The sequence below is a fragment of the Eubalaena glacialis genome, chromosome 4 (genome assembly GCF_028564815.1).
Source record: "Eubalaena glacialis isolate mEubGla1 chromosome 4, mEubGla1.1.hap2.+ XY, whole genome shotgun sequence".
NCBI classification, from domain to species: domain Eukaryota; kingdom Metazoa; phylum Chordata; class Mammalia; order Artiodactyla; family Balaenidae; genus Eubalaena; species Eubalaena glacialis.
In genome coordinates this window covers 95,377,363-95,601,661 of record NC_083719.1, presented here as the reverse complement: position 1 = coordinate 95,601,661, position 224,299 = coordinate 95,377,363, and the positions used below count along the sequence as shown (strand labels likewise).

General features: G+C 38.7%; 3 protein-coding genes across 8 annotated transcripts; 2 read left to right on the top strand and 1 right to left on the bottom strand.

The window, feature by feature from the left end:
- Positions 1-67,359: 67,359 nt before the first annotated feature.
- AP3S1 (adaptor related protein complex 3 subunit sigma 1) lies at positions 67,360-164,355 on the bottom strand. 5 transcript variants are annotated; one of them, XR_009700756.1, is made up of 8 exons: positions 164,174-164,355; positions 132,414-132,505; positions 129,170-129,281; positions 113,109-113,180; positions 98,840-98,947; positions 84,812-84,916; positions 77,179-77,248; positions 67,360-67,421 (listed from the first exon to the last, which is right to left on the bottom strand). XR_009700756.1 is itself a non-coding variant. In XM_061188065.1 (6 exons), exons 1-6 carry the CDS (start codon positions 164,240-164,242, stop codon positions 84,896-84,898), a joined length of 474 nt encoding a protein of 157 aa, XP_061044048.1. In that variant the 5' UTR covers positions 164,243-164,355; the 3' UTR covers positions 84,744-84,895. The 5 variants fall into 5 exon arrangements, 3 of the variants coding, with proteins under 3 accessions (XP_061044048.1, XP_061044047.1, XP_061044049.1); XR_009700757.1 differs by lacking the exons at positions 67,360-67,421; positions 77,179-77,248 and adding an exon at positions 82,969-83,026; XM_061188065.1 differs by lacking the exons at positions 67,360-67,421; positions 77,179-77,248 and having other exon boundaries at positions 84,744-84,916.
- A 191-nt stretch (positions 164,356-164,546) lies between these two features.
- Positions 164,547-182,739, top strand: ATG12 (autophagy related 12). Of its 2 annotated transcripts, XM_061188062.1 has the most exons (4): positions 164,547-164,925; positions 172,940-173,076; positions 180,854-180,916; positions 181,581-182,739. In XM_061188062.1, the coding sequence occupies exons 1-4, from the start codon at positions 164,763-164,765 to the stop codon at positions 181,638-181,640; spliced, it is 423 nt and encodes a 140-aa protein (XP_061044045.1). In that variant the 5' UTR covers positions 164,547-164,762; the 3' UTR covers positions 181,641-182,739. The 2 variants fall into 2 exon arrangements, with proteins under 2 accessions (XP_061044045.1, XP_061044046.1); XM_061188063.1 differs by lacking the exons at positions 172,940-173,076; positions 181,581-182,739 and having other exon boundaries at positions 164,716-164,925; positions 180,854-180,915.
- A 6,462-nt stretch (positions 182,740-189,201) lies between these two features.
- On the top strand, positions 189,202-201,256 carry CDO1 (cysteine dioxygenase type 1). The gene is made up of 5 exons (XM_061188061.1): positions 189,202-189,614; positions 192,928-193,005; positions 194,587-194,741; positions 199,494-199,663; positions 200,537-201,256. Exons 1-5 carry the CDS (start codon positions 189,445-189,447, stop codon positions 200,564-200,566), a joined length of 603 nt encoding a protein of 200 aa, XP_061044044.1. The 5' UTR covers positions 189,202-189,444; the 3' UTR covers positions 200,567-201,256.
- The last annotated feature ends 23,043 nt before the right edge of the window (positions 201,257-224,299 follow it).

Sequence of the window (224,299 nt, the reverse complement as noted above, 5' to 3'; positions counted from 1 at the left end):
CGGTCGGACCAAACTCGAATTTGGGCACCTCCGACGGGGGTATTTGGATTCACGGGATTTGTTGGGCGTGACCCGGTGCGGTTTCGGGTGTTGTCGGAAAAGAGACAGGTACAGAGCAACCTCAACTCCTTGACTGTAGTGATGAGCTGCGGGCTGCACACTTGCCGGCCGCTACCTAGGGATTCGTGCGCTAGGGGCTGGGGTGAGGGCTTACGAACCGGGACTTTGGGGCACATGCTTTGAAATGAACCTGCTAGGGACAGCCGCGCTGTCTGAACTGACTTCCGGAGCCAAATTTTTGGCCCTACGTTCGCCTCCTGCATAAGCTCGGGCCTCGCGCGGCCCAGGCAACAAGTGCGAGGCTGGGAACAAGGTCAGGGGTGTCCCGGAGCCTTTTCCGAGCTTGGGAAGTGGAGCTGGAAGACGGGACGACAAAAAACAGGAGAGCGTGGCGTCTACGTCTCCAGGTGAAGGAGAGTGGAGGGCCGCTTTACCTTGGGAAGGGGCACGGCAGGAAGCCGCCTCTTAGATCCGCAACTGCCAGGGATGGGGTTTCCAGTCCTGGGGCAGCGTCTGGCTCTCCGCACCCCTGCCCGGGGAAAGAGGACGCCCTGCTTTCGAAACCTACTGGTTTCAAGCACAGAGAATAATACAGTCCGGTGGCCAGCCTTTTCCACTAGGAAACCGCCGGCTGGAATTCATCTCCCAGGCGGTGCCCTAGTCGGCGAGGTCTTTGGCATCCTCGGCATCTGTTTGCTATTTATCGGATACTTCTGGGAGAGTTCCGCGTCCTGTGAGCCGAGTTCCCAGTCTGCGAGCAGGCACTCGAGTGAAATGAGAATGGCGTTGCAAATACTCAGGAGGTGCTGGGGAAGAGGGAGGAGAGGTGATTAAAGATCCTGCTGCTGGCCGATGATTTATTTGAGGGTATCCCGTCTTTAGACTCCTTCAGTTTTTTTCAGAATGAAGAGAATTTTTCCGTCGCAGCCATAAAATGGTCTTCGCTTTTCTGCTTGGAACTGTTATCTCCATTCCAATGAGGAAACCCTTCCACCTGAGGTCAGAGACAGGGTAAACGAAAGTGATTCTCCTGGGAAATGTGATCTTCTCAGTTCCTCGAACTGAAATTAATCACATGAACAAAAAGACCTCCGGAACAAGACAGGGAGGAGAAAGGAGATTTAACACCAAGCTCATGCAGATGGTTGCGCTGTAATCTGTGGACCAGTCTCTTGATTACAGGTTTGGTTTGCTTTCTTCAGAAATGGAACAATCATATTTAAAAATAATTATGACCACATGCATCACTCTCAGAAGATTCTGGGTAGAGCTGAGGGAGGAGAAGCTCCTTTCGTTTCCCTCTACAGGACCTACCACCAGTCAGACTGTCAGAATTGTGAGCTACTGAGCTAGCAGGGCCCTCTGGCTGTAGGTCATTGCCAGATGGGGATTGCCACAGATATGGAGCTAATTAATTATTGGCCTTACCACTCCCTGGACAATTTCTTGAAGGATTTTGATGGATTCCAGACTCCCAAGGAACAGTTAAAAAACAAAGGAAAGAGAAGAAAGGAAATGGAAAGAAAAGGAAGGAAAAGAAACGGACTCAGTAACAAAACTACTAGAGGTGTCCCTCCCCTCAATTTTAAATTAAAAACTCTACTGAAAAGTGTATACATGGATCTGATTATTTAATTCCATTTCTCCAATATCATTAAAGAAATAGAGATTGGCTATCAGACAAAAAGTTTCAAAGTAATAAAACCACATCAAATGGTTGAACAATTTAAATATCTTATTAAAGGGAAAATATTTCTGATAAATCATTAATGTCACTCAAAAGAAGTTGCAAAATAACATACTGGTTGAGTCATGCTTATGTTAATAATTTTTAAAGAGCTAGAAAATACTCTTATATGAAATATTTGACATCTCAGTGAAAGAGTAGTTCTGGGACACAGATCAGTTGCCGGGAAAACGTCACTGGAAAATTAAAAAGAAAAAAAAGTTTTAATGAGTTGCTCAGAAAATCTACTCACTCTTCAGATCAGCTAAAGCAGTGATGCTCAACTGGGGAGAATCACTTTTGGTGCCCCCTTCTCTGGATATGTGGCAATGTTTAGAGACATATTTTGTTGTCACAATGTTGCAGGGGTGGTGCTACTGGTACCTAGTAAGTGGAGGCCAGGGTATTGCTAGATGTCCTACAATGCACAGGACAGCCTCCTCCAACAAAGAAGTACCCCACCCAAAATGTCATCAGTGCTGCCCTTCAGAAATCCTAAGCTAAACAATAATTCAAGCCTTTTATATGCTACCCAAGGGAAACTTCTCCTTGGTATCTTGTGTCGCTATTTACTTTTGTTATTTATGCTTATTCTTTGGCATGTCTATTATTTTTCCATCTTCTTTTTTCTTGGTATTTATTATAAACCTCTGTAACACTTTATTATCACCCTTGGGTCACATGACCTAATTTTTATTTTCCTTTTTTCTTCATTTACTTTGAAATTTTAATTTTTTTGAATGGGTAATATATTCATAAGTTTCAAAAACTGAAACAATATGAAAATTGGTACCTTGCTTCCACTACTTCCACAGTTAACAATTTTCATAGTTTTTTGTATTCTTTCAGTATTTCCTTATGCAAATCAAGCAAGTACAATTATATACCTTTGTATTTCTCCTCTTTCCTACTTAAAAAAATAGTATACTAAATATGCAATTCTGCACCTTGCATTTTCATTTAACAATATATCCTGGATGTCTTTCCATATCAGTCCACAGATATCTTTCACATTCTTTTCTGCAGCTGCATGCTATTATATTGTTTATGTACATACCATTGCAAAGATTTCCCCAGTTTGGTTATTTGAAAGGATTCACCAGCTTTCACAGGGTATTTTCATTTAAGCTTTTATTTAAAGGAAAATAGTATGGTGCAGCAAGAGAAAGAGAATACAGGCAAGCATTGGAAGTCAGAGAGACATCCCATGTGCAAGCTACCCAAGGGCCCTTATTTGCATGAGTGAGCCATGCTATGTCACCAGCTTGAACCACCAAGTTCTGTGAAAGGAATCTTGTTTACAGAAAGCTCAAAGGAGAAACTCTTAGGGAGGCTCTTTAAATAATCAAGCCAGGTTAGTCAGACCCATAAATCCAGTTGTAAACCATCAGTAAAGAAACTAACCCTAGGGGGTCTCCAGGGAAAATTTCAGACCTTAATCAGCACATCATAAATTGATCAAGAGTCAAAAACCAGATATCCAGAAGGAAGGCAGAGCCAGGATCACTGAAAATCTTCTCCTCCATGAAACCAATGTGAACGCTGGAAACATTGTCAGAATTAACTATTTCAGAACTCAAGAAAGTAACCAAAATCTTGCAGCAATTAATGGAGTGTTTGTTCAAGAAAAATAGACAAATCTCTGTAAAAAATCAGTGAGCTTTATGGCATTTTAACTTGCTTTATTCTCATTTTCCTCTCCTCAGTTCTGCAGTAGACTTAAAAATCAACAGCCTGGTATAGTGGTGAAAACCAGCAGTCTGGTAGGCACTCAATGAGGCATAAAAGTGTTAAATTCCTTTAAAGCCTCATTCTGAGAGAACTGTCATTATTTGAACTATCTGGTGATTCCCTGGAAGATGCTACTCTCATGGCTGTCTTTATTGACCAGATTCAGAGTTGACTCAGTGCAAACAGTCTTTCCCCAGGGGTACTGGTTGAAAACAATCATAGGCAATTGTTTAACATTGCAACTGCCTGCAGTGGGCAAACATTCGAGACAAACATTAAGCTCAACAGAAAGCTTAAAGGGAAAAATTCAGGAATTAGATATCTATAGGGGGCTTTGAAAAGCTCCGACATATTCCAAAAATCTAGAAGGCTACATGCATGTATACAGCTATGCACATGACTAAGGCTGTACACATGCTCAGAAAAGAACTGAGAAGGCCCTAAACTCTCACATCTAGCTAATCTTGAGGCACTGCTCAAGGCAGATGTGAAGACTATGGCAGAATTGTCAACTGCCTGGATGTGTTGAAGGGGTGCCTCAACACATACAGAGAACCCCTTGGCAAAAACTGGGAAACTTACTGATTCTAGGTATTTAAGGAAACCTCTGTCTAACCATTAGCTGACCAATAAACTAACTGAACATAGACATCAGTGGCTACTATAGCAAAGAATACAGACTTTACTGAATTAGTTCAGAAAAGTCTTTAAGCAAACAAATGACAACAACAACAAACCCTGAAGAAGCAGGAAAATATTTTTTTTCAGAGTTGTCACATTATTTAAAATGTTTCCAACAAAAGAAAATTATGAGAAATGAAAAGAAACAAGAAAGTATGCCCATACACAGCAGAAAAAATAGTCAATAGAAAATGTTCCTAAGGACTTTTAAACTTTGGCCTTATGAGACAAAGACTTAAAATTAGCTATTTTAAATATGTTAAATGAACCAAAGGAAAGCATGTCTGAAGACCTAAAGGAAAGTATGGGGATGATATCTCATCAAATAGATGATATCAATAAAGAGATAGAAATTCTAAAAAAAGCACCAAATAGAAAATTTGAAGTTCACAGTACAATAACTAAAATAAAACTTCAATCAAGGAGCTCAAGAGCAGTTTTTAACCAAGAAGAAGAAAGAATCAATGAAACTGAAGATAGGTCAAATGAGATTATCCAGTCTGAATAACAAGAAAAAGAAAAAAAAAAAAAGAAGAAGAAAAATGAACAGGGACTAAGAGCCCTGTGGGATACCATCAAGAAGACCAACATATGGGAATGTAAATTGATACAGCCACTATGGAGAACAGTAGAGGAGTGGGATAGGGAGGGTGGGAGGGAGGGAGATGCAAGAGGGAAGAGATTTGGGGATATATGTATATGTATAGCTGATTCACTTTGTTATAAAGCAGAAACTAACACATCATTGTAAAGCAATTATACTCCAATAAAGATGTTAAAAAAAAAAGAAAAAAAAGAAGACCAACATACAGATTGTGAGAGTCTCAAAAAGAGAAGAGAGGGAAAGGGGCAAAGAGATTATTTGAAGAAATAATGTACAAAAACTCTCCCAATCTTTTGCAAGATATAAATCTACAAATCTAACAAGCTCAACAGATTCCAGGATAAACTCAAAGAAATCCACACCAAGGCATATTATAATCAAACTATCAACAGCCAAGGACAAAGAGAGAATCTTGCAAGAGAAGAAAGAAGTGATTTGTCACATTCAAGAGATTTCCAATAGGACTATCAGCTGACTTCTCATCAGAAAGCTTGGAGACTAGAAAGCAGTAGGTTGACATATTCAAAGTATTGAAAGAAAAAAACTGTCAGCCTATAATTCTATATCAAGCAAAATTGTCCATCAAAAGTGAGGAAGAGGGGCTTCCCTGGTGGCGCAGTGGTTGAGAATCTGCCTGCCAATGCAGGGCACACGGGTTCGAGCCCTGGTCTGGGAAGATCCCACATGCCGCGGAGCAACTAGGCCCGTGAGCCACAATTGCTGAGCCTGCGCGTCTGGAACCTGTGCTCTGCAACAAGAGAGGCCGCGATAGTGAGAGGCCCGCGCACCGTGATGAAGAGTGGCCCCCGCTTGCCACAACTAGAGAAAGCCCTCGCACAGAAACGAAGACCCAACACAGCCATTAATAAATAAATAAATAAATAAATAAAATTTAAAAAAAAAAAAAGTGAGGAAGAAATAAGACATTCCCAGATAAACAAAAGCTGAAGGAGTATGTTACCATTATATCTGCCCTGTAAGAAATGCTAACAGGAACCCAGGTTAAGATGAAAGGACACTAGGCAGTAACTCAAGGTCATTTGAAGAAATTAAGATCTCTGGTAAAAGTAAATACATGGGTAATTACAAAAGCAGGTATTATTGTAATTTTGGTTTGTAACTCCACTTTTTATTTTCTATGTGATTCAAAAAATAAATATGTAAAAAATTTAATTTACATTATTGAACACACAATGTATAAAGATGTGATATCAATAATAGAAATGTGGGGGGAGGAGAATCAAGTTGTATAGGAACAGAGTCTTCATATGTTATTGAAGTTAAGTGGGTATAAATTCAAATTGGATTGCCATAACTTTCGAATGTTAAGTGTAATCCCTATGGAAACCACAGACAATATCTATAACTTATATACATAAATACATGAGAAAGGAATAAAATGTTTCATACAAAAATCAATTAAAAGGGCTTCCCTGGTGGCACAGTGGTTAAGAGTCCACCTGCCAATGCAGGGGACACGGGTTTGAGCCCTGGTCCAGAAAGATCCTACATGCCACAGAGCAACTAAGCCCATGCTCCACAACTACTGAGCCTGTGCTCTAGAGCCTGTGTGCCACAACTAATGAAGCCTGTGCACCTAGAGCCCGTGCTCCGCAACAAGGGAAGCCACTGCAAGGAGAAGCTCACCTACCTCAACAAAGAGTAGCCCCCACTCACTGCAACTAGAGGAAGCCCTCATGCAGCAATGAAGACCCAACACAGCCAAAAATAAATAAATAAATAAATAAATAAATTTAAAAAACTCAATTAAACACAAAAGAAGGCAGTAATGGGGGAAATGAAAAAAAAATTTAAGGCATATAGAAAACAAATAGCAAAATGGCAAAAGAAAATCCCTTCTTATAAGTAATTACTTTAAATGTAAAAGAATGAAACTCTCCAACAGAAAGACAGAGATTAGCAGAATGGATTTTTTTAAACATGATTTATCTATATGCTATCTACAAGAGACTCACTTTAGATCTAAAGATACAGGTTGAAAGTGAAAGGAGGAAAAAAGATATTCCATGCCAATAGTAACCAAAAGAGAGCTGAAGCAGCTATACCAATACCAGACAAATAGACTTTAAATCAAAAAAGTTTACAAGAGACAAAAATGGATCTTATATTAGTAAAAGGTTTTCTACAGCAAGAAGATACAATAATTATAAACATTCACACATCTATAACATATTCTCAAAATACATAAAGCAAAAATTGACAGAATTGAAGGGAGAACTAGACAGTTCTACAATAATAGTTGAAGACTTCAGTACCCTACTTTCAATAATGGATAGATCAACCAGAGAGATGATAAGTAAGGAAACAGAAGACTTGAACAACACAATAAACTAACTAGGTTTAACAGACATATATACAATACTCCATCCAAACAACATCAGTCTCAAGCACACCTGAGACTGCTCCATGGACAGACCAAATGTTAGGCCAGAAAACAAGTTTCAATTGCTTTAAAAGATAGATATTATACAAAGCATCTTTTCTGAACACAGTGGGGTGAAATTAGAAATCAATAACAGAAGGAATACTAAAAAATTCACAAATATGTGGAAATTAATAACACACTCTCAAACAACTAATGAGTCAAAAAATAAATCAAAAGGGAAATTAGAAAATACTTAGAGTTAAGTGAAAACAGAAATACAATGTACCAAAACTTATGGCAATCAATGAGACAATGCTCAGAGGGAAATTTATAGCTACAAATGTCTACATTTAAAAAGAAGAAAAATCTCAAATCCATAACCTAACTTTATACCTTAAGGGATTACAAAAATAAGAGCAAACTAAACCTGAAGATAGGAAATAATAAAGATCTGAGTGGAGGTAAACAAAAGAGAGAATAGGAAAACAATAAAGAAAATCAATGGAACCAAAAATTGGTTCTTAGAAAAGATTGACAAAATTTACAAACCTTTAGCTAGAATTACAAAGGAAAAAAGAGAAGATGCAAATAACTAAAATCAGAAACGAAAGTGGGGACATTACTATCCATCTTACAGAGGTAAAAAACAGAATAATACAAAGGTAGTTAACCCGAAAGAAATGACAAATTCTTCAAAATGCACAAATTACCTAAACTGACTCAAAAAGAAATAGAAAATAGAGATTGAATAAATAACCAAAAACCTCCCCCCAAACAAAAGTGCTGAACCAGATGGCTTCACCAGTGAATTCTACCAAATATTTAAAGAGGAATTGAAACCAATCCTTCTTAACCCTTCCAAAAACTTGAAAAGGAGGAAACACTTTATAAAAGCATTATTTTGATAACAAAGCCAGATAAAGACATCACAAGAAAAGAAAATGACAGACCACTATCTTTATGAATATAGATGCAAAATAGTCAACAAAATATTAGCAAACAAAATCCAACAGAGTATTAAAAGGATTATTCACCATGACCAAGTGGGATTTATCCCAAGAATGCAGGGCTATTTCAACATAAGAAAATCCATTGATGTAATAGAACAAAGGAATAGAACATGAATAGAACAAAGAAAAAAAACTACATGATCATCTCAAATGATGCAGAAAAGGCATTTGATAGAATTCAATACCCTTTAATTGATAAAAGCTCTCAGAAAACTAGGAATAAAGGGGAAAAATCCTCAACATGATAAAGAGTATTTATGAAAAACCCACAGCTAACATCATATTCAATGGTGAAAACCTGAAAGCTTTCCTCCCTGAGATCAGGAACAAGACAAGGATGCCTGCTTTCATTGCAGCTATTCAACATTGTACTGGAAACTCTAGTCAGAGCTATTAGACAAGAAAAAGAAAGAAAAGAAATGCAAATCGGAAAGGAAGAGATAAACCTATCTCTTTTTGCAGAAGACATAATCCTATATATAGAAAATCCCAAAGAATTTACAAGAAAGTTATTAGAGTTAAAAAAATAAATAAATAAATTTAGCAAAATTGCAGGATATAAGATCAACTCACAAAGATCAGTTGTGTTTCTATACACTAGCAATGAATAATCAGAAAATGAAATTAGGAAAGTAATTCCATTTACAATAGCACCTAAAAGAATTAAATACTTAGGAATAAATCTAACCAAGGAGGTGAAAGACTTGTGTGCTGAAAATTACAAAACACTGATGAAAGAAATTAAAGAAGACCTACATAAATGGAAAGACATTCCATGTTCATGAATAGGAAGATTTAAAATTGTTAAAATGTCAAGGTCACCCAAAGTGATATACATACAACGCAATCCCTATTAAACTTCCAACAGCCTATTTCACAGAAATGGAAAAGCCAGTCCTCAAATTTATATTAAATTGCAAATGGCCCCAAATACCCAAAATAATCTTGAAAAAGAAAAAGCTGGTGGACTCACACTTCTCACTTTTGAAACTTACTACAAAGCTAAAGTGATTAGAACAGTGTGGTACTGGCATAACGATAGACATAGAGACCAATAGAATAGAATAAAATAGAGAGCCCAGAAATAAACCATCATAATGGTTGAACCATCACTTCAACAAGAGTGCCAAGACTATTCAATAGGAAAGAACAGCCTTTTCAACAAATGGTGCTGGGAAAACTGGATATCCACATGTAAAAGAATGAAATTGGAAGCTTACCTTACACCACATACAAAAATAAACTCAAAATGGATCAAAGACGTAAACATAAGAGCTAAAAATATAAAACTTATAGAAGAAAGCACTGGAGAAAGTCTTTATAACGTTGGATTTGGCAATGACTTTATGGATATGACAACAAAAGCACAGGCAACAAAAGAAAAATAAACTGAACTTCAACAAATTAAGTACTTTTGTACATCAAAGGATACTGTCAAGATAGTAAAAAGACAACCTGCAAAATGAGGATATTTGAAAATTATATATCTGATTAAGGATTAATATCCAGAATATATAAAGAACTCAACAACAAGAAACAAACAACCCAATTCAAAAATAGTCAAATGACATGAATAGACATTTCTCCAAAGAAGAGAGACAAAGGCCAATAAGCTTAAAAAGATGCTTAACATCATTTGGCATTAGGGAAATGCAAATCAAAACCAAAATAAGACACTACTTCGTACCTGCTAGGATAACTATAATAAAAATCAAAAACAAAAATGAACAACAAGAAGTGTGGACAAGGATGTGGAGAAATTGGAACCTTCATGCATTGCTGGAGCGAATGTAAAATGATGCTCTGTAGAAAACATTTTGGTGGTTTCTCAAAAGAGTAGATATAGAACTACCATATGACCAAGTAAATTCCACTCCTAAGTATATATCCATAAAAATAGAAAACAGGGAATCAAAAAGACATTCATATACCAGTGTTTGTAGCAACATTATTCACAATAGGCAAAAGGTGGAAAAAACCCAAATGTCCATCAACAGATGAATATATAAACAAAACATGGTATATACATACAATGGAATATTATTGTCATAGAAAGGATTGAAATTTTGATGTATGCTACAACATGAATGGACTTGGAAAACATCATGCTTAGTGAAATAAGTCAGACACAAAAAGATAAATATTGTATGATGGTATGAAGTTATATGAGGTACCTGGAAGAGGCAAATACACAGAGACAGAAAATAGATTAGAGGTTACCAGGGGTTGAGGTGAGGGGGAAAAGAGGTATTGTTTACTGGGTACAAAGCTTTGCTAGGGATGATGAAAAGTTTTAAGTATAGATAATGGTTATGGTTACATAACATTGTGAATATATTTAATGCCACGAATTATACACTTACAAATGGTTAAAAAGATAAAGATAACATTATGTATATCTCACCACAATAAAAATACATAGTACTATAAAGCTAAGCGTAATAGTAAGATTTTATTATTGATAGTGATCAAGAGCTATTACTTATTAAAATCCAAGACTATGCAGGCAACATTAGCTTAAAACTTATTGTCACTCTCTGGGTGTTTTAGTCCATGAGTGTTTGTAATTATACCTGTTACTTTGCAAATTTAACAAATGAACTGCTAGGGAAAAAATGTGAATCCTTTTGAAAAATGAATATTATGTTGGGAGTAAAAGACTACAAGCATACCTTGTTTTATTGAACTTTGCTTTATTACACTTCACAGATACTGTATTTTTTACAGATGGAATTTTTGTGGCAACCTTGCATCAAGCAAATCTATTGGTGCCATTTTCCCAACAGTATTTGCTCACTTTGTGTCTCTATGTCACATTTTGGAAATTCTCTCAATATTTCAAACTTTTTCATTATTATTATATTTGCTATGGTGATCTGTGATCAGTTGCCTTTGATGTTACTACTGTTAATTGTTTGGGGGCACCAAGAACCACATACACATAAGAAGGTGAACTTAACCAATAAATGTTGTGTGTCTTCTGACCACCCCACTGACTAGCCATTCCCCTATCTCTCTCCCGCCCCTCAGGCCTTCCTATTCCCTGAGACACAACAATATTGAAATTAGGCCAATTAATAACCCTACAATGGCCTCTAAGTGTTCAAGTGAAAGGAAGAATTGCACATCTCTCACTTTAAATCAAAAGCTAGAAATGATTAAGCCTAGTGAAGAAAGCATGTCGAAAGCCAAGATAGGCCAAAAGCCAGACCTCTTATACCAAACAGCCAGTTCTGAATGCAAAGAAAAAGTTCTTGAAGGAAATTAAAAGTACTAGTCCAGTGAACACATGAATGATAAGAAAGTGAAATAGCCTGATTGCTGACATGGAGAAAGTTTTAGTGGTCTGGAAAGAAGATCACAACATTCCCTCAAGCCAAAGCCCAATCCAGGGCAAGGCCCTAACTCTCTTCAATTCTATGAAGACTGACAGAGGTGAGGCATCTGCAGAAGAAAAGTTTGAAGCTAGCAGAGTTTGGTTCATGAGGTTTAAGGACAGAAGCTGTCTCCATAACATCAAAGTGCAAGGTGAAGCAGCAAGTGCTGATGTAGAATCTGCAGCAAGTTATCCAGAAGATCTACCTAAGATAATGAATGAAGGTGGCTACGCATTATCAACAGATTTTCAATGTAGATGAAACAGCCTTCTATTGGAAGAAGTTGTCATCTAGGACTTTCATAGCTAGAGAGGAGAAGTCAATGCCCGACTTCAAAGCTTCAAAGGACAGTCTGACTCCCTTGCAGCTGGTGACTTGAAGTTGAAGCTAATGTTTATTAACCACTTCAAAATTCCTAGGGCCCTTAAGAATTATGCTAAGTCTACTCTGCTTGTGCTCAGCAACACAGGAACAACAAAGCCAGGGTTTACTGAATATTTTAAGCCCACTATAATAAACACCTACTTCTCAGAAAAAAAGATTCCTTTCAAAATATGACTGCTCATTGACAATGCGCCTGGTCACCCCAAGAGCTTTGGTGGAGGTGTTCGACGCGATTCATGTTGTTTTCATGCCTGCTAATGTAACATCCATTAGGCAGCCCATGGATCAATGAGTGATTTCAACTTTCAATTTCAAATTGTACCCTTCTCTTCTAGAGCCTGGTTGGGGTAGAAGTCTCTAGACTCCTTTTGTTGTCTTTACTAAATCCTGCTTATATGTGCCTAATAAACTTTTAGATTGTTGATACTTAACATCTATGGTCCTCAGGTGTAGGGTTGTGGCTGATTGCATTCGGTGGCCCTGAAAATGCGCATCAGTCCCATCTCCCCCTTCAGTGAGTGCAAGTGACTGACAGCCTCAGGTGCTGCTCTGAGTCTACCACAGTGTTAACACTGAGGCCATGCACCCTGTAGGCTGTTCCCAGCCAATGAATGACAAGCATGGCAGGGATGTTAATGAAAGTCTTGTGAAGGACTCTGCTGATAGGCAATTTTGGCTGGAGGGCTTCTCATTGGCCTGCCAGAAGTTTTCTCAACATGGCACTGCAGTCTGGGACTCTTCTTCTCCAGCCCACTTCTCTTCCCTCCCTCCTACAAAGAGGTCAGACCAGCATCACAGTCTGAAGGCTCTCCCTACCTCCTCTGGCTCCCTGCCCTTTTCTTCTTACAGTCATTTCCCCCAGTAAATCCCTTCCATATCTAATTCCATCTTGGAGTCTGCTTCTTGGAAGACCCAAACTAACACACTATAGAAAATGTCCTGTTTGAAATTCTATTACGCTTCTGTCAGGATACATACAGGATTTTTTTCTTTATCTTCATAATTCAAAAGTTATTGCTAGGATATGTTTAAGAGCAAACCTCTTTCACAGGTTTTTTAAAATTTAGAATATTGTGATTCTTTTGAGATTTGTAATCAGTTTCTTCACTTTAAGAAAGTTTTATAGACTTATGTTTTTAATTCTTGTTTCTTTTGTTTCAATTGTTTTTTTTCCCTTCATCAGAAACATCCATAATTCTTAGCTTGAATCACTGTCATTTTCTCTTCTTTATCTATTGTGCTCTTTCTCTTTATTTTTATCTTAAGTCATTTTTCTCTTTAGTTCTTGGAGAATTTATCAAGTGTTTCCTCCCCACAATATAGCTGTACAAAAGGAAAAATCTATCCAGTCTTGGGACTTGGACAAGGACAGTATCCAGGCTTAGTACTGAGAAAGAAATTTGTCCAAGTAGATAGAGAGTGAAGTCAAGAGTCAGTCCTATACACCCACAGATGGTGGGAGTGGGTCTAATACAGGGAACCACCTGGCTGAAGTGAAGTCTCCACTCCCTGCCCCTACGACCACCAGCCCCATGATCCAGTTCTCTGACACTGAACATCGATTCAGGAAACTCTAACGCCCAAGGGCTTTGCTGCCTCATGTCTCTATCCCCACTTAAAATGCTTTATCTGTGGCAATAATACCACCTCTGACGTAGCATGTCATTCCCTGGATACCTTCCTCAACTCACTGTTAAATCCAATGTCACAAAGACTTTCTCCAATGTTTTCTTCAATGAATTTTACCTTTTTAGCTCTTCTGTTTAGGTCTTTGATTCATTTTGAGGGTTCTTTTTTTTTTTTATGGTGTAAGGTAAGATTCCAATTTCATTCTTTTTGCACGTGGATATTCAGGCAGGGGCAGGGCAGAGGGCTTCTTGTGTATTTCCAGTCAGGCAGGTTTGCCCTGTTTCTGACTGCATGGAACTAGTAGTAATTAGAAACTCCTCCAATGCTATCAATAGTTGTTACTCCTAATTTTTGGTGGTTTTTAAAAATCCTTTTCAAAGCCAACTAGGTATTTTAGTGACAGGCTGGGGGAGAATGCATCAGGAGCTCTCCTGAGATGCTGTATTACAGAAGCCTTTACTCCATCACTTATCGTTTTATACAAGAAATGTGCAAATCACTCTCTTCCCTTCTATTCATTAAAGGCATTTCTCCTACAAACCATGGCTTGAGTGTTAATGAAACACTGAGTCCACACCCTTACAGCATTATCTGTTCAATAAGTGTTTGAACAATGAGTATTGGGGTTCAAATTATTAGTTTCCAAGAATTTTATTTCTCCTACTCTGTCATATTGCATATTATATTTTAGTCACATTCACTAAGTTAATGTGCTTAAAATGAAGATCAACAGTGTATAAACGGACCCTCTTTCCTAAATTAGAAAATATACTTCCTGACTTTGACAATTCACATAGAATAATTGAGAACAACTGTAAAGAAGAGGAGGATAAAGTCATGAGTGTTTTCTCTGTCGTATCTTGCACACAATCTGGTGTGCAACCAGTGTGGAAACCGTAAGTATGGAAAATAGTGATTTAAAAAAAGGAGAGGTGGGGCTTCCCTGGTGGCGCAGTGGTTGAGAATCTGCCTGCTAATGCAGGGGACACGGGTTCGAGCCCTGGTCTGGGAAGATCCCACATGCCACGGAGCAACTAGGCCCGTGAGCCACAACTACTGAGCCTGCGCGTCTGGAGCCTGTGCTCCACAACAAGAGAGACCACGATAGTGAGAGGCCCGCGCACCACGATGAAGAGTGGCCCCCGCTTGCCGCAACTAGAGAAAGCCCTAGCACAGAAACGAAGACCCAACATAGCAATCAATCAATCAATCTTAAAAAAAAAAAAAAAGACGTAAAAAAAGAAAAGTCAAGTCTAAAGAAAAAAAAAAAAAAAAGGAGAGGAAGCAAAACACATGAATGAGAAAATCACCCTAGAAATAATACCAAAAAACACACATTAAAATGTATGTTCATTTCTTTTTTCAGTATCCATTTAAGCACATAAAATTAATACAAAACCTGATTTTCAATAAAATATTTTGTTTGGTCTGTTTATTTGTTTGGTCAATAAAATATTTTGTTTGGTTTCAATAAAATATTTTGTTTGGTCTGTTTATTTAGATGGGAAGTTAGGGATTACAGGAGAGCTTCTCAGACAAATTTGCACAAAACAGTCAATTGTCATGTGTGACTTTGAAATAAGCCCTGATGTATTATTAGTTAAGGTTTAGGCTAAGCTGCTATAATAAACGGATCCAAAAAAGCAGGGGCTGCAGCAAGACAGAAATTTATTTCTTCACATGATAGCCCAGTGGTAAGTGGAGGTTCCAAGATGGGCAGGTGGTTCTCTTCCATGACATCATCCATCCCCCAGGGAAGTGGTCTTTGTCCACATGTTCAAAACTGCCTCACCAGCACTTCAACTGCACCCTGGCCCCAGTTAGGGAAAAGGCAGAAAGTGGAGGGCAAGTGTTTTTATTTAGGAAATTTATGCAGATGTGTTGCACATGTCTTTTTTGTCCATATTCCAATGATAAGGAAATCACATGGCCATATCTGGCTCTAAGGAAAACTAGATTTGTCTCTAACATTCTATGGGATGCTTTCTAATACTAAAAAGAAGAAAGAAAGAATGGACATTGGAAGACAATTACCAGTCTTTTCCATACTTGAACAAAAAAGTTTAGTATAGTCATTCTTGCCTCAAGATTTAAATAAAATACTTATAAGGAGGAAGCTATCACAAAGCTAAACCTCAGGGAAAATGTTATGTATTGCCAAACATTATTTTTATCCAAGGATACACAGAAAGCACTCTCAGAGTGGTTATTATTTGTCACACAGTTTATGAGCCGTAGGAAAGAAATGAAGTTCGCCCAAAAATGGATCTCAGTCAGCTCGGTGCTTTGTGATCACCTAGAGGGGTGGGATAGGGAGGGTGGGAGGGAGGGAGACACACGGGGGAAGAGATATGGGGATATATGTATACGTATAGCTGATTCATTTTGTTATAAAGCAGAAACTAACACACCACTGTAAAGCAATTATACTCCAATAAAGATGTTAAAAAAAAAAAAAAAGGATCTCAGACCTGCCAATTGCACCTTCAATTTTCCAGCGTCCTCTCTAAAATTACCACTCCACCCCATTTTCTATGCCTTGAGGAGGCAGGAGTTTTACTGAGCACTGCCCTATAACTGGCATCTCACTCAGCCAGAAGACCCTTATTGGCATTAGGTGAAACTTCACCATTTGTGTAAACCAGGATAGCCATACAAAAGAAAAACAGGGGAAGTTCTGGAATTCAGGTAGAGAACTGAACAGCAGGCTAGGAGCTGGATAATTTCACTTCCCTTCCTGGTTCTATTACTACCTCACTGAGAAGCCTTCCCATGGACTGACAATATCAAAATAAGATCAGGAATACTATGTTGTTTTTTTTTTAAATCTCCATATCCTGGGAGCATCCCCTCAGTAGCCACAGATAAATTCGTAAGCAGCAAAGGCTAAGATCAACAGAGATTTCATAAAGGTCTGCTCCTGTAGCAGATTTTTGGCAAGAGATTGGTATCTTGGGCTAATTATTCTCAGTTCCTCATCATCTAATCCAATCTTTGCCCTGAGAAGCTGATCTCTACTAATAGCATCAGCCAGCCTCTCTTGCCCTTTGAGTACAATTGGGTTTGACAAATGGGAGGCTTCATCAGGAGATCAAAAGGCAAAAAGAGAGAGAAGTTGAAGTATTTCTTCTTCCTCCTTCTGTACTTCAGCACTATGAGTCTGGCAAGGGTTCCACTACAGCTCAGCTCCTGTTGAGTGGCTCTCTTCCACAGCTCTAGCTTTTCTAGGCTCTGGCTAAACCATTTCCTCTTGTCCTTTCAGGTCTAAGTGTGGTAATGATTTCTCATCGTTGCTAGTTCTTGGATGTGTGATGATTCATTATTGCTTCCCTTAATCTTGTCCACACCTCCAGAAACAGCCCCTTTGTTAAATGCCAGTTAAACCCATGGATTGTGTGATCTGTTTTGTTTTGGGACCTGATACAATACTTATATCAGGAATTGTTCCAGGAAATAGATTCTCAAGATGTGACTATGGGATTGGGCAGCTCACATATTTGAAGAGCACATGAATATCCTCCTTGCGGGGACAATGCTTACTCAAATTCTCATCAAAGGTGGCATAGGATGAATTACAGGTAGGAAGCAAGGCACTGGGAGATCGAGTGGCTATAGGAGTTAGCTATTATGGTGACAATGGTGATTATGAGGATTGTGGATTATTATGGCTTCTTCTGACTGTCCTAAAGAGAGCTCCTTCCCCCTGTCTCAAAAAAAAAGATTAAGGATCTAAACTCCCATCTCAAAGTATAAGTGGACAGTCAGAAAATCTTATGGTTACCTTAAAGAAGGCCCTTATCTCATCTAGCTGCAAGACCAACATAGATTGGATTAGGCCCAGAGTTGCAATGCCAGTTAAATATGTAACCCCGCCAGGTTTCTAATGCTAAGGTAAAGACACTGGGAAGGAGTGAGATGCTGAGACAGGATGGGACTATTTGGAGAGACAAAGCTGAGAACTTCAAATCAGCAGTTCTCGAAGAACCTCCTTTACCAGTAGAAGCAGCTCTCTACTCTGAGGAAACCATCTCTCCTTCAGAAAAACCTTTCTGCCTCATCTGGAGCATTTGCCTTGAAAAGGGATACTTATTTGCAGACCTCACCCATCCACTTCTCATTGCCTCCAGGCTCAAAATGAGATCCTAAAATAGCCCAGACAAAGAGATGCCAGGTCTTCTCCAGGAAGAGGGCTTACACACGTAGGATCTTTCTATTTTGTATCAGCCGTAGTCTGGGGAGCATATATGGGAATGGATTCTAAGGGTGTTAGATCAAATATAAGATTGAATCAGGTTAAATTTATTGATACTGATGCTCTCATCGAAAACTTCATATTTAATATGTTACTTGAAGATCTGGATTAGAATTAATTGAAACTTAAACTCAGCAGTAGCCTAGAGTCAATGAGCCTGATATGCCAGAATGAGAGCAGTAGATTCAGCCCTGGCTGTACATTAGAATCACCTCAGTTTTCCAAACAAAGATGCTGAAGCCCCATGCCCAGAAATTTTGTTGTAATTAGTCTGGGGTGGGGCCAAAGCACTGGTTTTTCTTTTTTTTTTTTTTTAGCATCTTTATTGGAGTATAATTGCTTTACAACGTTGTGTTAGTTTCTGCTGTATAACAAAGTGAATCAGCTATATGTATACATATATCCCCATATCCCCTCCCTCTTGAGTCTCCCTCCCACGATCCCTATTCCACCCCTCTAGGTTGTCACAAAGCACCGAGCTGATCTCCCTGTGCTACGCAGCAGCTTCCCACTAGCTATCTATTTTACATTTGGTAGTGTATATATGTCCATGCCACTCTCTCACTTCATCCCAGCCTCCCCTTCCGCCCCTGTGTCCTCAAGTCCGTTCTCTACATCTGTGTCTTTATTCCTGCCCTGCCACTAGGTTCATCAGTACCATTTTTCTAGATTCCATATATATGCGTTAGCATACAGTATTTGTTTTTCTCTTTCTGACTTACTTCACTCTGTATGACAGACCAAAGCATTCGTATTTTTAAAAATTTCCCAAGTGATTTTAATGCTGAGAACTGCTGCTGTAGTGGAAGGAATCAAAAAGCTCCTGCTTATAGAAATATTGGAATGGATCTATTATTCATGACTCACTTTTCCACCTCTTGAACATACCCAGAAAAGTTCCCATTGGCACTGCAGAACAATGGTCTCAAAAGTGCTTGGAGGAAATAGATGCAGCCACCAATGGAAAACTACCTGGCACATGGCACAGAGCCTGGGGATGGGGTGAGGAGACTGCCCTGGGTGCCCATGACAGGGGCACAAAGGATAAAGGACATGTGCTATTCCCCTGCTGTCCTCTTTGGTGTTGTAGACTAGTTGGAATATAAATGTGAGAACTGATGCATGGGACCACATACATGGATAAAGCCTAAGGGTCATTGGTGGGGCAGTGGTAGACCAGAGAACTGAACTTATACTGTGTCCCATGTGGGTTAGAGTCATCAAAAAATCAGCGTATCGGCACTTTCTGGCAGCCCAATATCAGGTAATCTTGCAAAAGAAATACCACATCAGGCATAGGAAACAATGCACCAGTCAAGCCACACTCCTGCATTGGAGCTCCTCAGGGCTCCAGTCAAGCCCATGCTCAAGGTAAGGGTTAGAGAGCATCCAGAAGGGGAGAAATAGGGTCCAGAGCCCACAAAGGTCCTGATCTGGGTTTGGGACACTCCCACAGGATGGCGCTAGTGGCCTCAGCTGGTCTCAGGCAGCAGGGGCAGACAGGACTTGAAAACTTCTAAAAAGGTCTTCCAAAGCACAGGACCCTCTAAGGAAAAGCCAGAGAGGAAGCTCTACTTGCCCAGGTCTAAGGGTGGTGCTGGTGCTGGGATTCCACTTCCAACCATGATAAAGCAACTGGAACCAGCCTTGCCCTCCTGTGGTAACTGCCCTCTTATGGTAATCAACTAGAAAATTGAGTAAGGTTTATGAAGCAACTGTTTTCAGATATTAAACAAAAATCAGTATAGGCTTGTGATTCCTCTCTGAGAGAAGGGACACGAATGACATAACACCTATAATTATCCCAGCTGTCTAGCCTGGAGTTTGAAGAGACTGAGGTGTCTAGTATGAATAGGGCAGAGTATCAGAGAGGTAGTTGTACAGAGAAATTTGCACAGGAGTCCCTTGAGTCAATTGCTGCATACTTAGCTGCACATGCATAGGATAAAATGTCACAAAGTTAGCCAGAAAACAAAACAAAAAACAGGAAGCTATAAGATGAATAACTCCAGAGTTCACAAAAGGCTGGGGGATATTCATGTTCCAGCCAGCCAGAGTGGAGAGTCCTTGCTGAACTTTAAGGCATTTAATCAGAAACCCCAGAAAGGAAACTCCTTAGTTTTAGGGCCAAACTAATCCTAGAAGAAAAAGCTATCTGAGGTCTGGCCCACCTAAGCCTGAAAACAAGCCTCAGAAGCTCCAAGCTGATTTGACAAGTAAGTTAGCTGTCTGTCAGAACAAAGTCACAGCTTGGTGTTAAGTCTGGATCCTCCCAGAAGCAGACGCCAAATGCCAAGATGAGATGAAATGTGCAAGGGTTTTATTAGGGGAAATGCCTGTGGGAAAGGAAATAGGCAGGGAGCCAGGGGAAAATGGGAGAGTCATCAGACCTCAACATAAATCTGACCCCGAGTGAAGGAGAGAGGGAAAGAAGGTTGGGTGCAAGCATCCTAGACTGCTCTGAAGTTGGTGGAAGGGTTAACAAAGCTGTTGGGAGTCCGGGAGCCCAGAGACTGCCGTCAGAGCTCTGTGTCTCCCTACCTGACTCAGCGAGGAGAGCCCATAGGAAGAGGCATGGCCTCCCTTGGTGATGGCTTTTAAGCATAGCAGCTTGGACCCAGGAGGCCAGCTAGGCACATTTTCACAGCTTCCATAGACCACTGTGAAGGAAGATCTGCTTCTCCATAAAGGTTCAGGGAGCAGCAACTCTTTCGTTTCCTATGTGCCTCTCTTTCTGAGAGGAAACTCAGAAAAAGGAGTTTAGTGGGAGGCACTACAGTTCCTGACATGGCAGTTGATCTCAAGGCCACAACTGGAACTCATCCCCTCCCTCCTCCACCATTTATGCTAAATTCCCTTCACCCTCGGCAGGTCTAGTGGCTTTTCCAATGGTAGGAACCAAACCTTCATTCCCAAGGGATCCAATCACTTGATCGTCACACCGTTTTCAGTCTAGGGTTAGTGCACATGTCCACTCACAGTTACAGCAGGGCAAGGAAGTACCTGAAGGTGCCCGACAGGATCGTGATGCTGTACCCATTGTGTAAAAGCATCCTACCTCTTCCCACTGATCACGGTCAGTCTTGCCAGAGTGGTAACTCCTCCGTTTGCCGGCTAGTCCCTGCGCACAATGAGTCCAAAGTGCCCTGGGGCAGCCATAACTGATGGTTCAATGGTACCCTTGCTGTGTCCTCTAGGAAGAGTATACCCCCTTGGGGCACTGGGACTTCCAACAACACAGAGCCCAGATTGCAGAGATGAGAAATACAAATTTTCTCATGAGACACTGGAAGGGATAGTAGGTGGGGCCATTCCTGTCTATGTTGTTTTCCAGACTTGTACCCTTCCAACTGGGGAAACAGCACATTAGCGGTCTCTGATTTAATAAATCCCTGCACTCCGAAGGGATCCCATGCTTTCAGAGTGTTTCCTTCAAGGTGGCAATTGAATTGCACCTTTAGAAGGCCTTTCCAGCATTCTATAAGGTGAGCTGCCTCTGGACGGTGTGGTATGTGCTACAACCAGTGAATTCCACAGGCAGAGGCCTTCTCCCACAATCTTGTTACTGTAAAGTGGGTCCCCAAGTCAGACGCTATGCTGTGTGGGATTCCATGTCTATGGATCAAGCATTCCCAAAGCCCCCAGATAATGGTGCTGGCCAAGACTTTGTGGGCAGCAAAGGCAAACCCATACTTCAAATAGGTTACCTATCCCTGTGAGAATGGACCACTGGCCTTTTCAAAGTAACTAATCATTCACAACTGCAATTGGTGCCACTTGGTCAAATCTGCAATAGTCTACATCATTCTCTAGGATTCATCTGGTTTCTGCAGAAGCCAGACTGGAATTAAATGAAGATATGGTAGGAATCACCATCCCTGCATCTTTCAGATCTTTAATGGTGGCACTGATCTCTGCCATCCTCCTTGGGGTACAATATTGTTTTGATTTACTATCTAACTGGGGGAGGGAGGTATGGATTCAGAGGTTCCCATTAGGTCTTTCCCCCTGTGACACTCTTTACTCCACAGAAAAGGGGCTCAATATTAGGGTTACTAAGTAACCCCACCAAGTATATCGATTCCAATTGTACACTCAGGGACTGTGAACCAGACTTTAGCCAGGACTCCACTTAATACCATGGTCCCACTCTAACAAGGCTCCATGATGACACTGAGTCTCTGGTATCAGGTCAGCTCAGATTCCATGCCCAATACTCTTCAAAATTGGTTATTCTCCTTTTCCCAATGTAAAGTCACCCAAGTAAATGGTTACAGGTCTCTTTGTGGAAGAACTGGAGGCATCATGTCAGTAGACACTAGCCAACATCATGGCTAGTCTTTCCTCCTACAGAACAGTCACTTCTTCAGTCAATGGGTTTCAGATCTAAAAACTGGCTTGAGCTTGGGAACAGAACAAGGGATTGTGACTTTTCATTGGGATGACCACCCCCAGCCTCCTGGTTTTCAATTCTTACTTTTTGTTGTTGTTTTCACTTTAATAGATGTTAAGGAGTAACCTTATGGGCTGCCAGTATATTTTGATCCTAGAGACACCATGCTCTAATAACTACCTCCACAACTCCTGGGGGGTCAAGTCCCATCATCTACAAACAGAAAGTAAGTATAGCCCTATGGAGATTCAGCTGGAGTCATCAGGAGTAAGGTTTTTAGAAGAGCTCTCTTTAGAAGGGTTGAAAGGGCAAATGGAAGTCAGAAGAGTGGTTGCAGGGGCAGCTCCAACCTCCATGCAGCTCCTGTGTGGCCAAGTTCCAGAGAAAACAACCATGAAGTCACACAAAATTTAAGGGATAAAGGACAAAAGAAAAGATCTAAAGTTAATATAAAGCAAACATTTAAGAAGTGACTGATGAAAAATTCAGAATAAAAAGAAATGTAAAGGAAAAAGGAGATAAGATAAAATTTTAACCAAGGAAAAGAATCTTGTCAGTTTAAATTAAGAATAATATAAAACAATGGAAGTTTAAAATATATATAAATGATAAAATTCTTAAAGACAGGTTAGGAGGACCTTCAAGATGGCGGAGGAGTAAGACATGGAGATCACCTTCCTCCCCACAAATACATCAAAAATACATCTACATGTGGAAAAACTCCTGTGGAACAACTCCTACAGAACACCTACTGAATGCTGGCAGAAGACCTTAGACTTCCCCAAAGGCAAGAAACTCCCCACATACCTGGGTAGGGCAAAAGAAAAAAGAAAAAACAGAGACAAAAGAACAGGGACAGGACCTGCACCTCTGGGAGGGAGCTGTAAAGGAGGAAAAGTTTCCACACACTAGGAAGCCCCTTCACTGGTGGAGACGGAGAGTGGGCGGGGGGAAGCTTTGGAGCCACGAAGGAAAGCCCAGCAACAGGGGTGCAGAGGGCAAAGCAGAGAGATTCCTGCACAGAGGATCAGTGCTGACCAGCACTCACCAGCCTGAGAGGCTTGTCATTTCACCCAGGGGACAGGTGGGGCCTGGGAGCTGAGGCTCGGGCTTCGGAGGTCAGATCCCAGGGAGAGGACTGGGGTTGCCTGCGTAAACACAGCCTGAAGGGGGCTAGTGTGCCACAGCTAGCCGGCAGGGAGTCCAGGAACAAGTCTGGAACTGCCTAAGAGGCAAGAGACCATTGTTTCAGGGTGCATGAGGTGAGGAGATTCAGAGCACCGCCTAAATGAGCTTCAGAGACAGGCGTGAGCCGCGGCTATCAGTGCGGACACCAGAGACAGGCATGAAATGCTAACGCTGCTGCTGCAGCCACGAAGAATCCTGTGTGCAAGCACAGGTCACTATCCACCCTTCCCCTCCTGGGAGCCTGTGCAGCCCACCACTGCCAGGGTCCTGTGATCCAGGGACAAATTCCCCGGGAGAACACATGGTGCACCTCTGCCGCCGCAGGCTCGCCCCGCATTCCATATCCCTCCCTCCTCCCGGCCTGAGTGAGCCAGAGCCCCCTAATCAGTTGCTCCTTTAACCCCTCCTGTATGGGTGAAGAACAGATGCCAGAGGGCAACCTACATGCAGAAGAGTGGTCAAATCCAAAGCTGAACCCCAGGAGTGGTGTGAACAAAGAAGAGAAAGGGAAATTTCTCCGTGCAGCCTCAGGAGCAGCGGATTAAATCTCCACAATCAACTTGATGTACCCTGCATCTGTGGACCACCTGAATAGACAACGAATCATCCCAAAATTGAGGCAGTGGACTTTGGGAGCAACTGTAGACTTGGGGTTTGCTGTATGCGACTGACTAGTTTCTGATTTATATGTTTATCTTAGTTTAGCTTTTAGCACTTGTTATCATTGGTGGATTTGCTTATTGGTTTGGTTGCTCTTCTTTTTTTTTAATTACTTAAAAATTTTTTTATTTTAATAATATTTTTACAAATTTTTTATTTTAATAACTTTATTTTATTTATGTATTTATTTATTTTTCATTCTTTCTTTTTCTTTCTCCTTTTTCTTCTGAGCCATGTGGCTGACAGGGTCTTGGTGCTCCGACTGGGTGTCAGGCCTGAGACTTGGAGGTGGGCGAGCCGAGTTTAGGACATTGGTCTACCAGAGACCTCCCCAGCCCCACATAACATCATTCGGCGACAGCTCTCCCAGAGATCTCCATCTCAGTGCTAAGACCCAGCTCCACTCAACGACCAGCAAGCTCCAGTGCTAGACACCCCATGCCAAACAACTAGCAATATAGGAACACAACTCCACCCATTAGCAGACAGTCTGACTAAAACCATAATAAGTTCACAGACACCTCAAATCACACCACCAGACTCGGTCCTGCCCACAAAAAACACAAGATCCAGCCTCATCCACCAGAACACAGGCACCAGTCCCCTCCACCAGAAAGCCTACACAAGCCACTGAACCAACCTTACCCACTGGGGGCAGACACCAAAAACAATGGGAACTATGAACCTGGGACCCCAAACACAGTACGTTAAGCAAAATGAGAAGACAGAGAAATACACAGTTGATGAAGGAGCAAGGTAAAAACCCTACCAGACCAAACAAATGAAGAGGAAATAGGCAGTTTACCTGAAAAAGAATTCAGAGTAATGATAGAAAGGATGATCCAAAATCTTGGAAATAGAATGGAGAAAATACAAGAAATGTTTAACAAGGACCTAGAAGAACTAAAGAGCAAACAAACAATGATGAGCAACAAAATAAATGAAATTAAAAATTCTCTAAAGGAATCAATAGCAGAATAACTGATGCAGAAGAACAGAAGAAAAGAAGAATGGACAAGTGACCTGGAAGATAAAATAGTGGAAATAACTACCACAGAGCAGAATAAAGAAAAAAGCATGAAAAGAATTGAGGACAGTCTCAGAGACCTCTGGGACAACATTAAACACACCAACATTCAAATTATAGGGGTCCCAGAAGAAGAAGAGAAAAAAGAAAGGGTCTGAAAAAATATTAGAAGAGATTATAGTTGAAAACTTCCCTAACATGGGAAAGGAAAAGTCAATTGAGTCCAGGAAGTGCAGAGAGTCCCATACAGGATAAATCCAAGGAGAAACATGCCAAGACACATATTAACCAAACTATCAAAAATTAAATACAAAGAAAAAACACTAAAAGCGGCAAGGGAAAAGCAACAAACAACATACAAGGGAATCCCTATAAGGTAAACAGCTGATCTTTCAGCAGAAACTCTGCAAGTCAGAAGGGAGTGGCAGGACATATTTAAAGTGATGAAAGGGAAAAACCTACAACCAAGATTACTCTACCCAGCAAGGATCTCATTCATATTTGACGGAGAAATTGAAACTTTTACAGACAAGCAAAAGCTAAGAGAATTCAGCATCACCAAAGCCAGCTTTACAACAAGTGCTAAAGGAACTTCTCTAGGCAGGAAATGCAAGAGAAGGAAAAGACCTACAAAAACAAACCCAAAACAATTAAGAAAACGGTAATAGGAACATACATATCGATAAGTACCTTAAATGTAAATGGATTAAAGGCTCCAACCAAAAGACACAGACTGGCTGAATGGATACAAAATAAGACCCATATACATGCTGTCTACAAGAGACCCACTTCAGACCTAGGGACACATACAGACTGAAAGTGAGGGGATGGAAAAACATATTCCATGCAAATGGAAATCAAAAGAAAGCTGGAGTAGCAATTCTCGTATCAGACAAAATAGACTTTAAAATAAAGACTATTACAAGAGACAAAGAAGGACACTATATAATGATCAAGGGATCAATCCAAGAAGAAGATATAACAATTATAAATATATATACACCCAACATAGGAGCACCTTAATACATAAGGCAAATGCTAACAGCTATAAAAGAGGAAATCGACAGTAACACAATCATAGTAGGGAACTTTAACACCCCACTTCCACCAATGGACAGATCATCCAAAATGAAAATAAATAAGGAAACACAAGCTTTAAATGATACATTAAACAAGATGGACTTAATTGATATTTATAGGACATTCCACCCAAAAACAATAGAACACACTTTCTTCTCAAGTGCTCATGGAACATTCTCCAGGATAGATCATATCTTGGGTCACAAATCAAGCCTTGGTAAATTTAAGAAAATTGAAATCATATCAAGTATCTTTTCCAACCACAATGCTGTGAGACTAGATATCAATTACAGGAAAAATTCTGTAAAAAATACAAACACATGGAGGCTAAAAAATACATTACTTAATAACCAAGAGATCACTGAAGAAATCAAAGAGGAAATCAAAAAAATACCTAGAAACAAATGACAATGAAAACACGATAGCCCAAAACCTATGGCATGCAGCAAAAGCAGTTCTAAGAGGGAAGTTTATAGCAATACAATCTTACCTCAAGAAACAAGAAACATCTCAAATAAACAACCTAACCTTGCATCTAAAGCAATTAGAGAAAGAAGAACAAAAACCCCCAAACTTAGCAGAAAGAAAGAACTCATAAAGATCAGAGCAGAAATAAATAAAAAAGAAATGAAGGAAACAATAGCAAAGATCAATAAAACTAAAAGCTGGTTCTTTGAGATGATAAACAAAATTCATAAACCATTAGCCAGACTCATCAAGAAAAAAAGGCAGAAGATTGAAATCAATAGAATTAGAAATGAAAAAGGAGAAGTAACAACTAACACTGCAGAAATACAAAGTATCATGAGAGATTACTACAAGCAACTCTATGCCAAAAAAATGGACAACCGGGAAGAAATGGACACATCCTTAGAAAAGCACAACCTTCCGAGACTGCACCAGGAAGAAATAGAAAATATAAACAGACCAATCACAAGCACTGAAATTGAGACTGTGATGAAAAATCTTCCAACACACAAAAGCCCAGGACCAGATGGCTTCACAGGCAAATTCTATTAAACATTTAGAGAAGAGCTAATACCTATCCTTCTCAAACTCTTCTAAAATATAGCAGAGGGAGGAACACTCCCAAGCTCATTCTACAAGACCAGCATCACCCTGATACCAAAACCAGACAAAGATGTCACAAAGAAAGAAAACTACAGGCCAATATCACTGATGAACAGAGATGCAAAAATCCTCAATAAAATACAAGCAAACAGAATCCAACAGCACGTTAAAAGGATCCTACAGCATGATCAAGTGGGGTTTATCCCAGGAATGCAAGGATTCTTCAATATATGCAAATCAATCAGTGTGATACACCATATTAACAAATTGAAGGAGAAAAACCATATGATCATCTCAATAGATGCAGAAAAAGCTTTTGACAAAATTCAACACCCATTTATGATAAACACCCTCCAGAAAGTAGGCATAGAGGGAACTTACCTCAACATAATAAAGGCCATCTATGACAAACCCACAGCCAACATCGTTCTCAATGGCGAAAAACTGAAACCATTTCCACTAAGATCAGGAACAAGAGAAGCTTGCCCACTCTCACCACTATTATTCAACATAGTTTTGGAAGTTTTAGCCACAGCAATCAGAGAAGAAAAAGAAATTAAGGAATCCATTTTGGAAAAGAAGAAGTAAGACTGTCACTGTTTGCAGATGACATCATACTATACATAGAGAATCCTAAAGATGCTACCAGAAAACTACTAGAGGTAATCAATGAATTTGGTAAAGTAGCAGGGCACAAAATTAATGCACAGAAATCTCTTGCATCCTATACACTAATGATGAAAAATCTGAAAGAGAAATTGAGAAAACACCCCCATTTACCATTGCAACAAAAAGAATAAAATACCTAGGAATAAACCTACCTAAGGAGACAAAAGACCTGTATGCAGAAAACTATAAGACATTGATGAAAGAAATTAGAGATGATACAAACAGATGGAGAGATATACCATATTCTTGTATTGGAAGACTCAACATTGTGAAAATGACTCTACTACCCAAAGCAATCTACAGATTTAATGCAATCCCTATCAAACTACAAATGGCATTTTTCACAGAACTAGAACAAAAAGTTGCACAATTTGTATGGAAACACAAAAGACCCCGAATAGCCAAAGCAATCTTGAGAAAGAAAAACAGAGCTGGAGGAATCAGGCTCCTGGACTTCAGACTATACTACAGAGCTACAGTCATCAAGATAGCATGGTACTGGCACAAAAACAGAAATATAGATTAATGGAACAGGATAGAAAGCCCAGAGATAAACCCACACACATATGGTCACCTTATCTTTGATAAAGGAGCAAGAGTATACAATGGAGAAAAGACAGCCTCTTCAATAAGTGGTGCTGGGAAAACTAGACAGCTACATGTAAAAGAATGAAATTAGAACACTTCCTAACACCATACACAAAAATAAACTCAAAATGGATTAAAGACCTCAATGTAAGGCCAGACACTATAAAACTCTTAGAGAAAAACATAGGCAGAACACTCTATGACATAAATACAGCAAGATCCTTTTTGACCCACCTCCTAGAGAAATGGAAATAAAAACAAAAATAAACAAATGGGACCTAAGGAAAATTAAAAGCTTTTGCACAGCAAAGGAAACCATAAACAAGACGAAAAGACAACCCTCAGAATGGGAGAGAATTTTTGCAAACAAAGCAACTGACAAAGGATTAATCTCCAAAATATACAAGCTGCTCATGCAGCTCAATATCAAAAAAACAAACAACCCAATGCAACAATGGGCAGAAGACATAAATAGACATCGCTCCCAAGAAGATATACAGATTGCCAACAAACACATGAAAGGATGTTCAACATCACTAATCATCAGAGAAATGCAAATCAAAACTACAATGAGGTATCACCTCACACCAGTCAGAATGGCCATCATCAAAAAATTTGCAAACAATAAATGCTGGAGAGGGTGTGGAGAAAAGGGAACCCTCTTGCACTGTTGGTGGGAATGTAAATTGATACAGCCACTATGGAGAACAGTATGGAGGTTCCTTAAAAAACTAAAAAATAGAACTACCATATGACCCAGCAATCCCACTACTGGGCATATACCCTGAGAAAACCATAATTCAAAAATAGACATGTACCACAATGTTCATTGCAGCACTATTTACAATAGCCAGGACATGGAAACAACCTAAGTGTCCATCGACAGATGAATGGATAAAGAAGATGTGGCACATATATACAATGGAATATTACTCAGCCATAAAAAGAAACAAAATTGAGTTATTTGTAGTAAGGTGGATAGACCTAGAGTCTGCCATACAGAGTGAAGTAAGTCAGAAAGAGAAAAACACATACTGTATGAAGGAAACTTAAAAAAAAAAAAAAGGTCCTGAAGAACCTAGGGGCAGGACAGGAATAAAGACATAGAAGTAGAGAATGGACTTGAGGACACAGGGAGGGGGAAGGGTAAGCTGGGACAAAGTGAGAGAGTGGCATGGACATATATACATTACCAAATGTAAAATGGATGGTTAGTGGGAAGCAGCCACATAGCACAGGGAGATCAGCTCAGTGCTTTGTGACCACCTAGAGGGGTGGGATAGGGAGGGTGGGAGGGAGATGAAAGAGGGAGGGGATATGGGGATATATGCATACGTATAGCTGATTCACTTTGCTTTACAGCAGAAACTAACACAACAATGTAAAGGAATTATACTCCAATAAAGATGTTAAAAAAAAAAAGACAGGTTAGAAAAATAAAAGGATTTTACAAAATAAATAATGAGATCATTAAAAAAACACTTAAAATAATCATTAGTAAGATAGAAGTAAAAATTGATTTAAGAATAGAATTTTAACCTATAATGGAAACGAACCTGAAAAAGAATATATATACATATATATGTGTATATATGTACATATAACTGAAACACTTTACTGTACACCTGAAACTAAACAGTATTGCAAATCAACAATACCTCAATTTAAAAAAATAAGAATTTAAATTTTTTAAACATTTTAACAGTAAAAATAAAGAATAAGTATATAAAAATAAAGGAAAACAAGACAGAAGTAGGAAGACAAAGATGAAAGAGATAGACATCAAGCTAAATTAGGAATAGATGTACGGAAGGGAATAACCATCTAAACTACCGCAAAACATACAGAGGCAATACAGACACAGTTTTCCCCAGTTGCCTTGATAGCAAGAAGTCTATTATCTCCATAATAAAGCTTTCTTCTACCTAGCACCTCCCAAACCCTTCCCCACTCCCAAGGAATGCAGGAGCTCTTCCGGCATTTACCCAATCAAAGGGTAACCTTGTTTCAAAAACTGTTTGAAATGACTCTATCTCCAAGCAGCTTTTTCTGAAAATTCTCAGTGATGGAAGGTAGGTGGGGAGGCCACACCTGAAGTAGAGAGAGAAAAAGGTCTGATTAACTCCACCACTGGTGGTGCTTTTGCTGTCGTATGAGGTTGCTGTTAAAAACTGGTCCTTGCGTATATACTGTCCATTCTCCCAAGGTGTCTTATTTACGTAGATCCTTGCACAGGCCACTCTGGTTCTTTGAGAGTGGAGGAGCTCAGCTGAGCCCCATGCTGGGGTCCCAAGATTGCAACTCTTAGGGGTCAGCTCTTTCACCTCCCATACAAGGCACCATCAAGTACCCCAGTAGCACTGGGTCAAGCATAACAGCAACTCCAGGGAGTCATCCCTCAAGTCTTCTGAAGGAGGCCATCCTGCTTGATTCCAAAATGCCACATTTATCCTTCCAGAGGGGCGACCTTTGTGACTTGGTTGATGTTCTGGCACTTCTCTCTCTGGAGAAGAGGAAACTAAATCACAAATTGAGTTCATATGCAGATGCCTTGACAGAATATCCATTCCTCTAATATTATGGAATACGTTCTAAGATATTGAGACACACAACACACAACAGATAAGTCCTTGATATAAGAATATAAGAAGTCTTAACATAAGAATATAATATAATGTAAGTCCTTTATATAATATAAAAGCAGAATAGAAAAAGAAAAACGAAAACAAAATTAGCAAAACCCAGCTATAAGCAGGCCAGTAGTCTCATCTCTTCTGGAATTCCTACTTTACTACTTCTCCCTATTTTGGGTCCTTCATGCCCAGGAAGGAAGAGCCAGAAAGAGAGAGTATTTTTCCCTGGAGCCCATGTTGACGGCCATGGTCATGTCACACGAGTCATTGCTCTTCAGAACCAGGAGTCCCTGTGACTAGAGTTGTAGGGCACACCCTGCCCACACATAGCTCAGCATCATTAGACTGGCATATCATCACATCACAGAATCCAAAACCAGATAACAAGCCACCGTTGGAGTTACTTGCTGAGATGGTGATCATCACAAACCAACTAATAGGAAAACCAGTGTTTTGTACCGTGCCTCACGAGGGGGTGCTATTTCCCACTGACTGCACTTGGACATACTGAGGAGACTTTGAAAAAGCACTGATGGGTCCTCCCCCTCATATATAGAGAGAGTAATAGACTTTTTTGTACCTCCATTATATATTTCAAGAAGAATAAAATGAAGACATGGGGCTCAATAAACCATGGATCCGTCATCCCTGGGGGTGAGAGCCATGCAGCAGACCTAGAGAGAAAGCTGTCCAGGAGGGTGGGGGGCTGTGTTATTTCCAGGCTAAGGTGAGATGTGGGAGTGATGGTGGGATTATCTGAGATACTTTATTTTTTGACAAACATTTTTGCCACAAGTTTGACTGATCATTGGATCCTTTTAAGAAAATTGCAATGCATATATGGCACAAATGGATACAAACAAATGAAAAAAAACAGGCAATTATTAACACCAGGAAGAAGGAAAAAATTATCTTAGAACAGAAACATATTCACGACTACACTATCGGTTTAGCAGTGAATAATGTGCATATCAATCGTTGCTGATATAAATTTAACTGTGGCGTAACCATATTAGGAGGATGGGAAGAAAAAGACTGAAAGGTGATACTGTAGAAGACAGCTTAATTCCTAATTCGATGTAATAGAATGTCAAAAGATACTTTCTAAAATTGATAATCAAAAATAGCTGTCTATGCATAATATTTAAAAATACAGAAGTATAGTCAAGAAGGAAAAGTTAAAGCAGGTTCAAGGATGGGTGGAGAGGGTGTGGTAGAAGATTGCTGTTTTATATGATAAGCTTTTCAACACTGGTTGTTTTTTTTCTAATGTGTACACATTACTTTGGTAAAAATATGAATTAATTTCAAAAGTAAGTACATAAATGCATACAAGTGATGCATACTCATTAAGTGTATAAAATAGCCAAAAGGGGGGTGGGGAAATCAACCATAATTTCATAACCCAAAACAATCACTGTAAGACTATTGTATTTGCTTCATCTTTTATAAAAAGAGCATTATAACTATATTTTTATACAATTTAAATCTTGCCCCCCCTTTTTTTACTTTATATCATTCCAAAGCAATTTTTATCAACAATTTTACCAGCTGCATAACATTCCTCTGATCTGCATCCCTACTGATTCTTAGTCCTCACACGGACAGCAAAGACATCTCGAAAAAAGAGATGACTGAGGGAGTAGGGGGCTCCTTTTTAAAAATTAAAATCTTGCAACAGGGGAAATCCCTTTTGAAACCTCAATCCAAACTAGCTCAAGTGAAAAGGGAAACTTATTGGCTCATGGAACTGGAAAGGGTAGGGTATCACTCCAGGCACTGTTAGGTCCAGGGCTCAAACAACATCGTCAGGACTGGATTTCTCCTTCTCTCCATCCTCAGCAACATTTGCTCTCGTAGTGAGCTCTTAATTGGTTCTTCCTCATAGTTGCAAGATGAGAGCAGCCGTTTCAGCCTTTCCTCTTCCCAGGAAGGCCTCTTTCTCTGGCCTCCAGCCCTAGAGACAGCTGGTGGTTGGATTCATGATGCTTTGTGGACTCACCATGTGGTACAAGGAATACACAGTGGGAGCTCAGGGGTGTACCCGGGGTGGTGGGCAGTGAAAGAAATACCCAAACATATCATGGCCGATTTGTATTTTCTTCCGCTTACTTATCTCTATCTTACCATTTTGTTACCATTAAACAAAACAAAACAGGAGAAGGTAGCATGGCTGGGCAGGTTGGTAACACTATAAACTCATGATGACCAGCCTCTGCTGGATCCTCAGTCCTACCATTTTTCTCTGTCTTGCATGGTCACTGTCTACCACAACTATTTTCACACATTCTCCACTCTCCTCACTTACAACCCTCCGCCTCCCCGTTACCGCCTACTTTACAGTGAAAATAGAAGTGATCACCTGGGAACCGCTTCAACTTTCCATACCAGCCTGACTTACCTGCGCCCTCACTCATCTTTTCCTCTGCCCTCCAGACACAGCAGATAACATGTGCTTCTGATCTAAAGTCAGTCCATCCACTTATGCTCTGAATCTTACTCTCTCATGTTTCCTTAGAACTCTGGTGCTATCTATTAATCTCATTCTCTCGGTCCCACTCTCGTACCTCGCCCTGGCCGTATCATTTTTCTTCCCATTTAAACATGCTCAAGTCTGCACTTTAAAAAAAAGAGAGCTATTCCCTTGGCTTCCTGTGTCCCTGCATTTATTATGCTATCTCCTCCGCCTTAGAGCAAAGCTTCTTTAAAAAGTTATGCGCTGTCTGTATTTTCTCACCTGTTACTCACTCTCCAAATTACCTCATTTGAAATTCCAAACTCATCATCTCCTGAAACTGCTCACTCTCCGGTCACTATTATGTGCGTAGTGCTGAATCTAAAGTTCTCACCTCACTTGGCCTCTCTGTAGCAGTCGTCATAGTCGGCTACTCTCTTCTGTTGACCCCTGGGACCCAGCTAGATCTCCTTGGTTTCTTCCTCTGTGGCCCATCTTGATACCTTTGCTCAACCTTCTTTTCTCTCCAAATATTAAATATAGGAGTTCCTCAAGCCTTGGTCCTGGGCCCTATTGCCTTCTGATTCTGTGCTCTGCCTCCCAGAGTGATGTCACTCTGCCCCATAGGTCCAAAGATCCCACATCTTTGATGAAACCTACATTTGTGTCCGGTGTCTGTCATCTTGATCCGTGTCCCCACCTGCTCCATCTTCACTAACTGTCTCACAGGCTCCTCAGCCTGAACTGGACTCGTTCTTTCTCCCAACCTCTTGCTCCCATATCTGCTCCTCTTCCAGTGTTTCCTGTCTTGGGAAATGACATCACCACTCCCACCCATAGTTGTTCAAGCCAGAAAACTGGGAGTTAGCCATGCTTCCTCCCTCTTCCTCATTTCTCACAACCAATCAATCACCAAATTTGGGTAGTTATCCATGTTTTCCCTTCTTCTGCACTCCTTACATCCAAGCAATTGCCAAGTTTTATCTGTTTTGCCTCCAAAACAGGTCTCTAATTTTGTCTCTCTAATTTTCTCTCTATATATACCCTTCCTGGCCAGGATAACATCACCTCTGACCTGGAGAACTGCAAAAGCCTCTTAACTGGTCTCTTGGTGTGTGATTGCTTGTTTGAGGCATATTTTATCCACTTGGATGGACTGTTTACTCCATAAAGGCAAAGATAAAGACTGTCTTATTCACCACTTTATTTACAATTCCTATTTTACGACTTGGCATAGTATATGCCTAATAAATCTTTTATAAAATTAGTGAAGGAATATAAGATTCTTGAACTAAAATCAACTACTACATCACTTCAAGCCAACACATCTTTCACTCAATGCAAAATCCAAATGCAAGAAAAGTATCTCCCAGTTGTGATAAAAATAGGTGTCACAGATTTAGGTGCTCTGCTAGCCAGCAGCCATATGAAGATATTTTCAGGACCTGGAGACAGAGGGGACGAGAAGCCATGTGACTGGCCTGCAACACACAGCTGGTTGGTGGAGGAGTAATTACTAGAGCTCCAAGTTTCTGGCTCCCATTCAAGTCACTTTTTTCCACATTGCCACAGACAGGACCTATTAACACAGCATCGTACATAAAATGAATCTCACTGCCCTAACAAGTTTATTTATCTAGCTTTCCCTGGAAACCCTGGAATTTTTTGTAGGTTATAACCATAGTTCATGAGGAGCAGCAGATTATAAAATGGTAGGGGTGGGAATAGAAGCTAGAACCCTGAGAAGTAAGGAGATTACAGAACCATCAAACATCATGCTTGCAAATATTCTGGAGCAAATTAAGTTACGTGCAAACAGTTCAATACCTTCATAATTCATTTGACAAATATTTATTGAGCTCCTACTGAATGTCAGGCATTGTTGTAGTCGCTAGGGACGTAGCAGTGAACAGAACAGCCAAAGTCCTGCCCTCAGGAAGATGACATTCTGTCAGGGGAAATAGACAGTAAACAAGCAAACAAATCAATAATATTGGGTAGTAATATATGTTTTAGAGAAATAAGAAGTCAGTAAAGGAAGAGAGTGGTGGAAGTGGGGCAGCTGCCATTTTAGACAGAACAGCTAGAGAAGATCTCTCTGAAGAAGTAACATTTGAACAAGTGAGAGAGCAACCATACAAAGATCTGGGAGGAAAGCATTCCAGGCAGAAGGAGCAGTAAGGACCCTGAGGCAAGAGTGTGCTCACTGAGTTTGAGAAACAGCAAGGAATGTGGCTGGAATAGAGTGAGAAGCGAGGGGAGATGGAGCAGTGGGCTGCCAGGGCTGGATCATCCAGGGCAAGGTAAGGACTCCGGATTTTCTTCTCTTTGTGACAGGAAGCCAGTGCAAAGTTGCAAGCAGGGGAAGGATGTAATCAGCTTCTGTTTTGAAAGGATCACTCCGCTGCTGATGGAGACCAGTTAGGAGACCATCTCAAGACAACACGTGATGGTATATTGGACTATGATAGTATCAGTTGAAAGTGCTGAGAAGTGGTTAGATTTTGGTTATATTTTGAAAGTGGAGTCAAAAGGATCTGCTAATGGAGGACGTGTGGAATATGAGTGAAAGAGATGAGCCAAGACTGACTCCAAAGCTCTGACCTGAGAAACAGGATAAATGGAAGAGCCATTTATTGACATCCAGAATTCTTGGCAAGGATTAGGCATGTGAAGGAAAATCAAGGGTTCTGTTTAAATCATCGATTTTGATATGCCCATTGGATACTCAAATGGAGATAATGAGTAGGCTGTCTGGAATTTAGGGGAGACATGAGGACTATACATATAAATCTGGGAGTTATCAATAGTTGGGATCTTTTTATGGCTTTGGCCATGTAACTGGGTGAAATAATCTAGGAAAGATGTATGCATGGAGAAGAGATTGTACACTCCAGTATTCAGACTTTTATAAGATGAGGAAAATTCAACAAAGGACACAGAAAAGAGGATGTCAGTGAAGGGGAAAACAAGATGAGTGTAGAGCCCTGGAACCCAAGTAATAAAGTGTTTTGAGAAGGAGAGAGTGAACAGCTGTGTTAGATGTGCTGAAGGGTTAAGGCAGGTGAGGACATGGATTTAGCTACAGTACATAGCTTCTGAGCATAATCCCATAATTGACTTCAGAAGTAAAGGATTTCAGTTCTTGAAGAACCTTAGAAATCAACCCCCAATTTTAAATGTGAGAAAATCAAGACCCAGATGAAGTGATTTGTCAAAGTAACAGAGTTAATTTGTTATAACCAGATCTCCTGATCCTGTGCTTTTTCTAATATATCACTACTCTACCTTCCAGATATTCAAAATGATTACCCTGAGTCATCCACATCCAAGTCAAAAAAGATTTAGCTATATTCCATCTACTTGGCTTAAGGAAGCTGAAAATGTTAAGATTTCCTCACAGAAATAGTTAAGAGTTTGGAAAAAAAAAAGTTTCTTGGTTCTTGCCTACAAAATTTATTTGAGTAGAGCAGCTTGTTTTCTGGCCATACCCGATAAATTACAAGATATTGTTTAAAGAAAAGAGCTGCAAATTTGATGAACAATTTTAAACAGTTCTGCTTTTTCTTCTATGTTCCACTCTATTTCCATGGAAATTACATCCACTAGCATAGAATCAGCTTCAAGAATGTTATTACTAAGATCAAGAATAATTTCCAAAAACGAGAAAGCTGGGGAAGATGAAATTATTGTATATAACTGAAACATTCAAATACAAATCAAATCTGTCTTTCAAAATAAAACCAAAGGTCTATGATTTCCTGTGCTTTTTAGCTATGACTATGTAACCAGTTTTCCAACTATTATCCGGTGGCTTTATAACTCCTATTATAAGGCTGACTGTTGATTTACATTGCAGGTTATTAAAGCTTTTAGGTTTAGATAGTAAGGTTCATTTTACCCTACCCCATTTTCAGCATAGTATAAATTCACCATTGCGTCCAACAGTCTTTTTCTTTTTGGGACTCAGGTTAGCTTTCCTGACTGTTCAGATAGGCTTGAATTAGCAAGAATTAAAATTGTTAGAGCTGTACTGAGGCACTTAGTCTGCCATGCTGTTTGAAAGGTGCAGGTGCATCCAATCTTACAAAAGAGATGTTCAGATACTTCTGCATTGCCACGAACACATTACATTAGAGAAATATGTTGTCTTTAAAAAAACGTTTTTTGTCATAGAAGCCTTTCTACCTAATCTTTCAACTTCCTTTACCATCTCTCTTTGCATCTTCAGAACCATTCTGCTTATTTATTAATATTGGGAAAGAACATGTCAATGAAACAAATAAAAATTTTCAAGTGCACAGAATATACTCACTTTTTGAAATGAAGGTAACTTCTTGCTATTTTCAATTCTTTCATTCTCCATGTTGATCTTCTTGAACTGATCTCATCCTTCCTTGAAGTTATCTGATTGCATGGTCTGTCTCAGCCTTTGTCCTCTGTCTCCAGTTACAGTATCAGCTCCACTATCTGCAGGGGTCGAGTTGGCTTTCTATCACATAGTTCATCTGAAAGGGGCAGCTTACAGTATTCTATATTACCACAGGGGGCAAGAAACATACAAATGTTGTGTTCCTTGGCCCTTACAAGGGGGACAGTAGTCTTAACCACTGAAGCCTGGACAGTAAACAGTAGCAACTGATGATATTTAAAAGGACAAGTTAGATTTTGCATCTTTTCTGTGGAAGTTTAAAAATATTGCCTCAATTAGACAACTCATGCAGTTTGTGGGAACATGACAATGTTACTAGTGATATCATTTATGTTGGTCTTTGCCATCCTGCTTAATTCTACGCAGGATCACCCAGCCAGCCTGGCATCATTCTATCCCAACAGGGCTGCTCCCCTCCCTCTGTTCTTACCCGTCCCCCAATAGCTGCTACATGGGAAACTGATTCTCCTCCAGTTCTTCCGGGATGTAACGTGAAGTTTACAAGGAGAGGGGCAGCAGCTGGTTCAGCTGGACCATAATGAAAGTCTAGGAGACGCAAGATGAAAATAAGAAAAATAAAATGTTTTTTGTTTTTTTTTTAAAAAAAAAACAAAAACAAAAGGAGAAAACATCTCAGCAGAGAGACCCTGGTAAAAAGCAGTTTGCTCCACTGGCCAATGGTATAGCTTGAGAGAAATTTTGCCACAAGCATTTGCTAACTACTGAATTTAATTAAAGTAACCTTGGTGACCAAACCACAGTCTACTATTAAAGGTTTGTGTGTAAAGTACTGGAACGGAGATCAGTATTTTATAATAACATACTTTTTAAAAGAAGAAATTATAAATATGGGAAAAGGGTAGCTGCTGCCGTCTTTGCCAGGGCGAGTTTCCTCTGCTAACCCCTCTAAAGCGGTTTCCTTTCCTTAGAACTGGAAATTTCACTAGATCTTCTTTAGATGCAACTCTACATTTACTTATCCTTTCAGAAATACTTATTGATTACCTCTTATACATACTAGATTCTGGGCTAAGGAAGTTAAGACACATACCCAAATAATTATAATACAAGATAGAAGGTGATGAAGTGCCATCAGAGAAATGTGAACTCTCCTCAAAGCAAAGAAGGTACAAATGTACAAGGCGCTCAGCAGAGAAGAGCCCTCACTGGCTGCCAGGCCGATGGCATGAGAGGGCTTACTGCACAATAGCGAAGGGCACATATTCAAGCACCAACCTGGCTCCTCCGTTAATCAGCTTCTCCCTGGGACAGTTTTCAGCCTTCTCAAAGATACAATTTCCTCATGCATAAAAAGGAGACAAGATGCTACTTACTTCAGAGGGTGATAGGCGAAGATTAACTGAAATCATCTAGATGAAGAGATTTGCACAGTGCCTGGTCCATAGCAAGGGCTGAAGAAACATTCATACTAGTACTATTGTGCTTGATGTATCCGTTAGGATTATCAGGTTTAATCAATAAAGTGTGGCTTTGGCTAATATAGGCAAATAAACAAATGAAAAGGAATGTGTTGGTAATTTAAGGGGATAGCTTATAGCCTCAAGAAAAGAGTTAGATATAAAGCAGAAACTAACACACCATTGTAAAGCAATTATACTCCAATAAAGATGTTAAAAAAGAAAAAAGAAAAGAGTTAGAGAATCAGATCATGCACGGGACAGGAATTCAAGGCTGAGTCAGGGATCAACGTAATAGGAATGAATGAAGAGTCTTTGTAGGAGACCACTGTCACCATTTTTCAACCCAAATATCACTTGGCTCAGATTCCAGGGAGAAAGTACAAGTCTGGCCTACATGTTGGACACATGACTAGCCACACCCACCTCTTGGACAGGGGAAGGAAGGGTAAAGACTCAGAGAAGACTTTTAGAAGCTGTGGTATTTCTTGGTCAAGGGGAAGAAAAAAGGGGACATTCACAGTGAGAACTCTAAGGCCCAGGAGGCAACACTGAGCAGCAACATCACTGCTCGTAGGAGGGAGGCATCTGCCTAAAGATGTGGTCAGGGAGACGGGAGATTGTGGTGAGGTGAATAGGTAGGGCCAGATTTTTCAGGGGTAGCTGGAAAGCCAACAAGAGGGGTTCAGAGTTGGTGTGACAGGAACTTAGAAGTCACTGAAGGGATCTGAGGAAGATTGAACATAGGTTAACGCACATTTCTCATATAGAGTTTGGCAGGGTTAGGTAGTGTAATTCGGAAAGGGGAGAAAAGAAAGCAGTTTAGACTCCAGAATTCTGCATAAGGTGATGAAATTCTAGACTAAGGTGGTGATATTGGGAAGGGACAAAAAGGTCTAGGCAAGAAACATGCTACCTTTTTTCAGAGAAAAACGATGTTTCAAAAGTCAACAGGATAGCTAGAATCAAATAGACAATAACAAGAGTTGGAGAGGATGTAAAGAAAATGGAACCCTCCTACACTGCTGGTGGGAATGGAAAATGGTACAGCTACTTTGGAAAATAGTCTGGCTGCTTCTCAAATGATTAATCTCAGAGTTACTATATGACCCAGCAATTCTACTCCTCAATATATGCCTAAGTAAAATTAAAACATATATACACACAAACAGTTGTACACGAATGTCTGTAACATCATTATTCATGACAACCAAAAAGTGGAAACAATTGAAATGTCCATCAGCTTGTGAATGGATAAACAAAATGTGGTATATCCAGACAATGGAATATTATTTGGCCATAAAAAGGAATGAAGTACTGATATATGCTACAACACAGATGAAACTTGAAAACATTAGGCTAAGTGAAAGAAGCCAGTCACAAAACCCCACATACTGCATGATTTATTTATATGAAAGTCCAGAACAGGCAAATCTATAGAGACACAAAGAGTAGTGGTTGCTTAGGGCTGGGGGATGGGAGGGACAGGAATGGGAGAGTACAGAGGTGATAGCTTAAGAGAACAGTTTCTTTTAGAGGTGTCGAAAGTGGTCTAAAATTGACTGTGGTGATGGTTGCACACATATACAACTATCCTAAAAACCTCTGAATTGTACATCTTAAATGGGCAAATTGTACAATATGTAAATTATATCTCAATAAAACACTTTAAAAAAAGTCCTCAGGATGTGGCAATTTAGTATAATGGGGAATGAAGCAGAAGAATGATCTACGATAGTTCTAAGGCAACCTACTTGGGTCAGTGGGAGACTGTAGTATAATGACAAAGGGAAGGAAGACAGAAGGAACCTGGTTGGGTGGCAGAAAGAAATACTGCTTCACCTGATACACATGTTGAGTCTGCAGTGACTGTGAAAGAGCCATGGAGGTTATGAAAGTGACCAGGAAACAAAGGGTGTGAGAATGCTCTTGGGCCAGCTAAAGTTCCTATTCCTGGGGACCTGGGCTTGTTTTAGAATGACAGAGGAATGCATCAGACCAGATTTCAAAAAGGCTGCAAACTCTGCACAAGTTTAGACATAGAAGAAAGATTTTCATTTTCTTCACAGGGCTAGATGGCAGGTTATGAATAATATAATGTTGCTGTTATTACAATACTGTCTCGAATTCTGTCTGTTGACTGCAGGTCCTGGCTGGCTCATCTCAGTGCTTGCATTCCCCACCCCAGCTAGCTCACCGTCCTGCACTTAAGGACTACTCAATAATTCTTAGTAATTTCAAATTTAGATTTTCACTTCACTTCTACCAAACATTTGAAACATAAAGATAGTCCATATCATCAGCCCATACCCACCCCAGGTCCGTCTGCATCCTCTTAGAACTCTGCACAGATGTTTTGATTGCCTTTTTGTGATTTTGCATCCTCTAGAAGATTGTCCTTGTTGATTCTAAGATATTTGTATTTGTGAAACAGTGTCACATATTTTGGATGACTTCATCCTATTTCTGGCATTTCTTCCCTCCTTGTTTCTGGTTTGCCTTTTTGGTGACAAAAATCCAAGGAAAACTAACAATTGATGATACCTAAAGAGAAAGCTGGTAAGCCCCACCTGATGATCTGAAGATGTTTTTAAAATCAGATCACTGACCAATCTTTACACATTGTGTCGAACTTGAAAACACACATCTATGTCAGATTGGGCCTGATACAAGAAAGGCTATGGTCATTCTTTCCGCTGCAGTGATTAAAAACTCACTTTTCTCTCTACTGAGGAATCAAATAAATCTGCACAGTCATAAATGTTTCAGGTCTGAACCTGGCACTTCACGTACATTTTCTTATTTAATGTTCACCCAGATAAGGAGATAGGCCCAGAAGAGCAAAGGGATTTGCCCACGGTCACTTAGGTAGGATTTCTATTTACAAAGACTGGCTGGCAGCTAATAAACTACAATTGCTTCGAATGTTTAATACCCACTACTCAATCCACTCAATAATGTCTTTGGACAGCGGCGGTCTCCCAACCGAAGCCAGTATTTGCGTTGCACAACAGATCTCACAGCTGGGGATTGGCCTCAACAGAACCAAACACAGAAGCTCCTTGCTGCTTGGGGATGGAGAATCCTGAAAGCAGGCTTGGTGCTCTGCCTTACTGTTCAAATACTTTAATATTGACCATCTCTCAACTGGATATTACCAAATAATTCATTCACTCCCTTCATTTTAAAGACCATGCTCATTTAAAAGGAAATGTAATCCATATGATTCTGGTTTCTTTACACTCAAGTCACCAACAATATGTTCTTTTGCAATAGCTACTTCATGTCCAAATGACTTTGGAGACGATTTTTTTTTTCCATGAGGGCAGGAAGCTGCATTTGGACAAGAGTAATCACCAAAAGGTTTAAGTTCACAACTTGAAAATTCAAACCCATAAGGTTTAAATTGTAAACTTGCCCACTTCATATTCTGAAAGGGCCTCAAAGAGCAATAATAGCAAGGATCTGGCAAGTATTCATACATGAACATCTGGAAAAGGGGGGTGGGGTGGAATGAGAGGAGAGGACAGTGACCAATGTGGATGCCATCAGGAAGCCAGGCCAGGGCAGGGTCCCTTGACGAATCCAGGAGACACTCTGTCCTTGAAGTGCTGATGTTCTTGTTGTGAAATCAGCAGCCAGAAGAACACACCAGGAGCCATGAGGGAATTTGTGGTCAGAAACAGAGCTAGCACTTAGATCCATATATTATATAAAACCAAAAATCTGTGGCTGGGCTCTGAGGCTCTTATTTGTTCAAATGTCATATGAAAAGGTCTGTACTTCTGCTGGGATACCGGTAAAAAAGTATGTAAAGCTAATTTTTCACAGTCAGTGGATTAAACAGTAACTCTCTTGATGAGATCTGTATAATGTAGTTGCTTATTATGTGTTTCTTTTTATCTTGATTTAGAAAGGACCAAGGATTTTCTCAATTGTGATAAACATCACAAAATGGAAATAAAATTTGACTAGATTGAAAAAAAGGAGTAAATGAATTGTTCTTAAAGTTGTTGAAATGTAAATATTTTCTATAATTAATTGTAGGTAATAGAGAACAAAGACCGAGTACTGTATGAAATCTGACCAGATGGGCATTCTCTTGGAGAAAAATTAAAATTACATGATTCCTAGCTAAAGGACTAGGGGTGGAAGTAACAATGAAAAAATGCATGATGGGTTTCTTCCATGACATCATGAGCCTCACAGAGACACAGGTGACATAGGAGAACATGAAATGACAGTCTCATAGGCAAATTCTACATTGATGAGCCCCATCTGTTGCTGCCATAAGCAGCTACCTTACCCGTGCCTGCACTTTGTCTTCCTTTGGGTCTCATTGGCCTAGTTTCTTGTCAATTCACTGAGTTAAGATGGTGATCTCCCAACAATTCTCATTTCCACAAAATGAGTCAACAGTTAGGGCAGGACATGGAAGGAATTTCCAATACTGGAAGTACACACACCACATCAGGTCTGAGCTCTGACATGGAGCAAACAGGGAGCTTCCTGTCAGTGTCTCTGCATCATTTACACTGTTTCTGGATGAAGCAACATGGAAATTGAAAGGAGATGGTTCTAACAGATGCTCAATTCTCAATCACCCTTTCCATTTCCTCTTGAAAGAAGGATATATTATTTTGATTGGGAGAGTAGACTGGCAAAGAGGCTCCAGGTACAGCTAGATGGGAGGAAGAATGAACATCCTAAGGAGAGTGTGCTGGGGTATATGGGTGCAAGGGCACATACACACGCCCTACATGTTCTGCGTGAGTCTCATTCATGGAAGAAGGCAGGCTGTGATGCTGCACAGGGCATCCCCCTCTGATGCCGCCCTACAGTGTCCAACATGAGCAAAGAGAATTAGGGATTGTCAGGGAAAATAGTCTATTACTGCCTATCTCCTCAACCTCCACCACAAAAGCTTCCCACTACTCCCTAAGACACTGTAATGCTAAATGGGGCCACCCTGAAAGAGCAGAGAGGGGGGCGGAAAGAAGGACATGGGGCTCTTTGCCTCCTACCTGGCCTAACACATATGGAAGCCAGGGCATCAGTAAGTAACCCAGAGAGGAAATACAAGGGCTCAGGTATTCTACAACCATCAAATACTGAACATAAATGTACCTATATGTCCTGGCCTTTAGATATAGCCAATCTTTAGATACAGATGAGGTCACCTATATGGTAATGCCCCAAAGACACTGTTTGGTACACTTAGTAGCAGAAATTCCAGTGTTTTCTGTCCAGGAGTTCTTTGGCCCCAGATATCTACATGTGGTGTTGCCAATATGAATCAGAAATTTACTGCTGTCACCAACACCACGGCTCCTGGAATAGACTTAGGACTAGGTCCCTTGAGGCCAGTGGGGGCCAGGGGTGGGTTGTAAAGACAAGTTGCACATTCTTGAATGGCTGAAATTTTCCAGTTCATTACACACATTTGACACATGCTGGGTGTGCAATATTGTAAGCTGGGTGGGTGGGTTCTCCAGAAGCAGATGCTGAGATGGGGTTTGGGATGCAAGATATCTATTAGGAATAAAACCTGTAACAGGAAGGGGGATGAAGCAGGATTGGGCAGAGGGAGAAGTCAAGCTGTGGCACAGGCCAACCCAGTGGGAAGCTCTGGACTGAAAATGGCCCTTCAAAATTGACCCAAAACAAATATCTGGGGCTTTATATCCCTGAAATAAATGGCCAGCCCATGTTCAGTTACCGGATGCAGACTGCCCCTGAATGGGCATGACCCTGCTCAAAGCAAATCTCTGCAGCTAAGGCAGATCCTAAAGCAGCTGACAGCTGGAGGCTATTTACTGATTGCACTTTTCACTGCTGGTCAGCAAATGCTTCCTTGAAGAGAGATCTCGATGGTCCCTATCACTGTCTGCCTTAATGATGGGTTAGTCCAAATCAGGGAGGAGGGGAAAGAGATGAGAAGATAAAAAGATGTAAATGGGACAAGAAGTGAAGAGGCCGGAGCCACCTACTTGAGGTCAAGTCCACTCCCAGTCTTGGGCCTGGGAAGACCTGGGGTCAGAGGTCATGTGTCCCCTTCCAGCCTCCACTACCATGACCAACTCCATGGAGCCTTCAACAACCTGACAGGCCGTGCCTCTTGCAGCTCTTGGCTTGGGCTTCAATATCCTCAATGCTGATGAGGCATGGGACCACTCAGTGCCCACATTTGTACAATCCAGAAGGGGGAGATGTTAAGGAGGTGGGCAGTTAATGTGTTATTTGACCAGTAGGAGGCAGAATATAAATTCTTCTATCCTTCTCTTCAGTCCTGTGAGATTGAGCAATCAGTTGTATTTGGCACCAGCTGTGGAGCTGATAATGCACTATCATACTGGATCTCGTACCTCTCCATCTCAGTCCTTTCCCCAACTCCTTTCCTGGGATTGCACTAGATAACAAAGCACATAAGCTTCTACCTCAGGCTCCACTCATTGAAGAACCCAGGCTAAGATGATTTGTTTCTTAGGTTAGGGCAAAATGTCTCAGTATCAAAAGTTACCATGCAGCAAAACAGCCAGTCATGTGCAAATGACATGGCTGGTCCAGGACCTCAAGACTGTTGCTGTGTAGAAATTCCCCACCCCAACCCTCCTACACTGTTGGTGGGAATGTAAGTTGGTGCAGCCACTATGGAGAACAGTATGGAGGTTCCTCAAAAAACTAAAAATAGAGTTGCCATATGATCCAGCAGTCCCATTCCTGGGCATATATCCAGACAAAACTATAATTCTAAAAGATACATACACCCCTATAGTTCATAGCAGCACTATTTACAATAGCCAAGACATAGAAGCAACCTAAATGTCCATTAAGAGATGAGTAGATAAAGAAAATGTGGTATATATATATATATATATATATATATATATATATATATATATACACACAATGGAATATTACTCAGCCATTAAAAAGAATGAAATAATGCCATTTGCAGCAACATGGATGGACCTAGAGATTATCATACTAAGTGAAGTAAGTCAGAAGAGAAAGACAAATACCATATGATATCACTTACATGTGGAATCTAAAATACGACACAAATGAACATATCTATGAAACAGAAACAGATTCACATACATAGAGAACAGACTTGTGGTTGCCAAGGGGGAGGAGGGGTGGGGGAAGGATGGAGTGGGACTTTGGGATGAGCAGATGCAAACTAGTATATATAGGATGGATAAACAACAAGGTCCTACTGTAGAGCACAAGGAACTATATTCAATATCCTGTGATAAACCATAATGGAAAAGAATATGAAAAAGAATATATATATATATATATACATATATATATATATATATATAACTGACTCACTGTGCTGTACAGTGGAAATTACAACACTGTAAATTGACTGTACTTCACTAAAATTAAAAAAAAAAAGAAATTCCCCACCTCAACCCCCACCCATCAAAGGAAAAACGTAGAGGGAGGGGCAAGATGGCGGAAGAGTAAGACGCGGAGATCACCTTCCTTCCCACAGATACATGAGAAATACATCTACATGTGGAACTGCTCCTATAGAACACCCACTGAACGCTGGCAGAAGACGTCAGACCTCCCAAAAGGCAAGAAAATCCCCACGTACTTGGGTAGGGCAAAAGAAAAAAGAAATAACAGAGACAAAAGAATAGGGACGAGACCTGCACCAGTGGGAGGGAGCCGTGAAGGAGGAAAGGTTTCCACACACTAGGAAGCCCCTTCGCGGGCAGAGACTGCGGGTGGCAGAGGGGGGAAGCTTCAGAGCCACGGAGGAGAGCGCAGCCACAGTGGTGCGGAGGGCAAAGCGGAGAGATTCCCGCACATAGGAGCGGTGCCGACCAGCACTCACCAGCCCGAGAGGCTTGTCTGCTCAGCCGCCGGGGCGGGCGGGGGCTGGGAGCTGAGGCACGGGCTTCGCTGCTAGCCGGGAGGGAGTCCGGGAAAGAGACTGCAGCTGCCGAAGAGGCAGGAGACTTTTTCTTGCCTCTTTGTTTCGCGGCGCGCAAGGAGAGGGGATTCAGAGCGCCGCCTAAACGAGCTCCAGAGACGGGCGCGAGCCGCGGCTATCAGCGCGGATCCCACAGCAACAGGGACGCAGAGGGAGAAACGGAGAGATTCCCGCACAGAGGCTCGGCGCCGAGCAGCACTCACCAGCCCGAGAGGCTTGTCTGCTCACCCGCCGGGGCGAGCGGGGGCTGGGAGCTGAGGCGCGGGCTTCGGTCGGATCCCAGGGAGAGGACTGGGGTTGGCTGCGTGAACACAGCCTGAAGGGGCTGGCGCACCACAGCTAGCCGGGAGGGAGCCCGAGAAAAAGTCTGCAGCTGCCGAAGAGGCAAGAGACTTTTTCTTGCCTCTTTGTTTCGCGGCGTGCAAGGAGAGGGGATTCAGAGCGCCGCTTAAACGAACTCCAGAGACGGGCGCGAGCCGCGGCTATCAGCGCGGACCCCAGAGACGGGCATGAGACGCTGAGGCTGCTGCTGCCGCCACCAAAAAGCCTGTGGGCGAGCACAGGTCATTCTCCACACCTCCCCTCCCGGGAGCCTGTGCAGCCCGCCACGGCCAGGCTCCCGTAATCTGGGGACAACTTCCCCGGGAGAGCGCACGGCGCGCCTCAGGCTGCTGCAACGTCACGCAGGCTTCTGCCGCCGCAGGCTCGCCCCGCCTCCTGCGTACCGCTCCCTCCCCCCGGCCTGACTGAGCCAGAGCCCCCGAATCAGCTGCTCCTTTAACCCCGTTCTGTCTGGGCGGGGAACAGACGCCCTCAGGGGACCTACATGTAGAGGCGGGTCCAAATCCAAAGCTGAACCCCGGGAGCTGTACGAACAAAGAAGAGAAAGGGAAATCTCTCCCAGTAGCCTCAGAAGCAGCGGATTAAAGCTCCACAAACAACTTGATGTGCCTGCATCTGTTGAATACCTGAATAGACAACGAATCATCCCAAATTTAGGAGGTGGACTTTGGGAGCAGGATATATTAACTTTTCCCCTTTCCCTTTTTTTGTGAGTGTATATGTGTATGCTTCTGGGTGAGATTTTGTCTGTATAGCTTTGCTCTCACCGTTAGTCCTAGGGTTAGGTCCGTCCGTTTTTTTTGTTTTTGTTTTTGTTTTTTTTTACTTCAAAAAAAATTTTTTTTCCCTAATGTTTTCTTAATAATTTTTTCCTTATTTTCTATTTTTAAACAATTTTTTAAAATTTTTTTAATAAGTTTTTCATATTTTTTTAAAAAAATTAAAAAATTTTTTCTCTTAATAATTTTTTTCTTATTTTTAGTATAAAAAATTAATAAATCTATTTTTAAAAATTAAAAAAAAATTTTTTTCTTAATAAATTTATTCTTAATAATTTTTTTCCTTATTTTTTATTATAATTGCTTTATTTTATTTTATTTTATCCTCTTTCTTTCTTTCTTTCCATTTTTTCTCCCTTTTATTCTGAGCCGTGTGGATGAAAGGCTCTTGGTGCTCCAGCCAGGCATCAGGGCTGTGCCTCTGAGGTGGGAGAGCCAACTTCAGGACGCTGGTCCACAAGAGACCTCCCAGCTCCACGTAATACCAAACGGTGAAAATCTCTCAGAGATCTCCATCTCAACATCAAGACCCAGCTTCACTCAACGACCAGCAAGCTACAGTGCTGGACACCCTATGCCAAACAACTAGCAAGACAGGAACACAGCCCCATCCATTAACAGAGAGGCTGCCTAAAATCATAATAAGGCCACAGACACCCCAAAACACACCACCAGACGTGGACATGCCCACCAGAAAGACAAGATACAGCCTCATCCACCAGAACACAGGCACTAGTTCCCTCCACCAGGAAACCTACACAACCCACTGAACCAACTTTAGCCACTGGGGACAGATACCAAAAACAACGGGAACTACGAACCTGCAGCCTGTGAAAAGGAGACCCCAAACACAGTAAGATAAGCAAAATGAGAAGACAGAAAAACACACAGCAGGTGAAGGAGCAGGGTCAAAACACACCAGACCTAACAAATGAAGAGGAAATAGGTAGTCTACCTGAAAAAGAATTCAGAATAATGATAGTAAGGATGATCCAAAATCTTGGAAATACAATAGACAAAATGCAAGAAACATTTAACAAGGACGTAGAAGAACTAAAGAGGAACCAAGCAATGATGAAAAGCACAATAAATGAAATTAAAAATACTCTAGATGGGATCAATAGCAGAATAACTGAGGCAGAAGAACGGATAAGTGACCTGGAAGATAAAATGGTGGAAATAACTACTGCAGACCAGAATAAAGAAAAAAGAATGAAAAGAACTGAGGACAGTCTCAGAGACCTCTGGGACAACATTAAACGCACCAACATTCGAATTATAGGGGTCCCAGAAGAAGAAGAGAAAAAGAAAGGGACTGAGAAAATATTTGAAGAGATTATAGTTGAAAACTTCCCTAATATGGGAAAGGAAATAGTTAATCAAGTCCTGGAAGCACAGAGAGTCCCATACAGGATAAATCCAAGGAGAAACACACCAAGACACATATTAATCAAACTATCAAAAATTAAATATAAAGAAAACATATTAAAAGCAGCAAGGGAAAAACAACAGATAACACACAAGGGCATCCCCATAAGGTTAACAGCTGATCTTTCAGCAGAAACGCTGCAAGCCAGAAGGGAGTGGCAGGATATACTTAAAGTGATGAAGGAGAAAAACCTACAACCAAGATTACTCTACCCAGCAAGGATCTCATTCAGATTTGATGGAGAAATTAAAACCTTTACAGACAAGCAAAAGCTGAGAGAGTTCAGCACCACTAAACCAGCTTTACAACAAATGCTAAAGGAACTTCTCTAGGCAAGAGAAGGAAAACACCTACAATAACAAACCCAAAACATTTAAGAAAATGGGAATAGGAACATACATATCGATAATTACCTTAAATGTAAATGGATTAAATGCTCCCACCAAAAGACACAGACTGGCTGAATGGATACAAAATAAGACCCATATATATGCTGTCTACAAGAGAGCCACTTCAGACCTAGAGACACATACAGACTGAAAGTGAGGGGATGGAAAAAGATATTCCATGCAAATGGAAATCAAAAGAAAGCTGGAGTAGCAATTCTCATATCAGACAAAATAGACTTTAAAATAAAGACTATTACAAGAGACAAAGAAGGACACTATATAATGATCAAGGGATCGATCCAAGAGGAAGGTATAACAATTGTAAATATTTATGCACCCAACATAGGAGCACCTCAATACATAAGGCAAATACTAACAGCCATAAAAGGGGAAATCGACAGTAACACAATCATAGTAGGGGACTTTAACACCCCACTTTCACCAATGGACAGATCATCCAAAATGAAAATAAATAAGGAAACACAAGCTTTAAATGATACATTAAACAAGATGGACTTAATTGATATTTATAGGACATTCCACCCAAAAACAACAGAATACACATTTTTCTCAAGTGCTCATGGAATATTCTCCAGGATAGATCATATCCTGGGTCACAAATCAAGCCTTGGTAAATTTAAAAAAATTGAAATCGTATCAAGTATCTTTTCCGACCACAACGTTATGAGACTAGATATCAATTACAGGAAAAGATCTGTAAAAAATACAAACACATGGAGGCTACACAATACACTACTTAATAACGAAGTGATCACTGAAGAAATCAAAGGGGAAATCAAAAAATACCTAGAAACAAATGACAATGGAGACATGACGATCCAAAACCTATGGGATGCAGCAAAAGCAGTTCTAAGAGGGAAGTTTATAGCAATACAAGCCTACATCAAGAAACAGGAAACATCTCGAATAAACAACCTAACCTTGCACCTAAAGCAATTAGAGAAAGAAGAACAAAAAAACCCCAAAGCTAGCAGAAGGAAAGAAATCATAAAGATCAGATCAGAAATAAATGAAAAAGAAATGAAGGAAACAATAGCAAAAATCAATGAAACTAAAAGCTGGTTCTTTGAGAAGATAAACAAAATTGATAAACCATTAGCCAGACTCATCAAGAGAAAAAGGGAGAAGACTCAAATCAATAGAATTAGAAATGAAAAAGGAGAAGTAACCACTGACACTGCAGAAATACAAACGATCATGAGAGATTACTACAAGCAACTCTATGCCAATAAAATGGACAACCTGGAAGAAATGGACAGATTCTTAGAAATGCACAACCTGCCAAGACTGAACCAGGAAGAAATAGAAAATATGAACAGACCAATCACAAGCACTGAAATTGAAACTGTGATTAAAAATCTTCCAACACACAAAAGCCCAGGACCAGATGGCTTCACAGGCGAATTCTATCAAACATTTAGAGAAGAACTAACACCTATCCTTCTCAAACTCTTCCAAAATATTGCAGAGGGAGGAACACTCCCCAACTCATTCTACGAGGCCGCCATCACCCTGATACCAAAACCAGACAAAGATGTCACAAAGAAAGAAAATTACAGGCCAATATCACTGATGAACATAGATGCAAAAATCCTCAACAAAATACTAGCCAACAGAATCCAACAGCACATTAAAAGGATTATACACCATGATCAAGTGGGGTTTATTCCAGGAATGCAAGGATTCTTCAATATACGCAAATCAATTAACGTGATACATCATATTAACAAATTGAAGGAGAAAAACCATATGATCATCTCAATAGATGCAGAGAAAGCTTTCGACAAAATTCAACACCCATTTATGATAAAAGTCCTGCAGAAAGTAGGCATAGAGGGAACTTTCCTCAACATAATAAAGGCCGTATATGACAAACCCACAGCCAACATTGTCCTCAATGGTGAAAAACTGAAACCATTTCCACTAAGATCAGGAACAAGACAAGGTTGCCCACTCTCACCACTATTATTCAACATAGTTTTGGAAGTGTTAGCCACAGCAATCAGAGAAGAAAAAGAAATAAAAGGAATCCAAATCGGAAAAGAAGAAGTAAAGCTGTCACTGTTTGCAGATGACATGATACTATACATAGAGAATCCTAAACATGCTACCAGAAAACTACTAGAGCTAATCAATGAATTTGGTAAAGTAGCAGGATACAAAATTAATGCACAGAAATCTCTTGCATTCCTGTATACTAATGATGAAAAATCTGAAAGTGAAATTAAGAAAACACTCCCGTTTACCACTGCAACAAAAAGAATAAAATATCTAGGAATAAACCTACCTAAGGAGACAAAAGACCTGTATGCAGAAAATTATAGGACACTGATGAAAGAAATTAAAGATGATACAAATAGATGGAGAGATATACCATGTTCTTGGATTGGAAGAATCAACATTGTGAAAATGACTCTCCTACCAAAAGCAATCTACAGATTCAATGCAATCCCTATCAAACTACCACTGGCATTTTTCACAGAAGTAGAACAAAAAATTTCACAATTTGTATGGAAACACAAAAGACCCCGAATAGCCAAAGCAATCTTGAGAACGAAAAATGGAGCTGGAGGAATCAGGCTCCCTGACTTCAGACTATATTACAAAGCTACAGTAATCAAGACAGTTTGGTACTGGCACAAAACCGAAATATAGATCAATGGAACAGGATAGAAAGCCCAGAGATAAGCCCACGCACATATGGTCACCTTATCTTTGATAAAGGAGGCAAGCATATACAGTGGAGAAAAGACAGCCTCTTCAATAAGTGGTGCTGGGAAAATTGGACAGGTACATGTAAAAGTATGAAATTAGAACACTCCCTGACACCATACACAAAAATAAACTCAAAATGGATTAAAGACCTAAGTGTAAGGCCAGACACTATCAAACTCTTAGAGGAAAACATAGGCAGAACACTCTATGACATACATCACAGCAAGATCCTTTTTGACCCAGCTCCTAGAGAAATGGAAATAAAAACACAAATAAACAAATGGGACCTAATGAAACTTAAAAGCTTTTGCACAGCAAAGGAAACCATAAACAAGACCAAAAGACAACCCTCAGAATGGGAGAAAATATTTGCAAATGAAGCAACTGACAAAGGATTAATCTCCAAGATTTACAAGCAGCTCATGCAGCTCAATAACAAAAAAACGAACAACCCAATCCAAAAATGGGCAGAAGACCTAAATAGACATTTCTCCAAAGAAGATATACAGATTGCCAACAGACACATGAAAGAATGCTCAACATCATTAATCATTAGAGAAATGCAAATCAAAACTACAATGAGGTATCATCTCACACCGGTCAGAATGGCCATCATCAAAAAATCTAGAAACAATAAATGCTGGAGAGGGTGTGGAGAAAAGGGAACACTCTTGCACTGTTGGTGGGAATGTAAATTGATACAGCCACTATGGAGAACAGTATGGAGGTTCCTTAAAAAACTAAAAATAGAACTACCATACGACCCAGCAATCCCACTACTGGGCATATACCCTGAGAAAACCATAATTCAGAAAGAGTCATGTACCAAAATATTCATTGCAGCTCTGTTTACAATAGCCAGGACATGGAAGCAACCTAGGTGTCCATCATCGGATGAATGGATAAAGAAGATGTGGCACATATATACAATGGAATATTACTCAGCCATAAAAAGAAATGAAATGGAGGTATTTGTAATGAGGTGGATGGAGTTAGAGTCTGTCATACAGAGTGAAGTAAGTCAGAAAGAGAAAAACAAATACAGTATGCTAACACATATATATGGAATCTAAGGAAAAAAAAAAAAAAAAAGGTCATGAAGAACCTAGTGGCAAGATGGGAATAAAGACACAGACCTACTAGAGAATGGACTTGAGGATATGGGGAGGGGGAGGGGTGAGATGTGACAGGGTGAGAGAGTGTTATGGACATATATACACTACCAAATGTAAAATAGATAGCTAGTGGGAAGCAGCCGCATAGCACAGGCAGATCAGCTCGGTGCTTTGTGACCACCTAGAGGGGTGGGATAGGGAGGGTGGGAGGGAGGGAGCTGCAAGAGGGAAGAGATATGGGAACATATGTATATGCATAACTGATTCACTTTGTTATAAAGCAGAAGCTAACACACCATTGTAAAGCAATTATACTTCAATAAAGATGTTTAAAAAAAAAAAAAAAAAAAGGAAAAACGTAGATTCTAATTTTGCCCCTTCCCCACTTCCCCTTGTAATTAGAGCTTTAACACATGCAAATTTGCCCAATCCCTTGCCTTTCCCTATGACCAAAAAACCAAAAATTCAGGGAAGTACTTATGTCATTTTTTTCCCCCAACTCAAAAGGCTGGGACTATTGAGTGTGCTTGTATTTCTTCTTTGAAGGTGGGGAACTCAAATCAAGAAGATAGAGAGTAAGAAACGTTTCTATGTCCTGAACCTTCGTCTGGTATCTGGTGTCCAATACAGAAACATTGCTCCCACTGCTGAGTCGAATGTCCGGCCTCCAACACACCTACAAGAGCACTTTCAGATGTGCCTTTATGAGAAATTCCTTGGAGCCACAGTGGAACTGGGCCAAAGGAAAACTGAAGTCTATTATACCAAGCAGTGCAGTTTACAATTCCAAACAGATTATTACCAGACTGATGTGATGCACCAAATGAAGCCTCTTGGCAACAGGGCTTATTTTCAAGTGTCTCATAGCTCCACAGTTGATTTGCATCTAAATGTACAATAATATAGCTGAATCACCTGCTACAGATTAAGTACAGTAAGTCCCCTACATACAAACCTTCAAGTTGCAAACTTTCAAAGATGCCAACGGTGCGTTCACATGTCTAATCACATAAGTTAGTTCACGTGTCTGGCATACATTGTCATGTGCATGCATCCTCTACAAGTGGTTGTGCTTTTGTGTACTTTACTGTACAGTCTGTTCATGATTTTCGTGGATTTGAGAAGGCAGATGAGAAGTCCAAAGAGGTCTTCAGCAACTTAGTAACCCTCAACGAGAAGGTGGAGCTAGATCTGCCAGAGGACGACTTCACTCAACTCCTTGCTGTTGAGGAACAAGCTCCTCCTTGCAACATGAGGAGCTTACTAATGAAGACCTGATGGAATTGGAGGCCCAGAGAAAGGACAAAGAGAGACAAGAGGAAGAAGTAACTGATGAACTGAAGAGATTCACGACACAGGAAATGGCAAGGGGATTTTCTTTATTTGAGGAGGCACTGTTAGTTTTTGAGGCACAGGATCTGAACGTAGAAAGGTACACGAAGGTTGCAGCAGCCATTCAGGATGCAATCCAGTGCTAGCATGTCTTCTATGACGAGAAAAAAAGAGCCACTACCCAGACATCACTGGATCGTTTTTTCAAGAGGGTAGATAGAACTGAATCCAGCAAGGAACCAGAACCTGTGCCATCCACATCAGGTGTGAGTGAAATTGCAGCTTGCCCTCCGTCTCCTATTGCTGACAATCCTTCAGCTCGGCCATCTCCCACCTCCTCTCCCTCCTCTCCCTCCTCCAGTCAGTAACTCTTCTTGCCTGTTCACTCGATGCCAGCCCCTGTATGCCAGCTGTTGTACTGTACTACTGTACTTTTCAAGGTACTGTACTGTAAGATTAAAAATGTTTTCTTTATTTTTTGTTTTTTATGTATTATTTGTGTGAAAAGTATTATAAACCTATTATAGTACAGACTATATAGCTGATTGTGTTAGTTGGGTACCTAGGCTAACTTTGTTGGACTTATGAACAAATTGGACTTAACGAATGCACTCTAGGAACAGAACTCGTTCGTATGTAGGGGACATATTCGTATGTATTTTTCCCCTCTTCACGTTTAAGACAGGGGGAAGTTCTGGGGTAGCTCTCCTTGGGACAGGGTAGGGTCCTATTGTTGGAAAAGAGGGCAGGATCAGCCTTTTGGTGTCCAAGGTTGTTACATTCCCAGAACACGCCAGACCACCTCCAGGTCCCATGAGCCCTTGAGGCACCTGGACACCCGGGGGTTGGTTAGAACCCGCTGCTCCCCTCAGACAGAGGTCAGGAGCCCGTACTCTAGGGATGAGCTGGGACCCAAGGGACAGAAAGCAGGACTCATCGGGACGGCCTGAAGCTATGCAAACCTTAAGCTCTGTTAGCCAACCCTGCAGTCCTCCAACATTGCAGAAACAGAAGCTTCCCCAAAGAACTCAGCATGAGGCTCAGAGGAAATAATAAGTGATCAAGAGAGCTTGTCAGAATTTTAGGCTGTCATTGCACGAAGGCAGAGGCCTGAGACAGCTGTCCAGATGTTTGAACTTAGATGTCTCTTTACTCTGGGCTCCCTGTGTTCTCTTCTTCTGCAGCCACAGCTACTTGCAGGATTCTGTGAACCTTATTTTGAAAGGACAGCTCTGCCAAACAGGTAGAAGAAATAAAAAGATAAAATGAAAAAGAAGAGGACTAGCTCAATTTGAATTAAATGGGGCTGGAGTAAGAGACAGTGTGGCGTGGAAGAGTTCTGGGCTAAGAAAGAGGCCACTTGAACCCAGGCCATTGCTTCCCAGGGAGAGACGTCTGCAAGTGCCCCAGTAAGGCCCAAACCTCTTGGAACCACAGAATTCTCGTCTCTGAGAAGGAGGGTGTTAGCCTATATCAGAGATTTTCAAGCTTGTTTGTTGTGAAGCATAACACTCTTTATTCAAAACAGACTTTCTTTCGTTTTTTTTTTAAAGAACTGGTCTCGCTAAACTTGGAAACAATTGAAAACTCCTGGTCTAAAGGATTGCTGAAGGCCCTTACTGAAAATGCCCCCAGTACTCCTCCCTCACGCCCTGCACGTTCACCCCACACAGATGATATCTTGTCCTCCACACACATGCAGCAGAAATCCCCTTGAGGGAATGTTAAAGTTGCAAAGTGATATTCAAAGAGCAGAACTGTTATTATGTTCTGGCAGAAAAGAAGGTAGATGAAAAATGATCTGGGCCACACTTGTGACAGTTATTTGGAAATGGGAACAACCCTCAGTGAACTGGAAGAGAAAATATGTTGAGGAATTTTGTCCAGGTTGGTAGATCCTAGATTTGCCTGGGAGGAAATGGGATCCCAATAAATGGCCCTAGAGTCAAGATCCTTAGTTTGCTCAAGCCTTAGAGGGTTACCAAGGTCTTTCCTGCTCTGCAAGAGAGTTCTTTAGTCCCTGCAGGCCTCCTTTCCACCATTAAATACACCTTCACTCCATCCTCGCTCATCCCAACAGATCAAGAATTCAGAGACCCTCATAGCTGGATGTCAAACATCTCTAGCCTGTAAGAATCTCCTTCAGGGCTTCCCTGGTGATGCAGTGGTTGAGAATCTGCCTGCCGATGCAGGGGACACGGGTTCGAGCCCTGGTCTGGGAGGATCCCACATGCCGCGGAGCAACTGGGCCTGTGAGCCACAACTACTGAGCCTGCGCGTCTGGAGCCTGTGCTCCGCGCGACAAGAGAGGCCGCGATAGTGAGAGGCCCGCGCACTGCAATGAAGAGTGGCGCCTGCTCGCCGCAACTAGAGAAAGCCCTCGCACAGAAACGAAGACCCAACACAGCTAAAAAAATAATAATAATAAATAAATAAATAAATAAATTTATATATTAAAAAAAAAGGTTAAAATGGTAAAATTTATTTAAAAAAAAAAAAAAAAAGAATCTCCTTCAGCATGCTGCCGTTAGCTTCTGAGGGTCTGGCTTTCCTTAGACCCTGGGGAAGGGGTTAGGCAGATCCATTTGGTGCTCTTCATTCACCAGCTGCTATTAAATACAGGTAGAATTCTAAGCACGCAGCTGGCTTGGAACCACTAATATACTAATCTGTAGCATTCCTAGTGTTATCCAAATGTGGAACAAAAGTTTTATACACACTTCTTGGGAAGTCAGTCAATCTGTCAGCACTGAATGAACTTCTTGGGAGCAAGGAAATATTCAAAATATTTACCAAGTACTACCTCGCATGAATGGACGTATCAGAATGGGTGAGGTACTGGAGTGAGTCCTGGAGCCCTCCTGTTGTGCCAGGTGTTGACCTTTAATTGATAAGTTATCTTAGGGGTTGAACTGTGTCCTTCCCAAAATTCATATGTTTAAATCCTAACCCCCAGTACCTCAGAATGTGACCTTATTTGGAAATAGGGTCATTATAGATAAAATGAGATTATACTGGAGGAGGGTGGGTCCCTTATCCAATATGACTGGTGTGCTTATGAAAAGGGGACATTTGAACACAGACACTCACGCAGGGAGAACACCATGTGTCACGAGGTAGAGATCAGGGCAACGTGTCTACAAGCCAAGGAATACCAAAGACTGTCAGCAAACTAGCAAACTCCCAGTAACTGGTGGAGAGGCCTGGAACAGACCCTTCCCTGAGCACCTTCAGAGGGAGCGTAACCCTGCCAACATCTTGATGTCAGACTTCGAATCTAGCCTCCAGAACTGTAAGACAATAAATTTCTCTTGTAGAGGCCACCCAGTCTGTGGTCTTTTGTTATAGCAGTCCTAGCAAACTGATGTGGATGGTGAGAGGGCCTGGGAGTTCCCGGGGCGGAGCCTGGGTGGCAGAGGGAGAACGTTTGAAGGCTTGCGGCGGTGCCTATTTTCCAGTGGGTACGAAAGCATTTCAGTATTTGAGCAATCAGTGTGGCTGTGCATCAGTTTACATACAAACTGATTACCAGGCCTGACTAGATGGCGGGGCGCTCACTGTCTGTCACTTCCGGTGATGTATAAGAGGAAAGAGAACTATCTGTTCAGGAGTGTTAGAGAATGCACCTGCTTTAATAGGGGGTTGGAGAAGAAGATTGTTATTTAGGTCTATCTTAGCTGTGTGAGTACCTCAAGCTCCATTCTGCGTTGGGTACCTACTATGAGTTGCTTAGGTGGCCTAAGCATTGAAAGAGGAAAGAGAAGTGTAAGACTCAGTCTCTGACCTACAATTTACAGTCTAGCTGGAAGGACAGGATTACGTCACTCGAAAGAGAAGCTTATATAAAGCAATCAAAACTAGAGTGCACTATGACACATACAAATTGTTTTTCTTATTATTACTAATAATTATTATTTTAAGAACCAGCTCAGATGACTACACTAAATTAAAGATGCCCATCAGTCCGAGAGCTCTTCTGTGAGATGAATGGCTATGAAATGCTCACACTGATAGTTCACATCTTTTCCTTTTCTCCTTCTCCCCCTGCTCCAGCATACAAGTTGCTCCGAACATTGAGATGTGAGCATCTCTCTTAGTCTGTGGGCTCCTTCTAAAAGAATTGGAATAGATCCCCATGCTTTCCACATATAATGTCAATGTTCTCCTCACAATTTTTTTAGTTTCATTCTTGACATTTTAATTCAGTTTACATTCGGTTTCTGTGTCCATCCTGGTTGTGAAATGTGAGCGTGGTTAATTTGTGTTTCATTAACCTGCCCTCAAGCGTATCGAGATTTCTAGTCTGCTTAGGGCATGTGGATGTGGGCCAGACACACAAATAAGAGCTGTGCACTGACCCTTTCTAGAAAAAGCCAGGGGAAAGTTCTCTGTGTGGTGAGGAAAGCAGGTCTGACTGACAGGAAGAGGGAGGGAATGGGCGAGGCTGATCAGCAACAGGTCTTCCCAGAAGTGGCAGAATTCGCCAAGGGACATCCTGGGGCCCAAGGCCTGCCGCGAACACGGTGCCCTTTTTAGCCCCATTTACACCAGGAGAGAGCACAGCCTCAGTGTTATCACCTCTGAATGAGAAGGTGCGTGAATGGAGATGACATGGACAAGTTCCCATCTCTCAGAGAATTATGGTTGGAGATTCTAAGGGATATAAGTCTGGCCACGCAATCCAGGAAGAAGCTCCAATATCTGCTCTGTCTCTGGGCCCAGTCTGGAGTCCACGAAGCCAACTGGCAAAATGTGTTATTTCCTCTGGCCAGAAACACAGTATCTTTAGAAATCTAAATTCACCTTGACTTTTCTTCCCTTTCCTAAGTCGTTTTTGTTATTGGGCTTTGTTTTTCTTCCAGTCTGATTTTCTTCATAACTACTTCAAACTTTAAACTTGGACACCCACTCAAAAAGAAAAATGCTGTCACTGCAGATTCTGTGAGGCTGGGAGACAGGAGATTTGGGAAGTGAACTGGGAACAGACGCATTTTGAATATCTGCTATTTAGAAATGTATCTAGGTGTTTTATAAACATTTGAATTGAATCTCCATGAAACTCCTGTTGGATCTGTCTGGATCCTTCCATTACCATAACTGCCTCAGGGATGACACTGGTGTGGTATAAGTAACGCTTTACTTTGATCATCTCTACCCCAATTATCAACCCTTTACAAATTATAACACTGAGGTGCACACGGCTGTGTCGCTGCTATAAACAAAGGATTAAATTATGTTTCCTTTTCATTTTAGTCCTAGTCCTAGAGTTGTACTATTGGTTACAAATTCTCCAAGAACTCTGTCAACCTGTGACTGTCTACAGGCAAATACCTTCTCCAGGGTGGAGCCTTCAGAAGAGTGTTGACTGATACTTAGGTAGGCTTTAACACTTCACTAGTAAAATCTTAACATGCTCCTTCTAAGAAGACAAACAGCAGACTCATGTTTAAACCTAGAATGTATCAACTTCAGTTATCTGGGTGAATTAAAGCACTAAGACACATACCTACCAAAAAGTAGAACTCCAAAATGAAGGCTAATTGAAGAGTAAAAGATTTAGAAGAATTTTAATATTTTCTCCTTTCTAGTTCATTTCTGTGTAGGTTGGTTTATTTCCTTGGAAATCTACCTAAGTAAACACTTGATTTGTTCTAGCCAGTTGTTTGTGGGCTCTTGGCCTGGTATACAGAAAGCAGTGATGGGGAGAAAGCTGGGGAGGAAGATGAGGGCACAAGGGAATGGAAGTGAGACTCAGACTGGGGTAGTTGCTGCTTGTCACTGGACTCTGATGATTTCTGAAAAATGTTTCCGTTTTCTATGTTTACTGAGGAGCGTCAGTTTCCAGGATAAATGTTTTCTTCAAGAACATCTATTACTTCATAGTGGAGCTGGGGTCTGTTGCTACACTGCTTGTGGTGCCTAGCACAGAGCCTTGTACACAGAAGACATTCCAGGAATGTGTATTTGCTAAATTTACATGAATTCCTAAAGGTTGTGGGTAAATTCCATTTTTATAAGTTGAATCATACTTTAAGAATATATGGGGAACACATTTAAAGGAATACTGCATTAGATCATTTTGTAAAGTTAGTATCACCTCCTGATTTATTTGTTTCATAAGCAGAATTGTGTTTATCAGGTTTCCTTAAAACTGAGCATGCAGATCCTCTGTTCCTCATCTGCAACGTGAGGGGGTTGGACTCAGGGACTTTGAATATTTTTCTGTTTATTGAATACTTCTTCCAGTGCTAAAGTTTTAAGGTTTTAGAACCTACCTCCAAATAACATTAAATTTTAGAAATTGAGAGATTTGGCTGTCTTTTCTGTTTTGGGGGATAGGGAGAAAAAAGTCAAGTGATTCTTCTCAAGTTTTGTCTTCATTTATTCACAATCAACTCCTTATTGCAATTATATTCACCTGAAATAATTATTTGTATTATCCCAGCCCTACCTCTCCTATTAGGCAGAGCTCTACTCTGGATTAAATGCACTGTTTGCTTTTAGATATGCTTTACTTCTTGGCTACAGAAGAAATGAGCTCTACTGGATTGAAGTGGGGACAATTGAGCATTCCTCCCCCCTGTAGTGGCTGACTGTAAAAGACATGTATCTTAAAAGCAAAATCACACAATTAGGATCCTTTTTTTTTTTTTTTGGTGGGAGTTTCCACAGGAAAAAAATTTTAAACATGCTATTTTTTTTTAAGATTATATAACTAACGACATTTAAATGTACTGATGGATTATGGTAATTTAGCAAGCTCTCTCTTGGGCCAAATATCCTGTAAATTCTTACAAAATGAAAACGTATGTTGGTTCCTATCATAACTAGAATATTATCAAGTTCTTGAGGATTGGCACGTCTCTCTCCAACTCCATTTAAAAAAACATAGTGACTTTAATATCTTGATAGGAATAACACGATTATTAAGTAATTCAAGCAGTTCAGAATATCACCACAATTTTCACTAGTCAGATACAGTAATCCTTAAAATGTGGTGGACAAACCCTTGTGCACTGTTGGTGAGAATGTAAATTGGTGCAGCCATGATGGAAAACAGTATGGAGGTTCCTCAAAATTTGAAAATAGAAATACCATACAATCCAACAATTCCACTCCTGGGTATTTATCTGGAGAAAATGAAAACACTAATTCAAAAAAAGGTATATGCACTCCCATGTTCATAGAAGCATTATTTGCAATAGGCAAGATATGGAAGCAACCTAAGTGTCCATCAACAGATGAATGGATAAAGAAGTGACATACATATAAACACACACACACACACACACATATATATATATATATATATATATACACACACACATATACATACACACAATGGAATATTACTCAACCAAGAAAAGAACAAAATTTTGTCATTTGTAACAACATGGATGGGCCTGGAAGGTATTATGCTTAGTGAAATAAGTCAGAGAGAGAAACTCAAATACTGTATGTTTTCACTTATATGGGGGATCTAAAAAATAAAACAAATGAACAAATACAACAAAACAGAAATAGACTCACAGATACAGAGAATTATATAGACAGCCTCATAGATACAGTGGTTTCCAGAGGGAAGAGGGGTGGGGGAGAGGGGCAAAATGGTGAGGGGGGGTTAAAAGGTACAAACTACTAGGTATAAAATAGCTGTTACAAGGATGTAATGTATAGCACAGGGAATACAACCAATACTTTACAGCAACTTTTTATATGGAGTGTAATCTATAAAATATCAAATTACTATGGTGTATACCTGAAACCAATATAATATTGTAAGTCAACTATATTTCAATTTTTTAAAATGTGGTACACTGGTCAGAATGGCTGTCATCAAAAAGTCTACAAATAATAAATGCTGGAGAGGGTGTGGAGAAAAGGGAACCCTCCTACACTGTTGGTGGGAATGTAAATTGATGCAGCCACTATGGAGAACAGTATGGAGGTTCCTTAAAAAACTAAAAATAGAGTCACCATATGATCCAGCAATCCCACTCCTGGGCATACATCTGGGAAAGATGAAAACTCTAATCTGAAAAGATACATGTACCCCAATGTTCATAGCAGCACTGTTTACAATAGCCAAGACATGGAAGCAACCTAAGTGTCCGTCGACAGATGAATGGATAAAGAAGATGTGGTATATATATAAAATGGAATATTATTCAGCCATAAAAAAACACGACACAAAATAGTGCCATTTGCAGCAACATGGATGGACCTAGAGATTATCATATTAAGTGAAGCAAGTCAGACAGAGAAAGACAAATATCATATGATAGCACTTATTTGTGGAATCTAAAAAATGATACAGATTAACTTATTTACAAAACAGAAACAGACTCACAGACATAGAAAACAATCATAGTACCAAAGGGGAAGGAGTGGGGAGGGATAAATAAGGAGTCTGGGATTAACTACTATATATAAAATAGATACACACCACTATACACACTAATATATATACACACTACTATATATAAAATAGATAAACAACAAGGACCTACTGTATAGCACAGGGAACTATATTCAATATCTTGTAATAACTGATAATGGAAAAGAATCTGAAAAAGAATACATATATGTATGTGTATATACACATATACACACAAATATATGTGTGTGTGTGTGTATATATATATATATATATATATATATATCTCTGAATCACTTGCTATACACCCAAAACTAACACAACATTGTAAATCAACTTTACTTCAATTGTTTTTTAAAAAAAGGGATCCATACCCTGCAGGAAAAACAAAAATGTGGTGGACAGCATTACAGGCAACTCTCTATGTACAAATACAGAAAGAAGAATTGATGGAAGAACAGATGGATATATGGATGGATGTATGGAAAGAAGAAAGGAAGGAAAGAAAATCACACTATACATGCTTTTGGATTTTTTAAATGTGTTTTTAAATATTTTAAAATTTTAGAATAGCTTTATATTTACAGAGAAGTAGCAACGGTTGTACAGAGGGTTCCCTTATACCTGGCGTCCAGTTGTCCCCACTGCTAATATTCTACATTAGTAGGATACTGTCAGTGAGGGGGAAATTTCCCGCCTACCTCTCTTGAGTTCTTTTGGCTGGTCTAGTAATTAAATTGACACAAGACAGATAAAACAGGAGAAAAAAACAATTTAGTTCTTACACACAGAGTTCTTATAGAAATGGAATCCCCAAAGTGACCAAAGCAAGCTGTTTATATATCATTTTTAGACAAAGAAACAATTATTTGTGAAGATTTAACAAAACAAAGGGGCTCATGCTTGGGGTAGCAGACTAATGGAGAAGGAACACAGTTTGTTTATACAGCTTTCTTAGCCTTGAATTCCCTAACTGGTGATAAGGATGCTTTCTATCCTCCTGATATAGGGAGGATACCTTCACTTGGGAGATTTATTTCCTGCTTTCAGCAGGAAAGAGCAGGGTCAGAGTGGGTTTTTTAAAATATTTTTTTTCACCAGCTGCTTCTCAAGTAACTTTAGTTCAAAACGATCAATATGCCATTGAGGCATATTTTGGGGCAGCCTGCCCTGGGCCCCAACAATACATTTGTCAAAACTAATGAACTAATTTGTCAAGATTAATGAACATTATTATTAACTAAAGTCCATACTTTATTCAAATTTCCTTAGTTTTTAATTCATGTCCTTTTTCTGCCCCAGGATCTCATCTAGGATACCACATTACATTAAGTCATCGTTTCTCCTTAGGCTCCTCTAGCCTGTGACAGTTTCTCAGATTTTTCTTGTTTTTGATGAACTTGAGAGTTCTGAAGAATACAGGTCAGGATACTTTGTAGCCTGGCCCTCAATTTGGGTTTTTCTGATGTTTTTCTCGTGATTAGGGTTAGGGTGCTTGGGAGGAAGACTGCAAAGGTAAAGTGCCATTCTCACCACAACATGTTCAGGGTACATGCTATCAACATGACTCATTGCTGATGATGTTAAACTTGATTGTACACTTGTGGCAGTGTTTGTCAGATTTTTCCACTCTTGTCCTCCTTTCCATACTGTACTCTCTGGATGGAAGTCACTATAGGCAGCCCATATTTAAGGGTTAGAGAGTTATGCTCTATTGATTTCAGAGTATAGCACCTACATAAATTATTTGAAATTCTTTTTTTTTTTTTTTTTTGGCTGCACTGTACAGCATGCAGGATCTTAATTTCCCAACCAGGGATCGAACCTGGGCCCCCTGCAGTGGAAGCACGGAGTCCTAACTACTGGACGGCCAAGGAATTCCCTTGAAATTCTTTTGTACAGGAGATTTGTCTATTCTTATTTATTTACCTACTCATTTATTTGTGTCAATATGGATTCAAAGATATTTATTTTATACTTTGGGTTATAATCCAATACTACATTATTTAGTTTGTTGCTCAAAATGTTTCAGCTTTGGCCATTGAGAGCTCTTTCAGGTAGCCCATGAGTCCCTTTGACATACATCCATTGTCTTGTTTTTTGAGCATTTCCTTGCTTTCTGGCACCACAAGATGCTCCAGGTTCATCTTGTATATTCCCTGTCCCAGCCCTAGGATCAGCCATCTCTCCAGTGAGTCCTGTTCCCCTTTACTGAAGAATGGTATTTAGAATCCAAGATCTGGGTGCTGGGTGTGCTCTCTACCACTGGGGTTTAGCACTTCTTTCCTTTTCGCTTCTTCTAGACCCTCTCAGAGTAAAGAAATATTTCTGTGTATACTACCCAGTGTATATACACATATCTATAAATATTTCTATATGCATCCATCTGTCTCTATATTACGACAAACATGAGTCCATACTAATGTCTCCAAGTCTAGTCCATTACCATACATTTTTTAAATATTGCAACTGTGGAGAAATATAAAGCCAACCTGATTTTTTTCTCTTCTTCTACTTAACTCACTTTTCCTAGCAATTCTGCTTATCTTTGACATTCAGTAACTTTACCAGGCCCTACATTAGATTTGATCATTTTGACTGGACCCTGGCTCCATGAGTGGGACAGACGTGTTCAGAGGACAAGACAGGGAAGCCACCTTCTCCACAACTTCTAGGCTAAGTCCCATGGTGGTGGCTCCAATCCTAGGACAAAGAGTTCTCTTTGGCCTCTCCTATTGTCCAACTAGGGAAAAAACTCTTCCAGGGCAAGTAGCTCCAAGTAAGGATTTGTAATTTACTTAGTTTTAAAAATTTATGTTTAAATTTGTACAGAGTATAAGTCACTGTCTGTGATGTGCAGTTCCATGGATTTTGACAAATATATAGAGATGTGTTTCTATCATCACAGTCATGATACAGAACAGTTCACTCACCCCGCAAGTTCCCTCCTGTTTCCCTTTATAGTCAACACTCTTCCCTTCTCCCCAATCTTTGTTAACCACTGACCTATTCGTCATCCCTATAGTTTTGTCTTCTTCAAAATGTCATATAGCAGGCAGCCTTTTGGGTCTGGCTTATTTCATTTAGCAAAAATGCATTGCGATTCCTCCATATTATTACATAAAATCACATAATTTTAATATTAATATCCATGTACTATATCAGCATAGTTTAGATTTTTGCTCTAGTGAATCCTTTGAATGCCTCTATTAGTTTCCTTTTGCTACATAACAGATCAGTGCCATCTTAGGAAGTTAAAACAACATCAGTTTATAACTCACAGTTTCCATGGGTCTGGAGTCCAGGCACAGCTTGAAGGAGTCCTCGATTCAGGGTCCCACAAGGCTGCAATCAACATGTCAGTCTGGGTTGCTATCTCATCCGAAGCTCACAATCCTCTTCTAAGCTCACCGCTGGCAGAATTCAGTTCCTTGCAGTTATAGGACTGAAGTTCTTGCCCTGCCAACACTTTGACTTTAGTGCTGCGAAATTGATTTCGGATCTCTGACCTCCCAGACTGCAAGAGAATAAACTTGTGTGTTTTAATCCCCTAAGTTGTGGTAATTTGTTACAGCATTAGTGAGAGACTAATAAACTGCACATTAGGAGAGAAGTGTATGTCCAAGGGATATGTTAAATAGAATAGGGATTCTCAAACTCTTTTGACTGCCAACTCTTCGTAAGAACTACATTTTACATTAATATCCAATATGAGCACGCATTCACAGTTATATATATAATCCAAAGGTTTGCAAAGAAATATTTATTCCATAAAGTATTACCCTGACATTTTCTGTACTATTTTATTCCATTCCATTCTTCTTCTTCTTGTTTTTTTAAATGCTGGTTGGGACCCACTAAATAGATTTCATAATCTCCTAATGAGTATCTTGAAAAACACTGGTGTTCAGGGAAGAGACTACCACCTAAGAAGGGTAGACTGGAACTCAACTGAGATGGGCTTTAAAGGTCAACCTCTTGACAGCATATGACAAATGCTTCTTAGTAGCTCATAGTTGGTGCCACTGCCATCAGGGACCTAAACAAACTACAGACAGTGTAAAGTTTTTCTCTGGAACTCTGAACGAATTCCCTACTTCAATGGTTCTCAACTGAGGGTGATTTTGCAGCCCAGGGGACATTGGGCAGTGTCGGGAGACATTTACAGCTGTTATAGCTGGGAGAAAGGCAGCTACTGGCATTAAGTGGGTGGACGCCAGGGGTGATACTGATAATCAGTCTTCAATGCACAGGACAGCCCTCACAATAATGAATTATCTAGCCCCGCATGCCAATAGCGCTGAAGCTGAGAAACCAAGCTCCGGTTGCATCTTAGTCAGCTGTGTCCAAACCGGCTGTGTCAGTCTCTTTTGAAGCCCTTTCCAAGCCTATTCTCCCTTACCACGTCCTGTGGTCCAACATTATGCCTTTCCTACCTGGCATAAAACATTCACAAACTCTTGTGAATTACATTTATGTTTTAGTCCATTTGGGCTTCTGTAACAAATACCGCAAACTGGGTAGCTTATAAACAACAGAAATGTATTTCTCGCTGTTCTGGAGGCTGGGAGTCCGAATCAAAGTGCCAGTATGGTCGAGTGAGGGGTTCCTCTTCCGGGTCGCAGACTTCCTGTTGTATCCTCCCATGGTGGAAGAGGAGAGCAAGACCTGCAGAGCCTCCTCTATAAAGGCACTGATCCCACTCATGAAGGTTCCACCCTCATGATCTAAGTACCTCTCAAAGGCACCATCTCCCGATAACATCACCTTGCAGGGGACGGCGGTGGGGGGGGGGTTAGATTTCAACATGTGAGTTTTGTGGGGGACACATTCAGACCATAACAGCTTGTGATAAGTGACAGCTGCATTTAGAAGAGTTTATTAATCGAAAGCAGTGACTGGTGAAATGTGCACGAGATCTTCTTGGCACACAGCGGCTTACTCCAGGCTGCTGCTCTCAGTGAATTAAACAGCCACACCTGCAAATTGTTTCAAACTTTGCAAACTACAAAGTAGCTCATCTGGTCATCTCTATGCTTTATTAGATTTTACTACAGTCAGACTTAAAGTACATTTGAAAATCATCTGAATGGGACACAAGTAGCATTGGTCTACTGAAAGTTGAAGAGATAATGACTTCCACATTATAAAGCTGTTTAAGAAGTTTTTCACTCTAAAAGTAATTTAACAGTGTCCCTAATTCTATATGTTCCATGGTGCGGCACCAGAAAGCAGCTTAAGGGTAGAAGGAACAGTCAATAACTACCTTCTGTTGTTTCTACGAGTAACTGGTATAAAATACACCATATATGTAGGAAACGACATCTAATTAAAGCCAATAGTGGTTAACTTTCTAAGGGAGGCCCAGGCCACATTCACAGGGCCAGCTCATTGGGATAGAGGTCAGTGGTGACACACATAGAGAAGGCAGTGGTGGTGCTTAGTGTAAATGGTGGATTGTGAAAATAATCTATTTTAGCCTTCATATTTGGGGTGGTCTTTAGGGGAAAAATTACCACATGTATTGTTAATTCTAGAACAAATGGTTCCATGGCTGGAGTATTATTGTCTCTTCTTGTTTCATAGAAACATGAAAGCACCTATGAAAATAAACTCCAGGAAGTGGATGATACATTACAAAGAGGGATTTAAACATAATAATTAGAATTCCTGCCTTCTGAAACTAAGACAGCTTTACTGTGGAAAATACTCTGATCTTAATTTCTGTGTTGCAATATGCAGCCTTTACCCAACCCCAGGGGAGGTTGGAATAGTAGCCAGGAGAGGTCTTAGCAAACCAAAATTCAAGAGCTTGAATAGTTAAGGAAGGTGTCCAAAAGAGAAAGTTCCAGAAGGCAGTGTTCCAAGCAGAACAGACCCTTGAAAGTGAAAAATATTCTTTACTAGCCAGCCAGGCTCCTTCTGTACTTGTAGGTATTTCCTCCGCCGGAGCAAAAACATGTTTTGTGTGTGTGTGTGTGCGTGTGTGTTTTTTGGCTGTGTTGGGTCTTTGTTGCTGCGCACGGGCTTCCTCTAGTTGCTGCGAGCGGGGGCTACTCTATGTTGCGGCGGGCAGGCTTCTCATCGCGGTGGCTTCTCTTGTTGTGGAGCATGGGCTCTAGGTGCACAGGCTTCAGTAGTTGTGTCACGCGGGCTCTAGAGCACAGGCTCAGTAGTTGTGGCACATGGGCTTAGTTGCCACGAACCACAACTACTGAAACCCGCACGCCTAGAGACCATGCACCGATAACTACCATTTTACTCTGTTTTTATGAATTCAGCTTTTTTTAGATTCCACATTCAGGTGATATACCTAGTATTTGTCTTTCTCTGTCTGACCTACCACACTTAGCATAATACCTCAAGATCCATGTGGCTGCAAATGGCAGGGTTTCCTTCTTTCTTGTGGCTGAATAATCGTGTGTGTGTATGTGTATTTTTTTTTCCACACTCTCACTAACACTTAACCTCTTGTCTTCTTTTTTTTTTTTTTTTTTTTAAAGTCTTTATTGAATTTGTTACAATATTGCTTCTGTTTTTTTATGTTTTGGTTTTTTGGCCACGAGGCATATGGGATCCTAGCTCCCTGACCAGGGATTGAACCCACACCCCCTGCATTGGAAGGCAAAGTCTTAACCTCTGGACTGCCAGGGAAGTCCCAACCTCTTGTCTTCTTGATGACAGCCATTCTAACAGATGTGAATTGATAACTCATTGTGGTTTTCTTTAACCTCTTTTTTTAATTGAAGTATAGTTAATTTACAATGTTGTGTTAGTTTCAGATGTACAGTAAAGTGATTCAGTTTTATATATATATATCATATGATTCTTGTCTTTGTCTGAATTACTTCACTTAGTATAATAATTTCTAGGTCCACACATGTTGCTGCAAATGGCATTATTTCATTTTTTTTATGGCCGAGTAATATTCCATTGTGTGTGTGTGTGTATGTGTGTGTGTGTGTGTGTGTGCGTACATATGTGTATATATATATGCCACATCTTCTTAATCCATTCATCTGTCAATGGACACTTAGGTTGCTTCCATGTCTTGGCTATTATAAACAGTGCTGCTATGAACATTGCGGTGTGTGTATCTTTTTGAATCAGAGTTTTCATCTCTTCTGGATATATGCCCAGGAGTGGGATTGCTGGATCATATGGTAACTCTATTTTTAGTTTTTTAAGGAACCTCCATACTGTTTGTTCTCCACAGTGGCTGCATTAATTTGCATGCCCATCAACAGTGTAGGAGGGTTCCCTTTTCTCCACACCCTCTTCAGTATTTATTGTTTGTAGACTTTTTGATGATAACCATTCTGACTGGTGTAAGGTGATATTTCACTGTAGTTTTGATTTGCATTTCTCTATAATTAGCAATATTGAGCATCTTTTCATGTGCCTGTTGGCCATCTGTATGTCTTCTTTGGAGAAATGTCTATTTAGGTCTTCTGTCCATTTTTTGATTGGGTTGTTTGTTTTTCTGATATTAAGCTGTATGAGCTGTTTGTATATTTTGGAAATAAATCCCTTGTAAGTAGCATTGTTTGCAAATATTTTCTCCCATTCTGTAGGTTGTCTTTTCATTTTATTTATGGTTTCTTTTGTGTGCAGAAGCTTTTAAGTTTAATTAGGTCCCATTTCTTTATTTTTGTTTTTATTTCCATTACTCTAGGAGACGGATCCAAAAAACTATTGCTACAATTTATGTCAAAGAGTGTTCTGCCTATGTTTTCCTCTAGGAGTTTTATTATTTGGTCTTACATTTAGGTCTTTAATCCATTTTGAGTTTGTTTTTGTATATGGTGTTAGAGAATGTTCTAATTTCATTCTTTTACATGTGGCTATCCAGTTTTCCCAGCACGACTTACTGAAGAGACTGTCTTTTCTCCAGTGTATACTCTTACCTTCTTTGTTGTAGATTAATTGACCATAAATGCATGGGTTTATTTCTGGGTTTTCTATCCTGTTCCACTGATCTACATGTCTCAGGTAGATTGCTTATGTCCATGTCACTTAGTTCTTCTTCTGGGGTTTTATCTTGTTCGTTTGTCTGGAACATATTCCTCCGTCACCTCATTTTGTCTAAATTTCTGTTTGTATTTTTATGTATATGGCAGGTTATGTTTCTCTACCTTGGAGAAGTGTCCCCCTGTAGGAGATGTCCTATGCATCCCAGCAGTGAACTCCCCTCTTGTCACCCAAGGGTCAGGGGCCAGCTGGTCCCAGGGTAATGTCTGGCCTGCCTTTGCAGGTTCGGTCTATAGGCTGTTAATTGTTTGGCCTGAGGTGTCCCAGCACTGAAGCCTACAGGCTGTTGGATGGGGCCAGGTCTTGGTGCTAACGATCAAGCAAGATGTCAGCCTCCAGGGGAGTTCATGCAGATGACCACTACTGATATATCCGCCACCAGTGCCTGTGCCCACAGGGTGGGCCACAGCCGCCCCCCTGCCTCCCCAGGAGACCCTCCAAGACCACCAGGTAGATCTGGCCTAGAGTCCTATGAAATTACTGCTTTTGCCTTTGGTCCTGGTGTGAATGAGATTTTGTGCACGCCTTTTAAGAGTGAAGTTGCTATTTCCCCCAATCCTGTGGAGCTCCTGCAATCAAGCCCTGCTGGCCTTCAAAGCCAAATCCTCTGGGGGATCCTCTTCCAGAACCCCAGACCCCCGGGCTGTGGGTGGCCTGATGTGGGGCTCAGAACTCTCACTCCTGTGGGAGATCCTCTGAAATATAATTATTCTCCAGTTTGTGGCTGTCCCACGGGGTGGGGGGGGGCATATAGGATTTGATTATATTGTTAGTCTGCCTCTCCTACTGGTCTTGCTGTGGTTCCTTCTTTATGTCTTTAGTTGTAGATCTTTTCTGGTAGGTTTCAGACTTTTTCACCGATGGTTGTTCTGCAGATTGTTGTGATTTTGGTGAGCTCATGAGAGAAGGTGAGCTTAGGGTCCTTCTACTCTGCCATCTTGGCCACTTTCTCCCTCATTGTGGTTTTGATTTGCATTTCCCTGATGATTAGTGATGCTGAGCATCTTTTCATGTACCTGTTGGCCATCTGGACATCTTCTTTGGAAAAATGTATACCTAATGTTCTTCTACTCATTTTTTAATCAGGTTTTTTTTTGTTGTTATTTAGTTGTATAAATTCTTTATATATTTTGGATATTAACCCCTTATCTGATATGTAGTTTGAAAATATTTTCTCTTATCCTGTAGGTTGCCTTTTCATTTTGCTGATTGTTTCTTTTGCTGTGCAGAAGCTTTAAAATTTGTTGTAGTCCCACTTGTCAATTATCACTTTTGTTGTTTGTGCTTTTGGTATCAAAAATCATTTCCAAGACCAACATTGAGGAGCTTATTCCCTGTGTTTTCTTCTAGGAGTTTTATAATATCAGGTCTTATGTTTAAGTCTTTAATTCATTTTAATTTTTGTGAGTGGTTGGAGAAAGGGTCCAGTTTCATTTTTCTGCATGTGCCTATCCAGTTTTCCCAGCACCATTTGTTGAAGAGACTGTCCTTTCCCCATTGGTTTTTCTTGGCTGCCCTGTCAAATATTAGTTGACTGTACATGCAGGGCTTTATTTCTGGGCTCTTGATTCTTTTGCATTGGTCTATGTGTCTATTTTTATGCCAGTACCATACTGTTAATTACTATAGTTTTGTAATACAGTTTGAAATCTGGAAGTGTGATGCCTCTGCTTTTGTTCTTCTTTCTCATGATTGCTTTGGTCTTTTGTGATTCCACTCAACTTTTAGGATTTTTTTTTTTCTATTTCTGTGGAAAATGTCATTGGAACTTTAATAGGGATTGAGTTGAATCTGTGAATGGCTTTGGGGTTGGGGGTTGATGTCAGCATCATGGTGGCATGAGTTGTCCCTTTTTTCTTTCCCCTTTTATTTGCAACAAACTGGTTATTCACAACCAAACAAACGTGCTTCTTCACATTACACCAGAACACAGAGGGTGGGGTGGGGGAGGGGAGGTGAGACTAGTGAATGCAAAACAAGGCAGACATGCAAGGGAGACAGAGAATTTGTGGAAGTCCAGACAGGCTAGCAGGAGAATCAGGCATGCCATTGGACCAGGCGAGAGACCAATTTGGAGGCAGAGGAAAAGGAGAATCTCAAGAAATCAGCCCTCCTTCCCCAGGGTGACATGACATGCTCTGGGCTTTCCCAGCAGTAGCAATAGTGACTTCCCTCACAGAGGAGGTGGAAAGCAAAAGGGTGTGAGTGACTGACCACTGGGCTGCACAGGTCACAGAAGGATGGATCTGTTTCTCTCCAGCAGCATGGATTTCTGAGGAAAAACCTCTGTGACTGAGGGGGGCGGAGGGGAGGAAAGGAAAAGAGGCAGACAAGTATATCAAAGGCCATTAAAGGAACAAGTGCCCTGCTGTTGGCTTCAAGATTTCAAGGGGCTTCCCTGGTGGCGCAGTGGTTAAGAATCCGCCCGGCAGTGCAGGGGACACGAGTTTGAGTGCTAGTCCGGGAAGATCCTACATGCCGCGAAGCAGCTAAGCCCGTGAGCCACAACTACCGAGCGTGCGCTCTGGAGCCTGCGAGCCACAACTAATGAGCATGCGCGCCTAGAGCCCGTGCTCTGCAACAAGAGAAGCCACCGCAATGAGAAGCCCGCACACCACAATGAAGAGTAGCCACCGCTCGCTGCAACTAGAGAGAGGCCACGTGCAGCAACGAAGACCCAATGCAGCCAAAAATAAAAAAAAAAAAAAAAAAAAAAAGATTTCAGCAGGAGGTTCAACCCCAACTTGAGGAACTCCCTACTGGGCAACGGGCACCCAGAAAGCCCCAGGGGCTAAGCCCACACTACACCCTACTCTGCTGCTAGCCTTTTCTAAGCCAGTTTGTTTGTTTGTTTTAACCAGGTGCTCCCAAGTGCAACCCCAGAGCTAGTTCAGGTGAAGGGAGCCAAAAGCTTGACCAACGGCGCCACCGTGTGGAAAACAAAAGTTTCTAATTGCCCATCTGTTAAACTGAACAAAGTAAACAAGAAAGGTGTGTGGTGTTTCAAATGCAACAGCAGAGGCACATTTCATCACTAAGAAAAATCATGGTAATATGGTGTAACAAAAAGAACAATAATTCTCTAGCAACTGAACCCAAAGGCACAGACTATTGCAATCTAATTGATAAAAAATTCAGAACAGCTGTTACGAAGAGATTCAATGAGCTACAAGAAAACTCAGAAAGGCAATTAAATGAACTCAGGGGTAAAATGAATGAATAGAAGGAGTTATTTACCAACGAGACGGACATTTTTAAAAAGAACCAGACAAAAATTCTGGAGCTGAAAAAGTCAATGAATCTGATAAAGAATACATTAGAGAACTTAGGAAAAGACGCAGAAAGATCAAAGAGGAATTAGCGACCCACAGGATAGAAACGTAGAAATGACTCAGAAGAGTAAAGACAAACTAAGATTTTTTAAAAGAAACCCTATGAGAACTATGAGATATGATGAGAAAAACAAATAAAAGAATAATTGGTCTACCAGAAGGAGAAGAGCGGAAGAAGGGAGCAGAGAGTGTATTTAGAGAAATAAGAGCTGAGAATGTCCAACCCCTGGGGAAGGAATTGGACATACAAGTCCAAGAAGCTAATAGAACACCCTATTATCTCAATGCAAAAATAACTTCCCAAGATACATTATAACGAAATTGTCAAAAATCAATGATAAAGATAGAATCTTAAAAGCAGCCAGGGGAAAAAAAGAAAGTAACCTACAAAGGAACTCCCACTAGGCTATCAGCATATTTCTCAGCAGAAATGCTACAGGACAGGAGAGAGTGAAATACATATTCAAAGAGCTGAAAGGTAAAAATTGCCAGCCAAGAATACTTTATCCAGGGGTTACCCTTCAGATATGAAGGAGAAATACTCTCCCAGACAAACAAAAACTGAGGGAATTCATCACCACTAGACCTGCCTTGTAAGAAATGCTGAAAGGATTCTTCAAGTTGAAATGGAAAGATGCTGGGACTTCCCTGGTGGCACAGTGGTTGAGAATCTGCCTGCCAATGCAGGGGACACGGGTTCGATCCCTGGTCCGGGAAGATCCCACATGCCGCAGAGCAACTAAGCCCATGCTCAACAACTACTGAACCTGCACTCTAGAGCCCGTGAGCCACAACTACTCAAGCCCGTGCACCTAGAGCCCGTGCTCTGCGACGAGAAGCCACTGCGATGAGAAGCCCACGCACCGCAACGAAGAGTAGCCCCCACCTGCCACAACTAGAGAAAAAGCCCACGTGCAGCAACAAAGATCCAACACAGCCAAGAAAAAAAAAAAAAGATGCTAATTAGTGACATAAAAGTAAATCAAAGTGCACTATATTCTAGCAATGGTGAAAAATAAACAGTCAGAACATAGATGACTTTTTAACAATTTTAATTTTTCCAATCCACAAACTTCCAATTGTTTGTGTCTTCTTCAGTTTCCTTCAACAAAGTCTTGTAGTTTTCATTCTACAAATCTTTGACTTCCTTGATTAAATTTATTCCTAGGCATTTTATTGTTTTTGAAGCTATTGTAAAAGGGATAGTTTTCATTTCTTTCTCAGCTCTTTAGATTTTTAGTGTATAGAAATGCACCTGATTTCTGTATGTTAATCTTACATCCTGCAACTTAACTGAATTTGTTGATTAGTCCCAACAATTTTTTCATAGAGTCTCTGGGATTTTCTATATATAAAATCATATCATCTGCAAATAATGTCAATTTTACTTCTTCCTTTCTGATTTGGATGACCTTTCTTTATCTTGCTTAATTGCTCTAGCTAGGACTTCCAGTACTATACTGAACAAGAGAGGTGAGAGTGGATATACTTGTCTTGTTCCTGATCTTAGAAGAAAAGCTTTCAATTTTTCTCCATTGAGTATAATATTATAATGTTACCTGTGGATTTGTCATATATGGTCTTGATTATGCTGAAGTATGTCCCTTCTATAACCAATCTGTTGAGGGTTTTTACCATGAAAAGATGTATTTGGTCAAGTGCTTTCTCTGCATTTATTGAGATGATCATGTGATTTTTATCTTTCATTCTATTAATGTGGTGTAAAACATTTATTGATTTACATATGTTGAACCATCCTCACATCCTAGGGGGATGAATCTTACTTGGTCATGTGTATAATCCTTTCAGTGTGTTCATGAATTCACTTTGCTAATATTCTGTTGAGAATTTTTGTATTTATATTCATCAGGAATAATGATCTATAGTTTTCTTGTCTTGTAGTGTCCTTACCTGGCTTTGGTATCAGGGTAATGCTGTCCTCCTGTAATGAGTCTGGAAGTGTTCCCTCCTCTTCAATTTTCTGGAATAGTTTGAGAAGAATAGGTGTTAAGACTTCTTTAAATATTTGGTAGAATTCCTCCGTGAAGCCCTCCAGTACTGGAGTTTTGTTTGTTGGGAGGGTTTTTGTTTTGTTTTGTTTTGTTTGTTTTATTTTGTTTTGTTTTTACTAACTCAATTTCATTACTAGTAATTGGTCCATTCAGATTTTCTATTTCTTCCTGATTCAGTCTTGGGAGGCATGTGTTTCTAGGAATTTATCTAGGCTGTCTAATTTCTTGGCATATAATTGTTCATAGTAGTCTCTTATGACCTTTTGTATTTCTGTAGTATCAGTTTTAACATCTGCTCTTGCATTTCTGATTTTAATTTATTTGCATCTTCTCTCCTTTTTTTTTTTTTTTTCCTTGGTCTAGCTAAAGGTTTCTTTAGTGTAGCTAAAGGTTTGTATATTTTATCTTGTTGAAAAGCCAGCACTTAGTTTCATTGATCTTTCCTATTGTTTTGTCTGGTGTCTATTTCATTTATTTCCACTCTGGTTTTATTATTTCCTTCCTTCTGTTAACTTTAAGATTAATTTGCTTTTCTTTTTCTAGTTCTTTGAGATGTAAAGTTAGGTTATTTATTTGAGATCTTTCTAATTTCTTAATGTATGCATTCCTTGCTATAAACTTCCCTCTCAGAACTGCTTTTGCAGCATCCCATAGGTTTTGGTATGCTGTGTTTCCTTTTTTGTTTGTTTCAAGATATTTTTTTATTTCCCTTTTGATTTCTCCTTTGACCCATTGGTTGTTCAGAAGTGTGTTGTTTAGTTTCCACATATTTGTAGATTTTCCAGCTTTCCTTTTGTTATTGATTTCTAATTTTATACCACTGTGGTTGGAAAAATAGTTGGTATGATTTCAATCTTAAATTTGCCAAGACTTGTTTTTGTCCTTTCGCATGATTTATCTGGAGAATGTTCTGTGTGCACTTACCAGAATGTATATTCTGCTGCTGGATGGAATGTTCTATATATGTCTGTTAGGTCCATTTGGTCTAAAATATGGTTCAATTCCAACATTTCCTTGTTGATTTTCTGTCTGGATGATCTAGCTACTGCTGAAAGTGGGGTATTGACATTTATTATTGCATTTGTTGTCTCTTTCTCCCTTCAGACCTTTTAGTATTTGGTTAGTATATCTAGGTGCTCCAATGTTTGGTGTGTATATTTATGACTGCTATATCTTCTTGATGTATTGACACCTTTATCATTATATAATGACCCTGTCTCTTGTTACAGTTTTTGGCTTAAAGTCTGCTTTGTCTGATATAACTATGGCTACTCTACTTCTTTTGGGTTTCTCCTTGTATCTTCTTCCATCCCTTTACTTTGAGCCTATGTGTGTCCTGAAAGCTGAGTGAGTCTCCTGTAGGCAGCATAAAGTTGGGTCTTGTGTTTTTATCCATTCAGCCACTCTGTGTCTTTTGCTTGGTGAATTCAATTCATTTACACTTAAGAGTAATTAAAGATATGTAAAGACTTACTATTGCCATCCTATTGATTGCTTTCTGGTTGTTTTGTATTTCCACTGTTTCTTTTTTCCTTCTGTTTATGCCTACATTTGTAAATTGGTGATCTACTAGCTTTATGAACTTGGATGTCCAAGTCTCTCCCCACGTTTGGGAAGTTTCCAGCTATTACTTCTTTAAATAAACTCTGCCCCCTTCTCTATCTCTTCTTCTGAAACACTTAACTATTCTAATATTTGCCCTTTTGATTGAGTTCCATAGATCATTCAGGCTTTCTTTGCTCTTTTTTATTATTTTCCTTTGTTCACTTCCATGTTGTTTCTAAATTCCTACCTTCTAAGTCAATAATTCTATTTTCCACCTAGTCTGCTACACATGCTCTTTATTGTAATCTTTTCATTCCCACTCCTGCTCCAGAATTTCTGTTTGGTTGTTTTTTATGATTTCTATCTCTTTGGTCAAGATCTCATTTTGTTTGTTCATGTATTTTCCCCCTAATATCATTGAACTATCTTTCTGAGTTTTCTTGTAGTTCACTGAATTTCTTCAAACAGCTATTCTGAATTCTTTATCAGCTAGATCACAGTTTCCTGTGGCTGTGAGCTCAGGTGTTGGAGAACTATTCATTTTAGGGGTGAAATATTTTCTTGGTTTTTCAGGTTCCTTATATTTTTGTGTTGCTGTTTTTCCATCTGAAGTAGAAGACAACTCCTTAAATCTTTATTGGTTGCCTTCAGATGGGGCAGTGATCACTGGTGCTGCTATATCTGGGGTTTCCTCAACTTTTGAGGGTAGACCTGCTCCACTCTCTTGTTCCCTCTTGAGGTGGCAGAATTCTTAAGATTTTACATCTTTTCTTACTCTTGTAACTCACCAGGCTGACTGCTGGAAACCTCATATGTCTTCCAGAAGGTGGCGCTACAGCTCTAGTTTGTAGTTTCTCCCTGGTCCATTTTTCTAAGAGCACTCTGATTACTGGACCTGCTCTCTCACCTCTGTACTCTGGAGCACCCATAAGGATCCATCCACAGAATGGCGGGGGGAGGAGGGGCATGGGTAGGAGTGTGGGTTTAGCACTCCAGGTGATGCGGGTGCCCATGGACCCAGTGGTAGGATTTTCCGGTGGGATAATCCCAAAAGCTTGAGGGTGACTTCCTGCTGAAGTGCTGAAGTAGTCAGCAGGAACCTCCTTAATGCCTTTTGATATTCTTATCTGCTTCCTTCACTTTATCCTCCTCTCCCCAGTCATGGAGGTCCCACCTCAGTACTCTGGGTGCTGCTGGAGAGAAATGGGTTTCTCTGGCTGTAACCCACAAAACTGGGGTAGCTGGGCACTCACTCACAGCTTTCCACCTCCTCCACAGGAGAGGTCACCAATACTTGACAGCTTAGCCCTATGTAGGCATTGCCCTGCATGGGGAAGGGGGCTCTGGGAGAGTTCCTTCCTCTCCACTGTGTACAAACTCTTATCCTTCCCGTCTTAATGGTGTATCTCCCCTCAGGCAGGCTGGACTTGTACAAAATCCTCTTGCTCCTGGGTATCTGAATAGGCCAGTACTCTCCAGGTTTTTCCCCTACTGGAATGAGCAGGGGTGGGGCAGGCTCGCTGACTCCCTTGGGTCTGCAGCCCTTACCATGTCTGTCTGTCTATTTTTGGAAGCACAGGTAGGTGAGAGTCCTCCCAGGTCCCTTGGTGTAGGGTGGTAGGTCCCACAGCTCCCCACGAGGCACTTTTGTTCATGGAGAGATGTCTAATTAATTGCTAAAAAGCGGGGAGAGAAAAGAGCAACATCTTACGTTGCTATGATGCTGACGTCACTCCCTATCAATTCTTAGGTATCGATCTATTACAGAAGGTAATTCTGACATAGAAATTATGTTCTCCAATTTCTGCGATCTTACATGGGTAGTAACCACACCTCTTCTTCACCTGCAATAATTGGTTACTCTTCAGTTTGATCTCTCTCTCCCTCTCCACACGCAAAATATATATATTTTTTAACATCTGGTTTTGGAGTCACACTGAGTGAGCTGTGCTAAGTCAGCAGCTGCAACACCAGCAACAGAATCCTAATGAAACCTATCTCCCAAATAGCTGTGATTTTCACTAGACGAGTCATGATTGCTATTATTTTTGGTGCTCTGAAAGACACTTTTTTTGGTCAGACTTCAATAAGCTATGGAGGAATGGAGGATGAGGACTCTTTTCCTTGCCAACAAGATCTTTTGATATGAGCATCCTGAAATGAATGAAGGGCTGCTGTAGATTAAAGGTGAATACAACTCTTGTTGCACCCCTGGAGGAAGCATTTCTGGGATCCAAGACCTCTGTACCATAGATCCTAGAGTTTGTGATGACAGGAAACACAAATTCCCCTGGTGGGTCACTGGGAGTAGTGTAAGTCGAGCCACTCCTACTTCTACCCCTTGGTGCCTGGACCCCTGTGGTCTACCTGTTGGGAACAGAGCACCATATAACAGTTGTCAATTTAGGAACCTAGTGCCTCAGGTATGCCTTTTTAAAAGACCATTACATTGCCCTATCAGTCCAGCAGCTTCAGTTGGGCAGCATATAACAAGGTCAGTTGACCTCATGGTTCTGCATTCATTGCAGCACTTCCTTTACTGGAAGGTAGATTCCTTGGTCCTTTGTGATGCTATGTGGGCTCCCACGTAGGTTGATCAAACCCTTTGTAAATCCTTCGATAGCAATGTTGGTTGAGGTTATGCAGCCAAGAAACAAAAGCTCATATCCAGAATATGGGTCAATTCTATCAGGATTAATTCACTCCCCTTTCTAAAATGGAAGGGGCCCAAAATTAAATACTTGCCACCAACTGGCTGCTTGGTCTCCTCAAGGGAAGGTGCTGCATCAGGGGCTCAGCATTGGTCTCTGTTATTGGTAGTTAGGACATTTGACACAAGCAGTAGCTAAATCAGCCTTGATGAGTAGGAGTTCATGCTGCTGGGCCCACGTGTAGCCCTCAATCCCTGGATACTCCATTCCAGCTCCCATTGTGTCAACACTGAGGCCAATAACAGAAGCACCATAACACTGTGCTGAGTCATTCTACTTGGCAGTATAGTGTCGCTTCAGATGATTTCTATAGGTAACACGATTCAAAAATCTTCGTATTTTCATGCTTATTCCTATATAGGTCTATCCACATGCCTCTTCCCCAAACCTTGTCCTTGATCTGCCAATCTTTCTCCTTCCAAGACTTTGGCTAACCAACCAAGTCATTAGGTATTGCCTGTGAGTCCTTGGGCCACTTTTATCTTCACATAGAGTGGATGCCCACATATATAACCCAAAGTTCTGCCCACTGGATTTCTCCACACTATTATCTTTCCCTGGAGCTGAAGGAGAGGTAGTGGTCAACAGTAGAGAATGAAATTGGGATCAGGACTTGTGCAGCTTATTTCTGCCCTCTGGCTCCATTCTTTCCCATGTATCACTTGCATCTTACTACAGATTGTTGCTAGTTCTGCCAAACCTTATGATTTTGTGACTTGGACAGATCCCAGCTCAGTTCTGGATGTATGATCACTTCTATGATCAGATGCTTGTCTCAACCAGGGCCCAGGAGTACCCGAGGAACTGTTTTTCAAATTACGTGTAATTTTCCACTACAGGTGGCATTGTCTGACTGCAATGGGGTTTATGTTGTAATTGTTCAACTGGGGCATGCCATAAGCAGCACATGGCATCTTTTGCCATAGCTAACAGCTCTGATATCATTGGGTCTATCAGGGAGTATGGTTCAAGAGGGAGGAACACTTACATTGCAGGCTGGACCTGCTGCAGATCCCTTTCCTGCTCTGGGTCTCACTCAAATCTAGAAGCTGTTTGTATGAATGGGCTGGAATAGTGTTCCCAGTATAAAATATGCTGCCTCTAGAACCTGAAGAGTCCCACCAACCTCTGTGTTTGCTTCTGAGTGGGGGAGCTGTGAAATACAATACTTTGTTTTTTACTTTGAAAGGGATAGGTTGGCATATCCTAGATCATCGGATCCCTAAAAACTTCACTGATGTGGTAGGGCCCTGAATCTTCACAGGGCTTATCTTCCACCCATGGAGGGCATGTATCTTACCAAAGGCTTCGATGTGCTTGCAACTCCTTGTTCATCCAGTTCCAGTAACACAATGTTATCAAAATGTGGACCAATGTGATAGTATATCCAGGTGACCCAGATCCTTTCTGACTATGTTATGTTCTGAGGGCAAGTTAATATCCATAGTACACAGCTGTGTATCCATAATGTGAACTTTCTGGTCCTCCCACCTAACAGGGATGGAAGAGAAGGCATTTAGCAGATCAATGGCCATATACCATCTATCTGAGGCCTTGTTCATCTTCTCTAACAAAGATACCACATCTGGTACAACACCTACAATTAGAGCTACAACTTGGTCCAGTTTGCAGTAGTCCACTGTCATCCTCCAGGATCCACCTGTAGGGAACTGGTCAATAACTGGGTATGTGATGGAGGCCACCATTTTAAAATCTTTTAGGTCTTTAAGTGTCGTACTAATCTCTCTCCTCCCCAAGACGCAGTATCGTTATTTATTTCCTATCTTGGCTGTGAGTATGGGGGCAATTGCAAAGCTTCCACTTATGTCTTTCTTTCTATAATAGCTCTTATGCCACAGATAACTGTCCATGCCAGTTATATTCGGGGATGGGGAAAAATGACCAATAGGTGGATTTGCAGACCTGGCAGACTCACTATGAGCTATACCTGGGCCAGGACTAAATTTATTACCTAGCCCCCATATGCTCCCACTGTAATGGGGGCAGGGACCAAATGATGATATTTGGTCCCTAGTTATCAGTGTCAGCTTGGAAACTGTGCCTCAAAATCCTCAAAACATTGGGTATTTTCCATTTCCCAGTGTATGGTTATCCAAGTAAGTAAGTCCCTTTAAGGAAGTAGTTGAAAAATCATTAATATTATGCACTTGCCATGGTGTGCAGGGTCCTTCCTCCTGGGGATTTGGTCCTTCTGTCAATCAATGAGTTCTGGGTCTGAGAACTGGCTCAGGACCAGAAACTGGAACAAAAGTAATGACTTTATTGTGGTGGCTGCTCTCAACCTCCTGATCATCCATTTTTTAGTTCTTTAGATTATCTAGATTGGGCAATGCCCTTACTGTCTGACCATCTACCTTGTACCTACGGAAGCTTCGTTCCATTAACCATCTCTATAGCTCTCTGTGGATCAGGATCTTTGGTTGGCACGCTGACCCTGCAGTTCATTAAGATAATTAACCCACTATGCACCTCCTGGTTAAGTGTCACAACCTGGCATCTATTATTTCACGATCTCATCATTCCCACTGTTATCAGGGCACCCAGCTCTGTGGAAGCATTTCCTACTATAAGTCCTGGCCTTCAGAAGACAGCCACTACCATGTTTCTAAATGATGCCAGTGTCCCTATAAACAGTGACATATTCCTTATTGCTTTGGTAAATGGAGGAACTTCCAGGCTGTCTTGCCTTACACAGTATATTCACTTCAGCCCACACACTTCTCTAAGGTTTGTAATCTCTTCTTCCCCTTGTCTGCTTGGATGTTCTGTTATACTTCACTTAGCTGGGCCAAGTGTAGTGGCTCAGCCTTTCTCAAAGCTTCCAAGAACTACCCTAGCAGTGTATCAGCACTGTCTCCTCAGGTCCCTGCCAGAGTGTTAAATGTTCTATCATTGGAGAGCTTACATATAAAACACTCTCCCTCATCCAGCTTTATGTTCCTTCCCCCTTAAGCCAGAACCCTCAGGATCCAGGCCCAAATATACTCTCTTGGCTCTTCCAGGTTTATTCTGGCAAGGTTCTGCAACAACTTTGGCAGCCCTAGCATTTCCCTGGCCCAGTTATGTTGTGTCTCGACCCGACTGGCTTGGTGATCAGAGCAGGTGAGGCAAATCCTGAGGAGGGTGCCTGTTAACCTGCAAGGCAGAAGCTTCTGCATCCTCTCCAAGCAAGGAGGAGGAAGGGAGTGAGTGGTAGCTTAATGGGAAGAAGTGGGCTACTTCTGTAGGTCCGTATCCAAGATTTTTGTCCCTGACCTTGGCTTAGCAGACATGATGAGGCTGGAATCCAATCTTCTCTTGAACTTTGCCAATCTTACAGTTAAGGCCTGGGACTGATCCTCAGCTTTTTCTGTCCTCCAGCTGCAAGAGATGAAAGTCTTTTTATACATTGTTAAGCAGCCCTTCTGGCCTTCATACATAGCCTTTAATTGGTAATTAATCACCCTCAGCATTTCTCTAATGGAATGAATGCCTACAAGAACAGCCATCCAATTCCATACTCTTCATAATTACTAGTTCTCTTATATTTCTCAAATGCCTGAGACACTGTCCCTACCAAGGCATTCCCAGTTGACCATCAGTGAGAGTTTCAACAATTACACTGCTATGGCATGCTAGTGGCGAACCATGCTCCATCTGCCACCGGTAACATGGTCTTCTGTTGCCAGCCTGCCAGAGGGTGGTCCAGCTCCAAAATCTCATTTTGGAATCTACTTCCTCAGACCATTCTTGGCTCTAACTGTCTTAGATGGGCTTCCCTGAAAACCAGACTGAGATAGTGATTTGGATGCAAGCTAATCACTGTGATACGCCCTTGGGATCAAAACCTGAAATCTAAAGGAAGTAGGATGAGGCAGAGGGAAGAGTTAAACTGCAATGCAGTCATGACAAAGGCCTTAGCCGATCCCATGGGTAGCACTGGAGCTGGGATGGCCTTTCCGAGTTGTCCTGCCTTCGCCAAGTGGGTTGGGCTTTTATAAATTGGATGTAGGATGTCTTTGGAGAGGAGTCGTGACTTCAGGTGAAGTAGCTCCCTTCAGCTGGTGGCAATTCTCCGCAACTCAGCTGAGTGCTCTTAGCCACCAACACTGCCAGCAGCTGAGGAAATGAGTGCTTCAGTCCTAAAGGATGCATGCCAGAGCATCCACTACAGGCACCGAGGCACCTTCTCCTCTGCTTTACCCCAGAGTCCACATGCACAGCCTCGGAATTTTAAAATATCACCAATACCAGGATTACAGAAAACAATTTAATTTGGGGGGTGGGCAGGGAAGGTCTTTTTGTCTTTAGTGGTGTATAGTCAAGAGTTTTAAAGTCATGTGAAGCAGTTCACCTTTGGGTGATTATGCCACCAACTCATCACATAGTTCAATTTATCTGCTTTGCTTTTAATTTTTAGGGGTTACTTTTTTAAAATTTAAGTTCGATTACTAATTACTTAAAATAGTTACAGGGTTTCAAAACAAGGTACATTCCAAGAAGTCTACCTTCTATCCCCACACTTCTGCCCTGTTTCCTCCTTCTCACTATATATGTATGTTGTATATACGTGTGTGTATGTATGTGTGTATATATATATGGCTTATCCTTTCATTTAGAAGCACACACAACACACACACCACTCACTCTCCCTTTTTCTTAGATAACTGGTAGCATACTGTGATGGTTAATTTTGTGTGTCAACTTGACTGGGGCATGTGGGTGCCCAGACATTTGGTCAAACATTCTGGGTGTTTCTGTGAGGGTGTTTTTGGTTGGGAGTAACATTTAAATCAGTAAACTGAGTAAAGCAGATTGCCCTCCCTAATGTGGATGGGCCTCACCCAATCAGTTGAAGGCATGAATAGAATTAAAAGGCTGACCTCTGTCCAAGTATGAGAAATTCCTCCTGCCTGACTGCCTTCAAGCTAGGACATTGGCACTTTCCTGCCTTCAGACTTTGAGTTTTATAATAAATCTCTTATTTAAACAAATCACCAACTTGATTTTATTTAAAAAGATTTATTATAAGGAATGTGCCCATGTGATTACGGAAGCTTATAAGTCTCAAGGTCTGCAGGGTGAGTTGACAAGCTGGAGACCCAGAGAGCCTAAGGTGGAGTTCTAGTCCAAATCTGAAGGCTGGAAAACCAGGAGAGCTGATGGTATAGTTCCAGCCTGAAGGCTGGCAGGCTTGATACACAGGATGAACCCATGTTTCAGTTCAAGACTGAAGGCAGGAAAAAGCCAACATCCCAGTTGGAAGGCAGGCAGGCAGGAGGAATTCTTTCTTACTTGGATGAGGGTCAGCTCTTTTATTCTATGCAGGCCTTCAACTGATTGGACGAGGCCCACCCACATTAAGAAGGGCAATCTGCTTGACTCAGTCTACTGAGTTAAATGTCAATCTCATTACACACACACACACACACACACACACACACATTACTGGTTCTGGAGAACCCTGACTAATACACACACCATCAATATACTTTTTTCCATCTTGATTTTTGTTCATGTAACATTATATTCTAGGGATCAATTTTCAGCAATATAGAGAGATATTTTTCATTTTGATACCTTCATAGGACTCCATAATGTGGATGTAATCCAGCTTTTCAACCAATCTCCTTCTAATGGACATTTGGGTCATTCCAGTCTTTTGCTATTACAACTAGTGTGGTAGTTACAATAATTTATTCAACCATTTCCTTACTGGTGGGCATTTAAGATATCTCCAGTTTATTATTATTTTGCTTTAAAAAGTTGATGAAATAATTACCTTTGTATATAAAGATATCCAGGAATGCTAAGAGAATAGAGAGTTCCCAAAGTGAGTCACAGGGTATGTATGATATGTGTATTTTTGATTTTTAAAAATTTTCACAGAACTTGGCATATTCTTTTTTAAGTTACAGTAAATTACATTCCCACGAGCAATGTATGACATTTCTCATTCCTCACATCCTCTCCAACACTGGATACTGTCACCCCTTCTAATTTTTGCTAATATGACAGGTGAAAATAAAATCTAATTGTCCTTTAAACTTGCATTCCCTGGCTACTAGTGAGATTAAGGATCTCTACATATTTAGCAGTCACTGAGATTTAGTTTTCTATGACTTGCCTACTTCTGTCATTTGCACATGACTGGGTTTTCTTTTTCATACTAGAATATAGTAAAAGATGAAACCCTTTTGACTATTTCTTGAGGTTAAAGTATGATCCGGCCCAGAAGTTTCCCTAATTTTGGTACATTCTAACCAAATCAAAACTTAAATCTTTCCATAATCCACCCCCACCCCCCAAAAAAAGGGAAAAGAGAAAAGTGTGGTACTGCATATATGTCCATGAGGACAGGGACTTGTTCACCTGGCACATTCAAATGACTGAAGACCAGGGACCTCCCTGCATGTTCTGCTTTGCATAACCTTCCTCTAGGACTTTTATACATCTCTGAACTGATGGAAATCCCAATAATCACAGACTGAGTTTCCTGTTGCCTCAGTAGGATGGGGCTTAGAGTCAGATTAATTTTATTTAGAAAAAATAGTGACTTTTCTTACACCCCAGAGCTTGGAGTAAAATTCATACATGCCACACATCTAAGGAAATGTTTCAAAAAATAATATTTGGGGAGGGAGGACTAGAACTAGAAGGAAAACCTTAGTCTAACTGGAAGAAGAATCCCACTCATGGATCCCAAGATAAGATTAAATAAGAAAATGTGGGCAAATTATGAGAAACCAGAATATGAGAGTATTAGGACTTAAGAAAGTTTTGACTTCGGGATGAAACAAGTGGGGCCCCAAAGGGTTTTTTTTTTTTAAATTAATTTATTTATTTATTTTTGGCTGTGTTGGGTCTTCGTTTCTGTGCGAGGGCTTTCTCTAGTTGCGGCAAGCGGGGGCCACTCTTCATCGCGGTACGCGGGCCTCTCACTATCGTGGCCTCTCTTGTTGCGGAGCACAGGCTCCAGACGCGCAGGCTCAGTAGTTGTGGCTCACGGGCCTAGCTGCTCCGCGGCATGTGGGATCTTCCCAGACCAGGGCTCGAACCTGTGTCCCCTGCATTAGCAGGCAGATTCTCAACCACTGCGCCACCAGGGAAGCCCCCCAAAGGGTTTTGTGTTCAAAACCAACAAAGTATTTGCTATGAAATTATTTTTCATCATCTCAGCAAGAAGGGATCAGATGCAAGACTTAAACCTATGTGTATAAAACGGATTTTGCAATTTCTCAATATGGATTTTAGAAAAAGATTTGTCATCTCCCACTCCAGATCTCATCCTACACAATATACTATGAGATACACTACTCTTGACTTGTGAAATAATTGAGTTTTAGAATAATGAGGTTCTGAATATTAAAAATATAAGTATAAATTAAATAAATCAACATTAACAGCTGCTTAACAGTGATAAAATATACTTTTATTTACTTCGTTGAGTCAGAGGGTCGTAAAAAAAATTATTGCTAAAGTAGATACCAGGCAAACAGAACGGTGCTTTAGAAGTCCAGTTACCTTGGAGTTTATTTAAACTAAGAGAAAAAGGTCATAATGTTTTCATGCAATACATACTTCGTTCTTTAAATAACAATTCTGACAAATAACAGAAAGAATTAAGGAATGTTGTATTTGTGATCCATATAAAACACCAACATTTTGGGTTATACATAATTTAAAGAAATGTCCCAAACACTTTTCAAAATACTGTAGTAGCCAATACATAGAGGCATGCCTTAGGTGGCCATAGGAATGCAGTTTAGAAAATAAAGGAAAAAATCACACTGTAACTACTCAATTTCTTCAAAAATCACTGAGCAAGAAAAGCAACAATGAACTTCCATACTGATTTTACATAACTTCTATACAGTACCTTGACTTAAATCCAAGAGCAAAAGTTAAGACTCTCCTCCTCTATTTTTGGTAAACAACTGCATGGTAAACTTAGATGACTTTTCCCCCGGATTTTACCTGGGAGTGGCCTTTTAAATTTTTTATTTAAAAGAGGGCAGGTTTGGCACTTTTATACTGATGTCACCAATGTTAATATTTCTTGGGATCTCAGGAAGATTCATATTCTTTACAGCTGATACAGCACGGGCTGGAGCTCCCGCTAAGCCAGCCTGTATACAGAAGCAAATAAAAGAAAAAGAAAATGTACAGCTCAGGTGTAGCCCATCAAAAAACACTAAAACTGGAGGACAATGATAAAAGAGTTTCATATAACAAGCTTAGAGACCAGATGGTAGTTTGAATTGGTATGGAATGGTTACTTTGAAATACTAATCTATAAAGAGAAAACAGTTGACACCTTAAAAAAATACAGTGAATACATGCAATGATAACAATGTAAAGATTTAAATACAAATTAACCTGTACTACGGAAACATCACACACAATATTCAAATGACAAAGCTAGATCTTCACCTATATTTTGATTTAACTGACTTATGATATAAGCATTAAAGCATATTTTACATTAGTTTCCTTATTAGACATCTCTTGCAACAACTGTGATAGATTTTGGGTTTTTGCTTTTCAACTGTCATTTATTATTAATATATGCTGTGAAATAAAAACTGAAAGTAATAAATCATGTTCGTTTAGTTTCTTAGGGCTAAACCCTTAAAACATTTCAAAACAATAAAGTTTTTAAAAATTATTTTTTAAAACTGTAGAGGCTCTTCTAAACTTTTCTAGGAAAGTTCTAGGACATTAAAAAAAAAAAAATCAGGCTTTTAAAGTGAAGCCTCAGGACTTCCCTGGCGGTCCAGTGGTTAAGACTTTGCTTTCCAATGCAGGGGGTGCGGGTTTGATCCCTGGTCGGGGAGCTAAGATCCCACATGCCTCGCAGCCAAAAAACCAAAACATAAAACAGAAGCAATATTGTAACAAATTCAATAAAGATTTAAAAAAAAAATAAAGTGAAGCCTCAATCCAAAGAGAACGGTTCTGCCTAAAAATGAAACTGCAATAAGAGGATCAATCCAACCCTTCAATGAATTAGTAAAAATATAATGATCAAAAATATTTTGTCATATAAAGTAGATTCAACATATGTTCAGTTTACAATATACAAATTTAGAGAAAGAACAGCATAAATGCAAAAGGTAGGATATATATAAATAAATGAATTCTAAAATTTCCAATACCATTAGTGTACAATATTTGGCTTTCATCTTAGTTGGAAAATTTATAATTTGTGAAATAATTTTGAGAGAAAATATGCTTAAAAATAAAAGAAAAATGCATATATATCACTTTTCTCAAATAGCTACATCAACAGTCTTCATATTTTTACGATTTAATTTATATACCAATTAGATTTCATCAATTTTTATTCAGGTTATGTAATAAAGCCAACAAACACATGTGAATTCAGTGTCATACATTATCTTGCACAAAAGCAATTAAGTAACAAAAACAAATCTTCTACTTTGCTTAGATTACATATATGAGACAGTGTCCATGTAATCAGAAAGATTAGTTTTAATGTCCCTTTTTGTAATTTAGTTTTTTTCCCTCATGTAATCCTACCTCTTTCGTTAATTAAAAATATAATAATAATAAAGCTGTTACCTGAGAAAAATCTTGAGTGATACAAAATAGGCCAGTGTAAACTATTTGCTGAATAAAGGATACAAACATTGTTAAGCAATGAAATAAAAGCCATGGATTATCAAGTTAGAATTGGAAATAATAGAAAAATCAGTAAAATAGTATTTAATAATATATATGGTCCACACAGGCAATGATAAGGGTGATATGGATGAAAAACTCCATACCCAATTAAAGACTGAATAGGGTTGGAGAATTCAATTTTTATATTTTAATGGAGTGTAGTTGTTTTTGATGTATAACTAAAAATTTGATTGACCTCTACATTTATACCTACCTGAAGCAATGCAGTTTTTGTTATACCCCACCTCTCTCCAACTGCCCCCAAAAAGATGTTGGAGATATAGATGAATATTATTTAGGGTAGCATGAATCATATTCAAAAGGATCTTTAACTTGATGTTTTCAAGTTCAGTGTTTAGCTACCAAAATTTAGAATGGTTTAGAATCAGAGAAGACTCTAATTCAAAGAGCTTCCTTTTGCTAGGAAGTATGTTGTTTGCCAAGGGAACAAAAATTATTTTACAAACTTATAGACAACCTGGAACTAAGTATCATTTTTCCAGTAGAAGGATTTTATAATTTTTCTAACTAAAAAATCAATTTGCCACTATTTCTACTTTGGAATTTCTATACAGGGTGCTAATTATGAGTAGGCTATAGAAAAGTAATGACAAGGTATTTAACTATAAACATTTTAAAAGGCATGAATTATTAGAGGATTTTATTATTGAGAAAAAGAGAGAAAAGGTAGGGTGTATATGTGTGTGTCCGTCTGTCTGTTTTACTGCATGCTATGGTTAACATAAGTAGTAAAAATACTTTTTTTAGTATAAAATGTCATTGTCAAGAAGCCTTCTTTTCCATAATACCCTGTACCATGAGCAGCTAAACTAAAGAATAAAACTTCATCCTGTTAAATTTCATTAGATTAAGTCGTTTCTTTGTGACCACAGATGGTGTTGACTGTTAGCTGCTAATGAGAATACATAAAGTCAATATAGCAATTGATTTCAATAGCATACATGTGCCAAATTCATATTATGTAAAACCAAAAGAAGTTTCTAAGTCAACAAACTACAATTTCTCTAAACATAAGCAGCAAGCCATAGACATGCAAAGGATGGTAACTACTCAGAACACGCAAATGAATTAAGAGAATCAAATTATTTCTCAAGCATGTTCAATACTTTTGTGTAGTATGTCACAAATTTAAATGATAGGAAATTTAAAAATTGTAATGCGTACTTCAATTAAGTTTTAATTAAACTAACATTTTAAGAAATCAGATTCTGTAGAATATAAAATGTAAAGAAAAATATGAGAAGGACTGTTGATCGCTACTCAGATGCTTACATGAGCTGTCAATGTTTATATACAAAAACTCAGGGCTTAAAAAAAAAACACTTCATGTCACTCAGGTAGTTAACACCAGAACTGCTATAAAACACATTTCAGTTTCAGACTTCCATGAACGTGAAGTCTGAAACATTTTTATTAAAGAATAAAATGTAAAAGAGGTAATTTGCCATTAGGAAATCAGTTTGCCAACACAAAGGTATAAAGGAATTCTCATCTTAGTTAAGATTTTTTTTTTAGTAAGGTATACTCAAAACAAGATAACTTTTATTAAACACAATTTTTTTGAACACTAAAATTTACAGAAATTAAGTTTACCTGACTTGTTAGTGGTATGTACAATTGAAAATGTAAAAATAAGATACTTCTGACAGTACAGCATAGTTCTTACAGATTTAAGATTACACAGTTGACATAAAGCAGAAATAAAGAGAATGAAACCCTACTGGAGAAATAACTTGTTTCCATCTATGTTGTTATACTCAAGCACCACCATGGCAGGTAAACTGCAGCAACTCCACTAACAAAAACAAATACATGAATCCAAAGCAGTTAAGAGTATGAATCGGATGGAAGAATGAAGTACAGTATATAAAAGAATGGTCATGTTTTCTCTCCCATGAGATTAAATAAATTAACAGAATTAAGAGAAAGAAAACAAAATGAAGTCTGCAAGTATACCAAAATGAGGCCAAACAGAAGACTTATACAGACATACTCTCAGAAATTTCAAGCACTTGAATCACAAAGATAGTAATGGATGGATATGATTTGTTTTTGATTTTGTTTTTAAATTGCCAGACCCAAAAATAAACAAAATATGTGCAAGCAAAACTGAAAAAGCAGCATTGCTAAAATATATTTCAAAGAATCTGAAGACTCCCTTTTCCTCATGCAGTAAGCAATTAGCTTTCTCCAAGGGAAAAGGAAAGAACCTAGATATTTACTTCATCTAACACATAAAATATCCTACCATCTTAAAACATTTTTTCAAGCTTGATATATAGCATAATAAGATGGTAGTTGAAATAATTTGTACATACTAAAACCTTTACCCACCCATCCTGCTGGAAGTTGCTATATGCACATTCATAATTTTGACCTAACAGCAAAGTGAAAGAACATCAACATTAATAAACACAGTATTAAATGGTTTCAGACTCAAAATCATTAACAAAATAATGGCAGATTTTGAAAGCATGCTTTGAGCAGAATAGAAAATGTCAATATTTTAATTTCTGAATTTAAGACAGAATAACTTTTAAACTGGGGACAGGCTTGCTCTTTGCTTTAAAGGCAGTGCTTTAATACTGCAATTATAAACAGATTAGAAATGCTGATGACGGTCCTCTAGTAAGCAAGAACTATGGCATTTTATGAAAATTTTTACCAAAATGAGAATATTTTAAAATTTTTAAACCTTTCAGTACTAGTCATTTTATGTAATCTTAAATTATAGTTTTAATTTCTAGCATAGGATTTACCTGTGTGAAATAAATATAGCAGACTGATGTCATTTATGGATTTAATATAAATAGTTTTGACCCTCACAAGTGACCTCAAGGGTCCTCATCATAATTTTGAATAAGAGAGTAACTGTGCATGTCAAAGTAGAGGGGCAGAACCAACTCACAAGCTGACTTTCCAACATCTGTATCTTAGGTCCGCTTTTCTTGTTCTCTATTCTTTGAAAATAGATACTTGATTAAAAAAAAAAAGCAAATTACTAGTTCTAGTGATGGAAGTTATAAGACCTAAGTGATTGATGGTTCTTTGGTAGAAAAAGCAATTTAACATAAATTAAAGACTGGAACATAGAAACTGGCAGTGACTGAGATCAATGGACTAAATGAGACCATTACATATTTTCCATTCCCAGGATAAAGTAATACAGATCCAGGGTCCAAAAGTGGTGTCCCTAGCTTCATAATACATAGCCCACTAACTCGGGATAAGAAATTGTAAAGCTACATGTATGTTGCTGCTTCTTAAACACATCCAGAAAGTAGTAATTTAGTGTCTAAAAAGCAATGCCAAATTCCCAGTGGCATTTTTCTAATTACTAAAGTGGTTAATCTAGCTTGTTAAGTTTACACATTTTTTCCCTGCATGGCACTCAATAAACTATTTTCATTTTGAAATTTTTAAATGGAAGTATATGAACATTTTCATTTTCTTGTAATGGCTTTGTACAAAAAAGTTGTTCATCACCATCTCTACATGGAAATGTTTAAAGAGTAATTCACACAGGTAACTTATGGTGTGAAAAATGCACAGGAACTAGCAGAGAAAATTTAGTTTTGTAGGGCTAGGAGTCTATTTAAAACATTTCCAGTTTTTGCCAATATGCTTTGCAAAAATTTTCAGGGTTTACAATACCTTATTGAGTCTTACTATGATATGTTTGGATATCAGAAGGTTGCTACAGTGAAAATCCATTTTATTTTGGTCAATATACTTAATTCCATGTTTTAGAGTATTTATTTCTATTTTAGAAGATTTCTGATCTTACTTTTTGTTGGCTACTTCTAATATTCACCTGTTAGTCAAAACTGCAAAAGCAATTGTTAAGACTTTGGAACTGAAAACCATTAGGTGGGGGGAAGGGGACTATTTAACAGTCACTGTTCTAAGCCTTTACTGGTTCCCACTTTGTATGCTAATCTCTAAAGGTTCAGCTTTTGGTTTTTAAATTCACAGCTTCCAAAACCCAGCATGCAATTTTATGTTAGAATCCTAATTTAGAAACGTGGGGAAAAAAAATCTGTGGGAGTTAAATTAAGGTTCTGCCATATGATGCTCAAAATAAACTCTGATTTACATACAAAGTAAATTGTCATTTCTACAAATGTAATTTGTCAGTTAAATGACAATGTTTAAAAAAAAAAGAACAAAAAAATTTAAACTTTCCTTTTACAATGCAGGCAGACAAAACAGAACAAACATGACATCAATGATATACTAGTAAAATACACTAAGTCCAATAAAAGATGAATAAACTACAAGGAGAAACTAGAATGGAAAATAGGCTACAGGGACTATATGGGTTCATTAACACAAAGAATTTTTGAGTCTGGCCTAAATAATTAATTGCCTTTGACATCATTTTGCTTTCCCTTTGTTAAAGTACATTTTTCTCAAAGTCAGCAATACCTTGTCTACCTGTCCTGTCTGGGAGATTGAAAGATAAAGGTCTGTAAGAGAGAAGAATGGAAAGAGCTAGAAAGATCAGGATGTTCGGAAAAAAGAGGACTGACTTTTAAAAAGTAGTGACTAAATTCAGACCCATTTATTCATCTTGAAAATCACATGAAATACATAAAAGCTAACAAGTCTCCCCAACCCCACCCCTCTACCTCCACCCCCAGGGAGTCCTTTTACTCCTAGGCAGATTCCTGAGTGCCTCTTACACTTCCCCCAAATCCCACCAACCTCCCAGCTTAAACCCTCCTTTCCCAAGATCCCAATGTTATAGTAAACCATTTATCTATCAAAGCAGGATAGATGAAAATATATTCAGAGCATATCTTTGCTTCTTATCTCTTTAAAGATCTGGGTGATCTTTGCTTCTACCTGTCTAGGTAATGGGAATTAAACTGGTTCACTTTTGACTGTTACCGGAAATATACTACTTTTAAGATAAAATAATAAAATCTTTGATTTCTGACAAAGTAAAGGCAACTCGATACATCCATGTTATATTTTAAAAGCTGTATCTTAATTATATCTAGGCTTTTTAAAAGATAAATGATATTCTAAACATTACTTAAATTAATTTTTAAAACATGATAAACAGGTCTTTTCATCAATCATGGTATTCTGAACTTTAAGATTTGCTTTGTAACTTTTTGCTTACATAATACATTTTAACTAAAATTTTGTAAGAGTAAGATTAATAAAAGCTTATAGCTTGCTCTCAAATAATTTTGGATTATTCTGCAGTCATATATTTGGTAGATATAACCAGTTTAAATAACATGGAAAAGGAACCTATATGAAAACTTTTGACATTTCACTGCACCTGGAATAAAGCTGGTAGCCTTCCCAACATACTTAAAATATATGAAAATTACTGAAAAATTACACAAAGTCAACATTATTTCAACACAATTTCTTAAAGTATGATCAGAACTATATGGCTTCACCGTGACTCAAAATCCTACTTTATGAGGAAAATATTAGCAGACATCACATATAGAGAAACACTTGATAAACATATGTTAGTTTATCCACCAGATTTAAAACATACTTTTTTTGTAAAGGAGAAAAAGAAAAACTAATTTGGTAGCAGATAGCAATTGATTATACATGTTAAAAGACAATCAATGGATGAAAAACAAATATTCACCAGTATTCGAAACCATTTTAAATAGCATGTTTCTGTTAAAGGACTTTAAGTTATAATGTTCTTATAACTATTTCCACTGAAAATGTAAATTCTGTATTTTACTGCTCTTTATAGATAAAAAAAAACTGGCTCACTAACAAAGTTTTACTGGACAATCAAAAAGCAAATATCCATTATGTAATTATTACAGGTCCTTCATGACTTCTGTCAATATTATATACAGCAAACTAAGGAGGAAAAGGGGGTCAGGCGGGAGGAAGGGCACCACCAATGGAAAGGAGTTAAATACCTGGAAATGTGATAATTCCAGACAAGAGGTCGATAAATTTTTACAGATGATTACACGGAATTCACAAATTACCACATATCCACTCATTTTAGACTAATTATTAATGGATTGTATCACTGTCTGTCTCTTGGCATTTAAAATCTATATCCATACAGTTTTGTAAAGCAAGGTTTAACAGACATAAATTTCAGGTTATCATTTTAAGACTTTAAAAACTATAGCTTAGAGTTTATGGTAAACCTTTTGCCATATTGAACAATACACTGCAAGCCAACTCTACTAAATAATATTCTTAGCCCTTTTCCTTGTCCTAAAACAAAATTTTCTCTATTAATCTAGTTTGTTTTCCCTTTTCAAAAACCAGTATTTTAAAAATTGGCTGTAGAACATACAAAATATATACAATTACTTAAGAAGAGTCATAATTTTAAGCTCTTCCCCATTACAACCCTCTCCTTTGGGAAACCAAGAAGGATGATAACTTGAGATAAGGAGAAATGAAGGACTATTTTAATTTAAAACAGAACATTGGAAAATGTTTTTATACAAAACTTCAACTGTTTCTAATCCTCAGATTTCAGATTTATCCACCATCCTGTGTTTCATTCCATTCCAATGAGCATAGCATTTTAAGCTGATCCTTTGAAGAGCCAACAAGATAAAAATTCTTCAGAACTCACCTGTTGTAAATTAATGCTAGCATATTTTTAATATCTTTCTGCTTTTATAGTAATATTTACTTTAGATCAACCAAATAACTGTACTAATAATTATAAATAAAATTAGTTTTCTGCATTATGACTATAAATATCAAAGGTAAGAGTACCCTCAAACATGTATAGTATTGAATGAGATATCAAGACTATTCATCTTTCTAAATTTCTGTATAGCAATAAGAAACAACCAAAATTATGTAAACTTGAGTGGCCCAGCTACAACGCCTGTTACTGATATTTCAACCTTGTTACTGAGGGAAGAGTCATACAATTCTAAAGTAGAGTTTTACAAAAGGCTAAACTGCTGGTTGGTCCTCATTCACTCAGTTTAGCAGCACAAAGTGAGCTGTATATAACTAACCAAATCTTTCTCTTCTAGAATGCAATAAAAGCCACGAATACATGTATCATTATATGGAATGTATGATTTAGCTAACTTGTCAGTGACCTTTGGGAAGGATCCCGAATTTAAAGATTAGAGCATTGAATTTCTTTTTTCAATGTGCACTCAGGCCTACTAAGCAGCCATTATAACATTACTTCCTTATGAGAATTCCATTTTCTCTCCTTTCCTTTTACAGAAATAGTTTTATAAAACACTAAATTTATATATCTTTAGAAAACCAGTTCTAAGACTTCATTGATAATTAATGACTAAGGTTTAATAACAAATATTGATTCCATTATTCATAATTTCTTTTTTAAGCAACAAGAATTGGGAATTTTATTCATTACCCAAAGCAATTACGACTGTGGCTAAAAGAATACACAAAACTATTTGGTGGAGAGTGGTCACAGAACATTTAACATACTAAAATGTGTATATTCCACTTCTTTTTAAAATTGAATAAGCATACCAGCTGTACCTAAAGGGTGATACTGAAGGACAAACAGTGAAAGCTACAAATCATGCATAATTTATGATCATGCTTACTACCTTCATTAACTAAAGCACTTTCCATTCTTACCTCAGATTTCTCCAGTTTATTTTGTGCATCAATTTGTGTAACAATCTCATTCATGTTGGTCTCCAATACCATTCCCCCCATCACCATTTCTGCAAGAATATTGTGAACCTAAAGAAAGAAAACTCATTGTAAGAATGTTTCATGATCCCAGTAATTTTTCTTTCAAATACTGCTCTGTTTTATGAGCTGTAAAATAAAAATAATTTGGAGTGAAGACTCATAATACACTTATGTCACTACTGTGAAGCCTTAGGCAATTATACAAATCTCTTTAAATCTTAGTTTAATGAGCTGTAAAACAGAGATAATAATAGTATCTCCTTCATAGACTGATGAAAAGATTAAGTGAGGTCAGTGACCATGGAAGTGCCCCAAACAGAGTAAATAATCAATAAACATTAGCTACCATTATGGTATCAGGATTAATGCTAAAAAAAAATGACCTATAAGGGCCTTTTATACCTGATTCTTAGTCAGTAATTATTAAGTTGTTTTATGCTCAAGGTACTCAATGAGGCTATGTGGCATTCCTACAAGCTCTAGATTTAAAATGATGTGAAAGTTTCTTTATATTATAGGTACTTTAATAATGCTTTTACCCCAAAGCCCTCTCTATATATCTAATTACTCAGATTTTTTATGATCAAATACATCTTACAATGACAAAAAACAACATTTTCCACTGGGGAGAAAAACTATAACCCAGGTGTTTTGTCATAAGGTATTTACTGGATCAAAAATCACCAAGTCAAAGCTGGAGTGTCACAGAACAGTATACTGTGCTATAATTTTAAAAAAATAATGTGGCAGCATTAAGAATGGAGACTCTGAAATTAGATAGGTATAAATACTGACTCTATCACTTATTAGTTGTATACCCTTCAGAAGTTAGTTACTTGACCTCTCTGTTACCTTATCTGTAAAAGAGAGGTAGAAATAGTATGGGTACCTCATAGAATTATCATAAGGATTAAATAAATTCATGTGAAGCACCACAGCACAGTACCTAATAGGTTTTTTAAACAAAAACTTTTTTAAATTAAATATATAATTACACTGTTCAATTTTCATTCCTTTTTAAGATTTCATGCAAATGTACTCATGATTTTTAAAATATCCTATTATTTATTAATGTTTCATTTTGGAAAGATGGACACCTCACATACCAATTTTGAAGAATTACAGAAATTACTTTTCCTTAGCAAACAAAACTAGAAGCTACAATTGTTTTAAACAATAGTGCTAAATATCATCACTTCTACTACTATCCTTTCTGTTACTAGATACCATTTATTAAAACTCTGTTTTGATGCTGCACTTACAGTATCTGATTTAATTCTCACATTAACCTTTGTTACAGCTGAGAGAATAAACCAGCTTACTCAAGACGCATAAGCTAATATGTGGCAAATCAATGACTCAAACCTAAATCTGAGTGATCCATGTCCAATACTTTGCTTTCTTCTGTTAACAATAATAAATGAAATTGATACAGCAAATTACTTTTTAGTCATAATCTATGAAAATTCAATTAAAGGTCAAGAAGATAACTAGGTGATAAAATAAAATTACCTTATAATAGTTAATAGGTACTGTATGCATAAAAAGTGTTCAGAAAGAAAGGCCATGGCCAGGGGACAGAGATTCCTTAAAACTTCTGTGTTAGCAGTGGAAATTCCTCTTTTCTTTTTAAAACAAACTCTTATGCAATAGCATGACTTGTAATGCTGATAGAAGTGTAGCAACTACACCACCCCCATTTTGCTCAGGCTTTCTTATGGGTTCATCCCTACATATACATTGTACTATTGCCTTTCGAAACATCTCAGAACACAAGCACTAGATTGGTGGAAACTATAGATTTCAGTAATACTGAAACATCTACCAACTTTAGAGGTAACAAAATATGAGCAGCCTACAAATGTGGGTCGTATGCAAGAAATTCTAAGAAATGTATGTAAATTTGTCCTTAAAGGAAAAATAATTCCTATGAAAGCAAGTTCAGATCCAGAAGAGACAGAAAATACAACTGAAGGGCCTGTGAGCTAAATTCTTAAACATAATCTCACTTATTATAAAGATAATAAATGCCTAAAGACTGTATTCTCAGTGAGGAGGTACAATACGTTATGTAGAAATTTAAGGAGAGGACTTCCCCTCGTGGCGCAGTGGTTAAGAATCTGCCTGCCAATACAGGAGACACGGGTTCAAGCCCTGGTCCGGGAAGATCCCACATGCCGCGGAGCAGCTAAGCCTGTGTGCCACAACTGCTGAGCCTGCGTTCTAGAGCCTACAAGCCACAACTACTGAGCCCGTGTGCCACAACTACTGAAGCCTGCATGCCTAGAGCCCATGCTCCACAACAAAGAGAAGCCACCACAATGAGACGCCTGCACACTGCAACAAAGAGTAGCCCCTGCTCGCTGCAACTAGAGAAAGCCTGCGCACAGCAACAGACCCAACGCAGCCAAAAATAAAAAATAAAATAAATAAATTTATTTAAATAAATAAATAAATAAGAAATTTAAGGAGATAAACATCGTGGGAATGAGAACTATTAATTGGGAGGCTACTCCAATACTATTCAGGTTATGGTGTCCAAAGTAATAAGGTATGTCACATGAGGAGGGGAAATTAAGAAGGTGAACATGTCTATTGATAGAAAAATTCATGTTCCAAGAATTGAGAAGAATTTTTGGCAGACTTAATAAGAGAAAGAGGATGATAAAGCTCTGCTTTTAGCTTAGCCCTAACTCATATGGTTGACATATTTCAGTATTTTGTTTTATAAATTTTACTTAAAACAGATTTTTATGGAAATAAAAGGGTAACGATATGCTTATAATACAACTCATCTACTAAACTGCTTTGATGTTCACCTGAAAGTTCAACGAGTTTTCACTCTTATGAATTTTTATAGGTATTTAAGTGTTTAAAAAGTGGCAAATACCACATTAACAATGTATTTTTGCCTTTTTTTTTTTTTTTAAATATATGCCCTATCTATCCAACCACACAGCTTCTTCTGGACATAGACCGTAACTTCTAAACTTCATTTATTTTTTTAAAATCACAATATAAGCCATACAGAAACTTATATATAAAAATAGTCTCTACCATCCTCTGCTTCTGTTATTAGGTCCCTCTATCTAAAGATAATCACAGTTAATTGTATCTTATATATCTTTCTAGAAAATTTGTTATGCATATACTTGTTATATGTGTGTGTGTATATATCTAATGTACACAAATGAGATCACATTGTACACATTATTCCCACAGTTCTACAAGAAAATAAAGATTGAATTGTCGGTGCTTTGTGACCACCTAGAGGGGTGGGATAGGGAGGGTGGGAGGGAGGGAGAAGCAAGAGGGAAGAGATATGGGGATATATGTGTATGTATAACTGATTCACTTTGTTATAAAGCAGAAACTAACACACCATTGTAAAGCAATTATACTCCAATAAAGATGTTAAATGGGAAAAGAAAAAAAAAAAGAATGACAAAAAAAAGAGACTGAATTGAAAGAGGCAAGAGAAAATGAGCATATGAGTTAATAAAATAATAAAAGTTACTGGAGCCAGATATATGTACAAGAATGATCAATGAAACTGTTGGTAAGAGCAAAGAAAAATACAAAACTAAAACAGTGAATCTACACTATTATCACACACCTAAAAATGAGAAATATACAGATTCCTCAGAAATATTGGTAAGTTATTAAATGAACAAATGAGAGGGACAGAATGATATCTATAATATGGTCCCATTGAGGTATATTAAAAAAATTACACACATACACACACTTGGATATACCCAGAAAAATTTTGGAAAGGCACGAAAATAATTAGAAAAAAAAAAAAAAAAGACTTTATTTTTTTAAGAGCAGTTTTAGGTTCACAACAAAATTAAGAGGAAGGTACAGAAACTTTCCCATACATACAACCTGGCCTCTGATATGCACAGCTTACCCAGAGTGGAAAATTTGTTACAACTGATGAACCTACACTGACACATCATAATCACCCGAAGTCATAGTCTACCTCAAGAGCTCTCTTTTGGTGTTAAACATTCTATGGGTTTGGATAAATATGATATATATCTATCATTATGGTATCACAAGAGTATCCTAAATATTCTCTATGCTCCACCTATTCACCCATCCCCCTCCCTCCCCAAGCCTGACAACCACTAATCTTTTCAGTATATGCATAGTTTTACCTTTTCCAGAATGTCATATAGTTGGAATCATACAGTACATAGCCTTTTCTGATTGGTTTCTTGCACTTAGTAATATGCATTTTAAGGTTCCTCAATGTCTTTTCATAGTTTGATAGTTCATTTATTTTTAGCACTGAATAAAATTCCATTGACTGAATATAACACAGCTTGTTTATCCATTTACCTACTGAAGGACATCTTGGTTGCTTTAAAGTTTTGGCAACTATGAAAAGAGTTGCTATAAACATCCATGTGCAGGCTTTTGTATAGACATAAGTTTTCAACTCTTTTGGGTAAATACCACGGAGCACAATTGCTGGATTGCATGATAAGAGTATGTTTAGTTTTGTAAGGTATCGCCAAACTGTCTTCCAAAGTGACTGTATCATTTTGCATTCACACCAGAAATGAATGAGAATTCCTGTTGCTTCACATCCTTACCAGCATTTGGCGTTGTCAGTATTCTGGATTTTGGCCATTCCAATAGGTATATAATGTGCTGCAAATATTTTTTAATAGATAGTAGTTGCCTAAACAATGGGACTGGAGAACTGAGGAAGAAAGGAGACTTAGCTTTCTTTCATAGTTTTTGTTTGTTTGTTTATTTGTTTTGAAAGCTTTTAACACAAGCATATATTGCTTAAAAAAAAAAAATCTTCCTAAAGAGTAAGAGAGATCATTCAGAGGAACAATATTAAAGGCAATGGCCATGTACCTATTTAAGTTATTTAAGAGGTAGCTCAAAGGTGTTGAATATTTGTTAGTGATAAGAGAAGCATGCCACTTTTTACATGTGTTAAACAATAAGTCTTTTTATGTGTCAATGCAGAACCTGAGACTTTTGCTTAAAACTACTGTAACATACAAGGTTAAGTGGTCTCTATATTATTTTATTATTATTTATAAAATATTATAATGCACATTGTTGGCATCTAATAAATATTAGATGCCAACATTTCTTTCTTCAAAATCATTTATCTCAATTATCTTAAAATTCAAAAGTTAAAAGAACACGGCATTTTTTGTACTTAGTTTAACTACCCTATCAGTAAACCATATTTATTAAATATTTATATACGGTGTTTACAGACAGCAGCATCTTGGTTGAGTAAAGCCTACATAATCATTGGAGAGTAAATGAAGATTAAATCAAACACATTTCACTTTTTACTTTTTTTTTTTTTTTGGTCACACTGCACAGCATGTGGGATCTTAGTTCCCTGACCAGGGATCGCACCCGCCCTCCCTGCTTTGGAAGCATGGAGTCTTAACCACTGGATCACCAGGGAAGTCCTACATTTCACTTTTTAACAGTTACAGGTCAACCAGGCAGAACCAAGCATCTAAAAACAAAAAAAATGAAAGGAAGTCAAATTACATAGAGTCCTTTCTATGGATTGTCACTTGTTTTCAAAGCATAAAGCTACTTTGCTATAATCTATGCTAGAAATGAGGTCCTTTGCACCAAACATCTTTTAATTTGACTACATTAATATCTTACTACAGGGATGGTCAAGTAAAATATGGCATATACGTTCTACACAATATTTCACTTAAGAATAAAGCTGATACATATATATTGATATGGAAGGATCTAAAGAGAGATGAAGTTAATACAGCAAGGCATAGAACATTACGTGAAATAAAAACATGCTTTATCACTCACTGAACCAAGAGAACTATGCATATCTTTGAAAACATATAGAAAGAAAGTCTGGAAGCCTACCTAGACAAACTATTAAGAGAAATTACTTCAGGGAAGCAGTGTGGGGTAGTGGTGAATAGGTATAAGGAAGGGGACAAGGTAAGAAGAACTTTCATGTTTAATCATATAGCCTTCAGTATTATTTGACTTCTTTGTTTCAAGAAATTTAAGTATTATTATTGTAATTTTAAAATAATAAAATATATGAATAACACTGTAATGTTAATGGTGTGTGTCTGTGAGACAGACAAAGACACAGACACAGGCAGACATATACCACACATCTTCCTAAAACAGTTACTTGAGGACTGGGGTAAGGACATATTCTTCACATAACCCTGCAAAGTGTTAAGCACTCAATAAATATTTTGTAAAATGTGTTTTGCAAGGAACACCTCCTTCTTCTCCTCTTGCAAAAGAAAACTGAACAGGAGTTTTAAAAGGGGGTGAAGGGGAGGCAAAGCAGAGTTATAAGTCTACTCTACAGACCAAAATACTGTAAGAAATGATTTTTTTTATTATTAAGAAAATAGCCAATTTTGATGAAATGACACATTATTTAAAATGTTAGCAAATTTCCATTTATGTACTTGTGGGTCATACTCTTACTAATTTGATAATAAAATGTTAATACATGTATTTGCTAATAAAAATTTAAATAATGTACCTAAAGTAATCTATTAATACCTGTATTTATAATTCTAAATGGTCTAAATCTCATTCACATTTTGATATTTCTTCAAATGTAAGTACAATTGATCATAAAAAACATCATTACTTTACATACCACTGAAAAGGAAAAATGCTGACAATTAAATTATGACAAGCAGCCAGCCCCGCTGCCTCAACCCCACCAGGGTAGCGGCCAAGCAGAGGGCTGTTGGGGGCGAGGTACGCATGGGGGCTTCAGACGCCCGCCTCCCACCCACCCGCTGCTGCCAGAGCAGCGGGAGGACAGAGCGACCTACTCCACTGCTCTAGGGACTTTCCTAGTGGCACAGTGGTTAAGAATCCGCCTGCCAATGCAGGGGACACGGGTTCGAGCCCTGGTCTGGAAAGGTCCTACATGCCGCGGAGCAACTAAACCTGTGCACCACAACTACTGAGCCTGAGCTCTAGAGCCAGCGAGCCACAACTACTGAGCCCATGTGCCACAACTACTGAAGCCCATGCACCTAGAGCCCGTGCTCCACAACTAAGAGAAGCCACTGCAATGAGAAGCCCGCGCACCGCAACGAAGAGTAGCCCCCACTCGCCGCAACTAGAGAAAACCCGCGCACAACAACAAACACAGCCAAAAAATCAAAACAAAACAAAACTTTCACTTGATAATGTCATTAACCTGAAGAAAGTGTTTGCTAAGGAAATAATCGGTTCTACAGGTATGTGGTTAATATTATCTTGAGATTGATGCAGTTGAGCAGGTTCTGCTGCTGAAGAGCATAATCCCCACACAAACTTCTCCCTTCTTTAATATTATATCATGAAAGAAAAGTCTAAAGTATGACAATTTTGAAAGTAATTTTGAAAGGAATTAAGAGTACATTTTGTTAGCCCACCAAAATTTTGATAAAATTTTCAAGACAAAATAGAAAGGTTAAGTATATAACATACTTTAACATAGTATAACATACTAATAATAATGAAGACATTTGTTAATTGTTGACCAATGGAAAGCAACAGTGGTATAGTAATTTAAAGCAACAGGTAAAGGAATTCCCTGGTGGTCCAGTGGTTAGGACACAGCGCTTCCACTGCAGGGGGCACAGGTTTAATCCCTGTTCGGGAAACTAAGATCCCACAAGCCGTGCTGTGTGGCCAAACAAAAAACAAAAATAAATAAATAGAGTAATAGGTAAGAGTAATTCTATTTTGTTACACAATGCATTTTATACTCACACTGAATATGAATGTTTCAAATCGGAAAATTCAAAATATTCAAGTCTGAAAAACTAGAAAGCTGTTCTACTCGCTATTCTATATTTTGGGTTGATTATACAGAAATCCTTTTTAAAGAGTGCTTATCATAAGGGTCACGGATGCTCATTAAAAGACCTTAGAATACTCCTGGCTTATGTGTTATTGCTGACTTGTATTTTAATGTTACAATTTTTTTTTTCATTTTAATCTCATAAGTACTTTAACAGTCAATGTTCTTTTATCCTTACCCACAAATCTACTTCTTTCTTTGCTCTTCTTCCCTCTTCAACTCACTCCTTATATTTCAGATTTCTTTCTCTGTAAATTGCCCTCTTCAGAATTTCCTTTTGTCCAAAGGCTTGCTGGTTGCAAATTCCCTCATTATTTCTCAAATAATGTTTTTATTTCACCCATAATCTTGAAAGATGGTTTTGCTAATTTTAGAACTACAGTTGACAGTTACTTTCTTTCAACACAACATCTTCTAACTTCTGTGGTTGCTGCTGAGAAGTCACTTCCCAGTCTGACCACTGCTCTTGTGAAGGTAATATGTCTTTTATTTCTGGATGATTTTAAGAGCTCTCTCTCTGCTATTCAATTTTACTATCATTAGTCTATGTGTAGATTTCTTTTTATTTATTCTGCTTGTGATTCTTTTATCTGTGGATTGGCACCTTCCATTAATTCTGGAAAATTCTCAGCCATTAGATACTCAGATATTGAATATGCCTCGTTCTTTCTCTCTTCTTCATTAGATGTTTCTTGCTCTATCTTCCCTGACCTGTAAACTATCTTTCACATTTTCAGGCTTTCTTGTCCTTTTATGTTGCATTATGGACAATGTATTCTACCTTTCTATTTACTCAGATATGTTTATGATTAAACCCGTCCACTGAAAATTTTAATTTTGACATTTTTTTCTCTTCTAGAAATTTCATTAATTTCTTTCTCAAATCATCTAAGTTTTTAAAAAGTACTTTTATTTACTGCAATTTTTAAATCAGGTTTGACTTTCTAACAACTTGCTCAGTAGAAGGGGGGTGCCAAGCATTTGACTAGTGCTGGCAGGGGAGGGTGAAGCCCGGCATGTCTGGTTTTGAATGGCCCAGCCAGGAGCTGGGTTATAGAAAGGAAGGATTAAGCAAATTAAGTAAATGTATCAACAATAATACAAATAATAGGAATGAGAATAATCTCTCACTGTCAGAGAAGCAAAGTGCAGATATGGAAAAGATGAAGGCTAGAATAAATTCTGTAGTGTTGCACTAGACTCTGGGGTATTAAGAAGAACTCAATGATTTTTAATATATATAAAGATATAGAAATAGGCAGGTGTGTGTGTGTACATACATCTATTTCCTAGCTTGGTTCACTGAGAACCAGAAGCAATATTCACACCTCTACCAACAAGCATACATGGTGCTAGGACTGTCACTTCTATACATCTTCATCCACTAAAAGGAACCTTACAGAGAAAAGATTAACATGAGGGCAAAGGCAAAAAATATATAAGATGCTCTGTCCATAGAAAAGGTGGAGAAACAATGATAAGCCTCATAATTACAAGCACCTCCAGACCATGGTTTCTCCATACCATTTCCCACTAAAAAAAAAAAAAAAAAAATCAGGGCTCCTAGAAGGAATGACTGATAACATATCTAGAGCAGGAAATAAACAAATTGAATCTGGAACATCTAGTTGTACCAGAACACAAAGCAGCTATCAAAGTCCATGGAGGGGGAGAGGGGTCATGTCAAAAGAACCCAGAAGACAACGTGAAGGGGTTCCCCCACTGGCCAAAGATAGGGCAATTTGAGCATCAAAAAGAATAATATCCACAGTGGATTAAAACAAATCAATTATGATAAAATTCGTATGTCACAAGGGTACTAAAAAAGAAATTCAATGATCACTTCTGGTGACTACTAGGGAACCAAATGTTATGGAAACTGGTTAATAAAGGGAAATACTGTAGAATTTATCCTGTCTTTCCTACACAAGCTGTACCTTTTTAAACCCATCATCTCTGACTTTTAATGGATTGTTTCATTCAATTCACACTTACTATACTGAATAATACATCTATTTTAAATAATTTCCCTTTCCCCCAAAGTTGGTTGGCTTGATCAGATTTTATTTATATTATTTCCCCCTTTTAAGTCAGAGATTCTACTGTTTATAATTTTTATTAATGAAAACTATCTCTTTCCTTGCTCTTTTAATCAAACAAATATGACTTTATTCTTATTTGTAAAATATCAAATCTTTCTACCACTGAGATGCCTTGTTTTCCTACTAAATGCTCTGTTATTCCCTACTCTCCTTTCCCCCAGTTGGATAACAGCTTCAAATTCTTATATAATACATGCTAAATACTTCATATTCTCTTATCTTTTCCTTCATGTTTTCTCTCTCTTAATCTTTCAATTATATGCTTTGAGATTATTTCCTGCATTCATCTTCTAGCTGTAATTCAAGCCTCAACCGTGACCATTCTCTTCTTTAAACTCTATAGTTTGAAAACACATTTTTAAGCCCCAGGAAGACCTTTTCGAATTGCATCTCCTTAAGCACTTTTTACCATTTTAAAATTTCAAGTGTTCACTGATCTCTTCTAGTAGTTCTTTTTCATGGAGCATATGTTCTGATTGTAAAGCCTGTTCCTCATCTCTCTTGTTGAGATGGCATTCTTTTTTCTCTGTCGGCTCACTGGTACTTAGGTGTGGTTGCTGAGATATTCCTAATGGTTAGATTTCTTCAGGTGGTGAAAGGAAAAGGAGACTCTCACTCCGTGTCCTGTGGTTTAACAATAGGCTATCAAACTCCTTAAGAGGGACTGGGCTAGAGGAAACCACTCCACTCTCACTCTTAATTCTTCATTCTCCTGGCCTGGAGGGTAGGAAAGACACTGAGGCCTCCAATCAGATCTCCCTTACCCTGATCTTTTGGGGGGATAGGGGGAATGCAGGGAGGAGTAGACAGCACTTTTATAGCTGTCAATACATGTCATACATGCTCCAAACCAAGCTCTTTATAAATCTTTAGCTCTTTCATCTTTGCCCTGGGATTTGATGCTGTGCTGCAGTAGTGGCGACAACCTGGGGCTGCCCAATTAAAGCCACAGTGTTCAGGAAATGGGCAGGTAACACAGTTGCGCAAATAAGCAGACATTCCCAGCAAACCCACAGTGGCCATGCAGTATAAGTAAGAAATAAACCAAGTTACTCATATTTTAGGTGTTATTACCACAGCATAACTTAGCTGTAATAAAGAGTCTGACTGCATTTTTGATGTCTGCCTGCTGACAGCTTTCAAGCCCCACTGTTCTCCCTTCCTCTTCTGCCCACATGTGGGCAAGTTGACAAGAAAGTCCAGGCGCTCCTTCCTTTGCACATGTGGAAACCCTCAACCCAGCCCTACCCCCTAACCACATAAAACCCCAAGATAGTCGCTGTTCCTTGTTTTCCCCCAAAAAGCTTATTATGTGAACGATAAACCTTTTCAGGTCAGATCCTCTTGGCGTACATGTGGTATCTTCAGTCTCTACATCCAAATCAATTTTGGGCAGGGGGTGCTGTTCCACTACTTCAGGGTGACTACAAATATTAGCTTATGTGACTGATACACAAATTAATACTTGAAGGTTTGCAATGAGAAACTGATAACAATCACAATAAAGGAAAAGACACTGACTTAGGGGTTGGGCAGTAGGCCACATGGAAACTATTACATCGGAGGCTAGAAAGTTAGTGATCCATGCTTGTAGTGGCAAAACATTTGGCAAAACTATCATGTGTGATAGTTTGAAAAGCAGATAAATTTACCCATGAAAACTCTTTTCTCTCTGACATAAAAACTGATGATTTTCCAGATACTGGCAGCTTTGTCACCATGGATTCCAGACTGACAGCATGTGGGACATGATAAACATACTGTGTGAATTAGAAATACTCTGATATTGTTACTGCAGCATAAACTAGCCCATCCTGACTGATAACAAAAGGGGTATTCTTTACAACTTCCTCCTTCCCTCTGTCCAAGTGTAGTATAACAGCACACAGAGGACTGTGTACAAAACTCTGTATTTGCCACTAGGAAGAAATGAGTTGAGCTATTTAGGAGATCTCTGACTGTTGGAAGGTCCAGGGCTGCCTGAAAGTTGAAAACAAGCCTACTTTCATAGAAGGGCTGAAAACAAGACTAGCATTGTTTTAGACAGAGAGTACAGGGACAGGAAATGTCTATTTTACTGGTCTCTAACTCTTGTTATACTGAAGCTTTTTTCTCATTGCATTGAAAAAAAATTAAAACAAGAGTTTAGGCCAGCTAATTTTGGCAGGTTTCAAAACAGTGATACACTGTTGTGTGAAATGAACAGGCTATACAGACTACATATATGATCCTATTTTTGATTTTTTTAAAGACATATTTGTTTCAGTACTCATTTGTACAAAAACGTCTAGAAATACACATACTCTAAAATGTTAACACTAGTGTTAATTTAAAAAAGGAGGCAATTAGACTGAGGCGGTTCTAATACATTAGCAGTCTACATAAGCAAAGCACAACCTCAGCCTAAAATGCCTCAAGGTTAAGAAATCAAAACTTAAGAACAACCAAACACAAACAGCCAACTTGGCTTTCCCAAATAATACAGGTGCTTAAGAAATAGCCAATCAGATAATTCCCTTGCTTTGCTTCTGCCTCTTCTCTATAAACGTCTTTCCCCTAGCTCCTGTCAATGGAGTGTTCCTAACCACTTGCGGTTTGGTGCTGACCAATTTGAATCAATTTTTACTCAAATAAACTCTTAAAATTTTTAGTGTGCCTCAGTTTATCTTTTAATACTAGGCAATCTCTGAAATTGAGATGGCGTCTATTTATTTTCCTCTTATTTATATTTCCTAATTTTTCTAAAATGAACATATATTAACGTAAAATAGAAGTTTTAAAAACACTGTGTATCATGTATGGAAGTTGTATATATGCAGAGCTTAATTTTCCTATTAAGGAAAACTTTTATTCACTGCTACAAATGTGACAACTTTACTCTTGCTACAATATTTTACAATAGAATCTTCAATTTTCTCAAAAAATTGCTAGATGCAACATATAAGCTAGTGATCTTTGAGCAGTCATTTTAAAAATAGAATTTTAAACATTTTAACCATGTACCAAAACATACTTTAGAATATTGTGAACCTTAATGCCTAAAAATAACAGGAGTCTTTGTAAGTGCGAATAGCGTAAGACAGATAATAGAGAAAAGCAGTAGAAAACTAAAATAATTCTCTTAAAAATATCAAGTTTAAGTTCTATATCCAAAATGAGTCAATATATGAAATTAAATCATTTAATAAATGAGAAATATGATCTAAAGGACCAGCTAATAGTAAATGTATTCTTTTGATGTTCACAAATAATATAATGCATTCCTTGTGTTGTATCTTGATTGTGGTAATGGTTACATAACTAAATGCACTTGCCAAAACTTAGTAAAATGTATGCGTAAAGCTGTTGAATTTTCATGTGTGTAAATTACACTTCAATAAAGCTGATTTTTAAAAATCACAATTTTTTGCTAAAATTTTCAGATTATTTCCAGACAATTTTATTCAATGGTTTAACCATTCAAAACAGTCTGTTACATTATATGAACTTATAGAGAAAAAAAAAAAATCTATATATAGTAAAAGTGGAATCTCTTCCTCGTAAATTTCCTATCCCCAATACCCAGTAATACTGGCTAGAGAATTTCAGTCATTCTTCCTTTCTCTCACCTCCTTTCAATAGGCCATCAGGTCCTATCAATTATATACTTTCTTTCATCCCTACTCTACTGCCTTAGTTCATTTCTTTCTGGACTACTGCAATAGACTTCTAATCGATTTCCTTGACTTTAATCTCCCACCTACCAATCCAACATCCTTAACACAGAAAAAAATTATCTTGCCCCCTCAAAAAATGAACAAATAAAGCAACAATAATGTTAACAGAAACTTGTTTTAAAAAAGTAAATTGCTTCAGAATGAAGCCCAAAATCCATGTCACTAAAGGTACTTTAAGGCCTCATGATCAATATCAAATCCTCCCCTCACAAAAAGCATGTATTTTATATTTCTGCCTGTAAAGTCATCCTCTCCTTTTCTGTCTGTGAAATATCTACTAATCCCTAAAAAAATCCAGTTTAAATATAACTTTCTCCGTTCCCATTGTCCTCCTCTAGATGTGAATTCCTCTAGGCAAGGGTCTGAACCTTCTTCACTAAGCACAGTGCCTGGCACAGTAAATATACTGATGAATTGAATAAAGGAATAAAAACAGTATTATTCACTAAATCTATTTTTACTTTGACAAATACAAATTAACATTTTTTTCTAAGAAAAGAAGCTTAGAAAATTTGATAATGTAGAAACTGTACCTTGTCTACATGGAAAATTAAATCCAGTTCACAGACGTTTTCAAAACACTTGTCTAATGTTTCCACAAATACCTAAAGAAAAGAAAAAAGGTTAAAAGCTTTTGAGAACTGAATAAGTTCATTCAAATCTATTACCTATAAGGCAGACAATTTTTTTTTTTTTAATAAATTTATTTATTTATTTTTGGTTGTGTTGGGTCTTCGTTTCTGTGCGAGGGCTTTCTCTAGTTGCGGCGAGCGGGGGCCACTCTTCATCGCGGTGCGCGGGCCTCTCACTTTCGAGGCCTCTCTTGTTGTGGAGCACAGGCTCCAGACGCGCAGGCTCAGTAGTTGTGGCTCACGGGCCCAGCTGCTCCGCGGCATGTGGGATCTTCCCAGACCAGGGCTCGAACCCGTGTCCCCTGCATTGGCAGGCAGATTCTCAACCACTGCACCACCAGGGAAGCCCAAGGCAGACAATTCTTAATTGTGAATTAAAACTTCTAACTCTATTATCACATTTCTCTTTTTTAAATTAAAAACTGTATTAAGTGCAAAAGGAATAATTATAGCCTGTACATCTAAACTATTTTTCAATACATTAATAAACGAAATACAATAAACAAAATAAACCACTGAAAATTACTAAGACCTAAAAATTGTTAGCCTCATTACTTACAAAAATACTGAAAAATAGTCAAATCAGGCTCCCTATCTTCATATGAGGAAAAAAGAAAGCTTGTCATAAGTATCTATCAAGCTAGATGGGCACAGTCCAAATCTCAACCACATCTAATATAACCAATAATTTTTAATTAGCAAATCAGTATAAAAGATCACTAAAAATTAAACTTATGGAAAGAGCACAGACTTTGGAATCAGACTTACCTGGACTCAAACTCTGGCTCAAATACCTTGTACGACCTTGTGTGGGAAAGGGTTAACTCAGTAAGCCTGGGTTGTTCAACCCCTATACGTTCCCCAAAATGGCCTGTTTTCAGACTAGTCTTTGGCTAGTTCCTGGGAACTGAGCTCTGAGCCCTTGGAAAGTTCTGTCTGATAAGAGTGTTTCTGCATGCTTGAGGCCCTGGGCCACACTGTACCAGTGTGAGCAGACAGTTTATGCTAACAGTGTGATTTACAATGAACATATTTTTTCTCTGAGGTTCTGGAGCTTAAGTAACCAAGGTCAGTCATGGAGGTGTCACATGCCTATGTGACTGACCCCCAATAAAAATCCTGGAAACCCAGGTTAGGGTGAGTTGCCTAGTTTGGAACACTTTGCACATGTCATCACATATCACTTCTGGGGGAATTAAGCACATCTTGTGTGACTCCAGTAGAAAGGGACAACATCTGGAAGCTTGCACCTGGTTTCCTCCATACTTCCCTTCATGTGGCTTTGATGGTTTTACTCTGTATACTTTCACTGTAATAAACCCTAACCATAAACATAGCAACTTCTGAGTCCTGTGATTCCTAGCAAATCACTGAGATGGTCTTGGGGACCTCTGATACAAACTTTCAAAAATTAATTTCTTAAATTCCACTTTGCATAGTTGTCACTATTCTATCACTATTTCTGTATCCACTACCCTTCTCAGTGGTAATTTAGATAGAATGACCATAAGTTTATCATCCGAACTGGGGGGTATTAAGAGTAAAAGAGAGCACCTATTAATTATTATATTATAATAACAGTATGCAATGTTATTATACTATAATAATAACCTGGAACAACAGATGTAAACCAGGACTGTTCGAAGCAAACTGAAATGTATGGTCACTGTATTCATAGGTGATCCTACCGGACAGAGTAAAATCTAAACAACAGGCTTCTTGCTATAACTACTCCAATCTGAGGCCAATTTACACAGATCCACAATCCAAGGCTCCTTCCTGGCATCAATGTAGATGAATAAGACAGGTGAAACAATGTATTTAACTATATGACCATGATCAACATTGTCTTAGACCAAGGGTTGGCAAACTTTCTCTGCAAAGTGCTAGAGAGTAAAGATTTTAATTTTAGGCTTTGTGGGCCATACAGTATAGCACAAAAGCAGCCACAGACAATACATAAACAAATGAGCATGGCTCTATTCCAATAAAACTTTATTTACAAAAACAGGTAGCAGGCTGCATTTGACCTGCAGGATGTAATTTGTTGATCCTTGACTTAGATCAGGAGAAATAAAAGATCAGTAGTAACCAAGAATATACAGTTTTACACATAGTTTCATTTATGAGAAGGCAAGTTATTAAGATGACCAAGTGTGGGGCATACAAAGGTCATCCTCAAGTGAGTGCCTAGTTTATTTCAATTGTGTGGTAAGTAGAAAATAAATATTGTTGAGTATCTATCTAAACTCCCAACTTCATCTATTTCTCCTCAAGGTCTTGGTGACATGGTCCGTGAAATGACTTTATTCATTCTATTTCTAATTCTGACTCACTTTTCTTCTTCTTATAACACATTCTTGTTATGAGGATAGAATGGGATAATGCTGCTTGAACAAAGAATAAGCATTTAACAAATACTGACTTCTTGAGGAGTCAAAAAGAGAAAATTTTCCCATTGAGAAAGATGAATTTATTTTTGAAACAGTATCTCTAACATGGAAATGGTCTGAATACATTTATAAACTCATAGGAAATAAAACCAGTTACAGGAAATAAAACCATTTAAGTTCTGTCCTTCAGTAAATTTTTACTGAAGTATAACATATGTACAGAAAAGTACACAACACTGTTCGTAGGAATGTAAATTGGTGCAGCCACTGTGTAAAACAGTATGGAGGTTCCTCAAAAAACTAAAAACAGAACTATCATATCATTCAGCAATTCCACTCCTGGGTATATAGCTGAAGAAAACAAAAACACTAACTTGAAAAGATGCATGTACCCCAATGTTCATAGCAGCATTATTTACAACTGCCAAGATATGGAAGCAACCTCAGTGTCCATCAACAGATGAATGGATAAAGGCGTGGTACACACACACACACACACACACACAGAGGAATACTACTCAACCATTAAAAAGAATGAAATTTTGCCAGTTCCAACAACATGGAGGGTATTATGCATAGAGAAATAAGTCAGAGAGAAAGACAAATACTGTCTGTTATCACCTTCATGTGGAATCTAAAAAATAAAACAAACGAATGAATATAACAAAACAGAAACAGACTCACAGATGTAGATAACAAACTAGTGGTTACCAGTGGGAAGAGGGAAGGGGGAGGGGAAAGACAGGAGTAGGGGATTAAGAGGTACAAACAACTATGTATAAAATTAATAAGCTACAAGGATATATTATACAGCACAGGGAATATAGCCAATATTTTATAATATCCAATATTTTATAATAACTTTAAGTGGAGTATAGTCTATAAAAATTGTGAATCACTATGTTGTACACCTGAAACCAATGTAATATTGTAAGCCAACTATACCTCAATAATAAAAAAAAGTACACAAATCATAACAATGTACAACCTGATGAATTTTCACAAAGTAAGTATACCTGTATAACCAGCACTTAATATTCAGGTGTTAGACTATTACCAGCACTGTAAAAGCCCGCTCATACTCCATTAGGCAACTATCAACATCAAGGGTAACTACCCTGATTTCTAACATTAAAGATATATTTTGCCTATTTCTGAACTACTATTGACCCTTGAACAATCTGGGCTTGAGCTGTGTGGGTCCAATGCTGCACGCATGCTTAGAAACAAGTTTTTTTCAATAAATATAGTACTATACTACCCATGGTTGGCTGAATCCAGGGATGTGGAACCCACAGATACAGAAGGCCAACTGTAAGGGACTTGAGTATCCATGGATTCTGGTCATAGCAGGTCCTGTAACCAATCCCCAGCAGATACCAAGGGACAACCGTGTATTTAAATGGAATCATACAGTATGGAACCATATGAGTGGCTTCTTCTATTCATTGATTTGTTTGTGAGATTCATTTATTTTGTTACATAATATTAATATAACAGTTCATTCATTCTTGTTGTTATACAGTGTGCTATTGCAGAAATATACCACAATGTATTTATCTATTCCACAGTTGACAGAAATTCGGGTCCGGCATGGGGCCATTACAATTAGTACTGATACTAATTCTCATATAAGTCTTTTAGTGAACATACATACACGTATCTACTGAATGTATACCTAGAGTAGAATCACTGGGCCATGGAGCAGATAGGTTTTCAAAGTGATTTTCAATAGATTTTCAAAGCAATTATAAAAATTTACAATCCAGGGACTTCCTTGGCAGTCCAGCGGTTAAGACTCCACGCTTCCAGTGCAGGGGGTGCGGGTTTGATCCCTCTCAGGGAACTAAGATCCCGCAAGCCGCGTGGTGCAGCCATTAAAAAAAAAAATTTACAATCCAAATCATAGTATATGGGAGTTCCCATAGTGCCACATCCTTGTCAGCCCTGTATGTTGTCAATCTTTTAATTTTAGTCATTCTTATGGGTGTGTGGTGGTCTGTCATTGTGATATTCATTTGTATTTCCCTGAAGCCTAAAGAGACTGACCATCATTTCATATTTATCATTTTGATATCCTTTTTCATGATGTCTATTCAAGACTTCTGCTCATTTTTCTGTTCAAGACTTCTGCTCATTACCTGTCATTTTCTTATTGATGTATAGAAATTCTTTACATAGTCTAGATACAGTCCTGTCATACACACATATTACAGATATCTTTTCCTACTCTGACTTGCCTTTTCATTCTCCTAATAACGTTCTCGGAAGAACAGAAACTTTAAATTTCAATATAGTCCAACTTATCAGCTTTTTTCCTTTATGGTTAATCTCTTTTTTGGTCCAATTTAAGAAATTTTTGCCTACAGCAAGGTCAGGAAGATATTCTCCCAGAAGAAAACAAAAGCTTCATGGTTTTATTTTTCATGTTTGGACCAAATCTATCTGGAATTAATTTTCGTATGTGGTGTGACGTGGTCTTTCTTAATTTAAAATCATTATTAAACTTACTATTCAGAATAGTTTCCAGTATGGTTTAATTTTTTCATGTTTACTTTTTCCAGATCCACTGGTTTGATTACCCATATACTGTAGCCATTCTTTCTTAACCATCAGAAGATGACTATCTTGGTGAAAATGCTGTCTGAATAGTTTCCCTTCACTTATGTATTACTTATGAAGGATCAGTGGAACCCACTGAACGTAGACTATATTTGACAAAGAGAGAAAAAAATTTCTTGGTAGCATTGAATGTGCCACTGGTGAACTACAGTGTGCAAAAAATATGAGCTGTCTATAGAGGCAGTATACCAAAGTAGTGAGGAAACCAGAAAGACCTGGCTTCAAATTCCTCCTTAACTACTACCTAGCTATGTGAGCCTAAGCGTCACTTAACTCCTCCAAATATCAGAACTATAAAATAGTTATACAACTATCTACCTTTCTGGATTATCTTAAAGATTTAGTTAAATAATTTAGATAAAGTGATGAACACTGCCCAAAACACATCTACTAAACAAAAGCCAGTACTATTTATCTGGCTGTTCAAAACATATGATTACAAAATTAAAACAGAAAGAGAAAATTCTAATGCTGCTAATAAACACTGATATGAAAGCAAGGTAACTACATACTGTGGTTTCCAAGTTTTTGGGATTTGCTTACTAACTTAGAAAGAAAAAAGGTTGTCAATATTTAAAACAGAACAATACCAAGTATGAAAAATGTAAATACTTTAAAAAAAAGTACCCTGCAGCAAAATATCATTACAACTACATGTTCTTAATTTAGGGAAAGAATTCTTAAGATTTAAGGCATTCAAATGCTAAGTTTGGTTGAAAACTTAAAAACCCACTTCAAAAAACTCTCCATTAATTTTCTTTTGAGTTAGCAAGAATTACTTAACATAATTAGAATCTAGAGCCCCAAGGTAGATATACACTGCTGATTCGTTACATGGACAAGGTCAATACAAAACTAATAATCCACAAACTGAAGTTAAGAAATTAAGAAAAACAAATTAATGGGCCTTGGGGGTTCTAGCCAGGACAACCAAAAAATAATAAAATTGCTGTTGCATTATATTTCACAAAGAGAAAGATAAAAAGACTAAAAAACTAGAAGTAACATGGTACATGGCACCCTCTTGTGTTTCATTTTTAAATGATAAACGTTTAAAGTCAATTTCAATATAACTGTTATCTACTAAGTAGCTACTCATTAATCTCTGGCCTTGGGAATTCAAAGGCTGGTGGAAGAAAGTTACTTTTAATTTACTAAGAATAATATTTTAAGTTTTCCTTCATTTTAATAATTACATAGTTTTCCAAAAATAAATGTAAAAGATAGAGATATTCAGAAAAATGCCACATCTACATATAAACAGAGTCTCCCTTCCCCGTGCCCTTCTATCAACAAAACTTCCTTGTGTTTCCTTTATCTTTAATTACAAATCTATATGCCTGGATCACAAAGGGTAACAGGAATCTATACCAAAGCAGCTTAGTACTTAAGACTACTTAGTACTCTACTAAAATTCCAGCTTAGCCTCTGACTATGAAATCTAGGGCAAGTTATTTAATTCTAAGCCTCATTTGGGCATAATAATAGTGCCTATGCCACAGAGTTGTTTTAGTGATTAAATAATAAATATAAATGGCTTAGAACAGTATCTCACCAAAAAAAGTACTCAATATATTTTAGCTAGTATTATAATACTATACACAGATGCAAAAATAAAAATGTGCACTAGATAAAATAAATGCCACAAAAATATCCTTAAGCAATATCACTTATTTGGCAGACTCTCCTTTAGAGTTTCTAGGTTAAAAAAAAAAAATTTTTTTTTCTGGGTTTGGGGAATTCTGTTAAATTTCAGGAGGAATTGCTCTTACTGTTTCTAATCTATAATATTAAATAAAATATGTAAATGTTAAACTGACATGTTATAAGACAGGAAAAGTCTTAAGCCCAAGAATAGAAGGCATAAATTTAAGAATATGGCAAGAGATCTAAAAAAATTTTTTTTCAGTCAGCAGCAAGATGTTCTAGAGAGATACTGGCTTAGCTCAAGTAAGGAATCAAAAAATACCACTAAAAATGTACCAAGAAAGCTAGGGAACACAGACTGAACTTAAAATCAGATTAATTAGCTTTGAAGAACAACTATGAATACAGCACTGTTGCATATAATATTCAGAATCTTTAATGTATGGTGTTTAAGGTGTATAAGTAGCACTCGGGCTAGCCTATGACTGGATTCTGAACCGGATTTCCACTAAACCTGACCTAGACACTAATGTGCCAGTGATGACGGATATTTTTCTAACAGTAAAAATAGAGACATTTATTGTGCATTTACTATGCACCAGTTAATTTAGACATATTAAACTCTTGACTTCAATATGAAAAAATTAAGAGTTGATGAAAGGACTATCTGTCTTCTATATTGATGTCATAATGATTCTTTAAGAGTTCTTAAAGAACTCAATGATTCATATTGTGTGATTTATTTCTTTCTATTTTTTTAAATAAAAATTTTTTAAAAATTTAAAAGCTAACAATGATAATAGCACTTATTGAGTATATACTATTATGGCACTGCTATTGTTCCAAGTGCTTTAAATAGATTATTTTATTTAATCCTTCACAGTAATCCCATAAGGCAGGTACTTTTTATCAACCATCTGCAGAAGAGTAATTTAAAGTACAAAGTTAACTAACTACTAGCAAAGTTAGGTAGGAGAGTCCTCACTAAAATCCAGAAAGTCTCATGGCAGAACCCACACTCTTATTCACTAGACATACTCCCTCCAACAACAACAAAAATCATCTTTTACTTTTAATGTAGTAAGAAGTTATTATTTAGAAAATTTAGAAAATACATAAAAGTGTAAAGCAAAACTTTTAACTGTCCATACTTTTATCACCCAAATTAACAACAGTATTGTGCAAAGCAAAGACTTCTTGTACTATAGGAAATTTAATTACATTGTAGTCTCTCTATTAAAGTAACTTAATATGATTTGTATGTTGGATTTAGACATCTAAGGAAGAAGTAGGGTTTTGAATTTGTAAGGCTAATATATCAAATATTAATTTAGAAAATGAAAGTAGCCTCTGAATTATTTCTTTTGGTGCACAGAAGCTACTCCAAGAACATTTAAAAAACTCATATTGACATCAATTGTTAGAACTCCATTTAAACTTCCAAGCAAAAGTTGATTTTTTTAATGGTATTTGGCCTTGAAAGATATTCTCTTGTGTATAATTGAATATGGTACAATTGGTATCTTGAACAGACTTAAAACAAAATAAAATGAATAAAAATCTTAGCTTTTCCTTACAGAATATCAACTAATAAGTATAGAAATCATGATGGAAAAATCATTATTTGGCAAACACCACAATAATTCTTTCAGGCAGGAATCATCAACAGATGCTAAAACTAATGACCAAATTATGATTAGAAAAAGGATATTTATATACTCAAAATTATTACCCATATGATACTTCTAAGCACAAAGGGAAAATGGAAGTTTAAGTAGGTAAACCTGGCAGGCACCTCATTAACCAAGGAATCAGAATAAATATCACAAGTAACGGGGCAAAATGACATCATGTATCTCCTGAATATGATGCACTGAGAAGGACATAACATCACTTGTGATATTTGAAAATACATAATCCGAATTTAATCATTAAGAAACATCAAATCCAAACTGAGGTATACTCTACAAAATAACTGGCTAGTACTCTTCAAAGGATCAAGGTAAGAAAGACATGAATGGAAGACAGATGAAGAACTATAACAGAGTAAAGGAGACTTAGGAGACAAGAAAACTAACACTATATGTAACCTGAATTGAACTCTAAACAAGAAAAATTACATTAATGGGACAACTGGCAAATTTTAAATAAGATCTGCAGATTAGATAATAGTATTCTATCAATGTAAATTTCCTGATTTTAATTACCTACTTGAGGTTATGGAAGATGTTAAATTTGAGGAATCTGGATGAAGATACGGTATGCAAAAATTCTTTGCATTATATTTGCCACTTTTCTAAGTCTGAAATAATTTCAACATGAAAAGTTTTTTTTTAATTTTTAAAGAAAAAAATTTTTGAAAAACCAAGCTAAAAAGGAACTCTTCTCCTCTATATCCAATCCCTCCCTGAAACCTACTATTCTACACTGAGAAATAAGGAATTCACCATAAACCAAAGAAAAATACCAACATAACCTGAGTTTTTCACTCTCTCAAACCTACTTTGAAGGGGAAAAAAATAAATTTTAAGTTACTTCTAGCTCCAAAATTCTGACTTTAAGCACTTGAGTTCCGAAATACTTTCTTTACCACTATAAAGTAAGTAATAACAATGTGTCTGCTATCTTCTAGGCCCTGTGCTGACTGCTTTATATACATTAGCTCCAATTCTTATAACAATGCTGGCAAGGTAGGTATGAATATCAACATTTACAGACAAGAAAATTGGGGATGAATAAGACTAAGTAATTTGCTCAAAGATATAGAACTGTTAGATGACACAGCCAATATTTAAACCCATACCATCTAACTCCAAACACAATAATGCCTCCCAAGAGGACTGCTGAGAGGTCAACAAAACATGTAAATTAGAATGGTAACTATCATCAAATTGTTACCTGGGTTTATCATTAAGAAGAAGCAACATAAATAACTGAAAAGTGAATTATTACATTTCCAATGATTGTAAATCAGACTTTTCAACAATGAAAATAAGACAGGAAAAGGATTTTAAGAATGCTGAATCGGGCTTCCCTGGTGGCGCAGTGGTTAAGAATCCGCCTGCCAATGCAGGGGACATGGGTTCTAGCCCTGATCCGGGAAGATCCCATATGCTGCGAAGCAACTAAGCCTGTGTGCCACAACTACTGAGCCTGTGCTCTAGAGCCCAAGAGCCACAACTACTGAGCCCGTGTGCCACAACTACTGAAGCCTGCATGCCTAGAGCTCGTGCTCCACAAGAGAAGCCACCGCAATGAGAAGCCCACGCACCGCAACGAAGAGTAGCCCCTGCTAGCCGCAACTAGAGAAAGCCCACACGCAGCAATGAAGACCCAATACAGCCAAAAATAAATAAATTAAATAAATAAATTTAAAAAAAAAAAGAATGCTGAATCACTCTAACAGTGTCCGATTCAAATTGTTTATAGAACTATTTTTTGGTTTCCTACATATGTAAGAAACAAATCTTATTAAAAACAGAAGTTTTTAATACTCTGGTAACACAGTATGGTGTAGTAAACACCACAGAATTTTCCTAAAATGATCCTGGGCATTCACTCTGGATTGCCTGGAAAATAAACAAATTGGGCCAGGGCTCTCTCTTTCTCCAGCAGAAGGAACTGCACCAGAACTCATCTCTCCATGGGACCAGGGGTTTATCCCACTCAGTCCTCCAATAGGTGAGCTGCAACTTCCCACAGTCCTCAAGAGCTGGTCAGCGAGTTTTCCCAGGCAACTCTTAAAGACACGTGGCACCTAAACGTGTATAGCTCAAAGCTTAAGTAATGTATATGCCACCCCACTGACAAGGATGCTTTCAATGAGCCTACCCTTGTAATAAAAGAGAACAATGATGTGGAGTGGGAGGTGTGAGGCCTCTATTGGCAAATTATTCTATGTTTAGTAGTATCTACATCCGCGCAGCTTCCTATGACATAGTGGGAAGATCAGGGGATCTTTCTTAAGTATTCTTGGCTTACAAGTTTCCTCAATTAAACCTATTCTTATCACATAATTCTATCACAATGCAGAATTCCTTCAAAGCCATCAAAGAACATATAGGATAAAAAGATTCACAAATTCTTGTAAAAATGAAAAAGAAAAGGACTTCTTTACCCAATTCAGTTTAGAATATATAATGAAATATATATATAATGAAATATATATATAATGAAATTATACGCCTTCCTTATAAAATATATGCTTTAACGATAATGTTAGCTAAAAACCACTGACTACTTCAGGTCAGTCATTTAGTGACAGGCTTCACATACACTATCTTTTTTAAATGCTTTCACATGTTCTATGAGTTGGTATTATTATTATTATTATTATTATTACCTCCACTTTGCAGATGAGCAAAATCAGGGTCAAAGAGGTTGAATAACATGCCCAAAGTTATATAGCCAGTACAGAGAAGGGCCTGAATGGTTTTAACCACTACTACTTTGCTTTAATTCACTGATATTTCTAACAACTCATGAGGTCTATAGGCAGCATACTGAAACAGGCATACTTTACAGGTGAAAAATGCAAGGTCTATTAACATTAAATGACTTGCTCAATATCATACTAAATTAACACTAATAGCAATAAGTAAAATAACTTCACAAAATTCAGTCTAACACTCAGTACTGTAGTACTGACAAATGCTATATACATAACAGCTCTAATTTATATACATATTCTAACACCATGGTCAAAACATATCTTTCTAAACCTAAAGATAAGTTTAGTTGTTAGTCCTCCATTTTTTCCTAACTATAACTGAACAAGGCTGATACTGATATAATTGCTACATGTGATACAGAAAACTGTTACAAAATTTGGAATTATCTAGTGAACTTCTATGCCTCCATATCAGCGTGGCAACTAAATTAATTGAGGACAATATGACTGCTTATAAATAACTCAAACAACCAACATTAATATTTAATTAACTTCTATTCTCACTCTGTAAATATTTTAACACTTCCAATGACAACATGCTATAACAGAAAGGACTTCAAAAAAGGCTAGCCATCAACTCTGAAACTAGCTTATATTGTAATCAATATCACATTAAAATAGTACACACCAGAAACAAAAAAAGATCACCTTTTTTTTCCCAACTAACAAAGAATTAAAAGAAAACAAAACAGAAGCTGATTATTCAACTTGGTGATATATTAGTATAATTCCCACATGGAATTTACTAAGAATTCCTTCTCTCAGATTTTATATAAGGTAAAAAGTCAAATCTGGGACAATACATACATACCTTAGAAACACAAAACCTTTGCATAAAAATATAAGCTTCTAATGATCATTTGAATTATATCATTTTTAATGTTCAAAAAACCAAAATGATAAAATTCAAAAATTCAAAAAAATTTTTTAAAAAGTTTTAATTCTGGATGATAGGAATATAGGTATTTATTGTTTTATCCTTTGTGTTTTTCTGTATTTTAAACAGTTCTAGAAATGTAAATAAAAGTAAAATACAAACATTCAAAAAAAACCAAGTGAAACTATGTTTAGTCATCACATGTTGATGTTTACTAAGTTTTCTTGACCCATTCCCTAAAGAAAATACAAAACCAAGAGGCTTTGGTCTAAACTCTCTTGATTTATAATTTTCCACTTTTATTATATTTCTCAAAACTAGAGGACGGACAAAGCAAGAAAATCAGTTCTAAATAAACTCTGAATAGCTGTTTCATGAAACAGAAGCAGAAACAATAAGCTACTCCCTTCCATCTTTGTTCACTCAACCAATGTTTTTAAAGTGCCTGACTTATGCATGCTCAGCACTCCCTCTTAAGTATTTAATGATCTGTAATAACCACAGGGGAAAGACAGCAACTACAGAACTTCCAACATGTTCAAGGTAGTGACAGAATTCATCCCTGTAAGGTAAATTACAGAAAGTTTCTTTTTTTGTGACATGATAGATCAACATGTAATAACTCAATAGGATCTTCTTATAAAAACAGCTCAAGCCTACGTTAGAAACGGGACAATAAGACAATCCTCCTGAAATTCTTTTTTCTGTATCTTATTTAATATCAAGACAAATTACCAACATTTCAAATAATAATGGCTAAAAACTTTTTCCAAAACACAAGACATAGTTTCCATTTTCCACAAATACATGATAGAATTTACTTCAGATATGATGTAGGATATTTTTTTTTTGACCACTCCCCATACAATTCCCTTCTAAGATATAACAAGCATGCTATCATAACCATTAAGACCAGCAACAGCATCAAAATAATAATCGATGAGGGGAGAACAATCTAGGTAGTAAGATCAGCAAGTACAAAGGCTCTGAGGTAAAAGCATGCTGGTATATCTGAGGAACAAGGAGGCCAGTGCCGATGGAGCAAAGGGGAAAAGAGTAGAAAATGAAGTAAGATAAGTAGTAGGGTTCGGCGAGGGGAGTCAGATCATGTGAGGCCTCATGGGTCATTTATAAGGAATTTGGCTTTTACTCTTAGTGAGAAGGGAAGCCACTGAAGAACTCAAAATGGAAAAGTGTAAAATGTAACATATTTGAATAGTATCACTCCGGCTGTTTTACTGAGAAAAGACAAAAAGGAAAGGACAGTGGAAGCAGGAAGACCAGTCAGAAAACTACTGACATAGTCCAGGCAAGAGCTGATGGTGGCGTGGACCCAGGTGGAGGCAGTGCAGAGAGCTGTAAGTGGATTCTGCATAATCAACAGGATTTGCCAAAGAGGAAGACGTAAGGGAGATCAAGAAACTAAAATGAAGCAACTAAAGTAGTAGGATGCAAACCAGGTATCCTAGAAGCCAAGTGAAGAAGATATTTCATGAAGAAGAGAGTAATAAACAATCTTAATCAAATAAAGGAGGACTGATGAGAACCTTTGGATTCAGCAACAGTAGAGCTGAAAAACCTGATTAGAATGTGTTCAAGAAAGAATGGGAGAAGAAAAATTTGAGACATTGCGTACAGAAAATGTTTTTAAAGTGTTTTGCTATAAAGAGAGGGAAAGAAATGAGGCAGTGGCTGGAAAAGGAAGTAGGGACAGAATTTTTTTTTTTAAAGATGGAAGAACATATTAACATATTATAGACTAGCGGGAATGATCTAGAAGAGAGGAAAAAATGATACTGAAGAGAGAAAAATGCTAGAGCAATGAGGAAGAAGTAAACTAGTATATAAGTGGGTGAGTTGGCCTTAGCTAGGAGCAAAGTTCATTAATCTCTTATAGAAGAGAGTACAAGGACACAGATACAGAGTCTGTAGAAGTTCCCTTCTGATTGCTTCTGATTGCCTAGTGAACTTGGAAGCTACACGTTAGAAGTGCTACAGGTTTGAGAGGGGAGGAGAATGTATCAGCAGTTGTCTAGGAGTGTGGGAGAGTGAAATGACCAGGGAAATATAATGTGATTACTGGGTAGCATTAAGGAATCACTGAGGTCACAGATCATGAATTTAAAGTGAGGCCAGCATGTATGGTTATCTTTTTTTTCTCTAAGTATGTTCAGATGTGTGGATTCAGGCAAAGAGCTGAGTATATACAAGCCTATGATTATCATGACTGACCATGGAGTTTAAGCTGGGCAAGGAGAGTAAGACATCAGAAGGATCAGGGACAGTGAGAAGATAGATTTAAAAGAAGACAGAAGGTCCCAAAGACACACTGAAAAGATATAAGGAACACAGAAAGAGAATACAGGATTCTGGATATAAACATGTCTATTATCCTAAAGCTGCCATTTATCTACTAATAAACATTGAACAGCTCAAAAATGTACAACTACACCTAGAAAACTGTCAATAAAAATTTTTATCCTCAAAAAAAACCAACAAAAAAAGGGACTGAAGGTCCCAATGGGCTCAAAGAACTGCTGGAGTAACAGTAATTGTGACAAGAAAAGATAAGAGACGGTAGCAGAGAGTGGAAACTGTGAAATTAAGATGATGGAGGGACTTAAGTCTGGATAAAGACATGGTCTAGAAATGAATAGTGAAGTGGGGTAACAGGCAAAATTCATTGGAGAAGAGGAATTCCGGTTTGAAGATACCAGTGTACTGAATGAACTATCCACATGAACGCTGAAATAACCAAGAATTATAACACAACTAGTACTGGAGTGAATGTCAGTGAACTAAGAACTAAATCTGTTAGGAGACAATTCTCCATGGGTGTTCCATTCCTGCACATCATGTGAACAGAGGTACTGACTGCCTTTATTGTGGATTATCTTTTCAAGCAAGCTTGTATAGCCAACAGCCCTGGAAAACAGATAGTGTTTCCCTCCAAAGCAAAGGGTAGGTTTAACTATACTTTGCTTGGAAGATATTCTCTTCCTCCAGGACATGGGCAGATATGCTTAGTGTCCATTATAAAAGATTCCAGTTCACTAAGCTTGGGCTTCCTCTCCTATAACTCAATCCACTGTGTGTGCAGGTCTTACCTGCACCTTATCAAGTCACACTTTAGCAACTGGGACTTGAGTAACCAGTGTAAGCAAATGCTGTCACTTTGACTACTGCTTTGGCTGTCAGAAATAAAGTCCTTTGTTTCTGGCCCCGAAATCTCCCATCTTCTGTCAGCATACATGAAACTGTGGTAGTTAACTTGTTAGCTTGCAGGTAGAGTAAAATCTCAGACCACTGAAAGTTTTTGACAAAATCGCCAATGAATGAGAGATTACTGTAACCGGATTGGTAGAAGTAGGTATAGTTTGAGAACATGAGATAAAGTCTGGAGATGTTTTAGAAGAGAAAAATGTCTGGAAAATGTAATGAGAAGCAAAGAGAACACCCTCCAGACTCAATGGTATGAAGAAAGCAAAAGAGAAAACTGCTACTACTTGAGAAGGTGGCAGGTAGTGTCATCAGGGAAGCCAGATTTAACCTACAGCAAAAAGGTGAAGATAATATTAACAGAAGAGGTTGAAGATAAGGAGAAATTTGTTGATGACTGACCTTGAGTTCCGGGGCCATTATGAAAGATTTTCAGGAGATAGAAAGGGGTGGGTTTGGGGGTTAGACCTGGATACATATGGTAAAAGACCCATGAGCGTTGGGGTTCTTGTGGTGACTTACATGAACAGGAAAAAAGGGCATGAGGAAATTAGTTGCAGTTAGTCTTAATTAGATTAAATGACTCTGTGCTTCTACATCCCTCATTCCTCTTTTATCCACCCAACATCTACTATGGAACACTTATTTTTTACCAAACAAAACATCATTTTAGAAAATTTAGAACACAGAAGTTTTAAAAAATTGAAATGCCAAAATTGTTGTTTAAGACAGTAAGAGGCAAGTGTTAACTTACTTGAATTAGATCTAAAATGCCAAGTTCACTTTCTGAAGAATCCACACAGAAGACAAAATATAATGTTGCATAATGTCTATAAATCAGTTTGTTGTCAGATCCTCCAATTAATCTAAATGACAAAACAAAACAATTGGAATGTTATAGCTACAAAATGAAAAACATTTTCATTAGTTCAAGAAAACTGACAATTTGTTTAAAACCTTCTATAAAATGAAAGGTAACATTTAATGACATAGCATTCAAGTGAACTAGATGGTTGTTTTCTTCAGAGAAGTCAAGTAAAAGATGCCGATGCTTAATATTAGTTCATTCATTCATTCAATTATTTACTGAGTACTTACTATGTGCCAGGTACTGAGAGTGGGTAAGGAGCAATAAACAAACAAAGAAAATATTATCAGAGTGGAAGGGACTACTTAGAGAATCAAAAGAGGAAGATGCCACATTGATGGATTTGCTACTTCCTATTGGGTGTTAAAAGAGTTGATGTTTAGGCTGAGATCTAATGATAAGGAACCTGCCATGAAAAAATTTAGAGAAGAGCATTTCAGGCAAAGGTAAACTAATAAAAAGGCAATTTCATCAAGAACGAAGTATCTGTGTTCAAGAAAGAAAAAGAAGGCCTGCGATCAATGAAAGATTAGTAAGCGATTAGGTCAGAGAAGTAGGCAGAAATGAGATCATAGGGCATTTTTAAGTGCTTACTAGATTTAACTCCATAGGTCACAGTGAGTTACACAGCTTAACACTGATTATCAACTAGGGAAAAAAAAATGACATTTCTTCTTAAGTTTTGGACAGATTTACCATCAAGATCTTCTCCAAAAACACATTTTGTTTTGGAATATAAATGCAAGAAAACTGAGCTATGAGATACTCAATCCTTTTGCCAAATATTTTTATTTATGTTGACTGGAATTTCAGCACTTTAAAAATAATAATTCAGGGATCATTACAAACACCTCTTATTTTTCTAAATATAGTTTAACTGTTCCGTAGTTAAGTTTACAACAATTCATTCACCTTCTCAAAAGACCCTTTAACACTAACAAAACATAAAAAAATCAAGGCTAAGTGTAATCAGAGCTAACTGAACATTCAAACAAGACAAAGGAAAATAACACCTATTTCTTTTATTTTTTTTTTTGACCGCGCTGGGCAGCATGCGGGATCTTAGTTCCCGATCAGGGATCAAACCCATGCCCCCTGCAGTGGAAGCATGGAGTCTTAACCACTGGACCACCAGGGAAGTCCCTATTTGTCACTCAATAAAAGTAATACTAAATTTACAAGTTTTATAGAAACAACTTCTCTAACTATACACTCATTATTTTTTATTACTTTATATCCTCTAATACTCAAAGTGAAAATGATCTTTGACAAGAATTAAAAACTCCTACTATCTAGAAAAGGTATGCAATTTAAAAATATGTAGAAGCACTTTAAAGATTCTCTGAGTTGTATTTATAGACTATCATTGCAACTGTTCCTTGAAAGGGACAAAAAGCACCAACAGCAGACTTTACTTCATCCTGAATCCGCAATTTAGGGATTATCTTAAATTTTTGTTTGGATCTGCTTTAAAAGAAGACCAAACTTTTGAAAACTGTAAGTTTCAAAATGGCAATTAAAGTTATTAAAAGAAAACAAAATATTAATATAAGTACACTTTTTGTTATAATTTCATCTTTATACTATAGTACAATACTGATTCAAATTCTTGTATAGAATGCAATACATGATATAAAAGCTACGGAATTTTAGAAATCCTTAGTCCAAATATCTTATTTAACATAAGAGGAGAAAACTGAGGTACAAAGAATTTAAGTGACCTAACCAAGAAAACCAGCTTGTTAGTAACAAAACTAGGACTCAACCAGATGTGCAGCCTCGTCTCTGATGCAATATTTGCTTTCTACTTTTCGTAAGGTTGGAAAAGAATAATTACAAACTCAAGTCATACTTCCTAGTTCAAACAGTGCCCTGGTTAGACCAATCAATTTCTTGCACTGTGCTGGGTGATTAATTTCCTATGAGATTAGAAGATTAAGGAGCTGAGATAAAGGGAAACGATGGTAATGGCAAACACAACTCAACTACAGTTTAAGAGAGATAAGTAAAGTACAATTAAAATACAAAAACAGAAAGCAAGTACATCTGTCTCAACTATTAAATTGGAGGCCTCGAGTTAACAGCAAAATTTACAAATCATAGGTGTGTATTTGCAAATTTAAGAGCAGCATGACATAACCTTTTAAGAAATGCAAGTAAACTTTCTACATGATAAAAAGTAATTTATAGTCAGGTAAGAATGAATTCTCTATTATGAAAACTATTTTTCATAATATGCATCACACACCTTAAAAATACAGAAAAGTGTAGGTTTCTCAGACTAATCTCTGATTATTCATAATGAGGTTCAGCTAAAGTTTAGTTTTTGAATTGTCACTGAGGAAATATCTTGTTAAGAAATTAAACATATAAACATGGGAAGGAACGTTTATGAAACTATTTGAGAAGAAATTATTTTCATGAAACCCATTAAATTAAAACTATTTACAATAGTTGGCAAACTAATCATAAGCAATTTTTATTTATTCATTTTAAAAATAGAAAAGTCTTAGCTGAATTCAAATCTATCTAGACACACACATATATTTGAAAAGCAGACGTCAGAATTGATCATAATATAAAATAAAGGGTGCTATCTAAATTCTTATGAAAACAGGTCCATTCACCCTAAGGAGTACTCTGGAGTCATTAAAAAGAATGAGATTGCTTTAGATGGGTTTATATGCAGAGTTTTTCAAAATATAAGTGCAAACAAGCAACACGAAAACCAGGATACATGTGTGATCCCATTTAAGTAAAAAATTTTAAGGTTATACTTTTATATGTTAGTGCAAAATTAATTTTCTAGAAGGATACACAAGAAACTGGGAAGAAGGACTAAAGCTGGAGGAGGAAGACTTGGTCTACATTTTATACTTCCATGTAATGTTTGAATTTTTGCCATTTGAATATACTACCTTTATATAAAATGCCTTTATAAATTTTTAAAAGAAAAAGATTAAATATCTTCAAAAAATTATTTAAGTTAGATTTATAGTTAACATAAATGGCAATTAATTCTCCCAATCCAATTAATCAAATTAGGAAATTTTAAGATAAAACGATTAAACAGTATATATTTTACTCATATAGTCAAAGATTAGAAATGTCCATGAAATGCTTTACTTACAATCCTCCTTCTAGGAAATTACAAACATTTTCATCTCTCTTAGATACCAAATGGAATGTCTCCCTGATGATTTGCTGTTGTGTATCTTCACTCTGAGAAAGAATAATTCATATATGTTAGGATCTAATTTCTAGGTTTAACAGCATTAAAAGAATTAAAAAAATAAAAGGTAGTAGTATCTGTCTGGGAAATTCATCTAAGAGTGTAGTCCTTGGAGAACTAACCTATCATACCTTAAAAGAAACAAAACCCAACATTTTTAAATAAAAAACAAAACAAAAAATCAGCACTTTATAGTTTACCACTTCAATAAAACTTATTTCTCAGCTTCAAAAACCAACAAGAAAAATACCAGACACATGAATTATAGACACTAGTAAAAGGGACACTAGATATTAACTAGTCAAAGTCCGTTGTTTTACAAATGAGGAAACTGAAATAAAGAGATGAAGTTATAAACAATTCACGTAGCTAATCTATATTTTAATGGAAGAAAGTACAGAAGTTTGGAGCTTCCAATTAAGTAAGTTTAACTAAATGCAAATTGAAGTAAGAGTCTATCCATCTTACTCATTTTTATATAAGTGCTGCCTAAAACCAAGAATTGATTCACTAATATTTATTAAATTCACCAAGCAATTCATATCCCAGTAAAAAAGAGTCAGCTTCTCAAACACTGCAATAGAAAACTGGGCAAAATCATGAACAAGAATTTCACAGGAAAGAAAATATGATGGTCCATAAACAAATAAAAAGATGCTAAACCTCATTAGTAATGAAATGAAACACAAGTTAAAGTAACAATGAGATAATTCCACATGTACCATATTAGCAAAAAATGTAAAATTATGACACTATCAAATGTTGACAAAGATGTGGAGTCAAAGAAACTCATCCTACCAGTGGGAAGGTAAGTGGTATAACCACTTGGGCAAAAAGTTTTACAATCCAGCACTCCACTCCTAGGTACAATGATAACCCATATGAAACCATTATTTTTGAAGGTCAAAAACAATAGAAAATTGGCAAGTACATATACATAATAAATTCTTAACCTGTATACCAAGAAGCACATAGAAGAATGTTCATAAAAGCACCATAACAACAACAAAAAGCTGAAAACAACCCAAATGTCCACCAACCACATATAAATTATGGCACTCTTTTTTTTTTTTTTTTTTTTTATTTTTGGCTGCGTTGGGTCTTCGTTGCTGCGCGCGGGCTTTCTCTAGTTGCGGCGAGCGTTGCGGTGCACAGGCTTCTCATTGCGGTGGCTTCTCTTGTTGTGGAGCATGGGCTCTAGGCATGCGGGCTTCCATAGTTGTGGCTCGCGGGCTCTAGAGCGCAGGCTCAGTACTTGTGGTGCACGGGCTTAGTTGCTCCACGATATGTGGGATCTTCCCGGACCAGGGCTCGAACCCATGTCCCCTGCATTGGCAGGCGGATTCTTAACCACTGCGCCACCAGGGAAGTCCCTGTGGTATGCTTATAAAATAGAATCCTATAAGCAATAAAAATTAAATCGGTATATTATACCCATCAATATGAATGATTCTCAAAGGTTTAATGTGGAGAAAAAGAGTTACCATAGCTCAAGTTGCCATTAAAAAAATACCACAGACTGATGGCTTAACTAACAGAAATTTATTTTCTCACAATTCTGGAGGCTAAAGGTTCAAGACTGAGGTGCCAGCATAGTTGGGTTCTGGTGAGTGATCTCTTCTTGGCTGGAAGACAACCACCTTCTCTTTGTGTCCTTACATGTCCTTATCGGGAAAAACAGCAAGAACAGGTTCTCTGGTATCTCTTCTGGTAAGGGCACTAATCACATCATGAGGGCCCCACCCTCATAATCTCATCTAAACCTAATTATCTCCCAAAGTTCCAATCCCAAACACCATCAAATTGAGGGTTAGGGCTTCAACATGTGGATTTGGGGGGTACACAATTCAGTCTACAGCAGGGGAAAAAAGTAAGTACCAGAATGATACGTAATCATTCCATTAGTATAAAATGCAGAAACAGGCAAAACTAAATATTATGTATTGACAGAAATTTGGGGGTGATAAAAATAAAACTATAAAAAAAATCATGGAAATGATTAACAAATTTCAAAGGATTAGTTTCAAAGGAAGAAACAAAACAGTCAGTCACAGATGAAAAGATTTTCCACATAGAAAATCTAACATAATTTACACAGAAGTGTTGTAATTAGTAAAAGGTTTTAATAAGAACACAAAGAAAGACATTATATAAAATTCTACTGCCGTTCTAACCTTCTGCAAGTATGAGTTGTAAAATATAATTTTAAAAAGATACCATCAAAAACCATGCAGTGCCTAGGAATAAAGGAAACAACAACAACAAAAAAAAATGCAAGAGAAAATGTAAAACTTTACTGAAAAAATTAAAGAATTCCTAAGTAAATAAAAAAATGTACAATGCTTATAGATTGAATGATTCAATATTATAAAGATGCTCAATCTCCCCAAAATGCTCCGAAGACTTAAGGCAATTCTAATCAAAATCCCAACAAGGGTGTAGGGGGAGAACTTGAAAACTGGATTATGACTCCGAATATGACTCCTCTCATGACTTACATATGAAATCAGAGAACTAGAATAACAAGACACTCTCAAGTGGAATATAAGAGGACCTGCTGACCAGATTAAGAATTATTGTAAAGCCACAGTAATTAAGGCAACATATTGGTGCAGAAATAGGGAAACTGACTGATGGAACCAGAAACACACCCACATATAAATATAGTCATTTAATTTAAAACAGAATACTCACTGCAGATTAGCAAGGATGGAAGGGCATTTCCATAAATGGTGCCAGGATAAAAATTTTTCTTTTTGTTCTAATGCAATGAACTTCTAGCTCTCACATACTCAAAAATCAATCTCAGGTTGATTAAAAATAAATGTCAATGGTGAAGCTACAAAAATTTAAAAATATAATACAGAAGAATATCTTTATAACATTGTAATAGTGTTGGACTTTCAAATAAGACACAAATAATGATAACCATAAAGGAAAAGGTTGGCAAATTTGATCACATCAAAAGTAAGCACTTTTTTTTTAAACTTTATTTATTTATCTTATTTTTGGCTGCATTGGGTCTTTGTTGCTGCGTGTGGATTTTTCTCTAGTTGCGGCGAGCGTCGGCTACTCTTTGTTGCGGTGCATGGGCTTCTCACTGCGGTGGCTTCTCTTGTCGTGGAGCATGGGCTCTAGGCGTGCGGGCCTCAGTTGCTCCGCTGCATGTGGGATCTTCCCGGACCAGGGCTCAAACCTGTGTCCCCTGCATTGGCAGGAGGATTCTTAACCACTGCGCCACCAGGGAAGCCCAGTAAGCGCTTTTAATGCTCAAGTGACACCAGAAAAAAGAATTAAGAGAGCTACAAACATGACAAACATATCTGCAATACATAAAAACTGACAAAGGAATAGTTGCTAGCATACATAAAGAACACTTAAATGCCAGTAAGAAAAAGATAAACATCCCAATAGAAAAATGACTTGGCAAAATATAAGACCCGGAATACATCAAACTAAAAAGTTTCTGTATAGCAAAGAAAACCATCAACAAAATAAATAGGTAACCTGCTGAATGGAAGAAAATATCTGCAAATCATATACCTGATAAGAGGTTAATATTCAAAATATATGAAGAACTTACACAACTCAGTAGCAAAATACAGAAGCAATCCAATTTTAAAAATTAGGACAGAAAATCTAAATAGAGATTTTTCCAAGGAAGACATACAGGTGGCCAAAAGGTACATGAAAAGATGCTCAACACCACTAATCATCAGGGAAAAGCAAATTAAAACCACAATGAAGTATCACTTCACACGTATTAGAATGATTATTATAAAGATGCTAAAAATAATGAGTATTGGCGAGGAGGTGGAGAAAATGGAACCCTTGTGTATGTTGGTGGGAATGTAAATTGGTGCAGCTGCTATGAAAACCAGTATGGAGGTTCCTCAAAAAATTAAAAATAGAACTACCACATGACCCAGCAATTCCACTTCCAAGTTCTTATCTGAAGAAAATGAAAATACTAACTTAAAAAGATAAAAACACTCTCATGTTCATTAGGACATTATACACAATAGCCAATATATGGGAACAACCTAAGTGTCCATTGGTGTCCATGGATGGGTAAAGAAAATAAAATGTGATGTATATGAAGGCAAACCTTGGAGATATTGAAGGTTTGGTTCTAGACCACAATAAAGCAAATATTAGAAAAAGGGAGTCACATGAATAGTTTGGTTTCCCAGTGAGTATATGTTATGGTTAAGCTATACAGTAGTCTACTAAGTGTGCAACAGCATTATGTCTAAAAAAATGTACATACCTTAATTTAAAAATACTTTATTGCTAAAAAATGCTAACTATCATCTGAGCTTTCCATGATCATAATCCTTTTGCTGGTGGAGGGTCTTGCCTCAGTGGCTGCTGACTCCTCAGGGTGGTGGCTGCTGAAGGCTGGGGTGACTGTGCCAATTTCTTAGAATATGACAATAGTGAAGTCTGCCTCACTGATGGACTCTTCCTTTCATAAAGAAGGAATAATGCAATGCTGCTTGATAGCATTTTACCCACAGGAGAACTTCTTTCAAAATTGGAGTCAGTTCTCTCAAACTCTGCAAATACTTTATCAACTAAGTTTATGAATTATTCTAAGTCCTTTGTTGTCATAACAACAATCTTTACAGAATCCTCAACAGGAGTAGATTCTATCTCAAGAAATCACTTCTTTGCTCATCCTTAAGAAGCAACTCCTCATCCACTCAAGTTTTTTATCATGAGACTGCAGCAATTCAGTCACATCTTCAGGCTCTGCTTCTAATTCTAGTTCTCTTGCTATTTCCACCACAGCTACAGTTACTTCCTCCACTAAAGTCTTGAATCCCTCCCCTGCAAGTCATCCACGAAGGCTGGAATCAACTTCTTCCAAACTCCTGTGAATGTTGATATTATGGTCTCTTCTCATGAATCATAATGTTCTTAATGGCATCTAGAATGGTGAGTCCTTCCCAGAAGGTTTTCAACTGACTTTGCTCAGATCCATCAGAGGAATCACCATCTATGGCAGCTATAGCCTTACAAAATGTATTTCTTAAAGAAGAAGAGTTGAAAGTCAAAATGACTCCTTGATCTGTGGGCTGCAGAATGGACACTGTATTAGCAAGCATGAAAATAACATGAATCTCACTGTACATCTCCATCATAGCTCTTGGGTAACCAGCTGCATTGTCAATGAGCAGTAATATTTTGAAAGGAATCTTTTTTTTCTGAACTGTAGGTCTTAACAGTGGGCTTAAAATAAATTCAGTAGACCATGTTGTAAATAGATGTGCTGTCATCTGGCTTTGTTGTTCCATTTATAGGACACAAGGAGAGTAGCACAATTTTAGCATAACATTAGCATAATTCTTAAGGGCCCTAGGATTTTTGGAATGGTAAATGAGCACTGGCTTCAACAAAGTCACCAGCTACATTGGCCCCCAACAAAAGAGTCAGCCTATCCTTTGAATCGTTGAAGCCAGGCACATCCTAGATGGCATCTTCTTCCAACAGAAGGCTCTTTTGTCTACACTGAAAATCTGTTGTTTAGTACAGTCACCTTCGTTCATTATCTTAGGTAGATCTTCTGGATAACTCAATGTAGTTTCTACATCAGCACTTGCTGCTTCACCTTGCACTTTCATGTTATGGAGATGGCTTCTTTCCTTACACCTCTGCTAGCTTCAAACTTTTCTTCTGCAGCATCCTCACCTCTCTCAGCCTTCGTGTACAGTTGAAGAGTTAGCACCTTGCTCTGGATTAGGCTTTGGCTTAAGGGAATGTTATGGCTGGTTTGATCTTTTATTCAGACCACTAAACTTCCTTCACATCAGCAATAAGGCTGTTTCACTTTCTTATCATCTGTGTGATCACTGCAGTAGCACTTTTAATTTCCTTCAAGAACTTTTCCTTTGCATTCACAGCTTGGCTAACCGGTGCAAGAGGCTAAGCTTTCAGCCTTCCTTAGCTTTCAACATGCCTTCCTCACTAAGCTTAATCATATCTTGCTTTTGATTTAAAGTGAGAGACATGCAACTCCTCCTTTCACTTGAACTTAGAGGCCACTGTCGGATTATTAACTGGTCTAATTTCAATATTGCTGTGTCTCAGGGAACAGGGAGGCCCAAGAAGTGGGAGAGAGATAGGGGATTGGCTGGTGAGTGGAGCAGTCAGAACACACACATTTGGTTCGCTCTCTTATGTGTGTGCGGTTCGTGGCATCCCAAAACAATTACAACAGTAACATCAACGATCACTATCACAGATCACTATCACAAAGATAATAATAATGAAAAAATTTGAAATATTGTGAGAATTACCAAAATATGACATAGAGGCACAAGTGAGCAAATGCTGTTAGAAAAAATAGCGCCAACAGACTTGGCTTGAGGCAGGGTTGCCACAAATCTTCAATCTGTAAAAAATACAGTATCTGTAAAGTGCAGTAAAACAAAGTGCAATAAAATGAGGTATGCCTGCAAATTTGCATTGTTTTTAAGTCACTGAGTTTGTGGTCATTTCTTAGAGCAGCAGTATAAGTGAATACCAGGTCATACTGAAAACAGAGGGGTTAAGAAAATGTCAACAAGCCAGATGTTGAAATCCCTAGTCCTTTTCTTCAATCAGTTCCCAGAATTCCTACAGTTAGGCCTTCTTCACCCTCCGGACTGAAGCCTGGAACAAACTTCTCCAGGAACTGTACCTAGATCTAAAGTTAATGACATTGGAGGTTCCAACTTTGGCAGAAACTGTTATCTGTTCACCAAACTCTACTTCCCAAGCACACAATTCAAGAATATTTTCCATTCTCCCTTGAATTTAAGGGAGCCATCCAACTCAGTTTTGGACAACGTGATGTGGTAGGCAGTTGCAGTGGCATACCAGAGCTGGCACAATTGAAAACCAACAGTGCGTATCTCTTCCCATTTCTGCATTCAGTCACATGATGTCACTACATCATGCTGGTAACATGAAACTGACCATAATGGAGTACTTACATCATGTAGCCAATACTACAAAATAGAGTTCGTTCCTCCCAGGTGAACCAGTTGTTAAAAATACACTGTCCATGTACCTACTGGTCATCTGTATGTCTTCTTTAAATGCAAATCAAAACTATAGTGAAGTACCACCTCACACCAGTCAGAATGGCCATCATTAAAAAGTCTACAAATAACAAATGCTGGTGAGGGTGTGGAGAAAAAGGAACCCTCCTATAGTGTTGGTGCCAATGTATTGATAAGCTGGTGCAGCCACTATGGAGAACAGTATGGAGGTTCCTCAGTAAACTAAAAATAGAATTACCATATGATCCAACAATCCCACTCCTGGGCATATACCCAGACAAAACTATAACTCAAACAGATACATGCACCCGTATGTTTATAGCAGCACTATTCACAATAGCCCAAACATGGAAACAACCTAAATGTCCATGGACAGATGAATGGATAAAGAGGATGTGGTACATATACACAATGGAAAAATACTCAGCCATAAAAAGAATGAAATAATGCCATTTGCAGCAACATGGATGCAACTAGAGATTATCATACTAAGTGAAGTCAAAAAGAGAAAGACAAATGATATGATATCACCATATGATATCACTGATAGGTGGAATCTAAAGTATGGCACAAATGAACCTATCTACAAATCAGAAACAGTTTCACAGACATAGAGAACAGACCTGTGGTTGCCAAAGGGGAGGTGGGTGGGTGGGGGAGGGAAGTACTGGGAGTTTGGGATTAGCAGATGTAAACTACTATATATAGGATGGATAAACAAGCTCCTACTGTATAACACAGGGAACTATATTCAATATCCTGTGATAAACCATAATGGAAAAGAATGTAAGAAAAAGAATGTCTATATGTGTTTAACTGTGTCACTTAGCTGTACAGCAAAGACTGGCACAAAATTGTAAATCAACTATACTTCAAACAAAACTTCTTTTAATTTTAAAAATATTTTTAAAATTTAAAAAAAAATACACCATCTAGGGGCTTCCCTGATGGCGCAGTGGTTAAGAATCCACCTGCCAATGCAGGGGACACAGGTTCGAGCCCTGGTCTGGGAAGATCCCACATGCTGCGGAGCAACTAAGCCTGTGTGCCACAACTACTGAGCCTGCGCTCTAGAGCCCGTGAGCCACAACTACTGAGCCCACATGCCACAACTACTGAAGCCCGTGTGCCTAGCCTGTGCTCTGCAACAAGAGAAGCCACTGCAATAAGAAGCCTGCGCACCACAACAAAGAGTAGCCCCCGCTCGCCGCAACTAGAGAAAGCCCGCATGCAGCAACGAAGACCCAATGCAGCCAAAAATAAATAAATAAAATAAAGAAAACAATACACCATCTAAGCCTCACTCATAAAAATTCCTGCACAATCTTCCATGTTAACTACATGCAGAAGTTCCATTGACACCATCTCAAGAATGACAAATAAATGCCCACAAAGAAGGTTCTAGCTGATCAGAAACACCAATACTATACTTTATGTGAGTGAGAAATAAACTTTTTTTGTGTTAAGGCACTAAGACTGGGGGGATTGTTGTTACAGCAATTGTTACCCTCGCTAAACTGCCTAGCCACAGTGTCTCAAGTAAAGCTCATATAGATAACCTCTACTCATGGATTCAGCGTTTCCAATTAGTTTTCTGTATCCTATCTTTACACAGAAGTCAACCAAAGATTAGTGGACATCTGAAGACAGCTCGAACATAAAAGCTAAGGACAAAAGTAGGGAAGAAAAGCAACTGAGAGGAAACAAACCAAGTAGGAAGAAGAAAATTTTTAAGTATATATAATTAATACCAGAGAGATAAGAAAAGATAATCCAACTATGAAACAGGAACAGCATACCACAAAACAGTAACATTCAGAAATTTTTTAAAAAGAGTTCACGTAAATTAAAAATATACGGAGAAATTTTAAAATTTGGGGGAAAGACTGGAAAATAAAGTGAGAAAATCATTCAAAAAATAGGACCAAAGGGTGGAAAGATAGAAAATAGAAGAGAAAGGATAACAAAAGTAGAACAACAGTCCAGAGAAATGCTGAATAAAAGGAGATTCAAAAAGAGAAGAGAGCAAACAGAGAAATTTTTCAAGGAAAGAAAACAAGAACTTCCAGAACTAAAGAGCCCATCAAGGATCCAGCACAACTAATGAAAACAGACTCATAGCAAGGGTCTATGAAACTTTAGAAATTGCTGACAAACAGGACTTTACATATTTTCTGGACAGTAAAAACAGATCATACACAAAGAACAGGTAATCAGAATTGCATCAGGCTTTTCGATAACAATACTGGAAACTAAAAGGTAATAGAGCAATGCCACCAAAATTCTGAGGAAAAGTTATTTCCAACGAAGAATTCTATAGGCAGTCAATGTAAAGTTATACTCTTTTCAGACATGCAAGATCTCAAAAAAAATCTACCTCCCATGACCTTTCTCAAGAAGTTACTGGAGGGAGGGAGGGGCAAGATGGCGGAAGAGTAAGACGCGGAGATCACCTTCCTCCCCACAGATACATGAGAAATACATCTACACGTGGAACTGCTCCTACAGAACACCCACTGAACGCTGGCAGAAGACGTCAGACCTCCCAAAAGGCAAGAAAATCCCCACGTACTTGGGTAGGGCAAAAGAAAAAAGAAATAACAGAGACAAAAGAATAGGGACGGGACCTGCACCAGTGGGAGGGAGCTGTGAAGGAGGAAAGGTTTCCACACACTAGGAAGCCCCTTCGTGGGCAGAGACTGCGGGTAGCAGAGGGGGGAAGCTTCGGAGCCACGGAGGAGAGCGCACCCACATTGGTGCGGAGGGCAAAGCGGAGATTCCCGCACAGAGGAGCGGTGCCGACCAGCACTCACCAGCCCGAGAGGCTTGTCTGCTCAGCCGCCGGGGCGGGCGGGGCCTGGGAGCTGGGGCTCGGGCTTCGGTGCTAGCCGGGAGGGAGTCCGGGAAAAAGACTGCAGCTGCCAAAGAGGCAAGAGACTTTTTCTTGCCTCTTTGTTTCGCGGCGCGCAAGGAGAGGGCATTCAGAGCGCCGCCTAAACGAGCTCCAGAGACGGGCGCGAGCCGCGGCTATCAGCGCGGATCCCACAGCAACAGGGATGCAGAGGGAAAAACGGAGAGATTCCCGCACAGAGGCTCGGCGCCGAGCAGCACTCACCAGCCCGAGAGGCTTGTCTGCTCACCCGCCGGGGCGGGCGGGGGCTGGGAGTTGAGGCACGGGCTTCGGTCGGATCCCAGGGAGAGGACTGGGGTTGGCTGCGTGAACACAGCCTGAAGGGTCTAGCGCACCACAACTAGCCGGGAGGGTGCACGAGAAAAAGTCTGCAGCTGCCGAAGAGGCAGGAGACTTTTTCTTGCCTCTTTGTTTCGCGGCGTGCAAGGAGAGGGGATTCAGAGCGCCACTTAAACGAACTCCAGAGACGGGCGCGAGCCACGGCTATCAGCGCGGACCCCAGAGACGGGCATGAGACGCTGAGGCTGCTGCTGCCGCCACCAAACAGCCTGTGGGCGAGCACAAGTCATTCTCCACACCGCCCCTCCCGGGAGCCTGTGCAGCCCGCCACGGCCAGGCTCCCGTAATCCGGGGACAACTTCCCCGGGAGAGCGCACGGCGCGCCTCAGGCTGCTGCAACGTCACGCCGGCTTCTGCCGCCGCAGGCTCGCCCCGCCTCCTCCGTACCGCTCCCTCCCCCCGGCCTGACTGAGCCAGAGCCCCCGAATCAGCTGCTCCTTTAACCCCGTTCTGTCTGGGCGGGGAACAGACGCCCTCAGGGGACCTACATGCAGAGGCGGGTCCAAATCCAAAGCTGAACCCCGGGAGCTGTACGAACAAAGAAGAGAAAGGGAAATCTCTCCCAGCAGCCTCAGAAGCAGCGGATTAAAGCTCCACAAACAACTTGATGTGCCTGCATCTGCTGAATACCTGAATAGACAACGAATCATCCCAAATTTAGGAGATGGACTTTGGGAGCAGGATATATTAACTTTTCCCCTTTTCCTTTTTTTTGTGAGTGTAGATGTGTATGCTTCTGGGTGAGATTTTGTCTGTATAGCTTTGATCTCACCGTTAGTCCTAGGGTTAGGTCCGTCCGTTTTTTTTTTTTTTTTGGCTTAAAAATTTTTTTTTCCCTAATAAATGTTTTCTTAATAATTTTTTCCTTATTTTCTATTTTTAAAAAAATTTTTAATAAGTTTTTTCATATTTTTTATTTTAAAAAATTAAAAAAATTTTTTTCTTAATAAATTTTTTCTAAATAATTTTTTTATTTTTAGTATAAAAAATTAATAAATCTATTTTTAAAAATTAAAAAAATTTTTTTTCTTAATAAATTTACTCTTAATAATTTTTTTTCTTATTTTTTATTATAATTGCTTTATTTTATTTTATTTTATCCTCTTTTTTTCTTTCTTTCCATTTTTTCTCCCTTTTATTCTGAGCCGTGTGGATGAAAGGCTCTTGGTGCTCCAGCCAGGCATCAGGGCTGTGCCTCTGAGGTGGGAGAGCCAACTTCAGGACACTGGTCCACAAGAGACCTCCCAGCTCCACGTAATACCAAACGGCGAAAATCTCTCACAGATCTCTATCTCAACATCAAGACCCAGCTTCACTCAACGACCAGCAAGCTACAGTGCTGGACACCCTATGCCAAACAACTAGCAAGAGAGGAACACAGCCCCATCCATTAACAGAGAGGCTGCCTAAAATCATAATAAGGCCACAGACACCCCAAAACACACCACCAGACGTGGACGAACCCACCAGAAAGACAAGATCCAGCCTCATCCACCAGAACACAGGCACTAGTTTCCTCCACCAGGAAACCTACACAACCCACTGAACCAACCTTAGCCACTGGGGACAGATACCAAAAACAACGGGAACTACGAACCTGCAGCCTGTGAAAAGGAGACCCCAAACACAGTAAGATAAGCAAAATGAGAAGACAGAAAAACACACAGCAGATGAAGGAGCAGGGTCAAAACACACCAGACCTAACAAATGAAGAGGAGATAGGTAGTCTACCTGAAAAAGAATTCAGAATAATGATAGTAAGGATGATCCAAAGTCTTGGAAATAGAATAGACAAAATGCAAGAAACATTTAACAAGGACGTAGAAGAACTAAAGAGGAACCAAGAAACGATGACAAGCACAATAAATGAAATTAAAAATACTCTAGATGGGATCAATAGCAGAATAACTGAGGCAGAAGAACGGATAAGTGACCTGGAAGATAAAATGGTGGAAATAACTACTGCAGAGCAGAATAAAGAAAAAAGAATGAAAAGAACTGAGGACAGTCTCAGAGACCTCTGGGACAACATTAAACGCACCAACATTCGAATTATAGGGGTCCCAGAAGAAGAAGAGAAAAAGAAAGGGACTGAGAAAATATTTGAAGAGATTATAGTTGAAAACTTCCCTAATATGGGAAAGGAAATAGTTAATCAAGTCCTGGAAGCACAGAGAGTCCCATACAGGATAAATCCAAGGAGAAACACACCAAGACACATATTAATCAAACTATCAAAAATTAAATATAAAGAAAGCATATTAAAAGCAGCAAGGGAAAAACAACAGATAACACACAAGGGCATCCCCATAAGGTTAACAGCTGATCTTTCAGCAGAAACGCTGCAAGCCAGAAGGGAGTGGCAGGATATACTTAAAGTGATGAAGGAGAAAAACCTACAACCAAGATTACTCTACCCAGCAAGGATCTCATTCAGATTTGATGGAGAAATTAAAACCTTTACAGACAAGCAAAAGCTGAGAGAGTTCAGCACCACCAAACCAGCTTTACAACAAATGCTAAAGGAACTTCTCTAGGCAAGAAACACAAGAGAAGGAAAACACCTACAATAACAAACCCAAAACATTTAAGAAAATGGGAATAGGAACATACATATCGATAATTACCTTAAATGTAAATGGATTAAATGCTCCCACCAAAAGACACAGACTGGCTGAATGGATACAAAAACAAGACCCATATATATGCTGTCTACAAGAGACCCACTTCAGACCTAGAGACACATACAGACTGAAAGTGAGGGGATGGAAAAAGATATTCCATGCAAATGGAAATCAAAAGAAAGCTGGAGTAGCAATTCTCATATCAGACAAAATAGACTTTAAAATAAAGACAATTACAAGAGACAAAGACGGACACTATATAATGATCAAGGGATCGATCCAAGAGGAAGGTATAACAATTGTAAATATTTATGCACCCAACATAGGAGCACCTCAATACATAAGGCAAATACTAACAGCCATAAAAGGGGAAATCGACAGTAACACAATCATAGTAGGGGACTTTAACACCCCACTTTCACCAATGGACAGATCATCCAAAATGAAAATAAATAAGGAAACACAAGCTTTAAATGATACATTAAACAAGATGGACTTAATTGATATTTATAGGACATTCCACCCAAAAACAACAGAATACACATTTTTCTCAAGTGCTCATGGAACATTCTCCAGGATAGATCATATCCTGGGTCACAAATCAAGCCTTGGTAAATTTAAAAAAATTGAAATCGTATCAAGTATCTTTTCCGACCACAACGCTATGAGACTAGATATCAATTACAGGAAAAGATCTGTAAAAAATACAAACACATGGAGGCTACACAATACACTACTTAATAACGAAGTGATCACTGAAGAAATCAAAGGGGAAATCAAAAAATACCTAGAAACAAATGACAATGGAGACACGACGACCCAAAACCTATGGGATGCAGCAAAAGCAGTTCTAAGAGGGAAGTTTATAGCAATACAAGCCTACATCAAGAAACAGGAAACATCTCGAATAAACAACCTAACCTTGCACCTAAAGCAATTAGAGAAAGAAGAACAAAAAAACCCCAAAGCTAGCAGAAGGAAAGAAATCATAAAGATCAGATCAGAAATAAATGAAAAAGAAATGAAGGAAACAATAGCAAAAATCAATGAAACTAAAAGCTGGTTCTTTGAGAAGATAAACAAAATTGATAAACCATTAGCCAGACTCATCAAGAGAAAAAAGGAGAAGACTCAAATTAATAGAATTAGAAATGAAAAAGGAGAAGTAACCACTGACACTGCAGAAATACAAACGATCATAAGAGATTACTACAAGAAACTCTATGCTAATAAAATGGACAACCTGGAAGAAATGGACAGATTCTTAGAAATGCACAACCTGCCGAGACTGAACCAGGAAGAAATAGAAAATATGAACAGACCAATCACAAGCACTGAAATTGAAACTGTGATTAAAAATCTTCCAACACACAAAAGCCCAGGACCAGATGGCTTCACAGGCGAATTCTATCAAACATTTAGAGAAGAGCTAACACCTATCCTTCTCAAACTCTTCCAAAATATTGCAGAGGGAGGAACACTCCCCAACTCATTCTACGAGGCCACCATCACCCTGATACCAAAACCAGGCAAAGATGTCACAAAGAAAGAAAACTACAGGCCAATATCACTGATGAACATAGATGCAAAAATCCTCAACAAAATACTAGCAAACAGAATCCAACAGCACATTAAAAGGATCATACACCATGATCAAGTGGGGTTTATTCCAGGAATGCAAGGATTCTTCAATATACGCAAATCAATCAACGTGATACATCATATTAACAAATTGAAGGAGAAAAACCATATGATCATCTCAATAGATGCAGAGAAAGCTTTCGACAAAATTCAACACCCATTTATGATAAAAGTCCTGCAGAAAGTAGGCATAGAGGGAACTTTCCTCAACATAATAAAGGCCGTATATGACAAACCCACAGCCAACATTGTCCTCAATGGTGAAAAACTGAAACCATTTCCACTAAGATCAGGAACAAGACAAGGTTGCCCACTCTCACCACTATTATTCAACATAGTTTTGGAAGTGTTAGCCACAGCAATCAGAGACGAAAAAGAAATAAAAGGAATCCAAATCGGAAAAGAAGAAGTAAAGCTGTCACTGTTTGCAGATGACATGATACTATACATAGAGAATCCAAAAGATGCTACCAGAAAACTACTAGAGCTAATCAATGAATTTGGTAAAGTAGCAGGATACAAAATTAATGCACAGAAATCTCTTGCATTCCTGTATACTAATGATGAAAAATCTGAAAGTGAAATTAAGAAAACACTCCCGTTTACCATTGCAACAAAAAGAATAAAATACCTAGGAATAAACCTACCTAAGGAGACAAAAGACCTGTATGCAGAAAATTATAGGACACTGATGAAAGAAATTAAAGATGATACAAACAGATGGAGAGATATACCATGTTCTTGGATTGGAAGAATCAACATTGTGAAAATGACTCTGCTACCCAAAGCAATCTACAGATTCAATGCAATCCCTATCAAACTACCACTGGCATTTTTCACAGAACTAGAACAAAAAATTTCACAATTTGTATGGAAACACAAAAGACCCCGAATAGCCAAAGCAATCTTGAGAACGAAAAATGGAGCTGGAGGAATCAGGCTCCCTGACTTCAGACTATATTACAAAGCTACAGTAATCAAGACAGTTTGGTACTGGCACAAAAACAGAAATATAGATCAATGGAACAGGATAGAAAGCCCAGAGATAAGCCCACGCACATATGGTCACCTTATCTTTGATAAAGGAGGCAAGCATATACAGTGGAGAAAAGACAGCCTCTTCAATAAGTGGTGCTGGGAAAATTGGACAGGTACATGTAAAAGTATGAAATTAGAACACTCCCTAACACCATACACAAAAATAAACTCAAAATGGATTAAAGACCTAAGTGTAAGGCCAGACACTATCAAACTCTTAGAGGAAAACATAGGCAGAACACTGTATGACATAAGTCACAGCAAGATCCTTTTTGACCCAGCTCCTAGAGAAATGGAAATAAAAACACAAATAAACAAATGGGACCTAATGAAACTTAAAAGCTTTTGCACAGCAAAGGAAACCATAAACAAGACCAAAAGACAACCCTCAGAATGGGAGAAAATATTTGCAAATGAAGCAACGGACAAAGGATTAATCTCCAAGATTTACAAGCAGCTCATGCAGCTCAATAACAAAAAAACAAACAACCCAATCCAAAAATGGGCAGAAGACCTAAATAGACATTTCTCCAAAGAAGAGATACAGATTGCCAACAGACACATGAAAGAATGCTCAACATCATTAATCATCAGAGAAATGCAAATCAAAACTACAATGAGGTATCATCTCACACCGGTCAGAATGGCCATCATCAAAAAATCTAGAAACAATAAATGCTGGAGAGGGTGTGGAGAAAAGGGAACACTCTTGCACTGTTGGTGGGAATGTAAATTGATACAGCCACTATGGAGAACAGTATGGAGGTTCCTTAAAAAACTAAAAATAGAACTACCATATGACCCAGCAATCCCACTACTGGGCATATACCCTGAGAAAACCATAATTCAGAAAGAGTCATGTACCAAAATATTCATTGCAGCTCTGTTTACAATAGCCAGGACATGGAAGCAACCTAGGTGTCCATCATCGGATGAATGGATAAAGAAGATGTGGCACATATATACAATGGAATATTACTCAGCCATAAAAAGAAATGAAATGGAGGTGTTTGTAGTGAGGTGGATGGACCTAGAGTCTGTCATACAGAGTGAAGTAAGTCAGAAAGAGAAACACAAATACAGTATGCTAACACATATATATGGAATCTAAGGGAAAAAAAAAAAAATTTAAAAAAAAGGTCATGAAGAACCTAGTGGCAAGATGGGAATAAAGACACAGACCTACTAGAGAATGGACTTGAGGATATGGGGAGGGGGAGGGGTGAGATGTGACAGGGTGAGAGAGTGTCATGGACATATATACACTACCAAATGTAAAATAGATAACTAGTGGGAAGCAGCCGCATAGCACAGGGAGATCAGTTCGGTGCTTTGTGACCACCTAGAGGGGTGGGATAGGGAGGGTGGGAGGGAGGGAGATGCAAGAGGGAAGAGATATGGCAACATATGTATATGTGTAACTGATTCACTTTGTTGTAAAGCAGAAGCTAGCACACCATTGTAAAGCAATTATACTTCAATAAAGATGTTTAAAAAAAAAAAAAAAAAAAAAAGAAGTTACTGGAGGATAACTCCTGTAAGCTCCACCTTGGTAAGGTAATAAACCAAAAAAATCAAGCAACAAGGGATCCTACACAGGAATAGGCAAAAGGAATACCTAAGATAACAAAGATCCTAATATGACTTCCATAAAACAGGTCCAGATTGGACCCAGTCAAAGGATTCCAGGAGGGATTTCTTCAGGAACATGAAACTGATAGAAGATGTATATGACTGAGACAAATGGCAAAGACATGAATTAGTGATAAGTAAATAAAAAACTTGATCAAAGGAAAAGGCGACTGTATCTGCAAGGAAAATTAAATGTCAGGAAAGGAAAAACTAAGCACAGTTTACAACATGGTTCAGCTGAGGATGTTTACACAAGAAATTAATGTAAACACCAAATACTGATCTAATCAAAATTATGAAGTAACTATGAAAGGACTGGTAGGATACAGATGCTGGGCGGGAGGGGTGGAAAAAGAGCTAAATAATCATTTTCAATAGCAGAAGTCAACAGATCATGCCCACAAGTGAAAAATCAGGCAACAAAACAAGCATGTTATTTAGAGACATGTAATAATCACCCAGTTATCAAATAAAAGTACGTACCTGTGGGAAGGGGGAAATGAGAGCATGTTGTTTTTTCATTATAAACCTTATAGAACTATTACATTCTTTAACCTATGCTAATGTATAACTTTGATAAGCAAACTAAAAATAAAAAAGGGAGGGAGGAAAGTATGGATTCTGCAACCAGACTATCGGGGTTTATTCCTGAATATGGTCTATATTAACTGGGTGACTTTGAGCAAGTTACTTAACCTCTCTGTGCCTGAGTTTTCCTCATTTGTAGCAAGAATAACAGTATCTACCTCACAGGGTTGTTGTGAAGATTGAGTTAATATACATAAAGCTCTTAAAAACAACAGCTGGCACATAATAAGCATGGATTAACACTGACTTACTTTAGAAAATCTACCTCTAGGCCTTGTTAGAATTCTAATGATAGTGTAAAGGTCTTAGAGGAGTTTTATTTTAAGGAAAGTTATCTTTTTGCATTATATTATTGTTTATAAACAAATAACAGGTTAAATATGCTAAACCTTAATTATGTTTCACTATTTTAACAGTGAAAAGAATTTCTCATATGAACTTCAAGACTGCTACTTGGAATCATCTTTCTTAAAATACCAAGCAATACTCAACTAAGAAAATCAATACTGGTAAGAAGTCTTGAAATTTTAATCAAATAACCAGTCTAAGTTAAGATTAAACAAATTAAGTCTCTGCTTACATAAGACAACTTCCCTTTCTTTAAAAATCAATTTAATTTAACAGCTTTCATAAAGAAGCCTGGAGCTTGCCTCGGGCTGTTGAGATTTCCTAACACTATGTTTCATAACAAAGGTATACATACATTTAAGTCGGTCACAACTCCTAAATTACATCAGTCTAAAGACAACTAGAGTTACATAAAGGCAACAACTCTTATTATTTTAAATACTTCTTAATGCATAATGAAAATTAAATTTTAAAAATTCAGTATCCCACTAATAAAACCTTATCTTTTCCTATGTTTCTTCCTTGTTCCTACACATATATCATAAAAGGCAACTTTAAAACCCAAACTTTCCTCTAATCAAACAGTAAATATGTCATTATCCTCTTCCCTCCCTCCCACACACGAAGAATTTTTTTCTTAAAATGCATTCATTCAGGCTTCCCTGGTGGCACAGTGGTTAAGAATCCACCTGCCAATGCAGGGGACATGAGTTCGAGCCCTGGTCCAGGAAGATCCCACATGCCGCGGAGCAACTAAGCCCGTGCGCCACAACTACTGAGCCTGCACTCTAGAGCCCGCAAGCCACAACTACTGAGCCCGTGTGCCACAACTACTGAAGCCTGCGTGCCTAGAGCCCGTGAGCCACAACTACTGAAGCCTGCGCACCTAGAGCCTGTGCGCCACAACAAGAGAAGCCACCACAATGAGAAGCCTCCGCACCGCAACCAAGAGTAGCCCCTGCTTGCCGCAACTAGAGAAAGCCCATGAGCAGCAACGAAGACCCAACGCAGCCAATTAAAAAAAAAAAAAAAAAAATTCATTCATTCACCCCACTGAATGTTAGAATATCAAGAATTACCAAGATGAAAGAGAAACAGTTTCTTTTCCCAAAGAGCTTAAAGCAAGAAATAAAATGAATATAACTACTTAATATTTTTATTTCATGTTCTATATCTTGCCTTTTTTATATTTCAAAAAAGAAATAGATGGCTTTATTAAAAAAGGGGGCAACCCCTGACATAAGAACAGCACAAATAATATACTATAAGAAGGAGAACAAATGATTTTCAGCAGCAAGATTATTTTCAAAGAAAAGTGACAGATATCTAGGAACTGCCTTAAAGAACAGATAGAATTCAGAAATGCAGAGAAGAGGGAATGTGAAGTTTCATGATATTGGAGGCAGAAGGAAAAGTTTGGGCCAAAGCATAGAATCAAGAAAAGCGAGAAGCACATATGAGGAATAATAATTAGTTCATTTTGCAAAAGGAAGAGGACTGTTTTTTTCCTAAAAGGAAGAGAAGTTTGAAAACTAAGCCTCAGAGCACTCCAACATTTAGGAATCATGAAGAAGAGAAGGCCCCAGCAAAGAAAATTCAGTGGTTTTTTTTGCCAGACCTCTCCCAAGTAGGAAGTCTGGCTGGAGACTTGATATACGTGAGTAGGCTTCACTTTAGCCTGAGTGTATAAAGAACAAGCAGTCATCATGGGGCTACCCTTAAATCCCAAACAAGGAGGGAAGAGGGCACCTGCAACATAAATTACATTAACACTTGCCCAGATATTTCATTAAATTTCTTTGAACTCTCTGGCATTTTCCCCCACAATGCATAAAAATATATTAAAAATACTTAGCACAAGAAAGAAAGCACTCAATAAATGACAGCTATTATTAACACTCTAAAATTAACATCTACCATACTAAAATGTTTCCCACTTTCAGTGGCCAAAACCTTATTATTTAATTTAAATAACAAACAGCTGAGAAGGTGATAGACTGAGAGTTTGAAATATTTAAAGAGAGAGACTGAACGGTGGTGGAAGTTGAAAGGTCTGAAAACTCAAAAACAAAGTAAAATTTGGGGAGGAAAGTTGGAGTAAGGTATCTAGACAATTCAATGGGAAAAGAATAGTCTTTTCCACAAATGGTGCTAGGAAAACTGGATAGCCACATGCATAAAAATAACGTTAATCCCTAGCTCACACCCTGCACAAAACTTACTCAAAAAGGATCACAGACCTAAGTATAAGAAAACTACAAAACTCTTGGAAGGAATTATAGGTACTAACCTATATGACCTTGGATTTGACAAATCTTTCTTAGATGTGCAAAAAAACACAGGCAAAGGAAAAAATAGACAAATTGGACGACATCAAAATTAAAAACCTTTGCACTGCAAATGATATCAGCAGGAAAGTGAAAACAACAAAACAGGAAGAAATATTTACAAATCATACATCTGTAAGGTACCTGCATCCAGAGTATATGAAGAACTCTTACAAACTCGATAACGAAAAGACATATAACCCGACTTAAAAATGAGCTAAGGATTTGAATGGACTTTTCTCCAAAGATATGCAAACAGCCAATAAGCACATGAAAAGATGCTCACTGTCAGTGTCATTAGGAAAATACAAACCAAAATCACAATGAGATACCATTTGACATTCACCAGGATGGCTAGAATCAAAAAAACATATAATAAAATAACAAGAGTTAATGAGGGACTTCCCTGGTGGTGCAGTGGTGAAGACTCCGTGCTCCCAATGCAGGCGTCCTGGGTTCAATCCTTGGTCAGGGAACTAGATCCCACATGCATGCTGCAACTAAGAGTTCGCATGCTGCAACTAAGGAGCCCGTGAGCTGCAACTAAGGAGCTGGCAAGCCACAACTAAGGAGCCGGTAAACTGCAACTAAGGAGCCCACCTGCTGCAACAAAGACCTGGCACAACCAAATAAATAAATAAATAAACAAATATTTTTTTTAAAAAAGAGTTAATGAGGATATGGAGAAATTACAACCTTCATACATTGCTGATGGGAATGTAAAATGGAATAGACAATCTGGAGAACAGTCTGGTAGTTCTTTAAACAATTAATAAACAAAGTTACTGTATGACCTAGCAATTCCATTCCTAGATACACACCCAAAAGATGTGAAAATATATGTTCACAGAAAAATTTGTACATGACTGTTCACAGCAGCACTATTCATAGTAGCCAAAAAAGTAGAAACAATTCAAACATCCATCAACTGATAAAGGGATAAACAAACGTGGTATATCTATACAATGGAATATTACTTGGCCATAAAGAAGAATGCAGTACTGATATGTGCTGTGACATGAGTGAACCTTGAAAGCATCATGCTAAGTGAAAAGAAGCCAACCACAAAAGACTACATATTTCATGATTTCATTTATATGAAATGTCTAGAATAGGCAAATCTAAAGACACAGAAAATAGATCAGTGGTTGCCAGGGGCTGGGGGAGTACAGATTGGGGAGTGACTATTAATGGGTATGAGGTTCCATTTGGTTTGATGAAAACGTTCTAAACTTAGATTATGGTGATAGTTGCACAACCATGATTACCAAAAAAAAAAATCACTGAATTGTACACTTTCAATGGGTGAATTTTATAGTATGTGAATTATAAATTATATCTTAAAGTGCTTTTTAATGTTAGGTAATTCTTTAAAATAAAAAAAAAAAAAGCTGGGCAAGTTTTTTAGCTAACTTTCTCCTTAAAACATCTCTCAATGAAACTCTTCTCTGGAAGAATCTTGTAGGACTTTGTATTATGTAATAAGAAGGAAGTTCATTCCAAAACAAGGTCTACAATTCATTTTGAGGAAATAAGAGTATCTGAGAACAATCTCTGGAATGTTCTACAGTCCCTAAGTTATATAATTTTCCAACCAAGGATAGGAATTAGAAAGAAGTAGTAATAATAAAAGTAATAATAATAAAAGTAGTAATAAAAGTTATTATTAATTTAGGTAACAATTATTGAGTCTTTATTATGCATCAGGTTTTATAAGTATTTTCTTATTCAATCTTCATATAAAAAACATCTTTCAAAATAAAAGTCCACAGTAGAAGTCTGGTTAAATAAATTATGATACACTATACAACAAACTATTATGTAGTCATTAAAAAATTATTTTCTGGATATAACACCAAAAGCACAGGAGAAAAACAAAAAAGGTAAGCTGGACCTCACCAAAATTAAAACCTTTTGTGCATCAAAGGACACTATCCTTTGAAAAAGGATACCATTCCTTGGGTGAAAAAGCAAACCACTGATTAGGAGAAAATATTTGCAAATCATATATCTGATAAGGGATAGATATCCAGAATGTATAAAGAACAGCTCAACAACAAAAAATCAAACAGCCAGATTATAAAATGGGCAAAGTACTTAAACAGACATTTCTCCAAAGAAGCTATACAAATGATCAGTGAACACATGAGAAGATGCTCAACATTACTAGTCAGTAGAGAAAGGTATCCTATGACCCGTGTTCATAGCAGTATTATTCACAACAGCCAGAAAGTGGAAGCAACCCAAGGATCCACTAACAGATAAATGGATAGACAATGTGTGGCACATACATATATGCAATGGAATATTATTCAGCCTTAAAAAGGAATGAAATTTTGACACATTTGACAACATAGTTAAACCTTTGAAGACATCATACTAACTGAAATAAGCCAGTCATAAAAGGACAAACATTGTATAATTCCTCTTTCATGAGATTCCTAGAGTAGTCAAATTCATTGAGACAGAAAGGAGAATGGTGGTTATCAGTGGCTGGGAGAAGGGGAGAATGGGGAGTTAAGTGTTTAACAGTGTACAAAGTTTCAAGTGGGGAAGATGAAAAAGTTCTGAAGATGGAGAGTTAGTGATGGTTACACAACACTGAGAATTTACTTAATGCCACAGAGCTATATACTACCTAAAATGGTAAATTTCACATTACATATATTTTAGCACCATAAAAAAATTATTTTATAACAATCACACTAAGATATATTGATGACAGGAAATGGAAGAATATATGTGTGGTGGGATGAACTAGCAATCTTCCCCACTTAATTAGACAGCACATAGTAATCAAAACAATTCAGTGGGTCTGACATAAAGATAAAGAGCCCTCTCCTTCTGGGTAACAAAGGGAACAATGACTGACAGCTACTGATTCTTGAATTACAAGGCTCGAAGCAAGGCAGGAAGGATGTAAATGCTTCTCTGCACAATATTAGAGGTGGTTTAGTGGGCTTCACATAAACTTTGCTCATCTATAATTAAGGCTGTGAGATGTCTGGGAAAAATAAATGCTTTTCTTCTTGAGTTGTATTACTTCACAGGTTACTTAGGAAACGAAACCAGCTTGATCACTGGTCTCATTAGTATAGAGGCTGCAAGGAACTGAGCACTCACTTTTACCTTCATTCACTGGGTTAGCTCTCCTACCTCTCCAAACCAGGTAGAGAAGAAAATAATTGAGCAGAGTCTCATTATTGAGCATCACTGACTCCTGCAGAGGCCAGAGGCATTGTTCAATTGTGCAAAATACAAGTGGGATTCAAGGAGAAATACTTCTTGTGGAGAGCGTGTTAGGGATGATGTCATCAGACTGAAAGATTCGAAGAGACTGTGTGATTTGGCATATGGGCATGATCTGTCCCTATCTTTCTCTCTGACTTCACCTCTTGCCACTCTTCCCTGTGATCACTCAACTTGCCTTCTTGCTATTCCTCAACACAAATTTTGGACCCATCTGAGGGATCCTGAACCTCTTTCTGCGTGAAACATTCTTTCCTCAGCGGTTCTCAAACACTCCCTCACCTCATTCAGTTCTCTTCTCAAATGTCGGGTTTTTAAAGAGGCTTTCCTTGATGATTTTATTTAAGATAGCCTCTCCCCCATCATTCTCTATCCCCCTACACTGTTTCATTTTTTTTCGTAGACTAATCACAGTTGTTACATAATTTGTTTATTGCTTATTTCCTATCACTAGAATGTAAACTCATAGGGCAGGAAGGACATCAGTCTTACTCATTACAATATTAGCAGTGCTTAGAACAGGGAATACAAACAACAAATAGATATCTGTTGAAGGAATATGGGCAGAGGAAGAGAGCATAGAGAGTGCAATGGACAGGTCAGATAGTATCGAAAAAGGCCACTCCTACTTTCAAAGGACTAAGTCCAGATGTGCCTCCCCTTGGAGACTTAAGAACTTAACACCTGATAGCTAGAATACCGGCCTTTACTCCTCCTACACTGCAGTATTCTTGAGAGTTGCCTGATCCTTCAGTAAATAAAGTTGTTTGTCTGTATTGCAGTTCAAAGGATTTGGTAAGGGGAAGGCTGATAGGGCTGAATGGGCAAGGAAAAAACATGTGTAATTTATCCTAATGTGAGAGTTTTACACAACAAGAAACTGGAAGGGGACTGGCTCCTCTAGGTGGTCTACAACTCAGAATCACCTTGGCTTAGCAGCAGCAGTGAAGAAATCCTAACCCAAAAAGCACAAAGATAACTCCAAGTGTTAAAGAATGAATTCTTTGACTTTATAACAAAAATTAGCAAATATTGCCCTTTGGGATCAAAAAAGGGAAGGGCCCTGATACACTCAGGTTACTTACAGAAGTTAAACTATGTGGGGAAAAAAAAAAGATATACACAGAGAAAAAGATACATGCAAATTATTAAAGTGCAATTAACATACACTATTGTATTTTTAAACATTTAACAATAGAACAGCCAGACATTAACCAGATATTTGGTTATCTTAAAGCCACAAATGTTCCATAAAACCAACAACAGCTTCAATGCATTCTTTGTGTTAGTAATGTCTAAAAGGTATATACTCTTCATTGGAATATTCTGGAAGAAAAAATTTAAGAAAAAATAAACAAGAAATACACTATCAATAGTTATCGATGGGTGGTGAAATCAAGGATGTCCCTAGTAATCTTTTTTTTTTTTTGGCCACGCCAGGTGGCATGCGGGACCTTAGTTCCCCAACCAGGGATCGAACCCGTGCCCCCTGCAGCGTGGAGTCTTAACCACTGCATTGCCAGAGAAGTCCCCCAGTGACCTTAATACTTAAATACTTTCCATGTAATCACAATAAAGAAACTTATTTAAAAATTAAAACAATAAATAATTGAACAATCAACTTTACCAAAGAAACATAATACAGCCACGTTATACAAGACCTTTCTCAGTCCTGAAAGGCAGAGGAATGAACTATAACGCTGTCCTATTTATAACCTTTTCCCCCAAACCAAAAAAATCACTGTAATGGTGAACATTTTATTTCTTCCTTTCAATACAATTTTCAACAGGTTTATTCATCTTAATTTTTTAAAAGCAAGTTTTCAAGCATACTACCCACAAAAATTGCGATTATATTAGAATTTGAATTTTTCAATGATCCATTGGTGTAAGGAATACCTCGAACTAAGTAAGATCTTTTGCGGCACATGTTCAGAACCACGTATTATCAAGAACCATTCCTGATAGTAACATCCTCAGAAGCAATCTAAAATTACAGAGGAAAAAACTACCTATTCAAAAGAAATAACGTGAGCTAATGAAGAGAGAATAGTGGACACTTTTTTGCCTACCCACATCCACTCTTCTCTTCCACCTTTCCAACAGAATACCAATTTTCTTCATGTTTCCACCCTCCTCAGCTACAAGGGTGGATCCCCATTCGTATAAGCTGTTACTGGTCTTGGGTAGAACTAACCAGGCTGAAGGGAAAGACACACCCCAGGATTACAGGAACAGATCACTCTCTCCTTGTGCATTTTATTGATGACAACTGATTTCAAGGAGGAAATCAGCCTTTGGACATCAATTTTGTGAAGAGGAGGGCAGAGAAAGAGAAAGAAACTGGATCTGTGATGAAGTCATTGATTTGCTGAATCAAATAATTTTGTAGTTTGTCTACTAGTCTGCACTTCCTATTCTGTATCCTAACAAAGTTCTTTTTAAGCAAATTTGAGTCAGGTTACATACAACCCAACTTATGTAGCCAAAAGCATCCTAACCCATATGGAAGGAAATCAAATCATTTTGAATTATCTTGTTAACAAAAGTCGAATACTATATGTTAATATGTGTTAATACCTTAATTAATACTTAGAACTGTTGACAACTACATCTCCATCATAAAAATAAGTTTAAGTATCCCATCTGTCACGTTGTCTTAATAGCTGCCCAAAAAAGACATCAGTAAACACCAATGCATCTTTCTTAAAGATCTTTTAAAAAGAAAAAAAGTTATACATACTTACACTTTATATTTTTTATATAAATACATTCAAAAAAAAGGAAAGAACAATCTGAGAGTTCCTTCTAGGGCTTGCATTTGGTTGACAAACAGCTTAATAATCAGACATAGTTTATAAGAATATTGAGACAACTCATGTATGTAAGAGTTTGAAAACTTTCCTGTTTGCACTTTGTGTGCATGCTTATACATACACAATTTTTTATATGTGTAGACACAACTAAGATAATTAATATAAAAAAAAACTTTTATTCTATTACAGATATCCACCAAAGGATATGCCATGGTGCATTAATAACATGAGAATCATAACCCAAGAGCTTTTTTTTTCTTGCTTGATGGCTATGTAAAAATATATCTGGCATATGAAATATAAATCTCATTAGTCATTTACAGTAATACACAAATATTGCCAAGCAAATATAAAAACACTAAAGTTTACTGTTGCCAAGTTGCTATGGCTAAATATCAATTAAAGAAACAAACCAAGAAAAACATTTGAACTTCTGCAGTCATAGCACAAGGATACAGAAGGTAAAAACAAAAGTGGATGCATTCTGATGTAAATTGATACAGCCACTATGGAGAACAGTATGGAGGTTCCTTAAAAAACTAAAAATAGAACTACCATATGACCCAGCAATCCCACTACCTCAGGCATATACCCTGAGAAAACCATAATTCAAAAAGAGTCATGTACCACAATGTTCATTGCAGCTCTATTTACAATAGCCAGGACATGGAAGCAACCTAAGTGTCCATCAACAGATGAATGGATAAAGAAGATGTGGCACATATATACAATGGAATATTACTCAGCCATAAAAAGAAACGAAATTGAGTTATTTGTAGTGAGGTGGATGGACCTAGAGTCTGTCATACAGAGCAAAGTAAGTCAGAAAGAGAAAAACAAATACTGTATGCTAACACATATATATGGAATCTAAGGAGAAAAAAAAAAAAAAAGGTCATGAAGAACCTAGCGGCAAGACGGGAATAAAGACGCAGACCTACTAGAGAATGGACTTGACGATATGGGGAGGGGGAAGGGTAAGCTGGGACAAAGTGAGAGAGTGGCATGGACATATATACACTACCAAATATAAAATAGATAGCTAGTGGGAAGCAGCCGCATAGCACAGGGAGATCAGCTCGGTGCTTTGTGACCACCTAGAGGGGTGGGATAGGGAGGGTGGGAGGGAGGGAGACGCAAGAGGGAAGAGATATGGGGATATATGTATATGTATAACTGATTCACTTTGATGTAAAGCAGAAACTAACACACCATTGTAAAGCAATTATACTCCAATAAAGATGTTAAAAAAAAAAAAAAAAGTGGATGCATTCTGAGTCCATCCTTGAAATCTTAACGTCTGACTCTAGCAGAATGAATCAAAAACTTCAGTTTAGAAAAACTGGTGTGACTTCGTATGTCCCTCACATAACAGCAGGTTGGAGGCACAATCAAACCTAAAAATCTATTACAGTAGGAACTGGAAATCTGTACTATTAAAGGGTAAAGATGAACATATAAATTGTTGTATCATGAGGGAGGATAAATGAAAAATGGAAATCCAATGCAGTAAGGGAAACTGGTTGGCAAATGGTTAAATAGTTTTCAAACTCCTCAGTGTCAAATCATTATTGTTGGACTCAAACCTCAGCATCCTATCAGAGTACAGAACTGGTACCCCAGACACACACGTAGATATCCCTTAATAAATTAAACTAAAATCTGTCCATATTATTGGATATCTACTTCTTAAAGACTTCTTTCAACTAAAAACAGAAACAGTTGCAGTTACAGCTATTTTATCATTACTGCTGTCCTAAAGGCATGGATTCTTAAAACTTCTAGTTAATAAAGGACTGAATTTTAAGAGTTGGAAGGGGGACTTCCCTGGTGGCACAGTGGTTAAGAATCCATCTGCCAATGCAGGGGACACGGGTCCTGGTCTGGGAAGATCCCATATGCTACGGAGCAACTAAGCCCACGCACCACAACTACCGAGCCTGCGAGCCACAACTACTGAGCCCGAACACTGCAACTACTGAGCCCACGCGTTGCAACTACTGAAGCCTGCACGCCTAGAGCCCATGTTCCTCAACAAGAGAAGCCGCTGCAATGAGAAGCCCGCACACAGCAACGAAGAGTAGCCCCCGCCCACCGCAACTAGAGAAAACCAGCGTGCAGCAATGAAGACAAATGCAGCCAAAAAAAAAGAGTTGGAAGGAACCTTAGGAAATCATTTCTAATCCTCACTCCATCTCAAGCTAGGAAACTCTGATGAATGCATTTAGCAAAGATGTATGGAGTTCTTCATATTCAAGGCTGAATGTTGATTGCTGGGGGTAACACAAATATATCTAAAACCTGATACCTTCCTTTAAGGAATCTATAGGATGCCCCAAGGAATTTTGGGATGTGAAATAGAATATTGTACCATAATAAAGATAAAAATAAAATCCTAAGAACCAAGAGGAGTCTTTAAGCAAGATAAAAGGATTCAGTGGATGCTTAAGTGATGTTTGAGTTAAGCCTGGAATCTAGACATTTGGCAGTGGAAGGGAAGGACATTCCAGGCAGTGAGAATAGAATAAACTCTGATGCCCTGTACATACAGACTTCATTTCCAACTCCTCTTTCCTTACATAGTCTACTTTTGCCAGGTCAGTCATCTTGGCACCTATTCTTCCAATAAGACAGGTTCTTCAAACAGGCATTCCCTCCTCAGGGCCTTTGCATCTGCTGCTCCCTCTGCCTGGAAAGAACTTCCCCCAGATACCTGCAAGGCTGGCTTTCTCACCTCCTTCAAGTCTTTGCTCAAATATCACCTTCTCAGTGAAAACTTACCTGACTATCCTATTTTAAAGTGTCATCCTTGCATTCCCTATCACCCTTCCCTGCTCTATTTTTCCCACAGCACTTATTATTATCCAGTATGGTATATATTCTACTTATTAGCTTTGTCTATGCCCCTGCTGAAAGAGCAGAAGTTACCTGTTTGTTCACCTACAAATTTTAAAACACTGCCTGCACATGGTAGGCATGACATCAACATTTGCTGACAAACAAATGGAATAAAGAGTGAATAAATGAATTGACTGAATGAAAAAGATTTCTGCCCTCAAACAGTTTATGATCTATCAGAGAAAGCAAATATATAAATAAATAAATTATCTTAAATTATTCCTGAATGACAAAAATAAATACACAGTTGGCAAAACTCAATTTATAAAAGACCAATAACAGTTCCTAGCATCCCCACTTCCACACGTCCAGCAACCACTAGATTCTTCTTTTTTACATCTCTTAGCTCCCTGCCCCCAGTAACACTGTCATGTAGCAATGACCAAAAATGACACCAGAGCTGCCACTGCTGCAACAACTGTCTCTTCCCACATTAACCTTCACTGCTACCTACTGAGTAAAGGTAAAAGATATTTCTGTTGCCATCGTTGGACAAGAGAAAGACGTATTCCTGGATTTCCAAATTCAATACATTTTTCTGTACGTGGTTAAATTCTACACTACAAAAGTGGTTACACTGATACTACAGATTAGCCACGAAGTCTTCTACTTTGAATAATGCTTCGTTATTAAGTGGAGATATGGAAAAACACATTTTAAAATTGTTTCACTATTGGAACACACTGTTTCTACACTGCAAATGGATGGCACAGGCAAAATGGCTAAAAGAAAGATTCTTTCAATAAAGGCTAGTACAGTACTATATTTTAGGCAAATGGGTAACAATGTAAAGTCAAGGGGATTTTTTCCACTCCGAAGAATCAACTAGAATTTTATCATGGATTAAAGAATGATGTAGAATTCTTAGAGCATTAGTATTTAAATTATGCTACACTAAAACCAAACAGGAGTAGTAGAAAATATTCTTTATCGCCAGCAAAAGCAAAACTACTTAAGGAAATGAGGAATGAGCTCAAGATTTCTCACTTCAGCTAACACCTCCACAGACTGCATTATCATTTTAGGCAAAGTGACATTTCACATTTAATTTTTAACGGCAGGAATGATTTCCATCTGGGATTTATCTGCATAAAACTGTTAGCCTTGGCACACTTTCAGTATTTAACTGAAAGCTCATTTTTTGGCTCTAAGCAAAATGCCCAATACTATGCAATAGGTATTATCTCTACATTAATCCCACCACTGAGAGCCTAATATTGTGTTCTACATAGTGGTGAATTTTGCCCTCAGATAAGCACATCTGTCTGTAACCCTCCCTCAAACACTGATAAATTACTTATCTTCACTACCTTAAAACCTTCTGCATTTTTCAACAATATTTACACTTCTAAAAGAGTTTAACAAATATTACTATTCTTCGTAAGGAGAAAGAAAAACTATAAATTAGGGCAAACTCCCTTACGTAGAAAAATGCCAAATCAGCCGCTGAAATGGTAACTTTCAGGTATAGCATCACAGTTCTAACTGGTCAAACTACAATCCTCGCCAGTTATTGCAGGAGTAGATAAATTGCAGCCACTGGGGGGAAAGCCACATAAAAACGTTAGGTCCTCACTTATCTTTTTCGTTAAAAAGGAGACACCTGAAAGTCAGGGGCAGTAGATCCCGTAAGGCAACCTACTGGAGAGACTGTACTGAGCGTGCAGGTCTCCAAACGCAGGAAGCCAAAGTTCCTGCGTGACGACAGGATGGCAGCGAAAAACAGTAGCCCATCCGTCCACAAGAGAAAAGAAAGAAGTCCACCAGGAAAGGCTGGGAGTCACGGAGGTGGGGCTGCGAGACCTGCCGGCTCCGCGCCGTCTCCCTCGGCTGCTAACAGAAGCCTTGCGGGCTGCCGATCGGCGAGAGCGCCGGGTGGGCTCGCGGGCACAGGGGGGCTGCGGCTGACCGACTGGCTTCGGCCCCGCACCGGAAAGTCTCCAGGGCCTCGCCCGCGCAGCCGAAAAGCCACCCAGCCCACAGACAGGCGGAGGAGCCACCTGGGCAGAGCCACGTCGGAGGAAGGGAGCGCGGCGGGAGGTGGGCACCCGGCACACCCACCGGGAGGCTGACAGCCCGGAGCGCGAGACGGCCGGGGCGCGAGAAGGGCCGAGGCGCGCTTGAGGGGGTCGCCCTGAGGGCGCCGCCGGCCGCCAACGACTCCCCCTAGCCCGAATCGGCGGCAGCGGGGTACTCACGTAGGGCTGGTAGAACTTGGAGAGCCGCGGCTTCCCGTGGTTGTTAAAGATTAGGATCGCCTTGATCATGGCTGAGCCGGGCCGACCGGGTGGGAGCTGGGGGCCAGGGCGGGGGCGGGCGCGCAAGCCTCGCCTCGGGATCTCGCTGGCGATCCTTCCCCACCCGCCCCCTCCCGCACACGCGCGCGCGAGTCCGCGCGCGCGCCCCGCAGCTGCGGGGCAGGGCTTGGATAGGGCGGGGCCTGGGCGGGGTCGGCACGGAGGGAAGCGGAAACAGCTGCAGGCCAGCGCTCGAAGCATAGGGGCGCCTGCGCACCCGGCGGCTCACGGGTACGTTGCCTACCGACCTTTTCCGGAAACTTGCTGTTGAGGGGGAGGGGGGTGTGGAGAAACAGTAGTTGGTCTATCAGCGATCAGGGGACTGCAACAGGTTCGACGCAGAGGACCAACCTGCAATTCCGACTTTCAGTGGTGGGTTGGGTTCTCCCCGCCCCTACCCCGGCGCCTCCCTAGCGCCGCTCTCCGGCACAAAGCCCGCCCACTGCATGGGCTGAGCCACCACTTCCGCCCTCACCTCCCTCCAAGCAAGATGGCTGAGGAGCCGGAGTCTGCGCTGCAGCTCCCTCCCTCAATTGCTGCTGAAGGTGAAGGACCCACGGAGGTCTCCCCAGAAACAGCCACTCCGGAGCCCCCTTCTTCCGCTGCAGTCTCTCCGGGAACAGAGGAACCTGCCGGTGACACCAAGAAGAAAAGTAATTTTCAGAGCAGTTTCACTCTGGGCAGAGGCGGGAGGTTGAGGTTGTCTTCGAATAGGGATGGCGGCTAATAAAGAAGCAAAATTTAGAGGAGGGCCGGTTCCAGACGAGGTTTTTGACCAGTCACGAGAGAGGAAGTATACTTTTCGGCTTTTAAGACGTTTGAGTTAAGTGCCTCGAAAGAAAGCTGTCTCTGGACGCACCTTCGCGGTGTGGTACCCAATTTTTGAATGTCACGGCATTTATTACGCTGTACTCTCATCTTCCTTTGAAATGACCAGACTGAGAGCTCTTTGAAGGTGGGAACTCTGTGGGATCTTGATAGCTCCAGGTACTTAACGCGGGATCTAATTATTTGAATAATGGTTTTAGCTAATAAGGATGGTCTGTGGCAAATCTGAATTAGAATCCACACTTTCCGACTAGGTCGCTGTTTTTTATACCAAATGCGTGTGAATTCACACCTTGGCCCAAAAAACTGGGGTTTTACCCAGTATAAAGACTGCTAAGGGAAAACTAAAGGCAGAGGCATCGCCTTTTTAAAAAAAAAAAAAACAAAAAACACCGTTTTGGAATCTTTGTAAATGAATCATTTCGTTGCTTGAACTGGACCCTTTATTGCTTGAGAATTAGTCCTCAACCCTTTATTGCTTGAGAATTAGTTCGCCATTGTAAAATACAGTAATTCCTAAGTGGAGCACTCTATGTAGAGTTGCCTATGAGAAAATCAGGAAGTCGTTTTCTCATGTTGTGCTCAGTGATCTCATGCCCTTTCATCCATCTTCACTTTCTGCTGCTGTGAAGGATAATTGTCTCTGCCAGCACTGTCCCCCTTTTAAGTCAGACTGCCTCTGCATTTGGGGGAAATCTTTTCTGTCATTTACACATTATTCACCAATAGATAAACAAAAAACTATAATTATTTCTGTAGGTAACCACTAGACTCGTTCTTCAGATGAATCCCATGAGTTTTAGAGATTCTTTTTCTTTTTTATTGGAGTATAGTTGGTTAACAATGTTGTGTTAGTTTCTGCTGTACAGCGAAGTGAATCAGTAGTGTTGTTCCCTTTTTTCCCTTGCAATTTACTATAAGCAGAGACAGACTTTCAAAGAGTTTGTCTTGATATCTAGCAGTCTTAGTCAACAATTAACTACGTACTTGACCCTGAAGATTGCTGTGTAATACTGTGACTAAAAAATAAGGCCCACATTCCCAGATATGGCCTGAGGTTATATGGCATGTTTTCTTGAATCTGCACAATTTATGATTTTTAACCATCATTTAAAAATCGAATTTTCATCTTCTGGCTCCTGTGAGCATTTGAGTTAGCCTCTGTGATAGAAAACTTACTTTCTAGCTATTGAATGTCTACCCTGAAGTTGTCATCCTTTTTTGAGGACCTTTTCTCATGGAAAAAGCTTAAATATTTCATATGCTCCACCTTTGGTTTAATCTACATATTACTGAAGCAGACCGAGCTTGTTAGTTATGGCGGCACTTTAGGATCACCTGAGGGAGCTTTTAAACATAGCAGTGCCGAGGCCCTATTTCCAGAAGATTCTGATTTAATTGATGTAGACATCTGTATTCTTATACATGTTCCCCCAGTTGAGTCTCCTGTGTAGCTAGAGTGGAGAACTACAAGCAAATCGCCTTTAGAATTAAAAAAAGTAATAATAAAGTACAGCTATAATTAGAATAAATATTTTTCCTTCTCTAGCTTCTTGCTCTCGCTCTCTTCAGTAATTCTTCACTTCACTTTCTTCTTCACTTTCTTGCAATGCCCAGTTGCAACTGACTGATTGATAGCCCCAGGGGATTGAAGGAACAGAGACAGGGAGGTATGGAAGGTGAGTTAACCAAAATCTCCTTAGTTATCTCCCAATTCATCTCTTTTGCTTAGATAACTGAGGGTAGGATTACTAAATGGAAGAAGGAAGATAAACTTTAGTAGGAAGATAAACTGTGCATTATGTGTTCTAGATGGCTCCATTCCAGGGGTAAACTTCAGTAAATTGATCTCAGTAACCTCATTGGGACCCAATTTTTAATACCAAGGAATGGGACAGGAAGGATGTAGTAGAATAGAGTTGACTTTAGGGGGCAGCAGAACACCTCTGCTTTCAGTGTTTCCTTTGATTGTGGATGTCTTTTTTTTTAAATTTTTTTAAATTGAAGTATAGTTAATTTACAATGTTGTGTTAGTTTCAAGTGTATGGCAAAGTGATTCAGTTATACATATATGTATATTTTCTTAATCAGATTCTTTTCCATTATACGTTATTACAAGATAGTATAGTTCTCTGTGCTATAAGCAGGTCCTTGTGGTTTACCTATTTTATACATAGTAGTGTGTATATATAAATACTAAACTCCTAATCTATCCCCCCATCGCCCCCATAAGTTTGTTTTCTGTTTGTGACTCTATTTCTGTTTTGTAAATAAGTTCATTTATACCATTTTTTTAGATTCCACATATAAGTAATATCATATGGTAATTGTTTTTCCCTGACTTCACTTAATATGATAATCTATAGGTCCATCCATGTTGCTGCCAGTGGCATTATTTCGTTCTTTTTATGGCTGAATGATATTCCACATCCTCTTTACCCATTCATCTGTCGATGGACACTTAGGTTTCTTCCATGCCTTGGCTATTGTAAATAGTACTGCTATGAACATTTGGGTGCATATATCTTTTCAATCATGGTTTTCTCCAGATATATGCCCAGGAGTGGGATTGCAGGGTTTTATGGTAACTCTATTTTTAGTTTTTAGTTTTTTAAGGAACCTCCATACTGTTCTCCATAGTGGCTGCAATTTACATTCCCACCAACAGTGTTGGAGGCTTCCTTTTTCTCCACACCCTCTCCAGCGTTTATTATTCGTAGACTTTTTAATGATGGCCATTCTGACTGGTGTGAGGTGATATTTCATTGTAGTTTTGATTTGCATTTCTCTAATAATTAACGATATTGAGCATCTTTCATGTGTCTTTTGGCTGTCTGTATGTCTTCTTTGGAGAAATGTCTATTTAGGACTTCTGCCCATTTTTTGTTTGGGTTGTTTGTTTTTTGATACTAAGCTGTAAGAGCTCTTTGTATATTTTGGAAATTAATCCCTTGTCTGTTGCATCATTTGCAAATATTTTCTCCCAGTCTTTTCATTTTGTTTATGGTTTCTTTCACTGCGCCAAAGCTTTTAATTTTCATTAGGTACCATTTGTTTACATTTGCTTTTATTTCCATTACTCTAGGACACTAATCCAAAACAATATTGCTGCAATTTATGTCAGAGTGTTCTGCCTATGTTTTCCTCTAGGAATTTTATAGTATCCGGTCTTACATTTAGGTCTTTAATATATTCTGAGTTTATTTTTGTGTATGGTGTTAGTGAATGTTCTAATTTCATTCTTTTACATGTAGCTGTCTAGTTTTCCCAGCACCACCTACTGAAGACACTGTCTTTTCTCCATTGTATATTCTTGTCCCCTTTGTAGTAGATTGCTTGACCATAAGTGCGTTGGGTTTATTTCTGGGCTCTCTATCCTGTTCCATTGATCTATGTATCTGTTTTTGTGCCAATACTGTACTGTTTTGATGACTGTAGCTTCATAGTATAGTCTGAAGGCAGGGAGTGTGATTCCTCCAGCTCTGTTCTTCTTTCTCAAGATTGTTTTGGCTATTCAAGGTCTTTTATGTTTCCATATAAAATTTAAAAATATTTGTTTTAGTTCTGTGAAAAATGCCATTGGAAATTTTATAGAGATTGCATTGAATATGTAGATTACCTTGGGTAGCATAGTCATTTTAACAACACTGATTATTCCAACCCAAGAACACAGTATATCTTTCTATCTGTTTGTGTTGTCTTCAGTTTCTTTCATCAGTGTCTTACAGTTTTTGGAATACAGGTCTTTTGCCTCCTTGGGTATGTTTATTCCTAGGTAATTTATTCTTTTTCATGCAATGGTAAATGAAATTATTTCCTTAATTTCTCTTTCTGATATTTTGTTGTTAATATGTAGAAATGCAACAGATGAGACTTCCCTGGTGGTCCAGTGGTTAAGACTCTGCGCTCCCAGTGCAGGAGCACAAGTTCGATCTCTGGCCAGGGAACTAAGATCCCGCATCCCTCACACTGCAGCCTAAAAAAAAAAAAAAAAAAAGGAAATGAACAGATTACTGTACATTAATTTTGTGTCAAACAACCAAATTCATTGAAGAGCTCTAGTAGTTTTGTATCACATTGATTGATTTGCAGATATTGAAAATTCCTTACATCCCTGGGATAAATCCCACTTGATCATGGTGTATGATCCTTTTCATGTATTGTAGGGATCACTTTGCTAGTATTTTGTTGAGGATTTTTGCATCTATGTTCATTGGTGATACTGGCCTACAATTTTCTTTTTTTGTGATGTCTTTTTCTGGTTTTGGTATCAGGGTGATGATGGCCTCAGAGTAGTCTCTTATGATCCTTTGTATTTCTGTGGTGTCTGTTGTAACTTCTACTTTTTCATTTCTGATTTTATTAATTTGGGCCCTCTCCCTTTTTTTCTTGATGAGTCTGACTAAAGGGTTATCAATTTTGTTTATCTTTTCAAAGAAGCAGCTTTTAGTTTCCTTGATCTTTTCTGTTGTTTTCTTCATCTCTGTTTCATTTATTTCTGCTCTAATCTTTATGATTTCTTTCCTCCTGCTAACTTTGGGTTTTGTTTGTTCTTCTTTCTCTAGTTGCTTTAGATGTAAGGTTAAGTTGTCTGAGATTTTTCTTGTTTCCTGAGGTAAGCTTGTATCACTATGAACTTTCCTTTTAGAACAGCTTTTGCTGTGTTCCACAGGTTTTAGATCATCGTGTGTTCGTTTTCATTTGTCTCTAGGTATTTATAATTACCTCTTTGATTTCTTCAGTGAGCCATTGGTTGTTTAGTAGCATATTGTTTAGCTTCCACGTGTTTGTGTTTTTTGCAGTTTTTTTCTAGTAGTTGATTTCTAGCCTTGTAATGTTGTGGTCGGAAAAGATGTTTGATATGAATTCAGTTTCCTTAAATTTACCAAGGCTAGCTCTGTGTTGCAGCATGTGATCTATCCTAGAGAATGTTCCATGTGTACTTGATAAGAATGTGTATTCTGCTGCTTTCGGTTGGAATGTTGTATAACTATCAGTTAAGACTATCTAACCTAATGTGTCGTTTAAGGCCTGTATTTCCTTATTGATTTTCTGTCTGGATAATCTGTCCATTGATGTAAGTGGGGTGTTAAAGTCCCCCACTATTGTTGTTTTACTGTCAGTTACTCCTTTTATGTCTGTTAACATTTGCCTTATATATTGAGGTGCTCCTGTGTTGGGTGCATATATATTTACAATTGTTATATCTTCTTCGATTGATCCTTTCATTATTATGGAGTGTCCTTCTTTGTCTCTTGTAACAGTCTTTATTTAAAAGTCTATTTTGTCTGATATAAATATTGCAACCGCGGCTTTTTTGGAGTTCTGTTTGTGTGGAATACCTTTTTTCCATCTCCACACTTTCTGTCTGTATGTGTGTCTAGATCTGAAATGTGTCTCTGGTGGGCAGCAAATATATGGGTCTTGTTTTTGTATCCATTCAGCCAGTCTGTCTTTGGTTGGAGCATTTAGTCCGTTTTCACTTAAGGTAAGTATTGATATGTATGTTCTTATTGCCATTTTGTTAATTATTTTGGATTTATCTTCGTAGGTCTTTTTTTTCCCCTTTTCTTCTTTTGTTCTCTTCTCTTGTGATTTGATGACTGTCTTTGGTATTATCTTTGGATTCCTTTTTCTTTTTTGTGTGTGTATCTATTATAGATTTTTGTTTTGCAGTTAACACGAGGTTTTTGTATAGGAGCTTATATCTGTACGTGCTTGTTTTAAGTTGCTGATCTCTTAATTTCAAATGCACTTTAGATACCCTGCATTTGTACTCTTCTCCTATCAATATTACTGTTTTGATATTATATTTTACATCTAATTGTTTTGTGTATCCTTTAACTATTATGGATATAGATGATTTTACGATTTTTGTCTTTTAACTTCCCTACTAGCTTTGTGTGTGGATGATTTCCTGCCTTTATTAATATGTTCGCCTTTACCAGTGAGCTTTTCCATATCATAATTTTCTCATTTCTATTTGTGGCCTTTTATTTTCCACCTACAGAAGTTCTTTTAGCATTTGTTATAAAGCTGGTTTGGTGGTGCTGAATTCTTCTAGCTTTTGCTTGTCTGTAAAGCTTTTGATTTCTCCATCAAATCTGAACAAGAGCCTTGGTGGGCAGAGTGTTCTTGGTTGTAAGTTTTTCTCTTTCATCACTTTAAGTATATCATGCCACTCCCTTCTGACATGAAGAGTTTCTGCTGAAAAATCAGCTGATAGCCTAATGGGAGTTCCCTTGTATATTGCTTTTGATATTTTCTCTTTACCTTTAATTTTTGTCATTTTGATTACAATGTGTCATGGTGTATTTCTCTGTGGGTCAATCGTATATGAGACTCTCTGCACTTCCTAGACTTGGGTGACTGTTTGCTTCCCTAGGTTAGCGAAATTTTCAGCTATTATCTCTTCAAATATTTTCTCAGGCCCGATCTCTCTCTCTTCTCCTTCTGGGATATAATGTGAATATTACCACATTTGATGTTGTCCCAGAAGTCTCTTAAACTGTCCTCATTTCTTTTCATTCTATTTTCTTTATTCTGTTTGGTGGCAGTGATTTCCAGTATTTTGTCAGAAGAACTGATACATTTTTCTGCCTCATTTAGTTTAATGTTGATTCCTTCTAGTGCACTTTTCTCTTCAGTTATTGTATTCTTCAATTCCATTTGGTTGTTCTTTATATTTTCTAATTCTTTTTAATGAAGTAACTTCAGGAGACAGATTCATAGTCTTTCTGTTTGCATCTTTGTATTTTGAATTATTGAAACCTTTGATTTCTCAGAAACCTTTTTGTCCCCTAGTTTTTGTATTTTCTTTTTAATTTTATTGTTTTCCTTTATTTAAAAGTTTACTGTAGAAAACTTGGTGGTTACAAAAAGCACAAGTAAAATCAAGTGATTATCACCTATAATATCCCTACTGGGAAATATCATTTTGGTGCATATTCCACATTTATGTGAATATGTGCCTGTGATGGTTTTAATGAAATTGAAATCATATGCTGCTTTATATTTAGTATTTTTTGATAATTTTTTCATACTATTAAATATGCTTTTATAGTATCTTTAATGGCAGCTTAATTATCTTAAGGTTTAATAAGTGAGTTATGATCTGGTACTGTTCTAAACACTTTATATGTATTCATTTAATCTTCATAACAGTCTTATCAGGTTCCTGCTATTATCCTCATTTTACAAGTGAAGAAACTGTGGTACAGAGAGATTAAAGAGCTTATCTAGATATATGTATACATACCTAGCAAGTGGCAGAGCCAGGATTTTGAACCCAGGAAGTTCAGAGTGTGTGCTTTATATCTTTACTACAGTATATACATCCTACCATAGAGTATAATATCCTTTACTTAACCAATCTCCTCTAAATATCTTTGTTGGAAATTTAGGTTTACCATTTTTTTCAATAAAAATAAATGTTTCGATGAAGGTGAAATTCTTCTAATTGAATCTTTTCATATCTTCCATTTATCATCTCAGGCATATTTCCAGTATCATAAATACATAAACTGTATGTTGATTGAAGGTTTAAGTTTTCTGAAGCCTTTTATATCACATTCTCTTTAGATGTTTCAGTGTACTTGTCAGTATAGTTTACCATTGAACAGCGTGCGTTTGAACTAAGCAGGTCTACTTACACGTGGACTGTTATCAATAAATATGTACTAGAATACTACATAATCCATTGTAGGTTGAATCCGTGATGCAGAACTGTGGATCCAGAGGGCTGAGTGTAAAGTTATAGGCGGATTTCCGACTGTCTGGACATTGATGCCCCTAATTCCTGTTTTGATTGTGTCAACTGTATTTTTTTTTCCTTTACAGTTGACATCCTGCTAAAGGCTGTGGGAGACACCCCTATAATGAAAACAAAGAAATGGGCTGTAGAGCGAACCCGAACCATCCAAGGACTCATTGACTTCATCAAAAAGTTCCTTAAACTGGTAGCTTCAGAACAGTTGGTAAGAAAACAATGGTGATCATTTCCCTACAAAAATTCACAAAACATTTGTCTCTCAGTATTCAAGGGGGATTTCAAGAGCATCCTTTGCAGATGCTCAGGTTCCTTATATAAAATGGCATATTTGCGTATAATCTGTACACATTCTCCCTTATACTTCAAATCATTTTTAGATCATTTATGATACCTAACACAATGTATATGCTACATAAATAGTTGCTGGTACATGGCAAATAAAAGTTTTGCTTTTTGGAACTTTCTGGAATTTTTTTCCCCAAATATTTTCCATCACATTTGGATGAATCTGAGGGAGGATGCAGAACCCATGGATACAGAGGGGGTACTGTAGCTCCTAGGCAACAATGAATAAGTGTTGTATATAGAAATACATATGGAGCCACATATGTTACTTCAGTAATGTCCTTTTATTTCTTTTGTTAGTGGAATTTCTGTGCTTTATTGAAGGATTCTCTGGAGAACCCTGAAAAGAAATGAATTTTAGATTTGCTTTTAAATGTGGACTGATTTTTTTTTTTTAACCTATTGTATTGGTTGTTTTCCTCAGAAAGTCACTGAATGCCCATGCAGAAAGATCTATCATAGAATATTGGTACAGAAAGTTTTGGGGTTTTCGTTGTTTTGGTATTAATGTTGCTTCCTTCCCATTCTTCTCAAGGTAATCAATATACCTTTGCCATGTGCTGTGGAAGAACTAAGAGGTATACAGTTGACCCTTGAACAACATGAGTTTGAACTGTGGCAGTCCACTTATACGTGGATTTTTTTCAATAAATACATACTATACTACTACACAACCTGCAGTTGGTTGAATCTGCCTTGTACACAGATTTTTGACTGTGCAGAGTGTGGGCACCCCAACCCCCTAGTTTTTAAGGTTCAGGTGTACTTATCTCATATGATACATGTTAAGCATTTCACAGTGAGTTGTTAGGATTAAAAATTTAAATGCCACAGGTTTTTAATTTGGCCACAGAAATTTAAATGTCTACATGTATTTGACATTTTGTCACATGTTATGTTAATATATGGAATGCCTTTATCTTCAGACCACAATCTTGGTCATTGTTAACTCAGGTAATGTATATGTGGATAGATAATTGAAGAATCACTAAGTATTTTTTAAATACAGTCATGTGTAAGGATTGGGAAGGGCTATAGTTGCTTGTGAACACAGGAGTGAGAACTGGTAGAATGAATGAAGTGATTTTTTATGAAAGTGAGGTGTGTTGGAATTTATTTCTTTTTGTTAATGAAGAGGAGGAAACTACTCTGATCTAAGATTTTGGTGGTAAATGGCTTTCACAAAAGTGTCATGTCATGGGTGCAAAAGTAAGTGCAAGATAGGTTAATCACTAGAAGTTATTTGAGGTAAGGATAACATAGAACCAGGGATTCCTCCAAAGGAAGTTGTAAGGGAAAAGTGATGGGGATTTTTGAGTTTTACAGGTGAACATCTGTTTGTGATCACTCGGAGTGAGAAAAGATCTGTTTTATAAGAGTGCCGTGTAGAATTTAATTAAATTTCAGAGATGGGCAAGAATATTATAGTGTCATCCACTTGCATATGGTAGCTAAAACCTGAGGAGCAGAGGACCTTGCCTAGAGTCCCAAGTCTAAATGGAAAAGTTAGGGTGGTGAGGACATACACTTAAGAGAAATGAGCAGAGGTTATCTGTACTAAGGGTATACCATGAAGAGTTGGAGAGGTAGGTAACCAGAGGAGTACCAAGTAATTAAGGCATTACTTTTAGAAATTTGTGGATAGAAGAAAAGGTGAAAGAATGCTGTGTTCTATGTTAATGTTAGAGTTTTGACATTTTGTATTGCTTATATTCAGTAATCTGAAAGGACGTGGTTGAAGTCAATATATATTAGGTTGAACCATGTAAAACTGTCATCAATCAATCATTTTAACCAAAAAAACTCAGCAATTTCATATGGTCCAACTTTAAACCTTTGTAGCAAATCTGATTATCTCTTCCCATTTAAGCAATAGGAAACATAAACAAAAGTAGTCTTTTTGTCACTTTTCTAGATTAAACTAGAACTCACATCTTCTGGCTTCATAGAGCTGTACCCTACGTTATTTTCACAAAATAAATGTCAAAAGAAAAGGTAATGCTGGGGATTCTGGGAAGATAGCAGTGGTGTCAGAAGGCATGAATTCCCACAAAAATATAGTCAACTAGAAAGCAAAACCAAAACCCCATGATCAGTATACTTAATAACAAAACTTAGATGACAACTATCCTCCTGAAACCTAAGATTCAAGTTGGTGGGAATACCCACCAATGACCACAGGATCTGTGTCCTATTAGCAAATGTGCTGAAAAAAATAAACAGTAGGATTGGCATCTGATAACACTGAGAAAGGGAGAACCTGGAAATAGCTAACAGGTATTCACTGGAAAGTACAGTGGGCCAATTTAAGAATAGTAGCTGAAATTGAGAGCGTTTGATTCTCTCCAATAGCAGGCGATTACAATATATCTGCACTAAGGAGGACTTAAGGGACTGGAGCAGTCTATCCCCTGAGAACTCTCAAAACAGACTCAGGCTCCCTTCCAAGACAAGATACCACACTGAAGAGGAACTTTTGGAAGTGAAACACATTTAAGCAGGGAAAGGAAGGAAAAAGAAGGACCTGGTCAAAATGGAGAGGAACAACCTGGAAAGCTCAGAAAGCAGACCTGCGGGACTTCCCTGGTGGTGCAGTGGTTAAGAATCCGCCTGCCAATGCAGGGGACATGGGTTTGAGCCCTGGTCCGGGAAGATCCCACATGCCACGGAGCAACTAAGCCCATGCGCCACAACTACTGAGCCTGCGCTCTAGAGCCCGTGAGCCACAACTACTGAGGCCGCGTGCCACAACTACTGAAGCCCGCGCGCCTAGAGCCTGTACTCTGCAACTAGAGAAGGCCCACGTGCAGCAACGAAGACCCAGTGCAGCCATAAATAAATAAAATGTTAATTGTTAAAAAAAAGAAAGAAAGAAAGCAGACCTCCATATTGTTCAACACTATACAAAAAACAACAGTAGAGGGAGCTCTGTGGAGTTAGAAAAACTACACTAACCCATTTCATTCTAAAAGTTGAAGAAAACTGATTTCATATACAAGTAAGCAACAGATGAGTATCAAGGTCAAATCCTGCACAATGTTATAAGGAAGCAAAATAAAGAACAGAGTAACATCCCTAAAGACAATGAAAGCATGCCAGAGAAAAATGTGCCTACAAGCAGGTCAGTAACTGATTTATTATGTCAAAACAAGTGTCAAAAGAAAGGTGATAGAAGACGCGAAAGAACAACATAAATCAGCAATAGTAAAACTTGAAGTGACAGAGCTCAGGAAAAGAATTATAGGTTAAAAGTTATTTCAGAAATGGAGACTAAACTAGATGGAATATAAGAGCAAATAAACAACAGGTAATGGCTGAAGAAAAATAGAAGAAAAAAAAAAGAATTTTCAAAGTCAAAAAGATATATCCAGGAATAAACATACCTAAGGAGGTAAAAGACCTATACTCTGAAAACTATAAGAAACTGATGAAAGAAATTGAAGACAACACAAACAGAAAGATATACTGTGTTCTTGGATTGGAATAATCAGTGTTGTTAAAATGACTATGCTTCCCAAGGCAATCTACATATTCAATGCAATGTCTGTAAAATTTCCAATGGCATTTTTCACAGAACTAAACAAATATTTTTAAATTTTATATGGAAACATAAAAGACCTTGAATAGCCAAAACAATCTTGAGAAAGAAGAACAGAGCTGGAGGAATCACACTCCCTGCCTTCAGACTATACTGTGAAGCTACAGTCATCAAAACAGTACGGTATTGGCAGAAAAACAGATACATAGATCAATGGAACAGGATAGAGAGCCCAGAAATAAACCCATGCACTTATGGTCAAGCAGTCTACTACAAAGGGGACAAGAATATACAATGGAGAAAAGACAGTGTCTTCGGTAGGTGGTGCTGGGAAAACTGGACAGCTACATGTAAAAGAATGAAATTAGAACATTCACTAAAACCATACACAAAAATAAACTCAGAATATATTAAAAACCTAAATGTAAGACCAGATACTATAAAATTCCTAGAGGAAAACATAGGCAGAACACTCTTTGACATAAATTGCAGCAATATTTTTTTGGGTCAGTCTTATAGAGTAAAGGAAATAAAAGCAAAAACAAACAAATGGGACCTAATTAAACTTAAAAGCTTTTGCATAGCAAAGGAAACCATCCACAAAACAAAAATACAACCTAATGAATGGGAGAATATATTTGCAAATGGTATGACCAATAAGGGATTAATATCCAACATATATAAACAGCTCATACAACTCAACATCAAAAAAACAAACAACCCAATTGTAAGGTGGGCAGAAGAACTGAAAAGACATTTTTCCAAAGAGGAGGTGCAGATAGCTAACAGGCACATGAAAAGATCCTCAACATCAGTAATCATTAGGGAAATGCAAATCAGAACCACAGTGAGATATCACCTCACACCTGTCAGAATGGCTGTCATCAAAAAGAACACAAATAACAAATGTTGGCAAGGATGTGGAGAAAAGGGAACCCTTATATACTGTTGGTAGGAATGTAAATTGGTGCAGCCACTGTGGAAAACAATATGGAGGTTTCTTAAAAAACTAAAGATAGAACTACCTTATGACCCAGCAATTCCACTCCTGGGTATACATCTGAAGAAAACAAAAACACTTGTTCGAAAAGATACGTGCACCCCTGTGTTCATAGCAGCATTATTTACAGCTGCCAAGATATGGAAGCAACCTAAGTATCCATCAACAGATAAATGGATAGAAGATGTGTACACACATACACACACAAACACACACACACACACACACACACACACAATGGAATACTACTCAGCCATAAAAAAGAAATTTTGCCATTTGCAGCAACATAGATGGACTTGGAGGGCATTATGCTAAGTGAAATGAGTTAGACAGATAAAGACAAATACTGTATGATATAACTTTACATGGAATCTAAAAAATACAACAAACTAGTGAATATAACAAAAAAGAAGCAGACTCACAGATATAGGGAACAAACTAGTGGTTTCCAGTTTGGAGGCGGGGGGACAATATGTGGGTGGAGGAGTGGGATATACAGACTGAAGGATGCAAGATAGGCTGAAGGATGTGTTGTACAACATGGCGAACATAGCCAATATTTAGTAATAACTGTAAATGGAAAGTAACCTTTAAAAATTGTATAAAAAATTTTTTAACTTAAAAAAAACGTTAAACTGCAGCATTTGGTTGCTCAGGCTCGGGGATGGGATTGGGGGTAGAATTAAAGGTAAAAAGAATTTGAGAAAATGACAAATACTGAGTGTGAACAAAGGAGAGTAAACATAGAAATAGGAGTCCCTGAAGAAGAAAACCGAAACAAAGGAACAAAACAAACACTTAAAATTATAATTCAAGGGAAATTTCTTCTAAAAAGATTTGAGACTACATATTAAAAAAATGTACCAAAATCCTGAGAATACCAACCCAGTGTAACAATCACCGAGACACATTCTGGTAAGATTACTGGATGTGAAATAAAAAGAAAAATCCTTTGGACATCTAGGGGAAAAAGGACATGGCTTAGGAAATTAGGTTACCATCAATGTTGAGCAGCAAAGATACAAAGAAAGTGTGAGATAAGGATTTTATATACTACAAAACAGACTTTTAATCAGGGCACAAAACTGTTAGCAGTGTGTAAGAACTCAAGAGAATGCTGTTCCCATGAACCCTTCCTACAAAATCTCAAGTTTATAACAACCAAAATAACTAAAGAGACATCTATATAAAGACTGGTGATTTAAAAACAAATCATTATTCTTTAAAATTTTATCCTCCTAATGTCTAGCATTTAGCTAAAGATTGTGTTTTGAAATTTTTACCTCCATGGAACTTCCATTTAAACTACCTTAATTGCTTTTTTTAAATTAAAGTCACTTTCAGTTGCTAACTCTTGTTACAGAATTGCATTAAGTTCTTATAGTTCTCTACTGTATCTGCTGTACTGTCCCCTCAACACTCACATCTTACTTTTGTTTCTTTTGCCTGCAGAGTCCTAATTATTACTCTCTGCACCTAGTTAAGTCCTAATTTGTTCCTCAATTTTTTCTTCCAGAAAGCCTCTCCTGACCGAAAGGCTAGGCTAAACTAATGCCCCATCTTTGTGCTACAGACCTTGTCAGATGCATTTTTCCCATCTATATTCTTATCTTATTCAGGTATGTTTGCTTGTTGAGGGGAGAGATCATATTAATCTTCATAATTTCACACCTTGTGCATTTCCTAGCACATAATAGACACTCAGGGATTGTTTGCTGAAATAAACTAAATTGTTGTCCAGAGCCCTTTTCCTAATTTAAAATGTTCCAAAGAGTAAAATCTATGTTCACTCATAGTTAAACTGAACACAATTTATTATATTGTATCACAGGAACTAAACACAAATTATTATATCTGTATCACAGGAAATTCACATTAAAATGCACACCGATTTCTCTTGTTTCTGAAATTATGTTAGAACCTTACTCAGCCTTAATAATGAGTTGATATTTAAGCATGAACTATTTTTAAATAATTTAATAAGTCTAACTAATGTCTATTGAGTACATATATCAAGCACTTACACTTGATGTGTACTGTCTCATTTTATTTTTCCCAGCAGCTTCAAGAAGTATAGGTCCTGTTATTTTCTGTATTTACAAACAAGGACACAGTTTGAGAAAAGTTATTTGTATTTATAGCCGGAATTCAAACCTAGATCTCAGTAGAGCCCCTACTCTTAATTACCACACTGTATTGCCTGAAGGAGAAATATAAGTGATATTTATTTTTGTTCTAGCTGGTGTCCCAAATAGTATCTATCAACCAACTGTTCTGATAGATATATATTTTTAAGAACTATGTGAAGCCCAGGAAATTTGTCTTAAAATTTGCTTGTAGACAAGGAAAATTGAATATGTTAACCTGCAAATAATGTTTTGTTTTCTAAAAAGAAAACTATCAGAAGTCACTTTGACACTGTGATCTTTTGTTTCAGTATCTTTGGGAATTTTTTAAGTACTATAAATGTTTTAGTAGAAACAGACTAAACTGAAACATTGAACAGTGAATCCGTTAAGAAACAAGGTTGTAAGGACATTAGGTTTCAATTATGCTACATTTTTGCTACTTCATTTGGCTGCAAGTGACTTTACAGTGGTCTCACCCAGCCTGAAATTCAGTACTTCTGAGAGTTTTCAGAGGTGGTAATGGTCAAAAAAATCCAACCGTGCATGTCATTTACTCAAGAAAAATGTACCAATTATCTCAATTATTAGATGTTTTTATCTGAGGCTGTGTGTGTAAAATTTTGTTAGGAGAAATTCTGTCTTTAATTATGAATAAATGAGAAAATTGATATTTTTACTAATGTAATTTCTTGGATAAACCTTCAAAAGCTGTTTGTAAAAACAAAAGTTTCTTAGTTATAAAAAGCTGGGGAAAAAAATTCTGTTATTCCTCCAGAGGAAAGACATGCTCTTCATAAAGATCTCACTAATTGACTAATTTATGAGAATTAGAAAGAAGGAGTTTAGGGAATCTTTCTTCAGTTCTGAAGACAAACAATTTGAAATAGCTGGCTGATTGGCACCCAGAAAAATGCAGATTAATCTGGATACCATTAAAAATGAATCACCATAATTTTCTTATTTCTTGCAGTTTATTTATGTGAATCAGTCCTTTGCCCCCTCCCCAGACCAGGAAGTTGGAACCCTCTATGAGGTAAAACATTACTGCTTTATTTTCTTCATGGAATATGCTCATCTGTGTATAGTATGATCATTAATTCATATCATTTAAAGAGATGATAAGCCATTCTTAATTGTCTATCAAGAAAAGAGATTACTTTCTTGTTCTCTGTTATATCTCTAACACCTTGAACTTAGTTGGATCTCAAATTATACAGTGATTGAAGAATTAAAGAATGAATAACACAAACAGAAGATGACTATGAAATATGACCAGAAAGTAAGATCTCCTTTTAGAAGATCCTACATGTAGTATCTTCTACATTGTTTTTATAATCAGTAATCCAGATCTCCCTCCAAGAAATTGAAAAGGAGACTATGTAAGAATGACTTTATTCAGCATTCTTACAGCACCATTACTAGAAAATAGTACATACATTATAGTCAGATGTAGAGAAGGGACAAGGTTAAAATATGTGTGCTTATCTATGCTTAAGGTGCTTAAAGGACAAGTTTTATTAAACGTTTATGATTACTAATATGTGTCCAATAGTAGCTTGCATCTGTTGAAAGAAATAGCCTTATAGATACATGTACATGTATTAGGATGTTTATGATCAGTATAACATTCTTTTTCTTAGTTTCATCTAAGAATAACAAAAATTGAGTTTAATTTATTGCCGTTTTTCTTTTCGTAGTGTTTTGGCAGTGATGGTAAACTGGTCCTGCATTACTGCAAATCTCAGGCATGGGGATGAGCTACAGAGGAAAAGATATTGCTAACTTAAAATGAGTCTTCACAAAGGAAACAGCTCTGAAAAGTTTTGATCTTGTGGCAAGAGACTTGTGGATGTGATCTCTTCAGCATGCATCTACTGTGACCCATGTCTATACATTTAAAATATCCACAGAGTAGATGGACTCACAAAAATGTGATTTGTATTAAAACACAAATCAGCATAAAAGATGGACATTAGCGTTTACCCATTACTACAACTATTGCTCCAGAGCTGCCTCCAAAGTATTGAAAAGGAGACTAAGATTATATAAAGCTGCTTTTGTACCACTTCTCAAAATGACTGAAATTGTTTACTTGAAAAATTAGCACTCTGCTGATTCCCCCCCACACACCCATAAAAGTCAATTTATTAAAGGATTCTTCTGGGGCTTATTCAGGGGAGTGCAATTTGTTTGAGGTATGTGATATGCCTTTTCTCATTTACATTTCTATCTACAGTGTTACGTTGTGAAACAAAGTTGCATTGACCTGCTGGCTTTATTACCTTGCATAGTCCAGTAGAGGGCAACCCAGCTGGCAGAAAGAGTTAGGCAGTTTGGTTTTACCTCTTTGCCAGAAGATAATAGCTATTCCTGCTAATTTCTAGCAAACATCTAGCCAAGAGAGCACACATGTTGACGCACCGGAAGATTGCTTTAGAGAAAATTCGTGGTTTCAGTTTAACTGTTTTATTGGGAAACAAGGAATTTTACAGATTTTGGACAAATGAGTCATCTAACTCTTTTCAATCTTATCATGTAATGATTCTTGAGTCCCAGTGGTTATAACTGTGGTATTAATCTCTCTCTTATTTTTACAGTGTCAAAAGCACTCAAAGAGTAAACGAGGCAGCATCTTTCAGTTTTTTATAATGAATTTTCCAACTTGAAAATGCCTAAAGAATAATTGGAAAATAGCTAGATTTTATGTGTATTTCATGCCATGACTAAAAGTACCATTTTTTACTGATGCTATTAAACTGATAATTGCTTTAAATAAGATTTAACCTTTTTTCTTCATTCTGTATTGTATTTGTAATACAGCATTTTTTAAAAAAATCCAATAAATTGAATGGAATGTTCAAACAGGATCTAAGGTGTATGCAAGAATTCTAAGTTTATTTTCGAAGGTGATGAGAATGGTATGATTTTGTCAAAGGACTTTGAACTACACTTATGTCCTTTAAGTCCCAGAATGTACTTTATGGTTAATGATCTGCCATACATTATCATTAAGGGATGCTAAGGAACAATTCAGTTTAAGGTGATGAAATCACTGTTCAGTTCTCATTTTCTGCCCGAGACCAAATTCCTAAGTCCCCTTATAATGATGTCCCTGCTTAATAAATTAATGCAGCTAGTATTTAGCACTGAAATAATACAGGTTGAATTGTGTAAAGGCTAAGTAAGAAATTAGTACGTATATTGAAAGCTGGAAAGAATATTATTTTCAGGTCAAATAAGTTGAATATGGGAAGGATCTGTTCTCTAGTTTTGTGCTCTTACAGTTTACTGAAGGATATGAATATATTTATATGCATATATATTTAACAGATAGCAAAAATGTGTTTAACCTATGTGTATCTTATGTTTACTGCTAAGGTTTCAAATGATAGACTATTTACTTACCTTAACAGTCAAAACTACTTGAGTTTGAATTTGTGTCATCAACTTAATTATTCTTTTTTGATCTAAATAATTTATTAACTTATTAAATCTGAGGTTAGCTAAATATATGTACTTTGTTTTTTTCACCCACAACCTTTAAGAATATGTAGGGCTTTACACTTTTTAAAACTGTATTTACATTATTCTGTGCTGACTTTACAACATTTACTCGTAAGCCTGGATCCCATAAGTTATTTGGTTATTAGAACCTAGAACGCAATTCACAAAATATTTTTGCAGATGTCTGGTTTAAATGAGCTTGGGGGGGTGGGGAACTAAACCCTCAGGTTATATTTTAAGTTTTCCATATTTATGAATGAGAAAATCAACATCAGTAATGCCACGCTTTATCTTACTGTGCAAAGATGACCCATTCTACATACAGTGTATATAATGTTAGAATAGTGTGCTTTGCATCTTTGAAGCTGCCTATGCCGAGGCCTTCACAGTGAGTTCCCCATATTTAGGGTGTAAGGTAAGCTAAGAATGTTTATCTGGAATCAAAATAAGATTGAATACTTCCTGGAATCTCTGATTTCTGTAGAAGTTTTAACCCTGAAGGGACCTTTAATATCATCTACTCTGATAAGATTAGAAAACTCAAAGAGAAGTGCAGACCATGCTTTAAATTATATAGCATTAGTCAACCAGTTTAGTTGTGTGTAACCCAAAGCGGGAAAGTGCAGTGTTCAGAGGTGTGATAATGAAAATCACCTTTGTGCAGCTTCTGCTTCATTTTCCAAGGATTGTAATATACTTAGTAAGCTTCTGGCACTAAGGGAATTCAGCTACAGACCACATAATGGAAGGAAAGTATTCAGAAAACAGTTCAGCAGGTTTACTTTTACAAATACTATTTTCCTTCAAAATTGTCCAACCCACACTGGATTATTCGCTATTTCCTGAACGTGCATTGTTTGTTTGTTTTTCTGTTTCCTACACCTCCACCCCTTCAAATCCTACCTCTCTGCCTAATTCATTTTTTAACTTCCTTAAAGCTTATCTGAATCTCTCAAGGAGGAGATACTCTCTCCCTCATAAGAACACAGCAAACTACCACTGTTACAGCAGTTACTGCGCTTACTCCCTTAGAAGCATGTCCAACACCCTTTCATCATTGTAATATCCCTGAAAATAGGATATTTGGGGGATTTTTATTTGGTACCCACACACATAATACTTAGTACATTTCCTTATGCACATATAATCAGTAATTCATTATATATTGAGTTTATGATGTGGTTTGCAGAATGATTTAAAGCAGCAATAAAGGAAATTTGCATGTTTTTAATTTTTGTATAGCAGAAGATGAAAATGTTTGCAACATATGACAAGGTTTTGGTGTCCAATAATTGAAGAGCTCATTTCAGTTGATAAGAAAAAAGACCGTCTGAAAAATGGGCTCAATACATTAAAATGTAATTCCAAAAAATAAAAATATAGATGGCTAATAAAGCATGAAAAGTGCTGAACATCATTAGTTATAAAAAGTACAGGTAAAAGCTACGAAATGCTGATTATCACCTCTCATAGTATCAATAGTTAAAACAGTTATCAGTATTGGCAACATTGGGGGGGAATAAGTCCTGTCATATTCTTGGTGAATGGAATGTGAATTGGTACTACACTTTTAGGGGATATTTTGGCAATCTCTATCAAAAGCCTTGAAACTATAAATTTCCATTTGTTTATTCACATAGAGTGCCTACTATGTCCTCAGCATTGGAATAAGACATAAGATTCCTGTTCTCCTGGAACTTTCATTCTAATTGGAAGGTAGATTGTCAGGTACGAATTTAAATAATTCTTGAAACTTTGATTTTTTGAAATAATAGAAAGTAAAAAGATAAAATTTGATACCAAATATTAGATTTACCTGTCTCTTTTTTTTTTTTTGGCTGCGCTGCGCGGCTTGTGGGATCTTAGTTCCCTGACCAGTGATTGAACCCAGGCTCTCGGCAGTGAGAGCGTGGAGTCCTAGCCACTGAACCGCCAGGGAATTCCCTGTATTTTCTTATATGGATGAAGGAAAGATAAAACATGTATGTATATGAGTGTGATTAGAATCTTGAGTTAGAGGAATCCTTATAAATCATAGTTCCTTCTATGTTCTCATATGAAGCAGATATACCTGAAACTTACTGGTTACTTAGTGATAGCCACAAGGAAAGCCCTATACATTTTGAGGTGGATTTATTCTTTATAGAACTCTCTTCCCTCTGCCTTCCTCCCTGCCTCCTAAAACTATTTCTTCCCAGTTCTATTATATATCTAGATCTATGAGGCATATCTTTCCCCCCTTTCCCACCTCAGTTCTCCCAAGTCTTCTACTGTCTTAATCATGGCAAATCCATTCCTTCCAATTGCTCAACTAATTATTAATCCCTCTCTAACCCACTTCCAGTCTATCAGCAAATCCTGACATCTTTACCAAAACATGTTCAGAATCCAACCATTTTTCATCTATTCTCCCACTCTAGCCAAGCCACCATTATCTTTCACTCGAACTGTAATAGCCAGCTAATTGGCTTCCCTTTATCTGCTCTCTGGCCAGAATCCCCAAGTGGTTTCCCATATCAGAGTACAAGTTGAAGACTTTCATTGTCCTATGTGATCTGCAGTCCCCATTTCTACAGCTTACCACCCACCTCCGTGTTCATCTGTGTTATTATTCAAACACTAGACTTGCTCCCATCCCAGGGCTTTTGTGCTTACCATTTCCTCCACCTGGAAACTTCCCCCCAGACAATTACATTTCTCACTAACATCCTTCAGTCCCTGTTCAACTATCACATGACACCTCCTCACCACCCTCTCCCTTCTTTCTCCTGCTTTATTTTTCTCCATCGTGTATTGTATGCAGTACTATGTGTCCATTTCTCCATATATACTGTATTTGTTGGGGTAGCTACCCCCCAGCCCCATTAGAACATATGCCCTCTGAGGGCAGAGACTTAAGTTCTGTAAGCAGTGCCAGGCATATAGTACATGCTTGTGAAAATGTGTCAGATGGATGGATAGACCAATATTACTGAACCTCTAATAATTCTAACTCCTTTCTCTGGATATCTATCACATGTCAACGTCTGTCTTAAAATGTGATGATCGTTGACCTGGGCAATGCAGACTGCGGTAGAACTACCACCTCTGAATCTAGGTATTCTACTTATGTCAATAGAGCCTGTAATGTCAGTCCCGTTGGGGGGAGGGGGGAGGGACAGTAGTTAAGTTACAATGTGCAATTCTGTGGGGAAGAATATGGGTTTTCTTTACAGAGAAACCAGAAAGAAAAAAAAAAACCTTGAGAGAAACAAGTCTAGTCTGCTGGATTTGAACGCACAGCCCCAAGGATCCTTAAAACTAGCAGTTGAATTACTCTAGCCAGTTACCAGTATGTTTTTACTGAAGTCACCATTCATGCATACGCGAGGCACTGTGTGCTAGGCGTAGAGGAAGAAATACAAAAATAAAATGTAAAAGGAGCCTGTCCCAAACGTCTCACTGTCAAGATAATCCACGTAAGTAACTACAATACCTGCTGCAAAGTGGTAAGTGCCATAGGAAAGATACTGATTATTGGCTTAGTTGTTCAAGAGGAGATATAACCTATTTGAGAGGAAAGCATTTGAGCTAAGACCTTAAGGTAGGATCTGGACATATTGAAATGTCTTTCTAGTGTCTAGGCAGAAGGAAAAGCTTAAAGCAGAAGAATGGATTTGGTAACCACAAGAAATAGTGACTAATATAATCTGGCCGGAAGACATTTGGTAAAGAAGAAAAGTAAAGGTAAAAGATGAAAAAGGAAATGTAGAACCAAAACATGGAGAATTTTAAATGCCAGGTTGACAAACCTAGTATGTAGGAAATAAGAGTTATTGAAAGTTTCTAACCAGGAAACATAACCAGTCTGAGCTTAAGTATAATTAGTGGGTGTGAATAAAGGATCTGTACTGGGAAGGGCCAGCATAGTAATCCACCCAAAATTAGAATAGAGGCTTGAGTGGAGTAGCAATAAGAATAGAAAGGTGGAAAAACATAAAAGATATTCTGGAGGTTTTAAAAAGTTAGCTCTTGGTTGAAAGAGCTTGAGAATGAAGCGGGAAAGAGTAGGCAGTGGTGAATGAGGTTCTGGAGCTCGGGTAGCCTCATTGTGGAAATAGAACCTCCAGGAAATGAAAAGCATGTTTGAAAGGAGTTTTAAATATGGTATATTTCATTTGAGGTGCTAAAAGGTATTAGAGATTACTCTCAGCATGTGAGATTAGGGAGAAGTGGGAGACATCCACATAGAAGGGATCAATGAAATTGTGTTGGGGGGCTTAGAGAGGCAATGAATATGAATGTGTGAATATGGCTATGTTAGGAAAGATCCTTGAGGTCTCTGAATGTCAGGAGGAGCTAGAGAAAGTAGAAAAAGAACGGTCTGAAAAATTTAGAGAAGTGTAATCCACTATGAAATGCAGAAAAGTTAAGCTTGTGTTCGATTTTTGTTGTTCATTCCCAATATTTGTGGATTAAAATAGCTGAAATGAAGTAATTAAGAGACTCAATAGAAAACACTGACGAGAATAAAGAAATTATGAGTAAATGATGAAAAGGGTACGAGTTACTCTGTCCCATAATTCTTTAATTAACCACCTCTACATCACAAAAGGTAGGCCTCTGGATTGCTTTCTACCTGTAGCCCTTTGGAACAATGATGATTGAGGTGTTATGTTTACTTCCTAACAACATTGTTAGAATACTTATAGTGTAATCAGTTTAATCAGGGATGTTTAAGACTGCAGGTGGCACTAGTAAACTTAAATATATACAGTATATACACATATACATACATATGTATATACATAAAAATACCTTGGAGCAAAGTCTGGGAGAAACAGACCAGTCTTCCAGAAGTCTAGACCTTTAATAACCCTGAATCCATCTATAGTGAGAAAGAAGGAATCTCTACTGGCATTTCTTCTGTCCTTCACTTTTTCCTTATTTTCATTCATACTTAATTTGTGTTAATCTCAAAGCTGCTATGTGCTATGCACAACATAGAAATGCATTTCCTTGTATTACCGGTAGGCTACTTCAAGCACAAGCCTAGAATTGAAGGATTTAAATAATCTGATTAGAACCCTTTAAATAACTGTATTAGGAATAAAAAAAAATCAGCATTTCTTTGACCCATTACTTGAAACATCAGGTCTTTGCCCTGGATATATTATCAATATTTTAAAGGAAATGTTTGATTTTAAAAATCAAAGAGGGATACCCGGCCTTCTATTGTTTCACCAGTGTTGCTCTAGACCCCAGCCTCCCTTGTCAAACTGTAATTTAAGCACAGCACATTTAGATTTTTTTAAAAGAAGACTGACTTATTTTCACCTAGCCTTGGAGCATATTATCGATGGTTTCAATCGACGGAACAGAAGCTCTCCACCTTGGGAGCGGACTCCATCCTCAACCTTTGTAAACTGTTCAAAATCAACCCCTCGGCTCCATTTGGAAGGAAGCGTCCCTGTCCTTCCTCAGCGTCCTGCGCCCCTTCTCCAGACCCCTTCTGTCGACGTCCTAGCGTCGCAAACCAAGGCAGCACAGAGGAGCCTCAGGGAGCGGGGGAGGGGGGAAGAGGGGTTGGGATGGGCGGCCGAAAGACGGCCTGCTACGGTGGGGGAGAGATTGCGCGAAGCCCACCGCGAGCGCCGGGACCCGGGAGAGAAGGGTTCCGCTAGGGCCGGGGTGCCGAGGGAGCCGGAGCCGTGTGCGTGGGCCTTGTCCGCACGCTCTCGCCGCCTCCGCCGCCCTTCTCAGGTCGCTCCCCGCTTCTCCCCACCCTCCGAGGGACGTTGGTACGTTCCCGGTGACTCCGAGAGCTTAAAAAGGGCCCGGGGAGGCCGAACCTAGCAGGTTTGGTCCAGATTTGTGTGCGCGGCCCGTACTCTGATCTGCCACGGTGGGTATCTTGGCGGGGGTTTCTTTACGCTGTGGCACTCGTGCATTTGGGGGCTTCGTGTCTGTGTGTAACTGTCTGGCTAGCGGCTAGGAACTCTCGCCCCCGGCTCCTCGGCTCGCTCAGCTCCTCCATCGCAGCCCAGCAGCGAGACGCGCGCCGCCAGTCCGCAAGGGATGGAGCGGACCGAGGTGCTAAAGCCACGCACCCTGGCCGATCTGATCCGCATCCTGCACCAGCTCTTCGCCGGCGAGGAGGTCAATGTGGAGGAGGTGCAGGCCGTCTTGGAAGCCTACGAGAGCAGCCCCGCCGAGTGGGCAGTGTACGCCAAGTTCGACCAGTACAGGTGAGCGTGCTTTCGCCCTGAGCGCCGAGACTCTCCGGCGCCGACTCTTGAGTCCGAGCGGGCGCGGGCGCGTGGGGAGCGGGTCTTGACTCCCAGAGAGCGCGGGCCGCCCGGCGCCCGCAGCGCCCACCCTCCCAGTGCTCCCGGCCGTTTCCCGCACCCCGGCGCCGCGCCTCCTCGCCCGCGAACCCGGGGGCGGGCGTTCGGCGCTTTGGGCCGAAGGCGTGCCCCACTGGCAGGAGACTGCGGCAGGCTCCCAGAGGGGAGGCCACCGAGCGGTGCAAGTCTTCTGTTCTTTTCTCGTTGATCAACCCCTCGGCTTCCGAACGGCCACTCCTTCTGCCACCCCCACCCCCAACCCCCCGGAGCCGTCGCTAGCCTAGGACACGGAGGAGATGCGGGGAGACCCCGGGGGCTGGACGCCCTCAGACTCTGGCTGTCTGGACTAACCGGGGTGTTCTCAGGAAAGAACTCCAACAGCGGTCCGGAGAAAAGGGTGACGGTGGAGGACGCAGTTAAACGACACCAATTCTCCATCACTTCTCCCTCGGTCGCTTGCAAGCAGGCGTCTGCAAACAAGCATTTTTGTTAATACAAAATAACGGCTTGGGGTTGTCAGCTGCTATTTTTCAGTTTATGCTGCCCCCTCTCCCAAACCAGTTGGACTCCCCGGGCTGCGGGTTTATGTAAACCCACTGTCAGGTTCTCGAAATAAACGAGTGCTTCTCTTTCAGCCCCCAAGCAATATGCATTTTCTTATCCTTAGATCTGAGGGTCTGGAATGTAAATTGAAGACCCCTGCTCCTCAGAGGTGCTTGAGTGAGATGCCCTGGGAGGCTGCTTCTTGCAGCCTTGGCTGGGAGATTAAGTAAAAAATGAAACAGCCTACCAATCCTCTGGGGAGAGAAGTAAAATTTAATCACCCTGAAGAGTGAGGGTTTCTTTTCCGAAGGGTAACCAGCGCTTCAGTCTTAATGGTTGGTTGTGATGAGGTCAGGGAAAGGAGCATAGTTGAAAGAGAAGAATAAGAAAAGATGAAGCTTTCCTTTGAAGCCGGTTCAGTTAGTCACTTTACGTCAGCATAGACAGTGTGTTTGGTAAAGTTTTGTCGCCAAGGGCTGTTTCAGTTGTACTTTAGGAACTGAAATAGAAAAGTGAAGTCTACTTAGGATCCTGTTTTCCACTTGCAAGTGGTTCTAGGAAATTCCTTTGGTTCCTATCCTTCTGTGGCTGCCAATAAAGCTACCAGAATAATTTTGCCATTAGCTGCAAGTAATTGAAGGCTTGTTATGGGCTCTAGTAATCTTCCAATCACTTGACACATGTATTAACTGATTACCTCACAACAGCTCTCTGAGATAGGTACCATTCTTATCCCTGTTTTACAGGTGAGGAATAGTAGGCAATGAAAAGGTTGGATTACCTGCACAAGGTCATACTAATGTCCCTTAGTGGCTCCAGGATTCAAATTAGCATTATTGTTCTAGAGCCCACACTGTAAGCCACTGCTAAACTTCCTGTAGACACGAGGTGCCATAATAGTTTTCTTCTGCCTAGATTTATTACTGACCAAGTGAAATTAATTAACCAAGGTACGCTGTATGGGCTTTTAATCTATAGAACAAGGGCATTTCCAGGGGCCTTGAATTTATCTTAATTGACAAGCTCTAAACCACTTGAAACCTTTGGATTGACCTATTCCACAGGTTTCTGAAGCACAGCTCAGTAAAATAATGGGTGCACTCCTAGGTAGGCATTTGGAGTAGGGAGGGAGGGAGATGGGAGAGCAGAAATCAATGTGGTAGTATTTTGCGCATGTAATAAGTGTCCTAGTACTGTGAAGGAATCTGATCTCTGACCTTGGGAAGGCCAGTGCAGAAGAATCAAGACAAAATATGTTCCACTGGGGGCCAAGCAGTAAATTGTCTGGAAGAAGTCCCAGAGAAGCAAGACCCTAGGGCTGGAGGAGGGAAAAGTAGGATCCCTGGTACAGGAACCATTTACTGTGAATTAAAGGCTGTGTGCACAGCTGCCTGCTAGGTCATTAAAAGGGCTACAAAGTAAGGATGACTGATATCTAAAAACCACTTACTAATCAACTCTCTCAGTGATCCTACTCTGCCAGCACCTGGCCTCCAGCCTAGGGGAGGAAGGGGCATGTGGGACATAAGTGAACAGATGACCATGTGAACAAACAAAAGGGATAAAGATTCCTTTCCTGAAAAAGGAGTCTATCATAGAGAACAAATGTCTGGATACCAAGGGGGAAAGGGCCGGGGGGCGGGGGGGATGAACTGGGAGATTGGGATTGACATATATACACTATTGAAACTATGTATAAAATAGATAACTAATGAGAACCTACTGTATAACACAGGGAACTCTACTCAGTGCTCTGTGGTGACCTAATGGGAAGGAAATCCAAAAAGAGGGGATATATGTATACGTATAGCTGATCCACTTTGCTGTACAGTAGAAACTAACACAGCATTGTAAAGCAACTATGCTCCAATAAAATGTTTAAAAAAAATTAGTCTAAATGAATGTCATAATTATCGAACTTTGTTAATTAGATGGTGTCAAGAGTACCTGTGGGACCAATAGAAACTAATTTAAAGTTGATTTTTTGGAGGGGGTGGGGGGATGGTGTGGATGTGGTTGTTTTGGTTTGGGATTTCTGGGGGCTAATTACTAATTTCTCCTCATTGTAAAAGGTTTAGAGTGTTATTTTACTTCCCAAGTGTAGTCGCTTTTGTCCTGGTACTTAGGTCAACGCCCACTTTATTTGTGGAGACTTTTCATCATGATGCTTTTGAATGTGGATGTTGCTTGTGTCTGGACTCTAGTAAAACTAAGGAGAATTCTAGAACAGCTTTTTAATGAAAGCTTGTTTCTCAAATTCTGGTTTAGCTACAGGGAGGGGGAAAAAAAGACAATAGCAACATTCTTGCCTAGAGCAGTAGTGCAAGTAGTGCAAAATGCTTTCTGTGAGAAATTTTTATTCTTTTTATTAGTTTGAGGTTGTCACATGGAGACTCAAGGAATTTAATTTTTTTCTCTTACCTTTTTCGTGCCATTAATTAGAACTGAGCAGCTATAAACACAGTGATTCAAAATACAAAAATGTCTAAATGAACTGTGAAAAAATATTTGCTTTCATTTGTGCTCGATTTCTAATTAGACAACCACATTTAAAGTTGCTTCGAGGTAAATATATTAGCATTTGTAAATGAATGATACTGTATGACACACTTATTTTTCCCTGTGTTTGTCTCATCGACCAAATTCAAACTTCTGAAAACGTTCTTTTTAGATATACCCGAAATCTTGTGGATCAAGGAAATGGAAAATTTAATCTCATGATTCTATGTTGGGGCGAAGGACATGGCAGGTAATACAACTATTCATTCAGATATTTATTCAGTATTTATTCCAGCATGTGAAAAGTACAGTGCCAGGCTGGCCACATGCCTTGTGAGCACTAACAAATCGCATGTTGTAATTATTTGTTCGCAATGTCCCCTAATCCCAGCAAAAATTCTCATGGGAATTAGCGTGAGGGGTTTAGCATATACCATGTATTATGAGAGACCTTCCCCCAAAATGAGTAGTAAATCAAAGGAGGTGGAGGTAAGTAACCAGCTTAATTTAATCTCTCTGTGTTCTGTGGAGTTAAACTTTCTATGAAGTTGTGCTAAACCTTGACCTTTGTGGTGCTTTGAAGTGTGTAAACAGTTGTCGGACCAAAGACCAAAGCATCCAGATTTGGAGCTAGAAAAGCAATTCACAAATTCAGAAAATTTCTTTCTACTTCAAGCTAATTGTTTATTCTCTGTATACAGAAGATAAGACAACGTAGACTAATACCAGTTCTTGAAACTTGTTCCCTTAATTTTTCCTTAGTTTATACATTTGCAAGTCTTACTACCAGTCAAGTATTGTTACCTCTTTAAGCAGATCCTTCTCAGTCTCTTGAGAATGGTAATAAAAAAACAAAAAACAATAATCCAGACCCATTTTTGGTGGGAAAAAGAAAACATGAATTTACAAGATTTTGGAAAGTTAGGTCTATAGAGTGCATTTATTTACTCATATAGAATGAAGTTGTTTTCATTCTCTCAACATTTTTTGAAAGCAGATTATATGTCAGGAGTAGAACGAGGCTCTGTGAATTAGGAAACAAGTTCTCATGGTACATATATGGGGTAACAGAATTCAACATATGAAATACATGCTATAGCGTATACAGGTTCATATTTTTTAATCAACCCTATAGCTAATACTACTTAATAAACTTAAATACTATTTAAGATTATAGGAGTAAATTCTTTCCCCAGATCCAATTTGCTTTTTTTCTCCCATCAATATTGGGAGGTAATCACAGAGAGGATACTCTAAATGTATAAAATATTAACATTTCATATGCTTTATAGTATAATTTTCAGCTGGTAACACACATGTGCATATCTTTTGTCCCCCAGAAGAAGGAGAAAAAAGAAAAAGCCTGGGGAAAAAATACTGTTATGTGATCTTCTCAGTGTGATGCAGTTACAGATAAAGGATCTTTATCCACTCTAAAATTTCTCTAATGTAGTTTTTAAGTCAATTTCTAGCCCAGCTTAATTGAGTTATTAAAAGCTATATTTTGGAGAAGATAAATGGTTACTGGTTTTGTGTTTCTGTTATCAAAGTAGTATTACAACAAGGTTTAAAAAGATGAATTGTTCTTCAGTAGTGTTATGGATCAAAACTGTACCCCTTATATGCATTGATATGGAAGACATAGTGTTTTATTACTTTGCCCTGAACAATGTTGAATTATAAATTGATGACATTTAAAACTCCAGCTGAAATGGATATTGGCCTGGGAGACGTCCTATTGACAGTTGCAGCTGTAAGCTCTGGACAGATTGTTACAAGTGTGGGTTCTGGACCATCTACTGAGTTTAGTTGTCATTTTGTGTGTATATAGCAGTATCCACGATCACACTGACTCCCACTGCTTTCTGAAGATGCTGCAGGGAAATCTAAAGGAGACGTTATTTGCCTGGCCTGACAAAAAATCCAATGAGATGATCAAGAAGTCTGAAAGAATCTTGAGGGAAAACCAGTGTGCCTACATCAACGGTAACATCCAATTTTTCTAACAAGTGGGAAAAACCTTGAACTCCCACTTGAAATATTGCTTGCTTACATGTGTGCAATAGAAGTTGGATCATGGAGTCATGATTTCATCTGCTTAGGAAGTGATCTAAAAGCAGTGGGTTTTGTCTTTTTAAAGCTTTGCGTGTGGATTGGAATCACTTATTAAAAACATATGCATGTAGGTTAGTATCCACTGAAGAGTCATTTACCTACCAAGTCTTAGGACAGTTAGAATCAAACATGAATTTACATAAGTAGAGTCTTTTAATAAAGGCGTGAGGCTGACTTGGAAGTGTTAGTCTTTGATTAGAAAATGTAAAGAAATGTTCCGGAAGTGATTAAGAATGCTAACTAGTCCCTGTTTTACTAAAGTGCATACAGCTTACTTTAAAAAGAGTATTCTCAAGAGAAACTTTTTGAAGTACATTATTTAGCAATGATTTCTAGATCTCTTACAAAGAATTCATTCTTTCTTCTACACGTGATATGGGAGAGCCAAATGCTCTTCAGTAGAGGCAGTGATTAACATCTGTGTTCCTAAAGGACTTAGTAACTTTCCAAAAAGTTCCTTAAAGCTTCCATGAGATAACTTTTTTTTATAATGAATTTATTTATTTTTGGCTGCGTTGGGTCTTCGTTGCTATGCGCGAGCTTTCTCTAGTAGCAGCGAGTGGGCTTCTTATTGTGGTGGCTTCTTTTGTTGCGGAGCACGGGCTCTAGGCACATGGGCTCAGTAGTTGTGGCTCACGGGCTTAGTTGCTCTGTGGCATGTGGGATCTTCCTGGACCAGGGATCGAATCCGTGTCCCCTGCATTGGCAGGTGGATTCTTAACCACTGTACCACCAGGGAAGTCCTGAGATAACTTTTTATATTATTCCCATTTACAGATGAAATTGCCAACACATAGGAAGATTAAATAACCTGTCCAAGGTCACTCAGGATTTGAACCCAAAGAATTTGATGCCAAAGCCCATAGTCTTAGTTGGGATGCTATCCCACTTATATAAAATAAAATATTACAGAGGTTTTTCTGGCAAAGCAGGTTCTTTCTTCTTAGATCTTAACGTTCAGTATTGGCCTTGATACTTGGCCTAAATTGTTCAGTTAGTTTAAGAATGCAAGTCAGTTACAGAAGTCAGATTGTATAGGAAGTTTTTCCCCCATTCACATAGCACAAAGGGGTTAGTTTCTCAGGTGGTAGGAAACTCTTATTTGAGGGTTGCTGTATATAGCAGGCACACCAGATTTCTAAGAACAAGATTGCTGGTACTGCTCACAATAAAGCCAAAAGCCTTTCAGAATAATTACTTTCAGCTAGAGTCATAGAGTCATTATAAAGCTACATTAGATCTTGGAGAACACCTAAGATTTTTTTTCAAGGGTCTTCAATGCAAAAGTCTATAGGAGCCAAGCAGGTAAAGTGAGTGAGTGATGCAGGCCGGAACTAGGCTGTGGGAACTGGTGTGCAAGCTGCCCTGTCTAAAGGGACAACGTGGTCACCCAGCTCCAATGACATCATCCTGACTTCTTTTTCCATAGAGATGGGAAATTCTGATTGTTATGGGAAATTTTGCCAATCAGTAAAATACTGGATAGGACAAGCTAAATATTTCTGTAGATGCATTACTCAAAAGCCACCAACTTTTAACCTTTGATTTTTTACAGATGCAGGAGGAGGGCTAGATATGGATAGTGATTAGGGGAGAAAGATGTTTCAAGTACAAGAAAGAACATGGGTGAAGGCACAACCCATGTTCAAAGAACGTTGTTCATTCAAACGTTGCAAAGAATGAAGACTATGCAGGAATGGTCTATCCGGAGGGGAAGATGAATGGGCTTGGATAGGAGTAGTAGGAGAGTAAAGTAAGATCAGGGCCTTAGCCTCCAAGACTAGCTTAAAGTAAAAACTTTCTTTGGTCAGCAGAATTTTGTTCGGGAATATCTCGATTAATTCAGTAGCAATATGCGTCATAGGGTGGAAGAAAGGGAGAGTGGGGCAAGGAGATCAAGTTACCTATTGTAATAAGCAGAAGGTGAACATTGCCTCATCCAAGCTGGCATCCCTAAGTATCACCAAGAAAGGTCTGATATTACTGTGACAGAGAGTACATCATTGGCATAAAGGAAAAGGAGACAAAGACATAATAATAATAATAATGCTGGGATTACTAACATTAGGGATCAGACATGAGCTTTGGGGACTTCTGAAGGATGGGTGACTTGTTTTTGTGGGATCTTTGCTTGCACTGGGTGGTCTATTGGAGGTGCAACTGGAGGAAAAAAAGTTATTTGTATAAAGGGCAGTCAGTTCTTCAGAATGTTTAACTTTTGTTCAAAAGCAAGCCAGTGTATTATAAAAGCAGTAGGCTATAGAATCAAAGAGTTTGCAGATCTGAGAATTAGGCCCCATTTTTTTAAATGAGGAAGACAGAAGATCCTAGAAGTTCTGAGTTGTTCAAAGGTAGTCAGTCTAGCTGGGAGTAGAACCAAAGTCGTCTGCTTCTGGGCTTTGCTCTTCTTTGTCATGCAAGCTCATGGAGCTAGATCATAAAGCGTAAGGCCGAATTAGGTGCCTATATTAACTACACTAATACACTGAATTCCTTCCTTGATTAATCTTCCAACTCTCTCCTTACTATATAAATTTCTTATCAACATAGTTATAAAAATCAAGTATTTTGTTTATTTTAATCTTCTTGAAGACATCTCCCCCAGGCCTTTTGACTTCCTTCAGTGTGGATTGGTTGGCCAGGGCTCATCCTGTGGTCCCCTCACATCATCCAGGCTTTCCCTTTACTCTCTCCTGGTGCTTTTCCCCTTGTTTCCTGGTCTCATGTCTGCTTTGTCTTGGGTTCTTGGCCTTGTTTTGGTGGAACATATCCTCCAACGGCCCTATGAGAAAGGGTTCATGGAAAGTAAATTTCTGAAACCTCTTATATCTAAAAATCTCCATGTACAACCCTTGCAACTTCGTAGGTAATTTAGCTGGATATGAAATCATGACCTGGCAGTCATTTTCTCTCAGAACTATGAAGGTAATCTTTTGTCTTCTAGTTTCCATTCTTCTTGTTCAAAGCCTGGTACCATTCTGATTTTTGAATCTTACTATGTATGAATCCTATTTTTTCTTTCTAGAAACTTTTGGGGACTTCTCTTTGGGTGTCTTTTCTCTGTCCCCAGTGTCACAGTGATGCAGTTTGTTTCATGACACTCGTGGTGGGAGCTCAGTAGGTTCTTACAATCTAGAAATTTATGTCCTTCAATTCAAGAAAATATTCTCAAGTTGTTTCTTTGATTTTGTTGTTGTTGTTCTGTTTCTGAAACTACTGTTGATCAGATATTAAACCTCCTGAACTAGTCCTCTAGTTCTTTGTTTTTTTTGGTTTTTTTTTTCTTTCCTATGTTCTGTCTTTGGCCCTTTGTTCTTTGAGTCTTTGTCAGCTTTTTCTTCCAACCCTTCTATTCGGATTTTTATTTCTGCTATCATCTTTATATTTCTAAAAGCTCTTTTTATTCTCTAGTCCTTATTATATAGTATTTTCCTCATCTCTTTTTTTTTTTTCTTTTTTTTTTTTGGCCATGCCGTGTGGCTTGCAGGGATCTTAGTTCCCTGACCAGGGATTGAACCCATGCCATAACAGTGAAAGCGCCAAATCCTAACCAGTGGCCTGCTAGGGAATTCCCTTCCTCTTAGCTCTGTGAAGATATTAATGATAAGTTTTTGGTTTTGTTTTTTTAAGCCTTCTCTTGAGTAGTGTCTATTTCATGTTGCCTTTTTTTCAGGTTGCTCTGGCCTCTTTTATACTAGAGGCTCTGCTCACATGTGTGATGGCCTTGACTATGTGCTAATATTTAAAAACCAGAGACAAAAAAGTTAATTGGTAGCTTTCAAACATGGATGGTGTTTGTCAACTGGACTTTACTCTAGGATCATCTGGTAAATCTTTTCCTTGAGGAACAGTCAATGGTGATATCCTCAGGACTTTTTTCTTGAGCTGATCAGATTCTCAGAGAAGCTGCTTCCCATCTCCTGCCTGGAGAAGAAATTCCTGTCTGGCAGCATTCTGACAGCCATGTGATGAAGAAAGTGGAGATCTTACCACTCAATGTGTAAATTTTCACTTAAGTCACCTGTTTTTCACCGGGTATCCACCAGTCCTGAGTTTATCTGTTGTACTCTTTCTAGAGAATAGATCTCCGATTTCTACCAGGGATGGAGGGACGGTAAGGTGGTGAAAAAGCTTTGTGACGAAACTTAAATAGGCTTCAACCAGTCCTTGTATTTATAGCCCATGTTCACCTTCATTTTAGGAAGTACATGTGCTGCCAGTTCTTGAGCTGTTTGTTAGCTTCAGGATATAAATCAGGTTATTTCTTGGCCATCTCCAAGAGTAGCTGAGGATTTAGCTTTCTCTCCTCTGCAAAGCCATCCATCTACTTCTAAGCTTTCAAATTTTTAAAGATTTTTTTTAAAACTTTAATAAAAAGTTTTTTCTTTTCCCTTTATCTTTGTATGTTGATGCCTTTTTTATTTTATTGCAGTTGTAGGGAAGTTTTTAGGAAAAAGCAGAATGCGTGTCGTTTACTATTTTTAACTGGAAGTTCAATTCTAACTAATCTTTAATAATTCATATGTATCAGTTGATTTAGGATCTTGGGCAATTGACCAGATTTTTACCTACAGCTAGCATCTAAGCTCCTTCATCTACCCATCCCTCTTCAATATTGTTTAGATTCCATTGGCTTACATCGAGTAGAGAATATTAGCCATACAGAACCTGCCGTGAGCCTTCACTTGTACAGTCCGCCTTTTGATACATGCCATGCCTTTGATCAAAGAACAGGACATAAAAACAAAGTCACCATGACATTCCATAGCAAATTTGGAATCAGGACTCCATTTGTAAGTATAATTTCTCTCTCCTGTGTTTAAATGCTTTGTGGGTTGGCAGCATTACGCTGATGCATTGCTTTTTTGTTCTAGATATTATTTAAATATCTTAAGTTTTAAGTATTTTTAAGTATTCTTGAGATAAGCCTTAACTTGGAGAAAAGGCCCATTATATTCTATTATTTTCTTTAACTTTGGAGACTGTATTTTCAACTTATAAAATAATACTTAAATTAGATGCAAAGAATTGCTTATTCAAAATTTCAAACTGTATGCTTATTCCTAAAGAAAATATTTTCTCTTCATTTATTAGGGAAATAAGAGTGAGAACTATATTGATAAAACTGCTACTACTGTGACTTAATGTTCGTAGGTCCAGTTTGCTGAGATAACACAAATAACTTACATAGTTAACCTTTGCAAAGTTGAGACCCTATTCTGATAATAATAAATAAAGAAACTTGCCTGTTTTGATTGCCAAGTTGCTTTGTCTTTGAGTAGTGATGGCAACCAACAATAATATGGTGTGGCAATCTTCTGTCACTGAAATAAATTGGCCATTTGGGGAATGGGAATGGTCTTTAGTTAGTCATGGGAATGCCCAGAAATACACAATGCATGAAAACAAAGACTGAACATCCTTATCAGTCTTATGAAAGTACAGCCTTTGAAAGAAGCTAGGGCAGAATTTTCTCAAGTGATTGCTCTGTTTATTTCCTGCATTCCAAGCCCCAAGAGATACTCTTATCACAGGAACGAAACAACAGGGCTCCATTGCCATGCAGTGGATTTTCATATACTGCCAGAAAAGCAGGACTACTTAGAACAAGCAGAAATGTCTCATGTAAAGATTCTTACACAGCTTTCTTTTTTTCTTTCTTACAGACAACTTCAGGATCCCTGGAGAACAACTAAGGAGCACCAGACCCTCTGAGTTTTACTTTAAGGTCCGGTGAAAGTTTTGCCTTGGACAGGAAGGCCTCCTTCCATTTGCTGTCCAGTAATATACTTTACAAGGCCAATACTTAGATCTACTATAAGGCAGATGCTAATTATAAGGCATTAAGTAAGCAAATAGTGCCCTGAGCTACTGTAGAAGAAAAAAATCCCACTAAAGATAAAAAGGCTTGTGATTTTAAAGGCCAAATCAAGTGCTCCACTCATTTTACCCTCTAAACCCATTGGAACTATACTGGGAATGTCAATGAAGGTTTTTATAGTTTTTGGAAACACTGGTCTCTGAACTATAATTAGCAATAAATAAAAACAAGACATCAAACCACCCACCTTGTTACTTGGAGGACTAAATGTAGATGTCTTCAATATACTTTGTATGTTCTTAATATTTGAAGAGAATTTTTTGAATCTGTGCATTTTATTTTTTCAATCTTATTTTACAAATTCCTGTTCTATAAATAATAGGGTATTGTAGATAGAGAAACTTAAGGCGCTTTGCCATTTGGTAATGAAATGAAGGGCAGAAGATTTAGAAAAATACAGGTACCCAAACTCACAACAAACCAAAATTATAAACTCATGTCTAATGTGTCCAGTGGTCAAAGACTTTGTACTGCTGCCAGAATTGCCAAATAATTTTAATAAAAGTGGATTTGAACATAATTTGAAGTTGTCTTTCTCTTTAACATGATAAGAATTTCATATAATTCACGGCTTCTTAGGTTTATGCAGACTACCAAAAGCACTGCAAAAGATGCTTTTATGATGTAAGAATATAAGAAGGCCAAAAACTGCATTCAAAAGGAGCTTACCTTTTGGGGCTTGTTCACCAACTGGCCAGAGATACCAACCCGAGGGTCTCTGGCCCTAGGGCAGCTCATAGACAATCAGTTTAGCCTGAAAATTGTGTGTGGGGTCTGTATGTGTTTAGATATGAATTGGATTTCAACAGTTAAAAACCAGAGATTTCACAGAAGAAGGAATGGACTTTGAAGTATCTGGCAAGACTGAACCTGCATTGCATTTTCACTGCTATCCGTTAACTGGGCTGGGATCTGCCCCTTGGATGGGGCTGCCTCCCCGATCTGCGGCAATTCCCAGCTTGCCTGTTTCCCTTATTCATGTTACCTACAAAGCCCACATGGGCATTTGAGTTTGCTGCCCCCACTTTAGGCAATTTTCTTAGGAATATCTGTCGTAATCTTGGAATGTATTATCTCTGGGAACTTAATTAGAAAGTAGAGTCCTTTGAAGATGGTTCTGGTTAGGCCATTGATTGTGGTGTTTATACCACATCATAGAATTATTTACATCTTTATACCTGTGCTTCCTCCTCTTTGAGAAGGATATGAACATTTACTGAGTACTTACAACATACTAGGCATTGTTATAAGTTGTTTAGATGTACTAACAAACTGAATTCCAGAAAACTTCCTTGTGAATTAGGTACTGTATTGGTTTTCTACTGCTGCTGTAACACTACCACAAACTTATTTTCCTACAGCTCTGTTGGTCAGAAGTCAGAAGCTTCATGGCGCTATGTGCAAGGCCCATGTCAGAGGCTTATCTTTTGGTGTGGGTTCATTAACCATATACTTGGACAAACTGGTTGATGAATGAAGGCCTCTTACCTGTGTTTCATGGGAAGGGACAGCATTACATTTAGTAATGGTGCTTAGTCTTTTTTTTTTTCTGACTGCAACCACTTTGAAATCTCAAATGCTAAAGAACTCTCCAGAAAGGCCCACACACAACAAATTTGCATACACTTTCAGAAAAGATTCCTGGACCCTGTGAAGGCCTTTAGGCCCCAGTTAAAGAGCTCTGCCATGTGTGAGGCTTTCCCAAGGCTCGTGGCAAATGGTGGCTATTTCACTTCATTTTCTGAGCGAGGAAGGCATTAGCAAGCTGGGCTACTAGCTAACCTTTTAAAAGTTACAGTGAGGTTTCTAGGAATCACCAGAGGCTGGTGCAACCTTGTCTGAGACATATCCACACATTTCACAAGGTCAGTTCTCTCTTTCTAAAGACATTGCAGACTTTCAAAACTTTATCTAGTTGATTGATAGATGTTTTTTTGAAAAGTGTATGTGGGATACTGAAATAAGCCAGACACAGAAGGACAAATAATATATGATTCCACTTATACAAGATACCTAGAAAAGGCCAATTCATAGAGAAAAAAAGGTAGCCTAGAGGTTACTAGAGGCTAAGGGGTAGGGGGAAATGGGAGTTATGGTTTAACAGGTCCAGAGTTTCTGTTGGGGTTGATGAACATTATTTGGGTATAGATAGTGATGGTGGGTACACAGCATCGTGAATGTATCTGATATGACTGAATTGGGCATTTATGAATAATTAAAATAGTAAACGTGTATTTTCCCACAATAAGTTATTTCTTTAAAGAAAGTGTATGTGGGAGAAAAGTGTGTGTGTGTGTGTGTTGGAATAGGTAAGACTTCCTATCATAGAGAATACAAACGATATGAAAGGCATTGTGGTGAAAAGTATCTTTTTCATCCCATCCCCAGGCTCTCAGTTTTCCTCTCTCCATGTAACCTAACCTATATTACCACTCTCTTGTGTTTCCTCATTTACTTTTCCCCATTGTTTATACAGGGTAGCATTCTAAAGTCCATATGGTACACTTATAAGAAGATCTTTCCATATCCGAATACAAACAGTTCCTCATTCTTTTGTACTGATGGCTGGCTGCATGGTATTACACTGTATGAATGTATCATAGTTTAGTCCACCAGTCCTCTATTGATGGACTTTGACGTGATTTCCAACCTTTAACAGTTACAAACAATTCTGCAATGAATAACCATGTATGTGACGTCATTTCACAAATATCAGTTGACATGTCTTTATCACAAAACAACCAAGATAACTCAGCCCCCAAAAATGAGGTAATAGTGGAAGGTCATGGCAAGCTGCCCTGGCTGGAGAGGACCACTTGAGTGCAAAAGCTGTCACCTGATGTCATCACTTCAATTCAGCCACTTCCACCTATTCATTGGTCAAGTGTGTTCTCTTGAAGCCTCCAACTGTCAGAAGTTTGACACAGAGATTACTTACCACAAACAGGAAAGCCCTGTATTCGTGAGAAAACTAATGATCAATTTAGGATTCTGCCCATGCTGATAAGAAAGCTGATGCGTTCCTGACATTTGGTTTTTGTTTGCTTTTGTCACTGACCTTTTTGAATGATTGAAGATGTGATGGCTTTATGTGCTATTTGAAAACATGCCTCAGGTTGCTTAATGAGGGGTATTTTGTTTATTTCTTAAGTAATTCACAAAGAGGTGTAAAGAATCTCAGAGACTGAGATCTACTGAATGTGGTTTTGAGCACTGACTTAAGCCTAAATCAGTAGTCTGAGGGATATCCTTATACAAGCTCAAGGAGATGGTCATCTGCTTGACATATTTAAATCTGTATATCATATCCTGCAGTGGGATGTATATTTACCTAAAAGTGCAACCAGAAAAATTCCTTGCACATGAAGGGGAGAAATATAGAACTAGAAAGTAATCTAATGCAATTGAACATTGATTAGCCTTCCATGCCAAGAGCCCTCCTGGACATGTCATAAGAAAAAAAGTGTCATTACAGCAATAGATCACTATGATGCACCTTTCAGTGAATGAAAGTATGATTATAATGAGTTTATGCAGGATTCATCTAACTGATAAATATAATGCTAGCATGGAATCACGAAGATGAAATGTACTTGAGTGAGCATATTGTCAAACAAATCTTTTGATACGTGAGGAAAATGAGGCAGGTGAGGTTAGGGTTAACCGCTGTCCCAGAGCAGCATTGTGCCGGGCCAGGTTCACACAGCCCCGTGGGAGCTAATACTGAGGAATTTCACAAGCTGAGTGGTAGATTAAAATTGGCCATAATGGGAATATTTACATTGTGGCAATCTGTCAATACTACAAATCAAAGTATGTAATTCTCTACCTCAAGAGAGTCTGTTAAATATTTGACAGCATATACCACTATATCTAAGGCTATTCAGCCAATTCAAAATAAAGACAAGGTTTGCATGGATTGTTTAAATATACATTTTTATCCTTTCACTGTTATTGGACTTTTGCATATATAGAAAAATGTTATTGTCACTTCAGAGAAATCCTTTAAAGTGAGACAGGGGTATTATTTCTCCCCTCCCCATTTCAGAGATGGGGACATGTAGGCAGATGTAGATAAAATAGTTTACCCAAGGACACACTGCTAGGCAACGGGAAACCCAAAATAGATGTTGGTTCTGCCCGGGACACGTTGAGCCTTTGGCAGAAGAGAAAAACAATTAAGCAGGGACAGAAAGTTAACAACGCAATGGTGATTCTGTGGCTTTCCTGTCTGAAATCTGTCAACTGGTTCCTGACTTCATAGTTTAAAAATAAATAAATAAATACTCAGGAGGTACTCAGGCTGAACGGGACAGTAAAGAGTTGTCTTTTCCCCAGGTGGATCCAATTAATTATTCTGTCAGCAAAGATTGGGAGCAAGCTGTGCTTTATTCCTACTTATTTGACAGAGCACAGGTTATAATCATTGGGACTATGTTCATAGTTATACCCCATGGTACCAGACCAGTATTCGAGGTTGTTTTGATTAGGACTCACTCAATTGCAAGTGACAACATGTGACCCAACTGACTTGAACAAAATGAGCTCATGTAACTGTCAAGTCCAGGGAGTCCTCAGGCAAGGGTGGGTCAAAAGCTTCAAACAGCTTTTCAGGACTCTTACCTTGCTCTCCGCATCTCCTGACTCTGAAGCCTACCCTTGTGGTGTAAGATGATTCTCAGTATCTCCAGGCTTACAATGTCCATTTCAATTTTGGCAGAATAAGGGGTTATTTCTCTACAATCTTTCCATAGAAGTTTATGGATTTAGCTATGTGGGCTCTGATTTGCCTCATATGCCCATCCCTGACCGAGTCACTGTGGACAGCAGGATATGAGCTCGGCCCTAGCCTGAGTCATCTGTTTGTCTCTGGAGTCAGGGATGGAACCGGTTCCACCAAATGAAATGGATTAGTGTGGGGGGCAAAGTCACCAAGGGAAATCAGAATTCCGTTATGAGAAGAAAGGGGAAAGGGGAGACAAGAGGCTAGGCAGATAAAATCAACAGATGTTTACTGCTTGGGAGGTCAACAGATAGTTGTTGAGTTAATGAATGAAGGAATGAATGAAAGATCATAGCAACTACATCATCATCACCTTTTTACCCCTGATAACACTAATTTAAACAATTCAATGCTAGCTGTTTTTCTTTCACTTACTAATGAAACTTGTAACATACCCCATCACTCCAAAGACAGGAATTTACAGATAGACTTATGAGTATTCTCCAAGGAAACCTCCAATAAGGAAATATCCTTCATCAGTTCTAACCCATGAATAACATTTTTCCACCAGAAGTACAGCTTTATGTTATAGGAGGCAAGTGGGCTTTTTTCATTGTCCCAGACTCTAGCTAAATCCTAAAGTTGAAAACAAAAGGTGTCAAAACTGTCATATTCTAAAGTGACCAGAAAAGTCACTAAGAGGTAGGATCAGGCATTTCTCTTCAGGGCTTATTAGGAGTTGGTAGACCATGCTCTCCCAGCAGCAGCACCGCCCCATCGCTCCTACCCGGCCTGTATAAAATCAGACTGAGGAGTTGGGGTCTTGGCACTGCCGTTGTGAGTTACTCAAATCCTTCTCTTAATGTTCAGTCCTAGATCTATAGGACTGCATAAGTCTGTTAGAACTGCATTCCAGCTCCTGCTGGGACCACACCTCATGTATCTCCTGCCCGTCTCCTACTCTAACTGCCCCCTTCTCCTCCCCAGCTGAGCCAGATTTTCCATTGAGATCTTAGGCTTCCCTGCGCTCTGGCCAAATAACACTTTCCTACCTCACTGACTTTGTTTTCCTGTCTCCTGCCTAAAATGAGGTCTGTCCCAGTACCCTCCCTTCTGAGGGTAACAGCAACTCTTCCTTCTCTCAGGCCCAGCTCAAATACCAATTCTTTCAGAAGTACCCCAGTGAGAGGGAATCCCTCCATCTTTGGGCTTCCATAGAATTTCATATTCACTTTCTTGTAGCTGTGAAATAAAATTCACATTTTATGGCAAGACAAGAAAAATTTTAACAGAAAAAATTTTCTCTGCCCTTTGGCCTCCTCTTTCCCCGCTACTATGCATTGTGTATCTGCGTTATGCATCAGCCAAATCTCCCCCTTCGGCAGAAATGCCTGCTCAACTATAGAGAGCAACATTCTCCTAACATCAACAAGACAACTGAAAAGATAACATTTCTTCTTGATCTTATAAGAGGCCACGATGAGGCTTAGATCTGGATTGTGTAAACTCGATAATACAACATTTAAAGTACAGCCCTCTGTCTCAAAAAACTTATCTAACTGTGCCTTCACTTTTTTAAAAAAATAAATTTATTTTATTTATTTACTTTTGGCTGTGTTGGGTCTTCGTTGCTGCATATGGGCTTTCTCTAGTGGTGAGCGGGGCTACTCTTCGTTGCAGTGCGCGTGCTTCTCATTGCGGTGGCTTCTTTTGTTGCGAAGCAGAGGACCTAGAGCGCGTGGGCTTCAGTAGGTGTGGCATGCGGGCTCAGTGGTAGTGGCTCATGGCCTCTGGAGAGCAGGCTCAGTAGTTGTGACTCACAGGCTTAGTTGCTCCGCGGCATGTGGGATCTTCCCGGACCAGGGCTCGAACCCGTGTCCCCTGCATTGGCAGGCAGATTCTTAACCACTACGCCACCAGGGAAGTGCCTGTGCCTTCACTTCTAAAGGGTGGAACAGTTCTCTGAGCTTTCTGAGATGCTGTTTCCAGGTTATAATCCTCATATTTGGCTCAAATAAAATTTTCCATTTCTTCCTTAGATCAATTGATTAGTTTTTCTTCGACATAGCATTTACCACATTCTGCTCTAGGTTATAGGAATTTGTTTGTGTTTGTTCTACTACCAGATAACAGACTCTTGAGGCACTGGACAGCCCCTAAGACAGAGTCCCCTTCAATGGGCCCAGCTAATTCATATTGTATCAAGTTGTAGGAAGACAATTTTTTTTTGCAGAATATAATTTGTGTCTTATTTTTGCTACTTTACAGAAATCGGAAAGAATATGGGCCATTGAGATTTTTTTTTTTTTTTCTGATTGTGTCTGCCTTTGAGTTCTCTTGCCTCAGGGGATAAAGATGTGACTTCAGAACAACCTGTCCTGGCCTTTTTTATTTTATTTTTTCCCCAAAAGCCTAAAGCCTAAGCTGATTGAAGAGACTATGGTGAGTGTTCAGGAGCTGGGTATGGTGGGGACTGTGGATGGTAGCTGAATGGAAAAGGACATGGTTTCTTTTAGAAGAGCTTGTGCCCCATTCCCTGGAAGTATTTTGAAAAGAGTAGATTTATGGTGCCCTTAGGAAGGCTAGACTCTGATCACTAGCACAGAGCAGGATCTTTCCAGGGACAATACAGCTTTAAGCAATAAGCCTATCAGTGACTACAAAGGTAAACTGAAGCCTAGAAGTATTTACTTTCTCAGCAGCACATAAGCTTCCTGAATTCTTGTGTAATCCTGAGTGGGGGAAGGAACTGCCTCCAATAAAAACCTAAAAGTGAGTTTCCCACCAGTACGGTAGAATATTGGCCAAGAGTTGGAATTAATTTGATTCACAGAAAAATAAAGTAATACAGCTTCCGGTGTTGGATAAGAGCCAGGCTGCTGTGAGCTGAATGCTGAGTCAAAAGGATTTTCTTTCAAGCTAGGTTCAGATTCATAGACTTGCAGTCCAGGACTCTGGGGCAAGAAGCTGCTATGAACACCTGGATTTCTAACTCAGAAAAGACCCAAATCATGAGCAAAAGAGCACAAATAGTGTAAGAACAGAGGACAATGTCATCCAGGTGAAACCACACAGCTCAGATTGGGACTTGAACCCATGAGATGGGACTCGAACCCAGCCAAAACCCAGATTCGGACTTGAACCCACTGTCTTTTAATTGAAATCACACACCTGGTCTCAGGACTTAATGAAGATCAGGTTCTTTATGTCTCGTCACAGGAAGAATTCGGTGAGAGAAAAAGTGATAGGTAAGAAGTGGATTTATTTAGAGAGATACACAATCCATAGACAAAATGCAGTTCATTTCAAAAGGTGAGAGCAGCCCCAGGGCACGGGGTCGTCCCTGAAAGTGAGAGCGGCCAAGGAAGAAACACGCTCCACAGACAGAGTGTGGGCCATCTCAGAAGGCGAGAGACCCCGAAATATAGGGTGGTTAGCTTTTATGGATTGGGTGATTTCATAGGAGGATTATTCCAACTATTTCAGGGAAGGGGCAGGGATTTCCAGGAATTAGGTCACCATCTACTTTTTGGCCTTTTATGGTCAGCCATAGAACTGTCATGGCGCTGGTGGGCATGTCCTTTAGCATATGCTAATGTATTTCAGTGAGTGTATAATGAGGCTCAAGGTCTGCTGGGAGTTGAATCTTCCACCACCTTGGGTCTTGTAGGTTCTAACCAGTTACCGTCATATCCACAACAGCTCTGTAATTCATAAAGGGTTGTGCCCTGCCCGCCTCCCTCCTGTTTCACAGGGATCAGGTGGGTGTCTGCCGACTATGGAGCTGAGAGATGCACTTAGTTTTGCCTCCTTCTGAAAATGTGCACCTCCTCATTATGGCAGCTTATACAGTGGTCATTTTTGGTACCTGGCAGACAACAGGCACTTATCAGAGGTTCAAAATGCGCATCATCATCAACAAATACGGTAGTTAACTACCACGTATAACATGTGTGAATCATGGGAAGCCTTCAAATCTTTGTCAGGTAGAAGATAAATAAGTGTTATGGGATACCCTGGTATTTTTAGAAACTTTGAGGACAATAGAAATTTGGGAAAAAATATGATTGAAAAATTGTTAGAACTTTCTAAATTTATGTTTGCGAAAGACTAACTTTTTGTTCTTGGAACGTATTTTCAGACAGTCTTTTAATAACATAAATACAAGCAAGGAATCAAGGAGCCCCTACATCTTTGCTTTTAGGAAAACTGTGGTGTTATCGTTTCTCTCTCTTCAGGTGTTGACATAAATATGCTAAATGCTCTGGGTGTCATATAAATTTGGTTTCTGTCTTTGCAGACTTTGTTGTTACTTCGGAGCAAATGGATCTTTTGTCTGTATAGCGTGTATGGTCAAGCTGGGGGCCGCAGGAGACTAGCTGCGGAGACCTGTAGGAGGAACAGGACAGCCTCACAGTCACGGTCACCTCACTCTGCGGGAGACGGTGGAAAGGAACGGGACTGGCTGGAAGTCATTCTGCAGGCATTCCTCACCAGACAGAATACGCCAGACTTTGGCAAGGTATTTCTGTTGGACTGTTTTCTGTTGTGGGTGTCCTGCTGGAGCCAGAGGGCCAGGTCATATCTGGGGACAGGGGTGGGGGACAGGGTAGGGCAGGCTTTTCCTGAAGGGAGTGTCTGTTTTCTCTCAGCCATTCTGGGACGAGGCAGATTCTGGTTGAGGGAAAGAGAAGGTGGGCCACAGACTAAAAAGGGGTGAAAAGTTCCTTCTTCTTCCCCAGCAGAAGAATGTAAAATGTGGCACAAGTCTGGGGACTTCTGTAGGGGGACAGGGCTGCTTTTCCCAGGTGGAGGCAGGAGACAGCCCTTTAAGGGACCTCAGAGCAGGTCTGAGCCTGAGGTCTCAGGAACCCATATCTAGCAGTACTATGAGGCTCTGTACCATATACAGTCCATTTCATTGTGCCCAAGCCTTCAGTGATGTCTTGTTCATTTCAACTTAGTTTTTGTGGTGGCATGAGGATCAAAGGAAGATTTGGGTTGGATCTGCAAAGGGGCCGTGGTGCCCTCTCCTCGAGGCCAGAGCTGGGGATACAGTGATGGGCCCAAGGCCCAGTAATCTTCAAGAATCATTGGCAGCATCAGTAGGTAAGGCAGCAAGGAGGAACAAAGGGAATTTATTGCACACACACAAGATATCATCCTGCATGTTCTCAAAAATACCTAGGCATCACTTTACAAGGACTAGGATCCAGAATCATGCTGGTGGGGTCTGAAAGCTTCATCACGAATATATATAATAGAATGTGGTGATCTAAGGTTAGAGTTGCAGGCTGGTGAGAGGTTGTTTTTTGGACCCAGTGACTGGGCAGCATCCCAGGTGAGGCAGGCCACCAGGCCAAGCAGGTCTTATTCTGTGCCCTCAAGTTTTGCCTTTCCGTGAGATGCTTCCACTCCAATTCCTGTTGCCACCACCCAGCTTAGTCCCAGGGAATGCTGCTCCCTCGTCAACACGTTGGCCTGAGCAAGGATAAAGCTCAAATCTCTTGAACATGGTGCTATCTCAATACTAAGAGAAGTTAACTCATACTAAAATAAATAAATTTAAATTTTTACCTCAAAAAAGATCTGTAAACAAATATTGAATTCTCATTAATTACAAATAGGCTAGATTGCTTTAGGCTATATGTTTGTTCATAATAAAATATTGGCAAAAAATACTTTATTAGAAAAAACATTGCACACAATACAAAGTTTTTTAATAGATCCAGGTCCTACAGTAACGTCACTATCGTGCTAGGGCAATTTCACCAATATCTTCTCTGAATTCTTTTTTCCTACATTACAGCCTGTCCCCACGGGCCAAGTACCATCATATTCTCTACCACAGGGCAGTGGTGTCCTGAATGCTTTGTTCTCTTTCTCATCCTAGTCATCTACTTCGGTGCCCACCCCAGCCCCTTCCTTATTTTCATGCTAAAGGACAGACCTTCTTCAGAGTTGATAAACAATCCAGAGGAATGGCTACATAGACTCACAATATCATAAGCAATGACCTAATTGTAGCATATTCTTACAACAGCAATTATACAAATTTAGTAAGAAGAAGACAATTTCTCTTATAACCAGCTACTCTGTGTGGCAGATTATATTTTCCCGAATGGCTCCAGCAGTACTTCTGGGCCCACATGCTCTTCTGGAACCTATCCTATTTCCTCTCCCGAAACCTGGTTCAGTGAATAGAATGTGGCAGAAGTAATGCTGCATGGTTTCCAAGGCTAAGCTATCACTTTCTACCTGCTTTTTTTTTTTTTCTTTTTTTCTTTTTTTGGCTGCGCTGGGTCTTCGTTGCTGTGCACGGGCTTCGTTGCTGCACACGGGCTTTCTCCCCGTTGCTGCCACAAGCGGGGGCTACTCTTGGTTGTGGTGCCCCGGCTTCTCATTGCTGTGGCTTCTCTTGTTGAGAAGTCCCTTTCTACCTGTTCTCAATCTCTCTCTCTCAGCTCTCTCTCTCTCTCAGCACGCTCACTCTTGGAACCCAGCCACCATGCTTCAAGGAAGCCCAAACCAGCTCATGCAGAAAGATCACATAGAGAGTCCCATGAGAACAGGGATTGAGGTCTTCAGCCAACAGCCAGCCTAAACTGCCAGCCATGTGAGTAAATGAGCTTTCAGAGAATCCCAGATATCATAGAGCAAAGAAGAACCGTCCCCTCTGTGCCCTGTTTGAATTCATGACCTTCAAAATTATGAGCATAACAAATGGTTGCTTTACACCATTATATTTGGGGGTAATTTGTTACTCAGTCATCATAACTGGGATGTGCTGGGAGATTAGAGATACAGATATCAACTAAATCCATGTTCACTGTCTTCATGGAATTTACACTCCCATATTTCTGAGATTCCTTTCATAGCTGCATACACTGTGGGAGTTTCAGCGGGCCTGAGTTTGGAACAAGTTGAGAGATATTCTTAGGAGTCAGACATACAGAGTTGAAAATATCAGCTTTGTTTCTGATCATGTTGGTTGGTGCATATGGCTTCAGGACAGTAGCCAGGTGTGTTTGCTAATATCTCACTCCTTGATTACACTTAGTCACTCATCTAGGCGCTGGTCCAGCTGGAAAACTTCAGGCCTCCTCCCTAACCACTTTCCCTTCACACACCTTTCCCCAGGAGCAGTTAGTGCTGCTGAGCAACTTCCACTGGGAAACAGGAATGTCATACCTCCCACCATATTAATATGAAGGGTCTATTATGTTTCTTAAACTTTTTTCCACTTTAACCTTGTCCTAAGCAAAAATTCCAATGAAATCGGGGATTTGATTTGCTAATTATACATTTTTCTGATATACATTAAAAATAAGTACTCTTTTAATCAACTATTAAAAATTGTCCATGTACCATTTAAAATAATTTCACATGTATCAGTGGATGTATATTACACTTGGGGAAATCATGCTATGAGATATTGATGTGATGTCATCCCACAAAAGGAGTAAGGTCCAACTCAGGCAGATATACAGTTCAATGTTTGGTCAAAGACAAATATAAGACATGAAAATTGATATTAAATTTTAAAAAAAAGAGAAGATTACATTTTACTATTTTTTTCAACAGTATAATCCTTAGGTAGAAAGGTACAAGATTCACGAAGCAGGAACTAGAAATAATATGACATTATAATGGAGTCTCCTGATTCTTCCAATAATTCCAGCATTGTGGGCATGACTCAGGATGATTCTATATTGTTCTGGATTCTGAATCTTCGTGCATTTCCCAACTGCCATTCTATGAGCCTTTGAAGCAAATTTTTGTTGCCTGGCATGTGCTCTCCTCAACCTTGGTGACAACAGCTGTTGTCCCATTTCTCTCTCCCCCTTCTTCCTTTCCTTGCTTCTGGATCCCACTGCAGAGAAGTCAGAGGGGGATGCCAGCCTAGAGTGCTGTCATGGAACCGTAGCTGGGTGGGGCTTAGAGTGTTCTTGGTGGCTAATAGTGGTCTCTTAGAGCTGTTTCCATATGTGATATCAATGTAAATTTTTAAAATTGAGGTATAAGTGATGTACAATATTATATGAGTTTCAGGTGTACAACAGTGATTCACAAATTTTAAAGGTTATGCTCCATTAATAGTTATTATAAAATATTGGCTATGGTCCCTGTGCTGTACAATATATCCTTGTAGCTTATTTACTTTATACATAGTAGTTTGTACCTCTTAATCCCCTACCCCTAGCTTTCCTCCTCTTTCCCTCTCCCCACTGGCAATCACTACTTTATTCTCTATATCTGTGAGTCTATTTCTGTCTTGTTATACTCACTAGTTTGTTATATTTTTTAGATTCCACATGTAAGTGATATCAGGCAGTATTTGTCTTTCTCTGTCTGACTCATTTCACTTAGCATAATACCCTCCAAGTCCAACTACGCTGTTGCAAATGGCAAAATTTCATTCTTTTTTGTGGCAAAACTTCATTCTTTTTTCTTTATCCATTCATCTGTCAGTGGAGACTTAGGTTGCTTCTATGTCTTGGTTATTGTAAATAGTACTGCAATGATCATTGGGGTGCATGTATCTTTTCGAATTAGAGTTTTCCTCTTTTCCGGATATACGCCCAGGAGTGGGATTGCTGGATCATATGGTAGCTCTATTTTTAGTTTTTTAAGGAACTTACATACTCTTCTCCATAGAGGCTGTACCAATTTACACAGAAATCTACAGTTTTAACAACTTTCCCCAGAAATCCAGGACATTCTGATGCAGAAGGTCTACAGAACACACTTGAAGAAACAACCCTCTCATTACCATTGTTGGGACTTTCTTCTGCTATGACACATATGCCTAAACTATTTCTTAATAATTCTTCTGAATTTTAGTCTGTTTCTCTTTTGACTTTGTTTTCCTATCACAACCCTGTTCTAGGAGGAATAGAAAGAACACTCAGCCAAGAGACCTGGACTTCTGACCTTGCTCTGTTCACAGCTTGTACTGGGCTTCTAACTTCTTTGGGCCTTCGTTTCTTCATCTTTCACTTAAAGGAATTTTTAAATACTGTGCTCCATTTAAACCCTGGGGTACCTGGATTTTCCCCAGACCCAAAGATTTAATGAGGGGGAAAGGATAGGCTAATAATCTGGGATTAAGCTACCCCTCAACCCCCAACTCCTTCAGCAACCAAACCAACTTGGCTTTGCATTTTTACTTTATACCTTGGAATTCCAGTAATGGTTTTGTTTCATCAAGGGAGAGACCTCACTGCTGATTTTTTTTTTTAATCTGCAGGATTTAGAGGTCTTTAAAGAGTCCCTTGATCTCTAGTGTTTATGATACCAGAAACCCTGGGTGGAATCCCTGGCACAAATCCTTCTTTGTGGGAAAATTCCGCCCCATCTCATGCCCAATCGATGGTGGCTAGCTTTATTAGGCTGGGGAGAAAGGATTTACTTCTGGGAAGCATGTTGTATTAAGAGCCAGAGGTGTGAGTGGGTGACATGGGCATTGTGACAACCAGTGCTTACTCGGGGATCAACTCAAGAGTCATTTAAGCTTAATCATCAGAGAAGGACAATGCCCCATCCACTCCTGCTCAGTCTCCACCAGAGTTACTGCTTCCCCTCCATGTTACCCCCCTCACAGTGATGTCCCTGATAAACAGACTGTCCAGAGGACACCTGGACATTTAAAAGGTACAGTTTCATCTCAAAACAAGATGATTCCTCTGAGTTCTTGCTTTCTGTTCAAGGACAGTACGCTATCACCCCAGCAGGAAGGCCCTTAGACTGGCAGCAAACGAGGGAGATATCCCCCCAGTTTGGGCAGGAGTGCCCATGGCTGCCCATTTCAGCCATGGAAATGTGCTATCTAGGAAGAGTGAGCACCAGCAACTTGGCAGGAGCAGACAAAGGTCTTCCTTTGGCCAGAGAGCTTGAGGTACTGAAGGCATTAATGACTTCCATTAACTGAAGAATCAAGAGGTATCTTTTCTATGCATGGATATACATAAGGAAAGTGCACTACAAAGAAATCCTTGCCCTCTCTGGACATGTCGGAAGACGCCAGTGGTACCTGCCCTAGTCTGCCAGCATCATCACCTGCTGGGAAGTACCCTGTCCTCTGCAACAAGCACCTTGTCTACAGAATACAGCCTGGCAGCCACAAGTACTTACATGACCTTGGACTAACTTGTCCCCACACCAGTCAAATCATCTCCTGGCCAGTAGGACATATATCATCACTGGCAGACCCTAAGCTGGCTATTCTAATTGTCACCAGTAGAAAAAAAAAAAGTACCTATATGTATAAAACCTGCTTATATATAATTAATACTTTCTTTATCTATAATGCAGTAAACTTTGCCCAAATTTCAGGAAACCCTATTAGGAAACTAAACTTTGGGGTTAAATAAGTTGCAGAAAGAAAGTCTTCCTTGGCAAAACCCAATTCAATAAATGAATTCACTTATTCATTCATTCAACAGACATCCAGACCTGTGTGGCCAGTTGCAGCAAATCCAAATAGAACACAGCCTCCATCCTGAACAGGAGTATATCACACACATACACGTGATAAATGTCAAACTAATGAAAATAATGATAAATGTCATGAAAGAAATAAACCAAGAACTGTGGAAATTGAGAATGAGAAGCTGCTCTGCCTAAAGGACAGGTAGGATTTTCACAGGTAGACATGAAAGATAATATATTGTAGAAGGGAAAAGTCTCACAATAGCCAAGGCTCACCACCTTCCGTGCCACATACATTTAAGGAGGCTTTACTATTTAGGAAAATTGTGAATCTAATTTGACTAGAGGGCAGGGTGGAAGTGGAAGTTTGAGGAAAAAAGCAGAGGGCAAACGCTGAGGACTTTGGGCTTAATTCTGAAAGCAATGGAGAGTGACCCAAATAGAAGAGTCATGTGATCAGAGCTGGGTTTTAGGAAGTTTTCCCCGGTTCTTGGTGTGAGTTGGGTTGGGGGAAGGAGAGAAGTAAAGACAGGAAAGTCATTTTAGAGGCCTCTGCAGCAGCCTTGACAGAGAGATCTGGACTAGGAGTTGGCAGTTGAAAGGACAGAAGCCAAGGAAGAGAGGAGCCATTGGCCAGGCCGAATCCTCTGTGGATTGGCTGGAGGGAACAAGTAATCAACACCAGGCTCCAGGGAGGAGGGATAATATGTATTTACCACAGACAAGTCAGGAAGAAATGTATCTCGTAAAGATAAAATTGTTTGAGTTGGGGTAGTTTCATAGGGACATAAAGTTTATGAGCTGATCTGCTTCATATTAATTCTCTTATTAAACTGAATTGCACTGCTATCAGTAGAATACAGCCTGAAGGGAAACATGAGTAAGGTGGGGTGAGGAAAATGAATGCAGTCAGTGAAGTTGCTTCACAGGGACAGCCAATTCTGTGTGAATTGCCAAGATAGCAACATGTAGATTCGCTTAATTTATTTAATTCATTCTATTAATAACAATTTTATTCAACTTTATTGATGTATAATTGACAAGTAAAATTATAATGTATTTAATATGTAGAACATGATGATTTGATGTATCTGTACACTGTGAAAGAATTCCCACCATTGAGTTAATAACACCTCCATCACCTCATTTATTTACCTTTTCTTGTGGTGGGGGCCACATGGAGGTGAGAACAATTAAGTTCTACTCTCTTAGCCAATTGCAGTTGTATAATCCAGTGTTATCAACTACAGTCACAATGTTATACTTTAGATCCTCAGACCTTATTCATCTTGCAAGTGAAAGTTTGTATTCTTTTACCAGCTTCTTCCTATTTCTCCCACCCCCAGGCCCTGGCAACCACTATTCTACTCTCTATGAGTTGCACTTAAAAAAAAAATTCCAGGGCTTCCCTGGTGGCACAGTGGTTGAGAATCTGCCTGCCAATGCAGGGGACAGGGGTTCGAGCCCTGGTCTGGGAAGATCCCACATGCCAGGGAGCAACTAAGCCCGTGCGCCACAACTACTGAGCCTGCGCGGCTGGAGCCCGTGCTCCGCAACAAGAGAGGCCGCGATAGTGAGAGGCCCGCGCACCGCGATGAAGAGTGGCCCCCGCTTGCCGCAACTGGAGAGAGCCCTCGCGCAGAAACAGAGACCCAACACAGCCATAGGTAAATAAATAAATAAATAAATAAATAATTAAAGGAGTTCCTTTAAAAAAAAAAAAAGGGAATCTGGTTTGGGTGGGGACACTAGCAGTGTCTCCAGAAGTGGCCAGCGGCCATATATAGGGGGCTTAGTCCCATCATTCATCTTATAAAAAAAAAAAAATTCCACATATAAGAAGATTCACTTAATCTATTTGGGTCACTAGCTTGTTGCGAAGTAGATATAACAGAGTCTAATTCTTAGGCACATGATGGAAAGAATTGTCAAATTAGTTTCTTTTGGAAAAAAAAATCCCCATGCAAATCATTAAGGGTGGTTTTAAGGCTGCCTGAAAAGCTAGTTCTCCTTATTTTGCTATGCTTTATCTTTCTCCAAGATTTAAACTTGTCTGCATGTGTTAATCCATCCCTTGTTTGCAAGACCATCAAGTTTTTTTTTTTCCCATCTACAATATTTTAAGTCCAGTTTTGAGTCTGACACGTTCTTTCTTTACCCAGACCAGACATTGGCAGGAATTTGCAGTGACCCCAGTTGGGAAAATTTTTATCTTTAATTTACAGGTTTCACTTTTAGTCTGGGCAGGTCAAACCCAACTTCAATTTTTTTTTTTTTAACTTCAAAATGGTCGGAAATATAGAACTGTTTTACTTTATAATTTTCAGATATTTTTTTCAGAATAGTCATACAATGGTCTCTTTTGACTCCCTTTACCATATCATCACTTCACAAAATGTTAAGAAACTGATCGAGTGAACAGAGCTCCAAAAAGCCAGTCCAGTCTACCTCCAGGCAGGAGATTTAATCCTGGAAATGTCCTGGGTCTCAGCATGAGAGGGTGGTTTTGGAATTGCAGAGCAAAGTCACACAGAGAAGAGCTAAAACAGGGGTCAGGGTGTTGAAACCGAAGTCCCTGGCTAACCAGCTGAGTCCAGCGGGCCCCTGGGCTCCAGACCATCTGCACAGGCTGAGCTAATCCCCTCAATTAATAAGAACAATAATAAAAATAAAAATCACTACGGTAGCATAGCTACTTACACTAGGCACTGCATGCATATTCACATATTATTTCACCCCATTTCACAACAACCTTGTGAAGGGTTACAGATAAGGACAAGCTACAAAGTTGCAGACTTCTGGCTGGGATCAAGTTCTGACTGACTCCGAAGTTCGTGCTCCATGCATCCTGCCTCTCTGGCTCTCCAGCAGGTTTTTCTCACACTCTTGAGCTGGAGGCTAGATATGCATCCTGGCTTCAGGCTGAGCTGTTCAGATGCTGCGAGCCAAGAAACTGATCCCTTGGGATAAAACTGAGACTCTGTCCAAACTCTCCTGGCAAATGGCCCTCATTTTAGTTCTTACTTACGTTGCCGCCATTGCACTGGAGGTTGTTTTCTAATTTCTCCTACTCATAAAGTAGATATTTTTCTACTATTATATAAAAACAAGATACTAAAGTGTTCTACTGCCCTTCTCCTCATCCTCATGTTTTTGCTTCCTCGTTCACTAAAGGAGAGCTTTAGGATGCAAATAATTCCCTTACTTTGCACCCGTGCCCAATTCCTATTGGCTGAGATCCTTTGGTATTTTTAATTCTTAACTATTTTTAGATTCTTCACTTGCCATATGTGTCGTCAACGTCTTCAGTTTTGAGACTCTGTATTTGCCACTTACATTACACATTTGCAACCTCTCTGCCACTATTTCTTTAAAATATAACAATATGGGACTTCCCTGGCCGTCCAGTGGTTAAGACTCCACACTCCCAATGCAGGGAGCACGGGTTTGATCCCTGGTCGAGAAACTAAGATCCCATATGCTGCATGGCGTGGCCAAAAATAAATTAATTAATTAATTAAATACAATATAACAATATGTGTGTCAAGGTTCATTGCTCTTCACTCTTGCATCTTCTCTTGAGATTCCCTTAGCTTGAAATGTTCTTTCCTAGTATTTTCCTCAGGTGAGATACACGTGGGATATATAATCTAAATCATCCCATATTCATCAACAGGTTTCTTTTTACTCTGGGAGGTGGATGGCATCTTGGTTGAGTGTAGGCTTTTGAGATTGCCTTCTTTTCTTTCCATGCCCTGTAGATATTATTCTACCATCTCCAGGCTTCCACAGTTGCAGGTGATACTTTGTCTTTTGTCCGGAAGCATGTAAGATTTTCTCTTTGTCCTTGCAATTCAGAAAACTCACCAGTTTTAGGAGTAGATATATTATTTATGTATGTATTATATATTATTTATTTTTCTCAACCTGCCTGGAACTCAGTAAACCTTTTCAAGGTGATGACTTCAGTCTTTATTTAAACCAGAATTTTTGTACTTTGTTTTGAGATATGTCTTCAGCTTGATTATCACAACATTAATTGGATTCTCAATTGCGTCTCTTCTCTCTTTCCATTTTTTCACTGAATTATTTAGTTTCAAAATAATGCTTTTTAGGCCCAGAAAGTCCTGTTTATGCTGTAATAGAATCTCCTTGAGTGAGTGTTTGTTTATTATTAAAGTTGTCTGCTGTATCCTCTAGCAATGACTACAGTAGAAGCTAACCTAATTCTGGGTGTTCTGGCTGCTCTTCATTCTTTTTTGGCTGCTGGGTTGCTTAAGACAATTTCTTTGGCTTAAGAAATTTATCTTGGCTCTATCTGCCCCTGAGGTTTAGTCCAGCCCTGGAGGTATGTTAAGCAGAATGATAAGTGCAGTTGCAGTGGTCTTGGCTGCAGTGGGCCTGTGATGGACAAGCAGGCCAGTTGTGACTCCTTCCTTGGTCAAGGACCAGAGAGTAGCTTCCTGCTCTCATTCTTCTCACAGGTAAACACTGGTGTTCCTCAGGGGAAGAGGAGAACGTGCTCCTGTTCAGCTGCCTCAGGGTGTCCAGCAGTTTTCCATGGGCTACTTGGAGGCAGATTGGTACAATCTGTCCTCTAGGATGGAGATCTACAGATCTCCTCAAGGCATTCTCTCACCAAGATCCGGGCCTCATCCCACGATTCTTCCCCCATATTTCTTAGACTCAGATCTGATTTGCAACAAGGTTGCCAAGACTATTCAATGGGAAAAGAAGTCTTTTCAATAAATGCTGCTGGGCAACTGGATAGCCACATGCAAAAAAGAAAGAAAGAAAAAAGAAATTGAATGTTTATGTCACACAATATACAAAAATTAACTGAAAATGGGTCAAATACATTTCAGAGCTGAAACTCTGAAATTCTTAGAAGAAAGCATAGGGGTAAATCTGTAGTACCTTGGATTTGGCAATGGATTTTTAGATATGACAACAAAAGCATAAGCAACAAATGAAAAAAATACATAAGTGGAACTTAAAATAAAAAACATCTATGCTCCTAGGGACACTGTCAAGAAAGTAAAAAGATGACACAGAATGAGAGAAAGTACACTTGACCCTTGAACAGCACAGGTTTGAACTGTGTGGCTCCACTTATATGCAGTTTTTTTTTTTAATAGTAAATACTATACAGTACTACATGATCCACAGCTGGATGTACGCTCTGATGCAAAAGCACAGATATGGAGAGCCGACTCTAAATTATACCTGGATTTTTGACTGTGTATTTGCAAATCATGTATCTGATAAGAGACTTGTATCTGGAATAAGTAGGGAGTGCTTACAAATCAATAATAAAAAGATAAATAAAACAATTTTTAATTGAATAAATGATCTGAATAGAAATTTCTCCAAAGAAGATCTACAAGTGACCAAGAACTATGAAAAGATGTTAGACATCATTAGTCATCAGGGAAACGCAACTCAAAACCACAATGAGATACAACTTCACACTCACTAGGATGGCTAGGATCAAAAAGTCAGCTAAAACAAGTGCTGGTGAGGATGTGGAGAAAATGGAACTCTCATACACTGCCAGTGGGAACGGAAAATGAAGCCACCACTTTGGAAAACAGTCTGGTAATTCCTCAAATGATTAAACTTAGAGTTTCCATTTGACCCAGCATTTCCAGTCCTAAGTAACCTAAATGGAAAAAAATGAAATGTTCATCAACTGATGAATAAACAAAATGTGATATATCCATACAGTGGAATATTATTTGACTGTAAAAAGGAGTGAAATGCTAATTCTTGGTATAGCATGGATAACCTTGAATTTATTGTGCTAAGTGAAAGAATCCAGTTACAAAAGACCACATATTCTATGATTCCATATATATGAAGTGTCCAGAATCATCAAATCTATAGAGACAGAAAGTAGATTAGTGGTGCTTAGGGCTGGGTGGCAGAAGGTAGGGGTGAGGTGAAAAGGGAGGATGAGGCACAAAAGCAAATAGCTACACGGTACGGGTTTCTTTTTGAGGTGTTGAAAACGTTCTAAAATTGACTGTGGTCATGGTTGCACATAACTGTGAATGTAGTAAAAAACCATTGAATTATACACTTTAAGTGGGTAGATTACATGGTATGTTAATTATCTCTCAATTAGGCTGTATAAAAACATGCTTTAATGAAAAAAAGAATAATATTGCTAATAATATGATGTAAGAACAAAGATTGAAATAACCTCAAGCCTGTGTATCCAGTAAAAAGGTAAGCAATATTCCCAGGTCTTAGAAAATTGGCAAAATTATAATATGCACATTGGTATACAAAGTGCCATAATTTATTAAAAACTATGAATATAACACATAAAAATAAAACTATTAAAACTTAAATTTGAACTAAATATAAGGTCACAGATTCAGCAAACAAAAACAGGATTCCCAGTTAAATTTGATTTACTTTTAATTGCCTTGGCATATATACATTTAGATAAATGAAAAATACCACATGGGATATACTTTACAATAAAAGTATTTGTTATTTATCTGAAATAAATTATAAGCATCTAAATTATATACCACTTCCTTTGATTTTATTTCTCTGATTTTATTTCTCCTTAAGAGTTCCTTGTTTTGTAGACTTTTGATTGTAGAATTCCTTGTGGTTACAGTCTATTTTCCATTTACATTGTCCATTTCTTTTGTCATTTTAACATGTACCAGTAAGAACATGGGTAATATTAACATTATAAGCCAGTATACTAAACATATACTGGCATAAAGTTAAATTCTAATCATTGCTCTTCAAATTTTATTTGTTGAAGCATATACCGTCTTTAATGACATAACTTGCTCCTCTATTCTTGAAGACTACGTTGCATCTCTTGATCAATAACTTTATAAAATGTTGTCCACTGATATGAAAGAGCATTGTTGTCCATTTTTATTTCCTTCTTCTTCAGCAAGCCACCTGATTCCACTTGTTCCCGTGCTGGCAGAATTGTTAGTAATATCCAGTAAAAGAATCAAATTCTTCAAAGGAGCATATCAATTTTAAAGCCCAGTTATGACTAGTGCCATAGTAATTGTCTACATCAAGTTGGAATTTCTTTCCTGTTCAAAAGTACTACTACCCCTTTTAAGAACAGCCTCGAAGGCTTCCCTGGTGGCGCAGTGGTTAAGAATCCACCGGCCAATGCAGGGGACACGGGTTCGAGCCCTGCTCCAGGAAGATCCCACATGCCGCGGAACAACTAAGCCCGTGAGCCACAACTTCTGAGCCTGCGCTCTAGAGCCCACGAGCCACAACTACTGAGCCCGCGTGCCACAACTACTGAAGCCTGTGCACCTGAAGGCCGTGCACCGCAACGAAGAGTAGCCCCCGCTCGCCACAACTAGAGAAAGCCTGCGCGCAGCAACAAAGACCCAACGCAGCTAAAAATAAATTTAAAAAAATAAAATAAAAAAAAAGAACAACCTTGATAATGAAAGAGATAAATTTTTCATCAATTCTTTCTTCAGTTTCCTTTGAACAGTGGAGTACTTCAAAAATGTTGTTTGCTCTTCTTTCAATTTGCATCATCTTCTTGCTAAATTGATTAAAAACTACGAACAAGAAATAGGTAGCCTTCACTTAACAGATTATTAAAAACTCAACAAGAATTTTAGGTCCATTTTCTTCATAATTAAAGTATGATTTCATACTTTGTGACAAACTGAGGATTCCTTCAAATGTATTTGTTAAATAGAGCCAGCAGATTTTTTGAGAGAACTGAATAATGCCAACAAAATCGCAAACTTTTTAAATTGCTTAATAGAAATATCATAATGTCATTAGAAAGCATAAATGCTAAAGTAAAAGAATAATTTCATAACAACGTCATGGCAATGTCTATAGAAAGAACATCATATGTTCTCTGAGCAGAATATAGCCAGGACAGCCAACACAGTCAGTGGAATCTCATGCTTTGCTTCAACTTTGAAGAAACTTTTTTTTGCACCTTTACGCAAACATCTGCATCATCTACATCAAAAGCAGGAAAATTGATCTCATCAACTCCTAGCTCAGTAAGAGAATCCTTGCTGAAATTTGCTAGTGTTTCTGAAGTCTCATCTGGAAATATTTCACTCACGATGACTTTGTGAGCAAGCCTTTTTCACAAGAAAAATATTGCAGGAGCAAAAGGAAAATTTTTTTCTGATTGTGATTATTTGTGGCTGTGCTGCAAAAAGGTGAGGAAGCATTTAGATCTTTGATAACCTGTAGTAGTAAATGCAGCCATAACACTCCTTATTATGGCTGTAGATTTTGTCCCAGCACTTGAGTATTTGCTTGCAGTTTTGGAATCAGAAAATCCTTCTGATAGCAGTAAACCTTCAAGCTAAAAGACAGATGGTGATATAGACTGTGAAGGCCATTATAACTTCTGCT

Bases quoted from the DNA above. Each gene is read 5' to 3' on its own strand.
- AP3S1 (XM_061188064.1), bottom strand. From the start codon at position 164,242: ATGATCAAGGCGATCCTAATCTTTAACAACCACGGGAAGCCGCGGCTC. The intron at 98,948-113,108 runs GTACAGTTTCTA...TTCTTTCTTTAG, and splicing joins TAATTTTCCATGTAGACAAG to GTTCACAATATTCTTGCAGA. The intron at 89,665-98,839 runs GTAAGAATGGAA...TTCTGTATACAG, and splicing joins ATAAACTGGAGAAATCTGAG to GCTGGCTTAGCGGGAGCTCC.
- ATG12 (XM_061188062.1), top strand. From the start codon at position 164,763: ATGGCTGAGGAGCCGGAGTCTGCGCTGCAGCTCCCTCCCTCAATTGCT. The intron at 173,077-180,853 runs GTAAGAAAACAA...TATTTCTTGCAG, and splicing joins TGGTAGCTTCAGAACAGTTG to TTTATTTATGTGAATCAGTC. The intron at 180,917-181,580 runs GTAAAACATTAC...TTCTTTTCGTAG, and splicing joins AAGTTGGAACCCTCTATGAG to TGTTTTGGCAGTGATGGTAA.
- CDO1 (XM_061188061.1), top strand. From the start codon at position 189,445: ATGGAGCGGACCGAGGTGCTAAAGCCACGCACCCTGGCCGATCTGATC. The intron at 194,742-199,493 runs GTAACATCCAAT...AATATTGTTTAG, and splicing joins CCAGTGTGCCTACATCAACG to ATTCCATTGGCTTACATCGA. The intron at 199,664-200,536 runs GTAAGTATAATT...TCTTTCTTACAG, and splicing joins TTGGAATCAGGACTCCATTT to ACAACTTCAGGATCCCTGGA.